The sequence below is a fragment of the Cupressus sempervirens genome, chromosome 1 (assembly GCF_028749045.1).
Source record: "Cupressus sempervirens isolate cs-2001-9-10 chromosome 1, ASM2874904v1, whole genome shotgun sequence".
In the NCBI taxonomy this organism is placed as follows: Eukaryota; Viridiplantae; Streptophyta; class Pinopsida; order Cupressales; family Cupressaceae; genus Cupressus; species Cupressus sempervirens.
This window is the reverse complement of record NC_143118.1, coordinates 809285501-809573858: the sequence shown is the minus strand read 5'-3', so window position 1 is coordinate 809573858 and position 288358 is coordinate 809285501. Positions and strand designations below refer to the sequence as shown.

Below are 288358 nucleotides of genomic sequence, written 5' to 3'. Positions count from 1 at the left end.
AAAAAAAAATCTACCTATTCTAACCTAAGGGGTTAATGCACCAAAATAGTGTGTTCAACCAATCTCTGCCCATACATGCACTATTGAACCATCAGGACACCAAAGGATATACACATTCAGACTTGTTTTAACCTAGCAACCACATGCAAATCAGAAAATCCAGATGAATGACACCAGGAAGAGAAGATTCACTTATATATCATTCACAGGCCAAAATAGATACGGTCATGCATGTTACATATCTCTACAAAACACCAATGAGAGGCAAATAGTTCTTGCACTTTCACATTAATGGCTGAAGGAGATAAGGCAGAATGTCATACAGTTTAGAGGCAAAGGGAATTTACAGTGAATTTACAGGGAATTTACAAAATTTACAAAAATTGCCTTTATAGTTCAAGCATAACTGAGATGTCCTCCTACTGAAGTTACTCCACAACTATTGTCATTAAGTCCTGCAGAGAATAATCATGGAGATCCAGATGCAATGATATCTGATCTTATTGGAACAGGGCCTTGAGAAGATAGAAATGACACCATTAAATAGTTCTGACCAGGTAGATAGATCAGATTAGGGGTGGTAGAGTGTTCCCCTAGGATTAGCATTCATTCCAGAGTGGTTGGCATTCATCACATGGATCATATCGCATGAGAAAACTTGATTTCCCCTGTTTCTAGCTCATGAATAAGCAAGATCAGCAGGTCAACATAAACCTGGCATTGGGATGAGCCACGTGGACCAACGATCTCTTTTCATTTTGCCACCTTGCAAGGTCTTCCCGAGTTTGACCACGTCCTTTTTTACTAACTGCGTGACCTCTTCAAACTCTGACTACGATGTAACTACTAGCCGTCAGCTCTAACTACACTGCCTCCATTTTTAATACCTTGGCCGAGCCCATAAGGACACATGTCATTTAGGCACTTCCCCGCAATGTTTAACTTCCTTGCACTTCCATATTGCAGGAAAGCCCTAATCGTTGATCTGCACAAGATCATCGATTTGGGAGGACTCTCCATAATACTGTGCTTACTCTTCAAAATTTTGGACCCACAAAACACTTGGTAGCTAACTCAGCCTAACCCGGCCCCATCTGGCATCACCCTAGCACACAACTGGCACCACCCTGGCATCACCTTATGGCTTATGAAACTAGCCTGGCTCCACAGGGACACATGGAAACAAGGGGCATGCCCGCATTGTTTAATCTCCTTGCATCTTGTTAATGTAGGGAAGCGCTAGCCCTTGATCTATTTTGAATCTACAATGATCAGAGATTTACGTGACTACATACCTAGTTAGCAAGATCAACCAATGAGATGCCCCTATTGTACTCTGACTCACCTGACATATGCCACAAAAAATGGGCCGTTGTTACCTCTTTGAGAAGTGTGGGCCCATGACATCACACCAGCCACGTGTTGCAAGGGTGCATACCCACATTGTTTAATTTCCTTGCAACTCTTTATTGTGGGTATGCGCCAGCCATTGATCTAATCACATCAAGTGGTCAGAACTCATCACATATCTCCCTGTGAGAAGGGCGGGCCTATGACATCATTTGGGATAGGTGTCAGTAGGGCACTTGCTCACAATAATTAAAACCCTTGCACTTCCATCAAGTGGGCATGCGCCAACCATTGATCTAATCGCATCAGACGGTGGAAGGTGGAGATGGGAACATGTGAGGTCATGGGACAGGTGTCACAAGGGGGCATGCATGCATTCCTTAATCTTCTTGCAATTTTGCCTTCCGGGATGCACCAATCGTTGATCTTGGGAAATATGCTGGCGCTCGTAACATGTGCACCTCTGAACCTCTGTGAATATCCACCATGATGTCACCTAGACACGCATCACCAAAGCGCTTCCCCGCATAGTCAGAAGGTCTGACGAAAGTTAGAATGCAGGAAAGTGAGCACCAATTGAACTGCCAGCTCAACCTGCCACCTGTCCACCTTGTCTGCGACAACTCAGAGAAGATTAACCCACCTGAACAACAAGGACCCATCAAACCATGTGTTGCCAAGGGGCTTTCCCACAATGTGTAAGGATCATGCATTTTCAAAATGCAGGGAAGCACCCACCGTAGATCTGAACAAGATCTGACGGCGCAGAAAGTACAGGCCAGCGGAAACATATTATAAGGTTTTAATCATTTTATTTGGTATTTCCCAGGCATTAAAATAATATAAAAGATGGAAGGTGACCGTTGGCCGGGGCAAGCATTCAAGGTTCGAATTTTGGTGGGAGGGAAAATCGATAACAGGTTCCTTAGTGGGGCGTTCCATAAGAAGAGTTGCTATTTTTCATATTAATTTTTTATATTTTTCTTATTAATTTTTCATAATAGATTTTTATCTGGAGTTTTTTCCAAATGGTTATTTTATTCATATATGATCAATTAAATTTAGATAAATAATATTTATTAATCTATTTAAAAGAGCTTTGTAAATATTATGTTATTTAAAATGAAAATCATTGCTAATCTAATTTACTTGTGCATCAGATTATATTTTTTTTAAAAATATTATCAAGCACCTATTGACTTATTGTTACAAGAGCAAAAGCATGCAGCTACTAGTTTAATAAGTTGAACGTATATTGTTATTTGTGTATATAAGTAGAAACAAATGGTTTTTTCAACAAAAAATTGTAAAAATGAATTCGATTATATTGAATTGTGACCTTCCCATAAAGTAGGCTATATTTGAAGTTCAATATTTGGAGCATCAAATTAAATTGGCAATCACACCTTTGTGTGAAATAAGTATGTTGAAGATACATTGAAAATAAGTAAAAATAGATTATATAAAGAGAGGAAGGATATATGAGAACATTTTTTTTACCTAATGTGAAAAATAATTTTATTAGGAATTTATAGTTGCGTACATAAAATATTTTAATGATAGTTAAAGCCTTAACTTTATAGTGCATTAGTTGGTTCTGCAATGAGAATCCACACCTTTCCTTGATTAATCTACCACACAAAAGGAATTATCTTTGGTTCAATATTATGTGTGAGTGTGAACAACTATGTATTATTCTCTACCATAAACTCATCTTTATACCATACAAAAATGTGTATTTACTCTTCCATAACAATATAATTTTAAATCAAGTAGATTACATATAACACTCTCACCGTAAAATAATATGCTAAACTAAGATAACATTGTGTAAAATATCTCAAAGTATTCATCCTCATCTAGAGAACAAACTACTTATTATGTGAATAAATGGATAGTTGGGCATAGTCAACCATTAGCATTTTTTGGTTTATTTTCTAAACAAAATAAAAATGGAAGAAGTGTATTACCCATAGCTAATTGGCCTTCTTAACCAAACATAACTAACCTACAAATAGTCTAGGTCAAAGCACATTTATAAAATGCAAGCATGCATGTCTTCCTCATTTGTTGTGGAATGTCTCCAATTTTTTCTACTATGAACAAATTAGGTAGTTGTGGAGGGAATTTTTTTTGTGTTTGGAATGGTTTGATAACATGTTTTGAACAAAATTTATTTTCGTGTATTATCCACCATAGTTGTATTCATCAATTGAATGACTATCATCATATTAACTTTAGAAACAATGTCATTCATATTTAGAAAATAAACAATAGTTATGTCAAGCATTTCTTTGCTAATATACTTGCCTTGTCTATGATTTTACATTGTAGCCATTCCACAATCATGATATTCCATTAGATAACATCCTTTTGAGGAATAATGTCACCAAATCCACGTGTCTTGATTATGCTTGCATACTTTGAATACCTTTTCCAAGAGAGTTGATGGATGTCCATAATATATTCCTAAGCTCCCATTTTGGCACATGCATGGAGGATGGTAGAAATTTTTGTAGATTTTTCCACTACACAACATTGTAATTTCTTGTAAGCTTATAAATTCTTCTCAAAGAGGAATATGGTTGGTCAAATAATTCAAATGGCTTGTCGATATTTCCACATTCTTCGTACATGTTGACCATAACATCTTTGATAATCATGAGAATTTGAAAGAGGCAACAATGGATTCATAGATAAATTTGAAGCCACTTTATAGGACAATGAAGCAACTAAAATACAAGAACTTCACAAGAAAAAGTAAGCTCTAATTATTTCATCTTCCTAGATCTTAGCGCTCACAAACATATCTTTTGAATTATTTAGTTTAGATTTCTTTGCAAATGTTATCACCTTCAAATAGATTTTGTATCTTAATCCAAATATCATGTGCAAGATGTAAACATTTTACCTCAATATACTCTGATTCTGGAAGTGCTAATAACAAAGCTTCTCTAGGATACATGAATAGATCCTTCTTCTCTTGCTAACAATTCTCCAAAGATTTTTCCTCAATCACTATAATGTTGTCCTTTGTAATCATCCAATAATAAATTTTTATGCAGAACATATGTGTCTTCATCTTGTTTTTCCAACTGTCATAGTTTACCCCATCAAACTTTGAACTTTCCTTTTTGAATGTCACCATTGAAATCCTTAAGCTATTAAGCTTTTCCTTCAAGAACTTGGCTTCGATAAAAAAATTTAGAAAGTAAAGTCCACCAATATAACTGAGAGGGGGAGGGGGTGAATGAGTTATACGCCTTAAAAAACTTTTTTCAAGTTTAACAAATGTAAAACATGTAATGAAAAGATACAATAATCACAAGATGATAACCATGCAAAGTGACACAAGATATGTTAACTAGGAAAACCCTTGATCATAGGGAAAATCCTAGTAGGAATGATACCCACACGATAATGGACTAATATAGAAAGTTCCTTGTGAAAGGGTGTGACTCTATTAGGAGTCAATTCAATACAATCAGTACATATGAGTCCTTGTTACGAGATTTTGAATCCATGTCTAGAGATTCCAACCTTGTTAGGAGTTGACAAGAAGACAACTCAACCCAATGTCCAAATTGTTTTAGAATTATTTTCACTAAACAATATAGGATAACATGTCTAAGAAAAATGAGCTGACTGGAACAACTTATTTTTCTTATACAATTCCTTTGAAGTTCATGACTTATCCTCAACATCAATCATTATTTGACCTTTACAAACTCTCATCCAAAGCTCAGGTAACATTACATCACATGACATGTAACAACACATGAAACTTTATAATCAAGGAAACATCTTTCCTTTATAGAAAATTGATAGAGTAATTAGATACTTTCTAATTAACTCTATTTTACTTAAGCTAAACTTTGGACATATAACACTCAATTATTTTATTAATTATTATCATGCAACCTATGATATTTCATTTTAGGTTCTTTATCTCCTTTATAAGGATTGATCTCCTTGTAACTATTCATTCATTCAATAAAATTTGCAATTCTATTTTTGCACATCAAGAATGTTTCATCTTCTGTAGATCTAGGAATTCCAACCTCCAAAACTTTTGCGTCTCTCTTTTTATGATAGGTGTGTGTTGCATGTAGGTGTTTTTTCAGAGTTATGGGGTTAATATTTCATCAGACTCAACATGGTATCAGAGCTCTAGATCTTCATGCCCCTATTCTCTTCATGAGAGATTTGGATACAGTTTTTAGATCTATCGCTTTTAGAGAGTTTTATATTGGATCTAAGAGGACCTATTTTTCAGAGCACTATGAGCACAAATGGATATCATCATTGATCTTAGACACTAAAAACCCCCTATTTCCATTAAAAAAATGTCTAATTTGAGCATTATTGAAAAATGAGATAATTTTTTGTTTTGCATCCAGCATCCAGACCGTACAACTTGACACACAAACCTTGAAAACAATTTTTTTAAAATAATAGTGTATTGCTACTATTTGCAAATCATATGAGATATTTTTGCTTTTTTTTGCATAGTGGAAGGCGATCAAAAGTGCAGGCGGTGTTTTTTTAAAAAGTTGGGCATACTCCTTTCATGGCTTGAGCCCCATGTGCAACATTTAAGGAAGGCTTCTTTTTGGCTACTCATGTTTTGCCATGCACCCCCTATCAAAGATTTGAAGGCATGTATTTTAGTTATTTTTCAAGGTGTGATTACTTGAAAAACATGCCCACCCTTGGTTGCGCTCTGAAATTTCCGTTGAGATCTCAATCCAGACTTACCTCTAGGATCTCCACCCACCGGCCATTGGACAATGCCTTACACAGACTCAATGTGCCTAAAACTTGTTAATAGATGCATTTTGGAGGAAGTATGTGCCCAACAGTACCTATGAGGACCACGTCTACCCTTGGAAATGCCAACTTTTTGGACAGGCCCCTTGCATATTAATGCAACACCCTTTCTATTGGACTCGATCCCGCCCACATTTTTGACTTCCACATGGTATTTTGGTACCCATTTTTTGATGCGCTCGATGACCTTGAACTACGTATGAGATTTATTTGCCAAGGAGGATACCCACTTTAGCTTTCAAGATCTTTATCAAACCCTAACCCCACCTTTTTTGGTTCATGTGGCATTTTTATGACCTCAATGCAAGCTTTTCATGCAGTCACCCATCGCATCACGTATAGAGCATTATTTTTTGGAGCAATGCCTATTCATTTTACATCGCATGGTTATTTTCTTTAGAAGTTGGGAAATTTTTATGGGAGATGGTACTGTTAGCCAAAAGGAACCACCTGCACCTTTGCACCTTTACCATGTAATTAGTCATTTAGCTTTTAATTAGTGGTTTGAGCCAATGTCCAGACATTTTGTTTTCTCCTCCAATGCTTTATGGTGTTTATTTCCCATTCGACCACTGATTTTTTCTTTCAACACCAACCCTTTGCTTTTTAATCCTTATTTTCGGCGATTGGATTTTTTTTACTAGCATGGCTAATTTTTCAAGCTTCATTTTGCCTCAATAACCATTTGACCATCAAATTTGGGCTCATCACCTAGTGATGTTAGTGCTATGTCAGCATTACATCATCATCTTGTTTTCCCTTCTAGCTTTGTTTGGACCTACATTCACATTTGTGCTCATATCTCGGGCATACAAACTCCATTTTCCAAAAATAAGATATCGTTGAAAAACTAGTTCCAAGCTTGTCATAGTGGTATAGATAATTTTTAGTTTTGATGCTTTTTTATGACTTTTTTTTGCTATCAAAGTTAGGAGTTCATTTTTGCACCCCGAGAGACATTTCTTGAGCATCCGATCTTGATTTGGAATTATTTATCTCGTTGGAAAGGTCTTTTAGAGCTCTTTCTAGTGACATTGGTTGTTTTTCTAGATTCTACTCCAAGTATATTCTATTCATTTTTTTACATTTTTTCATTCTGGTGGATATCTTGGTTGTTTCAAGTTTGAGGACCAATTTTGTTTCTTTAGATGGTTCTTCATGGGTTTTACTATTTATTGTATCAACCTTATGTCTCTTCTAGTCTTTGTAGACATCTATTATATGCATTCTTGCAAATACATGTATTCATGAAACCTTAGTGTAGAATGCAAATGGACTGACGACAAACTAAACTAAACCCAAGATATCATCATCATAATGTAATCTCTACGAGCATCTCATGTTTCCCTAACTACGACCACTAAAATAGCTCTTAGACTAACATCTTAGCAACAATTCTAGAATGGGAGAATGCTTAAAATGCAGATCTATGATGGATACATGCAAGATCTATGATTGAAACGTAGATTGTATGCTATCAAAATGAACATGCAATGAACTAAAAAGTGATAAATGATGCTAAACAACACAAAATAAATGCTAGAATGCTATGAAAATGCTTCAATGAGAATGCTAAAATGATGAATCAAAACGTGACTATAGTGCAAATGCCTAAGACTTGGGTTCTTTTGCTCTTGAATTCTCCTTCTATTTATAGGATTTTAGAAGGGGTTGGGGTAAGAATTTGGGTTTTACCTTTTCACTTGGTGGGTAAAAGTTAAATTGAAATTGTCTCATGAGAGATAAGAAAAGGAGCCCAAAAGTCCTGATTGGAGGCTCAATGTAGTTTTCATGTCAACAAAAATGTCTCATAAGAGACAAGAGAAAGATTTCAAAAGTCATGATTTGTGGCTAAATATGGCTTCATTTCAACAAAAATGTCTCATGAGAGACAAGTGAAGGAGCCCAAAAGTCATGATTTGTGGCTAAATATGACTTTTATTTTCAACAAAAATGTCTCATGAGAGACAAAAGGAGGAGCCCAAAAAGTCATGATTTGTGGCTAAATATGACTTTTATTTTCAACAAAAATGTCTCATGAGAGACAAAAGGAGGAACCCTAAAAGTCATGATTTATGGATAAATTTGGATTTCTTTTAATTCTTTATATAAAAGGAGGATTTTTATTTTGTGAGAATAAATGGATTTATTCATTTAATAAAAGTTTCATTTATTCTCAAAAGTTTGTCTTTTCCCTATCCTTTTTTTTAAATTTCATTTTATGATTTTGAATTGTTTTTCTCCTTTTTTGAAATTGATTTAGGTCTTATTAATTTGATAGATGATTAGTGATCTAATGTAATCTTTTGATTCAAAAGTTTGTTGTGTCTCTTCTGATTTTCTCTTTAATTTGCACTGATTGATCGAAATTGTGTGATTTAGGTCTTTGCCAATTTTTGGGTGTCTACAGACACTCATATAGATTATTGTATTCTTAGGATCTACCATATATTGTGTCTTATTGTATATGCACTACTTTGATTAAAGTGTCATGGGGGTCAATGTTTTGCCTTTATTTTCTATCTTTCTTTGTCCAATAAGTTTCCCTTCTTTGAAATTATCCTCATGATGTGTCTGAGATTGATCACCTCAGTGCGCACATGTATTCTTTTGTGCATCTTGATCGTGATTCCTTGACATGCAATTCTTTTGGCCCATTTTTTTAGTTGCCTATCACCTCACCCTTGTATGTATTGGGATGGGAGGGGGGGGGGGGGGGGGGGGGGGGGTGGTCTTCTGTTGGTTCTTATGCTTCCTTGGTTCAATGGAGTGAGCTATGTATTTAATTTTTGTTCCTATATACTAGGCAGATGTAGTGATTGGGTACCTATGCATTTCAGTGAGATGGATCATTTACCATATAGACACTCTTCTTTTCATTCCTACTTTGGATGCAACCTTCCAAGTTCGATTAATTAGCTCTTTAAGCTTTGGTGTTTTATGGCATATACTTCGAGTTTAGTTTTTTTTTCTTTGTGTGTCTCCTGATTTGGGTAGTGTTTTCTAAGAGAACTCATACATATTATACTCTTCTCTACCTAGTTAGGTTCTATTTTAGTGGAGGTTATTTAGATCAACAGTTACTTTTGACAAAGCTAATATGTGAAGCATATTAGTTCAAAGACTATCTTGATTTTTTGATTTTAGGTCAAATTCTGATGATTGGATGTCTATTCGTTGATGATTTAATGTCTGATCATTGATAATTTGCTATCTTGATTGTTGTTGATTTGATGATTTGATTGTCGTTGATTTGATGATTTTAATTGTTGTTGATTTGATGATGTGATTGTGATGTTGATTTGGTGTTGCAATATTTTTATTTGGATACACTGGTTTTGGTAGGCTTGATTGTTTGAAATTTTTTAGTTGGGGTAGGACATTTTTGATGTTTTAGAAAAAATTTGATGCCCCAGCTTGGATGCCACAGTTTGGATGCCCTGGTTTGATATGGATATACTGCTCCCTCAGAAATGAAATTGGAAAAATGTATATGTGAAATAGGGACATTCCAATTTTATTTTTGAAAATGTTGATGAGAACCATTGGTAGGGAAGGTCGAGTCACAAAGTGATGGGTAGAATCAATCAAGTAATGTTGATACATAGAAAAAGTGCCCCCCTTAGGATACAGAGTAGGGGAAACTAACATGTCTATCTCAGGATATAAAGTAGGAAAAATAATTGGCTCAAGATAGAACCATTAGCTGAATAGCTAGATGTTGAGATTTGATTTATGTAGGATGATCACTTGTGATGAAAAATTGATGTCATTGTTTAGTTTTCAATTTTTAAAGATGACATGAGTGCCCCCAGTGACAAGGGATCTTTAGATCAGACACAAATAGATGATGTAAGTGGTATGACATAGGGTTGATTTGTGGAGCTTCATTTTATTGGCTTATCATGTAGGCAACGTCTATATAGCTACGAAAATGCACTTCCATACGAAGGAGAGGACTCGGTTAATTTTTTAAAAAGTTAGAAAAAGCAATGTAAAGGAAGTGCATTTTCGTGGCTGTATAGCCACGAGCTATCATGTATGTCATTTATGATTAGGAACCTTTTGTGTTGAGACCTTTTGATGTTGATGATTCAATCGGTTTGATATATGAGATATTTGAGCTTTTTGATGTTCAGACTTGTGCACTTGAGATATCATGGATTGATGTATGCATATGATGGTCTTATTTGATGATTATGGTAGAAACAAATGCAAAAGTGTATATATATGTGAATGATTAATGTAGATGGATGATGAGTGAGAATAGATGGTAGGTTACTGATGATCAGAGGCCCAGTTTGCATCTAAATATTTTTTACCTAGGAATGTGTCATGACTAGCCACTTTGGGGATGTTTAGTGTCCATAATAGAGAACCTATGTTTCAATTTTTAAGTCATTTCGAATCCGTTTGACTAGGTTTTGCACCCCGCAAAGTTGGTCATTTACTGTTTTGTGCATTTAACTAGTTGTTCACAATTCTGGGAAGCCCTGTTCGACCAATCATATCTTCAACCCAGTTGACCCAAATGAAATTTTTTTTTTTGCATTGTGTTCTAGGGGTAAGACACTTCATATGTTCCAATTTTGAGATCATGTCGAATCCATTTGATCAGTTTGCTAACATGATCAAAAACCCAGTTTGCATTGTTTTGTTACGGCTAAGGTATCCAGATTGATCCGTACCCCTGTTCGGCATGTGATAACTTTGATCTTGTGATTGGCTAGCCTAAATGGATTGTACCATTGTGTTGTGTCCTAGAAATGCTTGAAGTATGCTAGTTCTTAAGTCATGATGAATCCATTTGCATACTTTCTTATGTCCGTACATTTGCCAAAAATCACTTTTTGACACATTTGCCAGTTAAAATTTCCAAGTGCCTGTTTTCGGAAATTCGCCAAATGTGCCCTGTGATTCTTCATGAGCCCAAAAAATGGAATTATATCCTCTTCATGGAAAAGAACTTATATCCTAGTTTTCAAAACCCCAAGTGATCAATAACCCAGTTTATAATGCCGAACCCGAGCCTAGTTTATGTTTTTTAACATTGTTTGCCTGCAGAGTAATTGAAGTATGGATGTTCGGCAATTAAAATATTTTCATTGGGAATCCATCATGGGTTGAAAATTTGCAGTGTGATAGAGTATGCAGGATTGAACACTCATGCCGATTTTCATGGCCTGGTTACTTGATTGAGTTAGTTTTTACGGCCACCTGGCAGGCCTCCAGACACAAATTTCACACTAGTGCGAAAATGATTAAAGTAGAATTTTAAAGTGATGTTTCAGTGATTGTTTTTAATTCCAATCATTACAGTGGGCTCATGTGATAAATATGAGGTTGCTCATGTTGTAATTGATGAAAACAAGGGATTCCTATTCTCATGATTATAATTGTGGATATTACTTGGTTTACTTCTTCCTCAATAAAGAAAAACAAGTCTATTATTTTAAACAAAACTGATCTGCAAAGAGATCATCCAAGCCACAGGTATTTGGGCATCTATGCAAAAAGGAGAGAAAGTGTAAAGAATTGTGAAGCAGAATCAGTTATTACAGCAAGTCCAATGCTACGTGCACCCCAATTTGGGCATTGCAATAATGTTTAGAGGTAGATTTTCAATAAGCACACCCATCCATGTTTAAATTGCTGTCTTAAACATTCTCATTTTGAAAGGGAATGAACATCTTCTTTGTTTTTAATATCTCCCATGGGCTGCACAACAATAACACAAAAAAATGAGCACATTGTTTCAAACGTTTTTCGTAGGGAAATCCACAGAGCCAAGCAAGTATGAAGGCAACAATTTATGTATGAAGTAGCAACAATGTAATATGGAAGAATGAAACCCACAGGCATAGAGGAAGGTGTCCACGGCTACTCCAGAAGTCTCCTGTGTAAAACAAAAGAATAAAATGGGGGCAGATCACGTTTTTAACAAGGGGCATGTAATGTACAGCCCAAGACACAGTTCAAAAGAGAAAACAACGCATTAAAAGAAGGGCCAAAGTATCCAGCCAAGGAGGAATGTGAAGATGGCATCAAACGCATGTGCCTTGCAAGCAAAAAAACTGCAGTAAAAGGAAAAACTCAAAACGTTTTATCCCACATTGGGTGGGTGACGAAATATTTTATAGTTTAAATACTAATGCACTCAATAAGTTCAATGTCAATAAGACAATGGCTTTTGAAGCCAAGTGCATGTGTAGGTGGGTCCAGCCGGCCAGTTAGGCAATGACATAATAAATTTTAAATAAATACGCATAACAAAGAGGATGACGTCAGCAAGTTGCAGGCAGTCGAAAAAGTCAAAAATCCAGCAGGTCGCTATGTTGCTTGCCGGAAAATCTTGGAAAATCCAGCTAGCGACATAGCGAGGTCGCCGAAAAATTATGAAAATCCGACAAGATTCAAAATGCAATGTGGGTCCTGCCTGGAGATAATAGCCAATCAGAAAGTGACACGTGGCATTGGTCAAACCTAGAGTTGACTCGAATTTGGAAGGGCTAGGAAAAATAAAATGATTTTAAAATTTTCATTTTAAAATTATTTTGCCAAGAAACTGACATGCAGGGAACTATTTTTCAAACGAAGATTTCAGGCGTTTCTCAGAGGCTAGATATGCCTTATCATATACCGTTGGAATCGTGAGAATCCAAATTTTCCATTTCTGAAGTCAATTTTTGCATAGGTGCTTCTTGGTTTGAGCTATAGCCAGAAATGTGAATTTTGGGGCTTCCTCAATGGAATGGGTAAAAAATTGAAAATTCAGTTAGTGGATCAGTAAAACTTGGTAAGAATGCGGTTGGAGTTCACGTTTCCCACATTCACTCAATTCAACCAAATTTTTGCCAAGCTTTTCAATGTGTAAATCAGATATTGTGGTGATTCAGCAATGTTTCATCATTTCAACAGAGATATTGTGCAAATCAGTTGCAAAAAATGATGAAACAAAATCAGATCAAGATGGGATGGAAGAAAGAAGTTTTTCAGTTGCCAGAAGATTGATTTTCAAGTGGACACTTGTCATTTTCAAAATCAGATTCGGGAGTTCATCTGGGCTATATCATTCTTTCTTTCTGTCATTGTAAGGGTTCCAGTTTTTGGGAAGAAAAAAGTTCATTGCTGTGATACCATTTGGGATCCTAGTTTTTGCACTGTGAGACCATTGGTTCCAGTATTTTGACATGTTTCCATGACTGTGACACCATTTTCTTCAACAGAACTCTCATGTGAACAGCATTGTAGAGATAATATAGATAGTTCTGAGATATTAGGTTGTTTCATGTTTTAATCTTATGCATCTGAATGTATAGTTTCAAGGAAATGAATACATATGAGCAATAATTTCACTAGTTTTGTTCTGGTTCTTGTCTCCTGTCTTAGCAATTTGTAAGTCTTATGTGGTTTTGGAACAAAGATTTGAGACCATTTGCATCCCTTTCAGGTTGTATGTTTGATGTATTTTGCTGTTGGACCAAAGGGCCAAGTAAATGCTCAATATGTTTAAACAAGGTTATTGGTTGTTTGAGAAGGATATTTTGTGAGAATGAGACCTGAATGAACACTGATGTCTGAATCACAAGGTGGTTGGATAGATCTGATGTCTGGGTATATAAGATACGCCCTGATGTCACAGATGTATGTTTTAAATTCATGGAATTACCCAATGGATTAGGCACTGATCATTTATAGGATCATTGGTTATACTGTTGCATTTTTTAGGTTTTGTTGAATCAACATCTTTAATCAAATGAATTTCCCCTTCATGTTGAAGAGCTATAAACAGAATGCCCTCACTCAGCTTATGAATTTCATTGTTTTGCATTTAGCTACTGCAGATATACGTTATTTCATAAGTTATTAGGAGAAATAAGGGTTTCTATTTGCTTTGTATTAGATTCAGTGTATGCTTTGACAACTGGTACCATATAAGGAATTTAGAGGTTCACCTGCCTAGGTTTTGCAGAGCCTGAAGTGCAGAAGGATTATAGCCTTATAGTTGGCCTGGTGTCTGAATGGATGTGTTGATAATGGGAGTTAGCTGCCCCTAGATGCATCTTGTTCTCATCAAGGTAATTGGAAATGGGTAACGTTTTCAAACACCAACAAAATGGCGACTCCGCTGGGGAAGCTGTGAAGTAATTCATTGTTAAAAGGACAAGAATCTCTGGTGTATAATTAAAAAATTTCAATCCTACTCTTAGTTGGGTTTTGCCCATCCGAGTCGTCAACAAAATGGCGACTCCGCTGGGGAAATAAGATGGCAATCCATTTTGTTGAAAGAACAGGAGCCTCTGATGTGAAATAGATTGGATATATCATATCAATAGCAAGATGTGTTCCTTTTCCTTGCTGAAGTTTCATGTTCCCTTGTTAAGCTTTATTCATTATCAGCAATATGTTGAAACTGGATGAAAATTGTGTTCTATGACTGTCATAGGTCTATCTTCAATCAGTTCAGTTTTTGCAAATACTGTTGAGAAAGTTTCAAAGTCAAGAATTCATTTATAAAGTATATTTTCTTTTCAAGATGTCAGTGATCTGCAAGTTTCTCCTACATTGAAGGTCTGGTTCAGATTTTTCAAGTGACAAATTATGTTTTATTTCTCACCAAGTGTGAGTGGCGACTCTCAAATCTCTGTACCAGTTTGTTCTTTGTTGATTTCATTGTAAAATTTTGAAGGACTTTCAGTTGTATGGGCAGATCTGAAACTGTTGATAGATCTTGGAAAAGAAGTTTTAAATTCTTGATAAGTTTTAAAGTGTTGTTTGAAATCTGCTGTTATAAAGAAATTGAAATGTAAAAGTGAATCACAGCAGTGATTGTTATATTCCTCTTGCAAAGAGGTGGCGGCTCTACAAAGTTTTGACCAGTGGTGTAAAGGATTTCTAGTCTTGCATCTATGCCAAATCAACAGATCGAAGTTTGCACCAGCACTTAAGGTATTTTGGTTTTCATGTTTTTTTTTCATGGAAGTCAAACGTTAAAAACATGGTTGCCTCTATTCAGTGGTTTTTAGCACTAGGATAAAGAGGTAAAAATTTCATTCTCAAAATGGATTCAGATTGTAGATCTGATAATACTCTGTCAAGCTATGAAGAGGTACATGAAAATTTGTTTATGTTGTATGGAAAGCTTCATAGTCAAGTCATTTCTTCTATCTGAAGGAATGTGGGAAGTGTAAATGACTTAGATGCAGTTCAAATTTACATGCAATTCAAGTTGGAAATCTTAGAGCTTCCCATTTCAGCAAGACCCAATGAATTATCATGGGCTTTTGTGTTTTTATTAGTCTTCATGCTTGATTCAGTACATTGGACAACGAAAGCAAGATTTGAAAAGATTAAATACTTTGAGAGAATATTTCCAGAATGTGAAGGCTATTTAGAAAAGAATGGTTATTGTATTGTTGAAATTGAAAATGTTGATAGTCATAGTGAAAGTGATGAGTCCTATGACAATATGTTTGAGAATGAAAAGAGTTATAACAGTAGTCTTGAAATATCTTCTTGCAATGAAGTTGAATGTAGTGAAGCATCTAATGTCCAGATGTGGTGCAGGGAAGAGGATATATATTGTGAAAGTACTACTAATTGTTCAGATTGTATGACTAATGGTGTCACTATTATAAGTTCTTCAGATTATCTGAGAAATAATTGCAATCAACATGAAGAAGTTTGCGAAAGAGATCTGCTGAATACAAATGAGGTCTCAGCCTTGTTGCAACATGAGTTTGAAAGGTATATGTCAATGTGTGATTTAACTTCACCTTTATTAGTGCGTGCATCTTGTAAGGATGATGTAAGGTATGATGTATACCCTTATGTTTGTTCTCCTACATATCAACATTGTTATTCTTTTAAAGACTTTCAGCATAAGCATGAAGATTTGTTTGAAGAAATGAAGACTAGTAGAGATGTATTTACTACTGTCATGAGTGATGTTAAATCAGATCTATGTTATAGAGATGATAACGAGAGGTTGTTGATGTCTTTTGATTCTGATTTAACATTTAATGAAGAAATTCCTATGATTGATGTTACTAATGATGATGAGAGATCAGTTGGTTTTTTATCTGATCCAGATGGAGTATGTGACAGTAATCTGCAGTTACTTGAGATGAGATTTGATGATTCATGCAATAAAGTGAATACCGACAATGGTACACATGAATCTATAGTTAAATCTTCTCTACAGATTGGTGAGTCTTATGCTAGTGAGTTTGATGCATTCACAAGTATCTCTAGCAATTTCTTTGATAAGAATATCGATGTCAGTAGAGTTCCTGCTGATGAGAATTTTAATGAAGATTCTTTTCATATGTCTGATGAACCTTTGTTTGAAGACTATGGTGATAATTTTTTAGTAAGTTTCAGATCTGATTCGGTATGTGATGACATGATACATGAAGTTGATTCAGATCCATTGTATTTTTTGGAGTTGGAGGCACAAGGTGAGTTGCAAGTTTTTGGTGTTTGCAATTTGGTGAATGATGTAGAATATCAAGCTTTTGTGTTTCCGGTGGAAGGAATCTATGACTCAATTAGTAGTGACCAGTTTCATTTTCAGTCTGATGTAAGTTATTATGATCACGTTGATTCATATTTTCATAGTGAGCAAGGTGTAGAAAGTTTGTCTGATTTTTATATGCACTATGAAGATGATGATAGCAGTTTTGTTTTGCCTAACGAAGTAATTGAAAGTGTTGATATGATGTGTGAAACAAATAAGGATGAGAGTTTCAGTTTGCCTCACGAAAATGTAAATGAAAATAAGGTGTATGACAGAGGTAAAGAGTTCTGAAACTTTTCGGTGGCCTGCAACCATCACTTGTACATAGTTAAGAGTAGTTTTCCTGTTTTCAATAAAGCTGTTTGAGAGGAAATTTTTGCTGTTCAGGTGCGTGGTCTGCTTCTCCCAGAGATCTGAAATCTTGTCATGCCCACAAGGGGCATGCATCCCCAGACAGAGCCACTGTTGGGACTGAAAATTGCATGCTTCATTTTTAGTCACATTTTGAAAATTTTGGAAAATCATGTCCTAAAGTGCCTTTTATGCATGTGGTCAGTTGGTAGCTTGAGGCCTAGATGGTGTTTGAGTGGCTTAACACCTTTCATTTGACATATGCATATGATCCACAATGTTATTTTGCCATCCCGAATCATTCTGTGAAGTCCCATTTTGAGCTAGTGTCAAAATTTGCAATTCTGCCAAGTGTCAAATAGCGATCAGAGGCCCAGTTTGCATCTAAATATTTTTTACCTAGGAATGTGTCATGACTAGCCACTTTGGGGATGTTTAGTGTCCATAATAGAGAACCTATGTTTCAATTTTTAAGTCATTTCGAATCCGTTTGACTAGGTTTTGCACCCCGCAAAGTTGGTCATTTACTGTTTTGTGCATTTAACTAGTTGTTCACAATTCTAGGAAGCCCTGTTCGACCAATCATATCTTCGACCCAGTTGACCCAAATGAAAAAATTCTTTTTGCATTGTGTTCTAGGGGTAAGACACTTCATATATTCCAATTTTGAGATTATGTCGAATCCATTTGATCAGTTTGCTAACATGATCAAAAACCCAGTTTGCATTGTTTTGTTACGGCTAAGGTATCCAGATTGATCCGTACCCCTGTTCGGCATGTTATAACTTTGATCCTATGATTGGCTAGCCTAAATGGATTGTACCATTGTGTTGTGTCCTAGAAATCCTTGAAGTATGCCAGTTCTTAAGTCATGATGAATCCATTTGCATACTTTCTTATGTTCGTACATTTGTCAAAAATCACTTTTTGACACATTTGCCAGTTAAAATTTCCAAGTGCCTGTTTTCGGAAATTTGCCAAATGTGCCCTGTGATTCTTCATGAGCCCAAAACATGGAATTATATCCTCTTCATGGCAAAGAACTTATATCCTAGTTTTCAAAACCCCAAGTGATCAATAACCCAGTTTATAATGCCGAACCCGAGCCTAGTTTATGTTTTTTAACATTGTTTGCCTACAGAGTAATTGAAGTATGGATGTTTGGCAATTAAAATATTTTCACTGGGAATCCATCATGGGTTGAAAATTTGCAGTGTGATAGAGTATGCAGGATTGAACACTCATGCCGATTTTCATGGCCTGGTTACTTGATTGAGTTAGTTTTTACGGCCACCTGGTAGGCCTCCAGACACAAATTTCACACTAGTGCGGAAATAATTAAAGTAGAATTTTTAAAGTGATGTTTCAGTGATTGTTTTTAATTCCAATCATTACAGTGGGCTCATGTGATAAATATGAGGTTGCTCATGTTGTAATTGATGAAAACAAGGGATTCCTATTCTCATGATTATAATTGTGGATATTACTTGGTTTACTTCTTCCTCAATAAAGAAAAACAAGTCTATTATTTTAAACAAAACTGATCTGCAAAGAGATCATCCAAGCCACAGGTATTTGGGCATCTATGCAAAAAGGAGAGAAAGTGTAAAGAATTGTGAAGCAGAATCAGTTATTACAGCAAGTCCAATGCTACGTGCACCCCAATTTGGGCATTGCAATAATGTTTAGAGGCAGATTTTCAATAAGCACACCCATCCATATTTAAATTGCTGTCTTAAACATTCTCATTTTGAAAGGGAATGAACATCTTCTTTGTTTTTAATATCTCCCATGGGCTGCACAACAATAACACAGAAAAATGAGCACATTGTTTCAAACGTTTTTCACAGGGAAATCCATAGAGCCAAGCAAGTATGAAGGCAGCAATTTATGTATGAAGTAGCAACAATGTAATATGGAAGAATGAAACCCACAGGCATAGAGGAAGGTGTCCACGGCTGCTCCAGAAGTTTCTTGTGTAAAACAAAAGAATAAAATGGGGGCAGATCATGTTTTTAACAAGGGGCATGTAATGTACAACCCAAGACACAGTTCAAAAGAGAAAACAACGCATTAAAAGAAGGGCCAAAGCATCCAGCCAAGGAGGAATGTGAAGATGGCATCAAATGCATGTGCCTTGCAAGCAAAAAAATTGCAGTAAAAGGAAAAACTCAAAACGTTTTATCCCACATTGGGTGGGTGACGAAATATTTTATAGTTTAAATACTAATGCACTCAATAAGTTCAATGTCAATAAGACAGTGGCTTTTGAAGCCAAGTGCATGTGTAGGTGGGTCCAGCCGGCCAGTTAGGCAATGACATAATAAATTTTAAATAAATACGCATAACAAAGAGGATGACGTCAGCAAGTTGCAGGCGGCCGAAAAAGTGAAAAATTCGGCAGGTCACTATGTCGCTTGCCGGAAAATCTTGGAAAATTCGGCTAGCGACATAGCAAGGTCGCCGAAAAATTATGAAAATCTGGCAAGATTCAAAATGCAATGTGGGTCCCGCCTGGAGATAACAGCCAATCAGAAAGTGACACGTGGCATTGGTCAAACCTAGAGTTGACTCAAATTTGGAAGGGCTAGGAAAAATAAAATGATTTTAAAATTTTCATTTTAAAATTATTTTGCCAAGAAACTGACATGCAGGGAACTGTTTTTCAAACGAAGATTTCAGGCGTTTCTCAAAGGCTAGATATGCCTTATCATATACCGTTGGAATCGTGAGAATCCAAATTTTCCATTTCTGAAGTCAATTTTTGCACAGGTGCTTCCTAGTTTGAGCTATAGCTAGAAACGTGAATTTTGGGGCTTCCTCAATGGAATGGGTAAAAAATTGAAAATCCAGTTAGGGGATCAGTAAAACTTGGTAAGAATGCGGATGGAGTTCACGTTTCCCACATTCACTCAATTCAACCAAATTTTTGCCAAGCTTTTCAATGTGTAAATCAGATATTGTGGTGACTCAGTAATGTTTCATCATTTCAACAGAGATATTGTGCAAATCAGTTGCAAGAAATGATGAAACAAAATCAGATCAAGATGGGATGGAAGAAAGAAGTTTTTCAGTTGCTAGAAGATTGATTTTCAAGTGGACACTTGTCATTTTCAAAATCAGATCCGGGAGTTCATCTGGGCTATATCATTCTTTCTTTCTATCATTGTAAGGGTTCCAGTTTCTGGGAAGAAAAAAGTTCATTGCTGTGATACCATTTGGGATCCCAGTTTTTGCACTGTGAGACCATTGGTTCCAGTATTTTGACATGTTTCCATGACTATGACACCATTTTCTTCAGTAGAACTCTCATGTGAACAACATTGTAGAGATAATATAGATAGTTCTGAGATATTAGGTTGTTTCATGTTTTAATCTTATGCATCTGAATGTATAGTTTCAAGGAAATGAATACATATGAGCAATAATTTCACTAGTTTTTTTTCTGGTTCTTGTCTCCTATCTCAGCAATCTGTAAGTCTTATGTGGTTTCGGAACAAATATTTGAGACCCATTTGCATCCCTTTCAGGTTGTATGTTTGATGTATTTTGCTGTTGGACCAAAGGGCCAAGTAAATGCTCAATATGTTTAAACAAGGTTATTGGTTGTTTGAGAAGAATATTTTGTGAGAATGAGACCTGAATGAACACTGATGTCTGAATCACAAGGTGGTTGGATAGATCTGATGTCTAGGTATATAAGATACGCCCTGATGTCACGGATGTATGTTTTAAATTCATGGAATTGCCTAATGGATTAGGCACTGATCATTTATAGGATCATTGGTTATACTGTTGCATTTTTTAGGTTTTGTTGAATCAACATCTTTAATCAAATGAATTTCCCCTTCATGTTGAAGAGCTATAAACAGAATGCCCTCACTCAGCTTATGAATTTCATTGTTTTGCATTTAGCTACTGCAAATATACGTTATTTCATAAGTTATTAGGAGAAATAAGGGTTTCTATCTGCTTTGTATTAGATTCAGCGTATGCTTTGACAACTGGTACCATATAAGGAATCTAGAGGTTCACCCGCCTAGGTTTTGCAGAGCCTGAAGTGCAGAAGGAGTATAGCCTTATAGTTGGCCTGGTGTCTGAATGGATGTGTTGATAATGGGAGTTAGCTGCCCCTAGATGCATCTTGTTCTCATCAGGGTAATTGGAAATGGGTAACGTTTTCAAACACCAACAGGTACTATCTAAGCATTAGCAAAAATTAAGGTGGTTGAATGTTGGAACCAAGGGCCAAGTGCACTGGGTACCAGTGCGGCAAGATGCAAAGGATGTGGGTTGGTAAAAATTTTTGGCGGTCATTATGGGGTGGGAATGGTGGAAATGTACCTAGTACAAGTGCGGCAGGAGGCAAACATGTGGGAAAGTCAATAAAGAGTGAAGCCAAGTGAAGGATGACCATAAATAAGTGTATAACATGGGAATGGAACGAAGTAAGGTGAAGAGTAAAATGTGGGCATTGGATTGATCGTGAAGGCTGAGGCAATGTGCAAGTGAAAGCATGTCAGGCTCACCAGATTAGTCACAGCAGGAGGGTGATGCTAGTCGAGGAAGGTGGATGAGGCAAGGGAAAAGAGCAAAGTGCATTAGGTGAACTTCCAAGGAGTGGGTGTGGAGTAATCAGAACTCTAAGGGTTGGCTTCGAATTCGGGTGAGGCAAGCTAGCCAGGACAAGGGCCAACACAAATCGAAGAGGTGGGGACGAAGGTGGAAGAAATGCCCTTGTTAGCTTTAATGATGTTATCAGGGACTGTAGCGCAACAAGTGTTGCAGGTGGTAGTAGATGACAAGCTAATGATGCAGGTGGAGGATAGTCCTCCTAAGAAGATGAAGAGTATATCAGGAGTGGAGGAGGAAGTGGAGGAAATAAAATCTCCTAAAAGTCCATAGGAGAAACTTTGAAGGATGCGGGAGGTGTTAGTGGTGGTGAAGTAATGAGTGGGGTGCATCAGTGGAGTAGCCTTGGGACACTGGGATAAGGGTTGACAGAAGGGGGAAGGAGCGGTATAAATGTGGGGGAGCCACAGCTAGAGGTGAGGGGTGGAGACCAATGCTTAAATGACATGGGAGAATTATGGAGACTGTAGGCTATAGAGAGAGCCCAAGCAAAGAATTCTGAATAGGAAGTCAAGTTTTTGCTAGGATTGATGGAGAAAGCATGGAAAGATGGAGTGCAAACAGAAGCAAGACGACTCCAAGAAGTGGTGAATATGGAGTGGGCATGGGTGCAATCACTAGAAGCAGAACTATGTGTGGGGCAATTGCATTCAGAAAGGAATGATGTAGGGATGTAGACAAAATGGTCACGGGCTCAACGATTGCAAGAATCACTGAAGATGGCACAAATGGGTTTAGACAGTGTTGAGAATGAACTGGTGTTATTGTAGTCACAGTTGGAGTCTTTTAGAGAAGTGATTGCGAAGGCGAATTCTTTAGTGTTGAAGTTGTAAGAGCAACGAGCATTGAGTGAGGGGAAGGTGAGGCAATTGCAACAGTGTTTGGGCATGGAAAAAGCAGATGTAGAACGTTGGAAAATGCTGATTGATCAAATGCAACAGGAGCAAGATGTGGCCCAATGAGCGATCACTACACAGGGGGTTAGCAAGTTAGTGGAGAATGCGTTTGTAGAAATGCACCAGATAGAAAAGGTACACCGAGAAGCTACTTATTGGATGGGATTTTATTATTAGGCATTTCTAAATGAGGATCGGTGAGAGACATAGTTTATAGATAGGGAATTTACAGATCTGTTGAATGCACAATTACGCGGCAAAAGGTTTACAATTCCTACGGATGCTGTATGGACACATAGGGTGTTGACAATTGGGGCTTCTTCATCTAGAACTAGGCCAGAAGAGACACCATTGATTGAACACCCTATTGTGCCACCTCCCCCGTGAGGCCAGAATAAATAATCCACTACACACTATTAGAATGTAATGTTGTCATTGCCATTGTAGGAGAATAAAAAGTTTGTGCTCATTGATGTGGCAATCAAAGGGACAACTGATGTTGATTGTAATGCATTGTCATGTTTATTTTTGGTATTTTCAAAATATATTTGGATGTTTTTATAGTTTTGTCGAATATTGAAATGTTTTTGTGATGTATGGTAAATATTTGAATGTTTTTGTATTTTTGTGATAATGTTGGAATGGTTTGACTCTTGTAAAAGTGGGAACAATACAATCCATAGAGTGAGGATAAGCATGACTAGTAGTCGAGAATGCTTGTGTGTATGTTAAGACCTATTATAGACAAGAATAAAGCCAATGTGGAGACATTTCTCTAGTTGTGTGACAAGACGAACATTCTTGAGGCTTATGAAAAGGCACTTGGAGCCCAAAAGAGGACACTTTGGTCTCAAGTAGGCGAGTTAGGGCCTTGAAAAGGCACTTTAACTCAAGAAAGGCATGTTGGGGGCCCAAAAGACATCAGGGGTCTTAAAAAAATTTGCGAAATGGGGTCTATAAAAAGGTGTGTGGGCTAAAAAAGTCATTTGAGGGACCTAAAAAGGCGTTTTGGGCTGAAAAAGGTGCTTTTTGGGCCTATAAAGGCACTTTGGGCCTAAAAAGGTATTGGAGGGGTCCAAAAAGGATGCTTGGGCCTGGAAAAAGGTATTTGAGGGGCCTAAAAAGGCATTTTGGGCCTAAAAAGGCACTAGAGAGGGTACCAAAAGGATGCTTGGGCCTTGAAAAAGGTGCTATAGGGGCCTAAAAAGGTGTTTTGGGCCTAAAACGGTGCTAGAGGGTCCAAAAAGGATGCTTGGGCCTTGAAAAAGGCACCAAAGGGGCCTAAAAAGGCACTTGTGCCTTGAAAAAGGCACTTGAGGGGTCCAAAAAGGACTTTTGGGCCTTGAAAAAGGCACTTGAGGGGCCTAAAAAGGTGCTAGAGGGGTCCAAAAAGGATGCTTCGGCCTAAAAAGGTGTTCAAGGCGCGGGGGGGGGGGGGGGGGGGGGGGGCGCAAGCTCTCACACTTACGCTTACTTATTCTATGCCCCCAGCTGTATGAGGATGAAAGAGTTCGACGAATATCTGGGCTTTCAAGATAGCATTGACATATTTGTTGAAGGAGGTTAGACTGATCGTGGCCACTACAACTTAAATAAGACTAATGATTCGTGGGGAATTGTTGCTCTTGATAAGAGGAGGGAAACATGGGCACCTCTTGCACTATCCACATTGTGCCAGATTTTCCAAAGTCCCACGAAATGTTTTAGGACATTACCACGCTTCTTCTTAATATCGACGGGGTGTGTTGGGTTCAAATATCTGATGTCTTGTTGTATAGCCTAATTGAGGAATTGACAGGAATTTTGGGTGTTGTTGACAGAAATTGCCCCCCTTTTGAATGCCTTTGGCTAGTTGTGAATTTTTTTGTTATTTTTAGATTATTTTAAAACTTTTTTTTGATAATTTTGGATAATTTTTGAATTTTTTGGCATTTTTGGACAATTTTTGAATTTTTTTTGATAGTTTTAAGCTATTTTTGATATATATATATATTTGGCTGATTTTTGGCTGATTTTTGGGTCTGTGGGGGTGAAATGGAGGATGTGAGTGAGATTTGGTGGAATACAGGGGTAACTAGGACCATGTGAGGTACCTAAAGAGGTAATGAAAGGAGTTTATGACATCAAATGGGTTGACTAAGGGCTAAAATAAACATTGGAGATGATTGGCCAAGGGGGGATAGCAGAGATGTGCATTGGTTTTCCTACAATTAATGTCTATTGTATCTCAATACATAATCAAACTCCATGTCTCCTCTAAGCTACAACCTTCTTTCTCTCTAGCTACCCCTGCTTCCATCCATTTCTAATGCCGAGAAACCATTGATTGGCAGAGTAGAACTTAAAAACCCAAAGTGTTTGTCAATTGGGTATCTTGTGAAATTAGGTCTAGATCAAATACCAGCCTGATAGACCACTCTAGTCCAGGCTATAAGCTTCTCAACCCCAAATAAAAAAATAATCTTCTACCAAAGACCTCCAAATAATTCAATTATAAATGCTACCCCTTCCTCTTATTCCTATCTTCTATTAATTGCAATGGAAAGCCACAATGAACCAAAATTTGTCTCAGAGACAGAAAATCAACCATTCAACTGTAGCCCTTTTTCAGCATTGAAGGCCTTGTATTGTTTAGGGAAGTCCAAAAGCGCCGTCTCTCGCCCCTTTTCAAACTAGATGTGGTGTTCTCACTTCTTTTGCACGATTTTTTTTGTTTGTAATTTTTTGATTTTGATTTTGATTTTTTGATTTTTTTGGTATTTTAAATTTTTTTGGTATCTTAGATTTGTTTCTCAAAACTTTTAGACATAAAACCATTTGAGATGGATGCTATTGATAGGTTCTACTAATTCTATACCATCACAATCTGAAAGTCGGTAAGTACCGGTTCCAAAGGATTCTGTGATAAGGTAAGGACCGATCCAGTTGGCCTCCCATTTCCCTTTCTTTTCTCTTGTTACTTGGTTCTTGGGGTTTTCTCTGAGCACTAGGTCACCAATCTGAAAGAATTGCATGAGGTATGCCAAGGCATTATCTGTGAGAATTGCATGAGGTATGCCAAATTGACAAATGATAAGGTTGAGAATAAAAGAGGAGATCTATTTTTTGGTAGAGTCAGCGAGTCGCGCTGCTTCGACCCACTTGGTGAAGTATTTAGTGGCAGTGATAATCCATTTATGCCTACTAGAGGAGGGTGGATGGATGGCTCCAATCAAATCAAAACCCCACTGATAAAAGGGCCATGGTGTGGCCAAAGGATTTAGCTCTTGGGCTGGCACATGAACAAGGTTACCATGGATTTGACATTTTTTTCAAGTTTTGACAAAATCAATAGAATCCTTTCCCATGGTTGGCCAAAAATGGCCCATTCTAAAAATCTTCTTTGCTAATGTGAAACCACTGGAGTGTGTCCCGCAAATCCCTGTGTGGACTTTCTGTAGAGCGACTCTAGACTCATCCTTTTCAAGACACCTAAATAAAGTATCGTCAAGACCTTTCCTATACAACATATCAGCCATCAAGGAGTAACGGGAGGCTAGGGGAATGAAAATTTGTTTTTAGTTACATGAGAGGTTAGAAAAAATGGTGTTATCATGGAGGTAAGTGATAATGGGACTGTATTAAAGGGAATCGGGGGCATTTAGATGGCAAACAATAAGGGAATCAGGTTGACTAAATGAGGGTTGAACCATCTCTTCCACTAGGAACTCATACCGCTCATGTTGTTCTGAGAGTTGAAGTAAGGAGGCCAAGGTGGCCATAGCATCTGTTGCTCTATTCCTTTCTCTAGGAATTTGTTCAAAAGTAAAATGAACAAAACCTACCTTGAGTGTATCAACTATATGTTTATAAGGTAGAAACTTTTCATCTTTTGTCTGATAAGTATTAGTAACTTGATTGATGATTAATTAGGAGTCTCCATAAACTTCTAGGGTCATTAGTTTTCATTCCAAAGCCAGCTTGAGACCCAAGACCAAAGCTTCATATTTGGCCATGTTGGTGGTGCAAGGGAAGAGCAGTTTGTAAGATTTAGGGATGGTAACACCAAGTGGTGTGATGAAAAAAATACTGGTGCGTGACCCATGGTGTGTGTAGGAATCATCAAAATAAAATTTCCATGTTACTGGCTCTATCTGAAGGATGTGCATATTAGGGAAGTCAACTAAGATAGGATTGGAACTTTTTATAGGCACATCTGCTAATTGATCGACAATGGCCTATCCTTTTATTGCCTTCCTATCTACATACTCAATATCAAATTCACTTAGGATCATCACCCATTTGGCCAGTCTATTGGTTAATGTTACCTTGCTGAGAAGGTGTTTGAGAGGATCAATGTTGGAGATGAGCTTGAATTTGTGCGTTAGAAGATAATGACATAGTTTTTGGGAAGCAAAAACTACAGCTAGGCAAGCCTTTTCAATGAAAGAATAATTAAGCTCATAGTTGACCAAGGTGCGACTGATGTAATAAATGGCGTGTTCTTTTCCTTGGTCATTTTCTTGTGCCAAGAGGGCTCCAATTGACTTATCCATTATAGAAATATACAATAGTAATGGTTTGTGTGATACCGAAGGTACCAACATAGGCAGATTCATCAAATAGATTTTAAGTTTTTCAAAAGCCTTCTGACATTAATCATCCCACTTAAAATGTATGTATTTATGTACCAAGTGTGTGAAAGGTATACATTTTTTTGCCAACTGAGAAATGAACCGGCAAACTTATTGAAGCCTACCTTGAAGAGAGCATAACTAATTCAGGTTCTTTGGAGGTTGCATACTAATTATGGCTTGTACCTTATTGGGGTCAACTTCTATCCCTTTGGCCAAGACAATGTATCCTAGGAGCTTGCCTGATTTGATGCCAAAAGTGCATTTCTTGGGATTAAGCTTGACCTTAAATGCTCCAAGGTGGGTGAATATTTTGGCCGTTCTTCTTGACTATGGGATTTGGCAAGAATTTCATCCACATAATCTTCCATGAAGATATGCATCATATTATGAAAGATAGTGGTCATGTCTCGTTGATAGGTAGCCTCAACATTCTTTAACCCAAAGGGCATTACATTTCAACAAAATGTGCCCCATGCACAAGTAAAAGTTATTTTCTCTTGATCTTCTAGTGCTATTCTGATTTTATTGTACTCAGAAAACCCATCCATGAGTGAAAACATGGAAAGACCTACCGTGAGATCGACAATGGTGTCGATGTTAGGGAGGGGAAAATCATCTTTAGGATAGGCTTTGTTTAAATCTTGAAAGTCGATACAGATGCGTATGCTACCATTCTTCTTTGATATGGGGACAATGTTGGAGATCCATGATGCATACACTAGGTGCTAGATGAAATTGGTACTGATTAATTTTTCCAATTCCGCTTTCACTTATAGGGCTATATGAGGATGCATATTTCTAAGTTTTTGTTTCACTGGCTTGACATCCAAAGAGTTGTTAAGATGGTGGAGGATTAAGGTTGAGTCTAAGCCAGGCATGTCTACATAAGACCATGCAAAGTTTATCTGTCTTTCTTTGAAGAATTTGATGAATGCCTTCCTTTCTTCTGGGCTCAAGGACTATGCCAAATAAATGACCTTTAGTTCTTGTTCTATGCTGAGGTTGACCGGTTCTATTGGCTCAATCAAAATAGAAGATTTCTCCTCGAAATGTTCAGGTAAGGTATCAATTACCCCATCCACGAGTTACACAGTTGGGTTTTTACCTTGGGATACGTCACTTCTATTTGTTTTTTATTTTTTATTATCAAGATTAGCCACAACTTGGTGGTGGTCAATAAGGTTGTGGGATGCTTGTCCTACTCTAGTGTGAATGAGGTGATTGATACCCGACCCGACTATATGCTCTTCTTCCATTCTTTGTTGACGAGATGGTTCAACCGCATTAAGGTAGATGAAAACTTCATGGTCAGTGTCAAAATGAGGGAGGTGATGAGACTTAGTTGTATCCTAGTTAATGAGTTCTAGATGGACTAGGGAAAGTAATTTGTAGTATGGGAAGGGTTCAACGGGGTTTAAAGGCATAACTTCATTAGATGGCTCATACGTTGTATCCATCAGATCTATGACATGGACTTCTTCTAGAGTGTTGGGGAAAGTAGAGCTTGTGAGAGGCTCGTAGCAATCATATTTGACTTCTATTGGGAAGAAGTCATGGAATAAGGTTTGAAATTGAAACCCTTCAACATGTTCATCTTCTTCTAAGGCACCTTGATGTATTTTGTTTCTTGGTGAAGTGGATTTGGAACTATGAGTTGTTCTTTGTATAGTCAATCTGTCAGGGGTGGTACGTGGAAAACATCACATTCTTTGTCATGGAGAGATTCCTCAGATAGTGACTCAAATTCCCATTTAGTAGAATCATTGTCGTCTTTGTTATTGGAGGCATTTATGGGTAGTTCCTCCGCAAAATGTGAAATTCAGAGGGAAAAATTCACATTTATGATATCAATTGTTGCTAGGGTATAGTTGTCCTTTTGTTTGGGTACCCACACCAAGGTAGAAGAGGAAGAATCATTATGCTTTGGGCAAGCTTTGGAAGATGTTTGTGTCTTTTCTTGTCCATCATACCCTACCCTTGTTTTAGATTTATTGGACCTGAACTATGCCATCAAAGGTTCGATGATTCCTTTCCCTTTCCCTAATGGACCATATCCCATGTATCCCATCTTTTTCATTAAGTCAAAACCTTTCTCATGTAGGCTAGAGGAGGTGTCAATGTTATGTTGACTAATGTCTTCCACTGGGTTTGGAGGTGTGCCACTTGCTTTGATAAAATGTGCATGATATGGTTTGGTGGAAGTCAATTTTCCATGAGACCTCAGAGAAAGTGGGGGATCAAATAGGGAGAATAAGTACTTGCCTACCCCTTTATGATGCAACTTACACTTTCTATCAAATTCTTTCATTAGTTTATCCATTTCTTCATAGTGTAGTTGTTTATGATCTTTTGATGATGATGGCGATGGAGGAGTAGAAGGACCTGAGCAAACCACTTTCTCTTTACCCTTAGTTGATGTTAATAAGTGGTTGCTCATTTGGTTAGTGGAGTGTGAAGTGCTTGTAATTGTGGACTGACTGCTGACATCTATCAGTGTATCAATTTCTTCTTTGTTATGAGGGACAAGTGACTTACAACACTAGGCAAAATGTTGATCTCTAGGTATGGTTATCTCTTGACCCATGTATGGAAATTGAGGCACTGGTGGTAGGTGGAGGTAACAACTTGCATTTCATGGATCCATGGTCTTCCTAGTAGAATGTTGTAAGTTAATTGTAGGTCTACAACCTGACAGATAGTTTCTTTCACGATCGGTCCTACTCTGATTGGTAATATGACCATGCCTTTGGAGGATCTTTCTTCATCATCATAAGCCTTGATGGTAATATTTTTTCTTGGGTCAACCGTATCCTTTGCGTACTTGAGGTCTTTCACTAAACTAAGAGTGCAAATATTGAGATCACCCCCACCATTGACCAATGCTCTCTTAACTCGATTCCTATGGATGAATACTTCTATGTGCAAAGGAGAATTTTGTGGTTGCATGACAGACATGTCATCTTGAGCTAAAAAAGACACATAGTGAAGGGCGACTAAATTGTTGACCATGTTTTGGAATCTACTCACATCTAGGTCATTTGGCACTAGGGCTTTAGTGAGTATCTCTTTATGCTCTGAGGAGATTTGTAATAGTTCAAAAATGGAGATGTGGGTTGGAGTCTTGAGTAATTGGTTAGCTAGGTTATACTTGGGCACGAAGGAACTTGGAGCTGCTCGGTCGAGGTTTGTCATAGGTCTTGGTAGGATAATTTTAGAGGCTTGACCTCGGGTAATGGCATTTGAGGACTGCTTTTTATTTTTATCTTTAATTATGATGACATTTATAGTGTCATCAAATTCAAAAATCATGCCAATGGTATTATCGTAGTGGTGTGCATAATTAACCTTGGTTTGCAGAGGTGCATTTTGATTGGCCTTGGAAGACTCTCCCTTCTCATGACTCATGAAGGGTTCCTTGAAGGCCGTATGGTCTTCATTATTACTGAGATTGTTTACTTCAATGGTTCCATAATTTATTAATTTTTGGATGACCCCCTTAAGGGTGAAACAATTGTTTGTCAAATGCCCCTAATTGCGATGATGGGCACAAATGTGTTTGTCATTCCACCATTTCAGCTTGACTTAGGGTTCATATGGTTTAGCTTGTGGTAACACGATGAGGTCATCAGCCAAGAGTGTTTGTAAAACACTCTCATAGGACACCCCTATGGGTGTATACTCCTTAGGTATATCAAAAGAGTAATATCTTCGTGGTGGAGGAGCTTAATTGTAAGCCACTTGTTGGTTAGACATAGAGGGATTCTTTGTGTTATGTCAGTAAAATAGGCAGGCATTATTTTGTCGAGGTGCAACATTGGGATCCAGTTGATTTAAAAGGGGTTGATTTTGAGTTTTGACATGATTGGCTTCAACTACCTCATCATTTGTGAAGTTTTTATTATTGTTTCTCCACCATGATTTTTGTTTATCAGTGGACTGATCAGAGGAATTGTGCATTTATGTGGAATTGTTGGAGAAACCTTTACCATCTTTAGATAATTTAATTATGTCATTGTTTTCCAAGGGTCCTTCCACTTTAGCCTTATTTTCTAAAGTGGTTTAAAAATCTGTAGGCCCTTGGAGTTGGAGCCAATAATTCATCAGTTTTGAGAGACTATTGATGAAGATATTTGTCTTCTCGTTATTTGGTATGTCTTTATGATATTTAGCAAACATGTGCCTCCACTGTTGTAGGAAGGTCTTGAATGATTCACCTGGGAGTTGTTTTGTGTTACATAGATCAATCATTGTAACCTCTCTTTCAATGTTGTAAGAATATTGGGTGATAAAAATGGAGGCCAATTGATTGAAGCTTTTGATATTGGAGTGTAGTTTGGAGAACCATTCCATGGCTTGTTCCCTAAGGCTCCTAGGAAATAGACACACTAAGTATGTTGTTCATGGACAAACTCCATGCTTAGCGTATAGAATTGCCTCAGGTTATCTTATGGATCCGTCGTGCCAAAATATTTGTCATACTTTGGTATTTGCACATTTGGAGGAAAAGGGTGTGAAGGTAATGTTTTTATCGAATGGTAGGGGACACACCTTTACGAGGCTAAACTCTACGGGTTGTGTTTTTCCTTTTTTCATCTTTTCCATTTCTAGTTGTAAGTCTTGCAGTTTTTGTGTGACTACATATAAAGGTGACTCTTCTTCATCTCATTTTAGATTAGTCACATCAAAATTGGATGGCAATTTTGCACCTTGTTGTGCTAATGCAAGTATGTATCATTCTTTGTGTTTTTCCATAATCTTGTCCATGATATCGATAAGTTCAGGATTTTTCTAAAATCTTCAATTTTAGTTTCGATACTTCTATCATCCCACGCATCAGATGAACTCATTACAGCTTAGGGTTCTAAATTTTTATTGAACAAGGGTGACTTGTGAATAACTGTGTTCTGCAAGCAATCTATTGTTGCAGTGGATTCGAGGAGGTTTAGAGGTTTTGTGCGTTTGATGGTTTTACTTGCTATTCTAGCACTCACTCATATGGGTGACCATTTCAATTTTTTTGGGACACTTGTTTTGCATGGTGGCATGAAAGGTGAATTGGATTCTTTTAGTTTTTAGGCTTTCTTCAAAAAGTGAAGGTTTTCATTGATCGTGATTTGTTTGTAACAACAAGCTAGATTGGACAAGGTGTTTGCCAATGTTGATAGGATAAAGTTCACTTTCGCGAAGTCAGGTAAAGGGATGGATATGTGTCTCCAAACATCTTTGGCTTGATGTGCAAAGTGAGGTAATGGTAATTGTTGGGTTGATGATGATGTAGCTTTTCTTGTTTCAAAAGATGGCTTTGGTCAGACATGAAAATTCTCAAATTCTATAAAATACCAACAAGGAAAAGGGTATCCAAATTTATCATTTGTTTGCAATTATTATGCATGCAGATAGGCTTTGTTTTATGTTTTTTCTTAGATGCATCATAGGAATGGTTAGATGCATTGTTTCAAGGCTCAAATATGTTGCTCTACAGCCTCCCTTATCACTCTTATCACTCTTATCATTTTTCCACTCCCTTCCAGCCTCCCATCCATTTCAAGAGAACATCTGTGTTCTCCTAACCCGCATGTCCTCTCGAGGGGGCATACCCTTCCATCCTCATCATTCTTTCTCATCCTTCCATGACTGGGGCATCATCCTACTAGTCTTATCCTCCCAGCCACTATATTTTATTCTTCTTTGATATAACATTACTAATGTTATATCAAAGAGGGGAAAAATGTAGACACCTAAATTTGTCCAAATCACGTGTCTTGACCAATTAAATAAATATTTATTATTTATTTAATTCCCTTACCTTTAATTAAATAAATTTTACATTTATTTAATTATGTTCATCCTTTCTTGATTTAAATAAACTAAGGTTTATTTAAATCCTAACCTGTTCCCCTTGCATGCTAACCCATTCACTTTAATTAAGTACTTCGTTTACTTAATTAATCCTTTTCCTAATCCCACTTGGAATCAAATATTAAATTTAATCCTATTTGAGCAAATGGCTCCTAACTTTAACCCTCACCTAACCTCACTTCCCTAACCTAACCCATCCTTCTAACCTAGGTCAATCTACTTACCCACTAATTAATCCTAGTTCCTCATCTAATCGCATCCTTAATCATTTGCACAATCCTAATCAAAGGATTAGCAAACCCTAGTCACATGTGACATGTGACTCTTACACACTTACACATTTGTCCCCCTTCACATCTGAACCAAGGTGTCTCACACATGTGTGAGAAACCTTGAGCCTCCAACCCTCTTACACTTGTCATTGACCTATCACATCAAAGGTTGCTCACACGTGTGTGAGCATCTTGCCCGCTTTGAATTGGTCAAAACACTAATCCACATGTAGTCTACTTGGCCTCCACCTCATGGACACCTCATTGATCCTGAGAGATCCTAGCCATTCATCTTGCATTCAATCTCAACCATCCATTGCATCCATTTTCTTATAAAAGGAGAGCTCTCTCCTCATTTTCATGAAGCACTATCTACCCCATTGTTATGCTGCAGGAATTGTGAGCAACCACATCCCATGAGTAAGGAAATCATCAACCACTTGGTGATTTGTGAGGTTTACATAGTGCTATTTTGATTTCATGTTATGCTTATTTATGTGTTTATCTTCCATATTTTGAAGTTTGCATAATCATGTAAGAATATGCATTGGTTGCTTAGTGTTTATTCCTCTTATTACATTTTTATGCAATACAATATGTGTCATGATAGAGATCAAAAGCATTACAAGAATGTTCAAAAGCATTGTTTTATGCAGTGTAAGTTCAGCAATGTCTTGGTTTTGAACTTGGTTTCTCAATACTAGTTTGAAGTTCTTCTTTCTAGAAGGATTATGATCCGCATTGGTGTTTGTTATTAAGTTTTAAAGCACTTCCAAGCACAATAGAAGTAGAACCAATGTAAGATGTAAAAACCACACACCTAGAAAATGGAAGAAAATGGCTTCCTGACAAGGTTATCTGAAGGCTGGTGACTAGTGGGTCTTAGTGTTCCAAATATATTTGGATTTACCTCTCCTATGACAAAGAGCTTTCCACCAATGCTAGGGAGGTTTGGCACAATCCTTTATGGGACTACTAGAGGAAGGCTATGTTTCAAACACAGGTGGCTTGCATTCGATTAGGAATACAGGATTGGGGGGCAATCCCTCTCACTAGCCCTGCTAAGGAAACTCGGGAGGTAGCCCTTCTATAGCTAGATAATCCTACCTAGTGAAAAGCGAGAAACGAAAGTCACAAATAGGTCTGGAAATTTGATCACTTGAGAAGAGTGAGACCATATCCCTACTGTTTTGGTTCTCCAAACACAATAGACATAAAGGATTAATTACTAGCCCTTATACTACTGAAAATATAAGGGCTCCTATTTAGACTATGTGTGGGTTCTTTCTTCGTTCAATCGTGACTGATCTTTACAAAAGGTCAAGAATTTTGATCAACTTGAAGGAGTTGAGAGAATAGGCCTACTTCTTTATCAGATCAATGAGATTAAACATTCTTATTAAGCTATGTTTGAAAACTTAGAAATGCCACACTTTTAATTAACAAGAGCCGAGGTCCACCTACCTAATTCAAAGCTAGAAAAGGCTAGGCACATTTATGAGGGTCTTCATTCCTATCACATTATGCAATCCTTGTACACTTGGGGAAGATTCTGGAATGCTTTTCTTGCTACTATGAGGCCTCCCAAATGCTCTAGAGCCTGTATTTGATCAGATCTGCACAAGAGGACAGCAAGAAACATAGATCTATACTAGAAATGAAAGATTAGACTGAAAAAATTGAAAATAAAGAGGCTTTTAGTTTAGCCCCATGGTGGGTGCCAATTTGTACACGGTGTAAACGCGTATTCATGAAACCTTAGTGTAGAATGCAAATGGACTGATGAAAAACTAAACTAAATCCAAGATATCATCATCATAATGTAATCTCTATGAGCATCTCATGTTTCCCTAACTACAACTGCTAAAATAGCTCTCAGACTAGCATCTTAGTGACAATTCTAGAATAGGAGAATGCTTAAAATATAGATCTATGATGGATACATGCAAGATCTATGATTGAAATGTAGATTATGTGCTATCAAAATGAATATGCAATGAACTAATAAGTGATAAATGATGCTAAACAACACAAAATAAATGTTAGAATGCTATGAAAATGCTACAATGAGAATTCTAAAATGATGAAGCAAAATGTGACTATAGTGAAAATGCCTAAGACTTGGGTTCTTTTGCTCTTGAATTCTCCTTCTATTTATATGATTTTAGAAGGGGTTGGGGTAAGAATTTGGGTTTTACCTTTTCACTTGGTGGGTAGAAGTGAAATTGAAATTGTCTTATGAGAGATAAGAAAAGGAGCACAAAAGTCCTGATTGGAGGCTCAATGTGGTTTTCATGTCAACAAAAATGTCTCATGAGAGACAAGAGAAGGATCTCAAAAGTCATGATTTGTGGCTAAATATGGCTTTATTTCAACAAAAATGTCTCATGAGAGACAAGTGAAGGAGCCCAAAAGTCATGATTTGTGGCTAAATATGACTTTTATTTTCAACAAAAATGTCTCATGAGAGACAAAAGGAGGAGCCCAAAAAGTCATGATTTATGGATAATTTTAGATTTCTTTTAATTCTTTATATAAAAGGAAGATTTTCATTTTGTGAGAATAAATGGATTTATTGATTTAATAAAAGTTTCATTTATTCTCAAAAGTTTGTTTTTTTTCTCTCCTTTTTTTTGAATTTCATTTTATGATTTTGAATTGTTTTTCTCCTCTTTTGAAGTTGATTTAGGTCTTATTAATTTGATAGATGATTAGTGACCTAATGTAATCTTTTGATTCAAAAGTTTGTTGTGTCTCTTCTGATTTTCTCTTTAATTTGCACTGATTGATCAAAACTACGTGATTTATGTCTTTGCCAATTTTTGGGTGTCTACAGACACTCATATAAATTATTGTATTCTTGGAATCTACCATATCTTGTGTCTTATTATGCATGCACTACTCTGATTAAAGTGTCATGGGGGTCAATGTTTTGCCTTTATTTTCTTCTTTCTTTTTCCAATAAGTTTCCCTTCTTTGAAATTATCCTCATGACGTGTCTGAGATTGATCATCTCAATGCACACATATGTGTTCTTTTGTGCATCTTGATCATGATTCCTTGACATGCAATTCTTTTGACCCATTTTTTCAGTTTTCTATCACCTCACCCTTATATGTATCGGGGGGGGTTCTTCTGTTGGTTCTTATGCTTCCTTGGTTCAATGGAGTGAGCTATGTATTCAAATTTTGTTCCTATGTACTAGGTAGATGTAGTGACTGGGTACCTATGCATTTTAGTGAGATGGATCATTTACCATATAGACACTCTTCTTTTCATTCCTACTTTGGATGCAACCTTCCAAGTTTGATTGTTTAGCTCTTTAAGCTTTGGTGTTTCATGGCATATACTTCGAGTTTAGTTTTTTTGTCTTTGTGTGCCTCCTGATTTGGGTAGTGTTTTTTGAGAGAACTCATACATATTATTCTCTTCTCTACCTAGTCAAGTTCTATTTTAGTGAAGGTTATTTAGATCAGCAATTACTTCTAACAGAGCTTTGCAACTTCTACATGCTTCAATGGTTTTCTACATGAGCATCTCTTTTGTTCCTATCTTCTAGGACATTTTCTAGTTTGGAGGCTTCTTCAGTTCTTCAATAGTTCTTTTGACATTATTTCCTTCTCTTTTTGGAGTAGACTTTTTTCCCATGTGGTTTTATCTATTTCTCCTCTTTATAGAGATTATGTTGTGCTTGGATACCTCATTAAGATTTGTTACCAAGACCCAAATCTAATTTTAGTAGTAGTTTCTAGGTTTTTAGCTACTCCCTATGTTTATTTTAAAGGACGAGGGGAGTGTTAGAGTAATTAGATATTTTTTAATTAACTTTATTTTACTTAAACTAAGCTTTGGGCATATAACAATTAATTATTTTATCAATTATTATCATGCAGCCTGAGATATTTCCTTTTAGGGTTTTGATCTCCTTTATAAGGATTGATCTCTTTGTAATTATTCATTCCTTCAATACAATTTGAAATTCTTTTTTTGCACATCAAAAATGTTTCATCTTCTGTGGATTTAGGAATTCTAGCCTCCATAGTTTTTTCTTCTCTCTTTCTGTGACAAGTATTTTTTGGGAGCTATGGGGTTGATCTTTCATCAACTTCAACACAAATCTTAATAACTAATTGAGTTAGTCTTGAAGATTTTCCAATATATAATGAATAATATAGGACCATCATAAGATAATACAATTAGGTTCCACATGTTATACTAAAAGATACATTATATAGTTAGCCTCCAAGGAATAACCTGCACATTATCCTTCACAAGTCTTCACAATGTGATATTACTATTAGGATTTAACTGTGTAGTTTTTGTGTCAAACTCATTGAACCATAGAAATATCAAAATTTGAATTGTTGTGGAAATTATCTCCTACTTATCAAATCATCACAAACTGAAAACTAGATTTCATCATCTCAAAAATAGCTTCACCAACATGTCTCTGACCAAAATCCAAGCTTGTTGAACAAGCTTCAACCTCACCAAAAAGATACAACACAAACAATAGCATACAATTCCTTGCAAACTATCTTGCAACCAATCCTCTGCAAATCTTCTATAACTCACTGAAAACTTCATAATTCTTTTCACAAACATAGACATAACATCTATAAAAATCCAAGAACATGTTGTTAACCCCACTAAAATAATCTCAGTAACCTCAAACCTCGCCAAAAAAAACTATGTTTGCTAGTTTACTAAAACTATCTAGAAAGTTAATATGTTGACATCAATGACAAACCAAATCATGAATGCAACATAGAAGCACTCATTCATCTCCAAAACACTTCTTAAAAATATCCCTAAAGAATTAATAATAAAAATTTTTAAATTAAAGATGTATTTTAAAAAAAAATTCATCCCCCTTATTTTTTTTGCCACATTAGAGAAAGTGAGAGAAGATGCCTAAAATAAAAACCCTTTAGAGTACTCAAATCAGACAAAGACAACCCAAAGTCGAAGATATGAAAGATGTCAATAATAAATGTGAGATTCTTTTCAAGATGTATACTCAAGGGACTACTTTATATGTGATTCTATTTCCCTTTACTTGTGTTTTATTGATAAACTCAATTAATTGCTTGTCAAGTGTAAGTAAATTTACCAAATTAAATAGAAGCAATGAATGAACTTGTATAACATCCAAAAACATGCAATAATAATATATAAAGATAAAGTGATAAATGTTATGAAATGATAAAATAAAGCACATAAATTATGTTACAAGATAATGAGGAGGAAAAACTCATATCTGCAAAATTGCTGTAAAAAAGTTATCAAAACCCAAAACTGTTATGGATATGAGACCCACAGATTGATATTTTTGGATCATGTGAGTCTGGAGGTCTCTTAATAGAGATGATATGGAGGTTAGAGATGACCTATGTAAGGGACTATATTTTCTATTACCTTCTTTGCACAAAGTTCTAAATTTTTGAATTAAATTTGCAACCTAAAACCGTGATTCTCATATCTAAGTCTTGCAGCCCTAAAACTTGTAAATCTACACTTGCAAGAAAGGAAAATTTATTTTGTTGGCAATGGGCTTTCCTCATTCAATACCTAGTTGAGGAATCAACCTTAAATAAAAAAGCATGTAAAATGCAAGATAAATTTAAATATTCAAGTCACTTGTCAAGCCTCCATGGTTGGATTTGGATCCTCTATACATAAAGATGTATCAATGTGTGTATGTAGATGATAATGTGGGATTCCATCACAAATAAAAATAGATCCACTAATACCAAATCACAAATCCATGAATGAATATATGCTCTTGAATGTTTGGATGATTGAACTCTTGAGAGATCCTTGAAAGCTTACTTGAATTAGTGATGTATGAAATGAATCTTTCTCTCAAATGGATGTTTGAGTATGATGGTGGATGGCCATATATATCTTGTACACATAATGGATTTTCAAATGAAGTGATCAATTCTCCTTTGCTACCAATTTCAAAATAAAAGTAAAAGGGCCAACTACACTAGATAGGAAACTAAATTACAAACCTTGAAACTAGACCCTAAGATCAAGGAAAGTTCCCTAGGTAAGTGATGACCTTAGCCTTAAACACAATGATTTTAAATCTTGGGATGATTCTTGAGGTCTTGGGGATGTGAAAAGGGTTACTAGAAATGGGCAGAAACTCAAGAATAAGAGCACTTAGAGCATAAGTGCATTCATGGACTTAAAATATTGTTAAAGGGAGGACTAAAAGGTCTTACAAAGAAAGTAATTCCATTTTGAGACGGTAGGATTTCATGAGATATGACCTATGGAAGTTGTGTTACTTTTGGAGGAAAGTATGATCCCTTTCAACACTCCTAAAATATCCAAAACTTGTTTGTGGGAATATTATTGGCATATTACAACATAAGAAAATATAATATAAAGATGACCAGTCTCAAAATGGAGGGTTGCAATTCCTAGAACTTTATAAACAAGTTATAATTATGGATATAAAAATGGCCAATATTGGTTACCAAGGACAATTCTAATGGTGCATATCTTGGCTCTGGCTTGCAGATTATTGTAATAATAATGCATGTACCATGTTATTTTATGAGTATTATAATGTGATTTCATTAAAGATATGAGGAAGCAAGTGTTTCTATTCTTGACAATTTTATTATGTCTCTATTATATTGTGTATGTTTAGGTTAGTAAGGGGAGTACCCTTCATCAATCTCTTGCAAAATTTTGATTGGAAGAGATTTTTTTGGCACAAGAATAATTCTCACACTCATCCTTTTTCTCAATTTCTTGCAATTTTTAAAGAAAACAAGGATGTACTCTTTCAAGAGAAAGATGCACATCACCATAGAAAATTTTAAAAAAATGAATCTAATCAGGATCCTTGAGAGTTTGATTCTAATTAATAACAAGTGCAAGAGAAGGATATATTTTCTCTTCAATATTTTTGAATGTCATTGATTTGGATAATTAATGATCATAAGAAAGAAAGAATATTTTTATCTGTTAGTTTTTTGAACCTTTTGGAATTCCTTAATCAATGAGGGATGTACCTAGTCAAGGGAAAGTTCCATATTACTAATTAATGTTTTCAATAACTCAATCTTTTTGAATCATAAAAAGTTTAATTTCACCGAGAACTAGGTTTGAGGAATGACATACTTTCTTTATCATAACTATCTATTAGTTATCCACATAAATGGTACTTCTCAACCAAATCTTCTTTGTATTTTAATGTATAACCTATTTATGATAAGGTTTCTTGATTATGATAAAAAGTTTAATTATATTTTCCATCTTTTTCTCTGACATTTTACAAAGTTCAAAGAAAAGAAGGATGAGTCTTTCTTAGATCAAATTGTAAGCTACCATTAAATATCTCCAAGAATTCAACTTTTATGGCTTCATTAGAAACATGATTCTTTTGATAAGAATAATCTTCATCATAAATTTCTTTGTCACTTTCCACTTTTACTTTATACCAAACCATAATGTCAAGTTCAATATTTCAAGTGGAGTCACCAAACTTTAATTTGGGAAATGTACCTATAGATTCATGTCGAGTAACATGAACCAACATTTTATTCCTCCAATAGAGTTTCCAATAATATGTTGGTAAACAAAATTGTCATCGTGATTACTTATCTAAGTTGGCCATGTTTTCCCTATGAGCAATTAAAACTGTGTCAATAGTTGGAGAGATTGCATTAAGATCACTAACAATTACAATTGGGGCTTATCAACAAATATTTGTATCCATGCAATGAAAATGAACAAAGAAGAATATATATTGACCTACAAATAGATAGACCACTTCATTACATATAAACCAAGATACCAAAGTTTGATTTTGTATCATTACATCATCTACATTGATATCAATGTCTTACACATGCATAAAAAGGTTAACAACTTAACATGTGATAAGTTATCGATAATATCAAATGAATAAATTTACTACATATGAGATAAAATATATTCATTATTATATTTTTAAATTATATGATTACAAAATTATTCCTAAACACATTTCAAACAAAAACTATTTAAAGTATCTCTCAGAATTTCTCCAAAGTTTGCCCTCCATAAGAGTTCCCCCACTTATACATTATCAATTGCCTTGTATATATATAGGATGCTTTGGATAACCAACTTTGGGCCACCTTCTTTTCCAAGTTTGGAAATAACTTATTCTTGTGTGAATTGAAAGAGGTTATTAATTACACTAATTCTGCGTAAAAGAATCAACTAATTAAGTTTGACCAAAAGTGACTAAAGTCACTATTACAAAAATGACAAGCTAAAACCTATTACAACATAATAAGAACAAGATATCATTCTTAACTCAGTGGTAATGTATCTTCTTGATATCATGAAGAACCTAGTCTTGAAAGAAATCCTCTACCATTTAGAAGAAATTCTAGCATAAAATCCATGAACTATTTGGGGATCTTCTCTAATCATGAGATCTCTATGGTTCAGTTCACATGAAATTGGTTTGTATGTGAGAGATAAAAGAGTTCACATACCTATGTAGATTAAAGTTTTCATTTGAGATCAATTATATGTTCAATTAATAATAGAGTGTTTGTTCCCCCCTTATTAGAGTGACCAATGTGATACATAAGACTACATAGAAAATCTTGATGTGTCACTGATATTCACAATTATATTTTAATACTTGAAGAAGAAATGATTCCTAGGTCAAATTTAACTTTGATTATTTTTTGTTAGATAAAATCTATCTCTTCCCTAAATATGTTAAAGACCTTAGATATTGTACTCTTAGTGGAATTTTTGGAGACAACCACTTTGTAGATGGAACCATAGTTATGAATCCTTGCTTGGTTAATTTTGAATGAATTACTTTATCTTAGACATGTAAGAATTTTCTTAAGGTGATATGCCAAGATATAATTGCAATGCATAACACAAATAAGAGAGATAGAATGATATGATCAATATATTGACTAAATTCAATATTGATCAATAATGAATACAATGACCATAATGAATATGTGAAATCATGTAGATATGCTTGGATATATAGGCCATCCATGATAACTAAGAGATAACCTATCACCCACACTAGGTAGATTCACAATTCCACCCAAGGTGGATCATCCTATTAGAAAATTGAGAGGGGGGGTGGGGAGTGGGGAGTGGGGGTGAATCAGTTATGTTCACTTATCATACAATCCTTTCAAAGAATTTAAATACCAATAAAACTTCATAAAAGCTAACATCAATTAGTCAATGTAATCATTCAAATTATCATTTAACTCTTTCTAACACTTTTTTCCAAATTGTTAACTTACTATTCTAGGCACTATTGAGTGTTAGTAAAATAACTTAGTTATTACCTTACAATTACTTAGTTGTTACCTAGTTGTAGGAAACTGTAAAAAATGTAAAACAACATATTAGAAATGTTTAGAATAATTCAGAGGGTTGGTGGGGGAGGGGGAGGGGTGAATCAGTTACTCAAGGTCTTTATGTACCAATTGAATATTTAAACACTATTCTACTTATCCTGTGTATCTTGTTGTTTCTTGATCTCTACTGTAAAACTTGTAAGAAACTCAGGTGCGGAAACAACTTCCTACACTAATCCCTTAAGGAAAGTATTGTGCAAACTCCTATTAAATCCTTACATTTTTAGATTTGATATTATGTAAACAATAATATTGCAGTCAACCATGGATACAGAAAAATAGATAGAAAAAGAAAAGACATAAACACAAAGATATGCCAGTGGGGAAAAACCTTTCGGTAAAACAACCCCACCCCTCCAAAGATAGCTCTTACGCATCATAGGAATCCACCATAACCATTTCAGCCATGATCTCCTTACATACAATTCAAGATGTTGACACATACAAGTGGAGTGACACATCAACATGCCGACTAGACATGTACACTCATACTTGTTACATTATTTGCATAAAATACATTTACAAAACAAATATTAAGAATAGGAACTATCCAAGGTTGAGACACTGTATGCCTAACAAAATTGTCATAAACTTTAACTCACATTGCATAATGAAAACATCATCACATGTAAAACATTCATAAGATATTCATCACAATTTGACACTAGGATTTTATGTTGAAACCCAATTTGGGAAAAACCACTAGCAACATGTCACTCTTTTTCACCCTTTCGAAGTGAGATTTGTTAGGAGCCAACCCTGTTAAAGGTTACAATACAAATTGTTAAATGTGAACTAGTTAGAGGATTTAATCACCCTGTTAGGAGTGACCTTGTAAGAGGACTTTGATCATTCCATTTAGAATTTCACCTTGTTAAAGAATTTACATAGACGATTAAATCTTCAAATGGATGTTAAATTGTTGCCAAGTTTTAGTCTTACCTTTTGAAAGCTTGAAGTCATTGTTTAAGGTGAGAGTGTTTCAAAAGGGATGTGTCTAAGTATGTTTTAGGTCACTTACTTCTCATATTTCCCAAAGTACTTTTTTTCCTTTGTTTTCTGGGTCTCCCTTTGCATTACCTTTACCTAATCTTTCCAAGCGAGTTTTATGTTTTCCCGGTGCTCAAGGGGTTTAGGTGATCTAGGCATGGTCAGGGTTTGTTTTGACATCTTCCCAATGAGAAGTAAGTTTTTCCACACCTCATTATCTGTAATCTTGCTCTAACATTTCATGTCCCAAGAATTCCAATCTTTCAAGTTGATTTTCCCCTTGAGTGAGCTACATCAAGTACAAATCCAAAACATGAAGCCGTGATAGTCATTGATAGCTTGTGAATATGAGTTTGTCAATACCCAAAGGCCTACAAAGTTGTGGATAGAAGCCAGAGTGAGTTTCATTAAAATTTGGGCAAATAAGATCAAGTATTATGAGGGAACACAAAAGTATGGTTTTTCTGCTGCATGTTCATGGAAATGAAGTTGTTCAATTTTATTTCTGAAGCTATGTGAACTTGAGCCAAATCTCAAGCCCAATGATTAGATAGTGTGAGCATAATGTTGGAAAGAACCATTTAAAGACTCATAACCAGTAAGGCATGCTCAAGATCTAGCTTTTAGATCATTAGTGTTGGGTGATGCGACGCGCTCCCTTGCCCACAGGTGGTTAATTATGTGGTGTTTCATGTTCACTAACATTCATGGCTTTTGGTGTAACGGCAAATGGGCCCAACAATTGGTATCAGAGCCTGATTTTGGCCTGGTCATGGGTTCAAATCTCCCCGGTGCCTTCCCGACCCGCGTAAGCACCTGGTATGCGCATCGAGGGGGAGATTGTTGGGTGATGCGACGCGCTCCCCTGCCCATAGGTGGTTAATTATGTGGTGTTCCATGTTCACTAACAATCATGGCTTTTGGTGTAACGGCAAATGGGCCCAACAATTAGTTTGAAATAAAAGGTTGCGTGTTGTTTGTTGCACCTTAGTTCAAGAAATGTTGTTGAGAAAGGAGTTTTTTGCCCAAGGAAATGAAAAAAATCACTACTCCAAATTATTCGAGAATAGAAAATCAAGCCACTCTAAAACATGAATATCCCTCAGAGATGCCCAAAAGATACTTCTGGAGAAGTTAGTGATGGAAATGTTAACTTGATATAAAGGAAAAGCAATATTAAAAGCCTTAGGTAGAAAATGAAAGAGCGAAGTGTGCAAGCTAGCCAAAGGATTACTCTTGTGCTGCAATTCTGAATGAAAGGAAAATGGGTTTGTAGAAAAGCTAAGTGTCTCTCTCTCTCCCACATGCATTAATATTATTAAGTATATCTACATTTTGGATTTTGAAGTGAAGTAAGGCACTTCCTAATGTAGAAGCATCCTAGGCTTTCTTGCAATCCTACATGTTGGAGGCAAGTGCCAGTGGTTTCCAAATTTTTGTTGCTACAAAACTAATTAGTGTATGTCGAGTTACTATAGCTTTAGTACATGTCGAGTTACTATAGCTCTAATGGATGCCAAGTTACTATAGCTCTAGTGGATGTTGAGTTACTATAGCTCTAGTTGATGTCAAGTTACTATAGCTATAATGGATGCCAAGTTATTGTAGCTCCTAGTAGATGTCGAGTTACTATAGCAATCTTGTGTTGACTGAGTGTTCCTTCATGTGCCGAGTGAACTTGTTGGTGCCAAGTTTACTAGCGGATGTTGAGTCTTCATGTATGTGCCAAGTACCAGTATTGGTCTTGGTTCTGTTCATGTTGAGTTGTCTGTGAAGCTGACTTTTGGCATTTAATTTATGTATGGGTATTTAATTTAGTGTTGTAGCCGACTTGTGGCTTGACCTATATTTAATGTAAGGGATTTAATTTAGTTTGTAATGAGTTGGGCTGACTTGTGGCTTAGTTGGATATAACTAAGGGGTTTTGTGGAGTCTTTAGGTAGTAATTATTTATTCCATCTCGGGGAAGGGGATTAAGTATAGATGCAAAATTTTAAGAGCTAGTGTTGCGGCTTGAGAACCAGAGGATTGCTTGGTGGACCTGAGGGTACAAGTGTGGATCCTTCTTGGTAATCTTATCCATTTGTGGATTTGGACTAGCTGGGATCGAGTTTGTAAGTGGATCTTGTTGGATCTTGCAGAACTAATTTTGTAATTGCTGTTATATTTGACCCTAACCCGGAAGGCCTTACTACTGAGCATGTTGCATATAATCAGTTATATCTATGAATAAATAGTTGTGATTTGGTATCAAATCTTGCACTATTGTTGTTTTGTTGTTGTATTTCCATTGTGTGCTTGTTTTCTAGGGGTTTGGACATCTCCTTTGGGGATTCTCCTACCTTGCACTACATCAAGTGGTATTAGAGTGAAGGTTGTGCCTGAGTGTGTAGACTGAGCATCGAAGTTGAGGCAGTTTGCTCTAGGGTTTTCTGAAGTGGATTTGTTAGGGTTTGTGAAAATCTTGGAAGATGCCTCCAAGAATATTGGACCCTAGGGTGATTGATGATCTTAGTTATGAGGCACTAAAGATGGTTATGAGGAAGCTGCTATAGACTTTGAATTTACTGGATCGAGTGGTGAGGCTAGAACTAATCATGTGGAGAGACTTATAGGAAATAGGTTTGGTCAATTTTCTAGACCTAGATCTCAGTTGAAGTTGAAGCATAAGATGGAGGTTTCTAATTTCTTGGGTACTTTGAATCTTGGAGATGTGATTGATTTGATTGGTGAATTAGAAGACTACTTTGAGCTTGAGGATATTGAGGATCCACTTAGAGTAAGGTTGACACAAACTAAGTTGAAGGGACATGCTGCTCTTTGGTGGAAGGAACTGCAAAGTGACAGAGAAGAGGAAAGTGAAATGAAGATCACTAGATGGAGATTGATGGTTACTAAGCTCATTTCTATTGATTATGAACTTGAGTTGTTTAAGAGGTCATCGAATCTAAAACATAAGGATATGCCTATGAAAGGTTATACTAAGGAGTTCTACAAGTTGACTATTCAATCTAGGCATATAGAATTATCAAAGGAGAAGATAGTGCGGTACATTAATGGTTTGAGATTCAATATTTAGGATGAGGTTGGTATGCTAAATATTTCTTCAGTCAAGGATGCTTATCAGTATGCTTTGAGAGCAGAAGAAAATCTAAGGAGGAAGAATCAAGGTAATGCTAGAGGGAAGGAGAAGCAAGATAGTTCAACACAAGCTAAACCAAATGCAAAAGGTGAACCAAAACCTATTGAATAGAAAAGAAGGATAGGTGGGTGTGGGTTTAGAGGTAATTGTTTCAAATGTGGTCAAGAAGGGAATAGATATTTTGAATGTCCAATTAGAAGGACAACTTTTGTTGTGATTAAGGTTGCAGTCCATGATAGTCAGCCTAAGCAAGGAGAGAGTTTTTCGGCTCGACAAGTATTGGTTGGTGAGAGGACACTAGATTCCTATTAGAGAACTAGTTTGTTCAGGACTTGTTGTAAGTCTGGTGGTAAAGTCTATAAGGTGATTGTAGATGGTGGTAGTACGAACAACCTTATTGCTGAGAAGATGGTTCAAAAACTTAGATTGAAGAGAATAAGACAACCTTATCCTTATAGGATTGGCTGGTTGCAAGGTGAGCATGCTTTGGAAGTGAGGAAGCAGTGCCTTATTGATTTCTAGATTGGGCAGTATAAGGATCAAGTGTTGTGTGATATTGTTGACATGAACAGTTGTCATGTGTTGCTTGTAGACCTTGGTAGTATGATTGCAAGTTGTGCATGATTATGTCAAGAATGTATTTACAATTAAGAAAGGAGGTAAGAAGCATTCCTTGATTCCTCTGCAAAATGAAGAGGTTGGTAGAACGAACCTGAGTATTTGCATTCGAGTTGAGTTGGAAAATTTTGAGAAGGTTGGAGATTAGTATGGAAAATAGGCCTATAGCACACCTAAGATGGTTGTGCAGAAGCATAAGAAGAACTAGGGAAATAATGTACAAGTTGAAGATTTAGAGGATATGTATGCAAAGAACTAGTTTGGAATTTATGTGTTGAATCCCAGAAGATGTTCTAGTTAGTAGAACATATTTTTGAGCCTAGGGTGTTTGATGTAGGAGCATCCTAGGCTTTCTTGCAATCTTGTATGTTGGAGCTGAGTGCTAGTGGTTTCCAATTTTTTGTTGCTGCCAAATAGGTTAGTGTATGCCAAGTTACTATAGCTTTAGTGCATGCTAAGTTACTATAGCTCTAATGGATGCTAAGTTACTATGGCTCTAGTGGATGCCGAGTTACTATAGCTCTAGTTGATGTCGAGTTACTATAGCCCTAATGGATGTTGAGTTACTGTAGCTCCTAGTGTTGGAAATTTGATTGAAAAGATCATTGTGAGAAGAAGATTAATTGAAAGAGGGAGATTGTTGTTAAAAGAATGTTTTCAATCATTCTTTTGTCATTGATGTCAAACCTACTATTTATAGGAATGATAATTTCTTATAAGATCCAAGTACGATCACTTAGTTGATTGATGAAGAGGATTTGATCAACAAGATGTAACAAGAGCACCTAAGGGAAAGGTTGAGTTATGGTTTTGTAATGAAGTGCAAGGATTAGTTCAGACAATGGTTAAGTGATGTATTGATAACATACTTGAAGATACAGAGGTTGGACACACTTAGAAACATTGGAGGAATAAGTTGGAACAAGGTTTACTGCAAAGCTTAAACTAAGTTCATCAGTAGGTGCCGAGTAAGCTAGTTCAAGCTGAGCAAATTTTTAGTTGAAGCCAAGCATAAGAAAATCTTAGTAGATGCTGAGTGAATTTACAGTAGGTACTGAGCATCAGTAAAACACAGTTGATACCGAGTAACACAGTGTGCTGAGCACCAAAATTTCAATAGTGTCAAGCTGTTGCATTATTGGAAATGTCAAAGATTTGCGAAATCTGAGCTGACAAAGTTGTTACGTTGAATTTTGTGAACTAGTTGGAGGATAAGGATGATGAGTTAGTGGCACAAAAATTTATGTAAATGATTTTTGAGTGAATTCAAGAGAATTCTTCATGATGTTTCTAGAAGAAATAAAATATGGGTTAGATTCAATGAATCCTACCTAATCCATGTGAATTGAAATTAAAGGAGGGAAGAATCGAGCAGGAAAAGAAATTCTAGATTTCTATTTAAGGAATTATAGACCAAGAAGCAAGAGCTACTGGTGTACCAAAATTGCAAAGTGGTAGAAGGGTGTCAAGGAGAAGACATCTAGGAGAAGGAAGAATAGAGTACAAAGACTCTACTTCGATAAGTGGTCAAAAGGAGATGATTGCACTGGTACATTGAGCATGGAGACTCAAGGAGACCAAGCTTGAAAGGAGGGCAAGCTGTCAGAGCTACAGAGATTGAAAGCCAAGCAATGTCACGAGATGAGAAGTGATTTGAAATTTGCAAGTTGAGTTGTATGTTGTAATTAGGTCAAAACCCCTTATTGTTACTCTCTAGAAATTTTATCAGTTAGGGTAAAAGAAAATCCTATAGAATTAGGTTGGTCTAACAACCATTTATAAATCCTTTAATAGGGTGACATTCCAAGTGAATGTTTTAAAGTCCTCTAACCAGGCCCACTTCTAATAGGGTGATTAAATCCTTTAACCAGGTCACATTTAACAGTGTGTTGTAGCCTTTAACAGGGCAGGCCTTTCACAGGGCATCACTTCAGAAGAGTGAGAATTGAGTAGCATGTTACTGGTGGTTTTTCCCAAATTGGGTTTCTGCATAAATCACTATGTTATGTGTTGATCTTATTATATGTTATGCTTGCTAAGTAGAAATATCTAAGCTTGGATGAATGAATAAGTTTGATGTGCACACTTTATTTGATGAAAAAGTTTGAATAGAATATTTGGACCTTGAATAACTGATTCACCCCCTACCTCTTAGTTATTCTAAAGCATTTTAAACAATTGGTCTCAGAGCCATCTGCTAATTTAATTTCAAGGTACTAGAAGCAGGAAGATCAAGATGTCCAAGAGAGAAGTTCCCAAGCTCAACAAAGAAAACTTCATTGCATGGTAGAGTTTGATGAAACTACACCTTGGATCAATAGGTGATTATGCAAAAGCCTCAATTGGAACAGAGCATGTAGAACTAGCTGGACCTCTTACTACAGATGATTTGAAAAAAAGGAAGGAGCACAATCAGGCAATGCTAGAGATTGCCTTTGCACTTAGTTATGCTAAATTTGATGACATCAAAGGATGTGATACTACATTCAAGATGTGGAAAGCCCTGTTAGATATCTATGGAGGAGATTAGAATGTTCAGAGAGCAAAGAGAGAAAGCCTTAGAGGGAAAGTTTGATGACATGAAAATGGAGGAAGGTGAAAATGCTAGTCAATATGCTGCTAGAATGAAAGAAGTGGTAAGTGCAATAAGAAGTCTGGGTGGTCAATTGGAAGAAGAGACTGTTAATAGAAAATACTTAAGGACCCTACTTCCTATCTATGCTATTACAGTTTCAACCATCCAAGAGCTAAGGTGTGTACAAGGAAACACAATAACCTTTGAAAGAATAGTGGGAAGACTTACTGCATTTGAGTTATCCAACTTTGACAATTATAGACCTTAGTGGTGTAGGGGCACCCAATGGAATTAGGAAACTACAAGGTACACCAGGAGGTATGAAGGAGACCATGAAGGTACCAAGGGCAATCCATCCCTAACAAAGACATGTCAAGTCAATTGATAATGAATTATGGCTATTGAAGCCATCAAATGTAAGGGAAGCATGAAATTGTCAAAAAAATAATAATTGTAATGTATTGCCGAGAATGGGCAAACTTAGGCCAAAATGACAGAAGTGAGGAGTTAAGAGTCATTCAATGTGATGTAAGGGACATAAAGGGTCATTTGAAGTCCTAGAATGTCCTAGGAAGAGTTATAGGTTGATGGAAATGAATAATAGTGTTTTACATAATGTAATAAGGCTATCAAAGCCTCTAAACGGTGTAAAATGCACTAAAGGTGCAATATCTTGTAAATTGCCAATGTTGGCAACATAAGCCAAAATAAGGCTTGAATGGGGTTAATTGAGGTTATAGGTGTGTGAAGGTTGTTTTAAAACCTTTTAGAAGTCTTTAGGAATGATATTCAAGTCTTTGGTCTTAAAATGACATATGGATAAAAAAACAAGTAATGATTGTTGTTAAAAAGTTGTTTGGTGACTGTCATAGGACAGTTATGAGGGAGTTTTGGTCGATCCCAGAGGTTTGGGAGTTAGTTAGAGGGAAAGAAGTCTTTAAAATAATGTATTTTGAATGTATGAAATAGTGGTGGTTGAGAGGAAAGAGTTTTGGAAGAGAGAAACAATGAGAAATTTATGTTTCTTACTATCGCATTTTTGTTAATTATTGTTTCATGTTTGTTGTTATAGTCACAAGTTACTTTTGCAAATAAAAGATTTTTTTTTGGTAAGGTTTAGGGTTTATAGGAGGCTATCAATGATCCATTAAAGGATATCTTAACATTTGAGCATACATCCTTTGAAATTTCCATTGAAATCATTTTAAATCTTTTCTGCCTGTCACTGTTAAGAGACAGTTTGAGACAGTTTTGTTGTTTTAAAATGTAGGAATCCCCTCCCACTTTTTGTGATGCATCTATATCTTGTGGGAGAGGGACTTAGGATTGTAAATAAAATTTACATTCCATGGTTTTAATGCAGCATAATTTGTGACAGTGAACATAGAAAGGAGTAGTGTGTGACTGGTGAACAAAACAGTGAAGGTGCACTTGGAAAGCACCACATGGTGAATATAAGTGATCTGAGGGTTGAAGTAGATAAATAAGTGTTGGAAACATTTGAGGGAGTATATGTTAAGGTGTCTAAACCACCTTTATGGTTTTCTAAGTTTGCGAAGGGTCTTTTCTAGAGAGCCTTAGGTTAGAAACCCTTAAAATGAGGGTTTGATGAAAGAGTGATTAGATATGAATGGATGTGCAAAAAATTTAGGAATCCTTGAATTTGATGCATTTCCTAAGACTATTTCATGATTTGGAGTCTTGAGGTTGAGTGCAAAGATTAGTTGCTTTGTAATTGGAGGGCTAAGTAGGCCTAGTTACAAATAGGAGCAGTCATAGAAAGGTTCATTAGTCACAGGTTGAAGAATTTATATTTTCAAGGTTTCAAGAACTCAATAAAGGGTATTTAAAAAGGTGAAGATGCTACTAGGTTGTTTGGGAAGTTTGAGAGTAAAGTGCAAATTACTCACTAAGCAAGGCTAGTAGGACAACCCTAATGAAGGCAATTTTGAGGTTTGAGATAAAACTAAGGATTGGAGAAGGTTGAAACTTCTTAGTTATGATATTTAAAGGGTATTGAAGCATTATAAGGATCAGGGAGATCTTTGAGTATAGAGATCAAGAGTTGGTTGAATGAAGGGTGAATTAGTAGTGTACCCAAGGAGAGGGAAGTTGAAGCAAAGGCAAGGTAAATTGACAAGTTGGTTGAAATGGTTTAGGGGAGTGAACCTATTCAAAAGGACTGTTTTCTAGTTTCCTAAAGTCAGACACTTCTAGTTGATCCTTGAGTTGAACTCTAATTCCTTGAGTGGATTCCAAGATGTTGTTGAGTCCTCGAGTTGAATAGGGTTCCTTAAGGGAATATTGGAAGGATCTGCATCAAGTGGTATCAGAGCTCAGTAGAATCCTTTGGGGAGAACTTGGAGATCTGGTTGCTAATGGTTTGGGGTGAAGATTTAAGGTTTTGAAGACAAGGAATCCTTTTTTGAGGCCTTGGAGTTGAATCATCCTCTAGGAGTGTTCCAAAGTGGTGATTCCAAGTTAGATAGATCTTAGATGGAGAGGTGAATTCAGAGGTTGTTGTTTGAAGAAGAATTGATAGCAGGTATGGTGGTCATCATAGCTAAGGATACAAAGCACAATCAAGAGTACCAAATATTCAAAACACAATGCAAATGTAAAGGTAAAATTTGTAAGGTTGTTTTTTCAAGTGGTTCATTTACAAATCTTGTTTCATTTGAGATGGTTAATAAATTGAATCTACCAAGAATAGCACATATTAGGCCTTACAAAGTACAAGGATTGGATGTTGGATATTGTGTTGATGTGAAGGAGTAGGCTTATGTTCCCTTCACCATTGAATCATATAATGATGTTGTACTATGTGACTTTGTACCTTTGAGTGGTTGTCATATGATTTTAGGAAGGGCTTGGCAGTTGAGAAGAGATCCATACATGCTGGCAGTAAGAACACCTAAACTTTCACAAATAATGGAAAGAAGATGGTATTAACACCATTGGAGGAGCACAAGACAACTTGGAAGGTGTCAGCGAACATTGGCATCTTTGAGAAGGAAAGGTTCCTAAGAAAAGAGGAACATGGTGAAACAATGGAAGATGCTTTGATAAAGAAGGATGATGCTTTGAAACAAGTAGCTAATAAGAATGTAGATCTATATGAGGTTGAGGAAAAGATCCTAGAAAAGGATGATATGAAGACAAGTTGTCCATTTGGTGGACAAATAACAAATGAGTAGTAGTCAAGTGTTAAAGAGCAAGGAGAACCTAATGCCAAAAAGGTTCAAAAGGTTGTAGCAGAGGTAAAGAGAAGGGATGCTAATGAAGATAGAAAAAGATCAAGTCTTGAAGTGCTTGAGGGAAAGGAGATGATACTGGTTGGAACAATATTATGTCCACTACAAATAGGATAGAAAATGGGGCACATTTTTTTTCCTAAAATAGTGACGTATGAGGCTGATGAGGTAGCCACCAACAAGGAGTTGGAATGCCAAGGCAAATGGCAAGGGTATGAAGATATGTTGTAGATATCAATAGTGGTCTCAAGGTGTGAAGAGACTAAGGATGAGAAGACAATGGAGATGAAGAGCCAAGAGAAGGCTAAACAAGGTGATTACATTCCAAGCATGGATAACTATGTAAATGTGAAAGGAATGAGCTATTTTTGGTTTATTATTCTGATTTTGTTGCAGGAATATGAGAGTATGATGGAGATTCCTAGTGTGGGAAAGATGGCAATGATTGTTATGAGTCATGTTCTAGAAGGAGCTTGTTGTTGCTTCTTGATTTTACTTATTTGGTTGATGAGTACTACACCTCAAAAGAGAAGGAGAAGGTACAAGAATAAGGCATGGGTTTTGAAGTTTAGAGAGGCTACTATGCAGATGGAAAAGAAGGGTCACACATCAACATTATGCAAGGGTGCAAAAACATGGAGTTCAAGGAACTTAGAAGGCATGAAGTGTCAAGAGGACAAGTATGTAGCAAGGATGAAGTTGAGAGCTTTTCAAGAGCATGAAATTTTTTTTCCTAATGTTTATTTTGTAGATACATAGTTTCCTAGTGACTGGGAAACATTTGAATTCAGGGAGTTTGGTGCAGGGGCACCCAATGGACTTAGGAAACTACAAGGTACACCAGGAGGTATGAAGGAGACCATGAAGGTACCAAGGGAAATCCATGCCTAACGAAGACATGTCAAGTCAATTGATGATGAATTATGGCTATTAAAGCCATCAAATGTAAAGGAAGCATGAAATTGTCAAAAAAAAAAAAAATTGTAATGTATTGCTGAGAATAGGCAAACTTAGGCCAAAATGGCAGAAGTGAGGAGTTAAGAGTCATTCAATGTGATGTAAGGGACATAAAGGGTCATTTGAAGTCCTAGAATGTCCTAGGAAGAGTTATAGGTCGATGGAAATGAATAATAGTGGTTTACATAATGTAATAAGGCTATCAAAGCCTCTAAATGGTGTAAAATGCACTAAAGGTGCAATATCTTGTAAATTGCCAATGTTGGCAACATAAGCCAAAATAAGGCTTGAATGGGGTTAGTTGAGGTTATAGGTGTGTGAAGGTTGTTTTAAAAAATTTAGAAGTCTTTAAGGATGATATTCAAGTCTTTGGTCTTAAAATGACATATGGATAACAAAACAAATAATGATTGTTGTTAAAAAGTTGTTTGGTGACTGTCATAGGATAGTTATGAGGAAGTTTTGGTCAATCCCAGAGGTTTGGGAGTTAGTTAGAGGGAAATAAGTCTTTAAAATAATGTATTTTGAATGTATGAAATAGTGGTGGTCGAGGGGAAAGAGTTTTGGAAGAGACAAACAATGAGAAATTTATGTTTCTTACTGTCACATTTTTGTTAATTATTGTTTCATGTTTGTTGTTACAGTCACAAGTTACTTTTGCAAATAAAAGCTTTTGTTTTGTAAGGTTTAGGGTTTATAGGAGGTTATCAATGACATTGATGGAAGTTTGATAGGAAAAGGTGAACAAACCAGAAGTAACCTATTTTACCTAGATATGGAAGATGCAACTTGTCTTGTTGTTAGACTTGATCATGTGTGGTTGTGGCATAAAAGATTGTGCCATGTTAGCTTTGACAATCAGATTTCCATCAGCAAAAAGAAGAAAGTTAGAGGTTTTCCCAAACTAAAGAAGCCTGAAAATAAAATGTGCAAACAATGTCAACTAGGGAAGATGACTAAGTCTAGTTTCATAAGAAAAACATACACTTTCAAAGATGTACTAGAGTTAGTCCATACAGACTTATGTGGTCCAATAGAAGTGCAAAGTTACCTAGGAGACAGATACATAATGCTATTTGTAGATGACTATTCTAGGATGATGACTACTATGTTCTTAAAGTAAAAATCTGATGCATTTCAAATGTTCAAGTGGTATTTGGCCAGAGTTAAGAAGGAAACATGAAAGAGTCTGAAATGTCTAAGATCAGACAGAGGAGGAGAGTTTACATCAAAATAATTTGAGATATTCTGCAATGATGAAGGTATCAAAAGACAAACATCAAAACCAAGAACTCCACCTCAGAATGGTATTGATGAAAGAAGAAATAGGTCAGTGATAGACTGTGCTAGAACATTGCTGATGGAGAAAAATGTTGTTCTAAAGTACTAGAGTGAAGTTGTAAGTACTACTGTTTATACACTAAATAGAGTCCAAGTCAAGAAACATACAAATGCAACACCTTTTGAATTGTGGTATGGTCACTCACCTAATGTAAAACATTTCAAAATATTTGGTTGTAAATGCTATATTCTTAAAGATACTAGAAATGGAAAGTTTGATGCAAAAAGTGATGAAGCATATTCCTTGGATACTCCACTAGAAGCAAAGCATATAAGTTTTTGAATACTAACACTAACAAGATTGTGGAGAGTGCAAATGTAAATTTTGATGAGCATGCAAAAGTTCAAGTTGATGAATTCAAGAAACTAGAAGGTTATAGATCTTTTGTATACTTCTATGAAGGAATGACCGTTGAAGATAATACCACTGATCAAATTGCGAATTAGCAACAAATTTTAGTATCAATAGAGTCACAACCAGTGAATGCCAAGCTGCATTCAGAAGCTGAGTTGTAGAATGAAGAAAATGCTCATTTTAATTCTAAAAATAGTACACATGAAAGAGATGATGACGTACTAGATGGAGAACAAAAAAATGACTCTGAAGCCTAAGGATCAAACATGGAAAGAAGGACAAAACCAAGGTTAGCGAAGTACGTGAGGAGATATCACCCTACAAATCAAATCATTGGTGATAAGGATGCAAGAACAATGACAAGGAATAGATTAAGAAATGAATCATGCCTACTGAGCAAGATTGAGCCCAAAATAGTGAAAGATGCATTACAAGATGATGAGTGGTATAAAGCTATGGAAGAAGAGATAGACCAAATTGAGAGGAACAAAACCTAGACCCTAGTTCCCAGACCAGTTGATAAGAATGTAATTAGTACCAAATGGGTGTTTAGGAACAAACTTGATGAGAATGGTGAGATAACTAGAAACAAAGCTAGACTAGTTTGCAAAGGCTATGCACAAGAAGGAATGGATTATGGGGAAACATTTTCCCCTGTTGCCAGAATGGAAAGAGTAAGAATATTACTTGCATATGCTGCTTACAAAGGTTTCAAGGTCTACCAAATGGATGTAAAGTCTACTTTTCTGAATAGTATACTAGAAGAGGAAGTCTACATAGAAAAACCAGAGGGATTTGTTGATGAAAACAACAAGGATATGGTTTGCAAACTGCATAAGGCACTTTATGGTTTGAAGCAAGCACCTAGAGCATGGTATGAGAGACTACACAAATATCTTGTGAAGATAGGATTTGAGAAAACAGATGACAACAACAACCTGTATATCAAGGCTGATAAAGGTAAAGACATTTTGATATCTGAAACCTTTGTTGATGATATAACATTTGGAAGAAAAATGCTCTATGTAAAGATTTTGCTGATCAAATGAAACATGAGTTTGAGATGTCAATGTTTGGAGAAATCAAATTCTTTGTTGGATTACAAGTACATCAATGGAAGCGAGGCATATTTGTGACCCAATCAAAATACATCAAGGAGATACTCAAGACATTTGGATTAGCAAACTTAAAATTAGTTAGCACACCAATGGTGATAGGACATAAGTTATCAAAGAGTGATGAGTCATCTGAAGTGAATCAGACATTGTATAGATCAATGATTGGAAAGTTGTAGTATGTTGTACATAGTAGCCTAGACATTGCATTAACTATTGGAACAGTGGCAAGATTTTATGCAAATCTAAGAGAAAATCATTTGATGGCAGTAAAGAGAATACTAAGGTACCTAAAAAGAATTGATGACTTTGGTTTGTACTACAAGAGAAGTGAAAAGTTTGAGCTTAGAGCCTACACTGATACAAATTGGGGAGGTAATATTGATGATAGAAAAAAACACCAGTGGAGGAGCACATTTCTTAGAAAGAAGATTGATTACATGGACCATCAAAAAGCAAAGTTGTGCCTCACAGTCCATAACAGAAGTTGAATATGTTGCAGCTGATATCAATTGTACTAATATTGTATGGATCAAACATCTGCTGCAAGGTATGAAGGAAGAAGTAAATGAGCCTGTGATACTTTATTGTGATAATACAAGTTCTATCAACATATCAAAGAACCTTGTAATGCATGCCAAAACCAAGCACATTGCAATCAAGTATCACTATGTAAGAGAATTGGTGGAAGACAAACAAGTGAAAATGGAATATGTTAGCTTCAAAGAACAGATTGCTAACATTTTCACAAAAGCACTACCTAAAGATGCTTTTGAGTATGTTAGAGGTAAGTTAGGGGTGATACCCTAGCTAAGGCTACTTGAAGTAAAAGCAAGACTCCACTGCATCAAATGAATTGATTGTAAAAAAAATTACACATTGATGTAGAAGATACATACTTTAGGATTATTCCTAAAGTAATTAAAGTGATGAAGCTTCAAATTAGTCACAAGAAAGGTGACAAAGGGAGAAATTGAGGAAACTTGCAAAAGCTACACTTGCATGTTAAGATGTTGAGATGTTAATATGTCTTTGGCATTGTTGTCAAAGAGAGAGAAATAACATAAACTAATCAATAGATCAACAACATTAAATAGGATAAATAATGGAAAGAAAAAAAAAGATTGAGGGAGAAATAGCAAAAACTAATCAATAGTTGATGGAGAAGAAAGAAGCAACTGATTAGAGAATGTTGTAGTTAGAATAGTAGAAGATCAGCAATGCATACAGAGGGAAAGAATGTAAGAAGGGTAGAAAGGAAAGAGAAAGGATACAACAACTAAGAGGGAGAAATAGAAGTAAAGCAATCAGGAGAGTAGAACAAGAGAGAAAGAATTTGTGTAATCCATTCCAATTTTCTTTTTGGCATTTGACTTACTATTCTAACCTAATTAGCATGGTTGAATAGTTTGGTTTGATGGTTGATCAATTTGGTTTGCCATCAATGCCAAAGAGAGAGATTGTTGGAAATCTGATTGAAAAGATCATTGTGAGAAGAAGATTAATTGAAAGAGGGAGATTGTTGTTAAAAGAATGTTTTCAATCATTGTTTTGTCATTGATGTCAAACCTGCTATTTATAGGAATAATTTTTTTTTATAAGATCCAAGTACTGTTACTTAGTTGATTGATGAAGAGGATTTTCTCAACAAGATGTAACAAGAGCATCTAAGGGAAAGGTTGAGTTATGGTTTTGTAATGAAGTGCAAAGATCAGTTAAGACAATAGTTAAATGATGTATTGATAACATACTTGAAGATACAGAGGTTGGCCGCACTTAGAAACATTGGAAGAATAAGTTGGAACAAGGTTGATTGCAAAGCTTAAACTAAGTTCATCAGTGGGTGCTGAGTAAGCTAGTTTAAGCCAAGCAAATTTTCAGTTAGAGCCGAGCATCAAAAAATCTTAGTAGATGCCAAGTGAATTCACAGTACATGTTGAGCATCAGTAAAACAAAGTTGATGTTGAGTAACACAATATGTGCTGAGCACCAGAATTTCAATAGTGCCAAGTTGTTGCATTATTGGAAATGTTAAGGATTTGCCAAATCTGAGCAGACAAAGTTGTTACCTTGAATTTTGTGAACTAGTTGGAGGATAAGGATGATGAGTTGGTTGCACAAAAATTTATGTAAACTATATTTGAGGGAATTCAAGAGAATTCTTCATGATGTTTCTAAAGCATTTTTAACACCTAGTGGATGCTGAGTTACTATAGTAATCTTGTGTTGATCGAGTGTTCCTTCATGTGCCAAATGAACCTGTTGGTGCCAAGTTTTTTAGTCGATGCCGAGTGTTCATGTATGTGCCGGGTGCCAGTATTGGTCTTGGTTCTATTCATGTTGAGTTATCTGTGAAGTCGACTTTTGGCATTTCATTTATGTATGGGTATTTAATTTAGTGTTGTAGCTGACTTGTGGCTCGACCTATATTTAATGTAAGGGATTTAATTTAGTTTGTAATGAGTTGGGTTGACTTGTGGCTTAGTTGGGTATAAGGGGTTTTGTGAAGTCTTTAGGCAGTAATTATTCATTCCAGCTTGGGGAAGGGGATGGAGTATAGATGCAAATTTTGAAGAGTTAGGGCTATGGCTTGAGAACCAAAGGATTTCTTGGTGGACATGAGGGTACAAGTGTGGATTCTTCTTAGTGTTCTTATCTAGTTGTGGATCTAGACTAGGTTGAATCGAGTTTATAAGTGGATCTTGTTGGATCTTGCAGAACTAATTTTGTAATTGTTGTTGTATTTGGCCTTAACTTGGAAGGCCTTACAACTAGGCATATTGCATGTAATCAATTATATCTATGAATAAAGAGTTGTGATTTGGTATCAGATCTTGCATTATTGTTGTTTTGTTGTTGTATTTCCATTGTGTGGTTGTTTGTTGGGGGTTTGGATATCTCCTTTGGGGATTCTCCTGCCTTGCACCACATCACTTCCCGTAAAGTTAAAGTATTTGTATTGTAAAGTGATTCTTAGTCATATCACTTTACTTCAAGTAAGAGTGCTTTTGGGAACTTAGTATTTTATATGCAAATGAACGAAAAGTTTAAATAGCTATTACTCATGGAATTTAATGCAAATCCTACCATTATAATCATTGGCCAAACTTAATTTCATTCATGTGGTGCCAACATTCTAATTCCTAAAGATATGTCATTGGAATTGCTTGCAATTGGGTTCTTCAAGTATATTAAATGATTATTTATCGAGAACTGCATCTAGTGCAATTATAGCAAATAGAAATTAGAGATGCTAGTTACAATGAATTAATTGACTTGGAGAGTGAGTTACAAGATTTTACACATACATCATTCAAATTCTATGTTTTATGTGATCTTCATAGGAGGCTTAATTCTAAACCCATTCACCCAATCACTCAAAAACTTAAAGAGAGCATATTGGTAGAAGCAGCTGGTTTCCCAATGGCAGTTCATGCACCTGAGTTGGTGAAGGAGTGCATAGAGAGATATAACTTGGAAAAAAAACAGATTTTGTTTCCCAACCAGTCAATTCTCATATTGATTAATAAGGTGTTGATGTAGTCTATATTTGGCATCCCTCTGACGAAGTAGTATTGTGATATTAATTTTGTGTCCTTCATGTCCATGTTCAATGACAAGAAGACCCTCAGGTGGGAGGACATGTAGAGGACCTAGTTCCTAACTGGCCATTCAAAGAAGAGCAAAATATCAAAGACTCAGTTTGGCACAAATCTAAAATGAGATATTATGGATATCCTTGCACTCCTCCTTAGATTGAAAGGAAAAAAGGAGACTTTGGAGTTCATCAAGCACCATTCCTAGTACAAGAAATCTGTATTAAGAATATACAGATCGATTGGGCATAGATCATCTGTGATGAGATCACCTCATGGTTGTGGTTAGCTAGAGGATTCAAGCAATTCTATATATCCTCTTATTTGATTTAGTCGTGGAAACCCACCACTTGTGGCCTAGACTCTCTAGCATCCCAAATTACAATGAGTGCACCAAAGTCTATGAATCCTTCCCACATCTGTAGCTTCAAAGGAGCTATGAGGAGTACGTAGTTATCAATGATACTTTTACAATGAGGTTGTGCCCATAATTGCAAGGATGTCCAGAAAGGAGATTCTTACCAGAGGAAATTTTGGCCATAAGCTAGTTCAAATGTTCATTCATCTAGTTTCCAAGTTTCTCCTATTTGCGAATAGGAGCTTATGATGGATTTCCTTAGAGGATGTCGAGGTATCTTGAAGACAAGGCACTCCTAGTTGAATTGTTTCAATAGATACTTGAAGTGAACACCCTATGTTCTAATGTGCACAAGATTGTCAGGATTCCATTCCCTATAGTGGTAGACCCATATTCATGTGCCTCTAGTTCAGATACGTGGAATTTGGTGAATAGATTTGAGAGCAAAATTAAATTATTAGACTATTAGGTTCTTTGACCTCAACATGATCTAGTTAATTTTGTAAGGGATCATTTGAAGTTGGGATATACCTACATGCATGTCTAGGGAGTACCAAACTTAGGAGAGATTTTGGTCCAGGCTAACCATTGATGAAATAAAATTATATAATGATTCTATTGATATTTCTGACCTTTTAGATGTTGGAGCCTACATGCACCCCACATCTAATGAGAAGACCAACAACACACTAATTCTATCTACCCCACCTCCTAATATAGTCATTGACACCATGGAGGTTCTCATGCAAGATATAATCAAAAGAACAAACAAATGGGCGGAGTGGACTTGAGCATGGAAGAGAAGGATCAGAAGAATTTGTTCTACGAATGGAGTATAAGCTTGAGCTGCCCAATCAACCACAACTACAAACACTAAAAACACTACAACAACTACATCAACATCTGCAAGGCCATTACAATTTATTGGCCAAGGTGGAGACTAGCCTCTCGAAAAGAATGTGTCACTCACCCCTACCTATGGAGCTGGCCCTCTTCTAAACATCAAGAAAATTGGGGAGAAGGATAATGGTAAGGATAAGGGATAGGAACAAGAAAAATCAATGGCCAAGTCATCTATCCTTCTCTGTCCTATCAAAATCAGTGACTGCAGTATGGGATTCCTCATCATCTTGCTTGCCCATCTTGTAGATCATATTATGTATTTCAATTTGATGATATCCATTTTGACCAGCCCTAACAACTATGAAGGAAACACTGGTTGGATGCCAAGCGCCAATACAAGCTACCTTTTGCAAACCTCTATACATTATTTGTCTCCAATGTATGCAATAATTTTTTCCATCAATAATTTCTATATTCGTACAATGGATCCAAACATTGTCAACATTCATAACTGAAAACTTTTATCTAAATCATAGTTCAAACTTCAAGAATCTTCTTCTCCAAATCTATATGCATTCTAGCCTACTGTAGTTCTTACTCCAAAACTAAAGGGAAAGAAATGGATCTTTTGATGTAGTAGCCTTCACATAATTCATTGGCTATCCATCTCATGTAGTTTAATTATTCCTCTTTAGGCACCCAAATGCACTAATTTCTCTTTACAAAAAACTAATAAACATCAGTTCGAACACCATTATTTGCACCACAACAATTCATTAGGACATTCCCCCTTCTTTGTACCTCTATGTGTGTACAATCCTTCATGCTCATTGGATTTCAATTGTATTATATTGATATGATGGAATCAATCAGGCCCCAAAGTGGGTTCGGCTAAAACAAAAATTGAACTGAAACACCCGACCCTTTAAAATTGATCCAATTAATCACTTTGCATTGATAAAAATTGAAACAAATCACTATTGTATTATTTGAAAACTCACTTTAACACTTTCTACAAATTGTGATTTTATGCCCAGAAGGCCAATGAGCCGGCTTCAAAAATTGACTAAATCAAACGACTGGGCCCTAAGATTTGACATATCTGCTCTCTAGTTCATATTCTTTCACCCTGTTAGTTTTCAGCTCATGAAGACATCTAGGTCAAAAAATATTGACTGTGAAAATTGTTCACTTAAAACTTCCTGCAAACAAACATATCAGAAAATAATAGTGTGTTCGGTTTTGGCTTTGAAAATAGGTCAAACGGACACTTGGGGGCACAAAAATTGGGTACTAGTTTATTGTCACAAGGAGAGTATAAATATATGATTTGGGCTCATGAAGAATAACTAGACACATTTGGCAAGTGGTCGAAACTGGGTACTTAGAATTGTAGAACTGGAAATATTAGCAAAACTATGATTTTCACAAATGGAATGGATCTAGGAAAGTATGTAGATAAATTGTTCAAGACTCAAAAACTTGCACACTTAAAGTATTTTCAATATAGAACATAGTGGTATAAATAATTTGGTCTCATTTATCATGGACTCAGAGTTATGACATCCTGAACAGGGCTACCGATCAATCTTCACTTTTAGACACTAGTAAGACTTTATAAATTGCAGTTGGAATCACATTTCAAAACTAGTCAAATGGATTCGCCATAGGCTCAAAATTGAAACGTAGCAAGTGCATGCCCCCTAGAATGCAATGCAAAAGGAAATTATTTATTTCAATCAATTGGGTAAAAGTTATAACTGGTCAAATAGGGCTTCTCAGATTTTTGGGCAATATGCATTAGCATGACAATAGTAAACAACCAACTTTGAGGAATTCATAACCTAGTCAAAACATATCAAAAAGACTTAAAAATTGAAACATAGGTTCTTTGATATGTAAACTAAACACTTCCAAAGTGACGAGTCATGAAACTTAACTGGGTGCAAGATATTCAAATGTAAACTAAGCTTCCTGTCGTTATTTGACACTTGAGCAAAAATGCAGATTTGAACAATGCTCAAAATGAAACTTCACAAAATAACCCAGAATGATAACTTATCATCATGAGATGCATGCATATACTAAATGAATGGTGTTAGAAACATAAAAACACCTCATAGGCCTCAAAATGATAGCCAGGTACACATGCACAAAAAGTATTTATAGGGGCTTAATTTGAGTTAGTTTTCAGAATGGTACTCAAAATCATGGCTTCAATTTTGAGTCCCAACAATGTCCAATCATTTTTAGTATAGGATGACATCTACTATTACATACATGGTGTCTTTGATCCTTAAATTCGTTCTCCCTTCAACAATCATGGTTTTTGAGAACTTTCTATACATCAAGTAATGAGCAACATTTGAAGATCAAGTGTCCTTAAATCTGACTAACAAACATAGAAGGCACTTTCTTCCTTTCTTTTTTCTACCATCAACCAACACAACCCATGACCTTGAACCAATTTGGTTGGCGTTATTTCTTGATCAAATTCATCTACTTTGCAACTTGTGTAGCCTTGTTATTCATTGCAATACTTGGCACATTTTACACAATGGAATGAGAATGAAGAATATAATACTAAAATTCCTTTATAGCCTTTACAACAATGAATTTTTGCACTATTTATTTCTTCACGTTGTCAAATGATTTTATAGCTTCTTCATTCCACTTGAACATCTATTTTTAACTCAATAGTGTTGGAATTACGAGAGGAAAGGTAAACTTGTGAGGGAGGTGGGGCAGGTTGAATCTGTGGTTTAAACTTGGACCTATAAAACTTTCACCATATATTCATCACATGCATTCAATAATTAAGCTGAAATAACATGTAAAGCATATGCATCTAAATTATTTAACCATGTAGGCATTTACACACATAACACTAGATATGATTACCCAAAAACCCTCCAAGTGAGAAGGTAAAAATAGGGTGGGGATGACACCCACAAATCTTCACTACTGTAGTAATAAAGTGTATCTAATGAAAGTTCCAATGTTTTGACCATAAAACATGAGCTACCTTGTGAAAGGTCTGCCCTGTAAGAGGCTTACAAAGACTGTTAGGTCTCACCTTGTTAGAGGATTTCAAAACTCTATTAGAAGTGTGCCTTGTTAGAGGACTTCAACTTACAACTAAGTAAGCACCCTATTAAATTATTTTATACAGCCCGTTAGGACTACTATGTTAAGACATTTAACTGAAATCACCTGTTAAAATGTCTCACCATAGATCCTGCAATTGGCAGTTGCCTGCTTTATAATAGATCACCTCTAAACAATATCTTATTGATCCTTCATGATTAGATGTCTCAATGTTGTATCCTTTTCTTTATTCTCTATTCTTCTCTAACTAATTTTGCAATTCAGTCTTTATTCATAACTCCTAAGTCACCTTGAATGCTTTGTTTTCTCATGCAAACTATCATTTTCACACCATCAATTCCTTACACATTCGATTCATAAATGGTTTTGGGTTTCCATCCTGCTTAAGAAGACTTAGATGGCTTAGGGTTAGGTATGAATCTACGATTGAGATTCATCCATTTTTCCATTTAATCCTTCCCATTTTATGATTGGTTGCATGTAATTGCATAGGGAATCCAAATGGAATCATCCTTATCCTCAAAATATCAAAATATAAAATTAAGTTGGATAAAAAATGGTTTACATAGTTGTTTGTGCCATCACAAAGAAATATGTCAAAATTGTGCCACTTGGCATATGAAGTTTTTGATGCTCGTCATGCACTATTATTTATGTTGTGACTTGACACCTACATTACTTGGCTCCTAAATCACTCAGCATGGTCTATTTGCTCGGCACTTGAGTGACTCGACATATGAGTGACTCAGAACTCATTGCAACCCAACATGGTCTAATATTTACATGTTGAGCTTGACATGTATTACTAGTTCGACATGAACTGAGTAAATGGCTTAAGTGTGTTGACACTCGTCAAAACCAATATGAGATCAACAATCTCTCCCTTTGACTTGAGTGTCAAAAATACTTGAATATAGAATATTATCCTTAATCTTTCGAGCATAACATATCCATGACTCGACTTATTTTCAAAAATTTGCAATAACTTGTATACCTCAAAATTTTATTATTCCCCCTGAGTTAATGTGTTTGATTTGTATCCAAAATATGTACTCCTTTCTGACTAAATGCGTCTCTACTGATACACTTTGACTTCAATGTGCTATGTTACTAATACTATTTCATCTGATATGCTCTCCCTTAGCTGATATCTGTCCCTTTTGTTGCTTTCTTCCCGAAAATGTATATCTCCCCCTTTGCTCTTATCACCCCATATTATATTTCTCCCCCTATTTGACACTTATGTCAAATGGGTTATACACCTATGGTATGTTTGTCCAAGAAAGATTTATGGACATCCATTATTATCCTTAGAGTTACATCCCAGTTATCACATGCAGCATCCAATCACTTAATTTGGATTGCAAGCTCGGCAGCAAGGTGTACTAGACCATCTAAAGTAGAAAGATTGGGGTCCTTCTTCAATAGAGTCTCAACATAGCCTAGCTACTTGTGCATTATATCCATATGTGGGGTGAGGGTAGCCTGAATGCTCTTTAGTTTGGCTCTAATGTTAGCCTCATCTGTTGTTAAGACAACTAACTGACTTTGTGTTTGAAGCAATGTTCTAAAATGCTTCTCACTCTAAGTTGGATTTGTAGGTAGTCTTGCACCTGATGTAGATATTTGGCTTTCCAGGCTTAGAATGTGACTTCTGGTCTCTTGAGTGAAGAGTGCAGGATTGCATAGTTTTGTGTACAATGAGAATATATTCTCAAGTACCTCCTTCACATCCTCAACCTTGGTTGCCAATGCAACTTGTTGTAGTGCTATCTCACTAGATATTTTCTCATTTACGTTGCTTTGAAACTTCTTTTCAGACCAGTCCAATAGTTTTGCATTTGTATCAAGGTCTTCATTACTGACCTTCTTTATGATATCTGTGAGTTGTTCTATTAGTGTCTTGGTCTTTTCAGGAGTTGGTAGGTTAAATGCATCTAGAAAGATGTCCTTGATGTCTTGAAGTGCTTGCTTCTACCTATGTTCTCTCCTAAGCATTTCTTGATGCTTTTTCCTTTCTAAGGCTTATTATAAAATGCCTATTTGTTCCAATGTAATAGTATCATAATCATACTTTGGAATAACAATTTCTTCATCCAAGGCTTATGCCTCCATAATGTATTACCTTTTCAATCTTTGATGAGCTTGGGCTTGGCGTTGAGATCTATAATGGAGTAGCATCTGTGCTCGGCTTCTAAAGAGTTTGTGTAGGAGTGTCAGATGTTGGTAAGGCTACCAGTGCTTGGATGACCACTTGTTCCTTCACCTTTGGTTTTGTCTCTTCAGGCTTGCCTTGGTCTATCACTATGACTTGGCTTGCACCTTTTTCTTGTGTTGTAGGTACAAATGAATTTATTTGTCCTATTTCATTTTGTTGTCCTGTAATTATGTCTTGCTCTTCTGCTTTCTGCTCAATTGTATCAACCTTAGTAGATGTATCGACTGCCATTTGGGTCAAAGGTTATATATGAGTAACTGAAGGGATGATGGAAGGTGGTTCTTGTGGATTCACCTTTTCCCTTGTGTCATTAGTTATTGCCTTTTGCAACTCTTCTACACTAACCAAAACATGATTACCACATAGTTGTGCTTGCAAGGTAGGTTGATCTATAATCTACTTTAAATCTTCTGTAGTAGGAGGATTGATGTTCTGAACTAATGTATATGATACATCCTTAATAGTTATGGTTTTAGTGGTTTTGGTTGTGTCATGAGGAGGATTGACACTTGGCAATTGTGTGTCATGCACACTCTATTGAGTTGTTGCCTTGTCATCATCTTGCTTTTCTGTCTCTCCTCTAACTATGTTATCTTTGTCATCATCTTCCTCATCATCATTTTTGTCATCATCTTAATTATCTGAGGGGTCAACTTCTCCTTTCTTGATAGTGGTTAACCCATAAATGAGTTTCCTTATTTGTGTTGATTTCTTGACAACATCTTCAATATTATTTTGGAGAATGCTAAAGGCTTTGTATTTAGGTGTGAACCTAACTACATATTTATTAATAGCCTTAGCAATTTGTCCCTTTTTCAACTCTGGCATTACTTGGGCTAGTGTTGTTTCCCTGATTTGTCTTTCCAAATTCAAATAATAATGCCACTTTTGCTTAACAATGTCATATAAGCTTTTAGGTATTGAGTTGGAAAATTCTAGTGGTGTGTTCTTGAACTTTGACATCATGGCATATAATGCCTCTTCCACTTGACTTTTCTCTTCTTTACCTAATTTATCAAAATCAATATGACTAAAACCTAATAAATCAGCATTGCTCTTGACATTTCACATAAGTTCTTAAGATCAAAGAGAGGATTGTGACTTACTACCTTGAATTGACTATTATCATGTGATTCTGTCTTCTCTTCATCAGAATTTGGTTGAGCCACATACTTCCTTCTCTATCTTTGCTGCTCAACTATTGCCTTGTCATCATCTTGCTTTTTTGTCTCTCCTCCATCTGTGTTATCTTTGTCATCATCTTCCTCATCATCATCTTTGTCACAATCTTTATTATCTGAGGGGTCAACTTTTCCTTTCTTGACAGTGGTTAACCCATAAATGAGTTTCCATATTTGTGTTGATTTGTTGACAACATCTTCAATATTATTTTGGAGAATGCTAAAGGCTCTATATTTAGGTGTGAACCTAACTACATATTTATTGACAGCCTTAGCAATGTGTCCCTTTGCCAACTCTAGCATTACTTGGGCTAGTGTTGTTTCCCTAATTTGTCTTTCCAAATTCAAATAATAATGCCACTTTTGCTTAACAATGTCATATAATCTTTTAGGTATTGAGTTGGAAAATTCTAGTGGTGTGTTCTTGAACTTTGACATCATGGCATATAATGCCTCTTCCACTTAGCTTTTCACTTCTTTACCCAATTTATCAAAATCAATATGACTAAAACCTGATAAATCAACATTGCTCTTGACATTTTCACATAAGTTCTCAAGATTAGAGAGAGGATTATGACTTACCACCTTGAATTGACTATTATCATCTGATTTTTCTCTTCATCAAAATTTGGTTGAGTGACATACTTCCTTCCCTATGTTTTCTACTCCTGTCCACCTTGCTCTCTTTACTTTGACTTTTCCTTGGCCTTTTCGGTAGTTGCACATGTGGTGGCCCTTCTTCTAGTAGGTATAGTAGGCTTTGGCTGACTTGGTTTTACAATTTTCTTTGTCCTTCCCATGGGTTGTGCCTTGGACTTCCTTTTCTGTGACTTGACAGGAGTAGGTGCTTCCTTGGCTTCTTCTCCCTCGGCTCCTTCAATCATCTCTTCTTCTTTGTCTTCCCCCATGCCTTGAGTTAAGGCTAGAGGTTCTTGAGCTTGTGTTTGTTCATCCTCTTCTTCTTCTTCTTCTTCTTCCTCTTCCTCCTCGGAACCTTCTCCAAATTTTTCTTTTAATTTTTTTACCAGCTTGTCCTTTTTCTTGATTGTAGAGGCAATCTTTAGTTCCATGGAAATCTTTGATTTCACCATCTCATAATTTCCAAAAACTTTTGTAGTATTATCTACTTCTTTTGTAAGTAGAGTTGTTATGGCTACTGAGGCTTCATCTACATTTATCTCATAACCTTAGGGTCTTAACCATCTTACCCTTGGTGTGGTAGCTTGCACAAATGTGTAGTTGGAATCAACAAGAAAACATACATCATTGTAATGTTTCTCAACTAAGGAAACTAGTATTCTAAGTCTTTGCTTCATTGACTTTTTGAAATCTTCAAAGTAACTAGTCATTCTGGATTCAAAGTTCTCTCCTAGTTGCTCAATGTACTCTCCAATCTATGTTGCAACTAATTTGTTAGTTTTTCATCCTAATTTTCCAAACGAGGGAAATGTGTTCTATACATAAAAGAATATATAAACTAGTATAGAACCAAACTTGCATTGTGCACTCTTGGTTTTCTTTATTGCTCCAAGGTTCTCCATAAGTTGTTGTAACTAAAGTTCTGCTAGATCATATGTATGATCTTTCTTAACAATTTTATAACCAACATCCACAACTATGCAGGGTACATTGTTTAATCTACTGGATTGATAGAATTTATGTGAGATTACCCTTACAACAAAATTGATAAGAGGTTATGTGATTGTATCTATAGTCATACCTCTCTTATTCCAGACTACTCTAGTATTATTCTCAGTCACTTCCTTGGAATCACTTCTAAGTGTCTTAGGCTAATCTAGGCTAATCACTTCCTTGGAATCACTTCTAAGTGTCTTAGGCTAATCTAGGGTTGGGTAGCTAGTAACCCTATGAATTTTTCTCTTAGTTATTTTGATTGGTCCTCCTTTCAACCACAAGGAACCATCATGAATTCAACTTAGCACAATCTGTATCCACTCAGTTTTAAATACATTTGAAAATTTTAGGGGTCGTGTTAAACCCTTTTTCTCAACAATTTTGTATTCCTCCTTCAAAACACCATTTTCACACAACTTGTTGTACGCACCTCTTATTTTCATGTCACCAATGCTTCCTATCTTGCAATTGTAGCATTTCCTCACTTCTTGTACCATTATCACATTTGGTGGGATCATAGACAATGTGCCAGAAGCATCTTGTTTATAGGTGATGTCAGGAATGGCTTTAAATACAGGTTGCTTGAATTCATTACTAACTAGATGAACATTTAAAAATTTCTTCCCTTCAACATTTTTTGAACTTGATGCCATTGTGACAAGCTAGGGTTCATGAAAATTTAAACTGCTTAGCTCAGCTTTTGATAAATACCTTAGAAAATTTGATGAACTGGTAATGAATCATTGCGCAAATCTTCTACAATCACTTCTGACAAATTTTAGGTCACTTCTATCTCTTCTCTCTCTTTCTCGATTTTGAAATGATGAAAAATGAGCTCAAATCAATCATATACCCTTTGAAAACCTTGCATTCAATGCTAAGTGCTTACACAGGTGTAAGCTTGGCAAAAACCAATTTCAAGTTCATTCAACATCCATTGACATTTCCATCACTCGATAGCTACTAGGAGCTCGACATCAACTACCTAGTTTGTCAACTCGAAATCAACTAGCATTTCACTTGGCACATATAGGAAACTTTTCATTCTCGACAACAACATGAAAAACTTGAAGATTTATCTTGGATTTCTAAAATCTTGCATCTTTATTCATGCTAATTTATTCCTTTCAGTACTTTCTCCTTTTGGAACTAATGCATGATTTAACCCTTAAATATCAGTCCCACATACCTCTTGTTTTCCTAATTTGATGACGTGTGATCACCTGACTCGTTGGGTGAAGTGATCCCTTCTCCATTTGATGTGCTACAAACATCTTTCTTTTTCCATGTCTTGTTCATCTCATCTCTAATGTGTTCAACATCTACCTTGCCTTTACCTTTATCAAATTCACAACTTGGTGCCTTTGATCTAGTTGGACAATATTTACTGATGTAACCAGTCTTTAAATAGCTAAAATATGTAGTTTGACTTAACCATCTTTTGTAATTGCCATTGAAGTGTGTCCTAATAAAATTATCAGAAACATGTCCATATTCTTGACAATAATGACAACTATATCTTGTATTATAATCCCAATTATAAGAGTTTCCATTGTTTCTTACCTTTGTTGGCTTGTTTGATGACCACATGGATTTGGATCTGCATTCAAAAGCTCTGTGTCCATGCTTTTGACAATTGTAGCAATATCCTTCAAATCTTTGTGTATGCATGGTCCTGGTTTTGCTTTCATGTGCCTGATGACCTTGTTTGTTGCACTTATAACAATGAGTCATGTTTTCAGGCTTGACATTCTGATTTGTAGTCTTGCTCCTGCACACATTAGCAGCATGTCCTTTCTTACCACAATTATGACAAGTAGGTTTGGAGTTCTTACCTTTGGTGTTCCTTTCTTCTACAACTTTGGATGATTCTCCTTCTTTTGCGCTTGTGTAGCCCAGTCTTGATGTAGCGTTGTTGGATCTAGGGGATCTCAATAATTGCTCAAAGTATTTGATGGTTTCATTTGGCTTGTTGAAAATTTCAACAGATTCCTTTTCTCTCTTTAGGTCATTTTACAACTTCAATGTAGCTATCTCAATGTCATTGGCATTTAGTTCATATTCAGCATTCATCATTTGACTTAGGGTATCCAATTGCATGTTGGAAATCTTGGTTAGCTCTATTGACTTCTCTTCCAATCTGTTGGCTAGAATTCTTTTGCCTTCTTCAATCATGGCTTTGTCTTCCATACCTTTCTTCTTTTGTTCAATCACCTCCCATAGCAGTATAGCTTGTGATTTTTGTTCTATCTTGAGATTTCTGATTTCCTCAGCTTGGATTCTATTCTTTTCCACTAGATCCACAACTGTTGCATCAAATTTATTGGAATCACCATCTGTAAATAGCTTGGTAGTGTCTATCTCTTTATATAATGTGTCATTCTCTACAATAGCAATATCCTTCCTTCTCTTCAAGGATCTCTTTAGTTCCTCTCTTGCCTCATTCAGTTGATGTAGTATGAGATGTATTTCAATCTCTTACTTTTCAATAGTCTTTCTCAACTTGTAGACTTCCATTTTAAGATCTTTCCTCAAAGCTGCAAAGCTTCCCTTTTAGAGAACAAGGCTCTAATACCAATTGTTGGAATTACAAGAGGAAAGGTAAACTTGAGAGGTGAGGGAGGTGGATCAGTTGTTTAAACTTGGACCCATAAAACTTTCACCATACATTCATCACATGCATTGAATAATTAAGCTGAAATAACATGTAAAGCACATGCATCTAAACCATGTAACCATGTAAGCATTCACACACATAACACCATATGTGATTACCCAGAAACCCTCCAAGTGAGAAGGTAAAACTAGGGTGGGGATGATACCCACAAATCTTCACTATTGTAGTAATAAAGTGTATCCAATGAAGGTTACAATGTTTTGACCATGAAACATGATTTGCCTTGTGAAAGGTCTACCCTATTAATGGCTTACAAAGATTGTTAGGTCTCACCTTGTTAGAGAATTTCGACACCCTGTTAGAAGTGTTCCTTGTTAGAGCACTTCAACTTACAACTAAGTAAGCACTCTATTAAAGGATTTCATACAGCCTATTAGGACTACTCTATTAATAGATTTAACTGAAATCACTTGTTAAAATGTCTCAAGATAGATCCTGCAATTAGTACTTGCTTGCTTGATAATAGATCATCTCTAAACAATGTCTTATTAATACTTCATGATTCGATGTCTCAATTTTGTATCCCTTTCTTTATCCTCTATTCTTCTCTAATTGATTCTGCAATTCACTCTTTCTTCATAACTCCTAAGTCACCTTGAATGCTCTGTTTTCTCATGCAAACTATCCTTTTCGCACCATCAATTCCTTACACACTCAATTCATAGATAGTTTAGAGTTTTCATCCTCCTTAAGAAGACTTAGGTGGCTTATGGTTAGGTATAAATCTACGGCTAAGATTCATCTATTTTGCCACTTAATCCTTCCCATTTGCTGATTGGTTGCATGTATTTGCATGGGAATCCAAATATAGATTCGTCCTTATCCTCAAAATATCAAAATACTTAAGTCAGCTCAAAAATGGTTTACATAGTTGTTTGTGCCATCACAAACAAATATGTCAAAACTTTGTCACTCGGCATATAAAGTTTCTAATGCTCGATATGCACTATTATTTATGATGTGACATAGCACCTGCATTACTTAGCTCCTAAATCACTTGGCATGGTCTCTCTACTTGGCACTTGAGTGACTCAGCAACATGAGTGACTTGACACTCATTGCAACTTGGCATGGTCTAATATTTACATGTTGTGCTCAACATGTATTACTAGTTCGGCATGAACTGAGTAAATGGGTCAAATGTGTTGACACACACTTCTCAAAACCAATTTGAGATCAACAAATAGAACTACCATTAGTCTAGTAGTTTTAGAAAATTTAAGAATGAACCTCCTTAAGAAATTTACTTGGTTGAAGAAGGATTGTATCCCATTCCTTTTTTATGGAATGAATAACTAATGGATTGCCCTTACTCTCTCTAGATCAATTTTGATTCCTTCCTTAGACACTAGATGCCCAAGAACTTCCCCTCAGTCACACAATATACAAAATTGTTAGGATTTAGGGATATCCAGTGATCTCTAGATTTGTGAAAAACCTCCCTCAAATCTTTTAAATGCTTCTTCCTTCTTTTTGAGAATATTCTCATATCATCTAGGTAAATTACAATTATCTTTTTTATTAGGTGCCCAAAAGACGAGTTCATAGCTCACTGAAAGGTTTCCCCTACACTTATCAAATCGAATGACATCATATTGTACGCAAAAGTAGTCTATGGGGTCATAAAGGCTATCTTATGCTAGTCTTTGTCTACCAAATTGATTTGGTTGTAACCTGAGAATTTGTCTAACAAGGACATAATCTCCAATCCATCCACCATCTATAAGATGTGATCCATCATGGATAGGGGATAATTGTCCTTCAAATTGGCTTGGTTCAAATTATGAAAATCAACACATTTGTGGATCTCAACATTCTTCTTTCGAATAGACATGATATTCACCACACAGGTTGAGTGGTGTATGGGGTAGATTATGCATTCTTTAAGTATCTTGTCAACTTCTCAAAAAATAACAACTATTACTTTTAGATTATAATTTCTCAATTTTTTGACAAAAAGGTATTGCTCCAAGTTTTAATGGTGTATGATGTTGGAATTTGCATTGCTTGAAGTTCTTCAAGTCTTTATAATACCAAGAATTAACATCTTTGAACTCCTTCAACAAATTCAAGAACCTAGCTTTTTCTTCTGCATTACAACAAATGCATAGGTTCACAAACTTTGGTTCCTTTTCATCACCAATACTCACCTTTTCGTAATCACTAGAATTATCCTTTTCCTTCTTCACACCTTGATTGACAAAGAAATCTATCTAATCAAAGAAGTTTTGAAGGGCTACAAACCCTCTAGGAATATGATTCCTTTTTAACTTAATGACTTCTTCCACATTTTCAACCTCCTTGTCTTGACAAAATTCATAACATTCTAAATTCTAACCTTCAAAGAAAGTAGAGGAAAACTTCTCCACACCTTACAGGAATCATTTATATAGTCATCACTAAAGACTTGTCACAACTTAGAATTCTCTGGTACACTTGGTCAGCAAACAAGTTCAATGGTGTAGAGGTCATTCCCAAAATCAAGATGAGGTATGAGTAAAGAAGATGACCCTACCAACGTGTCTTCTCTTTAATTGAACTCCCTAAGCACAACTTCAATTGAGAATGCTTTGAGTCCCTCAGGTTCATCCCACACTCTATTCCTGTAGTGCTTCAATATCTCTTTCTTTACTACAAAAAGGTTTCTAACTTGTTCTACAATCAACTCTGTGTCCCCTTGAGCCTTCAACAATTTGATACCCTTTACCATTACTTCTTTTATTCCAAGTAACAATGTTGCATACTCAATCATATTGTTGGTGTTCTCAAACTCCAGCTTGAAGGCGAAGGGTAAATTCTCTCTACTGGGAGATATCAAGAATATTCCTACTTATGAACTAGTTTTTGAACAACCACCACTGAACTCCATGACCCACAATCCTTAACATAAAGGTTCTAAATCTACAAAATCATTCTTGGGCATAATTATGTAGTTAGCAAAATTAATTCTTGGTATAGAATGGGGGATCTAGGGTCTTCAGATGCAAACACCATGTATTTGGACTTAGTTTAAGGTCATAAAGTGACCCTTTGATAGGGATGATGGATTGGGACCAATCCATTCTTATCTCACCTCCTAGGCCTCTGCAAAAAGTACCACTCAATAGCATACCATAACTAGTGGGTATATCAACAACAAGGATAGTCAGTTTTAGCCTCTTGTTAGGAAAAGTAGACAATGACACTTGAGCATCTTTAAATTATTTGATTAAAGGAACTTGTTTAGAGTCCATAGAATTACATTTGCCAAGGGAAGATCCAATGATTTAGCTATAGAGGACAATATTATATTGTCTAAAACCCCTAAGTCAATAATATAGTTATTCAATCTATGACCGCTAATGAACAATGATACATAGAATGGTTCAAGTTTGTCTTTAGCAAGGATAATGGACATCAAGGTTTCCAATTGAATATATGGTTCATTCTCACCTGATTGGCTCATACCTAAGGTTAAATGCACTTCGGGAGACGATACATTATTTACTTGACAAGACTCAATTTTACTGGTTAAACCTTTACTATTATCTACAAGCTTATCCAACTCACTGGGATTGAGTTTTAGATATTCGGTAGGGGATATTTGAATCTTCGATGATTTATAAAACTCAACAATGTCAAAGATAGGTTCAGGTTGTGACTTTTTTCAATATTTGAACCTCTGGTGTTGAAGTAGTTGGTGCCTTTGAATAGTTGCCAGCTTGGTTCAATGATTCTTTACCCTTATGAGCAAGCACAAGAGATGACATGATGTTAAAAGCTTTCCCTCCACATTGGCTTCTCGTAAGGAACAAACAAGAAGGCTTCTCCAGAGTTATCAGAATCTCACCACCATGTTCATATTCTTATTCATATTCTAGGTAGTAACTCACAGAGTTGCCAGGTCCTCTAAAGGATTATTTATTTATCAAAAATTCTTACACCGTTTCTATGTTTGCTTCCATTTTCCTATATCGCACTATTCTAGGGCAAGTAGTGCCATCATGTTAATCAATCAAATGAAATATACACATTATTTTTACTCCTAGTACAGGGTTCAATCAACAATCTTCGTTGAGGAGGCAAATTGAATTGTTTATTAGAAGTCCCTACTCCTTGATTGGGATACTTCTGAGGAATATCCTAATATGGGATTGTCACCTTAAGCAACTATACTTTTATAGTTATCACATCATTCACCACTCTTTGAATCGATGGGTTTGTGGAGCTGGGGATAAAGGCTTATGCATATGGGGCATGTACTTCCTTTTTTTGTTTCTTGATTGTTATATGGTCATCCTCCAAATCAATAGTCATTTGCCATGTTGCGTCCAGATTCACTACTCTTCCACGCTTGAGGTGAATGCTTATGTTAGGTGGCATAGCATTTAAGAAGAATCCTTTTCTATTCTCAATGTTAGGTCTTTGGGCAATTGGGATCTTATGTAGAATTTTGTTGAGCTTTGCAACAAACTCTCACATAGTTCATGGATCTATTTCTTTAATTGAGTTAGTTGGAGGGAGTGTCCACTATAAACAACTTTGAAGCATGCATAAAGTGTCATTCCCATGTTGTTCCATCAAGTTATTGATGCATTTGGGAGGTGATAGAACCAATCCGCAACATTTGTCAAAGTTTGAAAAATAATTGAATTGCTACATCCTCGATGGGGATTGCAATTACACCACACGTAGTATTGAGGGCATTTAAATGATCATTCATAGATGTTTTTCTATCACCATTGAACTTTGGAAGGAGTGCATGTGAGATGGTAATATAATATTCAAGGGTTTAATGTTAATGTGAGAGGCAGTTGAGATTCCAAGTAAGATAAGAGCTTGAAAAATAATAGGGGATGGTATTTTTCCTAGAGGTGAGGAGGGTCTACTGTTAGATTTGATCTTCCTTCTTGAGTAAAAACACAAACTTGTGTCACTTTTTATAAAGAAAAAGGATCCCTGAATGCAAAATGTTCAACTTTGATGACATAAAAATGGTATTTGTGTTTAGAATTTGAAGATGATGTAAATTGATAAAATGTGTGAAATTGGATGAATTTTACACCTATAATTTTTTTGAGTGAGATTTTATTGATTTAAAAAAAAAATTGAAGTCATTTTTTTAATTGTGAAAAATATAAGGTGTAGTTCCCATCAAACAACTATGTGCAAGTCATCCTTTTTGTTGTAATTTAAAAATATGTTATAGAGGACATGCATATCTAGGGTACAAACAAAAAAATGTTAATTTTTTATTTATATTTTCTTTGTTATAAGTAGTTGAGTTTGACCTTACAAAAACCAACAGTTTTTTTCCTCTCGTCAAAACTTCCCTATCAAATCTACATCTTTCTGAAAATAAATAACATATTCTTGAAGATGATTATCCCCTCTAGGGATAAATTAATTAATTAATTAATATATCATTTACTATTTTTTTTCTTTTTTTTCAAGGAGCATATTCAAAAAAATGAAAATACCTACATATAATATTTTGAAATTATAACATAATATAACTAATCAAAATACTATGAAATTTATATAATGATGATATTGACTTCAAGATCTATAAAAGGGTTCTTTTTAATTGTTGAGAAAAGTTTAGTTTTGATAGAAAAATGAGATTTGACCAAAATAGGTTTAGAGGTTCTAAATGGTGACATAGATCTATGCTTTTACCCTCTCCGAGTTGGGCTCTCAGGAGAAAACTGGAGTTTCTTTAATGCCTCAAAATCCTCATCAATTATCCCCTTTTCCTTATCACTCGTAATGTATCTTCTCTCAACCAACTTATTGACCTTAGCTCCTATGACTCAGTTGTTGAACATGGTTAGGTGGGTTTTCTCTATGTAATTGGGATATTCTATCAACTATTGATGTTTCCTGCCCAATAGGAAGTCCTCTTAGCAACTCATTGAAATTTTCCTTAGCTTCCAACACTTGGGTCACTTGTTGGTATTTTTGTTGGCTTGTCCTCCACTTCTAGACAAATGTGTTTAAATATGATAGTGTCCTCTTGGGTGTCTTGAAATCCCATGTTAGATTGCAAGATAGGAAATAAATCTTCATGAGGTAAAACCATTACATGTCATTGTACAATATGCTCCAAATGACTTATTTACTAGCTCTCGAGCACAATCACCAAAAATCGATTAGTAAAAGGATTTTTTGTGTTTTAAATATTTAATAAACAATTGACTCTAAACCCACTTTGCAAGAGAAAATCTATTGCTAACAGTTGAGCTTGTTTCTTAGAACTAATATCTCTACATTTATAGGTCTGACTATCTCTTCAATAATTATTCAATTGGATCTTATTAAAAAGAATGACTTTGAATTAACACTTTTAACCTGAAAGTATTAAAGGGCAGCAACATTCCATCGTATACATGAAAAAAATGTTGCAGATAGATGTTTATTTCACCAATAACAAGTTGACATACTTATCATTGATAAAACATAATAACTTCATTGGCCACAAGGTCCTTTAAAAGGTAAATCACGTTCAAAGCACTTAAAACAAAGCACAAATTAACATCACAGTAATTTAATTCCAACTAAAAATCAACACATGCATCCAAGAACCACAACAATCCATACTAAACCGACTTCGAATCTTCAATATTAAGTTTTTTAATAGTGTATATAGCAACTTAAAATATGTCTTTAAAATTCCAGAGAACCGACCCTATCACAGTCTTGAAAATAAGTACTTATATAGCCACGTAGGGTTAAATTTAGTTTTTAAAATTGACTCACGTAAGAGTCCTTATAAAAAACAAAAAGATCTTTAACATATAACTAGATAAAACTATATTAAAATTAGCCTTCATTGGTTGACACACATGGAAGAGAAATCAAGAGGTTGTCCTTGAGTGTCCACCTTCTTCTTTCCACTCCTTATAAGCGGTCACAAATCTAGCCTACACTTGTTGATTTGGCACTTTGACGTGTTCTATGCATTGACTCCATATTACCTTATCTCAGTGAATCTGCTCCAATTTCTTTTCATGTGTTTCAAAGTGGTATCTGCAAATAATCAACATTGAATCTACCCTAGATATTCTTGTAAAGTCTTTTACCATGATGCCTTCAATCGCGTTCATGACTTTCATCTTTTACTTGAAAGATGCAAGTATATGCCTTGCCTTTTAGTCCAATTTTCCCTCATTTTCCATCAACCTGATGTCAATACATCTAATATCATTACTCATTATGCCTTTAATGCACTCCATCTATTTGAGAAGATTTACCGATTTGTCCATTCTTTGTTTAATGAAGACATTTATCCATGCAATGTTGACTATGGCAACATACAACAAGTTTTCATCTAGGTTTGATATGGGTTTCTCCGCCAGGAACTTCATAGTGCCATGGGATTGAACCTCTCCTTTCCATGTGACTTCATTGTCGCACTTCATCCTCTCTTTCTCCCAGTAAGAAAGTTTTGTTTCTAGCTCATTACTCACTACATCAACATGTTTGATTTCAGCAAGACTAACAATATAATTTACCCCATAATTAGTTACACTATGTATCCAATCATTAAGCATTATGGACACATCCCTATGTCTTTGGATTTGATCTAAAAAAATTCTAGCTCATAGGGGATTTGACATCTACAACCGAAGTAACTTTTCTTAAAAACAAGGAATCTAGATTATGTAAAGCACGAATGTATTCTGCCATTGGTTTCAAGGATAGCTTCAACTCCCTTTTGTCTTTTCAATCCTTCCAAATTTTGTAGGAGATTCTTTTGTTGTTGGAATCAAAGACCTTCAAATCAGCCACTATTGTAGCTAGAGTCAAATCTTATTTTTTCACCTTGAAATCTTGCAAAGTGATCTCATCGCGTTCTTTATCAACAATTGGTTTGTATATATCTGGAACCCAACACCCAATGTCTTCATTGACCTCCAACATGGCTTCTACCTTGGGCTTTTTGCTTTTGGATCAAACCATTTTGGAGCATTTGAAGCACTTTTACCCTGGTTTGATATTGGAATCAACTCATGTTTGTTTGTCTCCCCCTCCCACAACTCCAATTGAATTGTCCATATCTAGTTCCTTGACAAATCACGGGTATCTTCCACCAAGTCTATGTTTATTGCGATTGGGGTATCCTTTGCCTTCTAGATATTCTTCTTTCAGCACCTAGAGCAACCTTTGCAATGGGTCGAGCTTGAGTCAGGGTTTATTCCTATGTAGGAGAGTCAGCTTCTAATTCAGGTTCGCTTGCATAGGGACATTGAACAACTCCATTAGTAAAAACTGGTGGAGGTTCTGAACTTCAAGTCGTTACCTCCCCTTGGGGCACATATATAGCTTCTACTAATCTCTCGACTTTGCTTTCCCTTAGTTCTTTTGATCACGTTGAAGGTTTTAAGTTGTAAATTATCTTCTTCTTTCTTGTTCTAGTCTCTTTCAGGTATGGGAAGTCCTTCAACCTACTCTAGATAGGTAGGGTATATCACCTCTTCATTATATGCTTCTTCAACCCCCTCAACATTCATTTACAGTTCGAGCGCAACAATCTACCTAAAGGTGAATCTAGACCAGAGTCTTCTCCTAACTTTGAACTCGTCCATACAATCAGACCAATAATCCTCCAATTTTAAGGTTCATGCATAAATCTTGAATCCACCTCAAAATGGGTTTGTACGAAACCCTTACTATGAAACTTTATCCTGGCTTGGTAGGGCTTTAAGTTCAAAATTTTTAATCCAGTGTCGAGATTCAAAACATCCTAAGCTAATTTAGAATGATAGTTGCCAAGTTCAATAGGGAAAGCATAACCAAAACCTTTCCTCGACTTAAGTTCTCTCTCAAAACCTCCTAGCCTAAAGTAAGTAATTTAGAAAATTGTATAAAGAAGTACTCTTAAACCATAATCAACTATATCGCCTCTTTAGACAACCTTTGATTTTTTTTCCCGTCTAGTTCAAACACCAATTGTGCTAGGAACACATCGTGAACTCTCTTTAAGCTCTTTTGATTCCCCTTCTGTTGTAGTAAAGGATGGTATTCATAGGATGGTCATATCTTCAATCCAGGGCTCATGCGATAAGTCTTCCCATTCTCTGCAACACAACAATATAGAATAGGTAGGATGTCATATAGAATCTGACCATTCCTATAGCTTGAGATAGTTCTTCATGAAGCTTGTCAACGGTCACCTCTACCCAATCTGTCTATTTTCCCCCAGTATTACTTGGATGAAAAAGTACATCCAATCTTCCCACAAAAAGCATGTTGCTTCCCCTTTATCCTACTAAGGAAGACAAAAATGTCTCTCACCTCCTTAATCAAATGTTCCCTTGTCATTTGTCGCAGTAAATGAGAATCTCCCTTTTTTGGTTTCAACAACCAATTCTTAGCAATAACACTACTGTAGTTCTTTTTCATAGAAAATTGATTATAGGAAAGATCAATAGTCCATTCCTCATAAATTCACATTTCTGTCATATCTATTCCCACACTCAAGTACCATCTCTGAACATGGTACTGCTCTAGAAACCTTGTAGTTCGAACTAGACCGCTTATGAACACCTTGTCCACCATAGACCTAGGCTTTGTGTTTTTAGATCTATCTACCACCCTTTCTATATTTTCATCAAGTAGTGTCATATCCCCTTACTCTAGAAGAAAACTGGATAAAGGGCAATTTTCTTTTCCTTGGGCAACTTAGGTCTAGATGAAGACATCTTGCTATTGGAATCCAACTCCATTTTTCTTGGAAGAAGGTGTTACTTACCTCGCTATGTCGTTTCCAAGCAATTGCAAAATGATAATGCAACAAAAATGATCATGATAGAATTTGGAAAGATTGTTCTAAACCACACTCGTGTGATGTTCCTTGCCAAATAACATAAACTTCACTGATTCGATGGCATGTCACCATCTTAGAAGATGATTTACTTCTTGTGCATATCATCCTTACTCCTCTACCACCCTTTCCAAAAACCATTAAATGCATGTCTTTTCATCTTTTGCACATTGATTAATGATGACTAGATTCTATGTGTCTATGGGTGATTTCTTTAACTTGAGGACCTTGAACCATGAAACAGGAATTTTGAAAGTTCAAGTTCACCCACCAGAAGATTTAAAGACAAAGTGCTTGGAGACTTACATTTCAAATCAATGACTCACTACAACTTTGTGAATTTTGAACTTTAAACTATGATGGACAAGGTTCAATGGTTCCACTTCTCTAAGAGCACTTTGTCACTGAAAATAGGAATGAGACTTTACACATAGTAAACTAGGGGGATTTTACATGTTTTGAACTGTGAAATTTGAACCTTGGATCTTGAGGTTCAATAGTTCAAGTTCAAAGGCTAGGACTCGATATGGTCGTGTCGAGCTCAGAGCAACTCTGAGCTTGAACTTTGAACTTTGTGAGTTCAAGTTCAAGGTTCAACAACTCAACAAAAATATCCCAACATTCCCATGCTTGCTTGACTTTTACAAGACAAAAACATGGGTAACACAACTAAAATGTAATTAATCCATTTGCACATTGATAAAAGGGGCAAACAAGGGGGCATCAAAAATTCATAGTACATAAATATGTTAGTAGCAACAAGCACAATTATTCTAAGTTGCCACCTTGGCGAAACAAAGTCGTAACAGAATAAGAATTGGCAGATTCATTAATTGAAGTGAATAATGTATAATGTTCACCATACAAATGTTGAGGCATCCATTTAACCCTCATAAATTTATAAATAGTAGAAATAACGATCTATAGTTACAAGGATTCAACATATGAAATGCTATGTTGGAGATTAAACGACTTATCATTATAGTTCATAAATAATAATGCTTTTGTTTAAAGTTGTTTCAAACACCTTTAGTTGGTTTTTCATATGGCTAAGTTTCACTTCTTGATTATTCTCTGTTTTTGCTTGTCAAGACTCAAAATCTTCAAAAAAAATTGAACAAAAAGTTGTTCAAGGGTTGTTTCAATATTCTTAGCATGTAAAATTAATATGAATATGGTAGAAAATGCATTTAGTTTTCTATTAGACCAAGATCATAACTAATGTCTAGATATTTTCTCTCAATCTATTTTGCATAGATGAAATTTCCTCGTCCCTCATTTTTCAGCTTTCTTCATTATGTATCTTATATATATATATATATATGGTAGAAAATGCATTTAGTTTTCTATTAGACCAAGATCATAACTAATGTCTAGATATTTTCTCTCAATCTATTTTGTATAGATGAAATTTCCTCGTCCCTCATTTTTCAGCTTTCTTCATTATGTATCTTTTATATATATATATATATATTTGGAAGATACCCAAATGATCATTGTATCTTACTTTTTCCTATTAATAATAGTAAAAGTCGCCAATACGAACAATTTGCATTCACTATAAACACGAGTTACAGAGCTAATATTTTAAAGTGCTACCAACTTTTCATCCTTTTTACCCACTTGAGATTTTAAAAAGCAAGAACCCAATTAATATCAATGCTTTGTCCGCCAACAACATCAATCCACATCTTTCCAACCTTGAATACCTAATATAAGGTCAAGCCATTAAGAAATGGGACTAGATATTAAAAGACAATTACACAGATTAAAACCCCTAGATGACAATCAATTTTGAGGATCGTGAGGGGCATTGAAGAACAAAAGCTCCTAGATTATTTGAGTGCAGACTCCTAATAATATGTTAGATAGATTCGAAGTGTGTTTTAAGTAATATTAAATCTTCAAAACAATGTTATAGAAACCATCATTAAATTTGCTTAGTGCAATGACAAAGGCTTCTCCAACTATAAACCCCACAAAAAAGGTTATTCAACCAGGGCTTGGTTGACAATGGAAGTGATTATATGATCCACATCAAAGGTAGTTATGACGAGAAGATGATGGAAACCAAATCTAATAGTTAGACGGTAATTAAAAAATAGAGGCTTTGTAAGCTTGTACACATATTAATAAAACTATGTCAATATGTAACCCTAGATCTCCAAAAACATTTTCTTACCATGACACTTGAACTTTTAGTTATATATCATGAACCTTAATTTTGTCCATGAATAGAGCTTTCCTTTATCTACGCACATTTTTGTATTGATTAGTAATGATGCTACCACATAGGGCACACCCTTGTATCCATTGGTTTTGGTTAGAAATTCTTTGTTCTTATGGAATTGATCTATTACAAAATTCCTAAGTTACCGATTCAGGATCGGGAACGGATTCTAGTTCGAGTTCGAGTTTGTGGGTTCAGGCAAAAACAAAATTCTCATCTAGGTTCGAGTGTGTGTGTGTGTGTGTGTGAGAGAGAGAGAGAGAGAGAGAGAGAGAGAGAGAGAGGGAGAGAGGTGCACAATTGCAAAACTTAGTCATTTCATAGTTTGAATATATGTTGCTTGATCCTTGTTTAATGCCAAATGTCAGACATAAATATTAAATACCCACTCATTAATCTATGTTCATCACTGTAAAAAAAAATCATACATTGAATTACTAAATTGCAAAATGAAATTTCAAACATAGAGTAGCTCATCAAATATTTAAGTTTAAAACATAATGATAAATGCCAAGTGTTTAATAGTTTACCAATGATCATAGTATAAAATGTCCTTCGAGGGTCAAATGGGTCATCGAACAATGAGGGATCAATGGCTTCATCCCCTGCTGCAACTATATCTAAATCCTCATCATTGGAACAAACAATCTCTACAACCTTCTCTTAAAACTTGCAAAATGGGCACACCAAAATGAGAGGTTAGATAAGTGAAATGTTTTTTATTAGGCTCCTTTTAGAGTTACATAAACAATAAATAATTTTAACTTGTTTTATTTCATTTTTTGGACCCTATTGCTGCAGGTCCTCCTGGGTTCATGCCAGCAAGGACCTGGACGGATCCACAATGCGAAATCTGGACCTTGCCCAGACCCGGACCCGGGCTCCAGAACACGAATCTGATAATGCAGCAAAATTTCATTACAATTCTTTTGTTCTAGAGAATCAGTGAAAACATGCATACAAGAAAGAATAATGGAAGGAACTTTGGCAGTTTTGAACCAGCACGCCAATGTCTGTTTTTGTGAACAGGTTATTTTGAAATCCCAATATTTGTGAAAACTTAATGGTTAGTTTTTCTCCTCACTCACATAAAACCAGTGCTTAATTTATTAAGTCAGCACGATACCACTCTAGATATAATGCAGATAAATATTGCATACTAGTTGAATGTAGTCTCAAAAGGTGGATCTTGGAGAGTAAGCTCAACTGCACATCAGTGGTGAATACGAAACTGAGACAAGATAACATGATGCAATTCTGTGATCCAAAGTCATACATATCATCCATTTCTTTTAGAGGAAAACATATCACAGCCTGAGTGCCTGGATAATGAAGGTAAATGTTCTATGCAGAGAAAAACAAGTTGAAATCTGGACAAGGGTAGGGTCTGTACATTTCATTGAACAACATATAAGATATACCCAATTGGTACCTCAGTTTGTGGTGACGGTGAACTTTAGAACTGCTTCATGCTTATCTTTACTTCCTATGTTATATGCCAGAAAGGACAAGATTACAGAAATATGAAAGGGAACACAAAACAAATCTGAAAGGTACAAGATATATCACCTATTCACCTCATGTACTACCACTTGAAATAATTCTTTGAAATCTGGAAGACAATTTTTTATATTCTGAAAGGTCAGAAGATTGAACTTGAGCCAACGCTGCTCTAAAATGTCGCATTGATACATCTTGACTATCAATGTTCTCCTGAAAAAAAAGTATGCACATCAGATTCGCTAGAAAGCAAAAGCCCAACTATTCAAAATGAACCAATAATCTCAATGTGTCAGGAATTAAGAGCCATTACTTTTGTACTTCAATAAATCTGAGAACTGATTTTTTTAAATGCTTTTGTCAGAAACAAGAAAAGAACAAGCAACTAAATCATAATGGCTGAATAACTTATTTGCATTTTGTATTGTGTAGAATGTCATTAACCTCCAACGCAGAAAGCGCTGCTTCATGGCATACTGCAGCAATATCAGCACCAGTGTAGCCATCTGTAAGAGAAGCAAGCTCTGAATTTCTTACATCACATGCACAGGGCATCTTGCGCATGTGAATATCAAAAATTTCTTGCCGGTCAGCTTGGTCTGGTGGCCCAACATATACTAGTCGATCAAAGCGTCCTGCATACAATGTGTCCATACACAAAAGTATAGGCCAGGGACATTGACCAAAGCTTCAAGTTCACAATAGTAAAGAACAAAACAATACCTGGACGCAAAAGTGCTGCATCTATCTTATCCGGGCGATTGGTAGCAGCAATCACAATCACTCCAACCCTTGGAGATAAACCTGCACCTCGCAAAATACATTAATACGGAGTTTTAAAATGACAATAGACATATAAATGGGAGTAAAGGCAATTCAAAGGATGATATCCAACATGCATTTGAGATTTGTCAAGTGGCCTTTATGCAACTATATAAATATCTCTAGTTTTATTTTTATGAGAACAATAAGCACTGCTGTCTTATATGTAGTAACTCTCACAGATATAAGCTAACATTTTTTTTGAAATTTAACAACCTAAATAACAATAAATTATAATGAACACTGCCATACAAAGAGGAAAAAGGAGAAGGGCAAGAAAAAACATATTGAGAATGCTAGAACTCCTCAAGATTATATCCCACAAATGTTATTTACAAACTAAAATAATTGGCAACATACAATCTAATGGTACTTCTAACTCATCATGTGATTCTATTTTAGATGCATTATTGAAATCGATGTATTTTACATTCTAATTCACATAGAAGATCTCCAAATTGCAACTCAAGTTTGTTTCCAACTCAAATACACTAGATTAATATTCAATCCCAAGGATGTAAACTATAAGAAGATAATTATTTGTGTCAGCGATTTGGTATTATGCTAGTTCAAAACAGTAAAGTTTCACATTTTGATTTAGGAACACACATAACATATAAAAAGTTCAAATTTTGAATTTACATATTCATTCTATAACATTGTTAAAACCACACACAGAATCACTAGGTTAATATTGAATCTTGTGAATGTAAATCATTAGAGGACAATTATTTGTGGGAGAAGTTCAAATATTATGTTAGTTCAAAACAGGGGTTGCATATTTAGGGACAGCTACCACAAACACTAAGTTCCGAGTTTTGAATTTATACATTCCTGGCCAAACCCCCTTCCTCCTCACCCCCACCCCACTACGTTGCCATCTGTTCAGCATCTCCAACATCACTAAGGCCATCAGATCTATGGACAGCAACAGAACTGCGGATAAGGAAGGGTTCTAGGCGGAATTCTTCAAGCTTGTCATTATAGTTTTGGGCCCCTTCCCCACTAATCTCATTGGTGATGTGTTCTGGTTTTCCCCCTTCTTGGTCACGGCATATCATTCATCCAATTCACAAGGCTGGGCCAGCCTTAGATCCCAACAATTACAAGACCATTATGGCTTGACACACATTCTCCATGCTATATGCTACTATGTTGCACACTACTCTATCCAGAGAGCTGGATCGACGCCATCTTAGGGAAAGGGGGCAAGCTCGTTTTAGGGCAGACTTTCAGACTATGAACCACATTTTGATGCTGCGAGCTATCATTGAGAAGGTCAGGCACCACTCAACAAAAGTTTATTGTTGATTCATAGACTTTTGCAAAGCATTTGATTCTGTGCCTCAGGCGTCCTTGTTCCAGAAACTCAGGGACTTAGGGATTTCTCAAACATTTTTGACAACCATCATGAGACTATATGAGGGTGTGGTGGACAGATTCAATACTCAACACGGCTTCTCGGATCCCATACAGAGCACCATTGGGGTGAAATTGTAATGATCCCATCTTTTGGCCTTCACGTTCTCCAAAGTCTAAGTGGAGGATAAGAAGAAATTAAATTAATTTCTTATGAAGTCATTCAATTTAAAGGTGACTTTGTATTTAATTAATTTAATTATTAATTACAAGGGAGTAGCTTCTAGGGTATGTATTAATTATTGGAAGGACGGAAGCCTCTCGATTTAATTAATTATTGCCAGGGAGGAGTTTCTAGAGAATGCATTAATTATTGGAAGGAGGAAGCTTCTAGCCCTTGCAATTAATTAATGTTTTAGTTCCTTCCAGAAGGATGAAGAAAAGGATAAATAGGGCTGAAAGTCTCATTGCTGATTTGGATGATTATAACTTGCATTTGATAAGAGCTTGGATGTGTGAATCACACTCTTTTTTGGCAATAGGGGATGTTCATTCTCTGTTGTAACATTCTAGACGTCATTCCCTTAGGGTTTGGCCTTTTGAATACATCTCTTTGTACTTGATTGCAGCATTTTTAGAATTAATATAATTTCAGTAGTTGGTTCAGCTTTTGGGCATTCCTGGGTGTCCATTATAGAAATAGGGTTGTCCCCTTTCCCCTACCTTATTTGGCATTTATATTGACAAGCTTGAGACTTTCTTCGAGAACACTTCCTCTAGGACGATGGGTGCCTCCTACGTCAGACCTAGATTTCCATCCTAATTTTCACGAATGACATGGTTATTTTAGCATCCTCTCCGGAGGGTCTTCAGCAATTGTTGGATGCCCTGGCCTCCTTCTGTGACTTGCAGCAGCTAGTAGCTAACTTAGACAAGATCAGAGTAATCATCTTCAAATGTTTCAAGACCTCTCACATCCACTTCTTCCAGGGCATGAAGGTTGAGATGTTTTCATACACATATTTGGGGGTCAAGTTTTTTCGACCTCATTTCAACGTGAAACTTGCCATGCAATCCTACATCAACAAGGGGTTTGACTCCCTCACATTGCTTGTGTGAAAGTGCTTCTAACATCATTTTTAGCATACCTCATCCAAGATGGCTTCTTTGATACTCTGATTAGGCTAACGATACTTTACAGTTCTATTTTTGGGGGGCATTCTCTCCTTAAGTCAAATTGGGCTTCGGTGGAGACAGTCCAGACCCTTCTTCTCAGGCGTATCATTAGATGTCACTAGTCTATTGAAAGATCCTTGATGGATCTCTTCTGCTAATCTGCTGTAAATTTATATTTTTAAATTTGTTTTCTCTGTTTATTAAAATTTTCTTGCTGAGCTAGACAGAAGTTGCAAAAGGGTTTGACTGTTTTGTATTTTTGATGATTTTCAATAAGTAATAACAAAAGTACAATAACATGAACCAGTTCTGAAAATGTATTATGAATATATTTAAAACAAAGTCACTTCAAGCAGATTTTCCTAAATATACGCCTAATAAGTAACCAGATGAAGATTTATAATCATATCCAAATGAATACAACCATGGACAAAGCCAACCTGAAGGCGTGAATGAGAAATATGAGCCCAGAAAGAAGTTATGGCCAGATTCCAGCTCTTCAAGTGCTGTACATGGAAAAGAATATGGCTGTTAGGCGCGGCCATATAGCTGCAAAGTGTCCACACGTGGATAAAATGTCCAAACCCCAGCTAAAACTCTGACTCAATACTACGTTCCCTTGAAGAAACAATGCACAATCTCCAAGATGCTTCTCACTGCTAAGAATCCAAACCACTGTTTTGGGGCTATGTCCCAAACAGGCAAAACAAGAGGGTTTGGCATCCCAAATGCTGAAAGCTCAATCAAAGCCCAAAACCCAAATCCAAAATGTAATATGTCAATAATACCTTCGAACTTTGTCTTCATCTCCTTATAACCCACCAAACTTAGCTCAAACCCTAAAAGTGTCTCCATGTGGTGTTGGGTTATGAAATAATATATTTCTCATTTTTAAAGTGGTTAAGTATCCAGAAAATGACCTTTTTTCCAATAGAAAGAAATCCGTTCACCGAAATGCTCTGAGTCAAAAGAGAAATATTTAGAAAAGTTCAAGACCTTTCCAATGAGCTATTACACCAAGGGATAAGCAATCCAAATAATGCCAAAAACCCCTTATTACTCCAAAATGGCTATAACTTAGCCTTATTTAATTATTAAACGCTAACTTAGGAAATATAAAAAATATAACCCAAATAGCCACAAAATGCCCAACTAACATCACAAACCATAAAATCATCCTATCACCTGTCTGTGACTGAAGTCGGAAATCAAGGATCCACTGGCAGTCTAATCCCTAAAATCTAGGGATGCTCCTAAAACTTAGGAAACAAGCCCTGTCCCTCTGAAATTGAACCCAAAGAGTAATCTCATGGAGATCCAACCTTGGGCAAAATCATACCTACTAAATAGTAGGAACTACCTCCTAAAAACAAGGAACGTCTCCCAATTGATCAATAACTGCCAGAACATCAAGTCCCCAACACTGAATAACCATACTGGGTCTCTATCCAACCCTGTCAGCCTACAAGACCCCATAATAAGCTGACTCACATGTCTCCGCTAGACTGAGCTAAAAGAGGGGACATGACATCTATACGTCAAAGTATTATTCTAGCCGAGTTTGTAGCACACCCTCTTAGACTTGGGGCCATCTTCGACCTAGTTTGGTTCCTCCATCGTCATCAATGATTCGTGGACTCTGCTGAGGGACATAGATACTCTTATTTGGCATATCAGTCTTCGGAGGAAATTGCGGGTGTCGACCCCACAAATCGGGCCCGACATTGGTTTGTTGAGGTTTATGCGTTGCTAAGGTCAATGTGGATCGAGATTGACCGCCTTCCTCCTTTTCAATGCTCTCTGGATGCGCTTTCTCATCTCATCCGCTCTTGTCAGAAGTTGAAAAGGCATGTTAGGACGGACATCTACAGGTAGTATCTTCGTATGACTTGGACTAACTCCCCAGGTGAGTAGTGGTTGAAGATGGCCTTCAACGCGGAGCATTTTCTTGACTTAGAGGATGGGATTATCGTGCAGCCCTCTTAACGCTCTTGACGTTGGACTTGTGTTCCACATCTCCTTAGGGTCGTTGAGGGTGGGCTCTCACTAGCTTCGTATCCAAACAGATCACTTGATGGCTAGGGAGGATCGGATTTGTCTACTTCGTGACTTAGTGGAGATGGAGACACACTTTATATTCTAGTGCCCCATTTACTATGAGATTAGAGGGAGGTTCCATTGTCTTTTAAGAGGGTGTTTGTCTCTCTCCTCCTTTGAATATACCGATCAGCAGTGCCTGGCCTATACCTTCAGTATACCATGAGACTTTGGGACTGCATCATGCAGATTCAGTCCCCCTCAAGACAGACCACGTATCAACTCATCACCTCCTTCTCAATGGCCCCCCTGGCTCGAGGTACCAAGCAATTTCTTGGTCTTCCTACCCCTAAGCACAGCGGGTCTATGGGGCCTCGCAGAAGTTATTCGCGACATCACCCCTCCATCTCAAGCAACTCCCAGTAGCAACAACAGACTTCCTCTCACCCGAGGTTGTATCCTTCAATTCTAGACTTCTTTTCCATGGTGGGGGATGCTTAGCCTGTTGCTGGTAGTTACCACTAGTTTTTCCTTTTTAGTTTCTTTTGGTTGTTAGTTTTGTTCTATCTCTGGGTATCATTTAGTGCACCTATTGTTGGCTGGCTTCTTTGGTTGTATCTTGATAATCCCCTTAGACCCTCTCTATGGTCTCTTGTTGGATATTAATAAATTTATCTTATCTAACACATTGTAAAATTAGACTTAATAAACTATCCAAGTAACAATGAAAATTGTGAGTACTCAAAGTTTGATCTACACAATGAGGAAAACACGAGTAAACTTGCGACTGAGTCTCTACCAGAACTCAATGGAACTTGGCAAGGCTAGGCAAACCATTACTTGAACTAGCCACTGATTCAACAACGCTGCAAAACAAGACCCACCTATGGAGTGAACATTGCAAAAGCACAAGGTTTGCAAGCATAAAATTCCTTATATGTAATTCAGTCACTCGTTTTTGGCTTTATAAAGGATCATTTCAAAGGGGTACAAGGTTAATATACATATTGACTCAAATACACAACATTAGTATTGGATCCCATGAATAGAAGCATACACAACAACTGAGAGAGAGGACCATCATTAGTGACAAAAGTTGATAATGTTATTCTATTTCACAAGGCATTGCACATTTTAGGACAACCTTCACATATGAGAAGTTCAAGTTTCGATTTTTACACATTGACTCTAAATATATGAGAAACTAAAAACTAAAAACAAATTAGGCTGAAATTTCCTATTGGGGGAGAAACAATGAATGTACTCAATGATTTCGACTTAAACCAAAGTTAATTTGCTTGTCAGTCTAATTTACTCTCTACATCACCATATATAGTCAAACAATTAAATCAAGTCAACACTTGCACCAATGTCAAACTTTTTGTTTCCCACCCAAACTACTGGAGGTACAAACTCCCTAACTACCTTACTTGATGAATGAAATTAGCCTACTAGATCATTTTTTAGGCATGTATATCTAAAAACCATATCAATGTAATGACCACTACCAATATCAGTGATGAGCTATCAAGCAACTCACTTCAGTCATGAGTCACAAGTACGAGGGTAACCCAGGTAACTTTAAGTAATAAGCTAGAAAGAACATATTGGGTAACTCGAGTAACAAATGAACTCTACCTTCCAATAATATCGAGAACAAAGGGTATTCTATATGCTGGCCTTTCTTAACAAGCACTTAAAAAGGATCTCCAAATGAGTTATACATGGCAAGTGAAATCAAGAAACAGAACTTCTATTGACATCCACAAATCATCAATGTAGGTTCAATGTGAAACAATGAATACAGCAAATTACAACAGCTTTCCAGGGTTGCTAAATGGAACTAACATGAAATAAGGATTTCCAAACTAAATTAGGATGTACAATAACAAATAAGTCAAGAGGAGAAAATATGATCTCCGAGAGACTCCATTAGACTCTATATTGGCCCATTCATGGAAAAATAGAATTTCGGAATATATATATATATATTTGGAAGGCTTGGCTATACAACATTTTTTTCACATAGATGTCACTGCAAAGCATCTTTGAGGAAGGGTAGTCTTGTATTGTTCAAGCCTCAAGGTATCTTCCATGTGAGAGGAACCATCTACTAAACTGCACCAGCTAGTGTACACAGCTAATTCTGCATCGTAACCAAGAGAAGAGTGTGCAAGAGGGATGTGTTACTCAAAAATACTAACCGCTGTAAAGTTGGAAATACAAAATATTAATGTGGCTTCAAAGAAAGAAAATGTGCTTTTCCCACATCCAATATGCTAATTATGTTGGAATCTTTTGCCATTGCACCAAAAGCTCGAGCACTCAAAGCCCGATAAAAATACCAGATTTAACCCGATCCATGGGAGGCGGTTAAGCCATGTCACGAATGTCCAAGGAGGTGCTGACCATCAAGTCAACAATCTCCCCCACAACACTGATTCCGCCTTCAGCACCCACTGAAAGGAGACTCGAACCCATGACCCAAGGCTCTAATACAAAATTGTTGGAATCATTTGCCATTGCACCAAAAGCTCTAACTGTCAATGCCCAATACAAATGCTAGATTTAACCCAATCCATGGGATGCGGTTAAGCCATGTCACAAATCACCTAGGAGGTGCTGACCACCAAGTCAACAAATTAGTGCAAATAAAAATGACAGTTGATGAGATCTATGCTAATTGTAATACTCTTGAACTCGGAATTGAGAATTCTACAATTTCATAGGTGGGAGCTTGCTGATGTGACAAAGATAATTAATAAAATGCTTTGTGTGATTTGAAAGTATGTGTTAGCAAAAGTGCAGAAGCTGACTGTTGCAATTCAGAATGGGGAAAGTTTTGCCAATGATTATGTTGAGATGTTTCTGATTGCTGCTGTTATCAACACTTGAGGACAAACTGAATTTCTAGGTACAGATGAACCAAGGTCACAAAGGTTGACAGTCCTTCAGTATGTGCAAAAAAGACATCTGGCAAGCTGAAGTTGACTAATCAATGCATTGGCTACAGTGGGAAGACGGTAGATTGATTTAATAGGAGAACAGTCATTTCAGCACATTATGCACACAGATGTTCCATTTCGTTAAGAATCACAGTCATTTCATTTTATAATACTTACGCCCCTAACATGGAGAATAATAAGCATACTAAAGAACTTGCTAGAGACAATCGACTCTTCCCAAAAGATTATTCATTTCTCACTACAATCAGTTTTCTGTCAACATTCTTGGGATTTTTGTTTACTGGATATGTAGAAAGTATTAGGCCTTCAGCATTTGCAGGGATATGGTTGTTCCTCCAGCAGCTCAGAGTGTTCCCTTGATAGACAGGATTTTCATGAGCCAATAGTTTCAAAACCACCCACTAGTGATTGTAAACCCACTAGTGATTGTAAACAAGGTCACCGGGAGACGGGGAGACTTTGAGGTCTCCGGTACTGGTACTGGTACCGGTACGGCAATTTTTCAAATAGGAGACGGGGGTACTTGGAGACGGCAATTTTTTTTTTTTTTTTAAAATAAATTTTTAATAGTTTAAACTTAAAGAGTCTAATACTAAAAGTAAATACAAAATTTCAAAATTTCAAAATAGTAATACCGTAAGACTAAAAGACTAAAGTAAATAATAAATTAATAATACTAGTGTTGTCACATTAAAAATTAAAATAGATTCATAGAGTCAAACTGTCAAAGATTATAATAATAATAAGCAGTCAGATACAGAAGTACATTACTGAAATAGATTTTAAAACCTGACAAATTGGCATTGCTACAAAAAATTTGTGAAAATTATTGAATTATTCAACATCAATGCATGCATAGAGACACACTTAGGACTTCTATTTTCTAACTAAGAGTTAGGATTGCTTAGTTTAAAAGGGAGTAAATCATTTTGTAATAGTGTTTTTTTTCCAGTTACACAGATTCAACTAACAAAGATTCCTATATTGGTACTAGGATATTGCCAACAGCAGATAAACAGGTACGAATAACAAATACGACTTATACATCAAACTGAAACATGATATCCTCTTGAAAAAACAGAAATATGGGACCAAATACATTCATGTTAACATACATAAAACCTCTAGTCTATCACTGTTATCGCTGAGTCTTTATCAGCAAATAGATGCTTGGTTTTCATGAGGAATAATACTATTATCAAGCATTTGCATATCAGATTTCTGTAACATATGTAATACTATCTTCTAATGCACTAACAACAGTTTTTGCACCCTAATTCCTCAGCCGCATAAATTTATGTGATTTGGGATCTTTACTGCAATCCTATACAGCTTCCAATATGTTGTCTTAGACTTGTATTGTGTTCTTGTAGGTCACATACATCACCAAGCAGTTGTTACGGAATTCATATAGTACCTTAGATTTTTGCATTAAAAACATTTAAATGAGGGCTAAAATATATAAAATTATTTAATATTATATTTTACATTTATATTTTATCAGGAGACTTCGGGGAGACTTCACTTTTTGGATTAGGAGACGGGGAGACTTCAGGAGACTTCGTCATGAAGTCTCCAACCTTTTTTGAGGTCTCCGGAGACGCGAAAAGTCTCCGAGACGCGTCTCGGTCTCCGAGACGCCACTTTTAGGGGGGAGACGGGTCTCCTGGTAACCATGATTGTAAACTAATCATACATGTCTCAGTGCCAGCTACAGTACAGCTACAACTCAATGACTACATCTGACTGCAGACACAGTGATGGAAAATGATCCACATGTTCATAAAGAATTCGTGACAAGAACTTCTTGACATAAATTATTCTGTAGCAGATACAGCCTGATTGTAGGAGACCAAAATAGAACTTGTTTAAGGGACTGATTCTTTTGATAATTGATAAACATTGTCATTATTCTAATCTGGTCTACGGCCAGATCCAGACTCAGGACACAACCCTGACATCCTGGGTACCCTGCAGGTTCACCCAGCGCATGGCCCTAACATCTCAGGTACTCTAAAGGCACATCCTAAACATAACCTCAGGATAGTTGGAACAGAAGGTAGTGGCTATCCAGCCACGAAAACTGTTTTTCTCATACAACCTTTCACTGCTTTTCAAAAATAAACTGTCTTTCCCTTGGCATGGTAAACGCTTTTCATGGCTGCATGGCCATTGCTGGGACAGAAGGGCCATACCCTGGGCAAACCCAGCTGGGACCCATCCCGTCCAGAACAGCAACAGGGACCTAAACTGAAGAACCCAATGATTTAATTATGAACTGTTGTGCCAGCTAAGTGAGCATTTCCTCCACCTGAAGAAACAAGGAGGTGCCTTTAAGGCCTGAAATGAGCCAGGTCAAAATCTAAAAAAGATTGTTTAAGTTGCCATATTCGCTGGTTGAGCATGGAAATCGAAAGTCGATTCGCTCGACATTTGAATTTGGTTCAAATTCATATCAAATTATGTTTTTGTCTGGAAGATTTCTTGTGAAATTACCACATGGGAACCTGGTTGAATGAGAGGCAAATTTGATGGACTTTTAAACTGTCTGGGAGAGTTGGAAACAAATTTGTCTGACTTTCGGCAAACGAAGGTTTTCTTTTTTATTAAAGTATTTTAATATTGTTTTTTTCTCTTTCCTAAACCTGAAGTCATTATACTGCATTTGCAATACATGGCATTCCAAGGAAAACGTGGGTATGTAAGGAAAAATGACAGGCATCTACAGAAAACACAGGCTCATCCACGGCATATGTAGAAAAATGCAGGCTCACATGGTTCATACCACGCAATCCAAATATTGAAGCACACTTTGACTGGTCACAATTCCTGCAAAGCTTGGGAGAAATTAATGAAGTTTAATGAAACCTAAAGAATTTCAGAAGAAAAAGAGTTGTCTTTAGTTTCATCTGCCTGGCAGCTCCGAGACCATACACGACAATGAGAATACTGCTCGCTATTCACGGTATAAAACTATTTGAAACTAAACAAATATAAAGGAGTCTAACCAAGTCTAGTGAATTGTTAAAACTACTTGTAACAAGCAACATTAATGAGCACCAATAGATTTTTCAACACTTATGCTATGTCACATGGCTTGTGTTTGTGTTGAAATTCAGCGAAGAAAAATTTGGAAGAAATTTGTCTATTAATAAATTTTATAACAAAAACTGTGATTAAATTCAATTACTATTTTTATTTACATATATTATGTTTTTGAATTAAAACTATTAAAATTTACAAGTATATAGAAATTATTAGAAGTTAGACAAATTTAAAATAAAATCAACCTAAATATTATAAATATAATATAAATAATAGTTTACAAAAATGCTATTATAGCCCTGGTGTGATGGTTAAAATATAGTGTTGCTGTCACCACCAACATTCAAATGCACTCTTGAGCATTTGCCTCACAAGCATTATGCCTCTACTAGACCATTAAACTCACGGATTTGGACACTTTTCGTTAATGCTGAGGAGACCATCCCTATTTGTAGCCTGCGTGTTTTAACTGAAACATTGATATGGTGGTGTATTTTGACATTTTGTTATGTCATTAAAACTAAATCGTTAGTATATGTCGTGGTGTATTTTGCAAAGTTGCTTTAATATTAGCATAGTGGTGTATGAACTTATTTGCTGCAGCATATTTTTACATGTGTAATTTTAAATAAATTAATATTAACGTGTACGAACGAACCCAAAACGAACCCGAACCCAGCCCCCAAAAAAATTTGAACGAATGTCAAACCCTTATCTCAAACCCACATCCAAACCGGGATCCGACCTGGCAACTTAGAAAGTTGTTATTACACAATTCAGCATTCCAAGCTCACATACTTGCACAATGTAGGAGCTAGTGAGTTCTTGTCTAGCAAACATTAAAAGCAAGTTGAACCAGGCACTGCAGGACCAAGAGATGTAAATCTTCAAAGCCAATGCAGAAGAGATCTAATCTAGTATCTTTTTTGGGGAAGCCCAAAATATGATTTCTATTTAGAGATAATGCATAAATTATCAAAAGCATTTCCCAAAACTATGTACAAACTATTGAGCAGAAATGTGGAAACAGTTCATTTTTACCATCCATTTCGACGAGTAATTGGGTCATAACCCTGTCAGCAACAGATACTCCATCACTTCTTTGTTCACGTGCTACAGCTAACCCATCTATCTCATCAAAGAAAATGATGGCAGGAGATGCTGCCCTTGCTTTTGCAAATAATGACCTTACAGCTTTTTCAGATTCACCAACCCATTTGCTAAGAAGTTCTGGGCCTTTCACAGCCAGGAAATTAAGACCTGACTCTGAAGCTACAGCACGAGCCATAAGTGTTTTACTGCAACCTGGGGGACCGAACATCAATACACCAGAAGGGGGATGAGTCCCAATTCGTAAAAAAGCATCCTGATGCTTTTGAGGCCACTCCACAGCCTCCTTTAATTGCTGTTTTACTTCAGCTTGCCCCCCAATATCACACCAGCCCACCTTGGGTATTTCCAATATAACCTGACAATGAGAGAAAAACTAGAATTAAGTTTGAATATTCTTATTTTGAAGTTTGAACCATAGAATTGAGACAAAGTTAAGTATATCTTCTTTACAAGAAAGACATAACTACTATAGATCAAGGAGTCCTGCTCCCATTCTGCATTTACCAGCAATAAAGCATAAATAACATAATAATTCCCTCTTCAAGAAACATTGACATGCTAGGAAACCATCCTTTCTTGCTTTTGCAAACAGCAATATAACTTCACACTTTTGGTGCGTTAAATTTAAAATTAAAAATGCTTATTATTTGACTTACATGTGTGAAATCAACTAGTGACAGTGATAGCTATAAAAGTTTATCATAAGCAATTTTTATTTTTATTTTATAAAAAGGCAAGCTAAGATTAAAATGTACCAGAATAATTTGCGAAGACATTTTAGGCAGTCCCATACAAATCAGAGGGTCAGTGGACCCAAGTTGAGTGCTATATTTACCTCTCGCATAGCACTTGGCCTCACTTTCATTTTTGCTCTTTCAAAATCATCCACTGTTATTTTCAGCAGCGAGGTATCCATTAATCTAGCTTTATTGTCCTCCGATACTTTATGACTTGCATCCATACACGTATCTTGAATGGAGATAGAATCCTCTAATTGCTTTTTATTATTATCTGAGCAAATACTTAAGTCTGAAAGAAGATCCGATACACACTGCAAAGAATCTGAGTAAGTCATACAACCTTGTGAATCACGAGTACTCGATTGCTTCGCAGTAGGATGCTCGTTTCCAGGAGCTTCCAGTTGTTGACTATAATTTTTATTAATATTGCAGGAACCCTGCATGCTTATATGTCGACGAAGAGCAGACATAGCAGCCTCATTACAAAGAGCACTTATGTCAGCACCAACGAAACCATGTGTGCTTGTTGCCAGAGACTGCAGATCTGCTTGAGTAAGGCAATGATTCATTTGGCAAAGAATGGCCTCAAATATTTCTATCCTTTGCCTCGGAGAGGGCACACCTGCAAAATTTTAATTTTATGTTAATTTATGCCAGATAATCTAAACCTGAAAATATATATCTCTACCTGTATCACTGTGAAACTTGCCTACAGAATCAAGGACTAATAGTCAAGGACTGATTTTGAAGATATGTTTGCCATTGATATCATGCCATAAAAGAACACATTTTCAAATTAGAATTCCAACTTTGCATCTCATTATTGATTTTAAGTTTTTTTAACCCAATTTTCCCAAACTGTCTTCAGGACCATACTTCAGTTATATAAAATATCATAAATAATAAATTAATCCTCTAGGTCAATGTAATGCATAACATGTGCTAAGTGTTCTTAAGATAGCTTTTGTCTCTCAATGAATAAATCAAGAAAAAGAATAAAACTAGTAATTAGGGTAAGCAATTAAACATAAAAGATTTTAATGTAATTCAAAATCCATTATAATGATGTTCTTGAGTCAGGTTAGAGGTAGTTTTGCAAAGGTTATTCTCCTCAGTTTGTAGGCTGAACTATCTATAATGTACAAGCTATGAGCTCTCTTCAAAGAACCAAATTAGCAAACACGAGAAGAACTATTTAAAAATCTAATGTTTTGGTTTAACAACTGATTTTGAAGAAAGGGACATCACATATACAACCACAAAAGAGCACATTTTCAAAGATAAAATTTCAACTCTGCATCTCATTATCAATTTCAAAACTTTTGTACACAATTTTCCCAAAATTTCATCAGGAAAATGCTTAAGTTATAAATTATTATAAATAATACATTAACATAATAATTTGGTAGTGTTAGTGTTCTGATATATTATAATAATAACGTGTTAGTGTTCTTAAGATAGTTTTAGGTTTTAGCCTCTCAATGAACAAATCAAGAAAAAAATAAACCTAGTGCTAAACAGGCTCAGTAATTAAACAAACAAGATTTTAATGTAATCGAATATCCATTGTAATGATGTTCATGAGTCTAACTAGAGGTAGTTTCGCGATGGTTATTCTCCTCAGTTTTGTAGGCTGAACTATTTAGTACAATCTATGAGCTCTCTGTAAAGAACCAAATGTAGAGAATATGAGAATAACTATTCAAGAATCTAATGTTTTGGTTTAGCCTCCTGTTTCTTTCCGCTCAGTCATATGCAGTTACATTTATCCCCAATTTCCATATTTACCACAATTAGTTTAATTTATACTTAAAATCTGGGTATTTTTTTACTAGCTGTGTTTTTATTGGCCATCTTAAGTACAGCTTTTTATATTTTAGTGTAGTCTAATACTCCAGCTTGTCATCTTTATGTTATCTTTTATTAGATAGTGGGTTGCCTAATGCCTTTGAAAGACCAAAGTGCCTCCTAGCATGTAATGATCAATTAACCTTGCACGAATCAATATTTGGGTTTATATTAAGAATATAAAAGGGAAATCATTGAGCCACTCTCACTATTTTATAAATTTATACCAATAGGAAGGGTTAATTTTTAAAGATATGGAGTAAAAATTCAAATGCATAAAGAATGGCAGCCATCTGTTCTGACGTATATTCTTTCCACCAACTGCTATCATAATTTTATCACATCTAGAAGTAAAGGATTCAAACATCAAATGCAACAGCTGGATATCTTCATCTTAATGTACTAACTTTCCTATTTAGTTTTCAATGTTAAAAAGTGAGGTTGCAAAATTTTAGCTCCAATTAATCATTTTTTCTATTATGTAATTTCTATTGATTCCTTGCACTCTCAAAACAAGTTGTACATGTTCAATGGTCTTTAAAATGTCATTTAGCCACTACACATCATCTCACCTTTATTTCTTCCTCCTATAGCATCTTTTCTCTCTACATTAAGGCGTAGACTTTAGTCTATTTTGACTCTTATATGGTATTAAAACTTCATATCTACATGGGCCTTTTCAATTTGGACACGTTTTTGCAGGAGTTTTTGTTAGGTGCATTTTGATGCAAAATGGACCTCACAATTGAGTTTAGAACACCCAAAAACAAATAAATCAATATAAAACTCAAGAGTTTTGATGTCAGAAAACTTTGATGATAGGCTTTCAATTAAATATAATTATTTTTGTAAGATATTACTTAGAGGGCAGTCCTATAGACTGAAGCCCACAATCCCCTCTAACCTGTTGGGACTTATTGAAGGTGGGTGTTGTCAGTATATTGTCATTGATGTCACATTTGGTTTGGAGGTCTGACATTATTCCAGTATGACTTGGTCCGAATAAAAATTTTGGTCTGGTCCTATCCACAAATAATGACAGTACGATGGCAATCGTGTCCCATTTGATTCTTGGCATTTGGGAAAATTATTTTGGTTTTGGTTGATGTCTCCGGATTGGTAAGAGTTATTTTGGCAGTAGCATGTAGAGGATTTTAGATTTACTCCTCTTTGATTCAGCTGTCTTGAAGGAGACATAGATGGTATATACTCAGTTGCCCTGCAGAGGAAAAAGTAGATGTATCTTGTGTATATCTTTTGTATATGTGATAAACAGTGAATGTGAAAGTGATTGTGCTTAGATACTGATTGCAAATAAAATGTAGATGTATGTTGTGTATATCTTTTGTATATGTGATAAACAGTTAATACAAAAGTGACTATGTTTAGATACTGAACAATAAATGTGAAAGAGATTATACTGAATACTGAATTGAAAGTGATTAAGAACTTCAACATAACTATATCCCTGCATATGATAGATGCAATTTTGACAGTTCAATTTTGTAATATTGGCTGAAAGCCACCATCCGTCACTTAGACGTAATTCAGGCAGTGAGCCTATTTTGGCAGTGAGCCACCCACCTTAACCGGTTATATAATATTTAAGAGTTCGCCCTCTTTGTGCTTTTTCCCATTTTGGGTTTTCCACATATAACTCTGATGTTTTGTATTTATGTTTTTAGTTCTTTCCATATTTGTATTTAAGTTATGATAAATAAATGGTTGGTTAAAAGGTTTAATAAGTTCAGGGTAGTACTGATTCACCCCTCCCCTCTCAGTATTGCAGGCATTCAACAATCAGTATCAAAGACTGGTTGTTTAGAAGAGTCTAACCACTCAAAGGAGATGTGGAAAATTGAACTTGTGGGTCAACAGAGGTTTCTTGATGTTAACGAGGAACTCAAAACCACTCAAAGATCTACAGAATATTGAAGGCGAAAACAGAGATCTGAAGTGTGTAGGTATGACCTTGAAGTGTTTGTATATGGTCAAACACCACTTCTATATATATACAATCTTTCCCTTGCGCTTTGGGAAGACCCGTTATAAAGTCCATGGTGATACTCTCTCATTTTTTATCTGGTATAGGAAGTAGTTGAAGCAGGACAGTAGGATGTGTTTGTTTTCCTTTATTTCTTTGAAATGTCATACAGTCATGAACATCCCTGAGTATATCCTTCTCGAGTCCTTTCCAAAAGTACTTTTCCCTTACCTGTTTGTATGTTTTGGAGTACCCTTGGTGTCCTACTAGGGGGCTGTCATGAAATTCTTTAATGATTGTTACTTTCATCTTCAAGCCTGGAGTAAGGTATATTCTATTCTTATATAGGATAATTCCTTCTACTACTTAATTATATTCTGATTTAATATTTCCTTCCATGATATTGTTGGCATGAGAATCTTTGGCATAATCTGCAATGATGGAGTGCTTCCAATCTGTTGTGATGTTTATTAAGGCACACAAGTAGGGCCTTCTACATAGTCCATCGTTTACAACATTATTTTTTCCTTTTACATATTCTATGTCAAAGTTGTAACCCTGTAATTTGCTTACCCATTTCTGTTGTCGATCGATAAGATGCTTTAGGAAGAATTGTAGACTGTTTCCATTTCAACCACAAATTTCCCACAAACAAAGTATTGTCCAAATTTTGCCAAAGCATGCATGATTGCTAACATCTCTTTATCACAGATAGAAAAAGATCTTTCAGTAGGATGGAGCTTCCTGCTTTCAAAAACAATTGGATGCTTCTTTTGCATGAGGACCGCACCAATGCCTTCTCTAGATGCATCGTATTGTAGTTCAAATGGTAGAAAGAAGTTGGGAATGAAAAGAACAAGACATGAGCTCCTTGTCTTCTTGAGGTTTTCAAAAGATTGTTGGTCTTGCTCATTCCATCTACAAACTCTCTTCTTAGTTAAATTTGTGAGGGGTGCTGCCAATTTTGAGAATCCTTTCACAAACCACCTGTAAAAACTGTAGAGTCCCAGAAATCCTCATAGTTGGGTCAATGTTATGGGTTTAGACCATTCCTTAATAGCTTTGATATTTTCCTCGTTAACACACACCCTGATTGATGATTATGTGGCCCAAGTATAGAATTTCTTTCAATCCAAATTTCCATTTTGAAGCTTTGGCATAAAGTGTCTCTTCCTGAAGGATTCCCAAAACCTTATCAATATGCCTTACAATGATCCTCCCAAGTTTTAGTATATATGAGGATATCATCAAGAATATCAATCAAACAAATTTTGAGTTGCTTCTTGTAATGTCCCCAATTTAGCAGGCCTCCGAAGTGTGGGTTTGTCAGCTCATTATCGCAACCCTCGTGAGCTGATGTCTAGTTTGGGGGTCGTTGTCGTGAGATTGCTTTTTTTGGACTTACTATCTTTAGTAAGTCACTCTGACTCAGTTGCTATTTTTGGATTGAGCAATTCAAGCAAGATGGTCTTCTGATTTTGGATATTTGGTCTCTCTCTGGGATTTCTTTATTGAAGTCTTTAATTGGTGAACTTGTTGGATTATTGATTATTTAATTCATATGTAATAATCATAGTACTTTATATTATAAAGTGACATAACTTTATATTATAAAGTTGCCTTTTAAGTGAAAAGTGTGAGAGTGAAGCCGGATGGCTCAATTAGTATTATAAATTCAGCTTTTTGATGGGGAGAGATCTTGAATATTATATTTTATTTGCTCATATCATTTGGTTGAGGGTTTGAAGAAGTTTTCTGAGATTTTCATTGATAATTGTGCTGAGGTAAACAATTATCAGATCTCGCACAAAAGATTAGGGCATCTCCATTTTCACGCTCTATCTTTGATATGAAAAATGGTGACCAATTTGCCCAAACTAAATCAAACTCATGAAGGAACAATGCAAGGGTTGTGCCCTAGGAAAGAATACAAAAGAAACTTTCAAAAATAGTGTTAGCAAATCTAAAGATGTATTAGAACTTATTCATTTTAATTTATGCGGACCCATCTCTATAACCTCTATAGGAGGATTCTTGTACTATATAATTTTTGTAGATGATTTCTCTAGGAAAACCCGGATATACTTTATTAAATGTAAAAAGTCTCAAGAAATCCTTATGAGGTTCAAGGAATTCAAAGCTATTGTAGAAAACATGTCATGGAAGAAAATAAAAACATTAAGGACATATAATGGGAGGGAATATACTTCAAACATCTTTAAAGAGTTATGTGCAAATGCTAGGATTAAGAGGGTTTTACTGTACCTTATAATACGTAACAAAATGGGGTAGCAAAAAAACAGAACAAGGACCATTGTAGAAGCTACTAAGCTATGTTGTATGATCGAAACATAGAAACTTCATTTTGGGTTGAAGCCTCTATGAAAATTGTCTACATCCAAAATAAATGCCCCCATTCACTCCTAGATAATAAAACCATTGAAGAAGCATTCACGATATCAAATGTGATATAAGTCATCTAAGCATCTTTGGTTGTCCTATCTACATTCATGTGACTAAAGTAAAGAGGTCTCAGTAAGAGCCCTCAGGCAAGAAAGGAGTATTTGTAGGTTATAGTGAAACATCTAAAGCCTATAGAATATAACCTAGACAAAAATTAGTTGAACTCAACAAAGATGTCATTTTTGAAGAAGACATTGCCTTCAGGAGATCAAGAGATTCATGAGATAGAAGATCAAGATCCTCCCAAAGATATGAAAGAGGGTCGTGTTCCTAAGGCTCAAAGGGAGACTCCCGAAGAGATTGAAAATGAAGGTCAAACTATTCCCTTAGATGAACCCAATAATAATCGAAAAAGACCACTTTGGGCTGAGAAGATGATTCAGGAAGCAGAGAGTATGCAACACCAGAGGGAACCTTCAAGGAAAGCAAGAGATCTCACAGATTCTCCAATTATGTTGCCTTAATGAGTGAGATCATAAAATCAAAACCATCTTGTGTTAAAGAAGCTCTCAAACATCAAGCATGGAAAGATGTTATGTCAAAAGAATATCAGTCCAAAAATGATGTATGAGACATCGTGCCAAGACCAAAAGGAAAATTTGTCATATCATCAAAATGGCTCTTCAAGATTCAAACATGTTGCAGATGGTAGCATTGAGAAACACAAAGCCCAGTTTGTTGCCAAAGGTTTCTCTTAGAAAAAGGGAATTAATTATGAGGAGACTTTTGCCATTGTTGCCCGATAAACTTCTGTCAAAGCTATAATTGCTATTGCAGCATCAAATGGATGTGAAGTCTGCACTCCTAGGTGGCACGATTGAAGAAGTATATTTAGAGAAACCCGAAGGTTTTGTCATACATAATGTTGAATTGCATGCTTGCGAAAGGCTTTGAATGGACTTAAACAAGCCCCCAAAGCTTGGAGCGGATCACCTAATCTCCCAATATAAAAAGGATTTAGCTTCAGAATTTAACACAGAGGAGTTGGATATTCTACATTACTTCCTTGGATTAGAAGTTTGGCAGAAGTCAAATGGCATCATTCTTAATCAAGGGAAGTACTTTTGACATTCTGAAGAGGTTTTGAATGTTGGAATGCAAACCCATGTCTCCACCCATGGAAACAAATTTGTATGAATTAAAGTAAGCAACAGTAAACTCAGAGTTTGTATATCCCACTCTCTACAGACAGATCATTTGATCCCTGATGTATTTGGTCAACATAAGACCTGATATCTGTTATGCACTGAATGCACTTAGCCAGTTTATGTGAACCAAAGGAGATAGATCTTGTTGCTGCAAAACATATTCTGAGATATCTTCGAGGTACAATTGGTATGGTCTTAGATACAAACATGTAGACCTAAATCTACATGGATACACTGACTCAGATTGGGTTGGAAGTGTGGTTGATAGAAAGAGCACATCAAGATGTTGTTTCAATTTAGGATCAGCAATGATCTCATGGATCAATAGGAAACAGCCCTCAATTGCACAAAGCTCTATAGAAGTTGAGTGCATTGCAACCTCAATGGAAGCAAGAGAAGCAGTGCGGCTTAGGAAATTGCTCATGGTACAGTTTGGTGAGACCCTGAATCCTACTATTATCCATTGTGACAATCAAAGTTGCATCAAGCTTTCATGAATCCAGTGTTCCATGATAGATCAAAACAAATTGAGATCCCTTATCACTATGTTAGAGACATGGTAGAAAGGAATGTGATCAGTTGGAGTATATTAGTACAAGTGATCAAACAACACACATCTTCACCAAACCTCTCTCTAGGGTAAAAGTTTAACACTTTCAGGATAAATTTGGTATAGTTGAAAATGTAAGTCAAATTTGAGATTGAGTCTCAATTATTCTTTATTTGTACTAATATCTAAAGATGTTTTATGCGCCCTTGTGGACATTATTAAAAGGTGCAACTTTTCAATAATGAACACTTGTATTTGATTGACATTGTAAGGTGAAGACTTTACAATGATCTATTTCACTATCATGATGGATATCATGTGACTTGACATCGGTGGACATGTCATGATAATTAATTCTCCTAGACATTATGATAGATATCGTGAGACTTAATATCCTTTGGTAGATCATAATGGTCTTTAAGAGATAATCATGGTGGACAATATATCCATGGATATGCCACGATCAAATATTCATATGGTAGGCATCATGAGACTTGATGTCAGTGCACATACCATAATATAAATATTTTGAGTTATGGAGAATATCGTGTGACTTGATATTCTTGTGTATAACATATCTCCTAATATCACAGTGAGGTGATATCTCTCTCTCACAATTAATGGATCTATTGCATTGGATAAATTTTATCTTCCCTAGCTACAAGGGAGTGTTAATAATGATAGCTTCGGTCAGATAAACATGAATGATAATCATCAATAAAATGATCTATGATTCTATGCATGCATGTATATCAATATACATTGAGTATATTGATATACATACATACATACATAATTAAATATTAAAACAATAAACCATTATATTGATTATTTGAGAATTAAATTAACATTCATGACAATCAACCTAAAGAATGATTATTATTACTGTTATTTTCCAAGTATAAATCTGTACTTATCAATCTGCATTATGTTGATATTGAATATCATTATCATTGCCATTTTAATAAGTATCGAGTTAATCAATATTAAACATGATTACTGCTGTCAATACTATGTATCGATAAAGATAAATTGCATCGATTATATATCAGATTCATATCTGATTATACTTGTTATATTACCGATAACAATCGGTTGAGAAACGGTACATATATTAGTTTGTATGTTGAAACGGTGCATAACTATTGATATGTGCACTGATTAGTTTGTGTAAGTCACTGATTATGATGCAGTGCATATACATGTCGGTGGAGAGACATGTCTCACCAAGCAATATATATCTTAAATCAGATCGACAAATGACAAGTACTGAAATCATTAGTGCAAGTCATTTGGAGTTTGATCAATGTTTCTTATACTCAGAAATTTGTTATTCAAATTCAGAAATAATTTAAGTGTTCCCAGTATCAGAATTATCTGCATTTCTTGTGAAATATGATTGCTTCATTACTCTTGCAGAAACCTGCAAAGAATTATAAGATCAGTAAGAGCATTATTCAAGAAATAATAAAATCAAAATATCTACATTCCTCATCAACAATAAATCTAATCTACTTTAACACATTAATGTAAAATATAATATTGTATTATATCATTTAATAGATTATGTTCTATCAATACTATAATAATAATATATTTAATTTAATAATTTATTTATAACTCATTATTATTTATTCATCCAATTAATTGTTTTTTATTATTAATTATTAAATCCTGTAACATACAAAATGGTGAGCAGTCAAGTTGGATAAATCACTCACCAAATGTACGTTAGGAAGAGGAATACCAAGATCCCTCCATAAGGGAAATCCATTAAGTACAAGGGGAAAGTACCAATGCGTGATCTCCCCAATGCAGAAGTTTCTTGGGTTTAGTTTCTCCTTTCCCTAAGGGAAGAAATTGCAATGCTATGATGAAATTGAGTGTTATGAAACTGATTATGTAATCTGATCTATGAAAGAAACAGATATGAAATGACTAGGAGGGAAAGACACTTACCAATATACAAACCTAAAAACAGGCTGTAAGATTGAGTTCAAAGTTAAAACTGTCTGTGATCTGCACTGTACCAGCCTGGATCTACAAACCCAGAAAATTTGGAGGGCTAAGGAAAGGGATGATTTACCAAGTAAAGGACGACATGGGTTCAAGGTCAAGGTTGACCTTGACCTGCTCTGCACAGAAATCTGAAACCCAAAAATTTTGTGTCAAGCTAAAACCCTAGATCTGCAAATTCGATATTTCTGCACCTGCACACAATAGAGAGGGAGTTTTGGTTGGTGGGGAGGGGCTTGCCTCAGTTGAGGAATCAACATTAAATTAAAATAAATATTGATGATGGAATGCAAGCATGTAGTAGAAGTAAATGTAGCAATAAAGAATATCCTAACATCGTTGATGCAATAATGTTTGATATGTCATTAAGTATGTTGATGCAATAGCCTTGAATCAACACAAAAAGAAAGGAAATCATGTAAGACCTAACCTTATGTATTGTATGTGCTTGCAATATGCCTCAATGATGAATGCTTGAAGAAAGAAGCTAGATCTGGGAGAGGAAATGCATGATGAAAAATAAAGATCTTGAATGCTTGAATGATGACTTCCTTGCTTGAAGGTTTCTTGGAAACTCTTGCTTGACCACTTGGGCATGGCTAGCTTGCGTGAATAATGGATGCCCAAGTGAAGAAAGGAGGCCTCCTTCTATACTGATTTCTGGCACCAAAATTGAAAGGGTTGAATGCACAAGGCAGGAAGCAACAATATTTATCATTGGACCTAGGATTTCATGGGTAAAAGCAATTGGGTAAGGGATGAGCTCATCTCTGACCCCTTTGTAAAGGACAATCTCATCCCTTACCCCAGGTTGGGGACGAGCTTGTCCTTGACCTGGAGGTGCAAGATCCCAGAAATGGGATCCAAATCAAGGAAATGTTGTGAGGCCAATGAAAAATGATGACATGTGTGGGGGAAATGGTCGGTAGTGCATTTAAAGCATGATTTATGTGGTTGAGGGAATAAATGGAAAACCATGCATAGAAATTCGTGCCAATCTAGAGTTTTGAATAAGATTGGAAGAAGAAAAAGGACCTTGATTTAAGTTATTAAATATAAAAGGAGGTCCTAATGTACCACACCACACTAAGGAGGGCTAAAAGGTCATACAAAGCGAGTGTACACTTTTAGAGATGGTACAAATCCTATTCTAGAAAAAGGGGACATTACAGAAAATAAGGAAAAAATGTAGCTTTTAAATGCCCCTTGATTTCTATTGATAAAAAAATCAGCAAAAAATTAAAATTCACATTTTGCTTGAAAATAATTATTCAATAAATTTCAGAACCCACAATTTTGTCCAAAAATTGTAACAAGATGCTGCTGGTTCAGAACCCTGGGTGAGCAACAAGAACACTTCAAAAAAATTGTCAAAAATCCTCATTTGTATCAAAATGGTTAAACCCTTTTGACATAGTAGAAACAACAAAGAAAAAGACGACAATTTTTTTCAAAATCATCAAAAAAGACCTTCACACAAGCGAAGTAGTTGAGCAATCAGATAAAGCTCTAGAAATTTAGTTGCAAGATTGGAAAACCCAAATTTGAAGCATTTGTTTCTGTAAAAAAACCCTAGCCATGCAAAAAATGCAAAGAACCCTCCCTCGTGTGCAAGAAATATACACAGAACCCTCTATGGCACGTGGTCATAAGATAATAGAAATTTGTTGTGAGATTTTCACACCATCACCCTATTGCAAATGAGGACCCCCTCTTTTGCTTCTAGCTTTAAGTAGTAGAGCAATTTTGACAACATTTCAAGAATTTTGCAAGCCTTCCAAAGTCAACTTGTTAAAAAGGGTAAAATTCAGCCAAGTGTGAAAAAAATTGAAAATTTGGTAGAATTTGGAGCGGTGTCAAAAAATAAAATCGTAGAACTTGGCTAAGGGTGAAAACTGAGAAATTAAAATTGAGCAAAAATACATGTACTTTCCTAAGTGCAAGGTGATTTCCACTTTACTTCATATATACTTGCCTAAGTCCATGTCAATTCCCACTTCAATTTGTATGCACATTAGATGCACTCACCTAAGTCACCCTTGATTTCCACACCTAAGTCACACTTGATTTTCGCTGCACATCAGTTGCCCCTTGCCTAGTCTACCTTGATTTCCACCACATAATTGCATAATTTTGCGTAAGTGATGAGTGGTTTCTACTTCATACATAGAGGTTTTTCCTGAATATGTAGTGGTTTCCACTTGTTGATTAATGGCTTCGCCTAGCTCTCTAGTGGCTTCCACTTAGCATGTAATGGTTTTGCCCAAGTGTATGGAGGTTTACACTTTTGGGATTTCAATCTTTGCCTAAGTCACAAGTAACCCACTTGACATTTGATGGTTTTGCCTAAGTAGGTAGTGGTTTCCCCTCCAAGATTAATAAGTAATCTCAAACACAAAACCACACTACCTCTCCTTGAGTCTGATGGAATGCTTTGAAATCATAAAATTTATTGGGAGACTGTGAAATATGCTCAATTTCAATGGTACAAATGACACACAAATATAAAATAATAAATTAAGGAGAGAAAATGATGAAAATGAAAAAATGAAAAATAAAAATGGGTTTTAAATTGGGATGAGAACAAAATTTGTCTTGACTTTGCAAAATGAAAATGAGTTTTAGATTAAGAGGAGATTCAATTTACCTTGATTTTGCAAAATATGGATTGATTTTTTAAATGAAATAATTAATTCCTCCATCGTGGCATCGATTTTAAGAAATGGGCAATTGAAATTAATGGAAAAATAAATCATAAATGACAATCAATTAAATATTTTCCTATTAATTTGAAGTTGTAAAGGGCCATTCAAATTGATTTATTCAAGGAGTCTTTTAGTTTAAATAATTAGCATCAATTTAAAACAAGGAAACTAGCATTTTTTTAAATGATGCTGATTATTACTGGTTGTAAATCAAATTGGAGGGGAGAGAGAATTTCAATTTGCATTACCAAATTAAAATTTGTTATTGGAAATTAAAATAGCGAGGTTATGATAATTTTCTAGTTCTTACTAATTGGATATGATGAAATTATCAATTAAAATTTTACGTTTATTTATATGTGGTGGTTTACCTTGCATGTTAAGGTGATGAGGTGGCATAATAGCCCTTTTTCTGATTGGTACTTGGTTGCATTTGAGTTTTCTCATTGGTGCTAGGCAATGGTTCTAAAAGTGCTCTATTCTTATTGGATCATATATTGGTGGATCTTATCAAGTGGCTATACCTAATTTATTTTCCTATTGGCCAAAGAAGGCAATGTAATTTTCTAATTGGCCAACATGACCTAATTTAACATTTGCAGCTATGGTTATAGAAACCCCACTTAGAGCTTATGTGGATTAATCTTGGCCCTTGATTTCAAATCAACCTTGGCCATTTATTATAATTGAGCTCCCTATATTAAAGCTTTCTCACATTATTTGTAACGGAGTTATGTTGGACAATTGTTGCCAAAGTACAACCAAAATTGTTCTTTATTCATTGTTGGTCTTCATGGTGGATATATACATAGATTAGGATTTTATTTCATGTTGAAGTAGTTAATTGACTGAAAGTGATTGTGGATGTTTACCTGATTGACTCAGCAAATTAGAGCCACTAGCCTCTTGCTGATTGTAAGTGTGCCTTGTATGGTGAGCCAATAAAAACCCTTAACTTCAATTGCTATTGAATCTTTAGTTTGTGTATGTTTGATGAAATTGAAGAGGAGATATCGATGTGAAAACCATTTGAGTATTCCTTAGAAGCTTACACTAGGTGGGTAGAGTCTCTTATTCCGTTGCATCTAGTAGAGTCCAAGTCATCCATGATTCCTTCCAATCTTAGTTATGAGTAATAGTAGTCAAATTTAGTAAGTTTAAGTTTGAGTTGAAGTAGAAGTAGGAAAATCAAACCACATTTTCATTGCACACTGTGAAGCTAAATCTTCAAGAGTGCGAGCAGTTGATATCTATTGAATGAACAAGCATAAGTCCCCTAAGTGATTATCAGAAAATCACATTATTTCACTGAGTGAAGTCCACGATTGAGAAGGAACCTTGACGTCATTTCATGATCTTACTTTGCAAGCTTAGCATGAGAGATGACCTTATATCAAGAGAGGATTGAGTGTTTGATGTTTCTCCTCGAAACATTAAGTATTGGATTATGCATGTTGAAGTGGAACGAAACTCATATCAACAAAACCCTTGCACATGAATAGTATGAGGTCATAAATCTTCATGCAGTGAAACCCCCACAATGTGCACTAAGGAAACAATGATACTGAGAAATCCTATTACAACATTCTATTATTTCTTTAATGATCATCTTAGTTAAGTCTTTAGTTTATTAAATAGTTTATATTTCCGTCTTTGGTTCACAATTATTTCTAGAAACATCATCTTTGTAAATCTATATAAGGAGTTTTAATCTCCTTTGTTTAATACAATTGCGACAACGCTTTACCATAACATGGTATTAGAGCAGGTCGATGGGAATTTATAAAATTTGGCAGACTTTTCAAGAAAAATTCAAGCCTCTTTTGATATGGAATTTTTTTCCATTTTTTTTTTTGATTTTTAGAAATAAAATCATTAGAGGTATTTTATGAAACTTTTGTGGTTCGTCTTTGAAGATTTTTGCTGAAAATTGCAAGCCTGGTTAAGGGTTTTGATCCTATGATTTCTTGGTTGCAGTAGAAGTCTCTGATTTTTTAGGGTTGCATGTACTTGCATGTGCTGGTTTACCATGCGAAGTCTCATATTTTGCTACCTTAAAAATTTTGGTGGGTTTTCATAATTTTTTCCCTTAAAAATTGTTGATGGGTTTTCATAATGTTTCCCTCAAAAATATTTCTTATGGGTTTCTACAATTTTTCTCTAAAAAATTTCTGATTTCGTAATTCTCAAAGTTGTGTAGGGTTCCTTTGTGGGTTTATAATTTTTTCCTCAAAATTTATCTAGTGGGGTTTTGATGCAGAGGGACTCTAAAACCTTTAGAAACTCAATACACAACTTCAGGCTTTGCATGCATGCATGTAGATTTCATCAAATGCATAGAAATTTAATGAAAAGAGGGTCAACGCATGAAGATGTTGCCCATTCAAATCTACATTACAACTTGGCTTTCCTGCAACATGGTATGGGAAAATAATACAAAAACAGAGAAATATATGAAACTAAAGAGGATCCTCCAATAGCCGACAAAGACCATTGGAGGATCTTTAGAAAACCTCCATGCAAAGGCCACTCTCACAGAAACATAATTTCGGCCTACAGTAAAATGAAATGAGACTGATTTACAAATTTCAAAAAAATAAAAGATTAAACTTTTGTTGAATGACTTTTAGAACAAGATAGAGGATATGCATGCAAATTGAAAGGAACTCCAGAAAAAATGCAGGAAAACTCAAAACTTGATTCTATTCCTTTTCTCTCCAAAATCTCTCTTTCCAATATGCACTCCCTTCTTTTTGAAAAATCCTTCTGTGTAACTCCCAGCTACATTTTGAACGCCAATACATGATGCTTTAAGAATATTCATCATTTTCTTCAATTTGATTTTTCCCCATAAAACATTTTCGAAAACTAAAGACTTTTAACACATCCAAAAGATATTAAAATCAACTAAACTAATGTCCTAAGTGGATAATGTTGGGTAGGCTTATAAGAATACCACCTAAAAATTACCACATGGATTAAAGGACTTTTATTTAAAACTAAAAACTAAAAACTTACACACCCACAATGTTTTAAAACTAAACAAAAAACTGTGTGAACTGCTGAAATTTGAGTTTGTGCCCCTGCACTAGGTTTTACCAATTTTCTTATAAAAAAAAAAAGCTTTGTATTGTCTGGTTTGATTGATTTTCACCTCAAAAATCATGTTGGGTTTTGATCAAATTTTCACCTCAAAAATCGTGTTTGGTTTTTTCGATATTTCTCGTACAAAATCGTGTCTTTTTGCAGTTTGTTTGGGGCATCATGCTCATATGCAAAGTTTCGAGAGTTTGTCAATTTTTCCTCAACATTGTGCTAGTTGTTCTCAGTGTTTATCTCTCTCTGGGGAAGAGCAGCTTTGTTATCCAACATCAAGTTGGATATTTTGTGATGATTTTTGGTTAGATGTTTAGCTGATTCTGAGAGGGTTAGTGGTAGAATTATCTCAGTGACAGGGTCAATGCCAAGCTCTTGTCTCTTGTTGCAAAGCATTCTAAAGAAGGGGCCACCCTTCTCTTTTCTTTTATGGATGAATTTTGGCTTCTTGGTCATTAGCATTTTGCAAATCCTGGGAGGGTCTCAGCAGCGGCAAAATGTTGTGAAGAATTTGTGACCAAAAGACAACAGATAGACAATGACCATTAAGGGAGGGTATTAGTGTTATAAAGTCCACCAAGATAACTGAGGTGGCGGGTAGGGGTTGAATCAGTTATACAATCAAAACAACTTTTCTTATCGTTATTAAATCTGAAACACGTAATCAGCAAGTACAATAACCATACACAATAACACCAGATTTGTTAACTAGGAAAACCCTTGATCAAAGGGAAAACCTCGGTGGGGATGGTACCCACAAAATGATATACTAATATATAAATTCCTTGTAAGAGGATGGACTCTGCTAGTAGCCAATGAAATACATTCAATACATATCAATCCCTGTTAGGAGACTTTAAATCTCTATGAGGAGATTCCAACCCTGTCATGAGTTGTGACAAACCTGTTAGGAGTTGTGGAAGGTAGAAGGACCTACTATCCAAACAACTTTAGGGGAAAGACCATTGAACTCACTGTCCAATTGGCCTTTGTATTATTCTTTTTCAAAACAATAGTAAATGATCAACTGTCCACGAGCACTTTCTACCAAATACAATCACCATACTCATTCATTGTGCCTCAGATGCACCAAATACATCTCTAGTCTCAATACCAAATCCATAAACTCGCATCACATTAATCCCTTGGATCGCTTACTCGCATATAATTTGCACTTACAATTCGCTTTATATTTCCAACGCATTGCATTAAATCATTTTTAATCACATGGAAAATAACTTTCCTTTATACCAAGTCCTCAAATTAATTTATTGAGTCGGCCTTGAGGTTTTCCCAATTTACAATTATTATAGGACCTCATTAAGATAATCAATACACATTTCATTACATCTTTTCATAATTACATAACACTATCAACTCACAGTCCTTACAAATCTTTTACACGTGCAATCTCAGACTTTACGTGCTCATTGATGTCATCATCATGATATCATCTATCTCTGTACAATTGTGCATAACCAAATTCTATCTCTATTAGGAGATATAACCCAATTACCAGAAACCAATTCTGAGGAACTATGTTTGTATACTACCTTCTGAAATCTCGAATAACTCTTTCTAGTCTTCGACCTTTTGCCTATGCTCTTAACCATAGCATCTAAAGATTCTGCAAAACATGTCCTCAACTACGCTTGACCTCATCTTCAATGCTTGAACCATACGGTCTCAATCTCTATCTAGTACTCTGTCAGTCTTCACTATGTTGAAATCAATGACAAACATTGTCATGAATGCAACATATGAACACACAAACAATATCCCAAATGCTAGGATACTCCTCCATGGGAATATCATCAACATTCATGCTAACAATCTCCCCCTTTGGAATTGATGGCAACATAGATGAAAAACATCTATGTTCCAAGAATACCAAACATACCACTATGTTGCAACTACTCCATTGCTGTAGTTTTCTTCTTTTCAAATCATCTTCATCAATCAAATATGACTCTCGCAGGAACAATTCTTCATTAGTGATGTTGCTCCCCCATTGATATATTTCCCTATCAATATTTTCCTTGTGTACAACTCTCCACTATCCAAAAGATGTTTCTGATGCACTTTCTCCCCTATTCTCAGAAGATGTTTTTCATGCATTCTCTCCCCCATTGACATCAATTACAAAGGCATCAATATGTCAATCTGCTATTCAATATCTTCAATTAGCTCAAGTGTCCAAAGACAGTGTTGAAATAACTACCAAGAGTCCTTCATGACTTAGCTCAAACACAAATACTCCCCCATAAAGGAAGCATCAAGCATTCGGTCCAAATAAACAATAGTGCTCTATACCATTGGACTGATGCAATCTCTACATCATCTACTCTGAAGTAGGTAGGGGCATAACCCCAAGCATACCTCTCAAATACTCAAATGTATCCTTTGGTAAAGACTTTGTAAATATATCTGCTAACCGCTCATTTGTGCTAACATACTCCAATCTGATCTCTTTCTCTACAACCTTCTCTCTCAAAACATGATACTTAATAGATATGTGCTTCATCTTAGAATGTAATACAAGATTCTTGGACATATTTACTCTTCTTTTGTTATCACAATGTATGAAAATAAAATCAGTAAACTCAACTCCAATATCCTTCAACATCTGCTTCATCCACATAATCTGATTGCAAATATTTGTTGCTATTACATACTCTACTTATGTCATACTTTGCAAAATGCAATCTTATTTCTTGCTTAGCCAAGAAACCAATCTTCCTCCTAAGAAAAATGCTCCACCACTTGTACTCTTTCTATCATCCATATTGCTTGCCCAATCCGCATCAATATATGCACATGGAGTTAAGTCATTTGATATTTAACACCACAGTCCAAAATTAGGGGTATCCTTCAAGTATTTGAAAATTCTCTTTGTTGTTGCATAATGTGTTTCTTTAGGATCAGCTTGAAATCTCGCAACAATGCCAATTGCATTAGCTATGTCTAGTATTGTATATGTCAAATATTGCAGGTCTCCAATCATGGATCTATACTACTTCTGCTCAATAATAGGTGTCTCATCTTTGCTAGATAACTTATGACCATTTACCATAGGTGTACCAACAGGTTTACAACTTTCCAAACCAAATCTTTTCAACAAATCTTTTAAGTACTTAGTCTGTGATAAGAAAACACCTTCATTGTTCTACATAATCTACAAACCCAAAAAAAACTTCGTCTCACCAATCATACTCATCTCAAACTCACAAATCTTTTAAGTACTTAGTCTGTGATAAGAAAACACCTTCATTGTTCTACATAATCTACAAACCCAAAAAAACTTCGTCTCACCAATCATACTCATCTCAAACTCCTTCATTTCACTAGCAAATGCTTCACTTGCTTCGTCATGTCCTCCAAAGATTATATCATCCACAAATACTTCGATAATCAGAAAACCTTTCTCACTTTCTTTCAAATACAAGTTACTATCTACATACCTTTAGCAAATCCCAATTTTGTCAAAAGATTTATCCAATCTCGCATACCAAGCTCTAGGTGTTTGTTTCAAACCATATAGTGCTTTCTTTAACTTGTAGACCATATCTCCTTCATTTGTCAAAGAAACACCTTCAAGTTGCTCAATAAAAACTTCTTCAAGTTCTCCATTCAGAAATGTTGACTTCACATCCATCTGATACACTTTGAATTTCTCGTTAGCCGTATAAGCCGAAAACATTCTAATTGCTTCTTTTCTAGCAACTGGTGCAAATGTTTCCTCATAATCAATACCTTCTTGTTGTGAATATCCTTTACATACCAATCTTGCTTTATTTCTCACAACCTTACCTTGTTCATTCATCTTATTTCTGAAAACCCATTTAGTTCCTGCAATGTTCTTGTCCTTAGGTCTAGGAACCAATTCCCATGTATCATTCTTCTCAATCTCGTCTAATTCCTCTGTCATAGCTTGAATCTAAAAGTCATCTTTACTAGCTTTATCTATACTTTTAGGCTCTACTTGAGAAATCAAACATAGGTCTTCTCTTTGTAACTTGTTTCTTGTCATTACACGTTTATCCTTGATACCAATAATCTAATCAGCAAGATGGTTCTTTATCAAGTTTTTGTTAGGTGTCATTGTCTCAATTACTTCAGCTCTAGGTTCACTCCTTGATTCTTCTCTCTATTCCACAATTTGTATATCATTTTGCAAATCTGTGTTAGTTTCATAAAACAACTCAACATTCTCTTGGTTAGCTTTTGGATTAGTTTCTTCATTAGAATCATAATCAAGTATTCTCTCTTGAATGCCAAACTTCTCATTAACTTTAACATTTGCACTCTCAACAATAGTCTTAATTCTCTGATTAAAACATTTGTATGCTTTACTTTTCAACGAAAAACCAAGAAACATAATTTCATCGCTTCTTGCATCAAACCTACCAATGTCATCTTCTCTCTTAATATAACACTTACTTCCAAAAATTCTGTAATAATTAACTAATCGTGCATGTCCAAACCAAATCTCATAAGGAGTCTTACCAGTATCTTGTCTAATCTGTACTCTATTCATTATATATACTGTTGTATTAACTGCTTCTCTCCAAAATGTCTTTGAGATATCATTCTCAAACACTATAGCTCCTTCTACTTATGTCACCAATCTATTTCTCCTTTCTGCTACACCATCATGCTCAGGTATCTTAGGGACTAATAGTTGTCTTTTAAAGTCGTTTACTTCACAAAAACTATTAAACTCATTTGAGGTAAACTCTCCACCTCTATCAGATCTTAAACACTTAATCTTTAATCCAAATTCATTTTCAAATTTGTTCTTAAACACCTTAAACTTCTCAAATGCTTCAGTTTTCTCTTTAAGAAATGCTACCCACATCATCCTAGTAAAATCATCAACAAGAACCATAAAGTACCTTTCACCATAGAATGCTCTTGTTTCCGTAGGACCTGTTAGTTCCGCAGATTGGAAATCCAAGAGCCGGCCACTTCTTCGATAGGACTTCTCAATCAATTATGGCCAATGAACAGGAATACTTCTCGATTCCCCTGCACTTCAAGCTTCGCTACACCTAGGCGGGTAAACCTTCACCTCAAATGCTGACTGTTTGGTTCAAGGCTTTTCTATAGTGAATTTAAACTTCTCGAGTTCTCCGGCTGGCAAGGTCCTCAAACTCAATTAAAATGAAAACTAGATGCTAGATGATGGTTGAATGTTTTGTATAACTAAATAATAATTAATTTGATGCTTGTAGGAAGGAAGTTATAGATTTTCTAACTTCAATAATAAAAATACTAGTGCCTCTGCTCATCTGCGCAATAGAGTCAACTTCAATGAATTTTTACGTACAACTTCATAAAGTTCTTAAGCACTTATACTACCAACAATTAAATAATCAAGATGCGATAGATCAAATATATACGCAATCTTTAATTAGTTCAGATTGAACTTTAACTCCTTTGGTAGGGAGACAAACTGGACACAAATGTGGAAACAATTAAATATTTCACACTATCTGTGATAATCAAATTTAAATGCTAGAGGACCATGTCCACTTATCCGACATTTAAATTGTATACAAAATTCCAAAAATAATTACAAAGGATGATTCATCTGCAATTTAAATCTCCACGCCTTTGATAATAAACAAAGAACATTTCATTTTATTATTAAAATAAAATAATAGAATTTATATTACAAAGTCATAATGTTGCTCCTTATCCCTGTGTACAATAAAAATAAAATACTTTCTCCTGAGAGATTATGGATGTGAATGTTTTTCGAATGTTTCTCTCTTGCCGAATGATATTGCCCTTTTATATTTTACATTATAAAAGAACATGACTTTTCATAAAGCCATTTCTTAAATAGCACTCTTTCAAGAACAATTATTTTAAACTTAATCGCACCCATTTGATTTAATGGATGATATGTCCTTTCTTAATAGCATATGGCATTACTTCATAAATAAAACAATTTAGCCAATAATCTTTGAAATGCTATATGAATTATTGTGCCATGGTATAAGGTGATTTGGCAAAGATTTGTCCCCATTTCCCTTTGAAGATGTCTTCTACAGTGTGCCAAGCTACTCCCGATACCATGTATCTTGTTTATGATATAGTCTCACGCACAAAGATATATATAATATGATTGTTGCGTTGAGTGTATGTATTGCTCCTAACAAATCGTCAGACAGGTGGGCCAAATTTGCAGAAGAGAAATCCTTCTTATAGTTTGGAGATTCTTGAATGTTCAATGCACAAAAACATCTGTCACTATGCATAAACTCATGTGCTCCTTCAAAAAGTCTTAATAGTTTTATTTGCTTCGCAAACTGGTGACACCTGGTAATATCTTTTAAACTGATCAATGTTCCTCTCAGATTTGATTATTCAAGTCACTACACATTTTTATCGATATCTTTATGCAATTCATTTTCTGAAGACACATCATCAATGACACTTAGACGGCTATGTGACAAATTAATTTGAATCATATATCTCTTTCTACCTTTGTCTTACATCAATCTTTATCATCGACTATGTGGCTTCTTGTATAGTTTTGTTCCCTTAAGACCGACAATGCCTTTGGTTATTTACCACTTGCTAAGTGTATTTGTTTTTATAAATGTTGTTTGAACCATATGGACAGTATGCATCCTTCAATCGAACTACCCAGGCTTTCATGGTTTTCTAAACGCATGAGTTACATGTCCCTTATCGGGTATTATTAGTCCAGCATTGCTGAAGATGCCCATACAAACGTTGCACTGCTTTTATTCACACTCCAAGAATGTGCAGAATTATGCCTCCAGTACTCATTTCTATTCCTTCCTACTCAAATTTGGAAAAGATGAATGTATTTATTCTACCTCAAGGTGTAGACTAGCTTCAATCTTCTTTAACAAGCATATTAAAGACTTCAATACGTCAAGCTTTCTCCATTGGAGACGAATACACCTTGTATCAAACATATGGCTCATTTTGACTTATCGAAAATGCCTCATTATGTAATATCCTTCTTTTATATCTGGGCTGAATGCATAGCTTTCCTATGATTATGCATTTCCAGATATTTGTAGATGTAATTGGATCCCTCCTCTTTAAATGCCTATAATTGGTAGTTATGTTAATATCAGTTTCTATGTTGTTGACCATTATACTTACTACCATTACAACATTCAAATAGGTAGGATACAAAGCCACATTAGATAAGTGAAGGAAGTGAAATAAACATATGTAGGATTTAATGGAAAAATGTACTAAAGGCTTGGCTAGGATCTAGTGAAAAGATATGAGATGTTCTTATGAATTTAGGATCATATAACATGATTTGTCAAATGGAGGGACAATGATTTTGAGCTCCATCAGGACCACTCAAATGTGTGTGCACTATCTCCAACTTCATTGATGTTGTAAACTTTTTGCCTGGAAAATAACTTTTCTTCTACTTCGCCATAACACATTCCTTACATACCATGTTAGTAGGCTTCACTATTTTAGGTAAATCTCTAACAGCAAATGTACTGCTCACTTTCACAATGTTATCAAAATTTATATGACAGAACCTTTTATGCCACAACAAACTGTTATCAACTTTAGCAACCAAGCATGTCATCTCTGTAGGATTCAGCTGAAAAACATTACCTCTTGATCTTGTGTCAATACCAATCATCTTAACATTCTTATCCTTGACAATACATATCTTCTCCATGAGCTGCAACTGATCTCCCTTGTCAACCAATTGTTCAATGCTTAGGAAGATTTATGTTTCAGTCCATCAACAAAATAAACACCATCAGTGTTAGTTTTACCATCAAGAGTAATTGATCCTATTCCCTTAATTGATCCAGCTACCATTGTCTATGATCCGATCATATTTCTTCTTTTCTACTTGAGACACTAATGCCTTTTCTTCTCTAACTTCTTCCTTTTTCAGGACTTTCTTCTTTAATTGCAACAAACCCTAACTCATTACTATCATTGTCACTTTCACTCAAGAATCTTTCCACACTAGCTTCTAGATCTTCACCATTTGCATAAAGACATTCTCTCCTAGGCTTGAAATTCCTCTTATACTTCTTTACTCTCTTAGGACATTTAGAAGCATAATGACCAAATTCATTACAAGTCCAACTTTTAAAGATTTTCTTACTTTCAAGTTCTCTTTTCACAAGTAAGGCAATACCTCCTTCAATCTTTTTGTCTTCTTCAATTCTTCCTCTGCTACTACTAGCATAATATCCACTATGCTTGCGTTTTTTGTCAATGTAGGTCTAACACTCAATATGTTGAATATTGTCTCAATTCTAGGCAAATCTTCACTCTGTCTCAAACTTATCTCTGCTACTTCCAATCTTCCAAGAAGAGTCTCTCTTGTAAACTTCTACATGCAAGGTATAACTTGTTCAATCATCTGTGTTGTCTTCTTATATACCGGTGTCAAAGTTTTCAAGATGTTCCACACAATTTCATCTTCATCCATCTTTCCATCACATGCCTTAATTCCTGAAACAAGTTGTAATATCCTACCAAAACAGCTTCTTACAGATTCGTCTTCCATCATTTTAGCATCTTGAAACAAACATATCCAATCTAACCTTCTTAGCATACTTATCACCTTCATAAGCAGATTCCTAAGCCTTCCAATTTCATATGCTAATCTTAAAAAATTTACCTAACTGTATTGCTTTTCAGGAAGGGTTGTCAAAAGTGCTTCTCTAGCAAGCATGTTACAAATGAACAACTCTTTGTCTTTCAATACAATCTTCAAGCTTGTCTTCTTCAATCACATTTGTCTCATTCTTAGAATTCAACCAATATCCTGGACTCATGCATAGCAAATGTGTCTTCATCTTCTCTTTCCAGCTATCATAGTTGGTTCCATCAAACTTTGGACTATCCTTTCTTAAATGACTCCTGTTACATTCCAATTTTTTTGATCTTTTAAAACAATATTATAGTCGTTGTACTGGTTAGTTAAAAACTCTTGGATATCCTGATCTTATGAAGTGGAAGTTATGAATAACTGAATTGATTCATGTGTAAATGACCTATTAGTTGATTATTGTTATTTCAAATGTTTATATTTAAGATAAATGTTAGTGGTGGTTAGTCCTTGTGACAGTTATCAATTATTGTTGCAAGAGCAGACGAAGGGGGGAAGCCTTGCTAAAAGAGATTCATGGAAAGGGGCACCAAATTAGTCCATCGTCAAACCATCAAGTATGGGCTCTAACTACCGTGATGAAGGATTTAACAGCTAGGCAACAGAGTATACCTTGGACAGTAATGAGCTACTTGGTTAATTATTTTTTATAACAAGGAAAATATTAAACATTTGATATCTTGAAAAGAACTATTACCTCTCTTATTTTGAGACAGTAGAAGTGATCAACATATATATATATATATGATGCCACCATGATACTCTCATAATATCTATGAATTGCACTTATATGTATATATGTGTGTGTGTGTGTACCTAGAGAGAATATAATGATAAAAAGTAATTATACGTACTCTCAAATTACACACACACATAGATATATGTATATGTAGGTACAAGTATAGGTAGAATTCAATAGCATGACGACATAACATCTACATACATACATATATATTTGTTTTAAACCATGAGAAAAAAATATAATCTTTATGTCTTATTATGACTCCAAATCGATGAGTGTTGCCACCTTATTGGCATCAACATTTAAAATTTGAATTTATGGAGTCTTGTAACCAATACTGAGCTCCTTTTTGTAACCAGAAGCGAGAGGCTTTATCTCCCTTTCCCATAGCTAAAGGATCATTCTCATTTTCGCTTCCTTCTTGTATGCGATTACTCTAAATCATAGTATCCTCTCACCTTTCTGCATGTATTATGGTGCGTAGTACCACATTTAATCTGCAGTATTGAGTCGCGCAAGTGGAAGCCCTAGCACATGAAGATTGTTGCCCAAGGAATCACATCAGCGATTGAATTGTTCTTTTCTCCGGTCATGAAACATTTTGCAAGTTATTCTTGTTTCATGCTAAGCCTTATTCAACGCAAACATTGTTATATATATATGCTAAATGAAGTAGTATCATGATCATAGGCTCGGTTGCGTATCTGAAACGCAACCAAGGTTCAACGTAATGAGTATCCCTGAGAAGCATCGGCCCTGCTCTTTCTTTATTTATGACAAGTTCTTATCTATGCATATCGGGTGCATACTTGTAGGGATTGAACTACTATAGTTCCCTTGAGAATGAATGCTCAGCAATTGTTTAATGCATAACATTTTTATATTGTATAAGATCTGCTACATCTTTGGCTTGAAGTATTTTCTGATTGACTCTGGTATTTTCTTTATACCAGTTGTGGTTGTAATCAAAACAGTACCCACAAACAAATTTGATTGATAAGAATTTCATAGTTACCAGTAGTCTCCTAGGATGCACACAAAGCTAGTAGAGCCAAGTGTAAATGGGTGAAGAGGAGAGGTAGTCCTACAAGAAAGATAAACTATTAATCAGTGTCTTAATTATATGAACATTTAAAGAAAGAGATTGCTTAGCCAAAGTCAGCTCATGATTGTCCAAAATATATTTGGTTTTCAAGTCGAGCGGTGGTGATCAAGTTGTTCAATGCCCACCTAAATCCTTGGCCAAGGTAGATTAGAGGCATGCTTGCCACAAATGATCACTAGAGGTCGGAAGTGCTAGCTGACAGAGGGAAGGTTGATGGAGGAATTCCTCAGCCTCGTCTACTACTTAGCCGACACTCTAACACTGGTATGCTTAGGATGGCGGGACTATGGTGTCCCAAGCCTAACCCAAGGTAGGGAAGGTCTTTCTCGTAAGAGATTGTGTGGGGATATGTTAAGGTACATGATTGGGAGGTTAAGCCTATGTCACCAGATGCCAAAGCTTGAACAACACATCGACAATTATTTTCAGTTCATGTATTAATTCTAAACCTTTTACTTGTATGTACTTTTATTTTACTTTGAAATGTATAGATGTCAATATGGTTAAATCGATTTGTTCCTTTTCAAATGTAACTGTAGAAGTCAGTTATGGAAGTTAATTTAGTTGTCTTTCATATGAAATGGATATAGTCGCTGCTTAAAGATGATTTTATAGCTTGTATAATCCTTTTAGATTTAGTTCCATTTCTGTACGATGTATTTTTTCTATATTACTTCATGTCATTCCGTTATGATATTTGATTATAATTTTAGAATATGTTCTTTACTTTCAGCTTAGTACAAATGGTATGTTACAACTCGTTATAGATCTCCTTGAGCTGTTAAGCTTTTCCTTCAAGGACCTAATGCTCTAATACCAATTGTTAAAAATTAAAGTCCACCCAAATAACTGGGGGAGGGGGAGGTGGTGTGAGTGAATCAGTTATACAATCAAAACAACTTTTGTTATCTTTATTAAATCTGAAACATATAATCAGCAAGTGCAATAACCATAAGAACGTAACCATACACAATAACACCATATTTGTTAACTAGGGAAACCATTGATCAGAGGGAAAACCCTAGTGGGGATGGTAACCACAAAATGATGTACTAATATAAAAATTCCTTGTGAGCCAATGAAATTCATTTAGTACATATCAGTCCCAATTAGGAGACTTTGAATCCCTGTGAGGAGATTCCAACACTGTCAGGAGTTGTGCCAACCCTGTTAGAAGTTGTGGAAGGCAAAAGGACCCACTATCCAAACAACTTCATGGGCAAGACCATTGAACTCACTATCCAACCGACTTCTGTATCATTGCTTTCAAAACAATAGCAAATGGTCAGCTGTCCACTAGCACTTTCTACCAAATACAATCACTGTGCCTCTGCTACACCAACTACTTCTCTAATCTCAATACCAGATCCGCAAACTCACATCACATTAATCCCTTAGATCGCTTACTCGCATATAATTCGCACTTACATTTGCTTTCTATTTTTAAAGCATCATATTACATCTTTTTTAATCACAAGGAAAATAACTTTCCTTTATACCAAGTCCTCACATTAATTCATTGAGTCAGCCTTGAGGCTTTCCCAATTTACAATTAAAATAAGACCTCATTAAAATAATCAATACACGTTTCATTACATATTTCATAATTACATAACATCGTCTGCTCACAGTCTTTACAAATCTTTTACACGTGTAACCTCGGACATTGCACGCTCACTAATGTCATCTATCTTTGTACAACTGCACATAACCATATTCTATCCTTGTTAGGAGATATAAACCGAAAAACCACTTCTCAAAAACTTTGTCTATATACTGTCTTCTATAAATCTCAAACAACTATTACCAGTCTTCGGCTTTTTGTATGCACTCTTAATCATAGCATCAGGATACTTTGCAGAATAGGTCCTCAACTGCGCTTGACCTCATTTTCAATGCTTGAATCGTACGGTCTCAATCTTTGTTTGCTACTCTGTCAATGTTCAATATGTTGGCATCAATGACAAACACTACCATGAATGCAACTTATGAACACACAAACAATCTCCCAAACGCTAGGATACTCCCCCATAGGAATATCATCAACATTCATGCTCACAATTCGAATATTCTATTATTTCTTTAATGGTCATCTTAGTTAAGTCTTTAGTTTATTAATTAGTTCACAATTATTTCTTTTAGAAACATCGTCTTTGTAAATCTATATAAGGAGCTTTCATCTCCTTTATTTAATACAACTACAACAACATCGATTTACCATAACAAATCCATACTACTTTATACACCAAAGTCACATCAAAACCCCCTTCCAAGAGTGCAATAAAACCATAAATAAGGATGTGTGACACTAAACTCACGATTTTTTCAGAAATACAGAAAAAACCTGTCATTTTCAGGAAAGAAATCCACAAGCCTTGCAGAAGAATATTACAACCCTCACAAACGAATCCCATGTGTTTTATAGAAATAATTTCATGATTTGTAGACCCTTCATGGGAAGCAACCTCACAACCACGTGATTCTAAGAGAAAACAACTCTACAAATTCTTTTTAAAAAATATCAAAAAACAACTGAATTTTTCTCCCAAACTATTCAGGATAAAACCACAAATTTTATTATAAAAGAAATCTGTTAAAATGCCCCGTGAATTTTGTTTAGGAAAAAAAACAATAAAAGAACTTCAGAAAATTTTACAAAATTTTCAGGTAAAAGACCAAGATTTTTATTTAAAAAGGTCAAAAATTACCTCTCCTTTGATAGCATGAAATGATAATCCACTACATTAAACGAAGAAGAGGAATACTTTTTATATAAGCAATTAAAGCTCTTTCTATAATGGAAAGAGTCGAGAACTAAAGACATATAAATAAGTTTCTTAATACTGACTGAATTATATGACTATTGCAAGCCAAATATAACAATATTACTTTAAATATATAAATATGATTTTTAACCCATGTACGTACCACGTACTCAGCTAGATCCAGAAAATATTGAATCCAAAGAAGTAAAACCTGAAGATCAATTGTAAAATTGGCAAATCATGAGATTTCACAATTTTTGAATAAATTATAATATTCTTCTACTGATTTTCCCTGATTAAAGGGCAAATGGCATGCTATTTTTTTACTGTTCCTAATCAGAACTATCCTTGATAGGCAATTTGTTTTATCAAAATAGGTTTTTAACCAATGTTTTAAGGATATATTCAATTGTTTTAAATCACAACTATCTTCATTGTCGAGGTTAGAATCCTCACTGCAATTTGACAAATTTCCAAGTACAAAATGGTGGACGTTGAAAATTTCTTGTATATTGATTTTTATTATATCGCTATTTACTATTATTTCATAATGCATCCCATTTTTCATTTATGATTTCATTACAATATCTTTATTTTTATTAAAGCTCGTTATGATTCATTACTTATGATGGAACAAGATTCTTTTAATTGATTTTTCAAATTTTTTAACCATCAACTTCTTTTGTTTTTTACCACTAAATTATAAAATACAATATAATTTAAAAAGTTTGAAATACTTAAACTCTTTATAACCACAACTCCTGTGCCCAGATATCAAACCATTTGATGGCTTGGTGTTAAGGTTGAATGATCACTGCAAAAGTAATGGCACTACCTATTCGGTGTGTGTTTTGCAAATGACAACGATATATTATTTTATATTGAGAATAAGTCGTGAAGAGACATGTCCCTTCATTGGACATGTCTATTTGTTAATCATATAATTAATATAATAAATTTAATCTCTTATATATATATATATATATATATATATATATATATATATATATATATATATATATATATATATATATATATATATATATCATTATTATATTAATTTCTCCCATAAAACAATAAACATATATCTCAAATATAATGAACACATATATAAATTATATCTCATATATAATTATATATAAGTTTATCCAACTAAAGCTATTAAACATCAACACTCCCTCTTAGGTAGGGAGGATAAACACAAGACAGATATTACACCATTGGTAATATTAGGAATGACAAACTTTTAAGGATAACCTTGATGAGAAGATATCCACCATTTTGATATCACATGTGATATCAAGAGTATTGGCCTTTTGAATATCAACATGTGATATTCACCAAAACTCTGAATAATGGTCTCTAGAATATCAACACTTGATATTCACCATGTACTCAATAAGGCAATGGACTCCAAAACATCAACATATGATATCTAGTACATTTGAGTATTGGTCTCCAAAATAACAATATATGATATTCACCAAATAATCTTCGAGCAATGGCCTTCAAAATGTTGAGATGCAAGATATTCACTAAGTACTGTGAGTAATGGTCTCCTGAACATCAAGTTGCATGATATTCACCAAGTACTCCATGCAATGGCCTCCAGAATATCAATATGCATAACATTCTCCATGTAACCAAAAAATGTTTATAAGGTATGTGCATAGCCATTCTTTATAATGCTTACCATATAAACATCCACTACGCAAAGTATAATCTATTATGATCTGCATAGACATCATAAGATATCCATCATAATAGAAAATTAAGTTATTGTAAGATCGTCACCTTTCAATAACTTCTACAAATACAAGTGTCGTCATTTGGAAGTTGTCACTTCCTCATCATGTACATAGGGGGTAGGCCCATTAGTCACATAGTGACAAGATATTTTTATGAATTACAGTCCTCTTGACTACTACAATTTATTGATCACTAGAAAATCCATCTCAACATGGTTTACTCCCTCTAAATCAGTATGATCGAGATCACTAAAGGTTGATTGAATCGTATCCTCTATCTCCCTCTCTTTCAAAGTTGCCTCTAATGAAATATCAGTCTCCCTCTAAATCTTTGTCTTCCTGTGAACATCAATTTTCAGAGCTCTTCATTCAATGTTACTTATGACGAAATGTCAGAGTCCCTCTGAATCTGATATTAGTCATCATTGTTCTGCAAGAACATTCTCGAAGAAAAAAAAACATCAAGACAAATAGCTCTTATTGTATGTATTGAAAATAAAATAAGAGATAAACTAATATAATAAATTATATCTTCAGTGTTGCATCGGCGTGGGGATGCGGCTGTGCGGGGGGATATTGGCACGAGTTTCAAGTGCGAGAAAAAAAAGGGCCTCAATTTGGGGATGGTGGGGGGACGGCAGGGGTGTAGATGGGGAGGAGGGTTGCATAGTATATATATATGACTAAAAATGCTAATTATGAAATGATACTTCAATATAACATACCAAATATAGTTGAATATATAAAATTGAAATGTGACTCACGAACCAAAAGTTCAAACTTGAAACTTGAAACTTCATAACCATTACCAATGACCATTGAACTTACTAAAATGCAAAAGCTTTTAAACATAACAATAATAATGATAATGATAAATGAAAAATATAAACCACACATAGTACCATGTAAGTCAACCACTGAGTGTCAATTTATCAAATGACAAAGATGAAAGATTCAAAATTCATTATTCAAATATGAATATGAAATATGAAATAGACCTCATGGGACGCACACCAAATTAGGGTTTCCTTGCTAAAAGAAACAATAGAAAGCAATTGCAAAAAATGTTGTTTTTTTTTAACTTTTTAGCTAACATATCAACCGCACTCAAGCACGTGCCCCTGTATCCTTTGAAATGCTTAAACTTTTTATAACCGCAACTCCTGTGTGCAGATATTAAACCATTTGATGGCTTGGTGTTAAGGTTGAAGGATCACTGCAAATGTAATGGCATTACCTATTCAGTATGTGTTTTCCAAATGACAGCAATATATTATCTTATATTGAGAATAAGTCATGAAGAGACATGTCCCTTCATGGGACATGTCTATTCATTAATCATATAATTAATATATTAAATTTAATCTCTCTCATATATATATATATATATATATGGTCGTTGGGGGAGCTGGTTCTAGTCCAGTTCCGGTTTTGGTTCAACTATGTTCGTTCCACAATAGCCTATGAATAGTAAGGGGCTTGGTTCTAAACAACTATCTACAATTGGGGGACATAGATAGAATGGGCCAATTCGTACTAACATATGTTCCAGTCCAAGCAAGCATCCAATTCTGATTCCCAGGCCATAAAAGGGGTCAAGGGATGGATATAATAGTAGGGCCCATCCTATTATTTATAAGCATACCCATAAAATTTTAGGCCCCATAAAACCCATAAAATGATAGGGGGCTAGATGGGCCCCCAAACATATTATTGCCCTACTATTCTAAAGGATTAATGCCATTAGCCTGCTCACTAGGAGATATTCATTTATTTGTTCATAGCAACCTATAGTCGGGCAAACCATAGAACCATAGTTGGGCTACAGAATGCCTGCCCAAACTGACAAATTCGAACAAGTTATATCCATTGCATGCCAAAAGCTTTATCCTCGACACACGCCGCTCGGATAAGGAGATAGTGCCCTACTATTCTATGGGCCACCGTCGAGTACTAATGCGCTTGTATCCATCCCTGGCATGCCCTACAATAATCAATCAACCTACCCATACCCATAAAATTCTAGGGCTGGGGGGGGGGGGTGACCATACCATACCTAACCTACCTAAAATGATAGGGCCCCTATATTTTAAGGGAAGGGCAGATCCTTTAGAATAGTGGGGGTCGTCCCCTATAATTTTATGGTTATTTTAGGGGGGGCCTAGCCTAAAAGGACCCCTTTTATGGTATGGGCCCTACCCTACCCTATTATTATAGTCAGCTAACCAGCCAGCTAGCCATCCTATCCATCCTCATGCATATTATTGTAGCCTATAGAAACAATGGGCGCAAACCCTAGAATTTTATAGGCTAGGGCTAGGGCTAGGCTAGGGTTGCATATTATTGCTTCCCACCCTGCATGGGGGTTATCCTATTTCCACATGAACACCCTCGCTGTGTTGTAATTAATCTACCTCCCCCCTTACTCCTCTGTGCATGCACAGTGAGTTAGATTCTTGTAGGGGCCAGTTCGGGTGCATGCAGAGGTAGATTATTGTAGGGCCTTAGTGCGAGTAGGCCATGTCTGGGGTTTGCCCATAAAAGAGTAGGGTCTAGAGTTTCCGGGCAAGCGTGTGTGGGGGACATAGCATGGCTTACTGGTAGGGGTAGGTTGGAAACTACGCAATTATTCGAGCGAGTTGGAGTGAACCTCCCAGCCCATAGAATTGTAGGGCAACAAAGAGGACTGAGCCCTAGCCAAATTCTAGAAATCGTAAACACTGGACCACATCTCCGATTGCATGCATCTATCTCTCAGTTGATAAGCCAATTCTTAGAAGCATTAGCAGGAATAAGTAGGTATTTGAAAGCATATGAAGATTTGACCCTAGGCAAAGCGAATAGTATAGTTTTGGGAGCTTATCGCAAAAAACAAGAGGGCGAGACGAAGTGAAGCCAATCGATGTCAAAGCTCATTCTGGTCGCATACTCGCAATCATAACACCTATCGCAATCGTGGTCGTGTCAACACCCCTACCATTTTATATAGGCGATGAAAGCGAGGAGTAATGCAACGCTAGACCATCCCTCTGCCCTCTATTAGTTGCAACACCAGCTTGACTGGACAATTCCCCCAGAGGCATCCTGGCCCCTAGAAGAAATTATTGTAGTTGGACAAAGACTATGGATTGTTTGGAAGGTCGGAGGGCCCAAAACTAAATTGGAGCCGGTCCGTTCGAGTAAGTTAGGTTTAGTTCCAGTGCCCTACTATTTAATGGGCCACTAGGCGGCTCCTACTTACCCAATATCGGCCTTCAAACCCGTTTCGAGGCCTTCATCATGGATTGTTCGATTGTTTAATCCTCTCGTGGCCCTACAATCCTATGGGGAGCCCCGATGAACCGGTAGGGGAATAAAGAGTTAGGATGGCCAGTCTAGCATGCAGCCCTACTATTCCCCTAAAATTCTATAGGCCCTACCCCCACCTAAAAATTATAGGGCCCCTACCCTAGCCCTAGAATAATCTGAAAGGGGGCCCTAGCCCCCTAGCCTAAAATTTTATGGGGATGAGGACCCGACCCCTTTTATGGGTCCTACTATTATATCCGCTAGAATTTTATGATAGAATAATAGGCCCTAGCCCCCTGGCCTAAAATTTTATGGTTATGGGCTTTTATGTGCCCTACTATTATATTCGGGCAGATTATTGCCTATTCTTCTATTATTGCAAGGGTAAGGGATAAGGGATAAGGGCCTGTGAATGTATAGGTCAAGAGGTTTCTATCTATTGCCTGTGAACAAGGAGGGCTACTATGGCCCCTACCCCGGCCTATTCGCCATGGGCATGTTACATATAGAATCTTGTTTGGTGTTTGGTTCTCTCTTGCTGGTGAAAAGCCCTAGATCCCTTTACGACTAGTGGGCAAGAATAGGGCAGACTAGTGGGTTATCACTCATCTGAATGCCCGACCCCCTACCCCCTACAATGATATAGAAGGGGCCCTATATTTTAAGGGTGGGCCTATTCTTCTATTATTGTAAGGGTAAGGTAAGGTAAGGTAGGCAAGATGAGCCTAAGAAACTATAGGCACTCATCTGAACACTCATGAAGATGAGGATAGGTAGGACTTCTCTTTTTCGATATGCTGCTCTCGAGCAAAGCGAGGGAACAGAATGGAGTGAGCAATGTTGGAACAACTTATGGATCAAGGAAATCTTTTTGTGTTGTCGGAGTAGTTGTCACAAAATTGTACCCTACTCACTAATCTAACTGACGACATGATATTAGCGGCCGACATTCAGAGGTCACTACAGTTCCAACTGGACACTAACATCATTTTTCCCTATCGTGAGAGAAGTGACTTGGAGAGAGAGATAGCCGTTCTACACAATGAAATCGTGCAATTTATAACTAAACACAAGCAAGCTACTCTCAAGCGTCGGGAGCTCATTAAGTGGTTCGCTTTCTTTAAGAAGAGATCAGGTAGGTAAAGGATCCCTACTAACACCAACGCAGCCCCTATTAGATTTTTTTTTGTGCCTGGCATGTTACGTCTAGAATAGAATCTTGTTTGGTGTTTGGTTCTCTTTTGTGTTTCGAAAGCCCTAGATCCTTTTACTATATTGGGGGCGGACCGGTAGGATAGGAAGGACTTCTCTTAGTATGCTGCTCTCGAGCAAAGTGAGGGAACAAAACGGAGTGAGCAATGTTGGAATTTGCACCCATTTGTATTTATCCATTAATTAGTTTGCTAGTCTCTCTGATCCTACTTGGTGTTCCCTTCCTATTCACTTCCAATGGTTCGACTTACCCAGAGAAATTGTCGGCCCACTAATGCGGTTCTAATCCCTTCGCTGATACCAGAAGTCATTTCGATATACAATTTCATCTAGTTTCCATTCTACCTATTACTCCTGATCTAGAAGTAACCTCCTTTTCCCCTTGGGTAGTCTCTCTCAACAAGATTGATTTGTTTGAATTTCGGTCCATGATAGTGTTCTTAGTAATTTCAATGATCGGATCTATCCATGAATGAAAGAATGGTGCTTTAGATCGGGAGTAACCAATGATTGATGGGCAATGAATGATGGAGCAACGGGGGAAAGGATGGGAAGGGAAGAGCAATGCCTACATTCAATCAATTGATTTGTCATGTTAGGGAGGAGAAATGGCGCACAGATCGTACCTGAGCTTCAGATCAATGTCCTCAAAAGCGAGGAGTATGCCCGCGCATTTCGACGAGAACACCAAAAAAACCTAATCTAGCCCCACGTAAGATAGCAAAAGTATGGTTGAGCAATTGGCATGATATCTTTACAATCATTCCAAGTGAAGGTCATAATCCACAGGAAGATCCTATGGTGTTGATCAAGGGAGGTAGAGTGAAAGATCCGCCGGGTGTGAAATCTCATCGTATTCGAGGAGTCAAGGATTTGCTGGGAATTCCGGGTCGGAGAAGGGGCAGATCGAAATATGGCACAAAAAAGCCCAAATCGAATTGAGAGACAGAGCTAGGTCCATTCCTCTATTCGCACATCCTACTCCTTTATCTTTTTCCACTGGCTGGGGCCCGACCCTTTAGAATAGTAGGGAAGTTAGAATGTTCCCATAGAATAGTAGAGGCCCACCCTGTTGACATAACCACATAGAACTGTAGGGGCTGCAGCAGAACTGGGTGTACATTCATAGGTCGATGGGCCCCTACTATTCTATGGATGGCCCTACTAAACTGTTGGGGGTTATGTTCCCATAGAATAGTAGGTAGGGATTCACCCACCTACACTATTCCCTCTGCACCGCCCCTGTAGGTTCATCGGAGCCCTATTCATTGTCTCCTCCCAACCACCCCTGCATGCAAGGGCCCTCATGTACACTACCATTATGCCCTACAATAATCTACCTCCCTGTGCAGGGGGGGGTGAGAAATGCCTCGTATGGCCCTTACCCTGGCCCTTCCCCTTCCCCGAGGGTATGCATGTAAATGCACATGCAGGGGCCCGCCTAGCCCGCATATTACCCCCTCAAAATATCCCTATATTTTAAGGCCCTATAAAAGGGTTCCTTTTAGGTGATTATTGATTATTGACCATACCATACCTAAAATGATAGGGCCCCTCTATTTTAAGGGCAAATCCTTTAGAATAGTGGGGGTTGCCCCCTAGCCCACTAGCCCCAGCCTAAAAGGACCCCTTTTATGGTATGGGCCCTACCCTACTATTATAGCTATCCATCCCGAGATCCCTTTTATGGAATGGGCTCTACCCTACCCTACTATTATATCCTATCCTATGGTGGGTATGCCTTAAAATAATAGGATGGGCCCTACCAACCCTACCCTACTATTATAGTCAGCCAACCCTGCACATATTATCGTAGGCTAGGTATGGGCTTTATTATTGTAGGCGCGCCCCCCCCCCCCCCGCGACAAAGATGCACGGAGGGACAGAATGAGCTTCATACATACCTCTTCCACTCAATCCAAAAATGAGATCGGACGTCATCTCGGTTCGTCTCCATTTCCGTGAAACTCCTCAAGCGAGGCAGCTTATAAGTCATTAATAGATTCGTGTGAATAATGAAATGGCCAACATGACGCGTTTTCAAGTGTCCCATGGTGATCCAATCCCTATTGGAGAGAATTCCGTAATAACAACCATGGGGAGGAAAGTGAGGAAATATTTTTATACTGAAGAATTTGTCGATCAAATCGTGGGCAAATGTTGTAATAAAAAATGGAGAAGAACGAAAAAAGGATGGTTCCACCCACTAGAGAAGAGACGAGAGTGCCGCCTCTTACTCAAATCTTTGTTTTCGCAACGATAGCTTGCCCCTCTGCTCTTTCTTCGAGAATCATTAGGTTCAATAAGGTTTTCAGTATCCTTGCTCCCGATGAATTGGGGCCCTTATAATAGTAGGAGGGCGAGGAGAAAAAGGTGTGTGCATCGGCCGGCAAAGTGATATTTGTTTGATTAAAGAGGCAAAGTACCCACTTAATCCAGAAATGTGACTTGCTCTTCTGCATGAAAAGCTTGGATTTGTGAGTTGGGACCGTCAATTATAATAATGGGGATATTCCGGGTTTTTAGGAAGTAACCATTGTTATGCCTGGGGGGGTTAGTAAAAACCTAGTTGATTGAGGTGTCGCATCTAGCATGCCCCGCGCATGAAACCACGTTGGGATGTCATCCCATATTAATGTCCAGTAATGGTGCAGAGGAAAAGTCCATGGCATAACGTCACCAATTTAGGATCACCAGCACCCTATATTGAATGAGGGGCTTCCAAGTCAAGATTGAGTTGACCCGGCATAAGCAGCAGCTAGCACGACAAAGGTTATAGCAGCATAGTAAGCTAGAGAATCAAGGGCAAAGGCAAAGCGAATAACAATGGTTCGAGATGCCCTATCAATTCTATGGCCTTCGTGCCAGCAAAGGAAAATCCAAGTGCAGTAGATAAGGTCTCAAGTGGCCTACTATTCTATGGGTTGAATAATCCCTTATAATAGTAGGGAGGTGCTCCAGGGCCCTAAGGGGCAATGTTGGGATGGATGAGAAAAGGGCCCTTAGAATAGTAAGGAGTTAGGAGCTCATCAAAGTATGTCTATAAAACAATCTCTCACCTGTAGGGACTCGCTTCAAACTATAGTTGATTGGTTGGAGGTTCGTCCCTTAACTCCACTAGCTTTGTCCCCGATTGGTCCTGACCTTCTATAGTTGTGTTCACTATCAAGAGCTCTACATTAAAAGCTCTTTGATGAAACCGACCCCATAGAAATTTAGGGCTCTAAGGGACATATGTTGTTTTGATACGCCTAGCACTTCTTATAGGTGTTTTGGTTCCCTAGCACAGTAGATTATTGTGGGGCCTTCGCTACCAATAGCAGATCTGGGTTCGGGGGTGGCCAGAGGGCGACTTATGAGTAACTTAGATAGTAGGCGATTTTTTCTTATGTTTTAGCGTCTATTATCACAAGCAGTGATCCTCCCTACCTAATCAATGCTTACGAGATACCCTATATAGTAAAGGGGCTGCTAGTTGTAGATGATAATAATTGGTATCCTGTTGTACATGTCCCAAATAGTTCTAGGCATGCTCCAGATGCAGACATGCTCCACTCCTTGGCCTTATGGTAATGTGCCAGAAGGGTGATGGCTCCTGCTCTCTAGGCTTTCTCTGTATGGGGTGTGCCTTACCTTAAAATAGTGGGGGTGGGGCCACTTCAATTCAAGCTGAGAAGATGGATTGATTCATGGACGGATAGACAAATAAGTGGGTTGGTCATATGGATTGGTACCTTTGCTCCCCTATGCTCTATCCACATTGGTTGTTTTCTCGCCTTTCCTCTGCTCTGTTTAGGTGTTATAAATGCTCTTATGTTGTACTCTATATGTTGTGTACTCCCTTGGCAATGACCTGGATACATGCAGAGTGTTCTTTTGAATGCGACGTTCATACGTTTATAAGAGATATCGGTCTATACCGGGAACTAACCAATGTATCTATTGTTGTATCTATGATCAATGTTCTAAATAGGAAACATTAACACATATTTGCAGAGCATATATTCTCTAACAAGTACGTAGATCTTTGTGTATTTCTATGTATCTGTTGTTATCTGTATCTTTCCCCTTTAGAATAGTAGGGCATTGATTTGTTCCTTATGCACTATGTCGATCAATGCCTAGCTAGCCCTCTAGCCCTACAATTTTATGGTCCCCTAAAATAATTCCCTAGCCCTATAATTTTTTGGTATGGTTTGGTATGGTATGGGATCCCTAGCCTAGCCCTAGCCCTATAATTTTTTGGCATAGTATGGGTTCCTGCCTAACTTGCATATTATTGTAGGCCCCCCCTCAAATAATGCCAATTATTGCAGACCATATAATTTTATAGGCATATTATTGCCCTATTGATTCTATATTGCCCCCAAACAGATCCCTAGCCTAACAATCCCCTATAGAATAGTAGAGGCAAATCAGAACTCTTGCCTAACTCTTCTCAGAGCAAGTATCGCAAGTCTTATCCTCTAACCTTTACCTATAGCTCTCGACACTCTTCACCTCTGGACCAGAATCTGGTATTTCCCACCAATCTATGTCATTCTTCGTAGTATACTCGACAAATTAGGAGGTGTAGCCGCAATGGCACTCGTTTTTCCATAGCTGTTGGCTCTCCCTTTTATGAAAAGTTTGTATGTTCGTAGCTCAAGTTCTCGCTCGATCTACCAGAAACTCTTTTGGTTTTTCCTGGCAAATTGCTTACTATCAGGTCGAATCGGATGTGAACCCGTGGAGGCACCATATGTGACTATTGGACAAATTGCTTCGGTAGCTTTCTTCTTGTTCTTTCCCCTAATGCCCATTCTAGGACGAGTTGGAAAGTGAATGACCGATTATTACACCAATCACTTACAATTTGAGGGTGTCGATCGAACTATCTTCACCATAGAATAGTAGGACCCGCATATTATTGTAGGCCCCCCTAAAATAATGCCCATAAAATTATAGGTTGGCCTACAAGCCCTATTCAAGGGGGGCCCTCCCTCAAAATATGGCTTGCCCATTAAATTTTAGGTGATTATTGACCATAGCATACCATAAAATTATAGGGCTCGGGCCCGCCCCCTATAATTTTATGGGCGCATATTATTGTAGGCCCCCTAAAATAATTATTCCCAGAACTTAAATGATTATTAAGCGAGTTCCAAACCTGGTCATCTATGAATTCAACATGAGAGTCAAAGATATCCTCCCCCTCATTTGATCGGCTGGGGATAAAAGGTTTCCACCAATGGGTGGGAGCCCAAGGTGCAGCTTCTGCTTGTTGAGGAAGGGGCGAGTGTTCCCAATTTTCCAAAGGCGACAAGGGGAGGGTCAGCGGGGCCCCCCAACCATCAACGGGTAACGGTTGGGCTTCTACGATGTGAAGCAAATCGAAGAAAAATTTTCAAAAGACCAACCCCAAAAGGATTGGTCCTAAACATCGTAGAAGAACCCATAGAACTTTGGGTAATTTATTTTTCATTTTCCCTCGGAAGAGAAGGACGCGCAAGCTTAGTTCATATATAATATTTTCAAGCCATGTTAGAATAGGAGGTAGCTATGAAATGTCATTTGAAAAAGCATTCAGTTATCATTCTATGTCGGTGGTTAACTTACCTTCTTGCATAATTTCGTGTAGCAATTTGGGTTGATCTATACTGCTCAAAAGGCCTCTCTCATATGTGGAGATTTCGTTGAGTGGCATTCGATCATAGAATCCTCTCACAGTAGCATGGGAAACTAGGATTTGTTTTTCAATGGGAGGTGGTGGATATTGCGGTTGTTTCAAAACTTCTGTGAGCTTAACACCTCTATTTGATAGTGCCCGAGTCGCAGCAACAGGGTCTGACTCGGATTGAGCAGAGGCAGCCACTTCACGGTATTGCGTCGATTCGGGTTTTGAACTACCACGTACTTGTTTCATAGCTTTCAACTAAGTGGCGGACCCGACGTGACTAACGGGTAAGCCAACATTAATAGCTGGTCTAATTTCGCAACAAATTTGTCCATCTGTAATGGGGATGACACTGGTAGGGATATAGGCCAACATGTCTCCAACTTGTGTTTCGATCACGGGTAATGCGATCAAGCTACCTACACCTATCTGGTTCGATCGTTTTGCGACTCTTTTCAATAGACGGTAGTGCAAATAGAAAACATCCCCTGGGAAAGCCTCACGGCTTGGTGGGCGGCGAAGTGATAATGACATTTGTCAATATGCCACCCCCTGTTTACTTGGATCATCATAGATGATTAATGCATGCATTCCATTATCATAAGAATATTCTCCCATGGCATACCCAGAATATGGGGCCAGAAATTGCAGAGAAGCAGGATTCGAAGCAATGGCTGCATTGATTACGAAATACTCCAACACATCCACTTTCGGGGGAATTTGAACCAATTGGACCACGGTCGAGCATTTCTGCCCAATCGATACATGGACACGATACACACTATCAAAGGTGCCCGTCGGGTGGTGGGAGCACTTTGGGTTTGATATGATATCAATAGCTATAGCATTTTTCCCAGTTTGTCGATCCCCAATGATCAATTCTCATTGACCACAGCCTATAGGAACCAGGCTATCCACCGCTTTTAACCCTATTTGCAGAGGTTCATGCATGGATTTACATTCGATAATCCCAAGGGCTTTCGCTTCGACACATTTTCGTTCGACGTATTCGACCTGTAGTGCCCCCTTTCCATCAATAGGGACTCCCAATGCATCCACGACACGACCTGGCAAGGCCTTTCCCTAGAGGACATCCACAATAGATCCAGTCTGCTTGACCAAATCTCCTTTTATGGCAACGTTGTTACCAGATACGACGATACCTACATTCTCATTCTTAGGATTCAACGCTATTCCTTTCACACCGCTAGCAAATTTGACCATTTCCCCAGCTTGAATCTCGTTCAGTCCCTAGACACATGCAATCTCATCACCGACTGAGACCACTCGACCGATCTCAAACAACTCTATAGGATTGATGCTACCCCCAAACAGATTATTGTTGGTCATTTTTTTTTCTAATGGAGTAGTGAGTTCCATGTTTTGTATCTATTTTAGGGGAGGGGGCCGCGACACAGCACAAAAAATCTATCATTATTTTAAGGGATGAGCAAGATGCCTGCATGAACACTGGATAGTAGGAATCGGCATCACGGAGCCTAAAAAACAATAGAGGCAGAAGTGGCATCCTTTAGAATAGCCCTATTATTATATTATTCCTATAGAATAGTAGGGCCCTACAAAACTATAGGCGTGCAGCAGCACCATGATAATTCAGATTGTTCTAACTTCCTCCACTTAACCAGCACTAAATCCTACCTTCATTCATGATATAGAGGGATGGCCGACCATCTAATTGTCAACTTGTTGGGATCAACCATCCATCCTACACGCCCATTATAACAGTAGGGCCATGACCCGAGCTCCTTTGCATGCCATCCTTTCTTTGTTTCCTGTCCTCATTATAATAGTAGGGCAGTGCCCCATAGAAGAGTAGGGCCTTCTGTTCAATGGTTAGGTGTTGATAGCATGAGCTCGACATTTCCTCCCGTCCATCCTAAACCCCTTGTGGGTTGTAGCTCCACCGTATCCCTGATCAGATTTCGTTATCTCCACCCTACTATTCTATGGTGAACTTGCTTGGGTCTACTATAAAAGAGGGTGAACTATCTATAATAATTGATCGATGTTACCTGAACTACCCATTACAATAGTAGGGCAACTATTAGTTGTTATTTCGATGAGAACCATCCTCACGGCACTAGCGGTTGGCCTAACTAGTCCTATATAGTAGAGGGCCTCTACACGCACCAGCCTTACATAGGTTGGAGTGGGTGGGAGGCCCTTTACTATATAGGAGGCTCATTCATTAAGTATGGCTGAGGAGCTACCTCGTCCTATAGAATGGTAAGGCTCCCATCCAACAATATTACCACCCGGTGGGGGTGGTCCTTATTCTAGCAGGCGCCTGCTAGAATAAGGGTGCCAGTTGAGAATAATAGAATAATAGGGGTGAACAATCGAGGTAGGGTTGGGTGTAGGGGTTATCCCTCAGTCTAGGTTTTCACCATAAACTATTGGGGTCAGTTCAAGCTGAGTTTAAGCTTCCTTCCTACTAGCATTGGCACCCTTTAGAATAGTAGGGCAGGTGGTCACTGCTTTTTTTGGGGGGCTCTAAACTGCCTGCCAAGAAATAGAAAAGGCCATTGCCCATAGAATAGTAGGGCCCTTTATAATAGTAGGGATCTAATAATAGGCGTGGGCTTCCCCTACCCCCTAAAGGGTAGGGGCCCAACACCCTACCCGTGACCTATCCCCATATTCTAGGGAGCAGAGCGAATAATAATACCACCTGTGACCCACCATCACAGATATAGAGGCCCCACACGCAACTATTGAATTTTGCCACAACCAAAATAGTAATGATTTTATTTTAGAAAGCCAAACCTTTATTTATATATAGTTGTATGGGATTTTATCAATAAACATCTAAACGGCAGGAATGGGAGTGTGTGTTCTACCCCAGTGTGCACGGATAGGGCCCTGGAGAAGAACATATCACTCTGATCCATCCAGTCTGATCTACCTAACTCTCCTTGCCGAGGACCATGGAACCATCACATAAATGGGCACCACAATCGAATCAAGTATAAATTTTGGTATATTCATGCGGGGATCGAAGAGATTATGGCATATCACATTCACCAGGGAATGACTCGAAGTTGGATTTCCATCCTTCTATTTTTGTTCTTTTTCGTCGTTATGAAAGATATTTTCCTGTTTCCATCCTGCTCCATTGACAACAAGGGGGCTCCAAAGCCTTCTGATCCGGAGCATCAGCCTTCTTCAGAACTGGAGCCTTCTTCGAAGCCATTGCCACTAAAAACAGGGTTTCCCGATTTGTTTGATGGATAAAAATCAAGACACTTCAAGGGAAGATGAAGAGAAGGAGATTCCAATTATAATCGTGGTGGTGCCTATAGATGACAAATCCAATGACGAATCCGACTCGAAAGAATTGTCAAACTCAGATGGGGAGAAATAACAAACACTTATCACCAACCAATGCAATAACCCAATGGTCGACCATTAGGTTAAGCAAGGCCCCAATTCATCGGCCTTGAAGCGCCTTGCAGAAGAATGAGTCCCCAACCATCACCCGGTTGGGTATCTACGAAGGAGTATGGCATCTGACAGAAGAGAGATAGTACTAGCACGTAGAGAGCTTCGGGCGGCCATAGTCGGAACAGTGCGTGAGATTAATAGTAGGGGTTGTCGCCTTGCCCATAAAAGAACTGAGAATAGATCGCAGAGACAACCCCTGTTCACCAGAAGATTCCCTGAATACCTAAAAGGGGAATGATCATATGAAATGTTGAATATTTGACGAGATCCATTTCAAGAACATGCAACGGAGGGGAAATTCTAGAAAGGACTTGATTCTGAATTCGAAATCGATCACCAGAGCTATATAATGCAGAGGGCTTCTATTATATTATTCTATTGCTGGTGCATGCAGAGGGCCCCTACTACTCTATGGCTATTGCTGTAAGGAGGGTAATGATCTGTTTTAGGGGCTATTCTAAAGGCCCCTACTATTTATAAGGAAGGGCCTATGAATGCATGCACAGGTGCATGTAAAGGGTTGCTACTATATTGCAGGAGGGTTATTATCTATCTGCCAGGGAAGTGCCCATAGGGGGGTGGGTGATAAGGAATTCTAGAGGGAGGGCCGCCTTTAGGGCCGGCCCTACTATTCTAAGGCCTATAGATAGTAAGGGCCTTACCTTCATGGCCTCAAATTCGTCCCTCATGGGCATCGGCCCCTAAAATTCTATGGGCTGCACCCTACAGAATTTTAGGGCATGAAGCTACAATTCTCATGTACCTTCCCTATAGCCTATAGAAACAATGGGTAGGGAGGGCATGGCAATAAAATAATAGGCAATAATTTGAAGGGGGTTAAGGCCTATAGATAGTAAGGCAGCCCTTACCTTCCCTATAGCCTATAGAAACAATGGGTAGGGAGGGCATGGCAATAAAATAATAGGCAATAATCTAAAGGGGGGGTAAGGCCTATAGATAGTAAGGGCCATAACTCGACCCTATAGATAGTAGGCTCTTTGCGGCCAGTCTCTCTTCGTAATCATACTAGTCCATTTCGTTTCAGCAACTCCTCTCTCCTTGCCAAGAGGGAATCGGCAATAATCCCTACTATCTATAGGGCATACGGACAACGGGTTTTTTCAAGGACCAGGACGATTATCCCCCCTTTGCAATAGCAACCGAGTTTACGTCCATCCTTGGCCAGGTGCAGTTTCCTTTCTCTCCCTCACCTTGTAGCCATCACCCGGTAGAATCGGCGCAAGTGTGTCTGCACCTTGCCCCGAATTCTCAAAGTCGGACCCCCTGCCTGCAGGGAGCACCCTTTCCCGCATATCCATACAATACTCAAGTAGGCGGGTCATGTGAGGTACCCACTACCCGAAGTACCCCACGATCCCAAGACATAGATGGATGTCGGTTTGGGAATGCCATGCCCACACACAAGACTACCCTTCTTCCCGAGAGCCTTACGGAGGACTGCCCTAGGGGGTTTATTGCACAAGGCTCCTGTAAAGGGCTCCAACTCCCAGCGAATAGAAGGTGCTCAGCTCCACACAACATAGGGATTAGCATGCTTTCAAGAAGAATATGGAGTAGTAAAAGATTCAGCATGCGAGACATGGCAATCATGTGAAATTAGAAAATTGGATATTCCATAACATACTGTTTCCCATAACTTTCTATATTGGACCAGCCTGCTAGAAAGCAAATAGGGATTAGAATGTGGTCAATACAACAAAGAATGAGGAGATACCATCTGGACCCATGTACAAATTGATGTTCTCATGAGGAAGCCATCAAATGGTTCGCACGAATTGGAATTCGGCCATGGAGGAATCAGATTGCATCTGGAGAACAAGGGAGTACAAGAAAGTGAGGGGAGAGATGTACAGACCAATGAATCGTATCAATCATATTCTTGAGTTTGGAATGAAGAGAAGGATACTGCTCCCAGCACGAGACACGGAATCAAACCACTTAGATCGGAATAGCATTCACGAAATTGCCGTGACAGAAACATTGGGAGAATTCGTCGGCAACACAACAGCAGATGGGGCTCCGAACATGGTTCATCCATGAAAAAAACTCAGTAAGAGTCTATTGGCAGCCCCTACTATTCTAAAGGTTACTATAATTCTATTCTATTATTCCGCAAACCACAAATTGAATTCAACTGGACCCCGACTTCTTCCTGTAGCATAGCCCCTACTCTATTAGAACTTGTCCTTTCGCTAGAACAATTCTTCTTCGCCAAAAGCTTTTGGGGGAGCCCTACGGGCAGTTTTTGGAACATCTCTCCCAAGCCCTATTATTCTATGGGCAGCCCTACTATTCTATGGTCAGGTTGAGCTCTTCCCCACTCTTTTATACTTCTGCTTTTGTTCTCTCGTTTGGCCCTGAGATCAAAGTATTGTATGAGCTCAAGTCTATTGATATCTTGTCGAATTGGCCCTATGGGGCGTGTGTGCCGCTACCCATTTCCCATTCCCCAGTCTTTTATAGGGTAGGGTAGGGTAGGGCAAGGTTAGCCCTTCCCTTATCCCTTATAAATGTAGGGGTAGGGGATAGATTATTGTAGGGGTCGGGCCATAGAATTATAGGATGCATCCCACCCGCCCCCTTTTTCATTTTTGCATCGGGGATGAATTTTTCAATCAACTAGTGCGTGCAGGAGTGCCCTACTATTCTATTATTGAAAGATAGTTGACAGGCCTAGCCTATCCTACCCTATATTTTTAAGGGCTAAGGGCTAAGGGCAAAAGGCATATTCTATACTACACATGCTTGACAGCCCGCAACAGGGGTGGGGTAGGAAGGTTGGGTTGAGTGTATCACGTATTGAATTCGGCAACTATCTATTGATCTAGAATTGTTACATTAATGGTGTTTGTTGTCAATAATGGAAAAGAGAGTTGGCTGCCGCCCTAGCCCTATAATTTTTAGGTATGGTTAGGTATGGTATGGACTAGCCCTAGAATTTTATGGTATGGTCCTCCCCAGACCTAGAATTTTACGGTATGGGCTTAGCCCCCCCTAGAATTTTATAGGTATGGGCATATTATTGCAGATTATTGCTATGGGCCCTACTATAGATAGAAGGGGGGGACTGAACTATAGGAGAGATAGATTGTCAGAGAACTTGACCGATGGATGGAAAGAAGTTAGTTAGGACAGCAAAACAGAAAAACACTAGATATCTTAAACAGTGAGATCTCCTCGTTGACTATTATCTATTGCAAGTGTGGTAGGAGATCCTCCCTTCGCCTCCGAGAGCCTCCCTTCACCTCGATCTAAACTTCTTTTTTATGAGAGAGGGATGGATGGTCGTGAAAGTTGCCCTTTACTCTACTCTACTCTATAGTTGTTGCCTTAGTTTCATTAGGCACAGGAAGGATGCTTTGATTATGCAGACTGTTGAGGGAAGGATGCTTGGGGGTTTTCATGGGCAAGAGGGAACTTTAGCCCCAGAACTTGAACTAATCCCTATAGATAGTAGGGGCCAGGAGTCCTTCACTAAACCCCTTATATCTCCCACAATTAATCTAAGCCCAACTATAGTTTGATTCCTATAAAATAGGTTTTTTTATATAACTATAGTGTTGGTGCATGCAAAGGGCAACAACAATGGATAGGGCCCTTCCTCATTAAGGGCAACAAGCTTAATTGGACCGGGTGTTAGCTGTAACTATCAGTATTAGTAGTTGTTGGTTAGGGCTTGGACTGGTTTAGATGGTTGATTGCTTCGAAAGGTTGGTACCCCACAATGTTATGTATTGAATTTATGTTGTGCATATCTTTTATCCACGAGGACGAATCGAACCCAAATCCCTCAATTGTTCTAGTTGCGAGGATTCGAAGGGGGGGTGGGGCCCAAATGCTAAGAATCCACCACTAACCCATGCATGGACAAGGGAATCGAATACTCTACATGCACAAGTCCCCTATAGGCCTCAATAGGTGATCCATCGAAGACAGGGAGGGTTTTAGGTCAACTGAAGCAAGGGATTCATCTGTTTATTCCTTCCCCCCGCCTGGAAAACGACCATTGTGTGTCGGGAGGAGACAAGACCCACCTGATGAATCCATGGCAAATAAATAAGGATGTGGCAGGATCCAACCCTACTATTCTAAGGGCTTAAGCTCGAGAGGGCATCAAAAAGATTGTTTTATTGACTTTCAATCAAAGCGAATAAACATCTAGGTAAGGAGAGTTGTTGGATCCATAACTGGAGAGTTTGTATTCGATTGATTGCTAGCTCCATTTCTCTCACTCTGCATGCAGACGAAGCACTGGAATCCAGCAATACTTCTCTCATCTGGGTTTCCCCAGCTCCTTAGGATCGACATAGATACGGATCACCTAGAATTGCTATCTCCAAGGCCGGGGTAGCCTAAAATTACCTCACCCACCCCTTCATCACCCCTGGAGATAGGTGGAATGGGCACCAAGAAGTTGTATCAATATCTGTATCTAGGGGCGAGAGCCACTAACTATAGATAGATGTAGGTTCAATCAATTGCCCACCCATAAAAGGAGCGATCTACTGTCGTTTTGTTCGGAAGCAGCTACTGTGGTGTAGCCTAGGTAGTTACATAGCCAACTCCAGTCCTACCGTATCAGTCAATTTTCAGAACCATTAAGAATTGATTTAGTCATTTTCGCTCCAGATCCGTACCCAATTCCTAGTCCAAATTGAAAAATTAATCCCGTCGATGCTCTAAACCGTACTATTTTGAAGGACCACATGAACACCCCTGGCAAGCAATGGGTGCTATTATTCGGGTTACTTTGACTGGATAGACTTCCAGATCCGGGCTGCTGGTCCTATTGCTACTAGTGGATATGATGGGTATGGCTCTTGATCTAGATATCTGCGACTAGGCCTATAATTTTGCCATTAATTAGCCTGCATGCACTATGCCCCCCCTATAGAATGGTAGGGGCCCAACTATCTGCCCTGTTGGGCAACCTTGGCCCCTACTATTCTCAAGGTAGGGCCCCTACTATTTTAAGATACTGACTACGCGGGGCAACTGGGAGGGTGGGAAGAATAGTTCTCGAGAAACTAGCTGTTGGAAACTCTAGTTCTAATGCACCCTACCTCTGCATGCATGCCCCCAACTATTTGAAGAGTGGTGTCGATTCCCTATATAATGTGGGGTCCCCCATACCATACCTAACCTAAAATTATAGGGCTAGGGCTAGGGTAGGGGCCCCCATAAAATTCTAGGGGCCCACATAAAATGCCCATTTTGCCCATATCCATAAAATTTTAGGCTAGGGTAGGGGGCCCATGCGCCTAAAGAATAGAATAGGGCGGGGATAGTTGGCATGTTACCCCACACTATATAGGGAATCGAGATGCCTACAAAGGTCCCCATAGAATTGTAGGGTCTATAGTTGGGGCAGCAGGGAGCCTTACTATTCCCCCCTACATTTTAAGGACCCTACTATTCTAAGGTGGGTGGATGGATGAAGACATTGAAGGGAGGTATGGTTAACTAGGGTATAGGTCGGATACTGAGAAGAAGAAAATAGCCCATCGGCCCATGAAATAGATTATTGTGGGAGATATAGCAGCCCTACTATTCTATAGGTAGTTCAGGTCATTTAAGCCAGTTCGTCTCACCCATGGAGCTATTACCACCATCCAATAGACAACTTTACCTCGACGAAGGAGGAGACAAGGAGACAACTAGAAGAAGGGAGGGCATAAGATGTTGGGCTCAACTAGTTCAATCTAATCTAGCTTCCGCCCATAGAATAGGAGGTTGCTGAGCGGAAATAGCTGCTACGCTACGACCTATTGCCATCCTTTGTTAGCCTTCCGGGCGTCCCTAAAAAAGAAAATAGTGATTACCGGCCAACAACGCAATAAAAGATTGCCCTCCTTGATTATAGTTACTAGCCTGGGGGTCGGGGATGGAGTCGTCCTACCTATAGTTGCCTGTACGACCATATAATTTGAAAGTTCGTGATTGTGCATAAAAGCAAGGGATGGTTTCCCATGATGATGAATTGACAGGATAAACAAGATGTGTCGCACTGTAGAGGTGGTGAGGTCGAGAAAAGAGGCGGGCATTTATTTTATTTGGTTGGTTTTTCTTTCTTGATTGGCCAACAAGCCTACTCGGAGAAAGGAATTCATACAGTTTGGATGGAATTCCTCCCAATGATGTGACGTAATGATCAATGTGATGCACCTTCCATCTGGTGGTATGGGTTCAAATCCCATATGGTGCATCAGTAGGCCCCTACTATTATACAAGGCACCCTTTATAGTAGTAGGGCTCTGGACTCCTACATTGGGACGAGGATAGTTACATGCCAACCTTTTTGCATAAGGAGCAGTACATCCTCCTAGGGATAGAGCATAAATGGAGGATGTAGCCAGGAATTTTTCTCGCTTAGAACAACTTTGCATGGCCCTAGAACCTTAAAGGGCCCCTACAGGCACCCTACTATTCTAAAGGGAGGGACCCACGTCTTAAGGCTAGTGGGAAGTAAAGGTAGTATATTGGTGATTGTTGGAACAGGCAAGACAATCTTTATGTAGGCCTCTACTTCCCCCTAGGGGGGTATTAGGCTATACCCAAAGGGATCCTGGGGCAGTTAGTGGACATTGGTAAATCGGGGCGGAGGGGCAAATTGCATTTTAGAATGAGCTACAGGGATTTCTATGGCCCCCGAAAGATGCTTACATTACACGTTACCTCCCCCACACTAACTAGTTAGAGGCAGAGCCGGTGTGTTCTATCGGTAAGGCAGAAAGCAATGGGTGGTATAATCGTAGTGGCATTATCCCATGGTGCATCACTCATTCTAGCAGATTAGGTAGTCCTCATTATCCCAAGTAGTCCTCACCCACAGTTAGAGCAGCATGTTATAGCTGCCCACCGATAAGTAGTAATGTGGGATATTGGAACCATCTTGTTGGGTGTACTGTTATTGGTCACCCACTACCAGAGAATGCCTATAAAATGGTAGGGGTTGGGTGGGATAATGACACAGTGCCCATAGAATAGTAGGGGCCAAAAAATAGATAGGGCATCTTGCATTGGGTCGAGGCTCTATCTATTTTTAGGCCCCTACTATTCTATGGGCTAATATTATAGTATAAAGGGGTATTAGGTGTCCTGGTTGTGAAGATTGACATGATCGATCAATCTTGAATCACTCCCTCACCATAAAAGGGCCCTGCTCTGCTTTGTGCTTTACCGAATCTCACAACAAGAACTTTCTCCCACCTCTATAAAGGCTGATAAACTAGCAACCTCCTATCCTGTGATCTTCAAGCTAGGGTTGGCCAGCTACTAGCTCATATTAGGGAATTCCTTGGTTTAGCTCGTTACTTCCCTTTAGAATAGTGGGTTCGAGGGAATGTTGGATATACAAGCTAACCCTTTCTACTAGTCTATCCGTTGAATGAAGGTTGGGCCTATCTAGGCAGATACTGACGGCATTCGTAAACAGAGTCTACACTCCCTCCCTTTACATTAGGCCCACACCAAATAATCCACAGTAGTGGTTGGCGCCCAAACATCCACTTCTGTGATTGTCCATGGATCCCATAGCCCATAAATTCTAGGGTAGGGCCCAATCGTGCAATGGGTCCCCTCTCCGTTCCCAAATCACGCAAGGCCCTAACCTAGGGAAATTTGAGGTTTGCAAGTGATTTTGTTCTTTCTAAGTAAGAAAAAGAGTTGACTATCTCTATCTCTTATATACGAATCAATCATCTAGAACCCGTTGACCAAGTTACAAAAGCAAGTTCCAAGTGAGCAGGGACAATAGTAGCAGAGTGAAAGGTAGTGCCAATCGCAAATTGATACCCAGTAGTAGTCCCAGCTTTCCTCCTCCATTCAATTCCCCCATAGCCCATAAAATTTTAGGTAGGGCCCTTTTAGATAGTAGGGATCACTCAATTCCAGTCCCATAGCCTGTTTACCTTATCGACCCAACAGCAGAGACAAAGGCAATTTAGTATAGGTAGCACCCATAGCAGAGGCTTAAGTGGATATATGGGTAGAGCCTCTAGACCCTATGCCAGATCCTTGCCCAACATCCCTCCTAGTTTAATAACCCGTCGATTCATTTGCCCGAGCAGATTCAGTGCTTGTTGTTTACCTTGACTCAGTTGTTCCAATCGAGGAAGCACCAATTATGCAGAGTTGGTCCACCACCAATAATAGGGTGGGGCATAGCCATTATTTGGGCAAGATAGCCCCTACTATTCTATGGGAGTGAAAGTAAGCTGGGTGGGGGGGAAAGGGTGGTAGCAAAGGCAAGAGCAAAGCCAGCAGTGGACTGGAGTGACCTTTCACCAGTTAACCGAGCATCCATTTAAGCCCCTACTATTTTATGGGACCTACTATTTATATGGGCATTCATTATATACAGGTATATGGATTGGTTAAGATATTGATAGCTTCTTCGAGTTTGAGCAGCATTTATTTAACCAGTTAGAAAGACATCATCCGTAGCTATGGTTGGAGGAGAGGCAGTAACGGAAGCAGCACCAATAATGGGGCAACTATAGAAAGAGGGGTCGGGGGGTGTTCATGGGGCCTTGGGTGGGAATAGATTTTGTAGGGTTTATTATAGACCATAGATGGATGACTATCAGATTGATCTGTCTATCAAGATTGAACCTGCTGCCCTAAAATTCTATGGGACCCCGACTCACTCTCAGCCTATAATAGTTCTAAAGGTGAATGGCTGCTTGGAGAAATATGCATCATAACCTCTCCATATGGAGTGGGAGTGCCCTACTATTATAAAGGGCCCTACCCCTACAATAATATAGAAGGGGCCCCTACCCCTACTATTATAAAGGGTAAAGGGTAAAGGGTAAAAGGGTCCAGATCAGATTCAGATCCACGCACGCTTTGGGCTGGGCTATATAGAAAGCATGCAGGGGCGACTATATCTGCACCCTGTATATAGTGTAGATATGGCAACAGGACGATATAATAGTAGATCTTGACCATCGGATCATCGGCTATGATGAAATTATATATATTAATTTCTCCCATAAAACAATAAACATATATCTCAAATATAATGAACACATATATAAATTATATCTCATATATAATTATATATAAGTTTATCCGACTGACGCTATTAAACCTCAACTCTTGGGAAGGACAATAGTCTTCTTGAATGGCAATGTCCAAAGACTCCAAACCTTCTCAATAAAGCTCCCTTCGGTCATCTATAAGATCTGATTTTCTAGGTAATACTTAAGATGTTCTATTCCTGCCCTTCAAAAGATATTAAATACAAGCACACATTTCTTTTTCAGATAAGTAAATACAAGCACACATTTCAGACCATTTCAGGCCTTAACAAGGATGCTACTCTTCTTGAATGGCCTGAAGCAATGGCCAAACCTTCTCAAAAAAGCTGCCCTCTGTCATCTCTATAAGATCTAATTTTTCCCTGGCTTTCAAAAGATATAAAATAAATAAGTTTCAGATTTGGAATTCTTCTAGGTTTTTTCAGTTCCAGATTTTAAATTGCACAAGTCTTATGTTTTTACAACAGTTTCAAGCATTCAAGTAGTTCCAGTTTCATGTTTTTCAGCTATTAGGATTCTAGTCCAAAATTCCGGTTTCTTTAATGCAGATTTCTTTCATTTTTCAGACTCAGATTCATAAGGCTTACGAGTAGAACTACTAATGCAGTTTTCTGACTCAGGGCATAGCATTTTTACCATATGCAATTCTATGTTGAACTTTGTCAATATTTCAGGTTGTAAATTCATTTTCAATTTAAATATCTAAATAAAAATGTCTAGAAATAACTTAATACAAGCATACCAATTTCAAATTCACGATCAAGTCGTCCAGGTCGCCTCAAAGCGGGATCAATACATTCAGGACGATTTGTTGCTGCAATCACGAGAATCCTATGATTTTTATCTACTCCATCTATCAAAGCCAACAGTGCTGCCACCATTCGCTGGGAGAGGCCTTCACTTCCATCGTTGCGTGCTGGGGCAATTGCATCCAGTTCATCTATAAAAACCTTTAAAAGGTGGTGTTATCTTGTGTGTAGTATATAGCATGAAAAAAATGAAAATCCCAAAGATTAAAAGGGTAAATAAGAGTCCAGCAATCAGATACCCATAAAACAATAACTCACTTGTGAATGGTCTTAAAATGTGATGATATTAGTGCTTAATGCTTTTGTAATATAGATCACACGTCATACACGATATTGCTATCTGTCTAATATAAAATGAATAGACAGCTATGGAATCTAAACAGATGGAAACATGTTGAGTTAGTATCTACAAATAGAAATCTTCTTATCTCTGATGATATGCTGAGAAGATATCTGGACAGTGTGTTTGCTTCTTGTTCTTATTTGGTCCTGGTTCAATAGCTACTTATTCTCTGCACCATTTTTCATTAAGGTTCAGCTGTGCTCGAACTATGAAAGCTGTTCCTGTCTTTTGTTCTTGGCTCTTAATATTGTAATGACTTCCTATTGCTTCCTTGCATTCAAAGAGTATATTTTTCCATCCATATGCAATGACATGGTATTGCAAACAGCTGGCAGAGTTTATTGTTATCTAGAGTAAATGTTGTGCTGATGACTCATTTTCTGGAGTCGTCGTTTTTGTCTTGGCCACCGTCGATTATTTATTAGTTTCGACTCTTCATTATCGCCGGACCTCTTGTATTCTTTATTATGTTTGAGCTGGTGATTCTTTTACAGTATCAGTTTAGTGAGCTGCTGCTTTCAAGTTTTGAGTGAGTGATGTTATGAAGCGTTTTAATATACTCATTGTAGGACCTTTCACTATTGATTATGCAGCGATTATGATGATTATGGTAAGATTCTCAGGAGTGAAGCATATTTTTCCTGTGATACTGTGTTTCCTCGTGTTCTGGGAAATCAAGTGTCATCAGATAATCAGAATTTTGGACAAAATTAGGTGACTTGTGAATCATCAGTGCAGTATGTCATTTTGTAATCAGTCTACTTCATTTGATATTCTCAGATTCTTGCAAAGAATTATTAATTGATTAGTCTTGAAGACTTCAATCATAAGCAGAAATTTTGTAATTGTTTTGAGATTCTAAATAAAGAGTTCATCTTTTGTGGGCTGGGTTGTTTCCCTCAAGCAAGAGGATTTTTCCCAGGTTAACCGTGCAGTGTTATCTGTTATCTGTGTGTTCTTGATTTTCTTTGTTGCATTTTTACATTCTGGTTCAATTGCATCTGAGATAGGTCCTCACTTCCATCCTTGCGTGTTGGGGCAACTGCATCCAGTTCATCTGTAAAAACCTTTAAAAGGTTCTGTTGTGTGTACTGTATAGCACGAAATAAATGAAAATACCAAAGATTAAAAGGATATATAAGAGTCCAGCATTCAGATACCCATAAAACAATAACTAACTTGTGAAAGGTTTTAAAATGTGATGATATTAGAGCTTAATGCTTTTGTAATATGGATCACATGTCATACACAATATTGCTATCTGTCGGGGGAATGAAGATGGTGATGGAGCTGTGTGCTGCGACCCGGACGGCTAGGGTATGCATGCCCTAGCCCGCTTTGCCTTGGCGTCTTCTGTTGCTGCTCACGGGCTGTGTGGCATCCCTGCTGCTGGCTGTTGCTGGTTGCCGGTGCATGGAGTGTGGGGAGGTGAGACTGTGGGGGGATGGGTGGGGATTTTAGTGGAAGCTTGAAGTTCGGGGACGGCTGGGGCTGAACTTGGGTGTGGGGCTGCTGCACTTTGAGTGGTGCGTGGTGCATGATTGTGTGTTGTTGACTGAAGCTAAGGGGCTTTCAGATTTTGGTGATAGGTATTTTTGGGTTTTGGTCATGGGGCAACCAGAGATCCCCTCGTCTCAGCCTGTATCTGCAGATATGGAAATGGCTGAATCCTCTATGCTGATGCCAAATGGGGGCCAAGGGCCAAGCTGAGAATCCTCCAACGGGGGTTGATGCTTCATCTTCGAAGGGTATTTTGCGAATCAAAAAGGTCAATGGGTGTCTAGAGAGATCAAATGATCGATTAGTATTGGTTGTTCAACCTGAGCAGATTTCGAAGGATGTAGAATACTGGAGCAAGCATGCACTCATTTGTAAGTTTTTGGGCCTTCGTCTCTCTCTTCCTATGTTGCAATCATGGGCTCATCGGATTTGGAATCCTAAGGGGGACATGGAGATTCTCTTGGGTGCAAATAACTATTTTCAGGTAAATTTTTCGAATATGACAAACAGGAATAAGATGTTTGAAGGTAATCCATATTTCTTTAACCAAGTAGGTCTCTTTATCAAACCTTGGCACATAGGATTTAATTTTGCTGAGGAGATCCCCTCTCGGGTACCAATGTGGGTTTGTCTACCAAGGCTACCTCTGGAATTTTGGAGAGGATATTCTCCACTCGATTTCGCTATTGCTTGGGAAACCTGTAGGTTCGGCTACATAGACTCAAGATCGTAAGGTAATCTCTTATGCACGGATTTGTGTTGAGGTTGATCTTAATAATCTGCTGCCAAACTCTATGGAAATCTGCTTGGGCTCTACCTCATGGATTCAAAAATTGGACTATGAAACCCTACCTTTTAGATGCCAGATATGTCATGATTGTGGGCACTTACAACGTAAATGCCCCCGGAATAATTTCTCTCATCCATTGGTTTCTGCTTCTTCGGCCCCCAAGGATGATAAGGGCAAGGCCCCTATGTCAAAGGGATTTGCAAACAAGGAGGGATTTGTCCCAATTAAGCCTCGCAATAAAGGGAAAGGAAAGAAGAGAACTTGGATGGACAGAGAAAATGATGCCACTTTTAACAAGTTTAATGTTCTAAATTTTAAATTGATGATAGCTGTTGAAAACAATTTATTTTTGATCATGTGAACAAGTTAGTTAATTTTAGCCGTTGAATCGATTTATTTCTTTTCCTGATCATGTTAAAATGAGTTAGTTAATTATAGCCGTTATATCAATTTACTTCTTCCTGATCATGTGAAAATGAGTTAGTTAATTATAGCCGTTGTATCAATTTACTTCTTCCTGATCATGTGAAAATGAGTTAGTTAATTATAGCCGTTGTATCAATTTACTTCTTCCTGATCATGTGAAAATGAGTTAGTTAATTATAGCCGTTGTATCAATCATGAGAAAGTGAGTGAGTTAATCATAGCCGTATCAATTTAATTCTTTCTGATCATGTGAAATGAGTTAGTTGAAGTACATGTATGATGATGAGATATTTTCATGAAGATGAGAAGAAAGTTAGTTATTCTGACAATGATGAAAATCTAAACGGTCACTAGATGATTTTGAATTAACAATTTATAAATCTTGAATTGATGTCTTGCCGAGAATGTTGTTTTGATTGATTGCAGGAAGAAGACTGAAGAGAGAGGGGAAGCATTGCTAAACGGAGTCACTAGAAGGGGATGGTCGAATAGCCCAATCATCAGACCGATAGGTTTGTCCTAAAAGCTATCTTGGCAAGATTACTAGGACTTGACAACATATTACATGGTGGAACGGCATGAGCTGTAAAGGGAACATTAAAATAAATAGTATAAAATAAACATAAATTCTTACCTTTAAAAGAATTATCAAATATTATTATTATTTAATTATTATTAAACATTCTCTAATATGAACACATGTAAATAAAAATAAGGTGACACCAATACATTATAAATCATAATCTAATGGTGCCACCTTATCAATACGTAAACATGAACATAGTAAAGAATATATAATGATAATAAAATAACAATAACCCTTTAACTTTTGATTTTTCTTCTTTTCTTTCCCTCCTTCCTTCTTTTCTTTTTATATCGATTTGAAAGATATTCAAAGGGGTTCTTGTAACTATTGGGAAGCCGATGAGTTAAACTAACTTTATATTAGAGTCTCATGAGTAATCAACTCATACACCATTTCCTCTTTGTTTTCGATGAATCCCGGCTCACATCCTTGAAGGAGAAAAAAACTGCAAAGTATTTCCGATTGCTATTTTCTTTACACATTAATCTCACGTCCTTAGAACTACAAATCAAGCTAGGCTCGGGTCTATATCTTGCCGTAGCAGAATACATTAATAGTCACATAAGGGTATTTCTTTTTCTTTGCACATTTTAATATATTTTCATATGCCGACTGTATGCATAATCCTTATCATTTGCTATGCCGATTGTATGCATAATCCTTATCATTTGCTATGCCAACTGTATGCATAATCCTTATCATTTTGCTATACCGACTATATGCATAATCCTTATCATTTGCTATGTCGACTGTATGCATAATCCTTATCATTGCCATGCCGACTATATGCTTGTCTATCTGATGGAATCTGGCAAAAGTTGAAAACAAGTTATAATTAAACTCAATCCAAGATGTGAATGTGCTAAATTTTAAATTAAATACTGAAGCCACCTTTTCCCTTTTAGTCTGAAATCGATTTGATAAGAGAAGATTCTTGTTTAATTATTCTGTTCAATATCTCCTTGATAATCTTGTTTCTTAACTTAGAGTATCAACCTAGAACATGCCACAATAATCTCGAATAATAATTTTGATCAAAACATAATACATTCCTTTCTTTCATGCTAAGATGATAATGAATCCACACCGAGGAATTTACCGGCGATAATACCATAATAGGTGGAGAGGTGAATGATGGATATGACTCATGAGCACCTGGGAATCACTGGCGTGGTAGCCTGAGAAGGTGAAGAGGTGTAGAGAGTCTGCATAGGAAAATAATGACATCAGATTTGATTAATAAATTAAAATACTACATAAGCTCATGCATGTTCCAGATATGTATAAGTTGTCAAATCGAGTGGTGGAGATCAGGTTTGTAGACCCAATTGGAAAACCCTTGGCCAAGGTGGAATTTAGGCGAATGTGCTAAACATGTGATCTTGTTGAATGTCCATATGCTTCAATTATTTTGGAGAATAACTGTTGGGACTTCAACCCACTGGGTTGCTCTAATGGCTGGACTTATGAACATCCCAATCCCGACCTCGAGGTAGGGAGGGTCATTCTATTTATTTAGAATGTGTGGGGATAAGTAATTGTCCACGGTTGGGAGGTTAAGCCTATGACAATGCTTCTCCTCTCACCAATGCCGAGGCTTCAACAACAAGTTAAAGAAATTCTTCCATTTTTTACAGTATGTTCCTTTCACTTATTATCTTCAATGATAGATGGTTATTTTCATTTTCAAGATAGAGAAAACATTTACTTTATTGTGAATTTCAATTGTTTTAGATAGCCGTTATTTTGATTTCAATTGAATTATTAGAAATAGTTTACTATCTCAAAATTATGTAGATTTACTTACAGTTATAATCAAATGGTTTAAATCAATGTCATGTGAAAGGAATTCAGTTACTTTTTAGTATTATTCTCTTGAAAATAGTTAATTATGATTGTATAATTTGGTTAAGAAAATTCATATGTTACATATGGTATCAAAGCGTTGAGTTCGACACTGAACCTAGGGCACCCTACCTTCTTGAAACCTGATAGAAATCTAAATTGGCTACTGGATGTTAGTACAAAAAACTCCCCATAAGAAAACTTGGCATCCCATCTTTTCCTATCTTATTAGAAACATGACTAAATATGACTATTGTTGTTCTAAGCCCCGAGACAATGAAACCATGAATCAAGCTATTCAGCGGATGAAAAAGGAGAGAGTCAGATGGACTCCTGCCAAGAAGGCGGCATATAGAAACAAACTGATACAGAGCTGGAATGCTCAGTATAGCAGCCCCCTTTTTCATTTTCATATGTCTTGGATGATACGAGACATGTACCAGTCTGAACCAAAATGTAATGCTGTAAAGCAAGAATAAAAATGTTGTGTGAATGTGGACTACCTCAATAGAAAAAAATTTGTAAATAAAATTGCTTAGTCGAGCAATGGAAAATAAAATTAAGTTATTTGAAATTATGTGTTGTGAGACTTTTTCGCTTGTAAAATTTCTTCTTTCACAAAATAACACAATTGTAAATTAATAGGTGGAAAAAGAAACCTAAACATAAAAATGAATAACAGTGGGAATACAGAGAACTAAGATATAATACGGAGAACCCTCAATCTTCCAATGAACTACTACTCCAAATATTGCAAGAAACACAATTAAAATTAGAAACTATTGAAAGGAGGATGAGTGAAATGGCAGCCCAGATGGGGCAGAACCGTGAAGAAGTGCAAACCACATCCACTTTTAGTGCAGAGACAGAAGTCTCTGAACGTAATAAAACCCCCTCTCCCAAATGATCAGAAAAGCAAAAGAAGAAAAAAATAGTGGTTGATTTATCAGCAAACATAAAAAAAATAAAACCACCTAAATTCTTTGCTTCTGAGTCTGGAGAAGAAGCAAAAGCATGGTTGACCGAGATGGAGCAATATTTCAAGATTAGAAATTTCTCTGAGACCTCAAATGTTGTATGGGGAATATATCATTTCACTGGAGAAGCTGCAACTTGGTGGGGAAACACTAAAGGTCGAGCAAAACATTAGAACCACTAATATCACCTCGAAGAAATTCGTAAGCATATTTCGGAGATGTTGGCTGCCCCAGACCTTTTATGATCAGAAACTCTTGGATTTTCAGAACTTGAAACAAGGGGACCTGTCAGTGCATAAGTATTAGAAGAGATTCACACGATTACTTAAATATGTGCCACCTTACCAGCAAGACACCAATCTAAAGGTGAGGAAGTTTATCATGGGATTAAATAATAGAATAGGAGTTGTCGATGTTCTCGCTCCTCAAACCATGGAAGAGGCTCTAGAAAAGGCTGTCTGACAGGAGCACAAGATCAGAAAGGACGATTCCCTCCGAGACAACAAAAGGAAAACTACATAGAATTCAGAAGGTGCTGACTTGGGACCACAGAAAAAGCAATTTAAGAATTATAAGAATCATAAACATGAATTTAAAAGCAGTGTAGCAAGGGATGTTAAAAGTAATTTTTATGCAAATAAAAATGACAGGAATAATGAGAAGAAGGGACCACAAGGAGGTTGTTATAACTACGGAGGGAATCATTTTATGAGACAATGCCCTAATAAACCTAGCATCAGCCAGCCATAGCGTACACCTTTGCTGCAACAGCAACAAGTTTTTCAACAGAGGATTCATGCAGCCCTGGATAATAGGCAAGCAGAGTAGCAGATAGGCTCCATTGAAACTCCGGGTAAGATATATGGAAACCCTGTGGCCATATTAATTGATACTGGAGCAACTGAATGCTTTATATCACTTAGGTTGTTGAGTAGATTCCCAAAAAGATCCGGTTTTATGGCAAAACTATGGACAGTTGAGTATGCAAACTAGTAAAGGGCTAAGGTGGAGCAATGTCTGTTTGAAGCTCGGGTTGAGTTTCCAAATTTCTCTACAATATTAAACTTATATGTAGCACCGCCAGGGTCATATGAAATTATCATAGGAATTAATTGGCTCAATGAACATAAGGCCAAGGTAGATTGTCTTGCCAAAACTATAAATTGTGTGGGTGATCAAAGTAGACCAACAAGCATTTCAGGGATTAAACATGAAATTAGATCAAAGCAAATTTCTGCAATGCAACTTAAGAGATATGGGAGGAAAGGCTGTGAAATTTTTGCAATTAGGATTGAGGATACTAGGGAATCTAAAACAACCACATATGGGGATGATTATATTTATGAAGATGGAGAAATCAGACAAAAATTAAAAGAATCCTTCGAAGAAAAATACCACTATTTGAAAAATTATCAAGATGTGTTTCTTGAGGAACTCCCTGGGCTACCCCCTTCTCAGGCATTTGATTTTACCATAGACTTGGTACCAAGAGCGGAACCCATATCCGGCACCCCATATAAAATGACCACCACAAAGTTAATGGAATTATAGATTCAACTGTAGGATATGTTAGATAAGAAGATGATTCGACCTAGTGTCTCACCATGGGGAGCCCCAATGTTGTTTGTAAGAAAGAATGGTGGAACCATGAGACTATGTATAGATTACAGGATGCTTAATAAAGTCACCATCAAAAATTGGTACCCATTGCCAAGGATAGATGATCTTTTTGACCAAATGAAAGGTGTGATTGTATTTTCAAAATTTGATTTAAGGTTAGGTTACCATCAACTGCGAATCAAAGATGAAGATATACATAAAACTGCATTCAGAACTAGGTATGGACATTATGAGTTCACAGTACTGCCATTCAAATTAACTAATGCCCCAGCAACTTTCATGAATTTAATGAACAATGTATTTCACGATTGTCTGGACAAGTTTGTATTGGTCTTTATAGATGACATTTTAATATACTCCAAAAATGAAGAAGAAGATCAGAGGCACTTAGAGATAGTTCTACAAAGACTAAGAGAACACAAGTTATATGGGAAATTATCTAAGTGTGCTTTTTACCGAAAAGAGATTCAATATCTAGGGCACATTATTTCAGCACAAGGTATAGCAGTGGATCCATCTAAGATAAAAGCGATTAAGGAATGGCCCATACCTAGAAATGTATCCGAAGTTAGAAGCTTCATGGGATTAGTTGGATTCTACAGAAAGTTTGTCAGAGATTTCTCGAGGATAGCCTATCCAATCACTTCACTTCAAAGAAAGGGAAAGAAATTTGTTTGGATGGAAAAGTGTCAATCAGCCTTCGAGTTTCTGAAAGAAAAATTGACTATTGCACCTATGCTGAGGGTACCTGATCCACAGAAACAGTTCGTAGTTATAACAGATGCATCAGGAGAAGGTTTAGGGGGTGTGTTAATGCAGGAAGAACAAGTCATTGCTAATGAGTCTAGGAAAATGAAAAATTATGAACAAAATTACGCACCCCATGATCTTGAATTAGCAACAATAGTGCATGCCTTGCAAATGTGGAGACATTACTTAATTGGAAAACCTTTTGAGCTTAGATCTGATCACCAAAGTTTAAAATATATTTTCACCCAACAGAACCTTAATGCTAGACAAAGGAGGTGGACGGAATTTTTAACCGATTATGAGTTTGACTTAAGCTACATTAAAGGTAAGGAAAACAAGGCGGTTGATGCCCTAAGCCGGAGAAGACACATCTCGGCAATGACTATGGTAAATTTCAGGTTGAGAGACCAAATTTTACAACATCTGGAAAATGATGAGTTTTATACAGAAATCAGCATGGCTCTTATCAGAGATCCACAGGGTCCTAAGTATTTAGAGTTCAGTTTAGAAGAAGACGGATTATTAAGATATCACCACAGAATCTATGTGCCTAATAACCCTAAACTCTGAAGGTTGATTTTAGGTGAATATCACTCGGCTCCATACTCAAGACATCCAAGAGTAACAAAAATGTTATTCGATATAAAACCTTTATATTTCTAGAAGGGGATGCAGAAGGAAATAATTGAATTTGTAGCAAGGTGTTTAGAATGCCAGAGGGTAAGGGCAAAACATCGGTATCCAACAGGTCTGTTGCACCCAAATGAAGTGCCCGAATGGAAGTGGCAAGTAATATCCATGGATTTTGTGCAAGGGTTACCTATGACTCGGAATCGACACAACACTATCTTGGTCATAGATGATAGATTGACTAAGGTTGCCCATTTCATACCAAGGAATTTATCTGATGGAGCACCTGAAATTGCCCATAAATTTATAAAAGAGATTTTCAAATTACACGAGATTCCAAAGAAAATTATTTCAAATAGGGATACTAGGATAACTTCTAGATTCTGGCAGACATTATTTACAGCTTTAGGTACCAAATTGAATATTAGTTCAGCCTATCATCCTGAGACAGATGGTCAAACCGAACGAGTAAATCAAGTATTAGAAGATCTCCTAAGAGTATACTGTATGGACCGACAATACCAATGGGAAAAATACTTACCTCTGGTAGAGTTTGCATATAATAATTCTTATCAGTCCACCATTAGAATGGCTCCTTTTGAGGCATTCTATGGTCGTAAGTGCAAAACTCCAGTAAGTTGGAATCTTTTGGAAGATAGAAACATTGTTGGACCTAAAATGTTATAGGAAATGGAAGAGCAGGTACTTCAAATTTGTCAGAGGTTAAAGGAAGCAAACGATAGACAAAAGAGTTATGCTGATGTCAAAAGGACACCCAGAGAATTCTCAGTAAGAGACAAGGTGTTGCTAAGAGTTAAACCTCAGATAAGTACTATCAAGTTTGGCAAGAATGCTAAGTGAGCCCCGAGATATGTAGGACCCTCTGAAGTTCTAGAGATTGTCAACCCAGTGGCTTACAAGATTGTTTTACCACCAGCCCTTGCTAGGATGCATGACGTCTTCCATGTGTCTTATCTTAAAAAGTACATTACCCACCATAATCATATGATTGATTGAAAATTATTGCAGGTGCAAGAGCCAGGAGTGGTAGAGGTAAAACTACTTAGAATACTCAAGGTACATAAGCTACGCTCATGAAATTGAGAAATAACACAGTGCAAGGTCCAGTGGGACCAGTATACGGAAGATAATGCCACGTGGGAAGATTATCATGATATTTTTCAAAGATATCCCTATTTTTTCTCTGAGATTGAAAACTGAATATTTTCCTTTTTCATATGATTGATTAAGTACTATTAGATTTTTTATTATTTTCATCGAGGACAATGAAAAATCTAAGGGGGTGAGGTAAAACCGCTCAGAATACTCAAGGTATGTAAGCTACAATTACAAAATCAAGAAATAACACAGTGCAAGGTCCAGTGAGACCAGTATACGGAAGATAATGCCACGTGGGAAGATTATCATGATATTTTTCAAAGATATCCCTGGCAAGGGCTGGTGTTAAAGCAATCTTGTAAGCCACTGGGTTTACAACCTCTAGAACTTCAAAGGGTCCTACATATCTCGGGGCTAACTTAGCATTCTTGCCAAACTTGATAGTACTTCTATGAGGTTTAACCCTTAGCAACACCTTGTCTCTTACTGAGAGTTCTCTGGGTGTCCATTTGGCATCAACATAACTCTTCTATCTATCGTTTGCTTCCTTTAACCTCTGATGAATCTGAAGTACCTGCTCTTCCATTTCCTGTAACATTGATTCTATCTTCCAAACAATTACAACTTATGGCAAGGGCTGGTGTTAAAACAATCCTGTAAGCCACTGGGTTGACAACCTTTAGAGCTTCAAAGGGTCCTACATATCTCGGGGCTAACTTAGCATTCTTGCCAAACTTGATAGTACTTTTATGAGGTTTAACCCTTAGCAACACCTTGTCTCTTACTAAGAATTCTCAGGGTGTCCTTTTGGCATCAGCATAACTCTTCTGTCTATCATTTGCTTCCTTTAACCTCTGACGAATCTGAAGTACCTGCTCTTCCATTTTCTGTAACATCTCAAGTCCAACAATGATTCTGTCTTCCAAACGATTCCAACTTACTAGGAGTGGTAGAGGTAAAACCACTCAAAATACTTGAGGTACATAAGCTACACTTATGAAATCAAGAAATAACACAGTGCAAGGTCCAGTGGGACCAGTATACAAAAGATACACCTATGACGTGGTATCCAGACATCTTTGTGAACGATTTAGTAGCTATGAAGGAAAGGGTGTGGGCACTTGAAGAGAGGAGCCAAATAGAAAGTATCACAATGAAAAGAGTTACTGAGGATAACTGGAAGCTGGCAACGGAGGTCAAGTCACTTAGAGAACAAATTCAAAAATTGCAATTTAATATGGAAAAAGGAGAGTATGAATTACTATTGTTAAAGAAAGAAGTAGGGGAAAAGAGGACAGCAGCAAGTACTACGGGAGAAGGAGAGGCTACGAAAGCAGACAAAAACCCGCAAATGAAAAATATACAAGATGCCATGGCCAATATGGAAATAAAAGAGAATCAACTCAGAGAACAGATCAAAGAAGTTAGATCATGGGCTAACATAGTAAAGGGGCCAGCAAACACTCCTATTGACAACATAGAAAAACAAGTTCGGAGACAGATTAGAGAGGAAAAAGAAAGAAATGAGAAAGCAACAAATATCGTTGTCAAAGGGCTACGAGACTATGGAGAACAGGAGAAAACAATGGATTTAGTTAAAGACTTCTTTAAAGACCAATTAGACTGGCATGGAACAACCATACAAGCTCAAAGAATCGGAAAATGGATTAGAGGAGGCAAAGATAGACATGTTAGAGTGACAATGAAGAATATAGGAGATAAAAATAACATTTTCAGCAAGAGGAAGTTTCTTAGAGGCACACACATATATCTTGATGATGACCTCACCGTAGCTCAGCAAGAAGAAAGGAGGAAGGAATGAGAAAAAGTGAAAACAGCAAGAGGAAAAGGCAAGTGGGCGTGGCTACAAAATGGCAAAGCCCAAATCAGCGACAAAATTACACGCAATAAATAGGAACTCGGGCCCACCTAGGAACATTTAACTATAGTTAGTTGGAACTGTAGAGGTTATCCTTGGAGAAGAGGACCTGGGTTAGGGCCGATAGCTAAAGATAATGACATCATTATGCTTACCGAGACTCATGAACATGATGGATGTAGGGTTCCAGATTTTGAAGGGTATAAGAAGGTATCACTGTGGAATGAGAAGATAGATAATGGTAAGGGGCATGGAGGAATCACCGTTCTGATAAAAGAAACTTGGAGCAGATTTGTAAACTTAGAGAAAGATGTAAACAAGTAGTATATTTGGATAAAAATAACAGAGAATCAAATTTCTACAAAGGTGGCTATATGTTACTTCGCTCCAAAAGGCTCAAAAATATATTAAAAACATAGATTGGATCGAGAAGACCCGTTCGTTGCACTAAAAAAAGACATAGCAGCCTTTAGCTCTTTAGGGGAAATAATGTTAATAGGGGATTTCAATGCTAGAACAGCAAACAACCAAACTCTCAATCTTAAGGAGAGTTACAATGAAAGCAGAGATCCAGTTTGGCTCGAAGAAGAAGGGACACAAAAATGGGAAAGATCTTCACAGGATAGCATGGGAAAGATTAATCATTTTGGTGTTGAATTACTAGGCTTATGCTGCCTATACAACATGGTTATATGCAATGGTATGGAAAAGTGGCCTAAATCAAGAGGAATCACATGCAAAAGACACAATGGACAAAGTGTTGTTGATTATGTTGTATGCTCGCAAGACTATGTCGCAAAGATAATTAACTTTGAGATAGAAGATTGCCCCATAGAGTTAAAATCTGATCATAACCCCATCTTGATAAGGGTGGCCACTCACTTTAAAGATCAACATATTGTCCCAAAACCTTTACAGAAGAGGAAGATGATTCCGACTGGCAAAGTTTTAATGACACAAAAAAACCATGATACTTTTCAAGACTCTCTTTTGCGGCTGTCTAGGGTTCCGGGAAACCATCTTGAGTCTAAAAAACAGCATTTCATGGACAAGGATAATCTTGTTCTTACTATCATTAAAGCATTGGAGGAGTGTAAAAGATCTAGGGCCACAAAAGAAGCCAAGAACACCTTTCCGGCCAATCCTTGGTTTGATGAGGAGTGCAAAATGGCAAAAAGGAATTGGAAAAAGAACATGAACAAAGAAAGTAGAAAAGAGTATGATCAACTGATTAAAAAGAAGAAAGAAGAGTATGTGAACAAGAGAAGAATAGAGTTGATTAATCTTGGTAAAAACAACACCAGAAAATTTTGGAAAGAGCTTCAGCAGAGAAAAATTCAGATAGAGAATAACATAACAGGAACCAAATGGCTGGAATATGCCAAGACTCTCTACGAATGTGATCTAAGAGAGCGTAGTACCATGGAAACAGAGACTACAGGGGAGTTATTCAGCGAAAATGATATTATTCAAGGCATAAGGAGGTTAGCTGCTGGTAAAGCGCAAGATATAGATGGGCAACAAGCGGAATACTTAAAATGGGGTGCTGAAATCGTTACACCACACATCACTAAGATTTTCAACAGTGTCAATAGAGAAGGTTTCCCTGTAAAATGGACTACAAGTGTGGTGATCCCACTCCACAAAAGTGGAGATATAAACAATCCTTCTAATTACCGAACCATCATGATCAATCCACTATTTAGCAAGTTATTTGGTAGTTTGGTAGAACAAAAAATCAGCAACTGGGCTGAAACAGAAGGCAAATGTGCAAAAGGGCAAGCAGGCTTTAGACCCAAGCACTCTACTATAGATCACGGCATCACTCTCAGGCATTTGATACAGAAAGTTTGGGACACTCCGGGGAACGAGGCTTTTTGTTGTTTTGTGGACTTTAAAAAAGCTTTTGACACAGTGCCATGTAATAAACTATGGGATAGAATGGTAGAGCTGAAAGTCCCTAAAGAACTTAGGTCAGCAGTTTACAGATTATATGAGCAGGTCAAAGCTAAAATTAGAACGACAGAAGGTATATCAGAAGATTTTGACAGCAACATCAGGGTTAAGCAAGGGTGTCCGCTTTCTCCAACATTATTCGGGCTCTATATTGACAAGTTAGAAGAGTGGATAAACAAGACCAATGGTGAGGGGGTGCAGCTGGCCCACTTCGTAATAAGATTGCTCTTATATGCAGATGATCTCATAATTCTTGCTAGAACAGCTAAAGGTTTGAAAGAGCACTTGAAAGCATTAGAAATTTTTTGTCATGATGTAGGAATGCAAGTTAACACTAGCAAAACCAAAATTATGATCTTCTCACTAAAGAAGAATAGGGGCATACAAGACAAGTTTCTGTTTGAAAATAGCCCCCTTGAGATTGTGGAAGAGTACAAATACTCGGGCATCGATTTTCATAACAAACTCAACTGGGATACTTGCAGATCGAAAAGGATCCAAGGGGGCTAGAAGGCATTATACTCTTTACAAAACAAGTGCAAGAACGCAGAATTATGGGATTGGACGACCATGAAAACTCTGTTTGGTTTGCTGGTCACTCCGGTTATTCTATACGGATGTGAAGTGTGGGGCAGTAGTATGTCCAAACAGAAATGGCGGCAAGTAGAAAGAATTCAAAAACACTTCATCACATGCAATCTTAAAATCAAGACCACAGTTCCGTATGAAATCCTTTTGGCAGAGGTGGGTTCCTTTCCATTAGAAGCTGTCGCATTGATCCGAATGCTAAGCTATTTAAAGAAAACCCAAGGTCTGGAAACACATCATTGGCCCAAGTTGGTAATAGAGGAAAAACTTGTGAGGCGGAAAAGCACATGGATGAAACAAAATGACAAATGGATGCAAAAATGGGATATCAACATCCAAACTTGCCCGGATAACATTAAAGAAATAAAGAAGTTTGTCAATGAAAAATTTTGCAATATTCTGTGGACAAGACACATAGGGCAAAAAAAATCTTATTACATTAAAGAATTTAATCCCACTTCTAGTCATGATGAAAAGGCCTATATAAGGGCACCTATTAACTGGAAAGCAAAAATGTTGATGGCACAAATTAGAACTAGTTCACATCAGCTGCGATGTGAAACTCGTAGATGGCAAGTTCCAAAGGAAGAGTGGGCAGTCAGAACATGTTTATTCTGCAATATGGGAACAGTTGAGACAGAGTAACACTTTGTCAAGGAATGCCTGGCTTACAACGACATCAGATCTGATTATACAAAAATTCTGCAGAACAAGGACTTCAACTATTTATTCGAGGAAGATCAAGTGAAGAGAACAGTGGATTTGATTATCAAAATTCAGAGAAGAAGAGACAAGTTAACCAAAACTTTGCAACTGACTAGTTTGGCTCCTGACTCAGGAGGGTGATTGCATGGGTCCCATAGACTACTTTAGTCTCGTGGACGTCATTAAAATCTATCATATCATATCATGGGAAGATTATCATGATATTTTTTAAAGATATCCCTATCTTTTCTCTAAGATTGAAAACTGAATATTTTCCTTTTTCATATGATTGATTAAGTACTATTAGATTTGTTATTATTTTCATTGAGGATGATGAAAAATCTAAGGGGGGTGGGTATGTTACATCCCAAATTTTGCCCAAAAATTTTAAATTGATGATAGCCGTTGAAACAATTTATTTTTGATCATGTGAAACAAGTTAGTTAATTTTAGCCATTGTATCGATTTATTTCTTTTCCTGATCATGTTAAAATGAGTTAGTTAATTATAGTCGTTATATCAATTTACTTCTTCCTGATCATGTAAAAATGAGTTAGTTAATTATAGCCGTTGTATAAATTTACTTCTTCCTGATCATGTGAAAATGAGTTAGTTAATTATAGTCATTGTATCGATCATAAGAAAGTGAGTTAGTTAATTATAGTCGTTGTATCAATTTAATCTTTTCCGATCATGTGAAATGAGTTAGTTGAAGTTCATGTATCATGATGAGATATTTTCATGAACATGAGAAGAAAGTCATTCTAACGATGATGAAAATCTAAACGGTCACTAGATGATTTTGAATTAACAATTTACAAATCTTGAATTGATGTCTTGGCGAGAATGTTGTTTTGATTGATTGCAGGAAGAAGACTGAAGAGAGAGGGGAAGCATTGCTAAACGGGGTCATCGGAAGGGGATGGTCGAAAAGCCTAGTCAGTAGAACGGACAAGTTTGTCCTAAAAGCTATCTTGGCAAGATTACTAGGACTTGCCAACATATTACATGGTGGAACCGCATGAGCTATAAAGGGAACATTAAAATAAATAGTATAAAATAAACATAAATTCTACCTTTAAAAGAATTATCAAATATTATTATTATTTAATTATTATTAAACATTCTCTAATACGAACACATGTAAATAAAAATAAGGTGACACCAATACATTATAAATCATAATCTAATGGTGCCACCTTATCAATACGTACACATGAACGTAGGACAGAATATATAATGATAATAAAATAACAATAACCCTTTAAGTTCTGATTTTTCTTCTTTTCTTTCCCTCCTTCCTTCTTTTCTTTTTATATCGATTTGAAAGATATTCGAATGGGTTCTTGTAACTGTTGGGAAGCCGATGAGTCAAATTAACTTTATATTAGAGTCTCACGAGTTATCGACTCATACACCATTTCCTCTCTGTTTTCGATGAATCCCGACTCACATCCTTGAAGGAGAGATAAACTGCGAAGTATTTCCAATTGCTATTTGTGATGTCCCAATTTAGGAGTAAGTTTTAGTAAAGAATAAAGAATTAAATCATCAAGTTCTAACAATTTACATAAATAAATATTGATAATATATATATATATATACATATATAATAATAATAATGATATTATTATTAAATTATTATGATGATACAAATATTAATTATAACGAACAAGATAAATAATATTAATGTGATATACATATTTTAGATATACCTAAAATATGTATAATAATATATAATTATTTAATATAATAATCTAATGGTATGTTTAATATAAGATTACATAATATTATTTAAATTAATAATATAATATTATAATAAGTCTTATTAATATTAATAATAATTTATATATAATTAATATAATAATATATATTCATTAAAATAATATATAATTAATAATTACTTTATTAATATATCTAATATGAAAGGACATAACTATTTGAGTACACTCATATATATATCAACTCATCAAAAGAGAGAAGGGAATTATTGGAGAGAAAAATAGGGCAAAAAAAAGGTATAGGAATAAAATGGGGAAAATAAGGGAATGACCAGAAGGGGTCATTACAAATGGTATCAGAGCTGAAAATCCTGCCATCCTTTAGAATTTATTCATAAAAAAATGGATTTCAGAGTCGTTGGATGCAAGTACCGACAGTACTGCTTCTGGGCAGTAATACTTGCGAGTTTCCGGTGCATGAAAATTATTAACAAGAATGGCCTTCATACCTCCTAAAGAAGAGCAGAGACAAAGGAAACAATGAAATGAATATGGAAAAACAAGCTTATGGAAGGGCTCCTGGTTTCACCAACGGACTTGATTATGGTTGCAAGGTTGTTATTGTATTGCTGGTTGAGTTTAATGGGTAGTGCAAGGAATAGCAAGTGTTACAAATACATAAAACCGACGGCTGAGGGAATACAAGTCTTACACACAGATTTATCATGAAAAATGTTTTAAAATGCATTATTCTCTTCAGATCAGCAATTTCAAAGAACAATATCATTAATTGTACTGAATACATCTACATTCGTACATCTACTTTCTTCCTATTCACAAAGTAATTAAAGATAATCAGAGATCAGTGTTTCAGGTATACAGACATATGTAAGGATCAGAGTTATATCAGAACTCAAGCTTGCATGCATAAGGATCAGATTTATATCAGAACTCTCACTTACTATTCCAAAGAAAGAAAAACACATTTTTCGGAAACCTTGATCTCTTATTTGCATCCTTTAATGGATCTGTCTGTAGAGCATCAGTCTTGTTGGAATAAAATCATTGTATAATTTGAAAGTGATGATCAGAGAGCACTATTGTTTCAAGAGCAAATTGACAAGATCACAAACATCATTATAGTTATTGTTGCAAGAACATATCTAAAGATCAGAGACAGAAACATATTCCTATAAGCGATATCACCCTATCTAAGTGGGGAATGAAATCAGATATAGCATTTGCATCGCATTATGAGATATTAGAAACATTTGCAAGTTTATAAAGACTGATCAGAAATAGCATTCACGACAATAAGTGATAGGAAGATAATATAATATATTTATCACTACCTCAGACACGGCCAGCATTATCATTGCACGCATTTAGTTGAATATCAGAGACAGCAATCAGATCATTGACTTCGCATATAATCAGTGCCTCATCAGAAACAGCAAGATATAAATATAAATATATCGATTGTTTGCACAACCAATCAGGGATATTTGTCATTGTGTGTATGTCAGAGTGTGTATATCGGAGAAAAGATGGCAAAAAGGATACACATAAAAGAAAAGTCGTAAATAAACGAATGACCCCCAAAAAGGGTTCATTACAAACGGTATCAAAGCATGGTCTTGCCACCCTATGGAATATACAACAAGATAAGGACTTGTGAAATCTTCTTTTGAGACTAAAACACGTCAGTAATGGAGAGTCACAAGATAGTAATTATTTTCATAGAGTTAAGAAGAAGAAAAGAATTGTGGAATGCATACAAATGCTTACAAAGATTGAAACAAAAGATGAACAAATTTATTGCAGTTTGTAGTCTATATATAGAGAGTGCACAGTCCATATGAAGGATTATATTGTTATGCAGAGAAACTAGTGTATAAGTCATCATAACTGTATCCAAGACAATAATATATCGGTAAATATTGATGAAGTTAATTATACTCGAACCCTGCAAGGCTTGGTTGGGCAGTTATGATCTATTACGAGCAGCATGAAGTATAAGATAGAAATTGCCTCTTTCATTTTAAAAAAAAATATCAAACAATAAGTTGTAATGATGGGCGTAAAACAGTGACAAGAACAAATAGACCAATACACTCGAGAATAACAATATAAATTTTGACAGCTAATTAATGAAGTCACAGGTTTATAAAATGGATGACTTTTTATTACTCGACCACGCTAAAGTGAATTGCAGTGGGGAAACAAAGACAGATTTCAAGCCACTTACAATTAAGTAGATACAGGTCAACAAAGTCAAATAATACACTCATCATCCTAATAAGCAAACCGATTCAATCTGGATGTAATTCTGGCACTATGGAGTACATGGAACCCTATAAAAGAATCATCAAAATAAAGCTTGCCCAACTATTGATGTCAGTGGACAACAAGACAGAGATTGGGTATTAATTCATGATGGGTTTGTATGCTGCCTATCAATGATGGACCCAAAGCGATGATAATTAAAGAGAGGATTAAGATAAAATATGTAAGGATATCGCCTGATATAAGAACCCTCCATTAATAACCTCTGATCATATATGGAAAAGGTGACCCAAAAAAATCTGACGAATATGGCGACATCAATGAAAAATATAAATGGGAAGCAAATAGAGGAGTATAAAACACAACCAAAACCTTGCAAAATATATTACTCATGGACCCACCGAACAAGAATGAAGAGGATATTGAATGGAGCAAATATCAGAGAAGATGAAGAATATTAAGTGAAACAATACTCTTTTGTAATGATCAAGCATCACATTAGTCTTCTTAGTATTGATCAAATATATGCGAGTGCATTACATGTACCACAACCAAGGGAAGACACCAGTTATGCAATGGCAGTCATTTGTACAAATTATGAGAGAAAAAAAAAAAAAAACCATCCAGCTCTAGAAAGATATCATGGAGCATTCACATTGGCTTGGACTAACCAGATTGAACATATTTAGATTTTCTCAAGGAGACGTGGCTTTCTTCTAAGGAAACTCAATAATATGTATGAAAAGGTACCATAAATATACATAAATTTATGCACATAGAAGTTTTTGTGGAGCACGAGGATAAAAAGAGGTTAAACCATCAAAAGAGAAAACTTCAGTTTTGAAAACCTAAAAATGATTGAAAGCTCGTATGCAAAGTTTGCTAAAATCACAATAGATAAACCTAGCCAAGCGGATGTAAAACCCGTAAGAAACGCTAAATAAGGAGATCTAATAGCCATTGGATATGGTAGAAAAATGAAGAAAAAATTATAAGGAGGGTTTGAATCTAACTCTCCATAGTCACAATGGAAGAGCCAATAAACAACGAATTAGACTAAAGGAAATTTTGATTAAGGATTTGATTGGGGCATTTGTCAAGGTCATCGACTAGACAATAGCAATATTATTCTTAAAATGGAAAAATTATGAAGAAATGTAGAAGGGAAAAGGGAGATATTTGGTTGGTGGTCAATAAATATATTAAATATTTAATGTTCTAAAGGGACATTACAATTGGTATGGAAAGCACGTGATACTAACACTTCCTTTAAAGTTTATAAGGGGGAGATGTGACTAAAAGCATAAGGTATGTCCATGATTTAGTGAGGTAAGTATATATATAATGATTTTTTTTCCCATATTTTAGTAAATATGATATGTTATGTGTTAGTAATTTGTTTGAAACAAATATATTGATTTCATTAAGTTTGAATCATATTTTTATTTTGGATGTACAATAATGGACAATGTTATTAATGATCAGAACAACATCATGATTATAGACCATTATATATTTACATGTATAATATATTTTGTGACATATGTTTTGTCTAAATTGAAAGACAAAAGTATAAGTAAATTGGATAAAAATTCCTTCCGGCTCTCAAATTGCGACATTATTCAAAATCTTTGTGTTTAATTTCATGATGGATAGGGAGTGTGCACAGGGTGAGGAGTTAATCGGTAGCGTTGGGGCAATAGAATCCCAATATGGATTTTAAATATGAGGGAGTCCCAAGCTAAGCGTTTCCAAACTCAGAGCCGTAGTAACTCTTTCATCCACGTCAAAATTAAGCATGTTCCTAGTGGGTAGAGAGTGTGCACAGAGGGAGGATTAAATCGATCGCGTTGGGGCACGAGAATCCCAATATGGATTAAAAATCTGAGGGAGCCCCAAGCTGAGCGTGTCCAAACTCAGAGCCACAGTAAATCTTCCATCCACATCAAAATTAAGCATGTTCCTAGTGGGTAGGGAGTGTGCACAGGGGGAGGAGTAAATCGGTCGTGTTGGGGCACGAGAATCCCAATATGGATTAAAAATCTAAGGGAGCCCCAAGCTAAGCATGTCCAAACTCAGAGCCGTAGTAAATCTTCCATCCACTATGGAATGATGCACCCTATTATAGTACTAGCTATAGAAAATATGCATTTCCAATCTAACTTTTGATTTTGAGACAGGAAAAGGAGCACGACATTCACGATCAAGGTAGTAAAACATTTCCTTACCTTTTCTTATTTCAATTTGTAAGTAGGATCCTAACATGTATGCTATGTGTCTACCTCGTGTCTTCATGCATCAATGTGTTTGCTTCGTGTCTTCATGCATTTGTGTCTAGCTCGTGTTTGCATTGCGTCTTCATGCATTAATGTGTCTACTTTGTGTCTTCATTCATATGTTCTTATACATGCTATTATATACTAACATGTTCACTTTGCAAGAGACTAACACATGCAGGAAAGAGAATAAATCCACACTATGAATTATTGAGGACCAAATCAATTGCTTGAGGACAAGCAAATTCGAGAGGGGAGGACTGTGATGTCCCAATTTAGGAGTAAGTTTTAGTAAAGAATAAAGAATTAAATCATCAAGTTCTAACAATTTACATAAATAAATATTGATAATAAATATATATATATATATAACAATAATAATAATATTAAATTATTATGATGATACAAATATTAATTATAACAAACAAGATAAATAATATTAATGTGATATACATATTTTGGATATACCTAAAATATGTATAATAATATATAATTATTTAATATAATAATCTAATGGTATGTTTAATATAAGATTACATAATATTATTTAAATTAATAATATAATATTATAATAAGTCTTATTAATATTAATAATAATTTATATACAATTAATATAATAATATATATTCATTAAAATATTATATAATTAATAATTACTTTATTAATATATCTAATATGAAAGGACATAACTCTTTGAGTACACTATTATATATATCAACTCATCAAAAGAGAGAAGGGGATTATCGGAGAGAAAAATAGGGCAAAAAAAAGGTATACGAATAAAATGGGGAAAATAAGGGAATGACCAAAAGGGGTCATTACACTATTTTCTTTACACATTAATCTCACATCCTCAAAACTACGAATCAAGCTAGGCTTGGGTCTATATCTTGCCGTAGCCGAATACAAGAACAATCACGTAAGGGTATTTCTTTTTCTTTGCACGTTTTAATATACTTTCATATGCCGACTATATGCATAATCCTTATCATTTGCTATGCCGACTGTATGCATAATCCTTATCATTTGCTATGCCGACTGTATACATAATCCTTATCATTTTGCTATACCGACTATGCATAATCCTTATCATTTGCTATGCCGACTGTATGCATAATCCTTATCATTGCCATGCCAATTGTATCATTTTGCTATGCTAACTGTAAGCTTGTCTATCTGATGGAATCCAGTAGAAGTTGAAAACAAGTTATAATTAAACTCAATCCAAGATGTGAATGTGCTACATTTTAAATTATATATTGAAGCCACCTTTTCCCTTTCAATCTGAAATCGATTTGATAAGAGAAGATTCTTGTTTAATTATTCTGTTCAATATCTCCTTGATAATCTTGTTTCTTAACTTAGAGTATCAACCTAGAACATGCCACAATAATCTCGAATAATAATTTTGATCAGAACATAATACATTCCTTTCTTTCATACTGAGATGATAATGAATCCACACCTAGGAATTCATCGACGATAATGCCATAATAGGTGGAGAGGTGTATAATGGATATGACTTATGAGCACCTAGGAATCACTGGCTTAGTAGCCTGAGAAGGTGAAGAGGTGTAGAGAGTCTGCATAGGAAAATAGTGACATCAAATTTGATTAATAAATTAAAATACTACATAAGCTCATGCATGTTCTAGATATGTATAAGTTGTCAATTTGAGTGGTGGAGATCGGGTTTGTAGACCCAATTGGAGAACCCTTGGCCAAGGTGGAATTTAGGCTAATGTGCCGAACACGTGCTCTTGTTGAATGTCCATATGCTTCAGTTATTTTGGAGAATAACTGCTAGGACTTCAACCCACCGGATTGCTTAGATGGCTGGACTTATGAACATCCCAATCCCGACCTCAAGGTAGGGAGGGCTGTTCTATTTATTTAAAATGTGTGGGGATAAGTAATGGTCCACAGTTGGGAGGTTAAGCCTATGACAATGCTTCTCCTCTCACCAATGCCGAGGCTTGGACAACAAGTTAAAGAAATTCTTCCATTTTTTACGGTATGTTCCTTGCACTTATTATCTTCAACGATAGATGGTTATTTTCATTTTCAAGATAGAGAAAACATTTACTTTATGTGAATTTCAATTGTTTTAGATAGCCGTTATTTTGATTTCAGTTGAATTATTAGAAATAGTTTAATATCTCAAAATTATGTAGATTTACTTACAGTTATAATCAGATGGTTTAAATCAATGTCATGTGAAAGGAATTCAATTACTTTTTTGTATTATTCTCTTGAAAATAGTTAATTATGATTGTATAATTTGGTTAAGAAAATTTGTATGTCACAGTGCATCTCAACAGGAGACCCAAGTGGAGGAGGTAAGGCACCTAGCCCAGTTATCAAAAGAAAAACAAGGTCAACAAATTCTTGTGGATGAGCCATCTCAAGGGAAGGATTGTTGTGTCCTAGGGGGGGCACAACCTGGGGGCAATTTAAATAACATTGTTTCTACTCTACTCGCCCAGAAGGGGATGCCAAGTATCACAAAAGGTACCAGAGCTGCTCCTATTCTAGGATTACATCAAAAGCCTTTTAAAAAAGGGTCCTCAAATAAGTCATCCAAGAGCGGAAGGAAGACTGACCAAGAGAAGGTTAAGATGATGGGGGAGACACCAGTTGAGTCAGGGTTTGTGAAGCCCATTGATTCCCATTTCTCTCAACCTTCTAAATGATTATTCTCCCTTGGAATCTTAAGGGGTTGAACGGCATCCCTAGGCAAAAGGTTGTAGGTAGATTGATAGAGTCTCATTCTCCAAATATTGTTTTCATTTAGGAAACTAAGCTTACAATTGAAGGTTTGGATAGTTGCGGGCCAAAGTTGTGGCCCCATGGTAGCTGGTAGGGAGTGGGTGCTCAAGGTAGCTCTAGTGGAATTGCCTATCTCTGGAATCCAAGGAAAGTGACACATTTGAGGTGGATTTCAAGTAGGTCCTCTATCTCTTTGATTGCTTCCCACTTCGAGACTGGTGAAAGGTGCATGTTTTCTCATGATTTGGCGGGTAAATCTATTATGTGGTCTCATATCACCTTTGTTCGATCCTTGGATCCTTCCCTTCCTTGGGTTGTGCCTAGGGATTTTAATGTTGTTACTAGTTGAGATGACAAGAGAGGCGGGGCAGCTCGGTTGGGCCCTTCTTCAAATATGCTTAGAGATAATATTGGTTTCTTGAATCTCATTGATTTTAAACCTGGCAATGGTACCTTCACCTGGAATAATAGAAGAGGTGGGACTGAGGCTATTTCTGAAAGGCCGGATAGGTTCTTGGTTTCTTGTTTTTGGATGGATGTTAGATGGTCTACCAAATTGGAGGTCCTTGATCGGAGAAGCTCTGATCATTGGCCTATTAAGCTTTTTGTCACTCCCTTCAAGGCTACTAAAAATCCGTCTTTCAAATTTCAGCTGATGTGGTTAAGAGATCATTCGTTGCAGGATCTTATGACAGTTTGGTGGCATGAGGGTGGGCCTTCTCATGGTACTACCATGTTCTCTTTTGAGAAGAGGCTTCAGCATGTGAAATTTAGGCTTAAAAGATGGAACAAATGGTGTTTTGGAAATCTGCAGGACCAAAAGTTGTCAGCTCAATCTAGGCTGGACAGGGTCACTCGCTAGATTAGGGACCAAGGAATGACTAGGGATTTAATTAATGCCGAGTCCTCAACTCTGAGGGTGTTAGAGGAATGGGAGCTTCGGGAGGAAATCTTTTGGAAGCAAAAGTCTCGCGTGGATTGGCTACAGGAAGGAGATAGGAACACCACTTTCTTTCACAACACAATTAAATCCCACAGGTCTAGTAATTCTATCTCCTCTCTCGTCTCTGTTACTAGAGCTCAACTCTCTTCCAAAGAGGATATTTCTCTAGAGGCCATTAGTCACTTTTCCCAACTTTTCTCTAAGGAGGAACCAATTCCAATGGTGGAGGCAAGGACCATTTTAGATTGTATACCCCACCTGGTTTCTAATGATATGAACAAGAATCTCTTATGACCTATTTTGTTAGAGTTGGAGAAGGTGGTTTTTGGTATGAAGAAAGGCAAAGCCCCGGGCCCAGATGGTTTTCCCATTGAATTCTTCCAAGAATTTTGGGAGAATATTAAATTTGATCTTCTTGAATTGGTCCAAGAATCACATAAGAACAAACAAATGCTCAAGTCTTTGAATGCTACCTTCTTGGCTCTCATTCCCAAGATTGATGTGGCTAACAGTTTGGATCAATTTAGGCCTATTGCTTTGTGTAATGTTACTTACAAAATTATCACCAAATTAATTGCTGAAAGGCTCAAGCCTTATTTGGCTACTTTGATTTTTGAGGAGCAGGGAGGCTTTGTTGGTGGTAGACAGATCCTTGATGGGGTTTTCATTGCATCAAAGGCTATCCACTCTATGGCTACTTCCAAGGAAAAGGCCATGTTCGTTAAGCTAGATTTGGCCAAAGCATATGACCGGGTTAGTTGGGACTTCTTGAGTAGAATGCTTCTAGCTTTTGGATTTGATGTGGAATGGTTTGATTGGATTCTTAGATGTGTGACTTCCCCATCCTTTTTTGTTCTTATTAATGGAGAAACTACTAAGCTATTTTCTACTTCTCGAGGACTCTGGCAGGGGGATCCGCTATCTCCATATCTCTTTATCATTATGGCCGAGGGCCTAGGCATATTTATTAAATTTCAAGCTGAACAAGGGCTTATTCATGGGTGGAAATGGAATAATAATGTCTTAACGTACTTACACCTCCAATTTGTGGATGATACTGGACTAATGGGCTTGGCTACAATCAATGAGGCAAGGAACTTCAGAATGATTTTAGACACCTATTTGAAAGCTTCTGGGCAGCAAATCAATGAACGTAAGTTATCTATTTATTTCTTTACTACTCCACAGCCAATCCGGCATAGGATTGCTAGGATTCTCAGGTTTTAGATCGGCTCTCTTCCTCTGATTTACCTAGGATTCCCCTTAGCTCTGGGAGCTCAGCTGAAGGATTATTGGCAGGACCTTTTGGATAAATTTCGTAGCAGGGTGAGTCACTGGACTCATAGGTGGCTCTCTTCCACTGGGAGAGTTATCCTCCTCAGGACAGTGATTCAGGCTCTTCCCATTTATAGGTGTCTTGTGCAAACTCCCCCTACTAGTGTTATGAAAGAATTTGGCGCTTTGTCTCAGCAATTTCTTTGGTCAAGTAATCTTCTCTCTTCAAAGTGGAGCCTAGTCAATTGGGACACTGTTTGCTTGCCAAAGTTTGCTGGGGGTCTAGGTCTCAGATGTATGGCTCTTGTTGCCAAGGCTTTGGCTGCTAAGTTCTACTGGAGGTGGTACAATAATCAGGATCGGAACTAGACTAAGATTCTAGCCCAAAAGTATTTTCCGAGAGTGGATTGTCAAGAGATCCCAAGAGTGGCCCTAGTTGGGAAAGGTTCCTTTATTTGGGATACTCTTAAAAAGGGAGTCCATCTTATCAAGGAGGGTCTTTTCTGGATATGTAATGAGGGATCAAGTGCTTTGTTCTAGCAAGATTTGTGGGATGGCCATCCTCCCATTCTTTCTAGCTACCCCCATTTCCAGCCTCTATGCCATATCTTTACAGTTGCAGGGTGGACTAAGGTGGCACACATCAAGACTGTCAAACGATGTGGATCAGTGGATGTGACTTGTTGGAAGGACCCACGGGAGTGGCCTTTAGGTGGTCCCATGGAAATTCGGACTGAACTTGCTAGCTTCCTCTCTGATAGGCTATGAAGCTCCTCTAAAGACAAGATATCCTTGCTTGGGGTTCCTGTCCTAAAAAAAAGTTTAGTGTGGCCCAAGGTTATGCTTGGCTAGATAAACAATAGCATGGACTAATTGAAGTTCCCTGGTATAAGAAGGTTTGGAATAAGTTTTCTTGGCCTGATTGTAATTTTTTCTTATGGCTGGTGGCTCAAAAGAAATGTCTTACTTGGGATAACCTTCAAAAGAGAGGGTTCCATGGGCCATCTCTCTATTCCCTCTATATGATGAATGGGGAGAGTGTATCCCACTTATTCTTCTTATGCCCTCTCTCTAGAGAAATCTGGCGTAAGTGGTGGGAGGCATGGTGTCATGGTTACATTCATGCCGAGTCTCTTATTGAATTTTGGGAAACCCTTGGTAGACCCCTGGTGAAAACTACTTTCCTCCAGGTGGCTTGGGTTGTTGGACTTACCTTCATTATACGGGATCTTTGGTTGGAACGTAATCGCAAGATATTTTGCAACTCCAGTTTGGGAGTCACTAAATTGAGGCAGATGATTTTGAGCAGACTCCAGGAAACTATCTATGTCAAGTGTGATATGATTGAACATGTGGACCCTGGAGATCATAGAATAGTAAGGAATTTGGGACTGGTGGACAAAGGAATGGGATGCACAAGCGGTAAAAGATCCCAGCCGCTCAAGAGAAAGGTTTGTAGAGTTGGGAGGTGGAGGGCACCTCCGATTGGCATCCTTAAAATTAATACTGATGGCTCTTCCCGCAAGAACCCAGGGCAGGCAGGTATTGGGGGTATTGGAAAAGGTAAGGCTAGGGAAGTTATCTTTCTTTTCTCTGTTTATAAAGGAATTCATTCTAATAATCTGATGGAGGCACTTGCCATTAAGCTAGCTATCGAGCGAGGATGTTCTTTGGGATGGAGGAAGATTATTTGTGAGTCAAACTCTCAGATTGTTGTGGATATGATAAACAACCAGAGTGTGGATGATGTTAACTGGCAGTTAGCCTCTATTATTAGAGAGCTTTTCCATCTGAGTAGCTATGTGGATTGGATCTCTTTTTGTCATATTCCTAGGGAATGGAATGGAGTGGCTGATGTCTTGGCAAAATGGGCGTCGAAGAAAGGAATTGGTTGGGATATTGTAGGAAGGGATGGACTTCCTGCTGATTATACTGGGATTTTTTAGCAGTTAGTGAAAAAGGATAGGATTTAATTGTTATTGTGGTTTGTTTCTGGTTCTTTTGGGCCTAAGGCCTTCTGTATTACTTTGGCTCTGATTGAAAAAAAATTTACCCCCTTTTCCAAAAATAAAATAAAAACAAATTGCTATATGTCTAATATAAAATGAATAGACAAATATGGAATCTAACCAGATGGAAATCAGAACAACTAATCCAGCACTGAATATATCTTGGAAAAGGTGAAGTATTTCATATGTATAAAATGTGAAACAGTTCTCTTCTTGTTAAGAATATAAGCTATGAAGGAAAAAACGTGTGTTAAAAAGGAGAGTTTTTATCCTCACAAGACTGCATGCGTTAGTATATTGACTTGAGAAAAATGGGAGTACCGAAATCCCAAAGCAAAGTAAATGTGTCCTAGTGAAAGTACTTCAAACGAAAATAAAGGAAATAACTTTAAAGTAATACGATTCATCACAGTTAAACAACCTTCAATGGAGCTTAACACCTCATTCCAACACTTATCAATCCTAATATTGACCATATAGCTACATTTCTAAAATATTCATCTTTATTCTAATATCATTTGTTTGAATCATTAACATAATCTCCAAGCTTGAAAAGAAGTTCATCCCAGAATGCACTGTAGAGTAGCCACTTTGCAATTGATATCATTGTCAACACAAGACAATTTTATTTGTGCACAAATTGATTTATATTAGAGAACATGCTTTTGCCTCAATTGATCACCAGGATGTGGAATTCCATGAGACTTCCATGGGTTCTATGATCACTCATGACAAATATTTGGGTCATCATAAACAATACAAAACGCTAATTGTATTCTAGTTTTTTTAGTTGCTTGCATTTACTAGAGGACATGATATTGTTGATTAGGCTCTAGGCTTCTAGTCAACAAATTTCTTGTTCTAATGTTCTTGATCACCAACGTCCGACAACACCTTGCCCCTGATGAATCATGTTGTCATCTCTTCTCGAGTCATAATGACTGTGCTCATATTTGTATCAACAGTGATCCACTTATCAATCTACCATTTTCCCATATCATCATTATTATTAAAGCAGCATTCTACTAACCATTTATGGTGTCCAAGATCCCTGTCGTGCAAGCATTCTACTTTTCCCAAACCATTTGATACTCAAGATTGAATTATTTTCCTCGTTTAATACACACGTCTTGTCCTACTCATAAATATGGCATTTGTCCTAAAAGCTCATAAAACAACTCAAACATAAAAAGAGACCCAAATAAAGGGTTAATTACATTATGATACAGAACAGCCAAAACAAAGGTATTCCAAAGAGCATTTTCAATGTATTCTTGGTAAAAGACGCCCAAATATCTCTTTGACAGAGAAAGGCAAACCCTCAACCAACTTGTAGCTAGTCTTCAAATGTTTTGGAGGGATATCCTAAGAAGTTTGTGTCATTATAAAACCCATCAATTGACTTAGCCATGCAACTTTTCCTTGTGATGTTCCTGATCAACACTCTGTCCATGTCAATCCCAAGCCTTCTAGCTACCACTTATCAAGCAAATACATGTAATTGCAATATATTGTCAAGCTCCATTCCAACAAAATCCAAGATATTGAGAAGATCGTTGATGATTCTTTACCTAAAGTCCAGAAGCTCTTGTTTGCACATTTAGAATATATTTTTAATTAATAATCTCTAACAATTTTCCTGACATTGGAAACTGACATTATGAAGGCTATTTTGATTTTTAAAATGGAATGTCACCCCATTGGATGATTACATTTCCAAATGAGCAGAGAAAACAAAGCTTTGGGCTTAAAATGACTAGCAGGTTTCAAGAAAAATCATCAAGCTTGTGGTTGTGCTACCATCATTAAGAGGCTTAAGCAAATAAACAAAAGGCATACATAGTTAACTGAAGATAAACAAGAGGTGCAGCCCTTCATATCACCATAGAAGTTAAATAAAGCTGCCCACGTTTTCAGACACTAAATTTGAACTTTGTATCCATGAGATGCAATTAATTTCTGAAAGGTTTAAAGACCATGGGTCCTAGGTAGTGAACTCTTTGGAACTCCATTGTCATTGTACATTTTCTTGCACTGTTGGAGTTCACCAATCTAGTAATAAGTTTTTAAAAGAAAACTTCCCCATTAGTTGCTCCAAGGCTCCTTTCTCCTCTAAATATAGATATTTCGACCAAGGTGAAAAGCAAAAGAGCAAATATTCCTCAACAATCAATAACACAAGGGTTCTTTGTTCTCAAGTAAAAAATGTTTAGATTTCATGAAGTTCTATCAAAAAAAATTCATTCCTCCTTCAATAGGTAGTCATAACGGGTACTATTCTCCTTGCTTCCCAATTCAAGGGTCCAAAGTATCATATTTCCCATTTAGAGTATAATTCTATTTATACTTAAAAAGGGAGGACCCTTATACCTCACTTGACTTACCAAAAACTACAAGTGTGAGTGGATGTGCTGTTATATCAATAGGTGATGTGAATGTGTGGAGGCTTATATGAATATTAACTGGCTGGTGTGTGTGTGTATGTGTGTGCTTGTGTGTGTGCACGCGCACATGTGCTTGTGTGTGTAGGGTTATAGCAATTGGTGGTGTGTGGTTGTGTGTGATTGTATAAATTGGTGATGTGGATGTATAGGATGGTAACCTCAAGGATGGCAAGCATGTACCTGTCTTGAAGACTAGCATTTGTTTTATTAATAATGACATAATAAAAATTTGAAATGTGTGTACCTCATGCATACAAGTCATATGACATATCAACTAAGTTAATAATTTTGCTTCCCTACTTACCAGAAATGGGCCCTTGTGGTTGGATTGGCAAGGTAAGAAATTCCTAAAATCATGTTGTGGGTCGATCGGAACGTTTGGTCCACTCCCAATCTTTGTCATGAGATCAAAGCCCCATGGATTACAGATTTGAACAATTTAAATTTTTATATAAAAATATAAATTCAAATGTTTTCTTGTTCCCACAAGGTCTTATATAGCAAACTGGCATGCTGATAAGATTCACCTCAACAATTATCTTTATCATTGCCCCAACAAATTTCTAGTACTTCACAATAGGCACTTCAGTGCTAAAGTAGAAAAAACTGAAAAATATATAGATAATGCATACAAATAAAGACCAAATTTCTTCGCAAGCATGTAATTTAAGAGATTACCACAGAAGGAGCAGACTGCTCTGCCGATTTAAAAACTGCACTGAGTGCTTGTTCACTTTCTCCATAATATTCACTAACAATCTCTGGACCATTTATGGTAAACATCTTAACTCCAGCTTCAAAAGCACAAGTTGATGCTAAGGAAGTTTTCCCCGTGCCAGGTGGGCCATAAAGAAGAATACCCCTTGTTGGTTGTAATTTTAGCCTGAGAAGATGTAGATAATTAGTAATGAATTTAAACATGGAAATTTGTAATCAAAAGATCAGATTAAAACAATTATCGACATGTAGAGATGATAAACCTCATCATACAGTGACTACAAAACGACAAATTTGAAGCTTTACAAATGATAGTGTCTAAAGTAAATTCAAAAGTGAATACTATTGATCATTTACCAATACTTTCTTTTCTTTTCTTTTTTTGATCGGTAAGAGGCTAAAGCCAACTTGAATTATTATTATATGTAGTGATTAATTATTCTTATTATTTATTAAGCTTGAGTAGACTCAAACCCAAGACCTCCCAGATAAGAGGCTTACAATTTACCATCGTGTTATAGGCTCTCATTTACCATTATTTTCTTAACATAAATTGTATGCTGATGATTGTATTTAGGGGCAAAAGGGAAAAGACAGCAAGCGTAACTCTTTGTTCAAGCAAGGAATGAGAAACCCAATAATAAATCTTAATGTACAGTTGACAGTAATCATAAATTAGCAATATTATGCTTATTACAAAATACATCAACAATTGACAAGAAGAGGTTTCCACTATCTGTCATATTATTGGAATGAATTTCTGGATTGGATTTTGTGTTCATTTTTTGCATCAACAAATGTTTCGAATCACACTCAGTGATCCATTATCACGATAAGAATGGCTGGAGAAGAAAGATGAATTGTTGCAGACCAACAAGGAGATATATAGAGAAGCACACATGTCGAGACAACCAGGATCAAAGAAAGAGTAGAAGAGAGAAAGTTAGAGAAAAAAAGCATAAAAATAAAAAGGGCCAAACACCACAAAGAACATAAAGTAAAAAGAGAGAAATGAGAATAAGAACAACAAAATAAATGAGCACACAATCCAATCCAGAAATACATTCCAATTACATCAGTAATGCTCATCACCAGCAACTCTTTAGCAATAATATTGTTTTATAAAAAAATTGTAGCTGTGTTGCATAGAGGATCCATTGTCAAATACCTCGCTAAAGTTTGCGGATGAAATAATGAATAATTGATGGTTTCCTTAAGTAAAGCAATCTGTTCAGAAAGACCGCCCAATACTGAAAATCCCATTCCCTCAGAAGGTAAACAAGTTCTTGCTGGCTCACTGTCTCCGCCATTTCTGTCTCTTATATTTTCTGTCAAATAAATCTCCTTGTGTGATTTTGAATTCAACTCAGAGATGAAATTTATATTTGTCTCACCTCCCACCAGAAATCCAGCATAAACTTGATTTGGTTCGCTGCTATCTAAGACGCACCTCTCTGCATCTGCGAGAGTATTACTGAGGTTACGAGAATTTGCATAGTCAGAAGTCTGCTCCAATCCGCAGGTTTCTGAAGAAAGCATTCCATCTTTCAGTTGGAAAAAGCACATCTGACCACATACTGGAATCATCACAAAATTGCCCCTGAGTAAAATACGATCACTAAGCCAACGCACAGCATATCTTTGTAGGAGTTCTTTTAGCTTCCCATCTTCCATAACTGCCCTGATAGCAGCCAAATTAGGAGAACATGGTGAGGGTGTTCTAACCACATTATCTTTGCAAAATAAAGTAAGCTCACTGTTCTTTTGTTGGGGCGAATCATTGAGTACTGGAGACTGTACTAGAGGTGATCTGCTCCTGGTCATATTATTAGTAGGCATGATCTTGGACCTGTATCCAAGAGGTGTTCTTGGAGATGAAAATTCCCCATTTTCACAGTCGCTGCTCCTTGCCTGATCTACTGCAGAAACCTCATAAGATGATCCTAAAGAGCTCTTTGGGATAAGCCATTTGAGACTAAGATCAATGCATTCACTGATTAAAATTTGGCACATCTGGTCATTTTTTGGAGAAGGCAATTTCACAATTCTCTTTGCACGCTGAGATGTACTATTAACGTGAAGAGGGGTAATATATACAGTTCTTCCAAGAGCAGGACTTCCCATGGTAAATGACAGGTGTTTGGATAACTTTACCCCATTCTTAAGAAGCTGCATACAATCACATCTGACTAAGTGCCACAAGAAAAAGGTCAAAAATAGCATAGTTGATAATGTCACAGTTCATAAAGCCTTAAACTCGAAAATGTCTTTGTAAGACAGAATTTAAGAGTAGCATGACCCTTGTTTCAATTATATTGTCAATTAGAATCATAGATATCATTATATAAAGTTCCAATTTGTATTTTGTAGACTGCTATAAGTGATTTTGCAGACTTATATTACTTTCCAACATACTCTACATGCATTTCAACATTGAATTTCCTAGGCGATGAATACACACTACAAGAAAATTATTGTAGCAACGAAAAACCTCACCTTGCGTGAAGGCCAAACAATTGCACATGCGAAGCGAGTCCCAATTTCATCCATTGCACTGTCCTCCAGTTCTATGTCATAATGCTTGCTGCAGAGGTCTGCCAATGACTCGAGTGGAAACATATCAGATGAAAAGTTTCTTGCAGAAACTGCTAGTGACACCTGCATATTCACATTGTTAAGTACATCTGCAACATAATTCTTCGTGCATCAGAAGTATTGTTTCAATAAAGAACGTGCAACATAATTCTTCGTGATTAAGTACACCGAGCATCAGTAGCATATTCACATTGATTAAGTACATATGCAATATATACGTACCGCAACACAAGTGCCGGGGAAGAACGAGTGTGCAAACATGGCGGCCTCTGACATCCAAAGAGTTGCCCCACTGCTACCAGACCTCTCAGACTCCACCTCGACAACAGATCCCTGAAAAGCATCACTTGAAATAAATCCCGGATATTTCTTGCTCGCCTTCTCCAGTGCCTCTCTGATAATACATTCATCCTCCTGTGTCTGGTGCACAATCTTTTCAGCTTTCTGAGAAGTCTTGCCAGCTGCAGGTGAGGATGAGGATAAAGATTTTCTTGAACGTGAAGACATGTTTTCTCCGCTCTTTATCAAAGCAATGGTGACTTATATTCAAAACTTTTAGTTTTCTCACAGTTTCGCTGGCTTGCGCACCAATGGCATTGCCCTAGAAGCAGAGAACCCATCAAAAATCTGAGAAAGTAAAAATTTCCAGAAAAATCCAACATGAACTGTACTTACAACACCAATGTAGCTATAAAACTTAAGGCGACAAATTTTAAATCACGGTTAAGCGTATAACAAATAACAAACACAAGCGGAATAGAAACCATGGAGAGAGCATCGTTTCGTAACCGGACCGTATGTCAGTTAATGATATCTATCAGAATACGCAGATAACAAAACAATTACAGAAAAAATACAAAATACTGAAAGAAAACACAAGCATACATGGAGAAAAACATGGTTTCCGCCTATACGAAAGCAAAGATCAGAAACATCAAAATTAAAACCATGCAATACAAAAGTTGTCTCAGACCCTTGAATATTATTCCGTCAGAAAATTGGCGAATGAAATATTTTGGGTTTTTCACTTAATGTTGCAGATGCAGAGCATAACTTCCAAAGAACATAAAAACAGTCAGTCGCATTGAATTTCCAAGCCAGTAGAAGGCACTTTGGTCATTGTTCGTCTGCTCGCAGTTCTATTCATTGCTGGTTGATTTTAACCTTCTTAAACAGTAAAATCCTATCGCTCGAGTTTGTTTTTCAGCTTATACGGAGTGTAAAACTTGGTGGAAGTTTTTGAGCTCCTCTAGTTTTTTCAGTTCGTTTGGCTTGCGCTGCCTGTTTAGATGTTCAAAAAACTGCATTTGTTTCCGAGAAGCCCTTCCCTAATTCCCCGGAATAAAGAAATTATTTAATTAGATTGAATTCTATGTGTTGGTAAGACTAGCTTATATACATATTCTCGATTATATAAAATAAGCCGAGAGATATCCTTTGAATTTTAAATATATAAGCTCTAGAAGCATTCTCGGTGCAATGTGTTTAGCACAATAAATTCATTTCACATTAAAGCAATTTGTATCTTGTATATAACATAAATAATTTAGAAATATCATAGATGGAAAAATTAAATTAAAAATAAAACAATGTTTACATTTAACATTGTTGATGAGAATTGCATCAATATAATATTAATATATTTATTTATTTTTTATATGCAAAAGTATCTACAATAGACATCAAGAATTAAATATTACATTTATTTAAAATCTATTAATTCTTTTATGTATAATACTATTAAATAATCATAAAACAATATGAGGATGGTATTAAAAAATAATATGAATAAAAACATATCTTCTAAAAATGCATTTTCTTTAATTAAATAATAAATTGTAAAGATCTAAAAATCTTTTTAATTTCATTTTTTTTAAATTGATAAATATTATAAAAAGTATTCATATTGTAAATTATAAATTTATATTATTTAAATAGAATAATAAGAAATTAAATTGTTACATTACCTTATTTTAATATATTTATGGAAACTTGAAAGAAATAGAACACCTTCATAATCATCATCATTAAATAAAACATCATTATCTCTTGAAATTTATAACTCTGATCATAAAACATAGATTTTATTTATACAAACCAAACATACTCTGCCATCTGATCCAAGATTGATGGGTGTGCAATTGGTGGAAAGAATTAAGTTAGTGGGCCTAGCAATGACTGAATTTCAAAAGGATTCTAATGTTTCAAAATCCATACAGCTGAATGCACCGTCAGTAAATCTACAACCAATTGAACAGAGTTTTTGGGATTCAATTGGTGTGATTAATTCTGCTTGGTTTGTAGATAGTTCAGAATTTTGATTTGGCTTGGGAATTCTTTTTGATGGACTTGGATTTTCTAGTCGTGGTCTGGTATCTATTTGGGCAGGATTGAAAGGCAGTGTTTCTAAAGGTCCCTTTCAAGATATGTCATCATCAATTGGTGTTATCTTTTTTATGTTGCAGGTCCATGTCTAAGTACTTCATGCCAAAGCTATTGTATCTGAATTTTGTAGAAGCTTAGATTTGGTTCTCTTCAGGGGTATACTGTTGGGTGATAACCCTTTGTAATTGCTTGCTCATAATATCTAAATATATGTAAACATTAGGGATGATGTTGGGTTTTCTTCACTGATTATTTCCTAGTTGACCTCGTTGAATCATATTAATAAATATTATGGTGGCTAGCCACTTTTGCCTAAATTTTATATATATATTAAAGTGCATTATTTTTAGGTTTGCATCTTGATTAGGATTTTGATTTGATTTTCATCTTTGATTTTAAAATTGTTTATATTAATTTTTTTTATTCTAATGCTTCCAATTTGAAGTCAATTCAATGAAAATTTATGTTCTTGCAAACAAAGATCATACACTTGATCGATTTTGAACTTCTCTCAAGTCCTTCTTCATGTTTTTGAGTGAGTTTGTTTGATTTTGGTCTTTTGGTTTTGTTCAATCCCTTACTTTCGATTTCCCTTCGATTTGGTATATCTTGGGGCTTAACTAGACTTGGAGTCAAAAGATATGACCATTTAAGTGCCCAAAAGGTGGACTCTCTAGGTGTAATTTCATATTTAAATATCATGTTGTATTTTAATGTTGACATTCACTTTTTGAAAAAATATAACACAATTTGACTTTATGTTATGTTTTTAAGTTACTTTATCACTTAAGTGATTTTATTAACTATATAGTTTAATTTACTTTTGAAAATTATTTTATGTTTTATTCCAAAACATCTAAGTTAATATTTGATGATGCTTTGTGGTTGAGCCCACAATGCAATCCTAATGTTGTGAGCATGTCTTCAAATAGATCAGAGGTTAAAGTCTTTGACCAAGCATGTTAATGTGCTTGGTCATTCTCTACAAGTGTGTAAATGATTTGCATTCATTTTGCACAAACTGATGCCAATGTAGAATTTGACTAAAGGAAAATGGTTTAAGTTTGGACTTGTGTGTCTTAGGAGATAATGCAAGTGCTTACACAGATGTTGACAATGGTGGGTATTGAGGATTGGCTATGGAGTGATAAGGGAGAATAGACCATCAAGGGAGGCATAAGGAGTGTTAAGGGAGATGTGACCCCCAAGGGAGGCATAAGATGGACATGGTGAATGGAGAGATAAGGTCTTAGCTAGGGAGGCAAAAGGGGATGAAGAGATAAGGGGAGACATAAGGGGATGCAAAGATAAGGAATTGGGAGATCGTTTATCATAAGGAGGCAAAAGGGGATCAAGAGACATAAGTGGTCAATAATTGGATTGATAAGGTTGTTTGTTGATAGGATAGTCATTGTGCAGGAAGATATAAGGTGGTTTTGTTACATGAGTCAAATGTGATAGGTGTTAATTATTGGACTTAAGTAGTCACAATGGTATGTTGGATCAACAAAATGGTGATGACTAAGGTGTAGCAACACAAAGACTTAAGTATTGTCAAAGACTTAGAGTGTTGTCATTGATTGGTAATTGATTAACAAGAGGAAGAAGTGTTGCAAGGTAGTGCAACCACTGATAGACTAGTATATTGGTTAAGAACAAAGGAATGGTGCAGTTAAGGCTACGATTGATAGATGAGCGTAGAGGTTAGTTGATCATGGATCATCTAATTTTGGTCACTAATGATGTGACGAGACTAGAGGATAGTCTAATAATGATGTGACATGCACACAATAAGAAGTGGATGAAGGAAATATGGACACAAATCTAGATGTAGACTTATAGGGGGGCATGCAGGCCTACGTAAATAAGCACTTATGTATAGGTAGTCACGGGTATTATGTGACAAGCTCACTTATGGATTTCAAAATTTGAATACATGTTTTGATAGAGATAATTTTAGGGTTTCTAGACCCAGATAGTATGAGTGTATATAAAGACACTTAAACTTCATTAGTAAAGTTTTTGGTGAAGAGATTGTTGCTTGGAGAGGATTTGTAGAAGAGTAGTATAGTCCAAAATGGAAAACTAGAGAGGGAAATAATAGACCTGTGCACAAGCACACAAAGGGAGAGGTGAACATGATGTGTTCACATAAACAAGCTAGAATAAAAGGAGACAGTCACATAATCTTTATAGATAATCACAAAGGATCTACAAGGAAAGGAGTGCCATATTCTTGGATAAACCTTTAGTTCACTTTCTTACCATTACAACCATTGTAAACCTTTAACAAGGCAAATTTGTATGTAAGTATTTAAAATCCACTAATTATATCTTAGAAAGGGATCTTAAATCCTATCACAAGGTAGCCTTAGTAGGCTTTTGTAATCCTAACAGATTATTTTCATTCCTAACAGGATAAGTTCTCAGAAGGAACATTTGTAACCCTTTAATAGGGCATCGTTTAACTTGTAAGAAAAGGCTAGTGGGTATATTAGTCTCATCATGGTTTCCATCCTCACATCAAGAGTTTCCATGTATAAATATACTTGTGTCATTGACTGGATTGGAAGAATCCAAAAAAGCAATAGAGAAACTCATGATTAAAAATGAGAGATTAACCAAAAGGATCAAGATGATGAAGAAGGAACAAGAGCTAGCAATAGTAAGAATGAGTGAAGCACTAGATGAGAGATGTAATACTCATCCCTTTCTATTGTTGTAAAATTCATTGGGAAAGTCCTATTACCTATATTACTCTTCCGTAGAATGTGTTAGCTTTCAATTGATATTTGAATGCAATATTTTGATAAGTTGAGTAATTTATAATGTCAGGTTGTAATGATTGCCTATTGCAATGATGATGCTTTATTTTCTCTTAGTTAATGAATTTTTTTATAATGATGTCATATGCCGTGTCTTTGAAATATGTTTATTGCACGTCCTTGTGATGATGAGTGTTGGAAACTACAATTGGAACAATTGTTATGTTGTCATTGATGTCAAACCTTATTGGTGAGACAATTTCTACTTAAGTAGAGTGTCATATCAAGATGATTGACGAAGAGTATTTGAGAAGAAGAGATAACAAGAAGACCTAGTGGAAATTTTGAGTTGCGTGGAATTACAATGGGCACTTGGTCAGTTAGATCTTGATAAGGTAATGTATTGTTTAATCATAATATTGAGTGGAGAAGATAGTTGTGTTGAAGCCTAGAAGAGATGATGAATGAAGGATCAATTACATAGTCTTAGCCAAACTTCAAAGAAAAAGATTAAGGAACTTATAGTTGAAGTCAAATTGTGCTAGTGTCGACCGAGTGAATAGTAGAAGCTGAGAAAATATAGTGTTGAATGAGCACCAATAAAGATAGAGTATCAGAAAAGTTGGACTAAGTGAAGTCAGTGTAAGTCGAGCAAGAAATTTAGTGATGACTAAGGTTGAGGAACACAATTTTGGTTAAGTGTCAGCATTTGCTACTTTTTGAAGGAATTGATATTTTGGTCGACATAGTTGAATTCTTTAAATATGTAAAGTGTGTTGAAGATAAGAATTGATGAGCTGGATTTATTTAATACAAGAGAAACCATGTTTGAGCATTTATAGGCATGGGTTCAAAGAGAATTTTTGAGAAGTGTTTAGAAGGAGAAGGAAGAAATGAAATGATGGAAGGATTCGATGGATCCAACCTAAAACCTAAGATCAATGGCGATGTTTAAGTGACAAAATATGAAGCTACCTATTTAAGGAGGCATAAGGATTAACCTAACAAGGTTAGCAATTGGTAATTTTGTTGAATGATGAACTCAAGCAGAAGGTTGTGAAGGAGTAAGGTTAAGGTGAAAAGTGATTGCTTGAAGGATTTCCAAGCAGATTAGAGATAATGATGGAGACATGAATGTAGTTCAATTAGTGAGTTAGTAGATGAGCTACATTGTGATCTGTATTTGCAAAGTGAGATGTATGTATCATATCAACCTATTGTTACTCTCTAACCATTATATCAGTTAAAACCCTTTAATCAAGGTTGACCTAACTGTCAATTGTAAAACCTTTAATCAAGGTTACATTCTAATGGATTATTCTTAAGTTCTCTTACAAAGCCACTCCTAACAAGGTGATTAAATCCTTTAATAGGGCCACACCTAACAGTGTGTAATATAACCTTTAATAATGTGAAGAAAAAGACTAACAAGTGATACATGCTTACTATGTGAATTTGAGCCCAAATTAGTGAAGGATGCACATGAATATATTCGAGCTAAATTAGGGGCGATTCCCCTAAATGAGGCTACTTAAGCTAAGATGGATCTCTGCATCAAATGTTTTGATCATAATATCTTACAAATTGATGCAAAATGTCACACTTTATGACTTACCTAAAGCTGTGAAGAGAGAAGCACAAGATGTTGAATCAGTCATAAGAAAGATGACAAAAGGAGAACCTAGTTCAGAGAATAGACCAATAGATATCTACATGTTGAAGATGTACAAGAAAGAGTCAATTGAAGATGTTGAAGTGTCTTTGGTATTGTTGTCAAAGAGGGAGAAGTTCAGAAGTTACCATCAGTTACCATCAATTTGAAAAAGAGGGAGAGATTATAGATGAATGAAGTCATACATGAAAAAGGGAGAAGTTTAGAAGGTACCTTATAGAAAGATGGAGAGATTATACAATTACCTATGCAATTATTATCAATAAGAGTGAGGTGTTGCCATCAAGAGATTGTGAAGAAGTTCATAAGATGTATATCAAAGAGATATTATGGCAAAGGGAGTTGTTAGAATTGTTACTAGAGGTGTTACATATCAGAGTTGCATGGATTAGAATCAAAATGAAACTAAGGATATTAATGAAGATTTGATATTGAACACAAAGAGAGTTGATAGAAGCAAGTCAAGTGTTTTGGATTGCATGATAACTAGAGGTGTCTCCATCAATGCCAAAGAGGGAGATTGTAGGAAACTACAATTGAAACAATTGTTATGTTGGCATTGATGTCAAACCTTATTAGTGAGACAATTTCTGCCTGAATAGAGTGTCATATCAAGATGATTGATGAAGAGTATTTGAGAAGAAGAGATAACAAGAAGACCTAGTGGAAAGTTTGAGTTATGTGGAATTACAATGGGCACTTGGTCAATTAGATCTTGATAAGGTAATGTATTGTTTAATCATAACACTAAGTGGAGAAGATAGTTGTGTTGAAGCCTAGAAGAGATGATCAATGAAGGACCAAATACATAGGCTTAATTGAACTTCAAAGCAGAAGATTAAGGAACTTATAGTTGAAGTTGAGTTGTGCTAGTGTCAACTGAGTGAACAGTAGAAGCTGAGAAAATATAGTGTCGACTAAGCACCAATAAAGACAAAGTATCAGAAAATTTGGACCGAGAGAAGTCAATGTAAGTCGAGCAAGAAAGTTAGTGATGGTTGAGTTATCTAGTGATGAACAAGGCCGAAGAACACAATTTTGGCCAAGTGTCAGCATTTTCTATTTTGTGAAGGAATTGAGATTTTTGGCCGACATAGTTGAATTCTTTAAATATGTAAAGCATGTTGAAGATAGGATTAATAAGTTGGATTGTTTAATACAAGAGAAACCATGTTTGAGCATTTCTAGGCATGGATTCAAAGAGAAGTTTGAGAAGTGTTTAGAATGAGAAAGAAGAAATGAAATGATGGAAGGATTCAATGGATATAAACTAAACCTAAGATCAATGGTGATGTTTAAGAAACAAAATATCAAGCTACCTATTTAAGGAGGCATAAGGATTAATCTAACAAGGTTAGTAGTTGCTAATTTTGTTGATTAGAAAACTTGAGCATAAGGTTGTGAAGGAGTAGAGTTGAGGTGAAGATGTTAGCATGAATGTTGATGATACTACATTGGGGGGGTATCCTAAGCATTGGAGAGTATTGACATGTTGCATTTGTGATTGTGTTTGTCATTGATGTCAACATAGTAGTAAGTCTGTGAAGATTGACGAAGTAGCAAACATAAATCTTATTTGTACAAACAAGGATTTAATTGTCTGGTGATGCATGGTTAAAGACATGTTCTATGTTGTGTGCTGATGATGTGGTTCAATGTGCAACATGTAAGTTGAAGATGTATAGAAGTTGTACCTGATTTATAGAGACAAAGTTCCTAAGAAGTAGTTTCTGATGTTTGCATTATATCCTTTGGCAGTGATATATATGTTGATGTGTGGTCAGCCAGTGACTTATGACAATCTGATGATGACATCAGCAGATGTGCAAGTCCTAGTGTTGCACATATGATAAGTTGTATAGATTGTGAACCAACAATGCTATTATAATTATAAATTATAAATTATATTATTACAATTAATTAGGTAAGCCTTAAGGCTGACTCAAGGAATTATTTTGAAGATACGATATAAAGGAAAGATTTTTTCCTTGTTTGTAATGTAGTTGTGATCATTGTATTGAGTGCAAAGTGCAAAAAGGAGCAGAGTTTTGGGTGAAAGTGAGTAAGCGATCCAAGGGATTATTGGATCCAAGATTAGTGATCTGGTTATAAGATTAGAAGGAGAAGAAGTATGATTGATAGGATAAAGAAAGAGGAAGGAGCAGTACTATTCATTTCTATTATTTTGAAAGGAATAATATAGAGATCATTTGGGCAATGGGTTCATTGATCTTTCCCTTGAAGTTGTTTGGGAAGTGGGTCCAACTGTCTTCCATAACTCCTGATAGGGTTTGAATCTCTTAGAAGGGATTCAAAGTCTCCTGATAGGGACTCATGTACTGAATGTTGTTATTGACTCCTAACCAAATCCATCCTCTAATAAGGATTATTTACATTAGTACATCATCTTATGGGTATCATCCCCACTGGGGCTTTCCCTCTGATCAAGGGTTTCCTTAGTTAACATATCTAGTGTTATTATGCATGAGTAGCTTGTTGCGGTCTCTGATTATATTGCCCATACAGTTAAAGTTGAATAAGGTTGATAATTGTGATGTTAGTTGGATAATTGATTCACCCCCCCACCCTCTCAATTATACTGGTGGACTATATATTCTAACAATTAGTATCAAAGCATCAGGTCCTTGAAGGATAAGCTTAACAACTTTGGGAGATCGATGGTGAATCTTTTTAGAAAGGATAGTCCTAGATTTGATGGGGCCAACTATGATAGTTGGAAGGAGAAGATGAAGACTCATCTACTTTGTATGGGTCCAAGTTATTGGATCTTGATAAAGAGTGAAAAGACAATTATCGAAGAAGGGGAACTTGAAGAATGTAGTGAAGTAAAGTGAGATTTTTTCATGTAAAACATGAGAGCTAGAGAATCTTTACTATCAACTCTTCCAAAGAATGAATATAGTTAGGTAAAGTCAATTCAAACATCTCATAAGATTTGGATAAATTTAGAATCTATTTTTGAAGGTGATACATATATAAAAAGAGCAAGATTGCAGAATTAGATATGTGCATTTCAAGATGCTAAAATGTTGGAAGATGAATCTATAAGAAGCTACATTGGTAGGATATTAGAAATTGTTGTAGGAATTAAGTCATATGGTGGAACCAAGGAAGAAGAAGAAGTGGTGTGGAAGATTTTGAAAACTTCAACACCACCATTCAAGCAAGTAGCTCAAATGATTGAACTATTAATTCTTTGTACTAAGGAGTTTTCCTAGGATACATTGCTTGGAATATTAGAAGTACCAAAAGTAGGTCTGAGACAATCTAGAGATTTGACTAGAGTTGAGACAACCTTTAGTGCCTTGAATGTTTAACCAAATTTATCTAGAAGTGCAAGTATACATGGAGATTTTGCTAGTAACAGCAAAAATAAATCTGATGAAGATAAGAAGATTGAGTAAGGTATAGCCCTTCTTGTGAGAAGAGAAAAAGATGGTAAGCATATCTTTAAATGTTGGAATTGTAATGATTTTGGTCATTATGCATCTAAATGTCCTAAAAGAGAGAAAAAGTGCAAAGGAAAGTTCAATCTTATGAGACCTAGGAATTATTTGTATGCTAATGAAGAAGAAGAATTTGATGAAAAAATTTAGAGTGAAAGTGATGATGAGCAAGGGTTTGTAGCTATTAAGGAAGGTGGTCTTGATAGAGAAATTAGAGAAGAAAAGGCTCTAGTTTCCTAGGTTGAAAAGAAATCTGAGGATAATAAACAGTGGTTGTTCACATCACATGACTGGTGATATGAATAGGTTTGTTAAATTTAGGAACTATGATGGAGGTATTGTTAGAGTTGGGAACAAGTAGCTTGTCATATTACAAGGATTGGATCCATTAATTTAGATGGAAGAACTAACACTGATGTTTATTTTGTTGATGGATTAAAGCATAATAATTTGAGTGTTGGAAAGTTGGTGGAAAAATGGTATCAATTGCAATTCATAGATACTTGCACTATCAAGGATAAAGATGATAAGATGATTGGAACTAGAACTAGTTCTAGAGGTAATGTCTTTCAGTTGACTCCTACTGAAATGACATGTTTGGTTGCTAAAGTGGATAATAGTTAGTTATGGCATAGGAGATTATGTCATATAAACTTTGATAATATTGCAAAAGTTAGTAGCACATTTGTAGTCAGAGATTTGCCTAAGATAATAAAGCCTACTAATGTTGTTTATAAAGAATGTATTTTGGCTAAGCAGAATAAGGTGTCACTTCCCACCAAGAGGTTCACAACCATAAAGAAGCTGGAAATTAATCACATAGATATGAGTGGTTTTTCTAAAACAAGAGGATTTAATGGTGAAAGGTACTTCATGATTTTTGTTGATGATTTCACTGGAATGATGTGGGTAGCATTTCTTAAATAGGAGTCTGAAGCTTTTCAGAAGTTTAAGGTATTTAAGAATAGAGTTGAGAATGAATCTAGTGTTAAGATAAAATGTTTGAGATCATATAGAGCAGGAGACTTCACCTCTAGAGAGTTTAATATGTTTTTTGAAGAGAATGGAGTCAAGAGATACTTATCTTCACCTAGGACACCTGAATAGAATGGGATTGCAAAAAAAAGAAACAGATCAATAGTAGAGGTAACAAGAGTGGTGTTGTTTGAGAATGATGTATCCAAAACATTTTGGAGAGAAGTTGTTGATACAATAGTGTAAGCTATGAAAAGAGTATAGACCAGAAAAGGTATGAGAAAGACCCCTTATGAATTATGGTTTGGTCATTCACCATCAGTTAAGTGTTTCAGAATATTTGGAAGCAAGTGTTATATTAAGAGATATGATGATATAAGTAAGTTTGATCCAAGAAGTGATGAAGGTATATTTCTTGGCTATTCATTGAAAAGTAAGGCATATAGATGTTTTAATCACAAAACCAAGACAATAGTTGAGTGTGCAAATGTAAAAATTGATGAAAACTTTGGAACTAAGGAAAGGATGGTAGATTATAATTCTGATGAAGAAGAAGATAATTCTGGTATTGTTAGACAAAATGTAGAAGTTTTCTTTGAGACTAACAATGATCTACATAATGGTGCACAAACTATAGAGAAAAGAGGACAACACAGTTCTAAACCTAGAAATGAGATAAGAGTTGAGATGTCAACTCCTACCTCTAAGAGAAACATGACAAAGAATCACCCTCTAGAGTAGATAACTAGAAGTAAAGACAGAGGTGTGATGACAAGAAACATAGTTAATGAAGAGATATTCTAATTTCTCAAGTTGAACCTAAAAGTGTAGATGAAGCATGTAAAGATAGTTATTGGATTCAATAAATGAAAAAAGAACTAGATCAAATTATGAAGAATGAAACATGGGAATTAGTTCCTAGAACTAAAGACAAGAATGTGATAGGAACCAAATGGGTATTCAGAAATAAGATGAATGAACAAGGTGAAGTTGTGAGAAATAAGGCCAAACTTGTATGCAAACTTGTGAGAAATTAGTTCTCTATAATCTTTTGCCCACAACTGAATATTGTTAATTACTTTATAGCTTTCATATGAAAGTAAACCAAAAATGTTGAATAGTAAATATAACCATACACATAGAGAACTCATAACACTATTATTTGTTAACTAGGGAAACCCTGGCCAAGGGAAAATCCTGTTGGGGATGATACCCACTAGATGATTCACTAAGCAATAGGATCTTGTTAAGGATATTGACCCTATTAGGAGTCTATGAAATGCATATAGTGTCTTGAGTCCTTGTTAGAGGACTAGGCCTTGTTAGAAGCCTCAACCCTGTTAGGAGTTGGTGGATCAAATATAATGTATGCAAGAAGAGCCCACTGCCCTAACATGCAATTATACAATTCTGTTCTTCACAAGAATAGATATACATATGGTACTTTTTGTCTATTGTATTTCACACTTACTCTAATCATACATCATATGTAGTTTGCATATCATCTTATCAACTTCACATCAATCACAAATATCGCATAGATCATATGTGTCATATGCTTATCTTCGCAAGATAAGATCTATACTTATACCTCTCATATTCATAATTCACTACTTAATAGGCCTTCATGCTTTCACATGCTTGGCATAAAATAAATTAACATATGGAATAATATCCACATAGTCGGCTCATCATGACTTAGTAATTATTTTATCACCAAAATAACTCCTCAAGTCATACGATCCAATTCACTACTATGCTCTGTTAAATACTTGTATTGGTATTTTAATCATAACTCGTGTCATATTGTTCGTACACACTTGTGCACTGGTACATGTCATCATGATATTGTCATAGAAATTTTCTCAACTGTGCATAAGCTAACTCTCAATGAGTTGTCTATACACATCACATATGTGCACTATGCTGCTATAAACTGTGTAACACTTAGACAATTTTCTATCTCTAAATACATAAATGAGATGTTGAATACATGTTGCCATAAATGATAACAATCAAAACATCTAACCATATTGCTAACAATCTCCTCCTCTGGCATTGATGGCAACATTTGGGAAAATTAACTAAGTCCCAAAATGATGTCATACATAACAAAAAAATAAAAGTAACTATATAAAAATTTCCTTCAAAACATAATAATTGTATTCATGTTTTGATGGATCATTACATTCCTTATCACTCCTTTACATTGATACATAAGTACATTAAGTGTACTCCCCCTTACATATACAATACATACAATTTTCCTTCTACATATTACTCCCCCTTTGACACCAATGGCAAAGATGTCAAAAACTGTATCCAAAATTGGGTAGCCTGTTGTTGATCAACTTGTCATTCTGGAGAAACAATTTGCATAAACAAGTTTGAGCCTATTTACTTCTTTCTTCCAATTTTCCTTTATAGAATCAGAAATATTGATTAGTGCACATAGTGCATAGGATGCAACTTCAGCTGCACTCAAGTCAGTATATGCAAACTTGTCATAGGAAGTTTTTGTTGCAAAACATTCCTCTAGGTGCCTCTACCAAGTACTTATCTTAGGTGACAAAATTTCTCTAAGACTAGAGAATCTCTTTGTCACTTCTCTACTGCTATTCCACACTCTTCAATGTTGGTTTTTGGCAATTGTAGTTTAATAGTGAGTGATTCAAGTTCACTCATCTTACCTATAATTTGACTCTCAAAGTCAATCAAGTATTTGTATGACAACATAAACTGTCCATATAATTTCTTTCCTTCATCAATGTATTTTTTGAGTTCTTTGATGCTTCCATCAAGTGTTTTCAAGCCATTTCTCATACTAGTGCATACTATATCAAATAATGATGCATCATGCTTTGCCTATACCTGCACTAAAACTACTTCTGCTAAGGTTGTGAAATCTTCATCAAAGATCTTCACCAACTCCTTGGCTTTTACATGTAAGTCTAGATTAGCTACAATTTTTGTTGATTGTCTTCTACATTCTATCCAAGACTTTATTGAGTGTCTTCTCCAAAGACTTTACTGATTTATTATTTTCAAATAACTTGCTTAGTGAGCTCATTAATCCCTTTTGATCATCATCATCATTTGATGGTACTAATATTGTTGCTACTACGATTGGAGTTACTATATAAATAGGTGTAATTTCTTTCAGTTCTACCTTCTTCTTCTCTTCCTCAGCTTTCTTCTTCTCTTCTTCCAATCTTCTTCAGCTTTCTTCCTTTCCTCTTCTTATTTCTTTTTTTTTTATTCATCTTCTTTCTTTCTCTTCTCCTCTTCTTCTAGCCTCTTTACCTCTACTATCCTCTCTGTTTCTTTCTTCTTCTCTTCTTCTTCATCTTCATCAGAGCTAGAGTATACAATTATATTGCTGATATTTCCAACAACATTTTCTCCATATCTTACTAAAGGATTATCCTTTGCATCTATAGTTATGTGCATACTATCCACTTGCATGGATTCAGTAACCATAACAATATGTGGTAGTGAGAGTGCTTGTTGTTGATCTTCTACTTCTCCCTCATCACTGGATGGTGTGTGTGCTTCCATATACACTGGGCTATCGAGCTTTGACTACACACTTACCTTAGGCACTAAGGTCATGTATTGTACGATTGCCTCCTCTATCTCCTTCCTGATGTCCTCATAATTGCCTCCCATCAGAAGAATTGCTCTTTTTTTTTGTTCCTCAACAAGGGCTCAATACCCTTCAAAATTTTGTTTGAGCCATCCTTAGAGTCAACTTCACACAGTTTATTTATCATCGTAATCCTCAAATTCAGATCTTCTTCTAATATTCTCTTCTTCCTATTTATTAGCCTATTATATAAGTCTTCAAGTCTCTTATTCTAAATATTCTCAAACTTCTTATGTCTCAAAATCATGTTTCTTACAATGGAATTTCTAATTGCCTTCTATCCATATTGCTATACATATTATAATACTTGTTTAATTGTACAATATTATCATCATTAATTATTTGCATGTTTAGGTTCTCTACCTTTGGTTTCCATGCTCTCTTTCCAGCTGTAGTTTTGCCTTCCTACACATCTTGCACTACTAGTCCATCTCCATCTTTATCCTTTGAATTTCTAGATTCAATTACTTGCATCATTTTCCTTCTCTTGCTTGGTCCTCTAGTGATCTGCTTGACTCTTTTCTTGGGCGATGATGCAGGTTCTTGCTTCACCTTTACCAATCTCACTGACTTTCTGTGTGTAATAGGTGCTTCCACATCTGATTGCTTCTTAGGTTGTTCACCTCTTGTTTTAACTAGTTGCACTGGTACAACTATTGCATATGGTGCAATAGGGGCTTGCGCACATGGCTGTGCTATTGTCACACCTTCTGAAGGTCTCGCAACAACAATAGGAGATGCTAATATCACTTCAGACTGTCCACTTGCTTTCATTTCTACTACAATGCCTTTGACTTCATTAAATTCCTCTCTGGCCATGCTTGATTCTTCGAAGATGGAATTTATCACGTTTTCCACTTTCTTCTTGCTTACCTTGTTGTGTAGTTTTGGCTGAACTATTCTCATTTTCTCCTCATAGGTTCCCCATTTAGTGTATTTTGTGTCCTTTAATTGGAGTATGATCTTGGCATACCCTTCTATGAGTTGTGCACTCATCTCATATCCCATGGGTTCTACAAACTTAACCCTTGGTACCACAGCTTCCATACAGGTGTTGTCTATTTCCACCACGAAACATATCTCTTCCTTGTACTTTTCTACCATTGAGGGAGGTATTCTATACCTTTGTTTCATTTTTGACTAGAAAGTTTTCATCATTCTGTCAATGTCATCATCTCTGACATTCTCCAACTTAGATTTGTAGCATTGAGTTACCATCTTCATTGTGCAATCATTGCTATCCCAAATTGTTATTTCATGAAACTTCCTTGTAGCATAGAAAAATAAGTGAGTCAGTAGGGACTCAAATCTAAAAATTGTGCTCTTTGTTTTCTTCACTTTGGCAATGTTATCCAACAATTACAGTTTGGAACTACCATTACACAAGCCACATGTAAAAATCCAGTTGGTATGAAGTTTACCCTTGATCCATGGTTGAATTCGTACCCTACTATTTTGCTTAATAACTTTACTCCTTTGTCTTGAATGGAGTCTACCCTCATGTTTCTTCCATCAAACCAAGTATTTAGGTTTATCTCAACCATTTTTCTTACATTCTTCTCATTTATGGGATTGCATCTCTCATTTCTCAAACCTATGACCTTATGAATTAGGCCATTGTCAATAACTATTTGCACATCACCTAGCCAAAAAAAATCATCGTGTATCCTACTCAGAATAATTCAGGTCTAATCGTGATTATCAAACTCTGTATAAAACATATATTATACTAAATTTAACGTGCTCAGGTGTGTTTACTTAGATTTTAGGGATAAATCACTGTTACACATGGTTTCCAAATCTCTTTGAATATCTTCATCTCCTATGCTTTCAATCTTATAGTGGATATAACTTCTAATATCCTCAACATGAAGCACATTCTTTGAAGCTTGCAAAAATATGCCCAATGGGTCATCCAAAATTGAAATAAATGGATGTTTCTTGAACACATATTGTGGTCTATTACTCACATCATAGATGGTCTGACTAGCCATTGCAATTCTATTGTATTCAACGAGCAAATTTAGCTTTAGCTCTGTAAAATACCTTAAAATGGCATTTTAAGGCTTTTGCAACTTTGCACTTCACAAACTTTTGTTTGCACTTTACTTTGCTATCAAATTGCTCTTCAATTTTCTCAAGACACTTTACATGAACAAATGGTACACATAATCTTGTTTGTGATTCTTAAGTCATTTCAAATCGATTGTGCATTAAATTCATATCTACCACAAATTCAAATACTATCTTTGTTTACCAGTAAGGTTGATTTCTAATTTCCTACTTACTGAGATCATATCTAGACTTGTACACTTGACCATAGCTTTCTCTCTATGTCATTTACTTTCTATTAATTGTGTAACCTCCAACTCTCTCTCTCACATCAATTCTGACCAAGTGATGCACTGTCTCTTCTAAACTAGCTTAATTTAGGTAGGATGAGTCATAAACAATCTATGACTTCAATTTCTCATCAAGTTCATTCAAATATTATTCCTCAAAAACTGTATAAGAGCTTTCTGGATCCTTAGCTATAACAAATGCTTCTTTGAATTCATCAACATGTTCCTTAACTACTTCCTTTTGACTATTATCACTACCATTATCATTCCTTCTATCATTTATTTTGTTGTTCCTTTTGAAACTAGGATTCTTGTTAAAGTTCCTTCTATCCATTCTAAAACATCTCACTATATGTTTGAAGTTATTACATAACTAACATATAGGTGCATTTCTTTTCTGATTTGTTCCATTTTGATTCTTAGGTGCATAACTAACATACTAGTTTATGTCCATAACCATGACAATTATAACAATACAAATTTGTAATCGGTTTAAAAGACTTACCTGTGTAATCTCTTTTCATATGTCCAACTTCATTCCATATGAAGCATCTATCTTTGAACTCGCGTCTTACTTCCTTGGGTGGTTCATCTTGCTTAGGTTTATCAACTTGCTCTGTTTTCTTAGGTTCATCATGTTTTGCTAAAAAATCAATTAATTCAACTTCCTTTGATACTTTAGTAGATGTGCTTCATTCTACCTTACTCAGATCAAATTCCTTAGGGGATTTAATAATTGGATTTGGTTCTCTTTTGATTTCAACTTTCTTGGTTGATTTCTCTCCAATAAGATATCTAAGTCTTGTCTTGTCATAAGAAGGTCTCTAGTGAAATATTTGTTCATCTATCTTCTCACTATTGGAATAAAGTTTCTCTAACTATTGCTTAGCTTGTGTCAATTCTCCTTTTACAATGATATTGTACTTTTCTAATTCTAGATGCTCAATCTTGATAGTATCTAGTTCAGATGTAACTTGACTTAACTAGGATCTAAGGTCTGCATTTTTAGTTTTTAGTTCAGGTTCATTCTTACCACTATTTTTCTTAAGACTCAACTTAAGTTCAACAATTTTTAGTTCATGTTTCAAAATCTCAATTTCTTTCTAGAGATTTCCTACTTCATCATCATCACTAGTTTGTACAATTGATTCCTTTCTAGATTTCAGATAATCAATCTTGTCTTTTAGTTTATCAATGAAAACTTTTGCATCTTCATATCTATTTTTTTTATTATCTCTTTCTTCAATAAGAAGTTCAATCTGCTCAAGCATGTTCAAGGTTTTTCTTCAATTGTTCCATATCTAAAGGGATCTTACTCAAGTTGTTAAAGTGAATCAGTATTCTACAATCTTTTGCCCACAACTGAATATTGTTAATTATTGTATAACTTGCATATGAAAGTAAACCAACAACATTAAATAGTAAATATAACCATACACATAGAGAACTCATAACACCATTATTTGTTAACTAAGGAAACCTTGGCCAAGGGAAAACCCCGATGGGACAATACCCACTAGATGATTCACTAAGAAATATGATCCTGTTAAGGATATTGACCTTGTTAGGAGTCTATGAAATACATATAGTGTCTCGAGTCCTTGTTAGAGGAATAGGACTTGTTAGAAGCCTCAACCTTGTTAGGAGTTGGTGGATCAAATACAATGTATAGAAGAAGATCCCACTACCCTAACATGAAATTATACAATTCAATTCTTCACATGAATAGATATACATACAATACTTTCTATCTATTGTATTTTGCACTTATCTGATCATACATTAGATGTAGTTCGCATATCATCTCATCAACTTAACATCAATCACAAATATCACATAGATCATACATGTGTCACACACTTATCTTCACAAGATAAGATCTATATTTATACCTCTCATATTCATAATTCACTACTTAGTTCGCCTTCATGCTTTCATATACTTAGCATAATATAAAATAACTTATGGAATAATATCCACATAGTCAGCTCATCACAACTTAGTAATTATTTTGTCACCAAAAAAATTCCTCAAGTCATACAATCCAATTCATTGCTATGCATTGTTCTGCTTTGTTAAATACCTACATTGGTATTTCAATCATAACTCATGTCATGTTGTTCATATGTTCATACAAACTTGCACACTAGTATGCCTCATCATGATACTATCGTAGAACTTTCCTCAACTGTGCATAAGCTAACTCTCAACGAGTTGTTTGTACACATCACATCTTCTCTCTGTGCTATTGCAAATTGTCTAACACTTTGACAATTTTCTTCTCTAAATGCATAAATGAAATGTTGAATACATGTTGCCATAAATGACAATAATCAAAATATCTATCTGACCATTTTGCCAACAGAGACATATGCCCTTATAGCTATAATGGAAGCAGTAAGAATGTTCTTGGCTTATCCAACAAATAAGAAGTTCAAAGTATATTAGATGGATGTTAAATCAACTTTCCTGAATGGAGAACTTGAAGAAGATGTTTACATTGAGCATCCTGAAGGTTTTCCTCTAATAAAAGACAAAGATATGGTATGTAGAGTTAAGAAATCTTTATATGGTTTGAAGCAAGCACCTAAAACCTGGTATGCAAGGTTGGACAATGATTTGGCAAAACTTGGATTCACTAAAGGTATGACAAATAGTGACTTGTATTTGAAAAAAATTGAGAATGGTTTGTTAATAATAGTAGTATTTGTTGATGACATAATATTTGGAGGTAATGATGAAGAAAGTGATAAATTTGCTGAAGAGATGAAGAATGAGTTTGAAATGAGTGTGATAGGAGAAATGAAGTTTTTCCTAGGATTGTAGCTTGTATAGAACAATGATGGTATTTTCATTTCACAAGCCAAGTACTTGAAAGACTTTTTGAAGAGATTTGGATTGGGAACTTGTAAGCCTATTGGTACACCTGTGATAATTGGTCACAAGTTATCTAACAAAGATGAGACACCTACATTTGAGCAGAAAAAATACAAATCCATGATTGGAAGTTTGCAATATCTAACTCACACCAGACCAAATATAGCGAATGCAATTGGGATTTTAGCTAGATTTCAAGATGATCCTAAAGAGTATCATTATGGAATAATAAAGAGGATACTCAGATATCTGAAAGGAACATCTGACTATAGAATTTGGTATGATAGATCAAGTGATTTCACTCTATGTGCATATACTTATGTAGTTGAATAGGCAATATGGAGTGGTGGAGCATTCTTTCTTGGATGAAGATTAGTTTCTTGGTTGAAAAAGAAACAATATCATATCTCATAGAGTACAATAGAAGCATAGTATGTAGTAGCAACAAATTGTAATCAAGTTGTGTGGATGAAGTAGATGTTGATAGATATTGGAATTGAATTTACATAACCTGTTATCATATATTGTGATAACACAAGTACTATAAGTATGTCTAAGAATCTTGTATTGCATTCTAAGACTAAGCATATATCTATTAAGTATCGTGTCTTGAGAGAGAAAGCAACTAAAAAAGATATTAGATTGCAATATGTGAGTACTAAAGATTAGATTGTAGATATCTTTACAAAGCCCTTACCAAAAGATACATTTGAGTACTTGAGAGGTATGCTTGGGGTTATGCCCCAGCCTACTTTTGAGTAGATGATGCAGAGAGTGTGTTAGTCCAGTGTTATACAACACTATTGTTAGATTGGATTGAATTTTGATGCTTCATATATGGGGGAGTATCTATTATGAGATGAGTCATTAAGGACTCTTGGTATTTGGTTTTGAATAGTGTCTTTGGACACTTGAGCTGGTTGAAGACTTGGAGTAGTAAATTGACATAACGAGGACTTTGTCATTGATGTCAATAGGGGAGAATATGCATGAAAAATACCTCCTAAGTATGTATGGGGAGAAGAGTGCACAGAAATCTCTACTTTATTAGGGAGTTTTAGAAAGATTCATGTAATGAAGGAGGAATATCTCTATGGGGGAGATATGAAACATAAGGAATCTCGATATATAATGAGTTGTTTAGTGTGAACAACTATCACTGATCCTAAAGAAGAAGAAGAGAAAAGTTGTGTTCCAAAGGATTTTAGATTTGATTGATGACGAGGATTTGAAAAGATGAGAGTAACAACAACAACATAGTAGTATTTTGGTATTCTTGGAACTTAGATGTTTTTCATCTATGTTGCCATCAAAGACAAAGGGGGTGATTATTAGCATAAATGTTGATGATACTACATTTAGGAGTATCCTAAGCATTGGAGAGTATTGACATGTTGCATTCATGACTGTGTTTGTCATTGATGTCAACATAGCAGTAAGTTTGTGAAGACTAATAGAGTAGCAGACAAAGATCTTAGTTTTACAGATAAGGTTTTGATTGTTTGGTGATGCGCGGTTATGAACATGTTCTAAATTGTGTCCTGATGACGTGGTTCAATGTGCAACATGTAAGTCAAAGACATACATAAGTTGTACCTAATTTATAGAGAGTAGTACAAAGACAAAGTTCCTGAGAAGTAGTTTCTGATGTTTGCATTATATCCTTTGGCAGTGATATAATTTGTTGATGCACAGTTGGCCAATGACTTATGACATTCTGATGATGACATCAATAGATGCACAAGTCTTGATGTCATATGTAAGAGAAGTTGTATAGACTGTGAGCTGACAGTGCTATTGTAAATGTAAATTAATTAATTATCTTATTATAATTAATTGGGTAAGCCTTAAGGCTGACTCAAGGAATTATTTTGAAGATACGGTATAAAGGAAATATGTTTTCCTTATTTGTAATGTAGTTGTGATCATTGTATTGAGTGTGAAGTGTGAAAAGGAATAGAGTGTTTGGTACAAAGAGAGAGGAAGCAAAATTACTATTCATTTCTATTATTATGAAAGGAATGATACAAAGATCATTTGGATAGTGGGTTCATTGATCTTGCCCTTGAAGTTGTTTGGGTAGTGGGTCCAACTATCTTCCACACCTCCTAACAAGGTTGGCACAACTCCTAATAAGGTTGGAATCTCCTAACAGGGACTGATATGTATTGAATGTTGTTATTGACTCCTAACTGGATCCATCCTCTAACAAGGAATATTTATATTAGTACATCATCTTGTGGGTACCATCCCCACTAGGGTTTTTTCTCTAATCAAGGGTTTCCCTAGTTAACATATCTGGTGTTATTGTGCATGAGTATCTTGTTAAAGTTTAATAAGGTTGATAATTGTGATATTAGTTGGATAACTAATTCACCCCCCTCTAAGTTATATTGGTGGACTATATATTCTAACAGAAGAGTGATTGCTTGAAGGATTTCCATGTAGATCAAAGATAGTGATGGAGACATGAATGGAGTTTAGTCAATGAGTTTGAAAATGAGCTACATTATGATATGTATTTTCCAAGTGAGTTGTATTTATCATATCAATATGTTGTTACTTTCTAACCATTGTATCTATTAAGATCCTTTAATCAAGGTTGACCTAAGAGTTAGTTGTAAATCCTTTAATCAAGGTGACATTCTAATAGAATGTTCTTAAGTCCTCTAACAAGGCCACTCCTGATAGGGTGATTAATTCCTTTAACATGGTCATACCTAACAATGTGTATTGTAAGCTTTAATAGGGTTGGATCCTAACAAAGCTCACTTTAGAAGAGTGAAGAATTGGTGACATGTTATTGGTGGTTTTTCCCAAATTGGGTTTCCACGTTAAATCCTAGTGTCTTACTTGTGTGGGTGTTATTTGAGATGTTTTAATGTTTAATGTTTTTTCATTTTGCAAGTTAGTTATTATTTGGATAGTGGACTACAATTTTATGTTACTGATAAGTTGCTATAGAGACGGAGCCAATTAAATATTAGATCTAAGTTGTTTGAAGAGTTGAAAAGTTTAATTGGCACATTTGGACCTGAGGATAAATGATTCACCCCTCCTCTCAATTATTGAAAATCATTATAATAGATGAGATGTTCGTGTTAGAATATGATGTTATTTATATTTAGGATTTACTATTATACCTACCCTATACTTGCATGTGTATGGTGTACATATTGATTTTACATTTCTATTTGGCATACATGATATGGTTGAGGGAGGGAGTTGTAGTCACCTGCTAGTTGAGATCTACATGATGCACCACTCCTCCACACCACATGTTTAGCTTAGATATAAATGCACATGTACATGCTCATATTTTATGTAGGTTTGTAGGTACTGGGCATCAACTTCCTTGAATTGCTAGGATGAGCATGCCCTATCGCAATAACTCAATGATAAGAAGGGGGCAATAATGTTCAATTCTAATCCCATCTATATCCTAATTACTTGTCCTAAAAAGGATGATATGTATTTGACTGCCTACCCTTTTTAAACCCATGAGTTTATCTTTGCATGTGTTGTTTGATTTTGGGTTTTGGTCAGTTTTGCTAATGTTGTTTTCATGTAGATTTGGCTATGTGATTTAATTGGTATATGATTTCATTATAATATTTGGATTAATCATATAATATTTAGAATTATTAAATATTATTTGATTAAAAGGAAAATATCAAAATATGTGGATATTTAATTAATTAAACATGTGCTTCAATATAAAAGACTCAATTAAAAATCTAATTTAGAAATTCAATAAAGAAATTTAAAAATATTAAAAGATTTAATAATTATTTAATCATTAATGATTAAATTAAAATTGTATTTAAATAATAAGATTTAATCATTATTAATTTAAATAATAAATTACACTTTAAAAAGTGTTTGTATAATTAAATAAAGTGGAGAAAAGAAATTAAAATAATATTTTAATTTAAAATGGCTTTAAGTGTGCATGAAAGATTAATCAATTAAATCAATTATATATTTTTTAATAAAGCAAATGGCTTAAAAAAAATCCTTTAATAAAAATGGTGCGATTGTTGGTATCTCTAATTATTGTTGTCTATTAGTATCAACCACTTAGTCATTTACACAACAGAGTCAGATGGTCACCACTATGACTGAGCTACTCTACATAGGCCAAGTCATGTACACAAGCAAGTATGTACCAAGCTCTATAGGAGCCGAGTAAGTGTATGGTCACTAGGTATTTCAATATGAGTCAAGCTCATCAGTGACCAAGCAAGTATCAAGCATACATGTGCTAAGTTACATAGTGTGTGCCAAGCACAATGCATGTCAAGCATCAGAAGAATAATACAGGTCGAGCAACAATAACGTTGAGCATCAAAAAATAGTAAAGACCAAGCAATGTTGAGTTTACATATAAATTAGAAATAGAACAAAATTTGAGGTAATGCACTTTACAAGCCAACTTGAAGGAATATTTAAAGATTATAGAGGTTGTTACAAAATATTTAAATGACATGGATCACAAATCCCTATGTTCTGCAATCAAGAATTCATATGGAGAGGCTACTATGTAAGAATCTAGAAAACTCTTTACGAAACTCCTTAAATAGAGATGATCTTAATCTAGATTAGAGTGTGAGAGAAGCACATAGAGTAAGAGCAAGAGTAAAGAAGTGTATGCATGCAAAAAAGGAGTAAAGTGAAGGATCAAAATCAGATTAGAAGTCAGTGAAGGGTTTTGTTATCATCTAACAGAGAAAGTGACATATTCATGGTAGTGAAGTGAAAGGGAAAGACAAGTAATATCATATTAGAGGAGAGGATTAGTTAGTAAGGAGAAGACTCAAAATTAGCTTACAAAGAAAACTAAGAGTCAGTTACTGAATCAATTTTAACCAACTTGAATCATGGTAAATCTCTTAACAAAGTGGTCCTAACAGATATTTGTAAATCTCCTAGCAGAGTCCTTACTTTATTGTAAGTGTTAAATCATTTAACAAGGTGAGACCTAGCAGTCTCTTAAGCTTTTAATAGGGAAGACTCCTCATAGGGTAGATCATATCTTATGATCAAACATTGTAACCTTAACTGGTTAGCTTTATTACTGTAGTAGTGAAGATTTGTGGGTGTCATCCCACCCCACTTTTACCTTCACCTTGGAGGGTTTCTGGGCAACAAATATTGTGTTATGTGTTTCATTTTCATGCATGTGATTGATTAGTTTTATATGTTACAACAAGTTTACATTACAAGTTTTACATGGACAACTTTATTGATAGATGTGAGTGAATAGATGAAATGTTTATGTGTTTAAGATTTTGATTAAGCCCCCTCTCAATATCTTGTTTATCTTGTTTATATCTCCATCATCTAACAATGATAGTGTAAAGAGAAAAAGTGAGGAGCGAGTTGCAGGGGCAGAAGAATGAAGACCAAAGGTAAACTAAGGATTAGAGGTGGTTCATGGAGTAGGTCGTGCTAGGAAAATTGGAGGAATGACCATAAGAAAAGACAAAATGGTTGGTAGAGCTATGGTGAATTCAAATCAAGATCTATCGAAATGTCATGATTTAGAAGTATGAAGCTATATAAGTTTGATTCTCGAGAGGCTAGGGCACAAAAATAAAATCCATTGCATCAAGGTTTCTGTAGATCCTTTATAGGATGATTCGAATACAAAAAAAAAAAGTGGGATCAACGATCGATATTTTTGACAAAAAACCCTAATTCTATCCTTGTCCAAAATTGAAGGATTAATTCAAAATTACATCCCTGAAACAAGTGGGGATACTCTAATATTATATTGGGTAATAAAAAAAACCCAAAACATGGTGGGAGGAAAGTCTGGCAACCTCAAATCATCCCAAGAAAGGAGCAAGGATCAAGTCCCTCCACTTTGGGCGAAAGAGCAGTAGGGGTACAAATTAAGATGGATATGTGGAAGGATTTGATAGAATTCCTAAAAGAGATAACATTCCTTTTGAAATGGGGAAAGGATTGGCCTGCATTTCCCAAAATTCAAAGGTGGGCCAATGAAACTTGGTGTGAGAATATTTCCATTAAAACTCTACCAAATGCCTTTTTTTTCTCATAATCACCAAGAATTCTATGGAGAAGGCTAAGATCTTGAACAAAAACCCCTATATAATAGATGGGGTTGGATTTTCCATTAAAGATTGGGTTCTTAATTTTGATCCAACCAAAGAAAAGATTGATTAAGTTCCAATTTAGATTTTCCTTTATAATCTGCCCCATGAATATTGGAATGAGGAGTCATTTAGAGAAATAGACAACATGCTAGGCAAATTCATAAAGGTAGATGAAGCCATTGTGAAAGAAGAATGTAGCACGTATACATGAATCTGTATTTTGTGGTCGCCCCATCCAGGCTTGTAATAAATGAATGCAAATAATGCAAGGGCTGGGGACATCTAGATAATGAATGTGTCTAAAAGAGGAAAGGAAAAGGGAAAAATGATAGAGTCCTGGAAGAACAAATCCTATCAAATCTACAAAAAGATGGGGATATGCAAGAATTAGAAATCCTCATTCAACTTGCACAACTAGTGGAAGAACAACTAGATCTATAGTTGAATCCAACAATCGAATTGGTCACAAGACTAAATGCCTCTAAGGAGAATGCCCCTTCATTAAATTCCCAAATGGATGAAGAAGACCATGTTTATAACCATAACTTAAAATTAAAATTAATCATTGTTAGTAATAATGTAGTGTTTCCATGGGAATTAGAAGTCTTGTTGGACCTTCAAGATACCAAACCTAAATATGTTAAATTTGATGAGGTAGAAGATCCCTCTATGATTCCAATAGATACACTAGCATCATTGGAGGGGGTGAAAGAATTTGGCAAGGAGGCTTGTAGGGATGGAGATTTTTTAGACTTATCAGAGGAAGTAGGCATAGAGGAAGTTTAGACCATCTCACAAATAGATTCAAAGGCCCCCAAAGCAAAGAAATTTAATCAAAGATCAAAAGTGGGGAAAAATCTACTCAGAGGCTTTTGAAGAATTTTGGGAACATGAAAGGTCAAACAAAGCTTAGATTAGGGAGAGACATGGTCTCTCCTAGGAGGCCATGAATTTCTTAATGTGGAATGTCAAGGGCTATAATTCCTTTGACAAATCTTGCTTGATCAAATAAGGTTTTAATCAAGAAAAAGTAGATGTCAATTATGTTAAGGAAATAAAGTTAGATGTTGAAAGTGTGACGAGAGTCCTAGGTGTTCATCAAGTTTCGTTAGGCTTTTTTGCTAACTCTGTTGGAGCATCTGGGGGTTTGGGGATAATGTGGAATCCTAGATCCATTTCCATGCATCCAATTTTTAAAGCTTGATCATGGAAAGTTATAACATTTTCCTCCAATAGCACCAAATTATGAGGATTCATCATTAATGTCTATGGCTTGACTGCAACTAAGCAGAAAAAGAAACTCTAGGAGGAAGTTTTAGAATTCATCGAGATGAATCAAGAGGAAGCTATTGTTGTTGTAGGATATTTTAATGCAATTTTATCTATTATTGATAAGTGTGGTGGTAGAGGTGTGGTATTCCAAGTACAAAGGGATTTTTTAGGACTTCATTCAAAACAATTGATTGTGGGAAGTGGAAGCTAAGGGTTGGCATTTTACTTGGACCAATAAAAGAAAGGATTCTCAAACATAGTTGAAAAATTAGATAGGTTTTTACTAGCTAGAGCCTGCAACTCTTGGAAACTTTTGTTCAAAGAAAACATATTGGGTATATCTAGATTAGATCATTATCTTGTAGTAATGGTTGTGTAAAGTGATAACATCCCAGTCTTTTATCCTTTTAAATTTAAGCAAATGTGGTTAAGAGAACCTAGATTCATGAAACTAGTTACCTCCTAGTGGGAACATGCTCCATCTGTTCAAGGTAATTGTGCCTTCAATGTTTTTTAAAAATTGAAACTTATCAAGAAGAATCTTAAAGAATGGAGCAAGTTCCACTTTGGTGATATATATAAAGAGAAAATGGTATTGGAAGGTTTCCTAGCAGTGCTTAATATATGTAAGAATTTTCCTTAGGGCAAAATTCACCCAGGAACTAAGAACTCAAACACAAGCACAACTGTAGACTAGAAAGAGAGAGTATGATTAGAATGATGATATATTCAATCAACATGCATTGAGAGTACACTAGGAGTGCTTGTATATAAAGGCCTATGAGATACATGTAGAATGCCTCATAATTAGCTACATGATAAGTCATACAACGAGGCACATGTCCACCAAATATGGGTTATCCTCTATTAAGCATGAAAGTAAGTGCGATGATGAGAGGATAAGCCTACAAGGGTGTAACACGCAAATTAGTGCTATAGACACCATGTGCTAAAATAGAGTTGGATACTTCTGTGTTGTCAACATGACAACTCAAAAAGGTGCACAAACTCCTAAGTGTCTCACAAAATAAAATAATAAAATAATGCATTAACCTAAGTAAACTTAAGTAAGTGTAAATAGTAAATACATATTTACACCAACAATATAAAATTCTAGAAGAAGGCATGCATGTGGTGGACTTTGAAATAGAGAAGGAATTATTGGCCCATATAGGTCAAATCATACAAAGGGAAGAGATCTAATGGAAGCATAAATCTTGAGAAACCTATCTCAAAGCAAGGGTAGAAATACAAAAACAAAAATCAATGCTCAGTCAAAGCAAGATGAAGCTTTAACATAGTTTTTTCCATTACCCGAAAGGATGAGTCTTTAGTAGATACCCCTAAAGATGCTAACAAGGAGGTATTCTCATTATTTTAATATCTTTGGTGCTCAGAGTCAGAGAGTAGATGATTAGCTCAGGAAGGCCTTTTGGCAGTTATTCCTAGGATAGTGTCTAAATCTAACAGTACAAAGTTAATGAAGCTTGTCTCATTAAAAGAATTGAATATTGTAGTGTTTGGATTGGGGGGAGATAGATTGCTAGGGACAGACAAATTCCAAGCCATTTTCTCCCAAATGTTCTAGATTGTCATCAAGAATGAACTACTAGCAGTTGTAGAGGAATCAAGGAAGAAGGGATTTATCTGCAAAGATTTCAAAAACACCTTTGTAGCCTTAATCCTGAAGAAGATAAAAATTTTCTCCTTTGATGATTTTCATCTTATATCCCTATGCAATACTATGTACAAAATAATTACTAAAGTGATAGCTAACAAATTGAAGTCAATTTTGGAAAAAGTGATTTCCCTTGAACAAAGTGGTTCCACTCTAAATTGCACCAATGTGGATGGGATTATTGTTGCTCATGAAGAAATCTACATGGACCAAGAAAGGAAGGAGAGGAATATGATGCTGAAATTGGATATTTGTAATGTATATGATAGGCTGGACAGAGAAATCTTGCTTTCAATTTTAAATAAATTTGGTTTTAGTAATGCTGGGTAAGATGGATTAGTGGTATGATATCTAATTATTGTACCTTAAATTTGATTAGTGGAAGCCCTTAGGGTTTTTTTGAAACCTCATGTGGTATTCTTTAGGGAGACCCCATCTCCCCCTCTTTATTTATCTTGTTAGTAGAAGTTTTGGGAAGATCAATATTGAGGCTCAAATCTAGCAGTCAATAGAAAGGAATTAGAATATCTCGTGAAGTGGAGATGAAATCCCACACCCAATTTGTAGATAATACTTTCTTCTTTGGAAGAGATACAATGGAGGAGGTGAGAATCATGAAAAATTTATTGGATTATTATATAAAGCCTTGGTCTAGGTAGTCAATTGACATATATCATAAATATACTTCTTCAACACAAAAGAATAAATGCAAAGAATCATTGCAGATAACTTTGTAGCAAAGATTAGTAAAATCCTTGCTAAATTTATTGGTATGCCATTGTTTGGAGGTGCCTCAAAGACTGGATTATGGAAGGACCTTGAGGACATTTGTAATTTGAGACTGGTTGGCTGGAAGGGGTTGTGGTTAACCTTTGCAGGCCACCTAGTTTTACTTAAGTATGTTATTTAAGCTCTTCCCATTTACTCAAAGTCTTGTTTTAAGCTTCCAAGGAAGGTGATGTATTCCATTCAAAAAATCATGTGAATATTTCTATGGAATGGGAACTAGGAATAGAAGAAGTTTCCACTTATGGCATGGGAGTAGATTTGCAAACCAAAAGACCAGGGGGGTGCTGGTTTGCGAGTCTCAAACTTTCTCAATTTGGCTCTAGGTGCAAAACTTGTGTGGAGAATATATACCATGTCGAATCAAAGATGGGTTAGGATTTTGAGATCTAAGTATCTTGATTGTTTAGAGAATGAACAAATCTTAACCATTGCTAACCGTCCCGTGGTTCGACTATTTGATTTTTTTTTTATTAAGTGTAGAGGACTGAGCACAGATCATCTCAAATGGCAAGTTGGAAATGGTGACAAAGTGAAGTTCTGACTTGACTTCCTAGGAAGGTGACAAGTCACTAATTCAAGATCATATTCCCCTTAATATTATTGAAGTAGCAAATAGATTATGGAGACCTAAGGTTAGAGACTTCATGAATTTGGACTCTAGCATGCACAATAGAAGAGTCTCATGGAAATACCCAGTTGTCTTGGGGCTTCTGTTGGAAATATAGAAGATATTAAAACATTATTAGTAATTAAATTGCAAGCATAAGAGAAATAACATGAACACATGAGACACCATGATTTAACATGGAAACCCAATTTGAGAAAAACCACCAATGTAACTAGTTACTATTTTTCACTCTTCTGAAGTGAGCCCTATTAGGAGCGAACCCTACTAAAGGTTATAAAACACACTGTTAGGTGTGACCCTATTAGAGGATTTAATCACCTTGCTAGGAGTGGCCTTGCAAGAGGTCTTAAAACAATTTAATGGAATTGCCACCTTGTTAGAGGATTTACAACTAGCTGTTAAACCAACTCTGTTAAGAGATTTTAGATCACTGGTACAATGGTTAGAGAGTAACAATGAAATGACCTGATTGTGATGCAACTGAATTGCTGAATCTTGATCTCTTTTCTACTTAAACTTGATCCTTCCTAATTGAATATTACTTTCCTGCTCCACAAAGATACTTGCTTATCCTTCAAGTTCGCTCCCTCTCTTTTATTTTCAATTCAATCAACACACTTGCACACACACTAGAAATCTCAACTTGACCTCTTATTTATACCTTCCAAATGGTTAAGTAGGCCCAAATCCAAATTACAATAACCAATATTCATCATCATAGTCAGCTAGAATCAACACATAAAGTAATTAAGCTTCATATGCCAAAATAAGAAAAATCCTTCATAAGTTGACCCTGCTCAGTAGAAACTAACTTGGAATGATTCTTTGTGTTAACCAATAGAAGTTCGGTTAACACTATGAACTTGCAAAAATCCTTTGGCATTCGAGTGAACTTGGTGAATATTAACTCTGTTTAACTTTCCCTTTTTTAACTGAGTGAGCTCGGTTAACACTCTTTTCGGCCTCAATTCCTTGGATGCCTAAGTGAGCTCGGTAGAAACTGCCTTCTGTACATAGTAAACTCAAGAACGCTTGGTAGACTAGGAAAACTGTCTTCACTAACCAAGTGAGCTCGATAAGCATTGTCTATCAATTGATATGAAATTTGTGTAACATCAAAGACAACACACAATTAATCAATTATATCTAATAGCTTCAACTGATGGAACAAAAAATTCTGGAAAAAATATTCAAGGAAATATCACTAACTAGATCATTGGAACAAGATTCTTTGAAATGGTGTATTTCTAAGAGTGGGAGATATTTTGTGAAGGTGGGCTACTCTTTGTTAGTAAATAACCATGATCAAATTAAATGAGAATCAAACCTATGTTGGAATATGGATTTCCTTCCCAAGGCTATGACTTTCACATGGTTGGCTGGGAATTCCCACATCTTAACTAGTGAAATGCTCAAAAGGATTGGGTTTGTTGGTCCATTTTGATGTGTCCTTTTTCATTAGGAAGAGGAGACTTTGAAACATTTTTTTTTGGAGTGTGTGTTCTCTAAGAAAGTTTGGGATTTTTTTAGGTTGTATTTGGGTTGGTAGGGACCCATGCCAAACAATCTAATAGACTGGTTGAAAGTGTAGCCAATACCAAAAAGGAAATCTTGTTTGGCCTTGATCTGGACTACATCTCCTTCCACAACCCTTTGGGAGATTTGGAAAGAGAGAAACAAACATATTTTTAAGGAGAAGGGTGAGGATTTTCCTTAGTTTAAAGTGAGATTGGAAAAAAAAAATTTCCAAAGTTTTCTCTAATGCAAGATCATGCATTGATTAGTCTAAAGTGAATTTCAATCAGTTTGATGCGATAGTTCATAAAGCATGGCCATTGATTAAATTCAAGCCTGTTTATGGGCTTGTGAGAGTTAATTTTTCCATTTCCCCTCTTTGCCCACCATGGATCCCTCTAGATCTAGGTTGGATCAAAATTAACTTTGATAGTCACCAAAGATGAGGGAGGAACATTTTGGTACCCAGTGTAAAATGAATCATTGACAACACAATCAATCAAGAAAAATGTTTGGTTGCAGTAGAAGTTGCATTGTTGGGGGTGAGGAAACTGAATTTGGAAGGTGACTCTATGATTATAATTAATGATATTGCCAAAGGATCACTTGACTCATGGAACCTTGACAAATTAATCAAGTGAATCTGCATTATCCCAGAGGAGGTTGAAGAATTCAAAGTGTCATATGTTCTTAGAGGCACAAATACTATTATAGATAAGCTTTCTAATGTGGGTGTCAATGGTTCCCTCGAGGATAACTTTGAAATATGGGACACCAAAGGATTACTTGACTCATGACACCTCAACAAATTCATTAAGTGAATCTATATTATCCTAGAGGAGGTTGAAGAATTCAAAGTGTCACATGTTCTCAGAGGCGCAAATACTATTGTAGATAAGCTTTCTAATGTGGGTGTTGGCAGTTCCCTTGAGGATAACTTTGAAATATGGGAGGATTTTACTCTACTCCAAGGTTCAAACTTGGAGTTTTGTCTCATTACAATTGATCAATCCTAATTGCGATCCTCCATCCCCCTAATGGTGTCGACGTAATATCTCATTATGGGGGAGTTAATTGTTTGACATGGGATTGAGGCCACTTGTCTATGTCATAATTGAATTAAAACCTTTCTTAGAAGGATTATTTTGATGTATGTGTTTCTTAGGATAGATTTAATAGCTAACACTCTACATTTCTATGAGTGAGATTGATATCACTTGTAATAATGAATGTGCATTACTGAGGCACACATGTCAAGGAGAAACTTCTCAATTCCTCTTTCCCTTTAATTGGAGAGGTCGAACTTGGTGTTTGCATTTGGATTTTCAATAGTGGAATTTTTAGAGTATTTCCTTGTGTATCAAATGGAGGTGAATTTTGTGTTATTCACCTGTAGACAAGCTCCATCCTTCACTGGGCTTATCTCAACAATTAGATTGAGCCATGTTTTTTTGTTTGACGGGGCCAATTTATGGGATGCTCTAACTTTGTTCTTTGGGGAAGAGTATACAATCACTAAGTGGAGACCAAGGACCAACTTGGACCTTTCATCACTCTTCCTTTCTCTTGCGATGATGGTTGTCAAGTAAAAAATTGGGGCTCTATATGTAGCTAGGGAGTGCATTGTATCTTAGTGGGTGGGGGTGGAATTGAAGATATCATCTGAAGGGTTGAGCTGGGCATTAAAATCCACATGGAACATCATCCTTGACATCTTATTGGTGCTAACAATGGAGAAATATAGCCTTTGGTGGTATGGGCATCCAATGCTCAACTGCAAGTCCATCTTCCTAGAGCAAGGTGGGGATGGGTGAGGATTCTAGATTTCCTCAAGGATATAAATTTGGAGCATGTATTAGTGGGAAACCCTATGGTGCATTGTTGAAAGGTGACCCTACAAAGATCTAAAATTTTGATTGATGAGATGGGTAGGCCAATGATCTAGAGGTAGTTGGAAGTGAAGCAGAGCAACAAGTAGGGTCATGCTAGGAAGCAGGTTTGTGATGCCTTTGGAGGCATGGAGAAAAAGGAGACATATGTGCTAGCTATTGTCACAAAAGCTTGCACCCTTGTCCAAAGCTTTTACTTAAGGACAACCTTGTGAAACATGAAAATAACCTCCAAGCTATGAGACTTGAACTATGAGGTTGAGTCTTCAAAGAAGGTTGACTTCCTCTACTATTAGGATGCACTTAAACTATTCTTGAAGAGAAAAAGGAGAAGGAATGCATGAAAGTAACTATCTAATATATTCTAAAGAGGTGATGCACCAATATAGGGTGTTTAGACCAATCCCTACCCATATATGCACAATAATATTATTATGTCAGTCTAAAGATATATGGATTCAAACTTGCTTTAATCTATTAACTGCATAGAGATCAGACAACCACATGAGGGATACAAGGAAAAAATGCTTCACTTCTTATCATTCATGGGCCAATAGAGATACTCAAATGTAGATTATAGATATCCACAGTATGTCAAAGAGAGGCAGAAAAAGCTTGCACAATACATCAATGGGTGAAAGAGATAAGACATGATGTCATATAATTCAGAGAAAAAGAGGGAATTTATAGTAGCATGCCAAGGCAATATTAGAGAAACAAAGAAGATCTAACCCTAAGAAATAGTACAAAACTTGCCTTTTTAGTGCAAGAATAAATTAGATAACTTCCATCATAAGACATAATTCAACCACTATAATCAAATCTACAAAGAATAATCACTGCCAAAACTAGAAAGATCTAATCATAGCACAAATCCATACATGAGAAGATCACTTCCTCACCAAACAAATCTCTTAGAGGTTAGGAATGATAGTTATTAACTTCTAACTGAATGGATGGATCAACAGGTGGTGGTGGAGTATCTCTTTGCATTTATTAGACCTAGGGAATGATGAAAGTGGTTGTAGGAGATCAAAAAGATTAGATTCATCATCAAGGAACTACTCTCACTACCATCAAATTTCCAAATCAACCATGGTATTTATTTAACTTGAGTTATCCATCAAGCTTTGCTATGTGGACCAAACATCTCTTACCATTTTATCACTCTAGCAGTATTCCATTTTATATCTTATGTTTGACCAACCATGATCACGGTCTTGCTACCACCTTTCCTTAATAATAGTTCTTGCCTATGAAACCATGACCTATTGATTATCACTTCTTCGTAGCCTGCCTCTAACTTTTCCCATTAATCATTGTGATCCTATGAAGGCTGAGATCTTGACCACATCTGCATCGTTGCCACCTTAACCTAAGGTTCACCCTTTAATCCTTGAGACCAAGTGAAACAAGGGGAATCACTTGATCACAATTCAAACCTTAGCCACTTCTTAACCTATTGTGATCATGCATTGGCCATAGATCTGAAAGATCTAATGGTGCAAAATGTGTCTTTGAAAAGATTGAAGATTTTCCCCTTTTCACATAGTCGTGACTTGAACCATAGCGTGTTAATATAACCGTGCGATTAGGCAAAAACAAAGCAAATGCACCTTTGCTATCCCAACTTTGGTTAAGCCAATACACTCTACGACAATGCAAACATAAAGCAATCACACCTTTGCCATTCTAACCTTAGTTAGCACTTAACCAACTGCAACTATATGAATCACATGGTCGTGACTTAAAATGTTCTAAGGCATAATATGAAATAAGGAACATAGCCAATGTCAAATCATTTCATAAGAAACCCTAGGTGACTATTACAATAGACTATTATTTGAATTTGATTTTTTGTAGGAGGGAAATTTTGGCTAACATTTCTGGTGACTTTGAGGGGATGCAATCCTGCATGGCATATGACCAATGACCTTAAAAAGATCCATTGAGCTATGGAGTTTCTGAAACTCATAATGTCAAGTTTACCTCTGAAGTGATATGATCTACTCCCTCTGAATAAAAAATTTGACAGAATCATGTTCTTATTTGCTCCCTCTTTAATCTGAAGCAATGTCAGATTTCCTCTTCATAATCTTAATCATAAAAGATGTTCTCTTCCAGAGCCTGCACAATAATCCTAGTAGCAAACGTACCAACTTTCCTTTTCTGCAAGAACATCTATAGATATAAAGGAAAAGATCAATGCAATTTAACTCTTATAGTACGTATAAGTTTATAACCTAGAAAGAGAGAGACTATAGTAAGTAGATAACTGAAATACTCAAGAGTATGAAATACTTATCTTTCTACGACAATCCATAATTGTCAAATGATTAAATCTCCTCTCTAAAGATGGTTTCAAGTGGGAATTCGAACATTGTTTATTAAATCTACCCCCCACAATGTGAAATTCCAACTTTTATATCATCGAACAATTTTACCTGCTCGGTACCTAGTGTATGATCATGCAAGTTATTTAAGGATCTTTTCATTTTCTTGTGATGTTCACAAGGTGTGGCCCATTAAAATCATTTTGTTACTCATAAAACTTTTAAACTTCCTTTGAATATCTTAATCTTTTCAACCTTCAGGTGATAAGTCAATACTTCCTCATGATGTACATAGAAGTAGGCTCATCAAAATCATGAAGTCATACACATGTATTTCTAGACTCCCTCTGAGTATTGATCTTATAAGCTCATGTGTTGCCTTCGAAGAAGTTTCATGCTCCCTCTTAATGTAGAAAGATAGTCATAATCTCAAACATCAAGGACATTTGCTTCAAGAGCCTCACTTTATTTAGCTTGATCACAACTTTTTTTGAGCTACTATCATAAGCTACCTATCTTTTCCTGCAAGATCAACTTTACACACAAAGGAAAAAAATCAAAGCGATTAACTCTTATAGTATGTGTATAATTTCAAATAAGAGAGAGATTACAATAAGTGATTAAATTTAATACTCAAGGACAACAAATACTTATCTCGTTCTTGATACAAGTTGCTCCAATTTAAGGTCCATATACATTAAAAAAGAAAATGCCACCAATGAGGAATGAAACATTGGTTAAGATAACCATTCACTAGAAAATGTCGTCAATGGGAATGAAATATTGGTCGAGGTAATCATTCACCCCCACAATGTAAAATTCCCACTCTTATATATACTCCTGAATTTGACACACAATTTTAGCAACACCAAAGAGAGAGTTTACTCCTTAAAATTTATGTCATCCACATGAAATTGCCCTAGCTTTCCATAGTAGTAGGGTCAATATGTGTCATTTTGATAGACAATTTTACATCTCTCTCCTCAAAACTTTGGAAAGGCACTAGAATCATTTCCATGTCAATACTTTTAAATACATTTGTTGTGACAAATCTTTACTAGTTAAAACTCCACATAAATAAGGCTCCTCAAAGTGCCTTGATTATCAATTTTATTAATTTGTGATGTCACCCATTGTCATGGATACTTCAGATTTGACAATGTTTATAGCAACATTTCAATTAGTATTAATAACTTTTCCTTTCTTGATTTCCAATTTATTTCACATTATAACTATTGTTAGTACCAATTTCCTAATATTTATGTCTTTCTCTATATTCATCAATCAAAATGATAGGTTTGAATTTTGGCTCCCAATGTTACATAGAGTAGTGCCAAAAACTGATACGTTCCTAGTTGCACAACAATACCTATGCACCATAATGTGAATTTATTGTTCTTGTACTTCTTCTTAGATTATTTGAGAATGGAATACGGTTCAAGTGAGAATAGAACAGTGACTATTATTCCGCCCTTTGAATCAATATGATCAATATTACTGGCAGTTGATGAAACTATATCCTCTGTATGGTCCTCTCTTTCAAGGTTGCCTCTAATGAAATTTCAGGCTCCATATGACTCTCAATCTTCCTCTTCTTGCAATGAAATTCTTGAAGGAAGATCAAGGCAACTAACTCATAGTATAGGAAAATAAGAAGGATTTACTATATTAGAAATACAATATTAGAAAATTGGACTAGAAAATACTTATCTCATGTAAGCAAGGATAACGCTCTTTAGATGACTTCATCTATTAAGCTCAATTCTTAATTTAAGGCAATAGAGGCATGCTTATCTTATCACCACCCAATTTAATTACAACTCAATTGATATGTAATCATTTCATTTAACATGATTGTAATACCATCCTTTTATAGATATATTTTCTTCATTTAATAGTTGTCTACCATATCAATTTAGAGTAATACTTATTCATGCATGTGTTTAACATATTGATATAATTTGAGGGAACATCACTAATAATAATAATATGCTTACCTTTTAAACAAAAAATGGATGCATAGTCATACCTTAGATATGTGGGATGTGATGCTTTAATATCAATGAGGGCACACTCTTCTTATGAGTCATCTGACTCCTCACCACGACCCCACAATCTCATTGTATCCTCACATATATGGGACCCTTCTCGTCCCTCCTATCAACTATTTTTAGACTATTAAAATATTATCAACAACCTTAACTATATATTATAGTTTTTTCAAGATCGATGTATTTGATTGCATAGTTAAGACATGACAGGTGATACCATACGAGCCTTTTCTAGTTCAATCTCTCCATAGTCATTGCTTCTCACTTCTCTTTATCTTTCCATGTTAATATATTTCTTCATTGTTGCATCTTCCCATTGTTGTCTGATTTTGTGTCTTATTCTGAAAGCTCTCGATATCTATGGTTTTCCCAGTTGTCGTTTGAACCTCTCCCAAGAATGGTCACCAATCATGAATTTCTAAAATCTGATGGCATAATAAACATGTCTTTCATATCATGGCTCTAGTAGTTGCTAAGGTTTGATCGCTACACATTGACTGTACACAAGGTTATGTCATTGATTCTAGTACTATACATTGATTCTTTTGTTTTCTTCTGAACGCTAATTAATAATCTTCCTACATAAATATCGTGGATGTTTTACAACTATTATTAGTCACCAATACTAGTTTTCTGAGTAAATGTCCTCTTATTATTAGTCAACTCCAATGCCCCCATATCTCTACCTTGACAGTGATTGGTGATAACACTGTCTCTTTTCCTCTGTATTATTCTCATTTGCTAATTCGAGTCAACCAAATTCTCATGAGCTTGGAAGTGGCAAATGTTAGTACTTTATTGCTTCTTATCTATTCTGTCTTAAGTAGTTTAAGTTTAATGGTAACATTCATGCCTTGGTACCCATTTGAATATTTCCACCACTTCTCCATAGTTATGTTCCAAAATGGTAAGCAGGAGTACATGTCTTAAATCCAACTTCCAAGCACAAAAAAACACTGCTAGAAGGCAGATTTAGACAAAACTAAATCTTAAAGACATTGGTCAATCTTCAAGAAATGTTTGAAGTTGTTAACAAAAATTTAATTGCTACTGGAGATGAATGTCCTAATGATCAACTTAATATTGCTCCCAAAAATGATATTATATGCAGAGAAATTTTATGCTTAATATATTCCCAAAGTACTTCCACATAAACCATAGATAGATGAATAAATCTTTAATTTTATGTGGCTCAATTCTATCTACTGCAATATAATAAAGTTATCAAGCCCATTGAAAATAGGCAGGGTTTGACTAAATGTCATTTAGAATATATTTTCTAACACACGATGAAATATCCTATCATGGAAAAAATATATGCAGCTTCAACACTATGGTGAAGTTATGAAGCCTTAAAAATAAAATATTAAATACTGACTTTTGACTTTCTGTAATTCCTTCACTCCACCACTTCCCTCAAACACTTGCTAATATTTGCAGTCCCTGCTCTGATACCATGTTAGATTTAGGATCTCTGCAAATGTAGTAACATTGTTGTAATTCTATGTGTTTCAATTGCAGATTTTCAAGATATATAAATATATCTTCAAGAGGCATGTCTTGTGAAGAGACATGTCTCTATGGTTATATATATTAATTAATCATTAAGTAAAACATTATTAATTATAACATATCTATATTATATAGAAATATATAATATATAATATATAGCATAAAATATATTATATATAATATATATAGCATACAATATATTATATATAATATATATAGCATACTATATATATATATATTAGAGTATGTATAATTAATGATTAACAATACCCATAGAAAGGATTAACTCTAAGATAGTTCAATCCGACAGAAGCTACAATTTAACAGTGGAAGGAGCACCAAATATGGTAACAATTCCATTAAGGAATTCTACAACTAAAGCTTCTATAGAATCCTTCAAAGCTATTGCCTATGTCCACCTTAAAATAATCTATTATAGCCAAAATCCACTTGTGACTAGAAATAGAAGGTGGATTAATGGGGCCAATAAAATCTAATCCCCATTGAGCAAAAGGTTGATCAACTTGGATAGGGTGGAGTGGAAGAGCTGCAAGTCTCTTTTTACCTGAGAAGAAAACACACTTTTCACACTTCCTTACATGTTTGTGACAGTCATGGAACAAGGATGACCGGTAATAACCAACTCTCATAGTCTTTGTTGCAGTGGTTATTGTTGAAAAGTGGCCACCATCAAGATCATCATGAAGCTCTTTAATCATCCTTTCTGCTTGATCTACATCAATACATCTTAACAAGGCTCCATTGATGTCTCTCCTAAAAGAACACCATCAATTATAACATAGGGGATGGACTATAGTCTGAACTATCTTCTTCTGGCTTTATCCAACCCTTAAGGATATCCATTCCTAGGTAAGAAGGTCTTTATGTCATCTATCCAACTCCTTGGATTATCATTTCTTGCTTCTTGTTGTTCTATCAATACCATAGCAACTTCCTCATCTTATTCCTGAGATGAAATCATTTGTTTGTACAATCCTTTTCCCCTTACCAACTTGGTAGTCCAAATGTCCACATCATATTCCATCACCTTAGTGATCCAACCAACCCTTTTCTCACTAATGTCTCTGCTCAACAAAAAATCCTTAATGCTTGTATGAGGAACCAACAAATGGATCTTGTTATGGGACAATAGGTGTCTAAATTTCTTCAAGGCTCTATGATTGCAAGGGCCTACTTTTCCACATAGTTGTAATTATTTTCATATTCTCTTATCCCTTCACTAAAGAAAGCAATAGGCTACTCTTCATTATTTTCATTTGATTGAGTCAAAACAATAGAAATACTTGACTCACCTCTTAAGGTGTAAAGAATGAAATCCCTATCAAAAATTGGATTGATGAGAGTAGGGGCTGAAGCTATGGCCTCTTTGATTTCTTCAAAACTTGCTTTCCCTTCCTTGGCCCATGAGAAGACCATATATTTTAAAGCATTGTTGTAAGAGGTTTTACCATGGTAGTTAGATTATGAATAAATCTTCTCACAAAATTTATCCTACCAAGAAAACTTTGTAGACCTTTTTTGTGACTTGGAAGAGAAAATGAAAGTATTGCCTTTGTTCTTTCTAGATCAATAGTCATAACATCTTTAAATACAATATATCCTAATAACTTCCCTTGATTAGTGGAAAAGACACATTTTCTTGGATTCAAAGATACTCCATACTCTCTACATCTTATAAACACTTGTCTGAGATGACCAAAATATTTTGCTACATCTTTTGAATATACTATGATATCATCAAGGTAAAACCAAAACAAACCTTTCAATCATATTTTTGAAGGCCATCTCCATTGCCTTTTGAAATGTGGCACCTACATTTACTAGTCTAAAAGGCATTTTACTATAGGTGTAGGTGCCCCATTTGGTAGTGAAAGCAATTTTATATTTGTTAGCTTCTTTGACTAACACCTGATTATAACCTAGGAATCCATCCAAGAAGGAGAATCTCTCTGAACCACTAGCTTTGTACAATATTTGATCCATGGAAGGGAGAGGATGATAATCTTTGAGGGAGGCTTGGTTAAGATCCCTAAAATCTACACATAGTCTAATTTCTCCATTCTTTTTTCTAACAAGGACAAGGTTTTCCACCCAAGAGGAGTGCTTGATAGGGAAAATGATATTGGCCTTAATTAATTTTAACAACTCATTTCTCATTAGTGGCTCAATCTTGGGATTTACTGGTCTCTGGTTTTGCCTGACAGGCTTGACATTATCCACTAGATCTATAGTATGTTGAAATAGACTAGGGTCAAAACCCTTTAAATCATCATATGTCCAAGCAAATATATCATTAAATTCTTTACATAGATGGAAAAAACTTTCTTGCTCAATTTTAGAACACACCTTTCCCATGTTTAGTGCCCTTCCATCAGCAACTATAATTGGCATATGGTTTCCTTTGTTTGCAACAAGATTCATGCCTCTATCCCTTTCTTGGTCATCAGGATTGAAGACACTCTCTAAGGTCATGAAACCCTTAGGTAACTTGTTGGAGTTGAGGTTGATGATTTGATCACCATATTGGCCATGCAATCTCAACTGATTTCTATCTGAGAACTCTGCTTCATTCTGCAAGGAACTTACAATTTGTACATCAAATTCAAAGACCTACAAATTGATATTATTATTAGGGATAGCGGGTCTAACCACCACTTTAATCTTCTCATCTTCAAGGATCCTTGGGACATCATAAGATGCACCCACTACTGTAAGTCTATCAACATGTCCATTTCTTCTTCTACAGATGCTTTGAATACTAAATGCGCTGAAACCTTCAAGAAAATCCCATAGTCTATGTTTATAAGACTCGAGCAAATCATTTTTGGTAACATTTTGATTCCTCACCTGATTTAGCACCAACTCACTATCTCCATATACACTTAATGCTTGAATTCCCTTTTTTGAGCAAGTAAGAGACCTTGAATCAATGCCTCATACTTGGCCACATTATTGGTATAACTGTATTGAAGCCTAAATGAGAAGGAGTACCTTTCTAGTGTAGGAGAAACCAACATCACACCAGCCCCCGATCCATTTTTATTGCTTGATCCATCAAAGTACATACTCCATATCCCACTTGTGTTCTCTTTGGTTTTCATTAAGTTGGGGACTAGAGAACCCTTTTCTAATATACAATAGGTACCAAGGCTTGTTTCAAAGGTTTCTAATATAGGATCGAACTAATATGCATTAGGCCACTCATCCAAGAGGAAATGAGGTATCTCAACTAAAGAAGTGATAGGCTCATTTGTTGTATCATTTTCATCTATTTCTAGAATGGTACAATTTATATTGATGAGATTAGGAGTGTTGGACTCAATATGATGGAGGGCTAATGGTTCTGCTCTAATTGAAGCTTTGGTTCCATATCTAGTTCTAAAAAACATATATGACCAATCAAAAGATATGTAACCACATATTTGGGTAGTGAAATCTCTTGAAAGACAAATGGCAAAGTGTGGTTTAACCTCATCAATTGATATATCTTGAACTATAGTACAACTCGGGCATGCATGTATGTCATGTCCCCATATTTATAAGATTTAATGATAAATTAATTATTAATAATAATGATATAATTTTTCATTAAGTTAACATATTAATATGTCCTTGTCTCCAAGAGAAAATGACATCTATCACATCATTTGTAGATTATTATTCATCAACCTCCATTCTAATATTAAATGAGTTGATATTCAAAATCAAACAAGTTGACATTTCATTGATTAGAATGATTCTTCAATATTACGTAATTATATTAAATATATTAATATCATGCCTTTGTATATATGTACCTTAATACATATATATTACCCTATTCTTATATCATACTTTAAGAGGGAATCCTATAATTGGATAAAATATAATAATAGTTCATACACTATTATTGATTGTTCACAAAGAAATAATATTGATACACTATATGAATAAATATTAGTCATAATTCATAATAATAGTAAATATAAACATTACTAGTAATATACATTAATGAATAAATGAATTATGCAATATATATCTAGTCGATAGCAATTGTATTACATATATGAATAAATATTATAATAAAAAAGATTATAATATATTTAATTTATGTAATATTAATAGCTAATAATAATAAATAGATTAATCGATATAATAAGGATAAAAGAATTAATATAAATACAATATGATATATATATAAAATAAATAAGGATGGTAACAATGGTGACAACATTATTATGTTATATAGATGGCTTATATTATCCATAAGCTCAAAGATACACTACAAATATGGAAGTTTAAATAATTAATAAATGTTATATAATATATATTAATGCATATTATTAAATATATGTTAATAATCATTATTAAACCCTAACCATAACAAGTAGTTAATTATTTGAAGGGTTGCAACCATCTATGACCATTCACTTGTAATAACATATATAAACAAGAGAACAAATGATAGACTAAATTTTATCATATAGGGATTATTATCAAAAACTTATCAAATACGGAACGAGTAAGAAAATGTCCAAAAAAAAGACATTACAAATGATATCAGAGCACTGTTCCTGCCAGCCTGTGGAACAATATGGATGAAAGAATTGATTGGAAATAAGAGTAAGTGATTGATGCAGAAAATATAGAGGGAAAAATATAAAACAAACAAAAGTAATATTAGCAGAATTATGGATAAACAAAGGATAACAACGAACAATCAAATACGATAGAGATTTGAGATATCACAAGCGAATGGAAATAAGAGGCGGTAACTAGTAATAAGAGAACGTGGCTATAACAATTACATAGCCAAACAGTGACCAAAATTATCGATAATGGAATTAACATAATTCAGTTCTAGTGACAGAGGATACAGAGACCAACTACGTCTTCAGCAGATATATATACTCAGAACGAAGAACAAAAGAGTGCTATGTAATATTCCAGGACAGGGAACCAATACACAACAATCATAAGAGATTACAATTAAATATCTATGAATATTTGCAGCAACTTTATTAGAATAGCACACACAATATTCAGTATTACGTCACACTCATGATATTCTTCAAGCAGACATTCACAGGCAACATATGAGAGTCCATATATATACAGGACAGACATCAAACAATATCACTGAGAGATTTATGAAGGTTATTTGTAAGGTAGAATAATAGCTATAAAAAGTGAACCAGAACACCAAGTATAGTTGCAAAGACTCCATCGTAAAGAATGTTTTAAATTCATATCATATTTGATTGTTTGGATAGTCTGAATATGACAAATGATGCCTATAAATTTATACCAATATAAATCCCTTAGCATAAGTACCAGATATAACATGACTGAAGCTACACATCATATCAAGAAAGATACGAGTCTGAATTACAACAAAGTATAAAGGAAAAGTGCGAAACACAGATAATATAAAAGAAGTGCAAAACATTTAATAAATCATAGAGTAATATACAATTCACTGTGCAACGACAGACTGCAACTGCAGTTACTGTACAAACGTCCAAACTCGGGTACTACCAACTGACACAGGTGACAGGTACGAGCATTATAAATGTTTTTTTTCAACGATGGAGTTATATTTGAATTAAATTAACAGTCATAGAATATGCAATTGAATTGTATTGCTATTAATGTTTGAATTGACTGTCACATTCGATTGAAAAATATACAATTGGCTTGTCATTAATACATTATATTAAGAATATATATTTAGATAGTATTATTTGTGGTAATCGATTTTAAGTGATATTATTAATATTCAAATTTATAATAAATTCCAATTAAGGATATAAATAATGGAGTTGACATGAATTTCATATATATAAAGGAATATATATAAGTTAATAAGTAAATATGACACTAATTTTTCTATTATAGTCTATTATATTCAAAGTGAATGAACGAATATAAGAGTGACCTCCATGGTTGGTACGATTACCTTCCAACCCTTCAATATGGGAACATGATCATTTAAAAATAAAATCTGGAGATTTATATGACGAATTGGCTCTAGTTATGATCCAATTGGATATTGAGAAGATTTCTAAGTGGCATTTCACTCAACTTTGTGGTAATAATAAATCGGTTCAACATGATATGTTCTACCATCTAATGAAATACTGAGCACCATAATGAGTTTAGTCTTGTATAGACACAAAAATAAGAAGAATAATACTACCGCCCACGATCGGTTTCAATAAAAATTGATTAAGAGATGAAAATAATCGTTAACAATGAATTATGAAATGGCATGTTACAAGGAGATGCAATTTATAAAAAAAGGGTGTGTTTTAAGAAACCATGTTTGGTGAGGGCAAATATATAAGGCACACTATTCATTCTTAAATCAATATGGAAGAAGATGAGAGAGAGAGAGAGTAATATTAAGAAACAAAGCTCACATAAATAGAGAGATTCCAATTAAGAATTGTGGAACAACTGGTAAGCATTATATCAAAAATGGTGATAGGACAAGCTTCTATAAAGCCATCATTCGATTATGATATGTGACCATTGGATGCTTAAACAAGAGTAGATAATGGAATAGTATCTCTGCTTCCTATTGGGAATTTGTAATCAGACCTAAGGTGAATATTTTAATGGAAGTAATTAAATAAGAGATTAAAAATGACATAACTTATAATAGATATATTGAGCCAATCGAAAAGGTGAGAAGCAGCATCTCATATTCATATATACTAGCATAAGCATAGAAGCAATAATGATAGATGCTGGCCTTCCTTGAGGGAGATCTATCGTGATGAAAGGTTTGATGATAAATCCAATGAAATTTTGAATCTTGGATTATTTCTTCATAGTTTCCCAATTTACTAATGGGTTGTGAAAGAAGATAATTGATTTGAGGCCATGTAAGAGTAAATAGATGCACCAGAAAGAAATAATACACGATGGAAATATACAGAGGAACTAGATGCAAAGTTAAATATTATGTTATAGCAAGATGATGGTAGTACCACTAAGATTTAAAAGGGTACTTGGATAGAGTGTGCAGTTGATTTTTCATAAACAAGACCATCCTAGTATTCTAATAACAATAGACAATGGAAAAAGAGAATAATATCAATAGACTACTAGACCAGGTGAAATCAAATAGGTTTGAAAAAAAAAGAAAAAAAGTGTGGCATGAACCATGAAAAATGTTCTCCCACCACTCAAGTGAAGTATTAAACACATGGAGATATATGAAATGAGGTGCAGTGACCTATCATAGTTTAGTGACTATTGATTTTACACCTGACATTACAAAAGAGTAAATACATGTCCATAGAGCAATGTATATTCCAAAAAAGAAAGAATTTAACCAATTATGATAGAATGGAAAGCCATGTGATTAGATAGTACATAGGGGTCTATTTCTCGTCCACATTATGATCTCTTAAGATAGGGAGTTGGTGGAGGGAGAGGTAGAGTAAATTCAAGCACCTGATGGATATCCTCCAGCAAACTGCTTGTAGCTTGTTTCATGCACCCTCTGCACCGTCAATCTACCATCTCAAGATGATCATAATAAGGAGAGAGGAATATTCCTATTCATTAGATTAACATTCATTTTCTCATCCACATTATGATCTCTTGAGATAGGGAGTTGGTGGAGGGAGAGGCAGAGTAAATTCGAGCACTCGACGGATATCCTCCAGGGAACTGCTTGTAGCTTGTTTCATGCGCCCTCTGCACTGTCAATCTACCATCTCAAGATGATCATAGTAAGCAGAGAGAAATTTGTTTGTGTATTATAAGAAGAAATCTTTCAAATGAACTAAGTAAATTAAATTTAATACTCATCTTCTCATCCACATTATGATATCCTAAGGTAGGGAGTTGGTGGAGGGAGAGGCGGAGTAATTTCAAGCACTTGTCAGAACCGCTTGGAGCTTGTTTCATGTGCCCTTTGCACCGTAAATCTACCATCTTACAATGGTCATAATAAGGAGAGAGAGAAAGATTCCTTCCAAAGGATTATGTAAATAAGAAAAGGGAACCCTACCACTTTCCTATGGAGTCTGCAATTAGGAGAGAACACCCTATTGTAGTACTAGTTAAGGGAAAGATAGTAATGACTCCTTTTCACAAGAACCTTTCTAGCCAAACAAGCAATCCATTAAGTAGACCACCTCGTGTGGATGCCTGACACCCACCACCAGGGCCAAGAGGGCCAAAATTTTGCTCTTGGGCTTAGTATGGAACTGGCTTGGATTAACTTATTATTATTTGAATTTCTTTGAAGCTTATATATATTTATATACATGTACTGATGCTTATTTTGTGGTTGTAGGGTTCATAAGCCTAATGAAGAAGTATAGCCATTGGCATTATTAATTTTAGGATCTAATCAAGGTTATGTATGATGTGTCTACATTGTGTCTACTTCGTGTCTTCATGCATCAATGTGTATGCTCCGTGTTTTCTTTGTGTCTTCATACATTCATATGTATACTTTGCATTCAAATGCATACTACATGTGTGACTCTTTTATTGAATAAAATGAAGTACTCTTGCAAGTAAAAATTTGAATGGGATCTAGTAGTCAATTCTGTTATATAAGGTGAAACAAATATGAAAATGTTTATTGCTTGAGGACAAGCAAATTCGAGAGGGGTGGAATGTCATGTCCCCATATTTATAAGATTTAATGATAAATTAATTATTAATAATAATGATATAATTTTTCATTAAGTTAACATATTAATATGTCCTTGTCTCCAAGAGAAAAGGACATCTATCACATCATTTGTAGATTATTATTCATTGAACTCCATTCTAATATTAAATGAGTTGATATTCAAAATCAAACAAGCCGGCATTTCATTGATTAGAATGATTCTTCAATATTACGTAATTATATTAAATATATTAATATCATGCCTTTGTATATATGTACCTTAATACATATATATTACCCTATTCTTATATCATACTTTAAGAGGGAATCCTATAATTGGATAAAATATAATAATAGTTCATACGCTATTATCGATTGTTCACAAAGAAATAATATTGATACACTATATGAATAAATATTAGTCATAATTCATAATAATAGCAAATATAAACATTATTAGTAATATACGTTAATGAATAAATGAATTATGCAATATATATCTAGCCAATAGTAATTGTATTACATATATAAATAAATATTATAATAATAAAAGATTATAATATATTTAATTTATGTAATATTAATAACTAATAATAAAAAATTGATTAATCGATATAATAAGGATAAAAGAATTAATGTAAATACAATATGATATATATATAAAATAAATAAGGATGGTAATAATGGTGACAACATTATTATGTTATATAGATGGCTTATATTATCGATAAGCCCAAGGATACACTACGAATATGAAAGTTTAAATAATTAATAAATGTTAAACATATATAATATATATATTAATGCATATTATTAAATATATGTTAATAATCATTATTAAACCCTAACCATAACAAGTAGTTAATTATTTGAAGGGTTGCAACCATCTATGACCATTCACTTGTAATAACATATATAAACAAGAGAGCAAATGATAGACTAAATTTTATCATATAGGGATTATTATCAAAAACTTATCAAATACAGAACGAGTAAGGAAATATCCAAAAAGGGGACATTAAAATGTAAGGCCATTTCAATATTTATAAGGATTCCCATAGTCTTGATTGTACTACCATCTAACTACAATACATCCTTGACAATGGGTTCATATTTTACCTCTAAAATATCAACAACACATTTGGGCATTACTAAACCACTAGCCCCTGAATCAATCATGTAGTTGTGGACTAGCTTATCTCATATAATTAGAGAAACATAAAATGGAGGAGGTCTAACCTTTTTTCTTGTTTCTACTTCCTTTGATGGTTGTACCAAACTCACGACATTCTCCATGCTAGGCAATTGATCTCTGAGTTCAATGCTCTCCAACTCTTGCTACAATAACCTCCTTTATGATGGTACAGTAGTTACAACATCCCACATAGAAATGTTCACATTCATCTTCTTCATCTACTCTACCACAGTAAAAGAAGCATTAGATGTTCTGGTAGAGGTCCTTGAAGTGGAATATTGAGGTGGAACAACTTGAGGGTTATTCACATCTCCTCTACTTTAATTCTACCTTTGTTGCTGAGGGACATTGGTAGGTTGATTCACATTGTATTTCTAGGCAACTGTTTGTACATGAGGCACTGCACTTGATGTGGAAGTCTAATTAGGAGGTTGAGGGGCAACCTCTTCCACAACTCTTCTCTTGCTCCTAGTATTGTAAGCATAGGAATCCTGGTTTACATTACCATGCTCTTCCACGAGGCAGTTCATGAAAGAACAACCATCGTGCTAAAACGTATTAGCAAGTTGATTACCATTATGTTGCTAAGAAACTACTTGCTCTGGTATAGTTAAATCTAAGTAAGATTTTTCCTTTTCACATGTATGCAATATCCATAGTAGTAGTTACAAAAAGGGCATAAAATTTGATCTTGGGCAAGGTTGTTTTGAGGGACTAAAGCCCTATTAAGGTTGGTGTTTGAAGATGGGGGGTGGTTGATAGGTCTATTCTAATTTTAAGGGACACGACTCTAGTTAAAAGGTCTACTATGAATGGGACCTTATCTCTGGAGTTGGAGAGTCTTATTATTTTGAGCTTCTTGCCTCTTCATAGTTACCAGCTCATTTCCCATCTTTTGAACAATTGAAATATTATCCTTCATCTTCTTTTCTTGATCTTGCATCCTCCTATCCATATTTCATATCATTGTCTACACCATGGCCTCGATGCTCTCAACTCCATTAGAGGGTGTGGAGGCTATTGGAACCACAACAAGAGGTAGACTTATAGAGGAGACATGAATAGGGACTACAATAGGCTGATGATTAGGCATGTTGGGGAAGAAAGGCATTAGGGGCATTGGAGCTAACTTCCCTCCCTATATCAAAATATTTTCTACTCTTATGGAAACATCATAAGCAATTGGTAAAGTGTCCCCTTCTATAGATTGTAGAGTGGTAGCAATATCATTGTTGAAGGCTCTAAGATAATAGAAGAATGCATTACTAGGAGAGGGCTTCATTGCAGTAGGTATTTTGTCCCATGTCTTTTGAAATCTATAATTGAAATAAGTCATACACTCATGGGGGGCCCTTTTGATAGTTGTTAGTTGGTCCAAAAGCGATAGGTGATCACTTTTGTCCTCAAAATGTTTGCATAGGGTTGCTCCTAACCCATCCCAATTAGTAATAGAGTTGTGAGGCAAACTTCTATACCATTGTAGTGCCTTTCCTTTCAAGGATGAGGCTAGAATCCTGATTGCTACATCATCCTTGGTGATGCCATGAATATTGTAGACATTAGACACCTCCTAAATATGTTCAATAGGGGAGATAAATGTTTCATCAGTAAACTTAGGTATAATTTTAAGAGCTGATACTGGTATGTCATGCCTTTAGGCTAATAGGAGGGGGCTCCCACCATTAAAGGTGGCAAAAGCATGAGCTCTAGCCATATAAGCAAGTGATCTATTGATATGAGTAGATGGTATTCTAGGTTGAGACCTAACAATAGGAGGAGTGGAGATAGATCTTATAGGGATATGTGTTACTATTGCACTCCTAACTGGTGATATAGATATCCTAGCCTTTCTTATTGGATTATAAAAAGAAAGCTCTTGATATTGAAAGTTACCTCTGGAAGATGCCCTTGTGTGTTTTTTGGGCATGAATCACAACAACTTTGGTCTGGAAACTAGATTATGTTTGAAGGTAGAGTCGCCAAGTACTTTGGAACAAATGAGCCTCCTGAAGGCTTAATATTGAAGGTAGTACTATCTCCTCAGCATTCACATGGAATCTTTCTTCGATGTCAGTGAACTTTAAATGTTTTAATAAGTTGTCCCACTGGGCGTGCCAAAAAATTTTGTCACAAAAGCTTGCACCATTGTCCAAAGTTTTTACCTAAGGATGACCTTGTGAAACATGGAAATAACTTCCAAGCTGTGGGACTTGAACAATGAGGTTGAGTCTCCAAAGAAGACCGACTTCCTCTACTATTAGGATGCACTTAAACTATTCTTGAAGAGAAAAGGGAGAAATAATACATGAAAATAACTATCTAATCTATTCTAAAGAGGTGATGCACCAAAATAGGGTGTTCAGACCAATCCCTATCCATATATGTACAATACTATTATTATGAAAGTCCAAAGATATATGAATTTAGACCTACTTTAGTCTACTAACTACATAGAGATCATACAACGATATGAGTGAGACAAGGAAAAAATGGTTCACTTCTTATCATTCATGGGCTAGAAGAGATACTAAAATGTAGATTATGGATATCCATAGTACGTCGAAGAGAGGTAGACAAAGCTTGCACAATACATTGACGACTGAAAGAGATAAGACATGATGTCATATAATTCAAAGGCAAAGAGGGAATTTATAGTAGCATGCCAAGGCAATACTATAGAAATAGAGAAGATTTGACCCTAAGAAAGGGTACAACATTTGCCTTTATAGTGCAAGCATAACTTAGATAAATTCCATCATAAGACAAAATTCAACCACTATAATCAAATCTACAGAGAATAATCACTGCCAGAATTGGAAATATCTGATCACAACACAAATCCATACATGAGAAGATCACTTCCTCACCAAAAAAAGATTTGAGAGGTTAGGAATGATGGTTATTAACTTCTGACTAAATGAATGAATCAACAGGTGGCGGTGGAGTATCTCTTTGCATTTATCTAACCTAGGGAATGATAAAAGTGGGTGTAGGAGATCGAAAATATCAGATTCATCATCAAGGAACTACTTCCACTACCATTAACTTGTCAAATCAACCATGTTATTTAGTCAACTGGAGTTATCCATCAAGCTTTGCCACATGGACCAAACATCTCTTACCATTTTACCACTCTAGTAGTATTCGGTTTTATATCTTATGTTTGACCAACCATGATCATGGCCTCACCACCACCTTTCCTTAATAATAGTTCTTTCCTAGAAAATTGCAACCCATTGATTATCACTGCTTCACAACCTGCCTCTAGCATTTCACATTATCAACCATGATCCTATGAAGGAGATCTTGACCACATCCACATTGTTGCCACCTTAACCTGAGGTTCACCCTTTAGTCCTTGTGACCAAGAAAAACAAGGGGAATCACTTGATTCCAACTCAAACCTTAGCCACTTGTTAACTCACTGTGATCATGAGTTGGCCGTAGATCTAAAAGATCTAATGGTATAAAATGTGTCTTTGAAAACATTGAAGATTTTCCCCTTTTCACACTGTCATGACTTGAACCATAGCATGTTAATATAACCATGCAATTAGGCGAAAACAAAGAAAACATGCCTTCATCGCTCCAACCCTGGTTAAACCAATACACTCTGGGATGATGTGAACATAAAGTAATTGCACCTCCACCATTCTGACCTTAGTTAGCACTTAACCAACTACAACTATGCAAATCACATGGTTGCAACTTAAAATGTTCTAAGACATAATATGAAATAAGGAATATAACCAATGTTAAATCATTTCATAAGAAACCCTATGCAACTGTTAAAACAAACTATTATTTGAATTTGATTTTTTGGCAGGAGGAAAATTTTGGCTAACACTAGCACATTGAGAAACTATGGCTCTTGGTTTGATGGGTGGAGCTAATAAAGTCTTTGAGATGATTGTTGGGTGTGAAAAAACTGAACGCAACTCCAAGAAATCTGTAGGGAAAAAGGCCCCCTTCAGTCCAATTATCTAACTACAACTATCAAATTTCTGAATTTTTGCAAGGAGTTGGTTGTAACATGGTTTTGTGATTGAGTCAAATTTTTTGATTTGATCAAGTTTTATCATGTCTGATCAGATTCTATGCAGTAATAATGTAATGACTTTACTCTGATAGTAGTGTGTCTATGGTATGAGTTGGGATGGTTGTCTGTCTATGTTGATGATCAAATGTAGTTGGGGGTGTTTGACATGTTGACGTATTGGCTACATAGAAGTAGCAAGAAGAAATGTAATTTTTTTATTGAATATCAATATATCAAAACTATTAGCTATTAAAAAAATGGCTTTTAGAAATTTAGGATGTAGAAATCCTAGTTAGGGATATGACTCTTTATTAGAGGATTTCTAGTTCATTTTCACACATAGGTTTTGGGAGAGAATTTGGAATTGGAGAAAAAAATTGTTGAAAGTTCTAGATGGTTTGGGTTTTCATGCATTCACCATATTGTCCAGAATTTTAGTTGTCAGATTGAGGTAGGGCTTGAGAACCCGTTTGTAGAAATTATTATAGAGAATCTGTCTACCTCATGTATGCTATATTGCTAGAATTTATTTGTTAAAATTTATTGAATGAAATCTTAAGAATAATTCTAATTTACAATTTAGAAATAGAATTTGAAACATGTATTGTTTGGGAAACTTTGTTAGCAATAAACAATAAAATCATGCTATTGAAATTTTTACTACAAAATCTAGATCCAAGCAACCATTAAGAAATTCACATTGCAATTTAGAGAAATTAGAAAACTATGATTTTTATATTCATCTCAAAACTCTTTTTAATATGAGAATTTCAAGAGTAAAAAATTAGAAAAAAAAAAAAAAAAATTCAAGATAGAGAATGAAGTATATTATGTTTGCATGTTTTCAGAAGATCAAAGACAAGTGAAAATACTAATTGCATGCTTTATTTTATTTTATAAAAATATAATTAATTTTTGAATTTATTTAAAATAAATAAATAATTATCAATTAGTAATTTTTGAAAAAATAAAATATTTATTTATTTTAAAAAATAAATAAACAAATACTACTTATTTTCTTATAAGTAAGTTTTAACATGAATATTTTTAAAACTCTTAGTTGGATATAACTTGTTATACATTTATTAATGAAAGTGGAGTCTTAAGTCAATAAATATATATTTGTGACTTAGTTATATTTTAAGAGAAGTTATAGTGGAGTTCACTATATAATCATCTAGTTGTGAATGTTTTAATATTATGAGAGAAATTATAAATAATTTAATTAGAATTAGAATTAGAATTTCAAGTTTGAGTTATCTCTAGTTGTAGTATGAATTAAGTAAAAGTAAATATTAATATTGGACTGAGATAGAAGTCAAATTAATATTTTACAAATGAAATTGATGTTAGTAATCTAAAAATATATATATTTATGTTATTGATTAAGTCATTTATGATTCAAGATTATTAAAATTAATAACACGATTATATTGCATGATATTTTATATGCATAAAGAGATTTGACATGTAAATACTTATTCACATAAATAAGTATATTAGCCTAACAATTTATGTAAATATGTATATTCTTATTGTATTGTTGAAGAAATCCTTATGGCTCAAATCTAAACATAGAAAATGATGGAATTAAACTATATTGCTAAAAAATATGTGTTTCTTTATGTTTAATTTAAAGTCTTGTTATATTTATTTCATGATAGTTTTATGTAACTTTTATAGATGATCAAACTAGGATGTGCACTAGGGGCTTTTGAAATTTCTTTTATAATTATTTGACTAGATGTCATGATGTATTTTATGATTCAAATTGAGATTTATTTTGATGAGCATTTATGAGAACTTGAATTTTGAGAACCAATGTTATTTTCGACTTGCCTGTTAAGGAACTAAATTCAACCAATATTACTTTTGTGGTATGGGACACAATTGTGGCTTGTGAATTTTTTTAGAGGGTATTGTTAAGTTTCAGGATTTGCACCCTTTACTAAACTGGAAATGTTCAGTAATCCTTACTTAACATGGGATTCATTTCACTATGTGAGACTGGATAATGAAATGAAACCTCTGGATTCTAGGCCGGCTCCTATTAGATCCTTCCATGATAATCTCTAAAACTTAATGAAAACTTGAGGGAAAAGGGGAAGAAATTACTTAAAACAAACCTAAAACCTAAAGTTTAAACTAAGGAGGTGATACACCAGAAGTTATTATGAAGACTCAAACACACTTGACAGAGAGGATTATATAGCTCTAAGAAATACACATAAAGCACGACTTCCTATAAAGACTTGCACAAATGATTTATAATGAGGTTTCAGTACTGAAACTACAAAAAGGAGGATGAACTAATACGTCACTTTGATTAATTTCACATAAAAACACATATTATAACCTGCAAGAAAATTTACTTTCCTACACAAAGGTGTTGGAATGAAACAGAAAGACAAGGAATAATGAAAACATTCACAAGTTATCCTATCAAATCATTCGAAAATGCACACAAAATTTGCAGAAAGAAAGAAGGCTTAATAATGAACACCCAAAATAACATAATCACCCTTGCTGTCACTTGTATTGTATCTCCAAAAATGAATTATAGACTTTGCAAATACAGTGCAAGACTCAAAAATAGTCACAGAAACTCTATGCATATAATCAGAACTCCCTACAATGAGTTGAAAAACTCATACTTATGCACTTTCATCCAATTGCATTTTGAAAGCCATAAATGCTAGGTCGAATTCAGCCCTAAAGGCCAAACTTGAGTCCTTGAAAAGACTTCAAAAAGGTGTAAAAAAATGGCCCAAAAGGCATGAACTGATAATATCATCAACTGCCCTTCATAAATGCAGTTATATCTCCAAGCAAAATCCTAAAAAGTCTCCAAATTGCAATAACTTCCTGCCCTTCAAGTCTTACCAATGCATGACTCATGCTACTTTGCAAAAAAAATCCAAGATCCTTCTAATTATATTAAAAGTAAAATAAATATCTAATTCTCAACATTAATATTAAATATTTAATGTTCAAATGTTTTAATATTTGATTATAACATTTGTAATTTATATTTTAATAAGTATTGACTAGATTAATAATGTTATTGACTAAAATGTTAAATCCCTTAACATTATTAATCCAATTAATATTTATTGAAGTATAATCTATAAATGTTATAATAAAATATTAAAATAAATAAATGACATATTTATTTCACCTAAAAGGAAACTGGAAAGACATTTGGGTTTTTTGCAAAAGCCTAGCAAGGCTATAATGAAAATGGGAAAAAAGGCTTATGCATGGAAAAGAAGACTTGGACCTGGAAAAAAAAACATCCCACAAAAAAATCGATGGGAAAGAAAGATCTAGAAGGCATCATATGAATACCCTAAAACACATCCAAATTCTTCATTTTATACATTGCGAATTTGAGAAAGAAGAGCTCTCGCCGCCATGGGGAAGAATGAGGGTTTTTGTGAGGAAAATAGAGCCTTCCTGTGCATTTTTTCCATCCCCTTCCTGTGTGTTTGCTGGGTCTTCTTTGTTTAAGCTGCAAATCTTTGCTGTTGGTGAGCTTACAACGTGGCCATTGGGGATATCCACTGTTGGATGCAAAAAAAGAGATGAACATTTGTTTCATTCCAGTTTGTACTCCACACATATGGGTTTTGTTGATTATTGGCAGCCATTGCTGAAGGTATTAAAGGTAATATCCTTTGCTTGTTTCCCTGTTTCATTGTTGCATTTTTTTTTTTTACTGAGCCGCCATTGTTGAGGGATTTTTTTGTATGTATTGTAATCACTAATGAATTTACAAGGGCTTCTACATATATAGTTTTTTCTTCCTGCCGCCATTCAATTATTTGCTCTGGCTTTTACTCTTTTAGCCCTTCTATCTATTCTATTTTATTGTACATTTTCATTTCGTTTGGCATGTTCTTGAGATGCGGATTCAAAAGTATCATAGGTCGATGACCTATTGCTTCCACCATAGCTTGTAAGTCATCAATTATACAGTTACCCATAGCATTTTGAGGAGCAACTAAAATGAAAATGTCATCTTAGTCATTCACTTCTTTCTTTCATTTCAGTTCCAGTAGTGATCCGAACCCAAAATCTGTAGTCAAAATTATGATTCAAGGTCTTCCTTTTAGATTGAATTGAATTGTTTGCATTACCCCATAATTCCAAAAGGGTGCTTTCTACATTTTTCAGCTGCAAGCTTATATCAAAATTGAACTTGCTATTTTCTGTCTTTAATATGGGTTATAGCATGTATAACTCCACTTGCTTTTATCATTTCCAATCCTTTTCACTAGGCCAAGGTTTGTGGCTGATTCATTTCAGATCTTGCACACTTCATTATGAGTAATGATACCTCAAACCACAGACTAGTCTCTGTTAAGTAGGAGCATAAAATGATTAATAATAATAAGACCCAGACATGATATGACACAGACACCAGCAGCTCCTTGCCCGACTCCACCTTCCATCTACTTGTTTTGAAGAATTTTATCACTTTTTTGATCCCCATAACAAGCAACATCAAAAAGCCCAATGATTTTATATACTGTTATTGCAAATAATATACTTAGAATAGCAAACCGGGTAGCCCACTTCAGTTGAATAATTCCATCTTTACCGGAAGGAAGCTCCATAGATAAGGCATCATTGTTGATGCTGCTTGAGAAATACATGCAAATTTTGTTATCCTGTTGTTATGTTACATAAGGTATTTCTTGCTGATTGCCGATTTGCATATTTCCAACTCAATACAAACTTAAATGACCTATTATAAATACAATTTATACTTGAGGTACTTGTCATTTTTGCTATAAATAAGATGTAAACAACATTCCTCGGTACCCCTGTTATTTACCGCACTTGTCTTCCAATTTGAAGCTATAACTTTTCATTTTTTTAAAGATTTTTTGCATTTTGAGGTTTTGTGAAGACATCTTTCGTAGCATGTTTAACATTTGCAATGAAAACTCCTTAACTCTTAGCATTGCTTGAAGTATTTCTGGTTGATTATCTTTCATGATAGTACACATGTTTATAAATGATTTGATAGATTGCAGATGATTCCAAATGGATTTATTATTTGGGTTTTGGAGAATCCTTCATGGTCATTGCACCATATAGAGTCTTTATTCCTATTTTTTAGGAATCCAAAGCTTCATAATATAGATTTTTTAGTTTGTTCATCTTTTCTTTCCTTGTTTTATATATCAAATATTGTTGCGTTGGTAAAGATAATGATTTTATATGCTCTTAGTGTCCATTTCTACCCATAAAACAGTCGTTCTGTATTATATCACTATTTTATCCTCTGATATGCATGCTTATTGTTTTGGAGTTTGTAATATTTCATCATGATATCAGTCATTGCTTCTTTTCTTGTAAGCTTTTTCTATCCTGTTGCATGTTTTATGAGGTTCGAGCATGGGCTCGTGACACTCACAAATGATTTGATTTCTTTTGGCACTAAATTTCAATATCATTGCTTACTTTTCTTTCATGATGAAATGCATTGATAGATAAGGTATGTATAGGAATAGAGATATACAATCATTGCTTAGATCCCTCGAGATCTAACACCAATTTTTTTCCTCTTTTTGCAGCTGCTGGAGAGCGTGGAGCTCGAAGATGGACAAATGTGCCAGGGAAAGAGTTTTTAACTGGTCAAAGTGACCTGTAATGACTGGTTATCTCTACTCTTTATTTCTTTCATTTATATATATTTGTTCATGTATTTCTTGATGAAAGAAACTTAACTAGTTATACTCATGGCTTGTGTGAGATCTTCTCTATTCAGCATATTATTGCTTTCATACTTTGCAAAAAGGAAAATTGTACATATCAGTTGATGATCTATATAATGAACATCGTATCTCTTTTTCTCATGATTTCATTTATGATTGCAAAAATGATGGAATATAAATGAATAGAAAAAGTATGCTTTCTTTCTGCATGTTACTTGGAGTAAAATTTTTAGCATGCATAAATTTTTTGTAACAGGTATTCTAGGTGTATTTTATGGGAGTGACTTGAAATGTGGGTTAGGGCCCAAAATGACTGCAAGGATAACTCATTGTAAGTTGTGTAATAAGTGATAACTTAATAAACTTTTGCAAATGAGTTTAAACATTGATAAGATAATTGTGTTCCTCACACATGCCTCAAGCCCTAGTAAAAGCTACAATGGGAGTGGGAGAAGATGCTTGATTGTAATCTTCAATAGTTAGTTTCCTTTTCTATATGAAATGATTACTGATGTTGCATAGAGTCACTAGGGCGTTGGGGTCCAAAGAGACTACCAGGATAACCTTAGAGTTGGCTTGTGTGATAACACCTCCTAGTATGTAGCTTGAGTCTCCTTTGTGTTTTTTTTAAAAATATATTCCTCTAGTGGTATACTTGCTATTGGATATTACTTTTTGATGAGTATTTATTGTGAGTTGATACTCATTGTTGGATCTTATTTATCGTGGGTGGTGGACTTTTATTGATGATGATTATTTCTTTGTTGGTTATTATTCTTTTGACACTTGGCTTTTGATTTGGAAGGGGTTGTTTTAAATGTTGTATTTCTTTGTTTTTTATACTTGATTTGGACTTGGTGTCTTATTTTTTACTTTGGTATGTGTTGATTTTGGTATTGGATGAGTGTCTATTCAATTTTGGTTATCTTTTTCTATCAATAGTTTGTGTACTTGATAGGGAGCTTCTTCAACTAAGAGCTTCTAGCTCTTCTCAATCTACTCCTAACCCAATATGGGGTCTTCTCTACTAACCCTAACTAAGAGGATTCACCTACAATCCCCTTTCCCCAAGAAAATCTCCACCAATTCAATACTCCAATGTCATTCTCCCAATTCACCCCAGATGCCTTCTTTGACTTAGAAATGTCAAAACTACCCAAGAACATCAAGTCCCTCAAAAATAAGATGGAACACTCCTAATGAGGTTTTCAATGCATTCCTCACCATTTTGCACCATTCTTTTAGGGTTCATTCACCCAAATCACACGAATTGGCTAGTTAGGCCTTGTAGCCCCAAGAGCTTCTATTAGCCCTCCTAGAATCAAAGAAAGAGCAATAAATCACCAAACCCCTTAAGAAGGAAATTTTTGTATACTAGAATTTTTTCCCCTATGACCACCTCTTGAATATTTTGCAAGTCTAGGGTTCTAGCAATGTCTATACTATACGAATTCAAAAAACCCTATTTTCAAGGGTTTTGGAAGCAATGCTAGTGTTTTCCTTCTTGCAAGCATCAAAATCCATAACCATCCTCCTCCTTTGAGTTTAGCTTCCCTCACACATTTATCTTATCTTACCAATTCAATATTGACCTATGCCAATCATCTGTTCTTCATAAGAACTCCTTACAAACATCTCCTTGCACCTTACCACGCTTTCTAGCTTGCCTAGGGCTCACTTGTAAACACAACAAGTGGCCTTCCACAACTTCCATAGACCATATTTACAATATGTACAGAGACTATTTCTTTATATCCAAGATCCATAGTGATTAGACCAAGGACACTCAATCTATAGCCTATTTCATGATTGCTACTCAAAACTAGATAACAAGATCAACAAAAAAAAGATTTTCAAAACCTTATTGAATGCCTACTTGAAACCAAAAAAAATACACAAAAATTTAGGACATGAACATAGGATTCTACTTCATTAAAAAAATATTCCATTCAATCCAAAAATCCAATGAAAACTCCAAAACTATGCTCAGAATGCTCAAACTGTCCTGTTGTTGATTGTTGTCCGTACATCCAACTGTCCAACCCATGGAACTAAGTTGAAAAATTCTTAAATAAATTTCATGCTTCCTCCTAGTATTTAGTTCAAATCATAACTACCCCAACTTGTTTTTTTTTCCAAAATTGCTTGAAAAGTTGTCAAGCAATTTTGCAAAATTGCAAAGTTGTCAATGCAACTTTTTGACAACTTTTACAATTTTACTCCTAGACTCTCCAAACTTGCAAATAATGTTAGAAAAGATCCTAGGATGACCTTAGAAAACCTAATTACAATATTGACACGATCCTTGCCCCACTTTATGGCATTTTACCTCAATTTTCTTCCTAGAGCATTTATTTGCAATTTTCAACTATTAGGACTTAATTGACCAAACTAACCTCCTAAATCAAAACCTATCAACTAAAACTCCTTAAACACTCCTCAATAATTTATTTTTAGTACTTATTAACCCCATGATTTGTTAAAGAATCCACAAACCAAAAACTAAACTTAGGGTTTGACCTTACCCTAGGTGCTATTGCACCATTCTCCCTCTGCATAAAGAGGTTAAGATACTGCTGGAGATAAGAACTCAGTGTTGATACCAAGTTTCTTGAATTCATTCTCAGAAATCTAAGTTGCATCAAGCTTAGGAAAATCCTTCCATTTTACCAAATGCCCCTTGTAGACCTTATTTCTTATGCTCTCCTTCATTCTATAGTCCAACATCTTTTCAACCTACGGTTGCTTCTTTTTATGTATATTCATGTCTGCTATATCCTTGTTCAACTCTTCTTGATACTCTATGTCATCCATCTTAGGACCTTTATAGGGTACTAGGTATTTACATTGAAGATGGGAGAAAGAGACATGTCCTTGGGTAGATCTATCTTGTAGGCATTGGGTCCATACTTCTCAAGGATCTTGCATGACCCAATCCTTCTCATCTACAATTTGCTAGGGATTCCCTTTTGTAACCTAGCCTTGTTAAGATACACCACTACCAAGTCTCCCACTTAAAATTACAACTCTCTCTTGCCTTCATCTTTCTTCTTCTTCAACTTTTGATTGGCTTCCATCAAGGTTTGTTTTACCTGGTCATGTACCTCCTTCATTGATTGCACAAAGTCATCAACTGATCCACTGATCTTGTCATGTGAAGGTAGGTCTCTCAACTCCATTATACCTCTTGGATGAGCACCATACACCACTTGGAAAGGACTCAACCCTATTGTCTTATTCTTCCTATCATTGTATGAAAACTCAGCTTGGGGAATAACTTGCTCCCAAGTTTATCTATACTCCTTGGGGAGGCACCTTAATAGATTACCAAATACCCATTTTATCACATCTGTCTGACCATCAATTTCAGGATGGTAGGTAGAGTTATGTGTTAGATTTTTTCCAAGCCTCTTACATAGGGTCTTCCAAAAGTGCCCCATAAACTTAATATCCCTATCAACTACTTTTCTCCTTGGCAAGCCATGGATCCTAACCACCTTGAAGAATAGGTTGGCCACATTACTTGCATCATGTGTAGTCTTGCATGGTATGAAGTGGCTCATCTTACTGAACCTATCCACTACCACAAAGACACTATCCATCCCTATCCTAGTTCTTGGTAATCCCACTACAAAGTCCATACTGATGCACTCCCTAGGTCTATTAAAAATAGGGAGGGGTTGGTAGAGACCTAAATTTGATGAAGTTAACTTTTCCTTCTGACATATGTTGCATTGCTCCACATACCTCCTAACATCTCTCTACATTTTAGGCTAGTAATAGAACCTTTCCAAAAGGTCCAAGGTCTTGTTCAGACCAAAGTGCCCACTCATGCTCCCATTGTGATTTTCTTGTATAAGATTCTCCCTCATGGACACCCTTGGAATGCATAACTATTGACTCTTGAACAATAGTCCATTCTACAGGATATATTTAGAAAAACACTATAGAAATGATTAGCAAAATCAGTGCATACCTTATAAGCCTTTGAGAAGTTAGTGTCCTCTTCATTTAGTGTTGGATATAATTGATTAATTATGTGTTGTCTTTGATGTTACACAAATGTCATATCATTATCATTCAGTATATGTTGAGCTCACTTAGGCAATAAAGATAGTTCTTAGTGTCTACCAAGTGCTCTTGTTTTTGCCTAGTTTAGATGGAAGTGTCTACCAAGTTAACTCAGGTGTCAAATGAAAAGATGTAGAAAGTGAGTGTTAACTGAGCTTACTCAGTTAACAAAGGAAAGTTGGATGGAACTAGTGCTAATCGAGCTCACTTGATTGCCTAAAAGATTTTCATGAGTTTGTAGTGTTAACTGAGCTTCTATTGATTAACAAAGGAAATCATTTCTAAGTCAGTGTCTACCAAGCTGGGTCAACTAATGAAGGATTTTCTTATTTTGGCATATTAAGCTTAATTGATTTATCTATTAATTCTAGCAAACTATGGTGATGAATATTAATTATTCTAAGTCATATTTGAGCCGACTTGACAAAGTGGAAGATACAAGTATAAGGTCAAGTTGTAATTTCAATGTGTAAGGCATGAAGATGTTATTGAAAATTTAGTGATGAGAAGAGGAAGCAAATTTTAAGGATAAGTAGAATATCCTTGTGGAGTAGCAAAGCTATATTTGATAAAAAAGGATCAAGTACAAGGCATAATAGAGATCTATAATCAACAAATTAGTTGCCTTCAAATCTACTGATCTCATTGTTACTCTCTAACCATTGTAGTAGTGATCTAAATCTCTTAATAGAGTTTGCTTAACAACTATTTTCAAATCTAGTTCTATTGAATTATCTCAAGACCTCTAACAAGGCCACTCCTAATAGGGTGATTAAATTCTTTAACAGGGTCACACCTAATAGTGTGCTTTGTAACCTTTAACTGGGTTTGCTCCTAAGAAGGCTCACTTCAGAAGAGTGAAAAATAGTAACTAGTTGCAATTGGTGGTTTTATCAAATTGGGTCTCCACATTAAATCCTTGTGTCATATGTGTTCATGTTATTTTCTTTTATATGTTTGTAACTTAGTTAAAGTAACGGTAATCATAGACAACATCTAAAAGTTTATATGTTAAGCATTTACCAAGCTAATTTAGTCATTACCAAGTTGAAGCATTTTATGTGTGTTTACCAAGCTTCAACAATATTCAATTTTTTAGTTTGCATTTTTGTACTGACATCTAAGGGATTTGGAATTTATTTGAGTAGTAACTAATTCACCCATCCCCTCTCAGTTACTCCTCTTATATTTCCAACAATTGGTATTAGAGCTTTTGGTGCTTGTAGAGAAGGTTTCAAGGACCTAAGCTAAAGATCAAGATGTCTTACAAAAGAGAGATTCCCAAGCTGAACAAAGATAATTTTGTAGCATGGCAACGACTTATGAGGTTACATCTAGCTACTATTAGTGATTCAGGTTGCAAGTATCTTGATGTTGAATACAAGACTCCCATTGGAACATTATCAGTTGAAGATATTGCTGAAAAAAAGAATCATAATATCATGATGATTGATATTGCATCTGCTCTCAGTTATGTTGAATTTGATGAGGTAAAGGATTGCAAAAATACTCATGCAATGTGGACCAAATTGAAAGATATCTATGGAGGAGATGACAATGTAAGAAGAGCCAAAGCATAAAGTATTAGAGGATAATTTGATCAAATAAGAATGAGAGAAGATGAAAACATTCCAAAATATGTGGAGAGAATCAAGTCTAGTAAAATTGCAATCAAAGCATCTAGAGTAGACATTAAGGAGGAAACTATTGTAAGTAAAGTGCTGAAAAATCTTCTTCCTATTTATGCAATTAGAGTGTCTGCTATTCAAGAAATGAGATGTGATCCAAATAAAAAATTAGGCTTGGATGCTCTACTAGGAAGACTGACAGCTTTTGAACTATACAACTATGATAACTATGTTCCTGCTTCAAAGAATATTGAATCTGCATTTAAAGCTAAACTCCGACTCAAATAAAAGAATAAGAAATCAAAGTCTAGTCAATTAGGAAGTGACAAATATGGAACATCAAAAGAAAGTTTAGACAATGATCTTGAAGTTGTTGAAGCCCTACTTGCAAGGAAATATTCCAAAGGAAGAGGAAAGTACAAAGGTAAAGTTCCTCTGATCTGCTTTTCTTGTGAAAAAATTGGTCATATTGCTGCTAGGTGTCCAATTAAGGAAATCAAAGATGAAAAGAAAATCAATAAGCATAAATGTAAGAAGGACTCCAAGAACTACAAGAACTTCAAGTACAAAGATAAGAAATCTTATTTTATAGCTAAAGATTCTAATAATAGTGCAAATGAAATGGTATATATTGCTGTAAAAGAGGAATCTGATGATGAAGGAGATAATATGGCACTTATCTCTCATGTTAACAAAAATGATATATGGATTATTGACAATGACTTCTCACATCATATTATTGGTGACAAAATAAAATTTGAGCACATGGAATATTATGATGGAGGTAGTGTGAGATTTGGAAACAATGAACCTTGTAAGATAAAAGGAAAATGATGCATTTCATTGACTAAAGAACTTGTATGTGACAATGCTTATTGGGTCGAAGGACTAAAGAATAATCTACTAAGTGTGGCATAATTGAATAACATTGGATTCAAGGTGGAATTGATCAATGGACAGGCCAAACTACTAGATGGAAAAGGAAATTTGTTTGGATTTGGCAAGCAAACAAAAGGTAATCTATTTTATCTTGATCTCAGTGATTGTTCATGTTTTATTGCTCAAGTAGAGGAAAGCTGGTTATAGCACAAAAGGTTATGTCATATGAATTTTCATAATCTAGTTAAGATAAGAAAACATAGAAGAGTAAGAGGTATTCCTAGTTTGAAGAAGCCTGACATGGGTCTATGCAAGAATTGCCAAATTGGTAAGATGGGAAATACTAGCTTCAAAAGTAAAAACTATCAGTTAGAAGAAGTCTTCGAAATTGTTCATATAGATTTATGTGGACCTATTGGAATAGAAAGCTATAGTGGAGAAATTTTTTTCATTCTTTTTGTTGATGACTTTTCTAGAATGATGACAATAATGTATCTAAAAGAAAAATTAGAAGCCTTTCAAAAATTCAAGTGATATCTGGCAAGAGTGGAAAAAGAAACTAGAAAGAGGTTGAAATGCTTAAGATCAGATAGAGGAGGTGAATTTATCTCCCATGAATTTGATAATTTTTGCATTGAAAGAGGAATTAAAAGACAAGTATCAACCCTTGGTACACCACAACAGAATGGTATAGCTGAAAGAAGAAATAGATCTATCATGGATTGTGCAAGAACCCTGATGATTGAAAGGAAGGTTGCTCTCAAATATTGGAAGGAAGCTATTAGAACTGTAGTTCATACCATGAACAAAGTTTAGTTGAAGAAAGATTCAAAAAAAACACATTATCAACTATGGTATGGATACAAACCTAATGTGAGTTACTTGAAAGTATTTGGTAGCAAATGTTATATATTGAAAGAATATAGAAAAGGTAGATTTGATGTAAAAGGTGATAAAGACATATTTATAGGATACTCCTACAGAAATAAAACATACAAATGTTTGAATTTGTCTACTCACAAAATCATAGAAAGTGTACATGTTAGAATTGATGAGTTTGTAGAAAAGAGTGAAGAAGAAAGCAACAAGGAGCTAGAAGATTACAAAAGATTTGTATACTTTAAACTTGATATCCTACCAAATCTATCTAAGAGAAAAGAAGCTTCATCTCCTAAGTCCCCTAAAACCCCAATAGTTATCGAGTTGTAGACAGTGCAACTCGAGTTACAGCCTGAAGGACCCAAGTCATAATCAGAGGCTAACAAGCTAGTTCAAATCAAGCCTAATGGACCTGAGTCACAAAAAGAAGGACCCAAACATGAAACTATAATTCAAGATGAAGATGGTGAAACTCATTCAAAGACCAAAGAGCCTATGCTAGCAAGATATCTCAGAAGGCATCGTGCACCTGATCAGATCATTAGAGACAAATCAAATGGAACAATGACAAGAGGCAAATTAAAAGGTTCATGTTTACTTGCTGAATTTGAACCTAGAGATGTTAAGGATGCTCTAGAAAATGAAAGTTTGATTGAAGAAATGAATGAAGAAATAGAACAGATAGAAAAGAACAAAACTTGGACTCTTGTTCCTAGACCCAAGGATAAAAATGTAATTGGTACAAATTGGGTATTAAAAAAAAAGCTAAATGAAGATGGAAAAGTTTCAAGAAACAAAGCAAGATTGGTGTGCAAAGGTTATTCTCAAGAAGAAGGTATTGACTATGGTAAGACTTTTTCTCTTGCGGCAAGAGTAGAAGGTGTTAGAATCTTAGTAGCATATGCAACACATAGAGGATTTAAAGTATATCAAATGGATGTCAAATCTGCATTCTTGAATGGAATTCTTGATAAAGAAGTCTACATTAAACAACCATAAGATTTTGTAGATCCTAACAAAAGAGACATGGTTTGCAAGTTGCACAAACTATTATATGGTCTCAAGGAAGCTCCCAGAGATTGGTATGAAAGACTTCATAATTACTTGGTATAGATTGTATAGATTAGTTTTCAAAGAACAAATGATAAAAATAGTCTGTATATCAAGGAAGGACTAGACAAGAAGATTGTGTTGGCAGAAATATTTGTTGATGATACTCTATTTACAAGAAATGATGACTTGTGCAAAGCTTTTTCAGAAGAAATGACTAAAGAATTTGAGATGTCCATGTTTGGTGAGATAAAATTCTTTGTTGGATTGCAAATACAACAGAACAAAAATGGTATCTACATCACTCAATCTAAGTATATCAAGGAGATACTAAAGAAATTTGGAATGGAAGACTCAAAACCAGTTGGAACCCCTATGTCTACTAGACGTAAGCTCTCCAAAAATGATGATTCCAAAGAAGTAGATCAAATGACATACAAATCAATGATTGGAAAATTGTAGTATGTAGTACACACAAGGCCTGATATTGCTCTAGCAATTGGAATAGTGGCAAGATTCTCAACAAATCCCAAAGAAAATCACATGATGGCAATTAAGAGAATCATGAGATATCTGAAAGGCACTGAAGACTATGGTTTATGGTATAAACTCGGAGACAATTTGGACTTGAAAGTATTTACTGATGCTAATTGGGTAGGAAGTCTTGATGACATAAAAAGCACTAGTGGTGGAGCATTCTTTCTTGGTAAAAAACTACTATTTTGGATAAGCAAGAAGAAAATATGTACATCTCAATCCACAACAGAGGCAGAATATGTGGCAGCAACAGTCAATTGTTCTAACATTGGTTGGTTCAAAAATTGTTGGAAGAAATGAAGGTAGAAATTAAAGATCTAGTAGTCATATATTGTCATAACACCAATGCAATTAACCTATCAAAGAATCTAGTAATGCATTCCAAACCAAAGCAAATTTCTATAAAATATCACTTCTTAAGAGAATTAGTGCAGGATAAAGAAGTTAGATTGGAATATGTTAATACAAAGGAATAGATTGTAGACATTTTCACCAAGCCATTACCTAAGGATGCATTTATGTATCGTAGAGGTAAGCTAGGGGTCATTCCCCTATTTGAAATTCACCAAATAAAGTTTAGTGAATGCATCAACTAGAACCTTTTGAAGATCAATCAATCGATGTAGAATTGGAAAAGGCATATTGCAGAGAATTAGTACTTAAGGTACATTGATATTTTCAGAATTATTGTCTTTGGCATGTGTTGTCAAAGAGAGGGAATTTTACTATCATATCTCTGAGAAAGTTTTGGAACCAGAATAAAAGTAAGGAACCAAAGAGGGAGAAGTTTTCCAAAGGAGAAGTTTGCTGAAAGAGGGAGAAAGTTCTGAATGAACTTGGTAGCAGTTGTTGCAGACAAAATCTAGCAAAAGAAAGAGCTCATACTGACAGAGGGAGTTTTCTAGTCTAAATCCAAAATTTTATTGTGCTATGACATGTTGTGTTGCCATCAATGCCAAAGAGGGAGATTATTGGATATAATTGATTAATTGTGTGTTGTCTTTGATGTTACACAAATTTCATATCATTATCAGTTAGTATATGTTGAGCTCACTTGGGCAATAAAGATAGTTCTCAGTGTCAACTGAGCATTCTTGTGTTTTCCTAGTTTAGATGGTAGTGTCTATCGAGTTAACTCAGGCGTCAAAGGAAAAGATGCAGAAAGTGAGTGTTAACCAAGCTCACTTGGTTAATGAAGGAAAGTTGGATGGAACCAGTGCTAACCAAGCTCACTTGGTTGCCTAAAGGATTTTCATGAGTTTGCAGTGTTGACTAAGCTTCTATTGGTTGACAAAGGAAATTATTTCTGAGTCAATGTCTACCGAGCTAAGTAGGCTAACAAAGGATTTTCTTATTTTGGCATATTAAGCTTAATTGATTTATCTATTGATTCTAGCTAACTATGGTGATGAATATTAATTATTCTAAGTTGTATTTGAGCTAACTTGACAAAGTGGAAGATATAAGTATAAGGTCAAGTTTTGATTTCAATGTGTAAGGCATGAAGATGTTATTGAAAATTTAGTGATGAGAAGAGGAAGCGAATTTGAAGGATAACTAGAATATCCGTGTAGAGTAGCGAAGATATATTCGATCAAAAAGGATCAAGTACAAGCTAGAATAGAGATATATAATTAGAAAATCAATTGCATTCAAATTAGTTCATCTCATTGTTACTCTCTAACTATTGTAGTAGTGATCTAAATCTCTTAACAGAGTTGGCTTAATATTTATTTTCAAATCCTCTAACAAGGTGACAGTTCTATTGAATTATCTCAAGACCTCTAACAAGGCCACTGCTAACAAGGTGATTAAATCCTCTAATAGGGTCACACCTAAAAATGTGTTTTGTAACCTTTAATAGGGTTGGTTCCTAATAGGGCTCACTTTAGAAGAGTGAAAAATAGTAACTAGTTGCAATTGGTGGGTTTTTCCAAATTGGATTTCCACATTAAATCCTGGTGTCATATGTGTTCATGTTATTTTCTTTTATATGTTTGCAACTCAGTTAAAGTAATTGCAATCATAGACAACATCTAAAATTTTATATGTTAAGCATTTACCAAGCTAATTTAGTCATTGCCGAGTTACAACATTTTATGTGTGTTTACCGAGCTTCAATAGCATTCAATTTTTTAGTTTGCATTTTTGCATTGACATCTAAGGGATCTGGGATGTATTTTAGTAGTAACTAATTCACCCCTCCCCTCTCAATTCAAATGCCCATGCTTCTTACATTTGTGACATTTGCCTTCAAATCTTGGTTTCTCTTTGCATTCATTAGCCTTATGACCATGCTGATTACAATTGTAACATTTTCCATTGAATTTTGGTTTTCCCATACCTTATAAGCCTCTAATAAGTTAACATATAGATCTTTGAAACCATCAATCCAATACTCTACAACTTGACCTCTTGCACTATCAACAACCTCCTGCTTAAGACATCTTCCACCTTATTATTTGTCCCCTTATTATGCTTGATAATGAAGGTATATGATTGTAATAACTCCACCCATTTGATGTGTCTCAGACTTATCTTCTCTTGTGAGTTAATAAAACTCAAGGCTTGGTTATCTATGAAGATGAAAAACTCCTTCGTAATAAGTAGTGCATCCACTTCTAAGGGCTTGGACAAGTGCATAAAGTTCTAGGTCATATGCTAAGTATCTTGTCTTGGCTTCATTAAGCCTTTCACTAAAAAATGCCACTGGTCTACCCTCTTGACTTAATACTACTCCAACTATTATTCTTACTGGCATTAAATTCCACCACAAATCGCTTCTCAAAACTAGGTAGAACCTAGATAGGTTAGGTTGCTACCTCCTTCTTTAATCTCTCAAAACTCTAGTTTGCAGGTTTGGTCCACAAAAATTTAGTCTTCATGCCCCCTTTGATTGTATCCATCATAGGTCATTTTTCACTAAACCTTCTCACTAAATTCCTATAGAACTTTATCAAGCTATGAAAAATCCTAACCTCAGTAGTAGATCTAGGTGTAGGCCAACTCAAAATAGCCTCTACCTTGTCCTTGTCCTTGTCCATCTTAAGACTTCCTTGGGATACTACAAACCCCAAATAAACCCGTTCCTCTTTTATGAACTCACCTTTCTCCAAATTTACTATCAAATTCTCCTCTTGGAGCTTCCTCAATACTAACTCTAGTGTTTCATATGTTTCTCTTTAGTCTTTTTGAAGATGAGAATGTCATCTAGGTATACCACAACAAATACCCAAATGTAATCCTTCAAAACCTCATTCATGACCCTCATGAAGGTGCTTGGTGCATTGTAAGGCCAAATGAAATTACCAACCACTCATAGGGACCCTTAGTAGTCTTAAATGTAGACTTCCATTCATTCCCCTCTTTCATCCTAATCTGATAGTATCCACTTTTAAGATCAATTTTGGAAAAATAACTAGCTCCACCTAGACAATCTATCAAGTCTTCTATTCTAGGAAATGGAAATCTATACCTAATTGTGATTCTATTAATTTCCCTAGAATTAGTACAAATTCTCCACTTATCTCCCTTTTTAGGTGCCAAGACCACTGGTATGACACATGGATTGATGCTCTTTCTAATCAGCCCTTGATGAAGCAACTCTTGAACTTGCCTTGCAATCTCCGTGTTTTGCTCTAAACTCATCTTGTATGCACCATTTTTAGGTAGTGATTCCTTTGGTATGAAGTCAATCTAATGACTTATGGCCCTCTTAGGTGGTAGGGTAGGTGGTGCTCTATCACAAATGATGTCTTTAAATTGGTCCAATAGCCCTTTCACTTTTTCAGGTATATGTGTGGATGTTTTTGTTTCCTCCTCCTTAGGCTTTAGCATAACAACATAACCTACTCCTTCACTCTCCTTCAAGTCCTTAAGGAATTTCTTTCCATTCATGAGCAAGGCTTTAGCAATAGTTTTCTCCACCTTATCTTCTTCCACTATTGACTAGATTCTATAAGTGACACCATCTTTCTTAAAGGAATACTTGTTCTCCTTCTCATGATGCATTGCCTCCTTGTCATACCACTAAGGTTTTCCCAATAGTAGGTGACAAGCATCCATGGGAAGCACATCACACAAGATCCTATCTTGATACTTGCCAATGGTGATGCTTGCCCACACTTGTTTATTCGCTAGGATATTTTGCCCCTTATTTAACCAAGTTACCTTGTAAGGGCACACATGTGGAATCTTGGTCAAACCAAGCTTTTGTACTACCTTCTCTAATAAGATATTGTCAATAGTGTAAGGAAACTCAGGTGCGGAAATAGTTTCCTACACTAATCTCATAAGGAAAGTATGATGCAAATCCTATTAAAATCTTCTACACTTACAGATTCAATGTCGTGTAAACAACAATATTGCAGCCAAACATGCATACAAAAAATAGACAGAGAAAGGAACACATAACACAAGGATTTTCCAGTGGGGAAAAACCTTTCGGTAAAACAACCCCACCCCTATAGAACCTGCACAATGTATTATCTTCAACACAAGGTTACAATACACTTGCAATGCAAGTTCAACATCAACAACAGAAGACTCCAGTAGCTACTCGTAGTACCAATAATACACCTTTTTCGCATTGCATCTCTTCACAACCCTAAAAATGCTTATAACATGTGCTTCACTTTAGGGCTACTCCCAAAAGGTAAACCGTATTAGGGTTTTACCATTCTCTGAGAAAATAGGAACCCTAAAATTTTTTTTGGGGCGATGCCCCGAACCCCACTATTGGGGTAGAGTGTACAGTACTCAAATATCTTAGTTGCCACATGTCTTCACCTGTCATTGAATCTTCCTAACATAGCTCTTACGTGTCGTAGGAATTTGTCATAACCGTTTTAGTCATGATCTCCTTACACACAATTCAAGATGTCGACACATCAACATTATTTGCAAGAAATACATTTTACAAAACAAATAATAAGAATAGGAATTATACAAGGTTGAGACACCTTATTCCTAACAAGTAGACCTTGAATCTATGATTACCTTGCATACTTTTCTCAATATCTTGCATGTGGTTCTAAACAATGCTTTCCTTTGCTTTGGCCCATCCTTGATTGGTTCCTTAACCAATACCCTCCTCGACATAAGATTTTCACCTTTCTCTACATCAAGGTCCACTTCTCCTACCTTTTGACTGTCCTCTTCTTGGAAATAGTTAATCTTATTTTCCCCATAAGAAGATGATGCATTTTCTAGACATCTATAAGTAGGGTGTCCTAGCTTACCACAATTGTAGCGCTTCATATTATTGAAGTGTGAACCTCTATTGTTGCTTTCATATCTGCCCTTGCCATCATTGTTGGATCCTGTACCTTTGCTAGATCCTCCTCTTTGACTAGTCTCACTGCACTACTCATTTCACTTAAAATCTCCATAATTTCTTTGCTCAGTACTCTTGTCACTAGATCCTCCCCTTTAACCACCTTTGAAGTCCTTGCCTCTACCTCTATTCTTAGAATTGTAGTCCCCTTTCTTCCTTAGTTTTTCCTCCACCTTCCTAGCCATTTGAAAACAAGTTTGAAGAGTGGTGAGGCTAAAAAAACTCAACTCATCCTGTATGGACCATTTAAGGCCATTCAAGTACCTTGCAACCTTGATACTCTATACTTCTTGTACTCTTGGTCTTAGAGCCAACTTCTAAAACTCCTTAGTGTAGGTAGCCACATCAAGTTCTTTCTGCCTGAGATTTTGCCTCTACTTATGGATCTAATTGTCATAATCCTTTGGTAGATATGTTTCTTTGATCTTTTCCACCATTACTTTCCAATTATTTACAGGCCTCTTCCCCTCACTTTCTCTTTCTTCTTGCACAAACTTCCACCATGTCAAAGATTAATCTTTCAACCTAGACTTTGTAAACCCCACCTTTTGGGCCTCTATAGTCCCTTCACACTCAAAGTATTTCTCAATGTTTTCAAGCCATTCTAAGACTACCTCTGCATCCATCTTGCCATAAAATAAAGAAACATTCTCTAGACTCTTCCCTCCAAATGCTTTAAGGGATTTTAGGAATGGTTCTTGCTCACCAAGTGGAGGATTTGGTTTTGGGATCTCATCCTGCAAACTCACCTTCTCTTTACCCTCACCAAAGCTTTCATCTTCCTTAGCTTGGGTTGTATCCTCTATCTCTTTCAACTTGTCTTTTACCTCCTCTAGGGCCTCATCTAGAATCTTGGTCTTTTCTTCTAAGAGCTTCTTCTGATCATCCACTTCCTTTTCCAACTCTACATTTGTCACCATCTTGGAAGATCCACTTGATTTAGTAGAATACAAAATGCCACCAAAAGCCAAATCTTATGGCTCTAGTACCATTTTGAAGGGGATCTTCTTCAACTAAGAGCTTCTAGCTCTTTCTAGGCTACTCCTAACCCAATACAGGGTCTTATCTTCTAACCCTAACTCAAAGGATCCCTCTATAATCCCCTTTCCCCAAGAAACTCTGCACCAATTCAAACCCCAATACCATTCTCCCAATTCACCCTAGATGCCTTTTTTGACTTAGAAATTCAAAAACTTCCCAAGATCACCAAGTCCCTCAAAAAAACATGGAACACTCCTAATGAGGTTCTTAATGCATTCCTCATCATTTTGTACCATTCTTTTAAGGTTCTTTTACCAAAATCACACAAATTGGCTAGTTAGGCCTTGTAGCCCTAAGAGCCCCTATTAGCCCTCCTAGAATGAAGTAAAGAGCTATAAATCACAAAAAAAATTAACAAGGCACCTTTATGTATACTATAGTTTTTTCCCCTATAACCACCTCTTGAAGATTTTGTAGGTTTTGGATTCTAACAATGTTCGTATTGTATGGATTCAAAAAACCCTATTTTCAAGGGTTTTGGAAACAATGCTAGTGTTTTCCTTATTGCAAGTGTCAAAATACATACCTAGCCTCCTTTGAGTTTATATTACCTCACACATTTATCCTACCTTACCAATTCAATATTTGCCTATGCCAATCATCTATTCTTCTCAAGAACTTCTTACAAGCATCTCCTTGCACCTTGCCAAGCTTGCTAGCTTGCCCAAGGCTCATTTGTAAACACAAAAAATGGCCTTCCAAAACCTCTACATACCATATTTAAAATATTTATAGAGGCTATCAGTTGGTCTCCAAGAGCCATGGTGGTTAGACCAAGGACACTCAAGCTATAGCCCATTTCATGATTGCTACTCAAAACTGGACAACAAGATCAACAAAAACAAATGATTTTCAAAACCTTATTGAACGCCTACTTGAAACCAAAAAAATTGGACATAGATTTAGGAAATGAGAATATTATTCTACTTCATTAAAACTAATATTCTATTCAATCCAAAAATCCAACTAAAACTCCAAAACTACGCTTAAAATGCTCAAACTGTCATGTTGCTGAATGTTGTCCGCACATCCAACTATCCAACCCCCAGAATTATGTTGAAAAAGTCTTAAATAGACTTCATTATTCCTCCTAGTCTATATTTTGAACCATATCTACCCCAACTTGTTCATTTTCCAAAAATTCTTGAAAAGTTGTCAAGCAATTTTACAAAATTGCAAAGTTGTCAATGCAACATTTTGACAACTTTTGCAATTTTTCTCCTAGACTCTCCAAACTTGTAAATAATATTACCAAACCTCCTAGGATGACCTTAGAAAACCTAAGGGCCATATTAATACACTCCTTGACACCTTTATGGCATTTTACCTCATTTCTCTTCCTAGAGCATTATTTTTGCAATTTTCAACTAATAAGACTTAATTGACCAAACTAACCTCCTAAATCAAAACCTATCAACTAACACCCCTTAAAAAAACCTTGTGAATTTAATTGTAGTCCTTATTAACCCCATGATTGGTTAGACCATCCACAAACCAAAAACTAAATTAGGGTTTTACCTTACCCTTGGTGCTTCTGCACCAGTACCCTTGAGGTAGATTTGGCTATTAGGATTCCTTGCCTAAGATTGATTTTATAGTTTGATATTTGTGTGTGGATTGTACATTATATATCTTTCATGATGGGAGTGGGGGCCTAATTTGGTAACTAGTGGTTAGGAGCTAGTAACTTCTTACCATTTGGGTCCCTATCTAATTGACAGATGTTGGATGTTCGTTGATGGAGTTGCACTGTTATCATTCATATTTTTATTTTGGAGACTTCTTTTTCAATTTATGTATATATGTATCTTGCATTTTAAGATCCTATAGGATGGTGTATTGTATTTGATGTATTTAATATCACATACCTTATAACATGTGTATTAGATGTTGTGTATTGGAAGCAATTCATTATATTAGTTGTATTTATTTACTTATGAGATTATGTATCTTTTTTTTTTATCATAGCTTTGGATGTTGTACTTGAGGCTTAAACTTATTAATAAAACTTCTTAAACATGACTCAACACAAAGGAACCCTTGAGGAATGAAATATATATTACAATGGCTTATGTTTAATTGATGTGTATATGTATATTGCTTCTGCATTGTTACTTTGATATTGTGTAAACTTTAGGAAAAAAATATTTTAGTAAACTTTGTAACATATTGGGTTTCTAAGCATGACATTACATCTGGTATCAGAGCTTGAGTTTCTACACTAAGAACTTTGGGCATATTGTGTGACATTAGTTAACAAGTAGTTGAACTTGCAACAAGATTAAACAACAAGATTTATCAACATAAATTTAGACAAGACAATTTTGACAATAAAATTGGAGACAATTGAACTTTTGAAAATAAAACTCGTATTGTAACATTTGGTGTTCTAGACTCTTGTTTTCTGACTGTACATTTCATTATGGTTATCTTCTAATTTATTGGGAGTTTTTCTTGTCAAGTTACTATGATAGACTTTGTTGAGCTTATACACTTATTATGTGACATTAATTCCTGGTTGATGCTTAGAAACATGTGTATTGATTGGATCTAATTTAGTATTGTAACAAATACTACATGATTTCTAGTAAGTAGAATCTTTTATTGCAAGAGACAACATGAAAGATAAATATAGAAATCATAAATAATCTATCTATTATTTTTAGAATGCATTCTCTAATGCACCCGATATACTAGACGCTTAGATGTCGTGAAGAAACTACTTCCTAGAGTGTGGCTACCACTAGTCACATTGTTTTGTGAAACATGTTTTTATGAAAATTCATTTTTGTTTATTTGATGATTTTTTAGTGATGTAAGTGGGATAACATTAAAATTTTGAACTTTCTTATGTTGGGATTAGTCACCTTACTGTCTTTTTATTATCTATTTTGTGATACTAGTTACAATTGATTTACTATTGAAAACCACTGCACAATGTTCTTTTCATTTATTAATGAACTTGATATTCACCCACTTGGGTGTTTCTTTTGAGTTCTAGGGTGGCTATTTGCATATTTGATATCGTTAGCCCTACCTATATTGTGACAAGTATTATTTCTATCACGTTCAATAAGGATGTCTGATAGTATGTATAAGGGAATACACTATGAGATTGCATTATGAATACATGTAGAAAGGAAAAATATTTAAATCACATAGGTTGCATGAGCTCCATATTAATTATGATTTTGTGAATGTTGCATTGATTAGGATTGGTAACAATAAATTTTGGATATCTTTAATAATTCTTGTTGATCTTAAATCAAAATGTATTTAAGAAATTATTTCAAGATGTATGTTGATCAATGTGATTTTCAATTTACGCTTAAACTAGAATCATATTGCTCTTCATGGAGGGATGTGTATATTTAGAAATCTTGATTATATTAAATTCGTATTTGGCCCTTTGTATAACTCTATGAGTAGTGTGTTTTTGAATTTTACTTATCTTTGCAGTAATAGCCAGCTTCTAGGAGTAAGCTATTTTAAGGGGAGGAGAATGTAATACTCATCCCTCTTTATCATTGTGAATTTATTGCTAAAGTTCTATATGACTCTTCCATGGAATGTGTTAGCTCTTAATTAATATTTGAAATGCAATACTTTGATAAGTTGAGTAATTTATTATGTCAGCTAGTAATGATTGCCTACTTGCAATGATGATGCTTTAATTGCTCATAGTCAAGGAATTTTCTTTTATGATTATTTTATATGACATGTCTTCAAAATATGTTTATTGTGTCCTCATGCTGATGAGATGTTCATGTTACAATATGATGTTATTTATATTCAAGATTTACTATAACACCCATACTTTCATGTGTAAGGTGTACATGTCTATTTTATATTTCTATTTGGTGTGCTTAATATGGTTGAGGGAGGAAGTTGTATTCACCTGCTAGTTGGGATCTACATGATGCACCAATCCCCACCATTGCCTCTTTAGCTTAGATATATATGCACATGTAGATGCTCATCCTTTATGTAGGTTTCTAGGTAGCAGACATCAAAACCAAATTAATATTACACTTAAATAGAAGTCAATTTAATATTTTAGAAATGAAATTAATATTAATATTTAATCTAATAATATAGATTTATATTAAATTAATTAAGTCATTTATGATTTAAGATTATTTAAATTAATAACATGATAATATTGCATGATATTTTATATGCACAAGGAGATTTGACTTCTAAATACTTCTTCATCTAAATAAGTATATTATCCTAACAATTTATGTAGACAAGTATATTCTTACTTTATTGATAAACATATTCTTATGGCTCAAATCTAAACATAGAAAATGATGGAATAAAACCATATGGCTAAAAACTATGTGTTTCTTTATGTTTTAAAATCTTGTGATACTTATTTTGAGATGGTTTTATTGACTTGTATAGCTAGCCAAACTAGGATGTGCACCAGAGGCTTTTGAGATTTATTTTATAATTATTTGATTGGATGCATTATGTATTTTAGAATTCAAATTCATATTTATTTATGAGATTTATATTTTATGAGCATTTATGAGGACTTTTTTTTATAGGTGAGCATTTGTGAGGACTTGAGTTTTGAGAACCAATGTTATTTTCGGTTTTCCTTTTAAGGAACTAAATTTGATCAATATTACTTTTGTGGTATGGAACACAATTGTGGTTTGTGAGTTTTTATTGAGGGTATTCTAGGTGAATTCTATGAGAGTGGCTTGTAATGGGGTCAGAGCTATTGGAAACTTACAATTGGAATAATTATTGTTTTGTCACTAATTTTGATGCAGGAGCATCTTACATCATGATAAAGGGGGTGTGATCAAAACTATAAATTAAAAATAATTATAAAAAAAAAAAAAAACTAGAGGAGAGAGAAAGTGACGAAGATTAGAGGAAAAATAATTTTAAAAAAATAGAAAAAAGGAGAAAAGAGGAATTTCTATTTTCAAGGTGCATAGGTGGCGTAAATAGAAAAATAAGAAAAATAGTTGTCATTCCATTTATTGAGGTGTGTAGGTGGCATTTTAGAAGTTTTTGGAAAGTTCCTTAAATCATGCATTTAATATTTGTTGTGATCCACAAAGAAAATGCAATTTTCTAATTGGTCCACATGGTGGTGCTTAGTTGTATTTGGGTGGGAATTTAATATTTGTTTTAAGGTATTTGTATTTACCTTTTATTCGACATTGGTTGCGTTTGTAATACCATTGATGGTAAGTGCCTATTTAAGCAAGGCTTATGATCATTTGTAATCAAGCTCTTCAAGTATAAGTTCTTCAAGTGTAAGTTCTTCAAGGATAAGCTCTTGAAGTGTAAGCTCTTGTAGTGAAGCTTTTTTCTTGTAAGATCTTCTTGTAGAAGCTCTTGGTTTATAAGCTTTCTTTTTGGAAGCTCTCTCATATTGTAATAATTTGGAGTTCTCTCATTTGGAGAATATTGTAATGAATTTCAAGTATTAATGGATGCTTTATGAAGCATTTTATCTTCTCTTTGTCTCCATATTTTTACATTGTTGGTTGTGAGTTGGTAAGGGTGGTGTAGCCCTTCATCAAATGTCAAATCTATGGATGAGACATATTGCTACCTAATCTAAATGTCATAACTATTTGATTGATGAAGAGGATTTGAGAAGTTACCAGAAACTATAACACCTAGAGGAAAGGTTGAAGTTATGAAAAGTAAGTTACAATGGACATTTGATTATATAGATTTTGATAAAGCAAAGTGATTATTTATATCAAGAAAGCTAAGCTAAGCCAAGAAAAAGAGAAAAATACTAAGGAGTGCCAAGTAATGCTAGTGTCAACCGAGCTATAATTAGTGCCAAGAAAATCTAGTGTTGACTGAGCATTAGCATTGATTCGTCAAGTTAGTTGATGCCGAGTACATAAATTTTACAATGACTAAGTATTTTAGTGTTGACCGATTATCAAAATTTAGAGATTTCCAAGTGATAGTAAGAGAACAAAATTCAAAGAAATCATAAGATCAAGCCGATTCAATTGATTTCTTGGGAGATATAAAATGTGTTGAAGATAATATTTATGAGTTGGATCATTAAATTCAAGGAGGTAATTAGGTAAAGACCTAATAGATGGATTCTAGAGAAGTATCTAAAGGATGATCAAGAAGATGAACATATACATTGAATCAAATTAAATATGATCATAAACCCTAAGATCTAAGGTGTATGTAGAAAATGGTAAAGCATGAATTTCCTATTTAAAGAGATGAAGAACCAAACATTTTGTGCCATGTCTAGTTAAGCCTAGTCGAGCCCATCCATTGTGTGTATGAGCGAGTTTGTATGTGAAGAAAGGCATATAGAGCAAGATTGATCAGAAACATATAGGTGTGTGAATGTGAAGCTAGATGAGAAAAATTATAGATATAATGTTGTTATTGATATGTGAATTGGAGTAGAAGGCTTAAATGTTGATGAGAAGAGTGGAATGATTTCTTGAAAGGTCTCCAAGCAGATCAAGACTATCAATAAACCAACACAATGACCGAACATAGATCTGAACTAGAAAAAGTGATTTGTAATCACACAAAACAAATTTTCTATTTTCTTTCTTCTCATTGTAAAAAAATTATATTGAAATCCTTTTAATAGAGGTTGACCTAATAGTCATTTGAAGATTTAACAATCTGTTTAAATCCTTTAATTGGGTGACATTTAAAATGGAATGATCAAAGTCCTCTTACAAGGTCACTCCTTATAAGGTGATTAAATCCTATAACCATGTCACATTTAACAGTGTTTTTTGTAACCTTTAACAAGGTTGGCTCCTAACAAAACTTACTTCAAAAGAGTGAAAAAGAGTGACATGTTGTTGGTGGTTTTTTCCAATTTGGGTTTCCATGTAAAATCCTAGTATCAAACTGTAATGAATGTTTATATTTGATAATGTTTCCATTATGAAATGCAAGTTATGTTTATGATAGTTTTATAGTAGAGATCGAGAAACATCAGGATAAGTAGAATAATTAAGTGTTAAGTGTTTAACATGTTTAATTGTTCAAGTGGTACATACAAACCTTGGATAACTGATTCACCCCCTGGTTATTCTAAAAATTTCTAAAAATTGGTATAAGAGTGTGGTTCTTATGAGAGAAAAGTTTGAAGGTACTTAAATCTAAAGATCATGGTAAACAAGAGAGATGTATCCAAGCTAAACAAGGAGAACTTTCCTGCATGGCATACCCTAATGAAGTTGTACATATCCAGTATCAGTGGTGCTACTATCAAATTTCTAGACAATGAATATGTAGAAGTAACAACTTCTTCTCCCACTGCTAAAGAATCGAGGCAGAAGTTAGATCACAACCAAGCAATGCTGGATATTGCCTCAACCCTAAGCTATGTTGATTTTGATAACCTAAATTATTGGAATACTGTAAAGAAGATGTGGGACATATTGAAGACCATATATTTGATGACATGAGAATAATGGAAGGTGAGAAAATAATGGAAGGTGAGCTTAAGGGGCTTTCTAATGAATGGTTCATAAGGCACAACACTTGGTGAAGGTTTTGCAAATGGGGTTGCAAGCTTTGGGTTTAACTGTGGAGGAAACTCCGTAGTTAAGCGCGCTCAGGCTGGAGTAGTACTGGGATGGGTGACCTCCCGGGAAGTCTCGGTGCTTCACCCCTGTGAGCATCACCTAGATCCAATGAGTGCTAAGTGTTCCATTTATTCTCATGAGAGATGGATTCATGTTGAATCACTACTCATGAAACATGGGTCATCGAGTTTGACTCAAAATCACACAGTTAAATCCTGATATTCACATCACAAGGTGAGAAAATAGTACAATATTGTACTAGAGTTAAAGAGGTTGTTAATACAATTCAAGGTAAAAGTGTAGAAATAAAAGATGAAATAGTGATAAGTAAGGTATTGAGGACTCTACTATCTATCTATGCCATTAGAGTCTCTGTAATCCAAGAATTGAGATGCACACTAGGCAACAACTTGACCTTAAAAGGTGTAATTGGTAGACTTAATACTTTTGATATTTCTAATTTTGATAACTATACACCTTCTTCCATTGAATATGCTTTCAAGTCACAACTTGTTCTTAGCAAGAAGAAAGGAAAACATGTAAAGAGTGAAAGTGATAATTCTGATGATGAGATCAATGAACCTGAAGCCCTCATTGCAAAAAGGTTTAGAGGAGGAAGAGGTAACTAAAAAGGTAAATTACCTATCATTTATTTTTCATGCAACAAAGTTGGTCATATTGTTGCTAGATGCCCTAATAGAGAAGATAAGGATGAAATAAAGGAAATCAAGTACAAAGGAAGAAGAGATGAGAAAGAATATAGGAAAAGAAAGGATGAAAAAGGTAAGAAATATTATTCTGTTGCTGAAAAAAATACTGATAATGAATTTGGGAGTAATGATGATGAAGTTGTTGATGTTGCTATGAAAGAAGATTCTAGTGAAGATGAGAAAACTACATTAATTTCTTATGTGAACAAAAGTGATAGATGGATAATTGATAGTGGATGTTGCAATAATTGCTATGTATTGGTCCATACATTGGTGGATGTGTTAAATTTGATAATGATATCCCATGTGTTATAAAAGGTAAAGGCACTATTCAACTAATTGACAAGATAACATATGATGATGTTTATTGGGTTGAAGGACTTAACTAGAATTTGTTGAGTGTTTCACAACTAAACAAAACAAGTTACAGAGTTGAATTTTGCAACAGAAAGGCCAAGATATATGATGGTTATGGTAAAATAATTGGAACTAGTGAACATGTACTAGAGGTAACTTATTCTATCTATACCTATCAAGTGAGACATGTATGTTTGCACAACAACAAGATGTTTGGTTAAGGCACAAAAGATTATGTCATGTGTGTTAGAATATATAGTCCATTGATATAACTGATTCACCCCCCAGTTATATCAGTGTATTATATATTCTAACAATTGGTATCAGAGCATTAGGTCCTTGAAGGAAAATATTAACAACTTTGGGAGATCAGTGCTGATTTATTTCAGAAAAGATAGTCCTAAGATAGAGGAAATTTTGACACCCAAAAGATGGAGATTCTTGGTGAGTTATCAGATTTGTGTAAAGAATAGAGCATTGAGTTTCTAGATCTAGAATCCTTTTGTTTTATACAAAATAATAGAAGCACAAGAAAACATAGATCCAGATTCAAAGATGACAATAAGATCAAAGAAGGTTTTGATATGCTCATGAAAAGAGAGCCAGTAGGTATGGATTTTTTTGTTGTTGTTGGACATGTAAAGAGTTTGGTCATTTTTTGTCTAGGTGTCCTAAGGCAATAATAAAATATAGAAAGAGTTCACTTTTTGATGAAGATGAAGAATTTAAAACAAGTATGAAGAGATTCTTGAATGATTGTGATGATAAAGATAGTGAGCTTGAATTGGTTAAAAAGGATGAAGTAGTAGAAGAGATAGCTTTGATAACTATTGTTGATCCAAAGGCTAAGCATGAAGATGTAGAAGTTATCATTGAGACTAATAATGATTTGAAGAACGATGTACCAACTATTGAGAAAATAGGAGAAAAGAGATACGATACGAACCTAGAGAAGATATAAGAGTTGAGATATCAACATCTACTCCTAATATGAATTTGACAAGGAATCACCCTCCTAAAAAAATAATTAGAAGTAAAGATAAAGGTGTGATGACAAGGAATAGAGTAAATGAGGAGATATGTTTGATATCTCAAGTTAAACCTAAGAGCGCAGATGAAGCAGTTAAAGATGATCACTGGATTTAAGCAATGAAGGAAGAATTGGATTGAATAGTGAAGAATTATACATGGGAGTTAGTTCTTATGCCTAAAGACAAGAAAGTGATAGGAACCAAATGGGTATTAAAAAATAAGATGAATGAGCAAGGAGAAGTTGTCAGGAACAAGGCTAGACTTGTATGCAAGGGATATTCACAACAAGAAGGCATAGACTATGAAGAAATATATGCACCTGTAGCTAACATTGAAGTAGTAAGGATGGTCTTGGCTTACGTAGCGAATAAGAAGTTCAAGGTTTATCAGATGGATGTTAAATTGGCCTTTCTAGATAGAAAACTTGAAGAAGAGGTATATATTGAGCATCCTGAAGGTTTTCCTTTATCAAAAGATAAAGACATGGTGTGAAGATTAAATAAATATTTATATGGTATGAAGTAAGCACCTAGAACTTGGTATGCAAGGTTGGACAATTATTTGGCAAAGCTTGGATTTGCTAAAGGTATGACAAACAATAACTTGCATTTGAAAGAAGTTGAAAATGGTTTGCTGATTATTGCAATATTTGTTGATGACATCATTTTTGGAAGTAATGATGAAGCAAGTGATAAGTTTTTTGAAGAGATAAAGAATGAATTTAAAATGAGCATAATAGGAGAAATGAAGTTTTCCCTAGGATTGCAGATTGTGCAGAAAAGTGATGGTATTTTCATTTCACAAGCTAAGTACTTAAAAGACCTATTGAAAATATTTGGTTTGGAAAGTTTTACATTGGTTGTTACACCTATGATAATTGGTCACAAGTTGTCTAGCAAAGATGAGACACATGCAGTAGAGCAAAAGAAGTACAGATCCATAATTGGAGGTTTGTACTATTTGACTCAAACTAGACCAGATATAAGAAATGTAGTTGGGATTATAGCTAGATCTCAAGCTAATCCTAAGGAATATCATTTTGTAGAGGTGAAGAGAATATCTAGATATTTGAAAGGGACATCTACAATGGAATTCGATATGACAGATTGAGTGATTTCACACTATGTGCATATATTGATGCAGATTGTGTTGGAGTTGATGAAAGCCAACTCTGAAGATGCCCAAGATCACCTGCATGCGAAAACCTGTCAAAGGGAAGCCAAATAGAGAAGAGCGAGGAGCAAGGGAAAAACCCCTAAATGGACATGAGAGACCACAAGTATGCAAACACAAGAGAAAATGTATTTACAATATGCAAGAAGTGATATGAAAATACAAAGAGGGAGCCCGCTTATAAAGAGCTCATGGAAGCTTGTAGAACAAGCTAGAAGGTGGTAGAAGATAAGGATGACAACTCAACAGACATCCACAAAAGGTGGAACATGCTAGAAGGGAACAAACTCCCGTGTTGTCAACAACTAATCACTACATGCATTAAATACAAAATATTAAATAAATGCATTTACCTAAGTAAGCTTAAGTAATAGAATAAATAATTAATAAATAATTAATTATTTACTCCAACACCCCCTTGAGTGCAACTTAGGAAAATGCCTTAAGCTCACAAAACTAAGATGAAATGCAAGATGGGTCCCGACAACGAGGCCATGTTAGGTACCCATGTACAATGAAACAAAGTGCAACCTCTATAAAACAAGGAAAGAAAGAAAACCATGTGGGAAAAAACCTCCCCCAAAAAAAGGTAAGAACCTAGTGAAGAATTGAAGAAGCCTCCAACTAGGGAAATGTCCCCTAAAATAGGAACAAGGAGTGATCATGAAGAAGAATCATTGACGCATGAAGAAGCTACAAATCTATCAAACTAAAAAAAAAATACTGATTTGAAGAACCTCCATGGAAGAAGAAGGCACGAACTGAGCATGTCTATATGGTAGATGATCCATCTCACTGAAATGCATAGGTAGCTAGCCACTGCAATCACCTTGTATATAAGACCAACCACTAAATACATAGTTCACACTATTGAACCATTGAACCATGAATGCATTAGAAAAAAAAAATAAACCTCCCTTAATGCAGACGGGGTGTGATGATAGGCAACTAAGAAGGTGGGCCAAAGTCTCCTGCAGACGAACCAAGAACAACGAGAGAGGGAAAGAGGTACAAAAAACCCATAAAGACATGGTCAAACTGACTCTGCATGGGGCTAATGTCATGGAAGGGACACTCACTTGATAAATGGAGAATGCCTAAAATAGCAAACAACTATCCCCCCCATGGTGCTTTATAAAAATAGTGCATGTACAACTGACTCAAAACAACGTTCATGATCCCCAGAATGCAAAAGTGGCACATTATCTCAGTGTGAGACATAAAAGTGCTTCAAAATGATAGCTACAATGATCAAAACTAAAAATAAGCTGATACAAAAGAAAGTACAACCTAAAACAAAGGAAACCATGCTAGGAAAATGATCCTCGGGCCTAAAACACTCAAGATATCCACCATATAGAAAAAATGCCAAAACTATGATAGAAAGATCGCAGGCCAAAAATTAAGAAAAAGGACCACATTTCTGGAAAGGTGACAGAACCAATTTTCTAAAAATATAAAGTTTTCAAAAAATGGGCATGGGATGCAAAATATATGGTTGCCGGAGTCAAAAAAAGAACTTCAGACTTTAACTACAAAAATATGTAATGAAAATGCATCAAAATCTAAAAATAGCTATACTAATGTCTCCATCTTAGAACCAGCTTTTCGACACTTCTTTCAGATCAGAAAAATACCTCCATATGCTCAAGTTATGGCTAAAAAACCAACAGTAGCTCTAAAACAAAACCAGGAGAGGTGCATGCAAGGTCTGATGATGCAATGCTGACATCATGTTGATGTCAGCAAACTATGGGCTTAAAATTGATGGTTAGTCAGTCATCATGCCAAAAGGCCATTTGGTAGGAAGTTGACGTGGTAGGGGCCACGTGGCATAGTACCACATGGAAGACCTGCTACGTGTCACGCGGTGAGTGGCTAGTGACTGGGCTATCGTACCTGCTGACATGGCAAAAAATTTGCGTCAACTGCTGACAAAGTGCTGAGTGGATGAGTGAAAGTGGCAATTGACATCGGGAGGAAAAGGAGCTATAGACATCGGTGGAGGCACAAAAGATTGGTAGAGTCTGCAACAGTTGGAGGCGGCGAAGTGCAGGAGAGAGGCTCGTGGCAGAGCTGGGCGGCACAGTGGTTGAGGTGGGGTGGCCCGTGGGTGGCGGCTGGGCCAAGCTACTCGCTGGTGGCTCAGTCGGCTATGGTGGATAGTGAGTGGTGCATAGGTGGCTTCCCGACGACGCTGTTAAAATTATATATATATATATTTAAAAAAATTGCCGAAAAAGTCCATATAGTCCGTATGGTACCCTGTAGGGCTAAAAAAAATTGCCTCCCGGAGCTCTGTCTCCAAAATCGAAAAGCTTTATATGAATCCTAACTGCAAATGGCCTTTCGGATCTAATGGAAACTTCCGTTTGGGCTGAAAGTGCTCCAAAAAATTTCTCTACCCCTGATTTGAAGAAAAATTGCACAAACAAACTAGGGTTTGTGACTTTAAATCACGGCTTCAAAAAATTCTTCGAACAAGAAGTAGCAGGGAGGCTTTGATACCATGTTGAAGTTGATGAGAGCTAACTCCAAAGATGCCCAAGATCACCTACATGCGAAAACCTGTCAAAGGGAAGCCAAGGAGAGAAGAGCGAGGAGCAAGGGAAAAACCCCTAAACGGACATGAGAGACCACAAGTATGCAAACACAAGAGAAAATGTATTTACAATATACAAGAAGTGATATGAAAATACAAAGAGGGAGGCCACTTATAAAGAGCTCATGGAAGCTTGTAGAACAAGCTAGAAGGTGGTAGAAGATAAGGATGACAACTCAACAGACATCCACAAAAGGTGGAACATGCTAGAAGGGAACGAACTCCTGTATTGTCAACAAATAACCACTACATGCATTAAATACAAAATATTAAATAAATGCATTTACCTAAGTAAGCTTAAGTAATAGAATAAATAATTAATAAATAATTAATTATTTACTCTAATAGATTGGGCATGCAATATAGATGATAGAAAGAGCACCAGTGGTGGAGCATTCTTTCTTGGAGGAAGATTGGTTTCTTGGTTAATAAAGAAACAAGATTGTATCTCACAAAGTACTACTGAGGTAGAGTATATTTTAGCAATAAATAATTGTAATTAATTTATGTGGATGAAGTGGATGCTAAAGGATATCAAAATTGAGTTTGAAGAACTTGTTATCATTTACTGTGATAACACAAGTACAATGAGTATGTCTAAGAATCATGTATTGCATTCTAAGACTAAGCATATATCTATTAAGTATCATGTGCTGAGAGAGAAAGCAATAGAAAAAGAGATTAGATCAGAGTATGTGAGTACTAAAGATCAAATTGCAAATATCTTTATGAAGCCTTTGCCTAAAGATACTTTTGAATACTTGAGAGGTATGCTTAGGGTTATGCCCTTGCCTACTTCTAAGTAGATGATGCAAAGAGTGCATCAGTCTAGTGGTACAAAGTACTATTGTTTGCCTAGACTAAATGCTGATGTTTCGCATATGTGGGAGTATCTATGATGATCTTAGTCACTAAGCACTCTTGGTATTTGGTATTGAATAGTGTCTTTTAACACTTGAGTTGGTAGATGATTTGGTGCAACATATTGGTAATTGGTATTTAACAATTGGTATGTTGTAATATTAATATTGAGGTCCTTGACATTGATATCAATGGGGGACAATATGCATGAAAAACACATCTCCTAAGTATGTGGGAGAGATACCTCTTTAGAGAGATTTAGAAAGATTCATGAAAGGAAGTAGGAATGTGCACCTGATCTATTGTGAATTGTTTAGTGTGAAGTAAAAATTGATTTCTAAGAAGAAGGGGTATGCACTTGTATGCATTTATTGTATTTGAGATTCTTTTTAGCATGTGGACAATTGATGTTGGTCAGAAACAATAAGAAAACATTGTTTGGTATTATTGGAACTTAATTATTTTTTATCTATGTTGCCATCAATGCCAAAGCAGGAGATTGTTAGCATGAATGTTGATGATGCTACTTTGGGGGAGTATCTTGAGCATTGACATGTTGCATTCATGATTGTGTTTGTCATTGGTTTCAATATAGCATGGTCTCTATAAAGACTGGTTCAGTAGTAGACAAAGATATTGATGGTACAAATGATGGTTTGATTGTTTGGTGATGTGTAGTTATGGACATGTTGACAAAATGCTTTGATGATGTGGTCAAATGTGTAGAGTTTGAGTTGAATATGTATAGAAGTTGTACCTAATTTATAAAGAGAAATTTAGAGATAGAGTATTGGGAAAGTAGTTCTTGATGTTTATTGGCTAACTTACATCTGAAATGTAATGAAGAGATGCGTAGCCAAGCAGTGAGAAAGGACAGTCAACTGATGACTTCGGTGAGTGTACAAGCCCTAGTGTCACACATGTGAAGTTTTGTATAGACTGTGAGAAAATAGTGCTATTATAATTATAACTAATTAATTATCTTATTATAATTAATTGGGAAAGTCTCAAGGCCGACTCAAGGAATTATTATGAAGATATGGTATAAAGGAAATATGTTTTCCTTGATTGAAGTGGATGTATTCAAGTATTGTGATTGTTGTTGAAGTAAAAAGTGTGAAAATGAGCACAGTGCTATTGAATACATGTAAGTGATCTAAGGGATTATTGGATGCAAGATTTGTGATCTGGTTACAAGATCAGAAGGAGCAGAGGTCTGGTTAATAGGATAGAGAAAGAGGAAGGAAAAATATACTACCATTCTATTATTCTATCATCCTTGAGGCTTTCCCAATTAATTATCATAAGATAATTAATTAAATATAATTAAAATAGCACTGTTGGTTCATAGTCTATACAAACCTTCACATGTGCAATACTAGGGCTTGTGTACTTACTGATATCATTAGCTGATTGTCCTTTGTCACTGTTTGACTATGCATCTCTTCATTATATCTCATATGTAAGATAGCCAACAAACATTAGGAATTGCTCTTTGTAAATTAGGTACAACTTTTGTATGTCTTTGACTTAGACTTTACACATTTGACCACATCATTAGGACACTATGCCAAAGATGTCCATAACCATGCATCAGCAGAAAAGAAAACCATTTTCAATACCATCAAGATCTTTGTTTGCTACTCAACCAGGCTTTATAAAGAATGTGATTTGTTGACATTAATGACAAACACAATCATGAATGCAACATGTCTATACTCTCCAATGCTCAAGATACTCCCCCAAAGTAGTATCATTAGCATTCATGCTAACAATATGAACTTTGAAAATTTGGTGAATATCATAAAGATGAAGAAAGTAAGAGGATTACCTAAACTAAAGAAGCCTGGCAATGCTATGTGTAAACAATGTCAATTAGGAAATATGACATAGTCTAGTTTCAAGAGTAAAACATATTTTTCTAGTGATATTTTGGAATTGGTTCATACTTACCTATGTGGACCCATTGGTATTAAAAGTTACTGTGGATATCAATATTTCATTCTATTTGTAGATGACTATTCTAGAATGATGATTGTGATGTTTCTTGAAGCTAAATATGATGCTTTTCAGTTATTTGAGTGGTATTTAGACAGATTTGAAAAAAAAACAAGGAAGATTCTAAAGTGTTTGAGATTTGACAGAGGTGGTGAATTCATCTCACATGAGTTCGATACATTCTCCAATTATAGAGGAATTAAAAGATAGATGTTAGCACCAAGAACCCTTCCTCAAAATGGGATAACTAATAGGATAAATATATTAATAATGGACTGTACAAGAACACTAACGATGGATAGTAAAATGTCACAAAAATATTAGAGAGAAGTGGTTAGTACTATTGTCTATACCCTAAATAGAGTACAAGTCAAGAAATGTACAAATGCTACACCTTTTGAACTATGGTATGGATATGCTCCCAATGTTAAATATTTCAAAATATTTGGTAGTAGATGCTATATACTAAAAGATAATAGGAATGGAAAGATTGATGAAAAAGTGATGAAGGCATATTCCTAAGTTAGTCCACTAAAAACAAAGCTTATTAATGTTTAAATTCTAACACTAAAATAGTTGTGGAAAGTGCAAATGTGAGAGTTGATGAGTTTGCAGAAAGAGATGACACTTCATGTAATGAAGAACTTGAAGACTATAGTACATTCATCTATTTGAATAATGATGCTCCTAACACTCGGAGTGAATAGACAAGTCAAAATACAAGCCCCCATTAGATAGGAAATGATGTAGTGCAAATGCAAACTACCAAACAATAGAGAGTGGGTGTCGAGAAACAAACTGAAGATGCTGAGTCACAGACATGAAATGTCAACCATCAGATAGTGAATGCCAAGCATTCAAAACTTGAATCAGAACCTAAACAAGGAAGAGGAAATGAGCCTCAGATTATTTTTCTAGCTGAACCTGAAGAAGAACTAAGAAGGAAACTACCTATTTTAGAAAAATATGTGAGAAGACATCATAAATCTAAACAAATCATTGGATATGATGAATCAAGTGTAATGAGAAGAAGAAGACTCAAAGACAATACATGCTTACTCTATGAGTTTGAGCCCAAGTCAATAAAGGATGCTTTAGACAATGAAGATTAGATTTAGGTAATGAAGGGAGAAATTGACCAGATTGAGAAGAAAAATACTTGGAATTTAGTACAAAGACCAAAAGAAAAAAATGTCATTGGGACAAAGTGGGTTTTTAGGAATAAGCTCAATGAAAATGGTAAAGTAACAAGAAACAAGCAAAGACTAGTATGCAAAGGTTATGAATGAGAAGGAGTTGATTATGGAGAAACTTTTTCTCATGTGGTAAGACTTGAAGTAGTCAAAACTCTACTTGCATACTCATCTTATAAGAATTTCACAATTTATCAAATGGATGTCAAATCTATATTTTTAAATGATATACTGGAGGAAGAATTATCCATTGAACAAATTGAAGGATTTGTAGATTTGGACAAAATGAACATGGTATGTAAACTGAACAAACCTCTTTATGGATTGAAGCGAGCCCTAAGAGCATGGTATGAAGGACTAGATAACTACTTAGTGAAAATTGGTTTTGAAAGGACAAATGATAACACCTTATATTTGAAGAATGGTAAGAACAATGAAGTACTATTATCTAACATATTTGTTGATGATATTATATTTGGAGGAAGGAAAACATTATGTAAATCATTTGCTAATGAAATGAAAAAGGAGTTTGAAATGTCTATGTTTGGTGAAATCAAATTCTTTGTTGGATTACAAGTATATCAAATAATGTTTGTTATTTTTATTTCACAATACAAATATATGAAGAAAATATTAAAGACTTTTGGTATGGAATATTCAAGGTCAATGAGTACATATATGTCTATAGGACATAGGTTATCTAATATTGATGATTCTACTAATGTGAACGAGACCCTATATAGATCCATGATACGAAAATTGCAATATGTTGTTCACAACATACTAGGTATTGCTTTGGCAGTTCGGATATTTGCTATTTTTTTTTTTAGAAAACCATAAAGAGAATCACATGATGGCTATGAAAGGATATTAATATATTTGAAAGGTACAAAAGACTATGAATTATATTATAACAGATGTGATAGATTTAAACTAAAGGTTTTCACTGACTTAGATTGGGTTGGAAATATTGATGATAGAAAAAGCACTAGTGGAGGTGCATTATTTCTAGGAAAGAGATTGGTATCATGGAAAAGCAAGAGGCAAAGTTTTAATTCCCAATCAATAGATAAAGCTAAGTATGTGGAAACTATAGTGATTTACTCAAAGTTAATGTGGATTAAGAAATTGTTTTGATTAAGTAAAAATAGGTTTTTATAGGACCCAAAACCTTTTACAAAGAGAAAAGCACATAAGCATTAAAAGTTCAAATGAAACTATGCATCAACACCCAAAATAGTACCAACCAGAACCAAAGTGTTAGAAATAGATAATACTAAGATTGGGGGGGGGGGGGGAGGGGGGAGGTGAATTAGTATTCTACAAACTTTTGCACACAACTGAATAAACCAACAATGCTGCACAATAAATATAACCATGCACATAGAGAACTCACAACACTATTATTTTTTAACTAGGGAAATTTTGGCCAAGGGAAAACCTCAATGGGGATGATACCCACTAGATGATCCACTAAACAAAACAATCTTGTTAAGGATATTGACCCTGTTAGGAGTCTATGAAATACATATAGTGTCTCAAGTCCTTGCTAGAGGACTAGGCATTGTTATAAGCCTCAACCCTATTAGGAGTTGCTTCAACCTTATTAAGAGTTGGTAGATCAAATACAATGTATGCAAGAAGAACCCACTGCCCTAACATGCATATATACAATAAAGTTTTTCACAAGAATAGAATTATATACAATACTTTCTGACTACTATAATTTTTACTTGCTCTGATCATACATTAGATCTTTCATTACATAGTTCATATATCAATTCATCGACTTCGCATCAATCACAAATATCGCATGGATCACACCACTTATTTTCACAAGATAAGATCTCTACTTATACTTCACAAATTAGTTACAAATCTCTACTTAGTCGTCCTTCATGTCTTCACACACTTAACATAATATAAAATAACTTATGGATTAACATCCACAGAGTTGGCTCATCATGACTTAGTAATTATTTTGTTACCAAAATAATTCCTTAAGTCATACAACTCAATTCTCTACAATGCTTTGTTCTGCTCAATCAAATAGTTGTACTAGTATTTCAATCATAACTCATGTCGTATAGTCCATACACATCTATGCACTAACACACATCAGCATGACACTGTCATAGAGATTTCCTCAATTGCACATAAGCTAACTCTTAATAAGTCATCCATACACATCTCATATGTCTCCGTGCTACTGCAAACTATCTAACACTTAGAAAATTTTCCAACTCTAAATGCATAAATGAAATGTTGAGTACATTTTTCCATAAATAATAACTCTCAAAATATCTATCTAACCATATTGCCAACAATCTCCCCCTTTGGCATTTATAGCAACATTTGGGAAAATTGGCTAAGTCCCTAAATGATGTCATACATAACCGTTAACCAAAAATGCCTTCCCACTAGAAAATTGATTTCAAATATTGAGCCATCTAACGATCATACTTTTTTAAATGTTTAAATGATTAAATATTTTACAAGGATCTATTTAAAAAATAAATTTGGTCATGTCTTTATCCTAAGTCTCGTGACTTTATTTCATGTATGCCTTAGAACATTTCCAGTCATGACCATGCTGTTGGAATTATGATATATTTGTCATTAGTTACAACACTTATTCGATTCTGAATGCTTACCGAGCTCATACCGAGCATTCCTTTGGAAATCGAGCTTATGGAAAGTTTAGCAGTGTTTACCAAGTTATCAGTGCTGACCTAGTCATCAGTTGAAATCAGTGTTTACCGAGTGATCAAGGTAAACAAAGAACTTAGTGTTTATCAAGTGATCAAGGTAAACGAAGGACTTAGTGTTTACCAAGTGATCAAGGTAAATGAAAGACTTAGTGTTTACCAAGTGATCAAGGTAAACGAAAGACTTCGTATTTATCGAGTGATCAAGGTAAACAAAGAACTTAGTGTTTACCGAGTAATCAAGGTAAACAAAGAACTTAGTGTTTACCGAGTGATCAAGGTAAATGAAGGAATCAATGTTTACCAAGTGAAGAAGGTTATCAATGGATTCAATTTTCACCGAGTGACATAATATTCATTGAGTCACCAATGGTTACCAAGTTCCAAGCTACTTAGAGTGATTAGTATGGATCGTGCCTCTACTCTTACCGAGTGCATGATGATGCAATGTATTGTAGTGGATGCCAAGTATCAGAAGGTCACCGAGTTAGTTTGAGGAACCCGAGTTTTCTACTATCTGGCCGACATAGTAAAGATTTGTTTACTTGTGTTTGGTCGACCTTGCCAGTGTAAATATTGGAATGGTATATATCATTTGAAGAGAAGCAATGTTGTATGTCGTCGTTGGTAATATATTGCAATATTTTGAGAAGAAGGAAAGTGAATCAGCAACAGAACAAAGGAATACAACAAGGTCAACATAGATGCAGAAAAGTTATATCTATCGCATTAGGTGATCAGAGCATAAAGGATCTTATCAGAAATTAGTTGTAACCAGATCCACTGATTCATTCTTATAGGTGAATCAGTTTGTAAATCCTTTAACAGGGTAGACTTAATATTCTTGTGTAAATCTCCTAACAGAGTGCATACTTCATTGTATGTTTGTAAATCCTCTAACAAGGTGGATCTAGCAATCCTACTTGCTCCTAATAGGGTAGATCATCAGAAGTGATCATTGTAAGCCTTAATAGGCCAACTTTATATTGCAGTATTGAAGTTTTGTGGGCATCATCCCCACCCCAGTTTTACTTTCTAATTGGAAGGTTTCTGGGTCACCAAATTAGTGTGTTCATGTGTTATAAATGTTTATCTTTTCATGCATACATTAGATTAGATGGATGAATGATGAATATGTTATTATGAAAAATTGATTTAAAGTTTTAGAGTTACTGATTCACCCCTCCCCTCTCAGTAACCTTGTTAGTCTTGATTATTTCCAACAATTGGTATCAGAGCATTGTGGTTCTCAGGATAAAGTTTGATAGCTTGAGCAAAGATCAAGGACAATGGAGATATTTAGACTTGACAAATCTATTGAGAATGGAAAGCTAGATTTGGAAATGGCCATGACTCAACTCAAAGAAGAAAAGGAGCATCTTTCACAATCTCTAAAAAGAAGGAAGGAACTTGCAAGACAAATGAATGATCATCAGTATATTGAAGAAAAGATTGAAGATCTGTTACCATCAAGTAGTTCAAATGAAGCTAATGAAGCAATCAAGGAACTCCTAGCAAAGAATGGTTCACTGTAGGAAGAAGTAAGAAAGATTAGAAGAGAACAAGAAATCCAATCCATCAGGCTATGTGAAATTTTGGAACAGAGAAACAAGGCAAATGAAGACTTAGAGGTAAGAAATAATCAATCCTTTCAACATGAAGATCTTGTAGGTCAACTATCTAATGCAAATGAAGAAATTATGAATCTAAGATCTGAGAATGAAAGTTTGAGAAATGATTTAATCACTAAAAGACAAATCAATACAAGCTTACAAAGTGATCTGAGATCTGAAAGACAAATCAATGAAAGTTTGGAAAATGAATTAAATGTTGAAAAGAAAGTCAATGAAAGAATGATAAAATCTCAAACAGATATGGATCAATTGAATCAACAAAATGAGCAGAATCTTCATAGACAAAAAGGTAAAGCAGGCCTTGGATACAATGAACAAGGTGAATCTTCCAAATAAGGTACCCAAAAGAATCAAAAACCTACTTGCAATCACTGTGGTAAGTTAGGTCATACATCTAACAGATGTTGGAGCAATGGTAAAGGAAAATTCAATGGTAAATGCTACAATTGCAATCAACATGGTCACAAAGCCAATGAATGCAAAGAGAAATCAAAATTTGAAGGCAAATGTCACAAATGCAAGAAACAAGGTCACAAGGCATCTGAGTGCAAATCTAAATCATTCAATCCAACAGAACAAATTCTCAATGCATTATTTGGTTGGGACTACAATACTTGGTGCAGATGCCACTATTGTGGAGAATATGAACACATTGGAATAAACTGTACAAGGCATCACCTAAGGAAGAAAGATACTACTATAAGATATTATACATGTACCAAACTTGGTCATATATCCAAGAATTGCATGAACATAGGAAGAATTGAAGATGAAAAGAAAGCCAGAGATGACAACATTCGAAAATAGATGAGACAACAGTGGATTCCTAAATCTACCGAGCCAAAAAATTCAAATGATGGCAATGTCACTCAAGAAGTGGGTGACTCTCCACCATTTCTAATTTGAATCATCAAGGAAGATCAGGGACTGCATCTTCAAGTAATATCCTAAGCATTTCCAAAATGAAGGAGTGCAAATGGTAAATTAGTATTCCAGATATAAGACATAGTTCACTGTGATGCATCTACTGAGCAAGGTTGGTTTCAGACTTAACTGAGCTAGGTCGGTAATATGAAAGGTTTTGTTTGTTTATTGAGTTGCAAGGTTTATCGAGTAAGTTGATGACTATCTGACAAACCCTAGGTCATCTCAGCTACCTTTGTACCTGAGCATTAATGGTAAATTTTTCATCAAAAAGGCAAAATTTGATCCCATTTTTCATCGCAAATTAAAAATATACAGAGCGAAAAAATTTCCAAGAGCACGCAAGTGTGTTCAAGCGATTTGAAGTGATTTTCTAATGAAGAATTTTTTTTACAAAATCATTTAGTCACCGAGTAGCAATGGCATCCGCAAGGCAAAGAGAGGCTCTGAAATGCTTGTGAAGGGAGTGGAATGGAAAGCACCTAGCTTCAAGCTCATTCCCGCCATAGCTGAATCGCTCGAACCGCATGGAGCCCAATCACAGATTCCACCAAAGGTACTACTTATAAATGACATTCGTACTCATTTAAAATGCACTATTCAAGAGATAGAGACACTAGATATGGACAATGCCCTAGCTGAGTTATGTGTGGATGGAACCCTCAAACTCGAGCACAAGCATCTGGAAACCAAGGGCTTGACTCATATCGCACATATGCCTAGAAAATTCCAAACCAAATGGATTAGGTATATCCTGAGTCAGGTGCATAATGGTCAATTGTGGTTGGAGCAACCCATAGTGATAAAAAAGAAGATGATTCACAAAATCACAGGTCCTCCTATGCTCAGCAAAACCAAAATCACCAAAACCCTAGGTTGGGAAGAGCTACAAAAACAAACCCTAGCCAAGTGGGACGGTAGAGGTTTAAAGGTTAACACTGTACCTAATATGGAATTAAGATTTGGCATGCATATAATTGCATATAATTTATACAGTTCCAGCAGATTAAATAGTGTACCTTGTGAAGCTGTGGATTTGGCCCTCAAGATTGTAAAGAAAAATCTTGAATTTGATATGTCAGAAGTAATGTTGAGACATCTAAATAAAAATATGGATAGCATAAGGACTTCAAAGAATAACCCATGTAAATTCAGATCTTTGTTAATATGTTTATTTTTCTATGTACAAAAATTCTTTCCATCAAAAGGAACAATAGAATGGAGAAAAGACATTCCAATTTTGTATCAAATAAATGAGTTTGTAGCAGAGATGGGTGAAAATTTTGATAGTATTATGGATAATTATTTTGAAGACTTCAAGGAAAGGATGAATAACAGATTCAAAATTCCTCCTAAGCTTGTTGAAGATTATAAGGATGATGTATGCTTCATGGTTGACTGTGACAAGGTATACATTCAGGCAGTCAAACCCCGAGTTGCATGGGTGAAACCTCTTCCCTATGAGGTAAATATTGATGAAGCTAGAGATATCATAGAAGCAATGGTAAATGAGCCAGTAGACCCAAGGCAACAAATTTTTGGAACCTATGAAGAAGCTAAGGCCAGAATTGAGCTTGAAATCAAGCTACCACAGGCCATAAGCAAGGGCAAGAGGAAAATAGCCAAATTGAAAACTACAACCAGTCGTCTTATGCTCACAGAAGGAAAAGGTGAAGATGAAGAAGGAGAAGAAGGAGGAGAAGAAGAAGGAGAAGAAGAATCTACAGAAGAACAACCAAAGAAGAAAGGTAGAGTAATCATTACCAAACCTAAGAAGAAGCCTACTGCAGTATTTACCAGAAGAACCAGAAAAGGTAAGCAGGAACCTATAGTAGTCAGGCCTACACCCACATTCAAGGAAAGGCTCAAACTATTTGAAGAAGGTGTTGGCATAAAAAATTTTAGGGCATTAAAATTTGAAACTAGAATAGATGCTGAGAAAATGCAGATTGAGGAACTGGCACTCAGTAAGATGGGTAAATGGAAATACTCCCCAGACTAGATTGCCCCTCAAATCTCAAAAGAACTACTGGAGAGATTGCAACCAAGATGGGAGCCAGCCACCCAAACGATAAAAGATATTTATGAGCAATCCTTGAAG

The 288358-nt window shown here is 35.7% G+C and overlaps 1 protein-coding gene across 2 annotated transcripts; it reads right to left on the bottom strand.

Annotated features, from left to right (window-relative positions):
• Positions 1–85443: 85443 nt before the first annotated feature.
• On the bottom strand, positions 85444–189672 carry CIP111 (Cam interacting protein 111). 2 transcript variants are annotated; one of them, XM_089790337.1, is made up of 12 exons: positions 189535–189672; positions 188784–189162; positions 188463–188624; positions 187135–188135; positions 185928–186132; positions 153746–153953; positions 99593–100119; positions 98686–99112; positions 86963–87043; positions 86684–86874; positions 86317–86452; positions 85444–86225 (listed from the first exon to the last, which is right to left on the bottom strand). In XM_089790337.1, exons 2-11 carry the CDS (start codon positions 189066–189068, stop codon positions 86318–86320), a joined length of 3222 nt encoding a protein of 1073 aa, XP_089646463.1. In that variant the 5' UTR covers positions 189069–189162; positions 189535–189672; the 3' UTR covers positions 85444–86225; position 86317. The 2 variants fall into 2 exon arrangements, with proteins under 2 accessions (XP_089646463.1, XP_089646462.1); XM_089790336.1 differs by having other exon boundaries at positions 85871–86452; positions 189447–189551.
• Between the last annotated feature and the right edge of the window lie 98686 nt (positions 189673–288358).

Excerpts from the sequence above, each read along its gene's own strand:
- CIP111 (XM_089790337.1), bottom strand. The coding sequence starts at position 189,068 with ATGTCTTCACGTTCAAGAAAATCTTTATCCTCATCCTCACCTGCAGCT. Across the intron at positions 188,136-188,462 it reads TTGTTTGGCCTTCACGCAAG|CTTCTTAAGAATGGGGTAAA; the intron begins GTGAGGTTTTTC and ends GATTGTATGCAG. Across the intron at positions 100,120-153,745 it reads TGATCGTGAATTTGAAATTG|GTGTGCCCTCTCCGAGGCAA; the intron begins GTATGCTTGTAT and ends AAAATTTTGCAG.